Here is a 262,239-nt window from a genome sequence, read left to right as displayed (position 1 = left end):
CACATCCTCCCCAGCACTTACTGTTTATTGATTTATTGATGGTAGCCATTCTGACAGGTGTGAGGTGAAATCTCATTGTAGTTTTAATTTGCATCTCTCTCATTATTGACCTTGAGCATTTTTTCATATGTCTATTGGCCATCTGTATGTCCTCTTTGGAGACATGTCTGTTCAGGTCCTTTGGCCTTTTTTTAAATTGGATTGTTTATCTTCCTGGTGTGGAGCTGTATTGGTTCTTTATATATTTTGGAGATTAACCACTTGTCACATGAATCTTTAGCAAATATGTTCTCCACTATGATAGGGTTCCTTTTTGTTTTATTGATGGCGTCTTTTGCTGTGCAGAGCTTTTTAGTTTGATGTAGTCCCATTTGTTTCTCTTTCCTTTGTTTCCCTTGCCCAAGGAGATGTACCAGCAAACATATTGCTATGAGAGATGTCTGAGATTACACTACCTATGTTCTCTTCTAGGATTTTTATGGTTTTGTGACTCACATTTAAGTCCTTTATCCATTTTGAGTTTATTCTTGTGCATGATATAAGTTGATGGTCTAGTTTCATTTTTTTGCCTGTACCTGTCCAATTTTCCCAACACCTTTTATTGAAAAAAATGTTTTTACTCCATTGTATGCTGTTGCCTCTTTTGTCAAATATTAATTGACCATAAAGGCATGAATTGGTTTTTGGACTCTCTGTCCTGTTCCATCTACATTAATAAAAGAGTAATATGCAAATTGACTGTGCCTCTGCTACACCCACAAGCCACACCCACCAGCCAATCAGGAGCGAGTATGCAAATTAACCCAACCAAGATGACGGCCAGCCATGGAGCTGGAGCAAGCAGGAGGCTTGGGTTGCCCCGGCAATGGAGGAAGCCAAGCTTCCTGGCTGGCCCTGGCCTCCGTTCAAGGCTACAAAGTTTCAATTATAGAAGATAAATAAATCCCAACAAAAATGGCGGCAGCCACAGAGCTGGAGCAAGCAGGTGGCTTGGGTTGCCCCGGCAATGGAGGAAGCCAAGCTTCCTGGCCGGCCCTGGCCTCCGCTCAAGGCTACAAGGTTTCAATTATAGAAGATAAATAAATCCTAGATACTTGCTTCCAGCTGGCCCTGGCCTCCACTCAAGGAGGTACTGAAAAAAAAAAAAGAAAGAAAGAAAAAAAGGAGTGGCTAGGACCTTGGGTTGCCGGCAGGTGATCAGGCCAGGATGGGACAGCGTTGAGGGTAAGCAGACCAGCAGGGGGGCCAGTTGTGGGTGAGCAGGTCGTCAGTGGGGGTCAGTTGGAGGTTATCAGGACAGCGGGGGGGGGGTGCAGTTTGGAGTGAGCAGGCCAGCAGGGGAACAGTTGGGGGTGAGCAGGCCAGTGGGGAGGGGAGGTGGGGGTGAGAAGGCCAGCAGGGGGGGCAGTTGGGGGTGATCAGGCTGGCAGGGGGGCATTTGGGGGCGAGCAGACCAGTGGCGGGGGGCAGTTGGGGGCAAGCAGGCCAGCAGGCAGAGTGGTTAGGGGCAGGCAATCAGGCAGGCAGGCAGGCAGGCAGGCAGGCAGGTGAGCAGCTGGAGCCAGCAGTCCCGGATTGTGAGAGGGATATCTGACTGCTGGTTTAGGCCCGATCCCTGTAAACCGGCAGTAGGACATCCTTCGAGGGGTCCCAGATTGGAGAGGGTGCAGGCTGGGCTGAGGAACACCCCCTCCCTTTGCACGAATTTCGTGTACCAGGCCACTAGTTGATATATATGCTCGTTCTTGTGCCAGTACCAGGCTGTTTTGATTACAGTGGTTTTGTAGTATAGTTTGATATCAGATATTGTGATCCCTTCAACTTTGTTTTTCTTTCTCAACATTGCTGAGGCTACTCGGGGTCTTTTTGGTTCCATGTAAATTTTTAGAATACTTGTTCTAGATATGTGAAATATGCCATTGGTATTTTAATAGAAATTGTGTTGAATCTATAGAATGCTTTGGGTAGTATGAACATTTTAATGATGTTAATTCATTCAATCCATGAACATGGTATATGCTTCCACTTGTTTGCATCTTCTTCTATTTCTTCCTTCAATGTCCTATAGTTTTCCAAGTACAGGTCATTTACCTCCAGTTAAGTTTATTCCTAGGTACCTTATTTTGTTGTTGCAATAGTAAATAGGACTGTTTTCTTCACTTCCCTTTCTAAGAGTTTGTTATTGGTTCATAAAAATGCCACCTATTTCTGGATATTAATTTTCTATCCTGCTACTTTGCTGAATTTATTTATTAAATCTAGGAGTTTTGGTGGAGTTTAGGGTTTTTTATGTACAATATCATGTCATCTGCAAATAATAATAGTTTTATTTCCTCCTTTGAAATTTGAATGCCTTTTATTTCTTCTTGTCTGGTCTCTGTGGCTAGGGCTTCCAGCACTATGTTGAATAAGAGTGGTAGAAGTGAACATCCCTATCTTGATTCTGTTCTTAAGGAAAATGTTTTTAGTTTTTGCCCATTGGATATAGGTCTTTTATATATAACCTTTAGTATGTTGTTGAGGTATGACCCCTCTATTCCCACCTCACTGAGTTTTTATCCTAAATGGCTGCTGGATTTTATCGAATGTTATTTCTGCATCTATTGATATGATCATATGATTTTTATCCTTCATTTTGTTGATGTGATGTATCACACTTATTGATTTGCTGCTATTATACCAGCCTTGAATCCCCAGTATAAACCCCACTTGGTCATGGTGAATGCATTTTTATGTATCGCTGGATCTAGTATGCTAAGATTTTGTTGAGGATTTTAGCATCTATGTTTATCAGGGATATTGGCTGATAATTTTCTTTCTTTGTAGGATCTTTATCTGGTTTTGGAATTAAGATAATGCTGGCCTATAAAAAGAGTTTGGAAGTCTTCTCCCTGTTAAATATTTTGGAATAGTTTGAAAAGAATATGTTTTAGTTCTTCTTTGAATGTTTGGTAAAGTTCACCTGTGAAGTCATCCAGTCCAGAACTTTCTTTTTCTGGCAGGTTTTTTTTATTACTATTTCAATTTGACTAGTTGTTATCGGTCTATTCCATTTTCCTGATGTTTCCTGACTGAGTTTTGGAAGATTGCATGTTCCTAGGAAATTATCCATTTCATCCATGTTGTCCATTTTGTTGGCATATAGGTACATAGTAAAACCAGCCCCACTGAGTAAATTTAAAAGAACAGTGACAAATACAATAAAATTATTTCATGATGACACCCCATGAATCATGTCTATTTAATGCACAGGTTACAAGGGTCCAGAAGACAGAAATAATACTTTGAAAAACTTGATGTCTCCTGAAATACCTCTCTTATTGCCTTTTAATAATAGGTTATTTTAAAAAAAAAATAAAAAGCAGACTTGTATGATAATTTAGAAATTAGATAAAAATATTAAAAGAAAACTTAAAACACCCACACAATCCTAGCACTATTTCTTTCTTAAAGTGTGAACAGCAAGTGTATTTTAACAATGAAAAACAAAAAAGGTATTCAAATGTTCCAACTATTATTTTTATGTGGTGTGATTATAGGCCTTTCCCCCTTTTTGCCTGTTAGCGGAAGCAGACAGCTGTAATCTTGTCTCCCCAGCTCATGGCCCACGCCATTCCAAACGCCTGGCTGCACTTCCCTGGAGTCGGCCGCCCCTGTGCATGGCTCTGATTATCTGGGAATGGCCAGGCTCCTAGATGACGCCACTTTCATTGCCACTCATCAATGGTCTGAAGATGGAGTGCGGATCCACGCCAGGTCAATCAGGGGCCTTCGCTGGTAACTTGGCAATAGAACAAAGAGATATAAGTTTATATTCTTTCTTTCTGGTGGCTGCAGAGAACAGCCTTTTCCTCTCCTTGGAACTGGGAAACAGTGATAACGAGAGATAAGCAATGGAACTGACACCAGAGAGAGGCCTAGCTGAAAATTCCAACAACCATGCTAACAGGAAGACTGCATTTCAATTTTCTCTGTAAAAGATGATGTTACAAAATTATTGTCATATAATCAAATGTATGTAGCCAACAAATATAGTAAAAAAAAAAGTTACAGATGTGATCCAGGCAATTAATTAATATAAATGCAATTTTTTTTCAAATGAGTTGGTTTAATTCTAGGCAGTACAGAATTAAGGACAGAACAAAACTGAAGAACACAGTTTGGCAGGATTCTGGGCTGGGTTTCTTCTGGCTTCACAGCGCAGGTCGCAATGGCAGACTGAGGAGAACTAAAGAGATGAGCCACTGCATTATTATTATTATTATTATTGTTTGCAAAAGTATATTCTCAAATGTACAACAGCCTCCAAGACAACTCTTCATTCTAGTTGTAGGTGGCAAGTTATGGCAGGGAATCCAGATGTTAAAACAGGAGTGGAATTAGGGATCACCACTGCCCAGACACAAGGAACAGCTCACTTTTTGTCAGATTTCTTAATTCCACCTGTGGCTAGGGGCCCTTCCCGGGGGCCTTGGCTTTTAGCTCCTCTAGTTCCTTCTGCTCCTCTTTTTGCTTCTGCTCAAATGCCTTATCTTCCTCATCCATCTCCTTGGCCTGCGCCAGGACTGCTTCATGCCACCTTTGAGACCGGACATGGCGCCTGCTGCCCCTTCCCCACACCCTGCCACTAAAAAAATATCAAGTTTTGAAATTATGTTCAGAGCATTTATTAGCTTTTTCAAATTTATAAATTGTGTATTTATGTTATCATTTGAAACAAACATTCACTTTCTACCTACTTTTTGTTGGGAGACAATTCTCCATGGGCCTCTCATATTTCTGCACATCTTGTGAACAGGACACTGACAACTTTAGTTCAGGATGATCTTTTTAAAAAAAAAAATTATATGTAAATACCAACACTCATGCAAATTTTACTTTATTTTTTTAATCCTCACCTGAGGATACTTTTTCCCATTGATTTTTGGAAAGAGTGGAAGGGAGAGGGAGAGACAGAGAGAAACACTGATATGAGAGAGACACATCAACTGGTTGCCTCCTGCATGCCCCCTACCACGGCTGGAAATCTCCAACCGAAGTACGTGCCTTTGACTGGAATCAAACCCGGGACCCTTTAGTAGGGTCCGACACTCTATCCATTGAGCCAAACTGGCTAGGGCCAGGATGATCTTTTCAGGAATGTTTGTATAGTAAACAACTTTGGGAAATGGAGATCCCATCTCCCTTCAGGGCAGAAAGATTTTTCTGTTGACCAGTATAATAAAGACAAAAACTCCCTCGTGGCAAATTTTCTGGCAGCCCCATTGAAGACTGGGGTTCCCCAAGCTTGAAGTTCCCTAGCTGCAATGCAATTCCAACTGTATGCAGCATCCACCTGGGGCCAGCCCCACAGCATCTGTGGGACTTGGGGACAAAAGGAACTGAGGTGAACATGAAGCTCATGTTGCCCACTGTGGTGTAATAAAGTAATAAAATAAACTAATAAAATGTGTTATGTATTCCTCTGTTGGTAGGAATGTAAATTGGTGCAGCTTCTATAGAAAAAAAGTATGGAGGTTCTTCAAAATATTAAAAATGTAACTATATGAAACAGCAATTCCACTTCTGGATATTTATCCAAAAGAAATGAAGTCACTATCACGAACAAATATCTGCACCCATCTTCACTGCAGCATTACATGAAACAACCTAAGTGTCCATTGATGGATACACCAATTAAGAAAATGTGATAGAGGAGGAACCAAGATGGCAGCATAGGTGAACACCTAAACTGCTGCCTTGTACAATAATTTCAAAACTACAGCTAAAAGACAGAACGAACATCATCCAGAACCACAGGAAAGCTGGCTGAGTAGAAATTCTACAACTAGAAGGAAAGAGAGGGGCACACAGAGACTCAGAGGAGCTGCAAAAGGCTGAGGTACAGAGACACGCGTGTGGAGAGGACGGGCAACTGAGTGCCTGGCTAGCTTTCTCTAGCAGGAGAAAGACAGAAGCTCCTGACTGCACTGAACCCCAGTTTCGGGCAAGACCCTGGGGACCCAGACTCATACGGGGGGAGTCTGGACTGTCGGGAAAAGAGAGGAGCGCACGGAAACTCAGGGGAGCCACGAAAGGCAGAGGTCTGGAGGCATGCGCACGCGAGTGCACACAGAGAGGACTGACTGCTGAGTGTGCCACTGGCTTTCTCTAGCGGGAGGAAGACGGAAGCCCCTGACTGCACTGAACTCCAGTTCCGGGTGAGAATCTGGGAATACAGATTCATTGGGGGATAAATTGGACTGTCTGACAGCGGGTGAAACTCGAGGGCGGCTTTCTCTCAGAGGTGCTTGCAGCGATAACCGAGGGACACTGAGACCCAGGGGCCTCATAGGGTAGGGCTGATGGGAAGCCAAGGCTGTCTGCTCAGCCTTGAGACTCCGCCCCATCCAAGCTGAGCACAGAGGCTTTTGCAATTTTGCAAGTCTTGTCTCGTATGGCTGTCTCCACCACAGAAGTTCTCCCGGCATAGACACAGCTGATCCTCACAGCCAGTTGGCCTGGTGGTCAATTCCTCCCAGTGATACCAACAACAATCAAGACTTAACTACAACATGGCTGTACACACAGTCCACAAAGGGGTGCACCAAGAGTGTCCACCTCAGGTAACTGGGGAGGCTGAGCTACTGGGCCATACAGGACACTTAGCACACAAAGCTACTCTACCAACTCAGGGAAGCAACGAAAATGCAGAGACAAAGAAACAGATCACAAATGAAAGAAATGGAAGAAAGCAAATGACTGGATACAGAGTTCAAAACCATGGTTATAACGTTTTTCAAGAATTTCCTAGAAAAGGCCAATAAATTTAGTGAGACCCTCGAGGATATGAAAAAGGACCAACTAGAAATTAAACATACACTGACTGAAATAAAAAATATTATACAGAAACCTAACAGCAGACTAGAGGAACGCAAGAATCAAGTCAAAGATTTGAAATACAAAGAAGCAAAAAACACTCAACAGGAAAAGCAAAAAGAATCCAAAAATGTGAAGATAGTGTAAGGAACCTCTGGGACAACTTCAAGTGTACCAACATCAGAATTATGGGGGTGCCAGAAGAAGAGAGAGAGCAAGATACTGAAAACCTATTTGAAGAAATAATGACTGAAAACTTCCCCCACCTGGTGAAAGAAATAGACTTACAAGTCCAGGAAGCGCACAGAACCCTAAACAAAAGGAGTCCAAAGAGGACCACACCAAGACACATCATAATTAAAATGCCAAGAGCAAAAGACAAAGAGAGAATATTAAAAGCAGCAAGAGAAAAACAGTTAATTACCTACAAGGGAGCACCCATATGATTGTCAGCTGATTTCTCAACAGAAACTATGCAGGCCAGATGGGAGTGGCAAGAAATATTCAAAGTGATGAATAGCAAGAACCTACAACCAAGATTACTCTACCCAGCAAAGCTATCATTCAGAATTGAAGGGCAGATAAAGAGCTTCACAGATAAGAAAAAGCTAAAGGAGTTCATCAACACCAAACCAGTATTATATGAAATGCTGAAAGGTACTCTTTAAGAAGAGGAAGAAGAAGAAAAAGGTAAAGATAAACATTATGAACAACAAATACATATCTATCAACAAGTGAATCTAAAAATTAAGTGAATAAAAAATCTGATGAACAGAATAAACTGGTGAATATAATAGAATCAGGGGCATAGAAAGGGAGTGGACTGACAATTCTCAGGGGGAAAGGGGTGTGGGGGGTGCGGGAAGAAACTGGCCAAAAATCGTACACCTATGGATGAGGACAGTGGCGGGGACGTAAGGGCAGAGGGTGGGGTGGGAACTGGGTGGAGGGGAGCTATGGGGGGGAAAAAGAGGAACAATTGTAATAATCTGAACAATAAAGATTTATTAAATTTAAAAGAAAAGAAAAAAAAGAAAATGTGATACACACACACACACACACACACACACACAGGAATATTATTCAGCCTTTTAAAAGAAGGAAATCCTGCCAATTTGCAACAACATGGATGAACGTTGAGGCATTATACTAAGTGAAATAGTCAGAGATAGACAAGTACTGAATTATCTCACTTATAAAAAGACACAAACTTCTAGTTATAAGATAAGTCCTGGGGATGTAATGTACAGTACAGTTAACAGTACTGTGTTGTATATTTGAAAGTTGTTAAGAGAGTAGATCTTAAACGTTCTTATCACAAGAAAAAAAATCAGAACTATGTGAGACAACTCATGTTAACTAAATTTACTGAGGTAATCATTTTGCAATATATGCATAAACCAAATCATTATGCTGCACACCTTGGACTACTAGAGTGTTATATGTCAATTATATCCCAGTAATCCTGGGGGAAATGTGCCTTGGCAGGAACAAGATTGAGACCTCCTTGCCTCTGCTCCAGGATCCTCTGTCTTCTGCCAGCATCCATGAAACTGGGGCAGGCTAACTTGCTAGCTTACAAGTTAGATAACATCTCAAACCCTTCACAGTTCTTGATAGTTTTGCATTTGTAATTTTGAAATTTCTTGAAGAGGGATCTCAAAACTGAAAAAGCTTTAAGCTCCACAAAATCTGGATCCAGTCTGAGTTTATAGATGATGCTGTTTTATATCAGTCTCCATATTCAAGAGAACGTTACTTTGATTTCCAATATTTGGCATTTCCAATGCCAAAATATGTTGAATTTGGCATTCTTTTCTGGCTACTCCTATCTGCTGTCTTTCCTTCATAACTAGTATGTAGCGCAGTTCTGAACTGCAGTTCCATGGAACACTTGTGCGTGTGAACGGTTGTCAGGCACATCACAAGTAATGTGTTCCTGATAATTAAAGTATCAAAGTCTGTAAAATTCATTCCTTAAAAAAAGATGAGGCCGAAACCGGTTTGGCTCAGTGGATAGAGCGTCGGCCTGCGGACTGAAGGGTCCCAGGTTCGATTCCGGTCAAGGGCATGTACCTTGGTTGCGGGCACATCCCCAGTGGGAGGTGTGCAGGAGGCAGCTGATCGATGTTTCTCTCTCATCGATGTTTCTAGCTCTCTATCCCTCTCCCTTCCTCTCTGTGAAATATCAATAAAATATATATATATATATATATATATATATATATATATATATATATATATATATAAATAAAGATGAGGAGAGGGCAGAGAAGGGATAAAAGGTGATGGGGAAAATAAATAAAATAAATAAATAATCATGTACTGTCTTTTAAAAAAAAAGATGAGGGCTGATTCAAGCTTATCTCCATAACATCATATTTGTAAGGATGTATTCCTATATCTGTTAGGAGTCTTTCACTTCAAATATGAAAACGCCTAACTCAAATGCTTACACAACAAGAGAATGTATTCCCTTTCCTAGGAAGATGTCCCTTGGTGTGGGGGCGAGGGGGTGTGGTTGATTCAGTGGCTTCCTAGCCACATCAAATGCACAGGTCTATTAATCTCCTCTTAGATGGCAAGATGGCAGCAACTCCTAGAAGCATTATCCCCTTCACACAAAGGGTCAGAGGCAGAAAAGGGACTGTCTCTTCCTCTGGCCTTTTTTGAAGAGCTAAGACCTTCACAGTTGTATCTCCCAAAGATTTCCCTGCAAGTCTCATTGACCAGAGTGTAGTTATATGCCACTTCCAAAGCCACCTACTGACAAGGAGACTGGAATCTGAGTGACAGACATAGACAAATCAATGTTCCGCCCTCCCCAACCCCCTCCCTCCTTCCCCCCCCCCCCACCCCGCCCGCCAATGTTTGGGTGAGCTTTACCTGAAGCACAAGACTTCACAGAGCAGTCTGGGTATATGGACAAAACTCAGAGTTCTGTTAGCAAAGAACAATAATGCAACCTGTTCCCCACCTCATTGTAATGAATGCTTTTCAACACAGACAGTCCTCTCTGCATGGTTCTGATAAGCAGAGATTTCAAATTAACCACAGTGTAGTTAAATAACACCATCTCCCCAGCAGTTCACATTCTCCTTACCATGGTATATTAACTATGAGTAATTGCATGAAGTACAGACTTTGGTCCACAGATCACTCCATAAATACCAGGTGTGTGTGCATCTTAATCGCGCCATGTCTGTCGTAAACACACAGAACAGGATGGATTTCCACCAAAGTTCAGGATGAATGTCAAGACGGATGACACCATGCGCAAGCAGAGGGTGTGTTTGTTACATACATAACTGAAGCTTTCTGGGAAGAACAGGATGGACCTCCCAAGCCAGTTCCCAAAGGGCCTAAGAGCGGAGGGATGGAGACCGGCTCAGGGGCTTATTGTGCTGAAGGGCGGGGCTCAGACGAGAGCGCCTGCAGGGAGGCTAGAAGGGGCTTGCGTGGTTTGACTCCCCAGCAGTGCCAAAGGCGGGGCACCCAGGCTTTCCTGTCAGCTTGCCCAGATGGGGGACACAAGGGGAGGAGAGGGGGAGGGGCTTAAAAGATGTCAGCGCCCGAACATAAAAAAATAAAGTCAGATTCTTTATTATAGCATCACTTCTTTCCGAGTCTCTGGGTGACTGGTCACTGTGTGTTATTCAGGTCCCACACAGAGAGCAAAGTGTGCCCTTGTGTCACCTCCACATCTCCCATTGCTAACCTCACAGGACATTTTATTTAAAAAAAACAACGGATAGTCAAAAGAGGAAACTGGCCAACGGTGGTGAAATAAAGCAAAGAAACAGAAAGTGGCGATGCTGGAAGTAAAATTCCAATCTATGCAAATGGAGCTACAGAAAAAGCAGCTGCTGTGGGACTGGTGAGCCTGCTGCCTTTCAGGAGACTTGCGGTGTGCAGACCAGGACCTCAGTGAAGGCCAGCTTATCAACACAAAGCACCAAAGCGGTTGTGCTGAAAGAGGGAGGATGCCCAGAGGAAGTGGTGCCAGCAAGAGATTTCACATGAAATGAACTTTTGGAGATGCTTCATAACATTGAAAGCTCAAAGAATAAAATGTTGGAAGCTGATCTAGACTTAGAAAGGAGCGTAACAATTCACAACAGCATAGAAAAGATGTCCACTCCTCATAGGAAGTCGTATGGCAAGAAGACAAGCCCTGCTTGCTCAAGCTAGTCTCGATGTTTTCTGCAAAGAAATAATACACTTTTATTCTCAATGGTTCTCATGTTTTAAGGTAATGTCCTAAAAAATGCTAGTTTAACTATTTTTTTTTTCATTTCTTTATACACTTATAACCCAACAATTACCTTACAATTCTGTTGCCAATGTTTTGACAATTTTAAAGGTCATGGAACAATCATATTTTTCCCATTGATTATGAAGGTCATTTTGCAGCCTTTGAGCTTCACTTTTACGGTCCAAGCAAAGCGAGGGGTGCCTGTACTTTTCAAATATAACCATTATATAATATGTGACTCTTTTGGTCATTCCTTTGTAAACCACAATCCTCCCGTTTCCCCATGACGCCATTATCTCCAGACTTCGTTCCTCGCTTCCCTGTAGGATGCCCCTCTTCCTTTGCCTATCCTGTTAGTATTGGTGATCCCCAAATTCTGTCCTTGACTCTGTTTTTATTCCACATCCTCTTCCAATTCGGGCCTTTTGTAAATGTTGCAACTTCTCTGTCATAAGTAGTGATGGTGGTGTTAAGGTGATAATGAAGAAAGGGGGCTTGGCAAAATGGTAGGAAGGAACTCGGGGGTGGGGGGGAGTAGGATGGCAGAGTGTCACCTGTATTTCATAATCTGGATTTAGGACAGAGCCCGAGAGAAGCCAATATGAGTATCTGTAAAAGTGTCATTCATTCTTTTACAAATATTTGCTGGATTGTGCTGTATGTCTGGTATAGTTCTGTATGCTGGAATACTAGGTAGTGACAGATAGTTGGTGTAAAGCAGTGCATTCCATTTTGTATTATTATTATTGATTTGAAAGAGAGAGGGAGGGAAGAGAGGGAGAGAAAGAAACATCAATTTGTTGTTTCACTTATTTATTCATTCATTGGGTGATTCTTGTATATGACCTGGATTGAACCCGCAACCTTGGCATATCAGGGTGACAATCTAACCAAGTGAGCTACCTTTGATTTTTAACTGTGCCCTCAGGAGGTATCACCCAACCCTCTGCCATTTAACCCGTTGATTACTCTGGTGAAGGAAACTAGAGAGCTACTTTATGGGGAAGATATTTTATTCTGGGCAGAAGGGCCTCCAGCCCCACAAGCCAGGCCACAGCTATCTGCCTATTAGGACAGTTGGTGTTATAATTCAGAATGGACCTTATTAAAAATCTTGACCTTACCTTTGCAGGTGTGTCTTGCTTTGTGAAATCATGGTATTCCCCAAAAGTCATGCATAAATCAGTTTCTTCAATCCCTTACATTTGCACAGTGAGTTATTATTTACACCAGACTTTGCATAGATTGCTTGTTGAGTTTTTCCCCCCTTAAAATGCTCAATGGCAAGAAAATCAGCGAAATCCACAGCTTAGAATGGTTCCCTGATTGTAAGTGATGGAGCTGTGATTAAAGTAATGAGATCAATCTTATTTTAAATACCTCAAGAACGACTGAAAAGGTTCCTACTGTGATGTTTTTGGAAAGCTAAGAATTATCTTATAAATGCAAACTTCCAATTTGCTTTGTGGGCAAGGCTAGATTTTTACAAATCAGATTGGTAGACGAACATCCACTATGCATTACTAAACCCAGTTCTAAATAAAGCTGAAATTTGGGTGGGTTACGTGATCATTCTCGGCAAATGTGCCAGCTCCTATCATATTTAGAACCCTGTGTTCTGAGGTGCTCAAGTTTACGCTGAGGAATTTGCTAAACAAATCTCTGGCAAGGGATCAGAGCAGTGATTTTCTGTGTCCTTAAGTCCTTTCAAACAGAAACGGCAAAACACACCCAAGTCTATAATTCCTAAATTTGTGGAGTTTCGATCTTGAAGCTTCTTACTGCTGTTTGAGTGCTAGCTAACTCACTCGCTTCCCCCAATGGAGCATCCCACTTACTTATTTTTAAAGTTAAACGGAAAAAAAAACTTCCGAACTTTGATTGAGTCAGCAATTAGGAATAAAAACAACTGATTTCTCGTGTTTCCTGTGGAAAATGGAAGACACACATGCTAGGAAAAGATGAAGTCTACCTCCCAGTAGGGGTGCGCAGGGCTTCTAGCAGGGAGGGGGTCTGCGCGAGAGCAGGTCTGCACGCGAGGCCCGTGTCGGCCGGGGTGACGGCGGAGGCTTGGCTCCGGGACTTGCGAGCGTCCTGGCAACAACAACGAGTGGCGGCAGTGATTTGGAAGACACATCTTGAGAGTAACAGGTTGGGGGAGAGATGGCTAATACATGGGCATGGTGTTTCAGGACTGTGCTCAGTGAAAGCAGGGACAGGAGAAGTGAACAGGAAAAGGGGGGAAGATGGAAGAGAAGGAGAACATAAAACAGACGACAGGAAGAAAAGAGGGAAGAGAGAGCTGGCAAGCTGGACACAGTGGAAGCAGAAAGCAAAGTAGGTGAAGGGCGGGCGAGGTGCGCAGGGCGAGCGGTCCTCCCGCCAGCAGGGGACGCGCGTGCGCTGGGCCTCCCGCCCGCCCGCGAGCCCCGCGCCCCTCCCACCCGCTGTCCCGCGCCTGCGCTTCCTGCCCCTCCTCGTCCGGAATGCTCCTGCCGCTGCTGCGGAGTAGCTGTTTCCCTTCCTCCTCTCCCGGCGGCAGCGGCGGCGGCGGCGGCGGCGGCGGCGGTAGCGGTAGCGGTAGCGGCAGCGGCTTGGGCGCGGGCAGCCAACCAGCGGCGCAGCTGCCGCGCGAGGCCCGCGGGCCGCCAGGAGCGCTCGAGCGGGCGGACGCCGAGCCCGGGGTCGACCCCAGGCGCGCGGCGGAGGCCGAGGGGGCGCCGGGGCCCGGGGCGCGCGGCCCGGGGGCGGGCGGCGGTGGGCGGCGGGCCGAGCGGGAGCCGTATGCGTGCATGGAGCCGGGCGCCGCGCTGCAGAGGCGGGCAGGGGGCGGCGGCCTGGGCACGGGCTCCCCGGCGCTGTCGGGGGGCCAGGCCCGCCGGAGGAAGCAGCCCCCCAGGCCGGCCGACTTCAAGCTGCAGGTCATCATCATCGGCTCCCGTGGCGTGGGCAAGACCAGCCTGATGGAGCGCTTCACCGACGACACCTTCTGCGAGGCCTGCAAGTCCACCGTGGGTAAGGGCTCCGCGGCCAGGCGGACCGGGGCCGGGCTCTCCTGCCGCCGGCGTTGCCTCCCTTCGGTTCCCAGGGCCCCAGCTGGTGCCCTTCACGGTGTCGGCCTCGTTTCTCATCGCGTCTCTGAGCTTTTCCTCTCCAACTGGATGGTCTTGCACTTGGTGGATGGGCCTGTCGGTGAAATCTAGGGGGGCGGGGGCGGAGGACCCATGGAAACCCTCGATTCTATCCCCAAAGCCGGATGGAGGAATTTAGTGTAGCTCCATGCAGACTTGCTCTTGGAGCCTCCTCTCCCGGCACAGACCCCTCACGCCCTCCTGAAGTCCAGGTGGGAGCGGGTTACAGAGCACAGGCGTCTCAGCGCCCCCTCCCGCACCCGCCAAGGGCGGTCATGAGGTGGGGTGATGCATTGGTCCCGTCCCGCTCTCGGGCACATTGTGAGCCTCTCTACGGAAACTCTCGACCCTTACATTACTCACCCGAGGAAGAGGTGGTGCGAGGTGGGCTGCAGGGGGGACAGTGGAGTGAAGTTGAAGCTGTGCCCCTGGCCAGAGGCCAAAGTGGTCATCTACCAGTATAGCAAATACTAGTGCCTTAGCTTTACCGCGCGAGGAGTTTTTCCACCGTGAACCAAGGCTTATTTTATAAATTTGAACTCACTTTTATGATATGCAGAAATAATGAAGTTTAAGATTTCCTGTGGAGGATCTATGGAGACTAATAAGACTAAAACTACACTAAATTTCTTTAAGTGTAAATGCGGGGCAGAGGGACTTCAGCTGTACTACTTCATGACCTCGAATAACCCAGGGACAGAAGTGGAGATAAGTTATCCAGTACCACCCAGGTGGGTGAAGTACAACAATGAAGTAAATACAGTAGCACTCCAGATCAGGAAGTATAATGCCCTGGGGACCTAAAATTGAAAGTGCAGGGAAATCTTTTGATGAGGTCAGCTGTGCAGGACTTGGCATTTCACGTGGGTGTGGGTAACAGTGATTACTGTGGAAAGCCCCTTAAAAGCTGTCAAAGCTGGAGGAACCACATAGAGCTGGTTCTTTGAAATAAAGGGTATTCACCTTCAGTGATAGGCAATGAGTGGTTTCCCCAGGGGATGTCCAAGAAACATTGAGTAGTATTTAAATTTGAAATTCAGAATTAAAAGTATTCTGTATTCTTGAATATATATTTAGTATTGTAACCAGTGCTAGTTCCAAGGCAATACAATTTGGGGTGAATTTGTTTGAAATTACCGTAACAAAAAAGTAATTCCCAAACTTTGTATTGTCGTTTTGTGAGAATTTGTTTCCCTTCATGTTTCTTTGGAATAGATCATTTTTTGTGTTCTCTATACCCTGCTTGTTTTTTAAATGTTGGCCTTGGGACCATGCTATTAAAATTCAGTAGCATAACTATACCTGTTTCATATATTTAATCTTGGATCATATAAAGAACAGGGACTTATTAAGCCATTAAATCAGGGTTTATACTGTTACTGTATAGTACCTGACATATATGAAATAGAATTAAAAGCAATTCAGAATTACCAACCTTTTATGATTCCACACTTGAAATATATAAAAATGAGGGATAAGCCTGGCTGGTGTGGCTCAGCGGTTGAGCATCGACCCATGAACCAAGAGGTCACCAGTTCTGTTCCCAATCAGGGCACATGCCCAGGATTCTGGCTCCATCCCCAGTAGGGGGCATACAGGACGCAGCCAATTGATGTTCTCATCAATGTTTCTACCCTCTCCCCCCTCTCTAAAATCAACAAAAAAATATCTTCTATAATAATAAAAGCATAATATGCTAATTAGACCAGACAGCCGGACCACCTTCTGAACGAAACCAGGTCTGCGAGGGCCGAGCCCCTTGCGTGAGTTTTGTGCATCGGGCCTCTAGTTTTAAATAAATGAGGGATAATACAGCTATACTCTGTGATGAAAAGAAATCAGCACAGGCACTAATGGGTGGCTAATAGGGCTTGGGTGGATGGAGGTGAGATAGGAGCAGAGGTGTACTTTAGAGTAAGGCAGAGGAGAGATGAAGGGTTTTCTAAGCTGGGGCCGTAGTGGAGCAGCACCCCCATATTCTGAGAAAGACTCATTAGGGAACATCAGAAATGAATGCTTCGAGACCTGGATGCCATGCTGAAGAGGGAGGACCTTATTCTATAGCAACTGGAGTCTTGGCATGAAGACCGTGAAACTAATAAGGCAGGATTCCATAGGATATTTGGGGATGAGAAAGAAAGTGGCAGGCAAGGAGACCAGGCAGTTTGTTCCTCTGTTCCCTTAACAATCATAAGTACATACACTTACACATGCACATACCTGCCCTACCACTACCACTGTGAAGTTCCTTATGTGCTTGGATTCTTGTCTTGCTCATTTTTGTTTCCTCCACACATAGCCTATAGTACTTGGCTTGGTGCATGTTTATTAATTGTGGGAAGTTCATAGAAAGGTGATCGTTTCCGTTCTGATCCGGAGTGTGAAGACACTTGAAGAAAGCTAATTAATCTCTCTTTAAGCTCTGCTTCTGAGTTGCTTTCTCCTTCCATTTATCAAATTACTTATTGAGCATTTACACTGTGTGTCAGGTGATATGCTACCCACTGGGGACTGAGCAGTGAATAGGACGTAGTCTATCCAGATGTGGCCCAGAGCCCTGGGGAACAAGATGATCCAGGTTGATAGGGCAGCGGTAGAGATGTGTACAGAATATTTGAGGAACAGAGTGGAAGACCTTCCAATTGGGTAGGATGAGGACTGGTCAGGGGACGTTTCCTTCCCATTGGAATGCTGTAAATATAAATTCATTCCTTGAGTCCTTTAGAAAAATGCTATTTAAATATGGCATTGGGTGTGGTGTAGAATTGTGGTTGCCTCACCTGAATGCCTGCCGTCTGAGCAGTTAGCTCAGAGGTCCTTCTGAGGCCAGTTTGTCCACTGTCATCCCCATGTAGTCAGCTCCACACAGAGAAAGATTCTCTTCCGCCATAGCACTTTTCCCTTACCCTGTCCAGACTTGCAGATGTGGTCTGCTCGTGACAGCAGAGTCTGGAGAAGACCGTGGGCTCCACCACAGGGGAAGAGTCTGAGCATGCACAGACCAAGGTGCCTATGTAATTCAGAGGCTAGAAGAGACTGCCTCCAAAGTGCCTTTTAAAAGTGAATCAGGATCCCTGGACTTCCTATAAAAGATCCTTGTGGAAGGCCTTGGGGATTTTAAATAAGCTATTTTAAGTGAGCAAAATGTTGATTTTAAAAAAAATTATTAATCAAATCAGAAGTTGACTTGGTTTAAAGACACAAAATTCACCAGAGTATGAAAAGCTAAAAAGACTTTTTAATAATTGACTATTCAGTGGAAATTGTCCAAGTGAAGCATTACTTTCAAACTAGAGGCCTGGTGCACAAGTTTATGCATGGGTGGGGTCCCTCGGGGTGGCCTGCAGAGATCAGGCCCCAGCTTGCGCTCCCAGCCCCGCCTGGCACTGCACCTTGGCCTGGTGCCGCCCTCTCACCTGCTCCACCATCCCGCCTGCAGGACGATTGATTGGGGCTGGGGGCCCCCACCCCTGCGCCGCCCAGCTCTTTCAGTGCCTGGGAGCCGGGCAGCGGCCCCGCCTCCCGCACCTAGTTCCCTCAGCGCCTGGGAGCTGGGCGGCGGCCCTGCCACCACTGGTCGCCATCAGCAGGGCAATCGGGCCCGGCTCGCACACGCCTTGGCCTGGCACCTCCTGCTCACCTGCTCCACCATCCTGAAGCTGTCCTGCTGTCATTGGGGCCGGCAGTGCCTCCACTTTCGCCAACTGCCAGTGCTGCATCGCCAACGCCTGCCATGTTTCACACTGCCTCCTGGTGGTCAGCGCACGTCATAGCAAGCAGTCAAACTCCTGGTCTCCCAGTGGAACAACTGCCCGAGGGCACAATTGCATATTAGGCTTTTATTATATAGGATAGGATAAACTTAAACTTCTTCTAACTCCACTTCTTCAAAATAGACTCGCCCAGGCCGTGGTATTTTGTGGAAGAGCCACACTCAAGGGGCCAAAGAGCCGCATGTGGCTCGCGAACCGCAATTTGCCGACCACTGAGCTAGCATATCAGACTTTTAAAAGTACAGGAGCAGCTTTATAAAGTTTGAGAAATGGAAAAAGAAACTATTGGCTGTAGAAATTCACAGCTATCTAATATTAAAAAAAACCCACAAAATTATGTATTTGTCAACTTTTGTTTTATTTCAATGCTACCTGTTAATTTTGTTTTGTCTGAAATGGTTTTATCAGGCAACACCCACCCCCACTACAAGAACGTTTCATTCTAGAAAAAACACTAGAGTGAGATTAAAGAGCCTGAGCTCTTTGTTTAGGCTTTGCCACTTGTGACTTTGGGTAAGTAATTTAGTTGTCTTCACATATAAAATACAACATTCTTTTAGTAATAGCTACAATTTGTTGAGTATTTACTATGTATCAGCAAAAGTACATTCTTTGGAGGGATGAGGACACATATGTAATACCTTAATCAGTAAAGAAATTTTAAAAAAGAGAGAAAAAAAAGTACAGTCTTTATGATCCTCATAACAGTCCTGAAAGTTATTCCCATTTTACAGATAAGAAAGCAAAGTCTCAGAGAGATAAACTTAGCCACTGTGGCGCAATGGTCAGCCAGTGGTCAGGGGCAGGGCTACAGAGAGTTCTTTCTGTGTTCCTTAGCTTACTTGGAGATTTATATTTGCTTTGTGACATTCCTGATGTATTAAAATCAGAATCATTAAGCCCTTTACTGCTTATCTGATTTGGTCCTCACACAGACTTGTGAAGATAGTGATGTCATTGATCTATGGCAGTGGTTGGCAAACTCATTAGTCAACAGAGCCAAATATCAACAGTACAACGATTGAAATTTCTTTTGAGAGCCAAATTTTTTAAACTTAAACTTCCTCTAACGCCACTTCTTCAAAATAGACTCGCCCAGGCCGTGGTATTTTGTGGAAGAGCCACACTCAAGGGGCCAAAGAGCCTCATGTGGCTCGCGAGCCGCAGTTTGCCGGCCACTGATCTATGGTATCAATGAAATTGACTTTCTCTATGCCCCTATTGTCACTTGCCTTCTGGATATTAAAATAATGCTCTAAGAATTGTATTCCTTACCAAAATATTCATTCATTTACATATCTTAAGCCTTCTACATATTTATAAAAATTTTCCAAAATTTGACATTTTAAATAGAAAGTAGGAGTAGGGCCATCAAAACCAGAATTCTGGTTTTCCTGGGCAGTAAAATTTCCCCCAAAGTGCTGGAGACCAACATAGGGATTGCCAGTTCTTTTATTTTGCCAAGTAAAGACATTTAATAAAAATAGACAAATTGCCAGTTTTTCCAAAAAAAAAAAAAAAAAAAGATTTAAGATGAAGTTGTCTCTCCCCAAATTAAGAAATTCAGAATATCCTAATTAAAAAGTTTTTAAATTTAGTTCTGAGACCCTCCCTACTCTGTCTTTATTTTTCTAATTTTGTAGCAGTGCGTGAAACTTCCCAGGCTGGCCCCTGAGAGTGGCTGGTCTTAGCAGATGATGGTGCTTTACTGAAACCCTGGTTTCACTCAGTTGCTGGCAGTAGTCCCTGTGTTCTCTGTGAGAATGCATCTTTCTTGAGTCCTGTGTTGAGAGGAAGGCGTCTGTTCCTAGGTTGGGCAAACCTCGTGGTGCAGCTGGCTGCATCTTATCAGGACCAACGACTGGAAGCCGAATTGAGGGGTCCAAGAAACAGGTGAATACAAATCCCTGGCAGAAATGGCTCTCTGCATCTGGCCTTGAACGTTGGGAGACATGATAGATGAAATGCAGTTCACGAGTGTCTGGTCAACTGATCTAGAAGCAGTGGAACTACTGGTAAAGTATGAGGAATCGATACTTTATTCTGGAAACTTAGAGATTTTTAGGAAACAAAGAATGAACATCAACTGGATTCAGATTTTAAACTGTGTTTTAGTTTGCTCTTCTGTATTTATATGTAGTCTTCCAAGCCATCGCTGATCTGCCTAAGTGTTTCACTTAAAAGAGAATTAGGGAAAGTTGTCGAGAATTCCCACTGCAAAAGCCCAACACTTCCCTGCCAAAATGATGTAACATGATGACTCTGGGAGTTGTGTGAAAGGAACCAATGCGTCTTGGTTATCATTTAGTTTTTATACCAGCCTGTGCTTTGCATTGTGTGGTTAGGTTTATTAATGGACTTAATGCACACTGATGGGCTTGTGCAGTGTGTCTGTTTTTGTGAAATAATGGAGCTATCTTTCAAAGAAAGTATGGAAATGTATTGCAGTGGGGTTGTTTAGGTTGAATGAAACTCTATTTAAAGACCTGGCTCAAGTGCACTCAGCCTTTCCCTGTTCACTGGCACTGAAGAAGAAAGGTTTCATTATGCATGACCGAAATCCAGATTCTTAGAGATTGCTTCTCTCCCTCCAGACTGTGGAGTCAGCCAGGAGCAATCTGGTGCAGATCTTGGAACTGGCTTGAGGAGGCAGAGTTGGTTCTTCTGAGGTTCAAATTATTCTTTAGCCTTGAGTTTCACATGCATTGTTCTAATTAAGTTTTTGTTTGAATTTGTGAAGAAAACAGCTCTGTACAGCAGTCAGCAGATATTTTTGAGAGGCTGTTGGTATTTATCCAAGGTGCCATTCTGCTAACCACTTATTGGATGCAAGGCTAAGGCCTGCTCACCTGGCTTGTCCTTTTCAGAAGGGGTGAGTCATGGAAATAGTCATAACAAAATGTCAGAAAAGAGGCGAAGTGCTGTATGTGGCACTTCAGCAGAGGAAGAAATTGATTGTTCTCCTTTTGTTCTGTGGTTGCACTTCTCTGACATTTGGAAAATATTTGGAAAACCAAAACTACAGACCTAAAATAGTGCCCTTAATTGAATGTGATTGTGGGGTTCTTTGTTTGTTTTTTAAATGGCTTTCCTTTAAAATCAGAAAACACAGGCCCAACAGAACACTAGATTCCATAGAAAACCTTTTCCCACCAAACCTGACAGCCTCCACTGCTTGGTTTCTGGTGCTTACATAATGCCTCCTTAGCTTACAAAACAACAATCTGCATTTCCACCTCAGGCCGACGCAGGATGGAAATGGCTGGTGAAGAGAGTGCTCTTGGTTTTCCAGGCTTAACTTAACACCAGAGCTTCAAACCCCCTAAACCAGCGCTCAGGGGAAGGAAAAGGCCCCTTCTAAAGGAGGAGCTGTGTTCTTCTTGCATGCTACACAGCAGAACTCTGCTCCCATTTACTGAAAAAGAATCACACCTACCATCAAATTTTCACTTTTAATTTTTCACTTAAAAAGAAAAACACTTGGCCTCCTCCTTGACCATTACTCATTCTTGGAGCTCCCGGGGTGGCATATTGTGGGAAGAGTGTGAGTTCAGAGGTGGGCCCAAAACCCTGGGTTTAAGTCCCAGCTCTACCACAGCTATCAGTGTATCTTTAGGCAAGTGACTTTAACTTCATTTTCCTCATTGATAAAAGGAAGGAAAAAAATAGGGCTTATACTCTTTTCCTATCTTTTGGTACAGGAGTAAGTGGGGATAAAATATCTTATGTACCTGGCCTAGAAAAGGCAGTTATAAATGCCAGTTATGTTCCCTTCTCCTTCTAATTTATATTACAGATGCAAAAATTCTGAAACACTCCAATAAATAATTCTTATCCTTCAGAGATGCATACTGAAATATACACAGGAGAATAGGAAGTAAAATGTAAACAGATGGCCTGTGTAAGGTACAAAATCTACTTGTATTTTTATAGACCCAACCTAAATAGTAATAAAGTTAATACTTTCTGCATAAGGAGAAAATATTACTGATCCACCATTTGATATCTGGGTTTTTTGTTTTTAATTTTCCAGATTCTTCCTCTCTCTTCTCCCCCTCCCCCCATCAAGAGGTCAAAATGACTTTTTCTGATAAGGGTCTGTGAGCTGAGGAAGGCCTCCGGATGCAGGAGCAGTCTGTCTAAGCCAGTCAGCATCCCTCAGTTTTACTTTGCAATATTTCCCTAACAATGCAGAATTCTTTTTTAACATTGAATACATGTTTATTATACCTCTGCAGCCATACCCTCATTCATCAGGTGAGGCTGCACAGGGAGGAGCATAGCCTGGAGCCATTCAGCTCAGATTCAGATTTGTGCTCTAATACCAGCTTGGTGACCTTGGGCAAGTAACTAACCTCTGATGTGTTTTCTCACCTGTGGAATGGGGACAATGATAATATCTACCTCAAATTGCTAAGAGGATATAATGCAGTGAGTTACGTACAGTGAGTAAATGTAAAGCCTTTAGACTAGTACCTGAAACATAGTAAACACCACAAAATAGTTTTTAATCTTCTTATTATAAAGGGAATAAACCCCTTTCTGTGAAATGGTTTTATACATGTATTAGAGGCCCTGTGCCCTCTCGCAGTCTGGGAGCCCTCAGAGGATGTTCGACTGATGGCTTAGGCCTGCTACCCCCACCCCACCCCCGGACATCCTTAGCGCTGCCACGGAGGCAGAGAGGCTCCTGCCGCTGTGCTCGCCAGCCGTGAGCCTGGCATCTGCCCCCTGGTGGTCAGTGCGCGTCATAGCCACCGGTCGTTCCGCATTTCAGCCAATTTGCATATTAGCCTTTTATTATATAGGATGGTTCATGGAAATGGAACCACCACCTGTTCTGATGGACTCGCAGGTGGTACACATACTTGGTTTCCCCAAGCCTCTTCTCTGATAACCTCAGGCTCTGTCTTCTGTCCCTGCCTGATGTAGTTTGTGGTGTCACTGTGTGTGTGTTCCAGCCAAGTGCAAGCCTGTCTCCTTGTGCTCCTGCATATGTCAAGGACAGGCACAGGGAGTCTTCACGTGCTGGAGTGGAGGCATGTCAACCTGGAATGAAAGAGAGGCAGATGTTCTTAAACTTAGGATAGACTTTTGATATCCTCAGGCCTGATAAGCATTTTTTAATGACATGCAATTATTTTACTATTTTAATGGTACCTACTTCTGAGAATCATCAGAATATTTTAGTTATACTACTTAGTTTCTATTTCATCGAAGACTCTTAATGGTGAAAGTAGGAAAAACCAGATAATCCTATATAATAAAGAGGTAATATGCAAATTGACCCTTGCTCCATCACACTGTCACAAGATGGCTGCACCCACACCAGAGGCAGGGTTCCCGTAACGAGCTGTAATGAGCGATCAGCAGGGACCTGAGGCTGCATGGCGCCGGGCCGGGGGACCTGAGGCTGCGCGTCCCCCCCCCCCCCCCGCCCAGCGGGGCTTGACAGGGGACCTCAGGCTGTGCCCACTGTCCTGGCACTGGGCCGGGGGACCTGAGGCCACGCCCCCCTACCAAGCAGGGCTTGATGGGGGACCTGAGGCTGCGTCCCCCGCCGGGTGGGGCCGGCTGGTTCTGGATCTCGCCCAATGGGGATGGGGCTGGCTGGCTCTGGGTTTCGCGCAATTTCGAGATGCATGCGGGTGGGCGTGGACTTGACTCTGAGTCCCGTGGCGTGCCCCAGACTCTGACAGGAGGAAGATTTTCATATACATTTTACTAGTTTTCTTTCATCTCTGACACTTCTATTATAGAGAACAAATAGCAATATTAAAATATTTCCTCTGATCCCTTTTAATGAGCACGAATTTTGTGCACCGGGCCACTAGTCTATATATATAAAAGCCTAAGCGACTGTTAAGATGGAATGACCAGTCGCTATGACACACACTGACCACCAGGGGGCAGCCATTCAATGCAGGAGCTGCCCCCGGCCCGCAGACCCTAATCACCAGATGGGGCCTGCCGGCCAACCTCCTGCAGTCTCTTCCCCCGGCCAGCAGGCCCCCATCGCCCGATTAGGGTCAGGCTTCAGGCTGGGACAGGGAACCGGGTTGGGTGGCGGCGATGCAGCCCCTTTCCCAGGGGGCCCTCGGGCCAGCTCCCTCCTTGGAATCAGCAGCCAACACCCCAGATTTCTCCCCCGGCCGGCAGGCCCCAATTGGCCTGCCACCCACCCACTGCAGTGGCAGTTGGCCCTTCCCCCCGACTGGCAGGCCCCCATCGCCCAATTGGGGCTGGGCCCCAGGCTGGGATGGGGAACTGAGGGTGGGTGGTGGTGACCAACCTCCCGCGGCACCCGGGTGGGGGGACTGTGACCTCTCGCGGGCTCCCTGGGGGTGGGGATAACTGGGACAGAGGCGTGGTGAGAATGCGGATGTCAGCCAAGCTCGCTCTCACTTCCCCTGCTTACCTCCCCCAAGACACCAGGGCTTACATACCGGGGAAGCCCCTGCGTTCAGGTGCTGGGCGCCTGCGAGAAGCCCGCCCCGTACCTGCGCAGCCTCTTCCGGCTGAGCCGGGCCACAGCCACCAGGACCACAGGGGCCAGTCGAGCTCCTCATGGGTTCCAGTTCGGCCCAGCTCCTGTCCCAGTGGTCTCGGCCCCGATCAGGCTCGGCCTCTGTCCCAACCTCAGGCTCCAGCCAAGGCCCCAGCCTGGGTGCTGAACGTGCTCGCGGCCTTGGAGCGGGCACCACGCCAGGTCTCTCTCTCTCTCTCTGCTCACAGCCCCTCTCTGGCTGCCCAGCCCTGTGCTTACTGCTCCTTGGAGTAGAGCTGCAGCTGCTTCTCCTGCTGCTTTTTCGGATAAACGCCATGGAGGGCAGCGGGCAAAGGACGCAGGGACACCCGCCACGCAGGAGCTGGTCTGCAAGGCTGGCCAGAAGAGAGCATGCTGCCCGCCCAGCTTCCGTGCAGTGCCACTGGGCGGCCCAGAGGCCCACGCTGCACCCCGGCCGTGGCGTCCAGCCGCACTCATCGCATTCCCACGTGGGGACTCAAGCACCATGACTCAAGTGGAGGGGGCGCACGGGGGCCCGGCAGCCCAGGTGCTGCCCAGGGCCTAGAGGTCAGCTGGGACCTGCCCTTCCATGCCAGACGCTCGCGCTTCAATTGCCAGCTAGGCCTAGGGACCCCACCCGTGCATGAATTTCATGCACTGGGCCTCTAGTCCTATCTAATAAAAGGGTGATATTCAAAGTGACTGTCACTCCGTCACAAAATGACGGCACCCATAGCCACAAGATGGCGGCGCCCAGTCCTCTCAGCCCGGAGTCCCCCAGTCCCGGGTGGGCAGCTGCTGAAAGCGGGCACGGAGCAGCTGGGGTGGGGGGGGGAATGCTTGCATCATCGCCCCGGCGACAAGGCAAGCATTCCGTGCCCGGCCATGGATGGGCCTCTGGGCCGCAGAGAGCCTCTGGGCAGCGGGCGCAGAGCGGCGAGGCCCCGCAGAGAGCTACTGGCACACGGATTCATGCGCAGGGCTACTAGTATTAAATAATAGGAGTTCTCAAGTTCAGTGCTTTCCGTGCAGAAATTGAAAGATGGTCTACTGACCTTTATGTGGTGCTTTCCTGTGGAAATTTCTGTTGTATTCTGCTAGGTGGTGTTTAGACAGAAGACTGGCTCACGGTCATGTGACTTGGCTTGTTTGTTTGTTTTTCTTTTGATGTATTTTTATTGATTTCAGAGAGGAAGGGAGAGGGAGAGAGAGAGAGAAACATCAATGATGAGAGAGAATCATTGATTGGCTGCCTCCTGCACACCCCTACTGGGGATTGAGTCTGCAACCCAGGCATGTGCCCTTGACCAGAATCAAACCTGTGACCCTTCAGTCCACAGGCGGACGCTCTATCCACTGAGCCAAACCGGCTAGGGCGCAACTTGTTTTTTAATGATAAATTTTCTTTATGTGACCTTTTTGCATCTCTGAATTTATTTTCTTGCTCTCGGTGAAAATGCTAGAAATGCTCTCCCTTGGTAGAAATATTACATCCAAAATTGGGAGACACTTTATAAGGTATATATCCTTGGAAGAAAAACTATACAGATTTAAGATAGATATTATAAAGTGGCATTAAAATTGCAACCACTATTTGAACTGAGGCATATTTCAAAGTCTGAAACCCTTCAACTTCCTGTAAGTGTTAAGTAAGATAAAATCAGATCTTTGATGGTGGGGTCGGGCGGAGAAGAAAAAGGAGAGGACGTCTGTTCAGCTGTAATTATAGGCATGGTGTTATTTTTGCTGCTTTTTTTTTTTTTAGCTTTTGCTGGAAAGGAATGTGCAGAAAGAAGTTTCTGTTTATTATTTTATTTTCACTTTTGTAACTTCTGTGGCCCAGCAAAAGAAATACACTAATGTTTTGGAAATGTTTTGCCTTAAGGGAGGGGAACTTAGAAATTTTATCAGCACTAAGTTTACAAATTCTTTATGCTATTGCTAAGGTTTATGAAAGACAAACACAAAGAAAAAGGCAAGTTGCAAAGTTAAGCTCTGTTCTTTAACAGCTTGATGTGGTGATTCTGGGTCATTTACAGAACATTTCACACTTTCCTTTTTCAAGCATTTGACTTTCATTTGTGGGCAGCGTTACCAATTTTAATCAAATATCTGCCAGTGAACTACATGTGCTATCACCTTAATGCAAATCACCTTTTCCTCTCTCCATTCTAGTGTTTTCCTCTGCAAAATGAGGATAATAGTGCATTCCTCGTTGGGCTGCTGCAGGATTCCATGTGTTGGATGTCAGGCACAGCATGTTTGACAAATGCCCACTATTGTTGCTATTAAAGGTCATTGAGATAAAAAAGAAGACATCCCAGGCTGATTGCTCAATGGTTAGAGCACCGACCTGTGGACCAAAGGGTCTCAGGTTCAATTCCCAGTCAAGGGCATGTTCCTGGGTTGCAAGTATGATCTCCAGCCCTGGTTGGGGTGCGTGTGGGAGGCAACCAATCGATGTGTCTCTCTCCCATCAATGCTTCTCTCTCTCTCTCTCAAATTAATAAAAGTATATCCTCAAGTGAGGGTTTCAAAAAAGAAAGAAAGGTAAGCTCCTATTGTCAGAATAATACACTTAGTGGACCATTTCCCATCTAAGCAACTGAATAAACAGTTACCATAATTCCTGGGGTGGCTGTATGTAGGGAGAGGACATGAGTATATTAAGACTGCTCCATCCTCTAAGGATTTACATCAATAATAGGAATTGTAGGAGTCCCACTGCTCTGCCCACCAGACACAGAACAGTTGCCCTTTCTTTTTACTAAAGTGTTTTGTTTATTTGGGCTTTTAAATCCTAAGTCCTGAATTTTCCTAACTTTTCCCCAAATTGCATCATCCCTCCTTACATATCCAGCATTTCATTACGGGAGAGGGTTCATTCATCAGATTCATTGAGTTGCCAGGCATTATACTAGGCTTTCAGGAGTCAAAAGACTGTGTCCTCAGAGAGGACACTAACAACAAAGAAGGAGCAAGGTGGTAAGGGCTAAAAAAGTTCAGGCCCAACAACTGGGAACACATGAGGAATTGAGGGTAAGGGGTGGGGCCATCATAAGGGTTCAGACAGGAATTACTAGGACTTAACATTCTGGGCAGACAAATAGGCTCTCTAAGAGAGGACAGCAGAGAAAAGCATTTCTTTGCCAAGTGCATGAGGTGTTGTTGATTAGGTCGGTATGACTAAGCTCTTTGCGGGCAGGGACTGTCCCCATCAACTGATGGGAGTAGTAGGGCTGATCACTTCCTATTAGTCAAGAGACCTATACAAAACTGGGTTTTCGGCAAGTGCTGTGGATGGAAATGAAGGTGCTCCCCTTTTGTCCGTGTTTGTTTATAAGCATTGTTTGTAGGCATTCCTCCTTAGTGAGGCGAAACTTCTCTATGCTGACTTCTTCCAAACTAATATGAATATTTAAGGCTTTAATGACTTGCTGCCTTTTATTAAGGATCTTTACCATTTCTATAGCATGCAAATATTACAAATAGACAGCATTAAGAGATACTTTGACTTAATGTAAGAAGGTTTCTAAGAATGATTAGTCATATGCTTTGATACAAGGATGTGTTTCTAAGCCTTAAATTGGAGTAAGTTCCCAATCCTTTGCAAGCCACCTAGTGTCTGTTAAGATGTAAAGGATATTTGATCTAAGAAAGGACCATTTTAATCAGCTGTTCCTTTTATGGAGTTTTGGATTTAGCCCTGGGTATTTTTCTGTTGTTAGTTCCTTTGTCGTCAATCTATTCACTAAAACTAGACAGTTTTCATTTTGGTTAAACAGATTATGAACCATGTTCACTGTCATCTTTACTTTGTTTTTGTGTTAAAATTATGATAACATTACCACTTATTTCTTGATTTTGAATATTAGTACATTTTCCTTTTACGTATTGAATTTTGTGGTTACAAAATAGTCCTAGTGTAGGACTGCTAAAGTTTATAAATTATTCAAGTTGGTTGAAAAAGAGTGTCTGACGTGTTCAGGCTCAGAGCAGTTCTTAGCAGAGAAAACAGCCTGATCATAACAAAAATTATTTGCACTAGCTGTTTGTTTCAAAGGATTCTTTTAGTTGATTTGAAGCAGAGCTCACAAGTGCAATAAAGTAGTAGCCACTGTGATATGTATTATAAAAGTTAGTTCCCTTAACTGAATCTTAAAAAATAAAAATAACTGGAAATAAAAGTAAAACAATAGTAATCGTAACAAAATAAGAATTTGATTTATAAATTGCCATCACAGAGTAACATAGTGAGGTCCCAACTTGATGCTAATGTAAGGAAGACTGTTTTGTCTGTTTAAAATCAGAACATAGCAGGTATCTCCAGGCTACTTTTTATGCCTTGTAGAATATCACTTTAAGCTACACTCTTCCCCTGTGGTTGAGCCATTAAGGAACTCTGAGGATACTGTTGATGCACAAACATGCTTTGTGTTTTAAGGTAGTTTCAGTGTCATTTGACTCTGGAAAGCAAATTTATTCCAGAACTGAATGTGAAATTGAATTGACCAGGTTTCACTTGGTGACATTTGAAATTATATCTGGTTTAAGAGATTATGAATAGCTTTGTTTTCTTGTGACATTTTATATTCATGCAATTTCTCTGTATTGTACAGATGAGGGCTACTGCCCCACCTCTGCCCAGGGTTGTAAACATGTCTTTTGGTATTGCATTGGTGTCCACAGGGTGTTACTAATTATAAAAGCCAGTCATATGCCTTTCCCTTCACCTCAAGAACATCATCTGACATTGAAGTGCTGCATCGGTTCCCTGAAATGGAGATCCTGGGAGAGGGTCCCTGCTCTCTGTGGCCACATGGCACTCATGGGTAGATGTGTTCCCCTGCTTATTGGAGGTCAGGCAGCATGAGTCCCCTGCATCCTACAAAGCACTCAGGAAGTAGTTGCTGTGAAGAACATGTTTCTAGTTCTCAAATTTAGCCAGCATTCCTTTGGTTTACTTTTTTTAGTTTTGGAAATTGTGTGAAAAATACTGTTTTAAGTATGTAAGTTTTCTATAACTGAGATGGCAACCTACACAAATAAAAATTTGGTTTAAAAATCATCTGAATTGGAAAGGGACAGTGATACATGATGGTTTGCTTGTTAATATTAAAATAAATAAAAATTGTTAATTTTTATGTGTAGATTTAAAAAAATAATTCCTCTTCCACACTATTGACCATATAATAAAGAAGTACTGTTTATATATTAACTAAATTTTGTGCAAATGCTAAAAGAATTTAATACAATAATTTGAATATTCAGAGTAAGGCTGTTTGAAATCAAGATTGTTTCCAGTGTCCTATATAAGAATTTTCACCCCAGTAACATTCTTTTAAATCCATTTATTGATGAAATCATTAAATATAATTTAAGTGATTTTTATGCTAAACTTATATTAGTAATAAATTATAGTAATTAGAAATTAAAAATTTTTAAATTATATTATGAATAGTAAATGCTACATAACTATTTATGGTAAAACAGCACAGGTTGACTTACAGTTGTGTATTGAAGTGTGGAATTACTGGGTGCTTACAGATACTGGCGTGCTTCTGCTTTTCCCTTTTGAGAGTTGCTAATACCAGTGTTGTTTTTTGTTTTTCTGATAATGATATATTAAAATTATAAGTGGGATTTTTTTGACAAATTGCATCTTTTTTTTCGTCTTAATTTGTTTTATTTACAGGTGTTGACTTTAAAATTTAAAATTATAAGTGGGATTTTTTTGACAAATTGCATCTTTTTTTCATCTTAATTTGTTTTATTTACAGGTGTTGACTTTAAAATAAAAACAGTAGAGCTAAGAGGAAAGAAAATTAGACTACAGATCTGGTAAGTGGAGAATCTGTACCCAGTAATTGCCATTCATGTTTAACAGTCCATAAGCTTGTCTAATACAATTAACCATTTGAGCTGGATTGCTCTCCTACTTTTCCTCTCCTTTGCTCATGTTTAAATAAAATGAACAGTGAGAGAGAATTTAGAAGAGTCTGCTTATTTCATACTCCCGTTTGCACATGGGCAGTTGTGCAAAGAAGGGTGCCAGTGATAGTTAATTTGGTGCCTTTGTCTCTGTTTTCAAATCATTTGACAAAACTGTCATCACTAAAATGATTGCTGAAATGCTTGTCTTCATGTTTTTAAAGTTATTTTGTTTGATAGTATTCAAAGAAAGTTCAGTATGTTTCTGACCAGATTTACACAGTTTCAAGCCAGATAACCTCTAGAGTTCAGGGACTCTTCTTGGTGGCACAGTGTGACTATCACTGTGGGACACACACACTCCTTCTGGCCATATTGCTGATGCCACATGAAGTAAGCCCTCATTAACGTCAACTGGAAATGAATCCCCAGCCCCTTTCTCACGGGTAGTCGTATGAGAGACCAAACCAGCTGTGCTACCACTGTGTTCCGCTCTGAGAGCTCTGCTGGCTCTCAGCAGCTCACAGGGGGCGTTAGGAAACCGATCTGTGGAGAGAGGGTCAGGTCTGGTGTTGGTTTAAAAGTCACCGCCCAGCTGTTCTGAGAATGCCCTTTTGTTTTAACGACACAGCTGCAGTGTACTCAGCTTACTAACTCCTCTCGGCAGGTCAACCTCAGCTCTGAGTGTTTGTCCACCATGTGTGTGTTTGCTTTCATCTGCGTTAATTGCTGCCTCATCTGTGGCATCATCGGTCACCTAATGCTTGAATGTTAGTACCATGCCTTCATTCTTCATCCGTGTCCCTGTCTGGGATACAGCTGCAGCCGAACCAGCATTGCTTGCCCATCGGAGGTGTCTGAGGTAATACCTTTATTTGGCCATCTGTGGCTATATAACCCACTTTAAGATGTTTTATCTTAATTATGAAGCATTAACAGTCTTGCCTAAATACTTGATATCCCAAATAACACATATTTCTTACTAGATGGGCCCATGATCAGAAAGGCAGCAAACTGTTTTGTGTCTTGTTGCCGTTTTTTTTTTTAACTCTGGAAATGGCAACAAAGTATCTTTCACATGAGCTGCTGTTTTTAATTTTATAAGCTCTTTAAGGTAAAGACCATCTTTAAAAGTACTTGGAGTATGTCCACCTGTGGGAACCACGCCAGAGATGCCTGATAGTCAAGGCCAATTAAAGCACAGACGTCTTGTTGTCAATACACCGAATGTCCAAGGCCACCCTGCGCCTAGGCTAAGATACCGTAAGCAGGAGCAAGGACACACGCACAGTAATCCCACGGTATACTGCGCATGCATGCCCTTCTGTAGCCAAAATATGATTGGTGTAGCTATTGGCATGAAGCCCTCTTTGTCTCTGGAATAATATACATGTTATATTGTGTGAGCTAGAGAGAGGAGAGGGTGAGACAGAGCTAAGAGCTGGTACTGCTACAAAGTAAGGCCAAGAGCTTATAAAGAGCTCAGATATAGCTACCATGTTAACCAGCCAGTGTGTTGGGCAGAGGAGTGTGCTGGAGAGGGGAGAGACCTGAGAGAAGCTGCTGAGACAGGGAGCTCAGGTACTATTGCTATGTAAAGCCATCGGTCTAGAGGCAGCTTGCGGCTGCTCAGAAGCTGCTGCAGGCACAGAGGCTACAGAGGCTAATACTGCTGATGTGTGGGAAGATGTATCTATTCACCAGCCGGTGTATGTACAGCTGCCTGTTTTATGGACTGCTTAAAGAACGGTTTTGTCTGAAGGCTATATGGCCACTGACTTCGGCAAGGACAACTCCTTCTTATCTACCCACAATTTCTCATGGCTTCATCTAAGACCCGGCGTCCAAGAAGGTCCAGTCCCTAGGCGGAGGGGCTCAAACCCAACACCTGTAACTAGTGAGCAGAGGATAAAGGTAGAACTTGGACTACGTTCCCAACAGTTAGTGTAGTGAGTAGGGTTCGAGAAGGAACCTAACTCTGGCGGAGTCGGGAAGAATTTAGAAGAATACATGGACTCCAAGCAGCAGTGCTGTGCAGTGCTCTTGCCGTCTCTGACACCACCTCTGTACATAGTGCCTGTAGGTGAGATACTTTCTGATGGAGATTGCCTTGCAAAGGAGATATAGCTAATATTAGAATGTTTGTGAAGCTTGCTTAGTGGATGGCAGCAGTATCTAAATGATGGCATGATTAAAACACGTTGATTAATGTATTAATACTTTCATTTCATCTCAGGCAGTAGTTATCTGTTTTACAGAGTGTGTCCAAATGCCCTGTGTCCCCCTGGAGCTCTGCTCACTGAGTCTGTGCTGGTGACATTGGATATTTCTGGATCTCACTCCAGTGGCTTTGAACCTGATGTAGGTGGGCCATGCCTTATGAATCCCAGTCCATGGGGAAAGGTGTGATAGTACAGTTCCAAGAAATGTACAGGGCACCCTGAAAGCACTTCTCCATTGGGTGTAAAAGATTTCCCCAAATAACTTCTCCTTTGCTTCTCCTTCACTCATCACTCCTCAGACTTAGTTCTCAAAATTTTCAAAACTGTACAACATCGGTGAAGAATATAACAGAGGAAAAACAAGATTCACTGAATCTATTGAAAGGATGATTGCAAGTTTTCTATGGGAAATATCCCAGTGATTCAGTTAGGAAGTAAGACTTGTCTTTTCCTGAAGGAAAAGACATTATTGTTATCCAGTAGGTAGAAAGGAAGCCATGGAGTCCTGGTTCATTACTTAAAGTAACACGTGGCTTATTGTGGTGTCAGCAGCAGTCCCTGTGCTGTTGCTGTTGCAATCTGCTTTGTCAAGGACATGTTGTCGTCACTTTGCTGCCGCCAGTTGAGGGCATAGGAGGATCGGGTATGGTTGGAAGGAGCTCTTCAGAGAGGCTGCTAATAATAGTCCTGCTCCGATTTTGTACACTGTCAGTCCCCGCCAGCACTGCCAGTCGGCTTTCACAGAGAGGTGTTGTCAGAAGAAATGCATTTTTTTCTTGATGATGTCTGGATATAGTAGATTCTTGAAGGTTTTAAGTACCCAAAGCTACAGATGTCATTGTTACATTTTTAGGTCACATTTTTCAGTTCTTGATTTATCTAGGGTTAGAAAATCAAAGAACTGATTTTCACATCTCTGTACTTAAGAGTGTTTCTACATATATGTATACTAATGATCCGGTGCACGGATTCGTGCACATTAAAAGGAAATTAATTGGAAGGTGGCTGGTGGGGCAGGACTGGGCAAGATGGGCCGGACACGCCCTGGAGCCAACCTCCCGCAGTCCCTCCCTGTTGTCTGCGGAGTGAGCGTGGTCCCTCTGGCTCTCAGACATCCCCCGAGGGGACCTGGAGTGCGAGAGGGCACTCTGCAAAGTTGCTGTCGTACAGGGTGTGGAATGCAAATGCAAGTATGCAGTAAGCCAGCAACGACATAACCCACGGCCGAAGGTGGAATCACATGGCCCCATGGGGAATCGGCTCCCTCCTCTCTGGTTCAGGGTGTGTCACCTGAGAACCGCCGCTGCCCAGTCACTGCACCTTGGCAGTTCCTGCGTTGAGCGTCTGCCCCCTGGTGGTTAGTGTGCATCATAGTGACCAGTTGGACGGTCGGACACTTAGCATATTAGTCTTTTATGTGTATTTATATATATAAAAGCCCAGCGACCTTTATTGAGGAACAACCGGAACAACTGGTGGCTATGACGCGCACTGCAGCAGCCAACCAGCCTGAACCGCTCCGATCAGATCCCCACCCCCCAACCTCCCATGGCCCCACTCCTGGCCGTCCCTCCCCTTACCAGGGCCCCCCCCCCCCCCCGCACCTGCTGGTCTCAGACATGGAGCACGCGACTGAACTGTTGGCTCGCCTTCTGAGGGGAGATGCCCACCAGGTATACAGAAGGCGCTCAGCAAGGAGTTCGCACAGGTTGTGTTCGCTCCTTCATGCTGTCCCCCCCGCCCACCACCACAATGCCAAAGGAAGCCTGATTCGGGAACACCCCCATGCTGACCACCCACACCGAGAAACAGCATGTGATAAAAACCATGTCCCGCAGATGCCTGAATCTGCCTCAAGAGGAAGATGCTACAGACCTGGAGCGGGAAGATAGGACTGAGACAGAAGGCCTGGGAAAAGCAGGGCCGCAGATGGCCGTGTTCTGCGTTTGCTGCCCGACCCTGATCCCTGGCCCTCTCTGTGTGCCAAGCGCCTGCATCACCGCCCTTGAATGGAGGCCTATGAGTGAGTGAAGAACTATGGCTGTGCCTGTGGCTACGCTCGGCCTCCTGCCCTTGTGGATAAGTAGGAAACATACTTATGTGCCAGAATCTAAAACCCTCTTTATCGGTAATAGCACAAATAATGCAAGACCCACACGTGTTTCTAAACAGGTCTCTGTCCAGCTGCGTGTGAACCCAGATTGAAGGTGTGCTCTCTGCCGAGGAGGCTGCAAAGGCTGCTCCTCTCTCTAATGAACGCAACCTGGAGAGGTCTAAAGGGAAAAGGAGATAAAAATAAAATAGTAATAAGCTCTGAAGCCACTGCCGATGCCATCACATCCTCTGTGGTGGTGATGTCAGAGCCTGTCTCCCTGCGCCCGGGGCTCAGATGGCCAAACTGCTGGCACTTGACAGGTCATCTGGCACCGGCCTCATCTACACGGCCACTTTCAACCTCCCCCCAGCTCCTGGAGGCAGGTGGGCTTGCGAATGGAGGCTTCAGTGTTAAAGCAACCCTGTAAGTGAAGTACAGACACACAAGGGCTTTTTGATGAGAGAGAACCTATAACATCCCTTCACGAACGTGTTTTTAACTGATCTGAGATCAGGCTCCCAGCCTTGGCGACTCTCAAATAGGCCTCAGCGATTCCATTCGCCCGATGAAAAGACTGACGTATCACTGAGACCGAACTCTCGCTCTGGAGCAGCACATCCTTTCTAAAGGAGGGTCACCCTGGCTGCAGGTCCTTGCTCTTCGTCACTTTGAATATTTCTTGCCATGGCCTTCTCTACCCAGCAAAGCTTATTCAGAATTGAAGGCCAGATAAAGAGCTTCACAGAAGAAAAAGGTAAAGGAATTCATCACCCCAATGGGAGGGGGCGGGGGGGCAGCGGCCAACCTCCCGTGTCCCCTCCCCTCAGCTGGCCCGGCCTCATTGGGCCTGATTGAGGCAGCCGGCCGGACGCCACCTGTGCATGAATTCATGCACTGGGCCTCTAGTGTGTGTGTGTGTGTGTGTGTGTGTGTGTATGTGTGTGTGTGTGTGTGTGTATGAGCTTAAAGTATAACTAAAATGAAAACGTCGCTGCTAGAATATAGTTTCATGCATTTACATCCAAATGCTATCCTGGAAGTTATACATGGTGACTTAGAGTCATTGTGTTGAAATGACCATGAAATTTGTCTCCTACTTTAGGCAAACATAGAATTAAAACGCTTTGTGTAAGGGCCCCTTATTCTGTCCTCGTGCCGGTCTCCACTGTTGGGGAACTTGGTTTTCACCAGCATTCTTCTATTAACACCAGACTCCTTTCCTTCCGTTGTGTGCTTGGAAGAGGAAGAGCATGTCACATACTGAAATTGGTTCCTGCCCTTCAAATTAGTAATTGTGTCATTTCAATGGGTATATTAAATATTACAGATGAGAATTTTTTAATTTTTAAAACATCATTGTATCACCAAATTAGGAAAACAGAATTGTAGGAATTTTTTAATTTACACCAAAAGCAAAGAGGGAAATAATAGTAAGATCACATGCTAGCTATAGTAAATGATGATTTGGCTGGCATTAATAATCTGCAAATCTCTAGAAACCAGCTCTTTGTCATTACAGCAACAATTTGGGTTCATGGTGATAAAGGGGAAAATACTAGGGTTCTGCATCTTTATAGAAATATAAAAGCATGATCAGATTGGTACCTTAATCTAATTTTTGAAAAGGGAGACTTGTGTCGGTTTTTTGGTGCTGGCATATAGTAGGTACTTAAATACTTGTTGAACTGAATTAAACTTTCTACATTTTAAACATGTAATGTTTTGGTCAGCACATGTTATTGACAGCCGCTCTGGGTGGACCCTGGTGGACAAAAACAGACCAGCCTTGCCTCTCGGGCCTTCAGTCAAGGACAGCATGGGATTCTTGTGTCCTCTGGAACAAAACAAATGGCTTTGTTTTTATGTGAAATCAATTTGCCAACAAGTTTTGTTTGCTTGGCATAACATCAGAAATATAAACTAATTGGTGGTGATTTCGATCTGCATGAAGCCATAAATTATAGCCACTGCCAAGGGGTGTTTTAGGGACACAGTCCCCACAAGTTGCACCTCAACCAGGAAAACATTGCACACACTCTCCCACTAAGACCTGTCATGCTACAGGCTTTGAATAGCTTTGCAGTGAGGAACCTTATTGTTGTTATTCCATTGCCTAGCTTACTCCCCTGTGACCCACCGTGGCCCCTGGGCGTATGCCAGCAGTAGGCTTTGGGGAAAGCTAAATTATACATCATCTTTAGAGAGACATGGTTTCCCTGATCAGAAGCCCTGCTCTGCTGATCCACATTTGTCTCAATCGGTTTCTTGGCTTCTTAGATGGAGAAACTAGGTCACAGCCAGCTTGTATACATTACTAGTGTGCTTATGTCCTTCCTCATGTTGAAGTGCTCAACTTCAGCAGAATAAATGGTTCTTAGATTTCAAAGTAGCAGTCAGAGGATAATGAACGTTACTGTATCTGTAAGGCTATTTGGTAACTCCCCTCTTTCCCTTGACCACTTACTCTGTTTAAAAGGATTCTGTAGCATTTTTCATTAGTGGGGGATTCTTATTAACAAAGTCAGATATTAGCCATTGAGATTGGTTGAAGGAGAGTTGTAGACTAAAATAGTTTAAGTTGTAATCCCTCGTTTTCTCCCAGTTGATGACTGCCTCCTATAGAGGGTGTTAACTTTCTACCATTTTACACGTTAGAAACTGAGCTCATTTCAGAAAGGCTGAGTTCTCTAAAGAAGCAAGACTGGTGCCCGGTATCTGGCACCCACAGTGCCTGCCCAGGGCCTGCCTGCTGGAGCAGAGCTTTCCAGGAACAGCTACTGTCCACCCCAGACAGGCTTTGGGGAAATTGGGGGAATAACAGCATTTATACTTGTTAATATACCCATTGATAGAGGTAAAATACCTAGAAAAGCTGACGACCATAATACTTCATGACTACAAAATAAAAGTTGAATATCAGCCCACCACCTAACTCCTTGTTCATTTTTACTGTTTCTCTTATTCCCTCCAAAACAATTTTCCTCACAATGTAGTTGATTAAAAATTTGGAACCTTCTAGAGCAAAGTTTATGACTTTGTAGGGGAGAAAAGTGTGGTCAAGTGTACTTACGTAATTTATAGTATTAAGTTACCTCATGCTTTCATAATTTTATTCTTGAATGTCAAAAAATTCATTCCGAAGCTAATGTTAGCTTAAGTGAGTCACTTGAGTATGAGTTAAGAAATCAGAAATCACTTTTATATTTAACTAGGGGCCCAGTGCACAAATTCGTGCACCTCAAAAGGAACTGGGCCACGAGGCTGAGGTGGGCACAGGGTCAGCGCACGTCATAGTGACCCGTTGTTTGGTTGTTCTGCCGTTCAGTCTTTTTGCATATTAGCCTTTTATTATATAGGATTATTATATAGGATGCTATTTTTGCATGAGCTTTCACATTGGAAAGTTGTTTTTTTTAATTAAGATTTTGCTATGTATAGGATTTTAGCATCTTTAGTTAAATTATGTGGGATCTGCTTTCTCTCTCCCTCTTTTTATTACGACTTTTTGCCATAAAAATGCTTTTTTTTTTTTTCTATTTTCAAAAGCTTGGTTTGAAAGAAATTGGGACTCCTTTATGTTTTTGTTTGAATGTAACTAGCTCAGAAAAGCTATCCCCCCTAATAGTGAACATGCACAGACGTGAGGAGTGGCCTGATGACTAGAAGGAGCCAGCCTGGTGGGGCCACCCCTCGCCCTGTGTGCAGTGGAATGTGGAGTTGCTTACTATGGTTATCGTTTGGGAACTGATTTTTTTGGCTGCTATTTCTTAGGGACACAGCAGGTCAAGAGAGATTCAACAGCATTACCTCAGCTTATTACAGAAGTGCCAAGGGGATCATATTAGTATATGATATTACTAAGAAGGAGACATTTGATGATTTGCCAAAATGGATGAAGATGATTGATAAGGTAAGTGTTGCTTTTTTTTTTTTTTCCAATTATGAACTCTTTGCTCATGGGTGTTAATTCTTATAAAAGAAAACATTTATGAAGCATGCTTTTACATTATAAAGGTCTTTAATCCATATTTCAATAATCAAAGTTTTATTATAAGTAATAAAACCAGAATTTTTAAATTTTTAAATCCTGGGCTGTTTGAACTCAGAGCCCAAATCTGAAAAACCAAATTGAATTTATACTTTATTCATTGTTACATCCTGCTTATTTCACTAAATATTCTGTCATGACGGCCTTCCTATGTCATTAACTGTTCTTCCAAAGCATGTTTGTTTTATATATATATATATATATATATTTTTATTGATTTCAGAGAGGAAGGGAGAGGGAAAGAGAGAGAGAAACACCAATGATGAGGATTATTGATCGGCTGCCTCCTGTATGCCCTCTTTCAGGGATCGAGCCAAAGCCCAGGCATGTGCCCTGACCAGGAATCAAATTTTGGCCTCCTAGGTCATAGGTTGATGCTCAACCATTGAGCCAACTGGCCAGGCCATGTGTTTGTTTGTTTTTAATGGCTTCATTCTTTTATGTACCTTAACTTACTTCATTCTTGGTCTGTTTTGTTGGATTTTTACATTTTTTTATTAATGATCATTTTTAAGTACAAAGCTTTGCCTTTATTTTGAATCATTTCCTTAGGGTAGATTCTAAGGAATTACTGGTCAGAGGCTAAGAACATTGTGGTTCATAGTACCTATGACCACATTTCTTTCTAAAACACTGTGAGCTGTCTTCCATGCCACAGTAACCAGGTCTGCCTGCGACAGAGAAGATGCTCAAAGATTTGTAGAGTGAATGAACAAATGAGTGAAAAACATTGGATCGTTTTACATTTCCTGTCAGCATATGATAATGCCCATTTTTGAAATGCAGCTTCTTTTAAAATTCCACAGTATGCTTCAGAAGATGCAGAACTTCTCTTAGTTGGAAATAAGTTGGACTGTGAAACGGACAGAGAAATCACCAGACAGCAGGGTGAAAAGGTGAGAGAAACCTGGGGGCAGGAGAGAGAAGTCAGTTCCCGCACTTTGTATGTTAGCAGTTTATATGCTTTTCTTTTTAACAAATTACTTATTTTTTTTAAATTATGAAGTAGTTATACAGTTATCACTCAATCACATCCTTCTCATATGTTTGCTTTTTTTAGCAATCTTACTTCCTTAAAATCATTTTGAAATTGAAGGAAAAAAAACACATTAGTATATGCTGCATTATTATCTAACCTGACACTATATACAGAGAAATATTTTTTTAAAGCATAAAATTGCTTTCATGATTGTCTCTCACTAATATATGTTAATCTTCCTTGGAGAATTAGTGATATTCACATTTTAAATATCAGATACATTACAATTTTAGAAATTTGGTCACATAATTTAAATTGAAGGTCATAGTATCCCTGGGTTTTGTTATTTACTTATAATGAAAGAATTTGCTGCACTTAGGAACTTTACAGTTAAGCATACATGGGCCTTAACAGACCTTTAGTCCTCCCCTTCCCATATAGCTGAAGCCCAGGAGGTATGATTCCCCCATCGTTGGCCTCATATTCATACATTAGACTACGTCGCACCCCACACAGAGGAAAAATAACTTGTTTCCTTAGTTCGCACAGCAGATAACTGGGATGCGGTTCTGTGAAGCAAGTGCCAAGGATAACTTCAACGTGGATGAAATATTTCTGAAACTTGTTGATGACATTCTGAAAAAGGTAAAAAAAATCTGCATGCAAGTTTTTCATCTAAAACGTACTGTTTCCTTTATTGTTTTTTGGTCGAGGATTTATTATTTCGAAAGGGAAGTACAGTAGTTTTTCTCAGTCTTCAGGAGCAGGTGAAGTTGTTAACTCGGCCAGAGGCATCGAGCCTGCTCTGTAGCAGCAGCCCTTCCATGTGGTGGTTTTCAGTACCCTTGGTATTAATGTCCGGGTATTCGCTTAGCCTTAGACACAGTTCGGTGGAGTGACTAGACTTGGCCTGACATGTGCCATGTTTATCTGACATTTGCTTTCCTTCTGTTCCTCTTTTCCCACAAGGACTAAGTTAGACACAGATGGAGGAGACAGCGGAATGGGCATGGATCTGAGCTGAGAAGCCCTGGTCCTTGCCTCCCCCAGAGCTCCGCTCTAGCAGGAGCCCGATTCTATCACCAAAGCCTTTCCGATGCTGAGCGCCAGGAGAATTGCTAGGCAGCTTCACTGAGCAGCAGCAATTTCTTGAGGCGTCTTTAGGCTTACATTTAAAGATTTTTTATTAAGAACTTTGTTATTATTATGTGTTACCTGCTCAGTTCAAACAATTCAGAAGCTTCTAATAAAAGGGCTATTTTATTAGAAAGGTTATTTCTTTCTTCAGTAAAGTTGTACCCCCTGAGAATGCAGAACTGCTTTTTCATGTATTAATGCACTGAGTTCTCATTATACTGGGCCATGAAAAAGACATGTTTATGAAGTCCATCTTGTCGCTCCCTCCTCAGGTATAAAGGGACATGATGCATCCTGAACCTGTTTTGTTTTTTGGCTTAGTATTTGAATGTGTAGTTAAACTTCGATGATTAGAGAGTTTTACTTAAAAATACTTTGCTCTTATATAATTGTACGATTTGCAGAGCACTTACCTATACATTGTGTAGTTAAAATGTGTTTTTGTCTTTTGTTTATCCTGAAGATGCCCCTGGATATTTTAAGGAATGAGCTGTCCAATAGTATCCTCTCCTTACAACCAGAACCTGAGATTCCACCAGAATTGCCTCCACCAAGACCACACATCAGATGCTGTTGATTTGCTACTTTGGAGACAAAGTGGGAATGATTCCTAGAAAGGGGAAAACATTCTATTCTGCACTACAATCATTCTGAAAATTTCCTTTCGCACTTTGTAATGCAAGTCAGAGCTATACACTAACTTGTAAATATGCAAATATGCGATCCTGGGTAAGTTTTGGTTATAAATTACATATATCCCTCCAAATTATTATATTTCATTCATTATCCCAGTGTCTAGTGTGCATACACTGGGAAATGTAGTACTTCTAATATGAAGAATGGGAGAAATGAAAGTTATAATGTTTCTTGAAATAAATAATATAATTGTCCTTGTTAATTATATTATGAGGACAGAAGATATTCTGATAAGAAGAAAGAACGTGGTGCTTTGCTTACTGTTTTAAAGAAAATTTGTAAAACCAGAGACTTTTTGAAGAAAAAAAAAAAAGCTATCTTAAGTGCTTTTTCTTTATTTACAAGACATTTCCCTAGCTGTAGCATTTTTGAAGTATCGGGAGTGTTTCTACCACAAAGCAAAGCTCCATTCATAGCCGTCATTGAAGGTTATTTATTAATGTTATATAATGGTAGAATATTACTAGTTAGAGGGTAGGATTTGACTTGGTCCTGAGGCTGCAGAGTCTCTCATAGTTTCTGAGTGGATATCCCTTATGCTTTTAAGAATTACAAAGATTCAATAAAGAAAACGCTGCTGTCCTAAACAAATTCTGTTTAAAGGAATTTTAAAGAGATACATTTTACTATATCAAAGAACATACATGTATTTGCCTAAACATTCTATACCTTTATAAGATGAAACTTCCCCCCTTATGATAAAGCTTATTCCTGTTAATCCTAGACTGTATTCTTTTCTTTTCTTTTTTTTTTTTTTTTTTGTCTGATAATGAATTTGTGAACTCTATCTTTGGTATATCTTTTATTAAACTGCACTGTTTTGTTAGTCGAAATAAGTAATTATGTATTTGAATAACTTGGCGTGTCTTGAGTGTTGTGATATGAAAAGCATTGTCTTTCTTCACTAATGAAGTACAAATAAAATTTTGTATTTATGAATGACGGTTGCCACATTTATTCTGTAATTATTTGTGTGTGTGTGTGTATATAATTATAATTTGAATATCTGATATTATTATTCATATACTCCACTTCTTAATCTTTTGAGTGTTTTAGATAAGACAAATACAATGTCCTTCACTGTGAAAAAATTTGGTAGTTTCTCAAAATATTTAACAGGAGAGAGTATGACCCAGAAATTCTGCTTCTGGGTATATTCCCCCCAAAATTGAAAGCAGTAACACAAACATACTTATACACCTGTGTTCATACAGCAATATTCATAACTAGAGGCCCAGTGCACGAAATTCGTGCACAGGGGGGCCAGGTGGTGTCCCTCAGCCCCACCTGAACCCTCTCCAATCTGGGACCCCTCAGGGGATGTCCGACTGCCGGTTTAGGCCCAATCCCTTTTCATAGGGATCGGGCCTAAACCGGCAGTCGGACATCCCTCTCACAATCCAGGACTGTTCGCTCTGATCACCCCCTAACCACTCTTCTGCCAGCCTGATTGACGCCTAACTGCTCCCCTGCTGACCTGGTCGCCCCTAAGTGCCCTCCCCTGCCAGCCTGATTGCCCCTAATGGCCTCTGCCTCGGCCCCCACCACCGTTGCTTTGTCTGGAAGGATGTCTGGATGGATGTCCGAAAGATGTCTGATCTAATTAGCATATTACCTTTTTATTAGTATAGATAACATATATGCCCCTAAAAAGTTATTTTACATGCTTTAAATTATACAGTACATTCAACCTCTTTTACCCTGTTTTTTTGTTTTTTCTAAATATATCTTACTGATTTTTTTCACGGAGAGGAAGGGAGAGGGATAGAGAGAAACATCTATGAGAGAGAAACATCAATCAGCTGCCTCCTGCACACCCCCAACTGGGGATGTGCCTGCAACTAAAGTACATGCCTTTGACCGGAATCGAACCTGGGACCTTTCAGTCCACAGGCCGATGCTCTATCCACTGAGCCAAACTGGTTAGGGCCCCCCCCCACTGCTTTTTTTTTTCTTTTTAGATTATTCACATTTGTAGATATGGCATTCATTTTCCATTAATTTTTAGAGAGAGTGGAAGGGAGAGAGAGAGAAACATCCCTTCAATTGCCTTCCTTAGGAGCCCTGACCAGGGATCCAACTTGAAACCCAGGTATGTGCCAGGTATGTCCCTGACCTGGAATTGAACCTGCAACCTTTCGGTGTACAGGACCACGTTCATGCTCAACCAACCTATCCACTTCAGCCTGGCTGGTATTCAATTTCTGGAATTTTATTTCAATTAATTCTCACAAAGTCTGTGGTTTAGGTAATATTCACATTTTGCTGATGAGAAAAAAAACTCCGTGTTGAGACATTGTTTTTCCCTCATTGCTGCATTTTCCTGCCACCCCTAGAAAGGCTCTTGACAGCGGTTTCACTGGTATCTAGAGTCAGAAGCATTCTCCTCACCACTACCCTCTCCAAAGCCGCCTCTGCACTGGTACTGAGGCTGTCCTGGAGGGCGCAGAGGCTAGGTAACGGAGACAATGACAGGATTTGGACTACTGGAGCCACCATATCCACCTTTCCTCTCCATGCTGGAGAAGGGGGCCCAGCAACTTCAGCAGCACCGAGCTTCTGGATAGGCCAAGGTTTGCAGCACTAGCTCTTTGAACACCGTAAGTGCTTCAGTCTCCCTCTCAAGAGCCGCTGTCGCCCCCGAGGTTATAGGGCTGCCCCGGAAGTCCTCTGCGCGCCTCCCGTCTGTGGCAAACATGGCAGTGGACTCGGCCATGGAACTGCTATTTTTAGATACTTTTAAACACCCCAGCGCTGAGGTAAGACTTTGCTTCTTGATTCTGACTCTGCTTCTCGACTGTGGGACATGTACAAAAAATCCTTAGGCATGCTTCGACTTTCCCTCCTGCCGGTGGCCTTAAATTCTGCACGTACACACCCCCTCCCCCCAGCTGGGTGTGGGCACCACGTCTGCAGGAGAGCATCTGTGGCCAGGACATTTCTCTGCATTATCTTAGGCTCCTGCGTCTTTGGTTGAGTTGGCTGTTCTGCTTGCTTTGCTCCCCTGCCCCCTTACCCCCGTCAACTTTGGGCCTTGAAAACATCTTGGTTCTCAGGTTTAGCTCAGGTGGTGTTTGGGAGGGTCTCAGCCTGCCTGTGTTTGACAGCAGTTCTGGAGACCCAGCAGGTCAGGATGGCTCCCTGATTCCTAAATCCCTCCTCCCAGGTCCTTTTTCTAACAGGAGTTAGGTTGCCCAGATGTGACACTCATTCGGTTTAGGATTCACCCATTAGGACATGACATATTTGCATGGAACGGCTTTTGCGTGGAGGGTACCTGTGAGGAGGGGAATCAGCGATGAAAGGAACCAATGGCGGATTTGGAACCCCCAGACAGGGAACCTCGCTCACTCCCCGCATGTCTCCCCACTGCACTCCCTGCATGTCTCCCTCAGCGGCCAGCCTGTGTGTGCAGGAGGCTTGGCTTCCTTCGTTGCTCAGCAAAAAAGGAAGCCAAGCCTCCCGCCTGCTCTGTCGGCTCCGTGGCTCTGGCCTACGCTGCCATCTTCATGGCTATGGACGCCACCATTTTTGTGGCTATGGGCGTGGCCATCTTTGTCGAGGAGTGATGGTTAATTTGCATATTACCCTTTTATTAGATAGGATAGCTAAAAGGTGGTGAGGGATTAGTGATTAATTGGGATAGAGATTTAGTTTGGGAAGATTAAAAACTTCTGGAGCTGGATGATGGTGATGGTTGCACAACAATGTGAATGTACTTCATGCCACTGAACTGTACATTTTAAAATGGTCAAATACATAAAATGTCCTCAAGAAAAATAATTTTTAGTATATGTGCCACCAAAGTGAGCACAGAATTTCTAATGTCTGTACCTTTTATCATCTAACAGCCATGGGTTGTGCCGATAGTTTACCTGTTACCTCACCTCCATGCCTACCCTCTAGGCTCTGATGTCTGCTTTCAGAGCTGGGGCTCAAGGATTTTCCAGGCCCTCCTGCTCTTCCTCTTAGACCTGCTGATGGGAGAAACCAAGGACTGGGGAGGAGAAAAAGAAGGGATTTGCTTGCCATTTTTCCTTCCCATCAGCCCCTGTGGTAACACCCTACACCTGGATTTGCTTGCCATTTTTCCTTCCCATCAGCCCCTGTGGTAACACCCTACACCTGGCTCTAGCTTCCAGCTTCCTACAGACCCCCCAGCTCCAGCTTCACTTCACCCCACTGGACATACCAGAGCATTGGGGCTGGTCAGCGTGTTACCTGCCACATATCCGGGCCATCCCAGCAGGAGAGAGCTGGGAGCAGGAGGGCATCGGGTACCTGAAGGGGAATCATGAAAATAAGGTAGGAAAATGGTTTAGAAAGAAAATGAAGCCAAAGATAACGGGGCCAACCTTCATTTGGATCTTTCTGCCTTCCGCCAGGCTGGGACAGAACTGTAAGACATTCACACAACAGGCCGTCTCTTCAAGGTCCTGCTGCTGCTCCTCATTCTCAGATTGCTGCCTCCGCCACACCCAGCATCAGGCACCGAGGGGGATGTCTACCCTAAGTGTGCCCTGGATGGAAGTCCCTTCTGGTCACCCCAGACATGGTCCATCCAATTTCTCCCTTCTCTCTCCTGTATGTTCAAGTTGTTCCCTTAGCTTGCCTGTTCCCTGGACCTAAACTAGCTCAGATTTCCACATGTTGGGAAAGCGCTCCTCTAATCCCCGCTGGAGCCCACCCTCTCCTCTGCAGCTAGTCTTTTTGAAGGATCCTTTCATACTTGCTATCTCCGCTCTCACCCCTCAGGCTCATTTCTCGGTTCACTGCCACCCCGCTCCCAGCCACAACTCCACAAGGACTCTGTTGGCCAAAGTCACCAACAACCCATTGTGCTAAAGCCCAGTGGATGGATGAGCATCAGCATGCTTGATGTCTCCACAGCGCTGAGCACCCAGAGAGCCTTTGGGGCCCAGGGACCCCTGAAATAACCCTTAGTGTCTAGCTGGCCCTTAACATGAGACTGTCTCATGAGCAACAGTACGGATTGTCTCAATAGTGGTCAGGAATGTGGTCCTTAAAGCCAAATTGTACCAGTTCAAATCTTGGCCTGACCGTTTCCCAGCTCTGTGCTCATTTGGTGTGTTTCTTTATTTGAGAAGTGGGGATAATAATGGATGCCAGCTACTTCATAGGGTTGTTGTGAGGATTACATGAGTATCTGTACACTTCCTGTAACAATTCTGGCACATAGCTAGTACTCAGTAATTAACTATTACTGTGGCAAATTTTTAAACATATTTTTAAATAATTTTAGATTGACAGGAAATTGCAAAAATAGTCAAGTTACCATGTACTCTTCCCCTAGTTTCCCTAATGATAACATCTTATATAACTATAGTAAAATCAAAATCAGGAAATTGACCTTAGTACAGCACTATTAACTAAGGTGCAGACCTTATTCTAATGTCACCAGTTATTTTTTTTCTTAATGATTATGTTCTTAGTTACCAGAGGGGTGGGGGGCTGGGGGACTGAAGGGATTGAGAAGTACAGATTGGTAGTTACAAAATAGTCATGGTGATCTAAAGTACAGCATAGGGAAGAAAGTCAATAAGATTGTAATAACTATGTATGGTGCCTGGTGGGTATTGGAAATACCAGGGGAACACTTTGTAAAATACTTTATATGATTGTCTAACCACCATGCTGTACACCTGAAACTAATACAAGATAATATTGAATGTAAACTGTAATTTAAAATAATAAAATAAGCCCTAGCCAGTTTGACTCTGTGGATAGAGTGTTGGCCTGCGGTCTGAAGGGTCCCGGGTTCAATTCCAGTCAAGGGCACATGCCCAGGTTGCAGGCTTGATCCCAAATAGGGGGTGTGTAGGAGGCAGCTGATCAATGACTCTCATTGATGTTTCTCTCTCTCTCCTTCTCCCTTCCTCTCTGAAATCAACTAAAAAAAAATATATATATATATATATATATATATATATATATATATATATATACACACACATTTTATTGATTAAGGTATTACATATGTGTCCTTATCCCCCCATTGTCCCCCACACTCCCCCCACTCATGCCCTCACCCCCCTGGTGTCTGTGTCCATTGGTTAGGCTTATATGCACGCATACAAGTCCTTTGGTTGATCTTTCCTCCTTATCCCCACCCTCAAAAATAAATAAATAAAATGAAATGAAAATAATAAAATAAATTAATAATAATCACGTTCTCTTTCTTGCATCTCTCCTTCCTTTCAGCTTCTGTGGCCTCTAATGTCAGTGTCCTCGGAATATTTGTAAGCATCTCTTCCTCTGCTTGTCTTTTAGGTGCTGAGCTCCCCGGGCAGGGGCGGGCCTCTTGGCTTCTATCCCATTCATCTCCTCACTTCTTTCCATTTGTTGAGGTAGGGAATGACCATGTGCTTCGTGACAAGCTGGCCTCTGCGGCCATGGAGTGGACCACCTACCATGATAAATCCACCCATTTGCTGCTGATTGGGGATGAGCATGTGGCCACAGTCTTTGTTTTCTTCTTCAAGATTACCTTGAAGTTTATTTGAGGTTTTTGTGGGTTTTTTAATGTCTTGGTTTCATTTGTGGGAAACTTCACAGCACTTACTTCTTATTCCACATGTACAATCCGACCCTCATTCATCACCACCGACAGGAACATGTAGCTGCTGTTTTCCCTCTCGGTGCGGCATCTCTTCCCAGGCGGCCGGCTGATGGTTGTGTGGCTGTCTTCCACCTCCATCCTTCCTGTTTCTGCTCAGCAGTCGTTTCTCACATGATCAAACTTAATGAGAAACTGAATGATCTGACCCTGGGCTCTTTACATATTGGTTCCTTTGTCACTTCTCTTCTCCATCTTCCCCATGACTAATCCCAAATTAACTTACCCCATTAGAAATCCAATAGAAGTATTAAGTGGTTGTGCATAAACAGAATACCAAGAATGATGCTGGATGGAGCAGCCTGGATGACCATTCATTCAGTCTAACATTTTCATAACCTTTGTGTTTTTCACAAAAATGAAGGCAGCCCAACCATCTGCTTGGCGCTTTTAAAACATATGGGTTGTTCTTAATCCGCTACACAAATTACCCACACCCCAAGCTGTTAAAATTGAACACAAGCTTCAAATATCTGCTGCTCAACTTTATCAAAAATTCTGGGGTATGGAGTTCAAAAGTCACACTCTCTGTTCCTTTCTTTAGTATTGTTCCCCAGGTCAGGATAGCTCAGAGGAGAGCCGGGTAAAGATACCCACAGTCTTGCCTCAGTTGGTTTGGCTCAGTTGGATAGAGCTCGGCCTGCAGACTGAAGGTCCCGTGTTCATTCCGGTCGAGGGCACATGCTGGGCTCAATCCCCAGTGTGGGGTGTGCAGGAGGCAGCTGATCAATGATTCTCTCTCATCATTGATGTTTCTATCTCTCCCTCTCCCTTCTTCTCTGAAATCAATAAAAAAATATTTTTTAAGAAAAGAAAAAAGAAACCCATGGTCTTGACTTCTTGGAATTGTTTTCTCAATGCTTTGATGTCACGCCTTCAACTAACATGGAACGACCTTAGGAAAACTCTTGTGGAATTCATTATTACCTTTAGTAAGGGCTTAAATTGTAGCCTAAATTCCTACTTATTTATCTTTTACTCAATTCCTTTGGGAAATTATCTGACTGCAATACAACAAAATATTTTAGTGGTTCTGGAATAATCACCAAAGTGCTTCTGCAATAATTCAAACTGCCCATTAGGAGGAGCCAGAGCACTAATGATAAAAACTGCAGGTTGAAGTATTTACAAATTGTGCAATTCTTTGCTTTCTATTATGTATAAAAGGCACATATAATTAAAGTGTATCATTCGATATCTACATATGGTATAATTTAGAAGAGTAATATAAATCTTTAAAATGATGCCCTACATTCTAACAGTAATTTGAGCAGACCTAATGAATTCAGTTTGAACTCGGGAATTTTTCTAAACAGAAGGCTGAAGATTTTTAAGCATAAAGAAGTGAAAAAAGTAAACAGAGTGCAATAATAGTTATTTATTTTTTAACCCTCACTGAAGGATATGTTTTTACTGATTTTAGAAAGAGGAAGGAAGGGAGAGAGGGAGGGAGGGAGAGAGAGCGAGCGAGCGAGCGAGAGAGAGAGACATCAATGTGTGAGAACATTGATCTGTTGCCAAACCTGCAACCTTTTGGTGAACAGGACAACACTCCAACCCACTGTGCCATAGGGTCCAGGGCAATAATACTAGTAGCTCTTTTCATTTCTCTAAGTCAAACTGTCCCCCTGTTGTTTAAGCCAGTTTGAATTAGGTTCTCTGTCACAGTATAAAAAGTTCTAACAGGTATATTAACAGGATTATTGCTTTTATCTTTTAATAATAAAACCTTTTATTTATGAAGAGCTTTGTGGTTTACAAAGCATTTGCAAAAAAAAAAAAAAAAAAAAAAAAGGAAAGAAAGAAAAAGAAACCAGAGAATATATGAGTTTGTGTTTTACTGGACAACTTTTTTGCCACATCTTTTTAAAAAAAGTCACAAAGTATTTGAGAGCAAGTTCTGGAATGAGGCATTCCTTCAAATTGTGGTCTCTGTGATTTATTGGCAGAGCAAGAAAGGTCTATATGTGGCTAATAACTTTGTAAATTCCATGATTTATAAATTCAGATGAATTTATAAATTATGCATTGGCCATTGTCACTCAAGGGTTAGGGCTTTCTTTTCAGGTTAGCCTCTGAGAGATAGTGTCCGGGAGGAAAAATTTTACCTACCATCAAGGTTCTTCTAGCTGGGTTATTAATCAATAACCAATAATAACAGGAGACAGATTAGCAGAAGAAAACAAATTAAAGTTTAATAACATGTATGCCTCCTGGAACATTGAGTGACTTGTCAACATGTTAGAAGACATCAAGACCTCATCTTAAATACCACTTTCAGCTAAAGACAGAAGAGTTGCTGAGGGTGGAGAGTCAGGTATGGGACATTACCAGGAGAAGCACAGCAAACAGGGGTAAGGTTGTTATGCAGACCTAAGACCCCACCTTCTTCATTGCTGTAAAGGCAGGCCTGGTGCAGTAGGGAGGCATTCTCACAATGGAGATTTCCCTTACAAATGTAAATGTTCTCTAGAAAGTATGGCTTCTACTGGTTTTTCAGAGCTTCTCCCAAGTCTGACCTTCCTTAAAATTAACCAGTCTAAAGTAACCAAAATCCCAAAGACGCATATTTTGAAGCAAACTCCACACCCCTTTGTCAACGTAAGAATTATCCAAACCTGTAGAGAATTTTTAAAAATATTTTTAATTGAATTTGAGAAAGAGGGGAAGGGAGAGGGAGAGAGAGGGAAACATCAGTGTGGAGTGAAACAGCGATGGGCTGCCTCCTGCACACCTCCTATTGGGGATGAAGCCTGAAACTGGGCACACCAACTAGGGAAAACCTATAAAGAAGTTTTATGAGTTTATTTGAGCCAAACTGATAACAATTTCCAGGAAGCAAAATCTCAACAGATTGAGAAAACACTCCAGAGAATGGCAGTTTTGCACCTTAGTTTATACATTAGCTTAAAAGGAGGAGACAGCCCTGACCAGTTTGGCTCAGTGGATAGAGCGTCAGCCTGTGGACTGAAGGGTCCCGGGTTCGATTCCAGTCAAGGGCATGTACCTTGGTTGCGGGCACATCCCCAGTGGGAGGTGTGCAGGAGGCAGCTGATCTATGTTTCTCTCTCATCGATGTTTCTGACTCTCTATCCCTCTCCCTTCCTCTCTGTAAAAAATCAATAAAATATATTAATAAATAAATAAATGAATAAATAAAAGGAGGAGACATAGGGAACATTACATGAAAGCCATTGGTGGTGTGAGAATAAACAAGTAATCTTTTCTGTCAAAAAGGGAGTTTAGGCAAACTGCCATTTTGGCTCACATGAGTTGCAGCTCCCCTGGGGGCCACCATTTTGAAAGGGCAAAGGTCAACCCCTCCCTTTTCCCTTTAAATTAGCCAATTGCGCAAGAGTGTGAGCCTAAGCTCTGACCAATCCAGAGTGAGGGACAGATGACATTGGTCAGGCATAAAACCCTGAGCAGACTGCCCGCTCAGTGTATGTGCTGCCAGACCATGGGTGTGTGCACCCTCCTGCAGGAGTAAAGATATTTGCCTTGCTGTCTGGCTCCCGAGTATGCTTTGTGTCCTACCAGGACCCCTGATTTTGGGGGCTCGCCTTACTTCTAACAGTGGTAGATTAAGGGGTTGGGAGAAAGAAAAGTAGGGAAATACCTGGGATTGGATAAGTAAAATAAGACATATCTTTCTCTTACATTGTATATAAAACACATATTTGGAATACTATTTGGAATAAAGTAAATAGTTTTTTCAAAATAAAATTTAAAAAAAATGGCCCTGGTCAGTGTGGCTCAGTTGGTTGGTTGGGGTCATCCTGTGCACAGAAAGGTTGCTGGTTCAATTCCGGGTCAGGGCACATGCCCAGGTTGTGAACTCAATCCCTGATAGGGGGTGTACAGGAGACAGCTGGTCATCTCCCTCCTTCTCCCTCCTCTCTCTCTAAACATCTATAAACTATTCTTAAAAAATAAAAAAGAGGATACTTTCCCTCCCCATGCCTGCCCTTGGTATTCTTACTGTATCCTAAGTATTTTTTTAAGATAATAATTAACATTAATGGCACACAGAGGTGGATTCGGGGAATAATATAACAATGAGGGATTCTGTGGTTTTGTGCTCTGGTACAGTAGGTGTGCCAGGAGGGGTCTGGAAAAGAAGATTACTCTGACATTTAAAAGGTACGTTATCTTAGATGCAAAAAGACAATAGGCTCACTTAGTTAAAGATGACCTTTGTCTAGTCAGGCCCAGGACATGACTACCTGCCATGACTCGCTTTTACTTAGGAGTTTTTATGTTCAGACCATCTTATGTGGTCGCTTTCTGTCTTTGAGTTTGGAAGCGCCTCCATGCAGGCCTCACCGTTTCATCCACACCTTCAATAGTCAGGAAGGCTGGGGACAGGTTATAATGCCTGTCTCGGCAACTCCTTACGGGATGTGCCAGGAGTCCTCCTACTTCAACAGTAAGAGCCAAGTACTCACCCAGACGGGCCCACTGGGGTATCTTATCTCTCACCAGATGGATAAGGGTGGTCACTTGGAGAACAGATTTGATAAGAACAGTGAACACCTGCTGCTTTAGCCTAACTAACCATAAGTCATGCCTGCTCAAAACCAGCCTGACATTTTTTTTTTGGCCTGGAATAATTTAAGTGGATGAAATTGCCACTTAAATTAAATCCAGGTTCATATTACAAGAAATGTGTGATTTTATAGGAAGAAATACTTTAAGTTCAAGGCTGTGCAAAACCTCTAGCCACCACCAGCCCTGAAAGAAAACTGTCCGTTTGTTCCTGGATGCTGAGGGCGGCTGCAGCAATTGCATTTCCAACAAAAGCCTGGCTTTGTCATTGCCAAGGTCACTCCCTGCCCCTCCTGGTCACTCACTGTCCAGGCTGCAGGCTGAGGGAGGCACCTCAGACTCTCATGTCGTTTCTCCCTTGGCACAAAAGGTCCAGGTTGTTCCTTTTCCCCTTTGCCTTTCTCCCTGGGCGGGATTTTCAACTCCGCCATGATACTGTTTTCTCACTACCCCACACGGTAATGTTTAACGTCCAGCAGCAGGTCCCTTCCAGGTTTTTACTGTTATCTTTCCTTTTCCGCAATTTTCCAATTTGCAATTTGTGCCATTTTCTTCATCATCGCCATTTTATGATTTTTTTCATTCATTGTGGGGGTTGGGGGGATGCTATAAGTCTTACATATACTTGAAGCTCTTTCCCAAATTGATGAACCCACCATGGCCCTACACGCAAGTTTAACAGCTGCCCCTGGCCTTCCTTCTCTTAGAACTCCATGGGGGGGGGGGGGGGAGGGGAGGTAACTGTCCTGTTGCCATGGCAACTAGCAACCTGCTGAGTCAGCTAGCAGGGTGTGCTTGCTGTGGGCTGGGCTCTGGCCCAGCTAGCAGACCCTCCCTCAGCATTTCAGAAGCAACTCTGTAAGGTACCCTCCAAGTCCCAGCAGTTCCTGACCACCTAGCTCTCTGTGGTCACCTGTCTTGGCAGTAACTTAGGAAGTTTAGCCAAAACCGGTTTGGCTCAGTGGATAGAGCCTCGGCCTGAGGTCTGAAGGGTCCCGGGTTCGATTCCAGTCAAGGGCATGTACCTTGGTTGCGGGCACATCCCCAGTGGGAGGTGTGCAGGAGGCAGCTGATCGATGTTTCTCTCTCATCAATGTTTCTAACTCTCTATCCCTCTCCCTTCCTCTCTGTAAAGTATCAATAAAATATATTTTTTTTAAAAAAGGAAGTTTATGCCTGCTGAGGGTCCACAGAAAATTAAGTATTTTCTCTGCAAGGAAATCAGTCCCCATTCTGTCTTCAGAATAGGTTTATTTGAAAAACAAGAATGGCCCTGGCCAGTGTGGTTCAGCTTGTTGGAACGTCGTCCCATATACCAGAAGGTGGCCAGTTCAATTCCAGGTCAGGCACATACACAGATTGAGGGTTCGATCCCCAGGTGGGACACATGCTGGAGGCAATCAGTGGATGTTTCTCTTCTTCTCTTTCTTTTTCTTTCTCTCTCTCTCTCCCCCTCCCCTTCTTCATCTCTCTCTCTCTAAAAATCAATTTTAAAAAATCCAATACTGAAATTCAAGAATGAATGTCTTAAGCCGAAATGACCAACCCCACTTGGTCTTGGTGGCTGGGAGCAGGGAAGAGAAAAGGACTGAGAAACTGGAGGCAGGGGGGAAACAGAGATTTTGTGTCTCATTTGCAGAGGCAGTTTTTATTGTATTTTTAACATCTTGCCATTCTCCAGCTATGAGTAGGGAAAGGTTCCTATGACAGTCCTGTGGAATTTCTCTCCTGGATGCTTCTCTATAAACTAGCTTGAACACAACATGGAGGAATCCACAATCATTTATAAACCATCTTGTAACAAAACATCTTTGGCCCTAGTCTCCTGGAGAGCCAACTCACTCCCCGAGGCAGGGGCAGGGAGGAGGCGGGGGAGCTGGGAAGCGAGACTGGCTGTCTGAGCTGCCACCCCAGTGCTGGTCCTGCGTGTGACCTCAGCTGCAGAAGCAGCTGGCAGTCTGACATTAAAGAGAAAACCCTATTGATCGGCGGTTGGCTGAGCACTCACACGCATGAAGTAAAAAAGGGCTTATTCTTTGCCTGTGTGACGTTGCTGCTAATGATGCTGATATTAATAGCCATGCTCAAACTGAAACTCAATGTCCTCACAGGCTGCAAATGGAAGAAGTAGCCACTGGAGATGGGTGGCTGTGACGCAGCTCATCTGCCTGGGGACATGTAAAGCCAGCTCAGCCCCTGACATCCGCTGACTGCGACTAGGAAAAGCCCCTGAACTCCAACAGATTGCAATTTCAGATTTAAGTCTGCGACTCACTCACTGTGAATTTGGAAAATTCATTGGATTTTCTTTAGCTTCAATGTTCTTTCATCTATAAAATGAGAATTTGAGGAGGTTAAGAGCATATATATAAAGGTCCTGAGACAAACACTGGCTAGAGTGTTCAAATTTCCCTCATTTGTTGCCAAAAAATAATCCTATATAATAAAGAGGTAATATGCGAATTGACCCTCCTGTCACAAGATGGCTGGCCCCATGTTGTCACAGATGGCTGCCCCCACATCATCGCAAGATGGCCACCACAAGATGGCCACCCCCACATCATTACAAGATGGCCACCACAATATGGCCACCCCCACATTGTCACAAGATGGCCACCCCCACATCGTCACAAGATGGCCACCACAAGAAGGCCGCCCCCATGTTGTCACAAGATGGCCGCCCCCACATTGTCACAAGATGGCCAGCTGGGGAGGGCAGTTGAGGGCAACCAGGCCTGCAGGGGAGGGAAGTTGGGGGTGATCAGGCTGGCAGGGGAGCAGTTAGGTGTCAATCATGCTGGCAGGGGAGTGGTTAGGTGTCAATCAGGCTGGCAGGGAAGCAGTTAGGGGGCTATCAGGCTGGCAGGCAGAGTGGTTAGGGGCAATCAGGCAGCCAGCCAGGCAAGTGTTTAGGAGCCAGCAGTCCCGGATTGTGAGAGGGATGTCCGACTGCTGGTTTAGGCCTGATCCCACAGGCAGTTGGACATCCCCCAAGGGGTCCCAGATTGGAGAAAGTACAGGCTGGGCTGAGGGACCCCCCCTCCCCCAGTGCACTAATTTCATGCACTGGGCCTCTAGTAATAATAATAAAGGCCCATTTCCTGAAAGCCAGGCAAACTTGCAGAAGCCAGGTTTTATTCTTGCTGTCCAGCTGCCCTACAAGCCCTTTTCCTGCCACCCCATGTCTTCTGACTCTTCAGCACTTTCCCCTCCCTCCTCAAGTGCTGCCCCCTCTCCTCAAGGAGAAACTGGGGGTGCCCTTGGCTTTCAAGGATTCATTATTGGCCACGTGGAAGCTCTTTGAAGATGATTCTGACGTGCCAGAAGAGGAACAATATGTGACTTTGCTGGAGCTGGAATTGAAGCCTCCTTGAGCACAGCTGTGAGTGCTCTCAGTGCCTCCCTGGCCCTCAGCCACCCTCCTGTCACCGAGTCCTCCAGAGAGGCTTGTGGATAGGTGTCACAGCCCACTTTCCAGAGGAGGACACTCATGCCCAGGGCCCCTGTGGCGACCAAGGCCCAGACTCCTGTATTTCTTTGATTCCCAGCTCAAAGGAACATCTGCAATACTTCCCTCCTTCCTTAATCTCACATCCTATTTCCCACCCCAAGGCTGGTTTAAGTACTTAGCGCCACTCTGAAAGCATTTTTCTCGGTCCACTCTGCATAGCTCTTCCCTGCCCTCCAGACACTGCCTGCCTTCTGCCAATGCAGACCAGCTTCGCAGTTTTGCATAGCCCACAAATGGACTCACAAGGTATCCTGCTGTTGGACTTTTGCAAGACTGGCTTTGTTTCTATCAGCTCAGGCACTGGAGACTGGTGAGCTCCCCACTCCTGGAGCTTTACCTGCATGCAGAGACAGTCAGGAGTGACTTCTGGAAAGAGAAGCCCTATAGGGAAAAGCTTTCCTACCAAATGCCTGGTGGGACTGTATATACTCAGGTGGGCCTCTGAGCTTGGCCTTCTGGCATCACAGATTCTATATGACTTCCTGGACGAGTCTCTTAGATATTGTGAGACCTGTGCATTCTAAGAAAAACCCATATGTGAAATCCAAACCAAATAAACTTGGTTAATCAAGGCCATTACAAAGTGATGGTAATTCCCTCCTTTGCAAAAAGTCATTACCAGGTAACTAGTAAAATTTTTTGAAAAATATATTTTTATTGATTTCAGAGAGGAAGGGAGAAGGAGAGAGAGATGGAAACATCAATGATGAGAAAGAATCATTGATTGGCTACCTCCTGCAAGCCCCCTACTAGGGATCGAGCCCGCAACCCTGGCATGTGCCCTTGACCACAGTCGAACTCAGGACCCTTCAGTCCACAGACTGACACTCTACCCACTGAGCCAAACCAGCTAGGGCAGGTTACTAGTAAATTTGAAGGTCTAATTGGCTTTAAACGATTCATAAATCTGTGGTTTTTGTCTTTAACACGATGTGCTTGTGTATACCTGTGAGTTCCTGTGTAGGTGTATGGAAGAATACATAGATTACCTTTAAACCACAAATTTACAAGTTATTGAAGATTCCTAACCTAATATATAAAAACCCTGGGTCCGTCACAATCAGAGGCTCGACCAACCAGAAGTTAGTCCTGCAGTCAGCACTGGGTTGCCGTGGCGACCCAGCACTGACTGCTGGGGCTGCAGGTGGGTGAGCCAGCACTGACTTCTGAGGGGGCTGTGAATTAGACCCGGAGAGAGGCCTGAAGAGAGAAGCAGGGTCTGATCTGTAGCCTGTGTGGCAGCTGTTGATCAGCACTTGCCTCTCTCTCTTTCTCTCTGGGTGGGCCAGCATCCACATCTCCATTTCTCTCCAGGCCTCCACCAGCGCAGCTGATCAGCCCTGCCCTTCTGATCAGGCCCCATTGATAGGCCTGGAGACGCTGACTGGTTTAGAAACCGACCAATCAGACCAAATCTGGGTGAAGTGTGAGGAGCCAATGGCTGCCTAGGAGGAGGAGCTTTTGACACTGACTGGCATAGAAACTGACCAATCAGAACCAAATTGGCTGGCAGAGGAGGGCAGTTAGGGGCGATCAGGCTGACAGGGAAGGGCAGTTGGGGGCAAGATCAGGCCAGCAGGGAAGGGCAGTTAGGGGCGATCAGGCGAGCAGGCAGGCAGGTGAGCAGTTAGGAGCCAGCGGTCCCAGATTGTGAGAGGGATGTCCGACTGCCGGTTTAGGCCCCACCAGGCCTAAACTGGCAGTCGGACATCCCCCAAGGGGTCCCTGATTGGAGAGGGTGCAGGCTGGGCTGAGGGAACCCCGCCCCCCCCCCCCCCCGTGCATAAATTTTGTGAACCGGGACACTAGTTTCTTTATAATCGTATCTAATAAAGAGGGAATATGCTAATTGACCATCACTTCATCACAAAGATGGCTGCACCCACAGCTGAAGCCAAATTCCCATAAGGAGCCTTAACAAGCAATCAGCAAGGACCTGAGCCTACGCCCTCCCCTGCCCCCATAGGGCTTGACAGGGGCCTCAGGCCACACCCCCCACCCCATAGGGCTTGACAGGGGACCTCAGGCCACACCCCCCACCCCGTCACCAGGCCAGGGGACCTCAGGTCATGCCCCCCGCCTGGCAGGGCTTGATGGGGGACCTCAAGGTGCACTTTCCATCCTGGTGCTGGGCTAGGGGACCTCCGGCTGCTCCCCTAGCCCGAGCTTCCAGGTTTGGGGACCTCAGGCCGTGCCCCCCACCAGGTGGGGCTTGACAGGGGACTTCAGGCCATGCCCCCCATCCTGGCACCAGGCTGGGGGACCTCAGACCGCACCCCCTGCTCAGTGGGGCTTGACAGGGGACCTCAGGCTGTTCCCCTCTGCCTGGCTGGGCTTGACAGGGGACCTCAAGGTGCACCTCCAGTGTTGAGTCGGGGAAACTCAGGCCACGCCCCCCACCCCAGCACCAGGCCGGGAGACCTCAGACCGCACCCCCTGCCTGGTGGAGCTTGATGGGGGACCTCAGGCCATGCCCCTCACTCCAGCACCAGGCCAGGGGACCTGAGGCTATGCCCCCCCTGCCTAGCTGGGCTTGACAGAGGACCTCAGGCCACGCCTCTGGCCTTGGCACCTGGCCGGGGGACCTCAGGCCACACCCCCCACCTGGCGGGGCTTGACAGGGACCTCAGGCTGTGCCCCCATGCCTGGCAGGGCTTGACAGGGGACCTCAGGCCGTGCTCCCCACCCAGTGGGGCTTGACGGGGGACCTCAAGGTGCACCCCCAGTGCTGGGTTGGGAGAACTCAGGCTGCGCCCCCCCGCCCAGCGGGGCTTAATGGGGGACCTGAGGCTGCACCCCCCTGTTGGTGGGGCTTGACGGGGGACCTGAGGCTGTGTCCCCTCCTGGTGCCGGGCTGGGGAACCTGAGGCTGCGCCCCCCCACCTAGCGGGGCTTGATGGGGGACCTCAAGGCACACCCCCCGTCCTGGCGCTGGACCAGGGGACCTGAGGCTACGTGCCCTGCCTGGTGGGGCTTGACAAGGGTGGGACTGGCTAGGTCTGGATCTACCCCAATGGGGGCGGGGGCCAGCTGGGTCTGGGTCTCATGCAATTTTGAGGTGCATGTGTGTGGGCGGGGACTTGACTCTGGGTCCCTTGGTGCACCCCAGACTCTGACAGGAGGAAGGTTTTCATATACATTTTACTAATTTTCTTTAATCTCTGACACTTCTATTATAGAGAAAGGACAAATAGCAATATTAAATTATTTCCTCTAATTAATCCCCTTTTAATGTGCACGAATTTCATGCACCAGGCCACTAGTTCTGAGATAAAAAGAAGTGGTTACAACCATTCAAACTTCATTATCATATTGTAACTTGAGAATTTAACATTAATTGATATACAAAAAGCAAATGTAACTCAGTTGTGAAAACACAAATTGCACTGTTGGGTGCTTCTTTTTGCCTACTAATACAAATTGAATAATAAATGATGAATAATCCAACTTGCCATGGATGATATTGATTGGAGGTAGAACAGATTAGAATACGGTCTGCAGTTCTCAGTGACTGCTGGAGGTCAGCCTTTACTAGTTAAGAGGGCTAGTTCATCACTCAGGCTCATTTTTATTTTTACTTCCTTCTCTCTGTGATTTTACCCAGGAAAATGGCACCGGCTGTCACCTAGGAAACTGGTTCTCATCTGGCTGGTGGAGATTGGAGACAGCGCCCTTTCTCGCTACACATTTGCATTTGCATCTGGTCTCCCAGTGACCTTTCCTGAGGACGGAAAGCTAATCCGATCTGGCTGGCGAAGGAGGGTGCAGGGGACCTGCCTCAGCGGGAGCTTGTTTAAACTGTTAAACACACCCATTTCCTCCCGTTAAGAGGAGGCTGCAAAGTATTTTTGTTTTGAAAGTGACTTAAAAAATAATAATAATGCAGTCTCTGGCTTGTAACTGTGCACAGCCACTGGTTTCTAACTTGAACCACCTTTCTTTTCACCCCGTTCCCAGAGAGCCTACAGATTAGCATTGAACTAGAGACTGGACCAGATGAAGACAACGACTTCGGATTCCCAGGGAGCTATGTTAATTTTTTAAAGGGCGGCTGAGAGTGTGCTTGGACAATAGGGTTCCCGCTGCTTTTGTCAGCAGGGTAAGGCTTTATTCTGTGTCTTTGGCAACAGCGGCTCCTTTCTCTGCCCCATTGTGTGCCAGTTGGCTCAGCGACTTCAGGGGAGAAACCGAGTTCCAGCTGTATGCAAAGTGCGGGTCCCCAGGGGGGCGCTGAGCGCATTATTTCTCCAGCACTAGTTTCCTGGACTTCCACCCCCTTTCTCTTACCTAATAACGACAGGTAACACCTTTAGCTACCTGGAGCTATTCTAAGCACTTCATATTCATGAAAGCCCTTCATTCTTACAACAGCCTACGGGATGGGTACTGTTTGTGTCCTGATTGTAGACCTGGGAACCCACAGGTGCAGAAGTGTCAGGGTTTGTCCTGCCCCAGAGTGAGTGGTGGCCAGCGGAGGGCACAGCTGGCTCCTCCACCCTCAGCGCCTCTCCCTGGACTCAGCAGCCAGGGTGACAAGTTCAACCCAGAGAGGGGGCGGGGCGGGGAATCAAAGATCTGAAACGCAGGTGCCATAGCCCAGCTGCTACCGGCCAGTCTGACTCTAACCCAACACAGCTGGGGTGAGCTCTCCGTCCCAGGTTGGCTAGCGTGACCGGGGCCTGAAGGAAGAAATGCACCCCCCTGCACCCGGCCCTCCGGTCCTCTGTTGTTCCCTCCTGATGACAGCCCCACTGTGTGCAAGGCCAACAGCACCCAGTCTGTGTGGACAGTCGGAATCCAAGTGAAAAGACACTTACTTGTCTAAAGAGTGGCTTTTTAAACTATATATAAACTTGTTAATGCTTTTTTATTCTAAAACTTTTATTTTTAATTTAATTTTTATTGAAATATAATTGACATATAACGTTCTCTTAGTACCAGGTGGACAACATAATGATTCAATATACACTAATAAAAGAGAAAGATGCAAATTGACTGTACCTTTGCAATGCCCACCAGCCAATCAGGGGTGAGTATGCAAATTAACCCAACAAAGATGGCATGTTAATTTGCATATGCAGGCCCTGCCCCAGCAGATCCAGGCCTCTGGGCAATGTGGGAAGGCAGAAAGGCAGCTCCGACAGCCAGGGGAAGGAAGGCCCATTCTTGCACGAATCTTCATGCATCGAGCCTCTAGTATTTGTATATATTGCAAAATGATCACCACAATAAGTCTAGTTAACATCCAATATCAATACTATACATAGTTACATATTTTTTTCTTGTGATAAAATTTTTTTTTTTGGCAGTAAAAATAGTGTTTTATTACTCTCCCTCCCTGCTAGCACCCTCACAATCCCCAGTACACTTTCCCCCTCTCATTCCCACAGCAACATTATAATCAGAAAAAAAGACGTTTTAGAGGCTGGGATTTGGGGGGGGTGGGTAGTATGGGTAAAAACAGTCAAATCATAATCAGAATTTTCAAAATAGGTTCTCCACTTAGTCATCATCTTCTCCCTCACCTTCAGGTCCTCATTTTCACTCCTGACCCTTTCTTCTTCATTAAGATATTCATCTTCCTCATAGTCTACTTCCCAGTGGTTATAACCTTCTTCACCCTCCTCTTCCTCTCCACTCACATCCTCCTCTTCATCTTCCTCCTTGTCCTCATCCTCCTGGTCTTCTGCTACCTAAGCATCCTCATCATACTCTTCTTTAAATATATATATATATGTTTTTAATGATTTTTTTTAAGAGAGAGAGGAAGGGAGAGGGGAAGAGAGGGGAAGAGAGATAGAAACATTGATGAGAGAGAAACATCAATCAGCTGCCTTCTGCACACACCCCACTGGGAATTGAACCTGCAACCCAGCCATGTGCCCTGACCAGGAATCAAACTGGTGACCTCTTGGTTCATGGGTTGACGCTCAACCACTGAGCCACACCAGCTGGGCACTCATCATATTCTTCCTCATCCTTGTATTCCTCGTCATCCAGGCCAAGTACATAGTCCTAGTCAGCGGTCTCCTTGTCTTCCTGGTCTCTGCAGAGGCTTCCACACTGGCAGAATTCAATCAATAAATCCCAAACCCATTATCTCAAATTTTAGGACTTTGAAGGCTCAACCAGTTCCACTCCCTTCTCGTGATGAGAACTTTTAAGATTTACCCTCTTAGTAGCTTTAAAATATGGAATACATAGTCACCATGCTATACATTACATCCCATGACTTACTTATATTATAATTAGAAGTTTGAAGTTTGTACCTTTTTTTTAGCCTCACCAAGGATATTTACTGATTTTAGAGGAAGAGAAACATCAGTGTGAGAGTAACATTGATTGGTTGCACATGCCCCAACTGGAGACCAAACCTGCACCTCAGGCATATGCTCTGATCAGGAATTGAACCTGAGACCCTTCAGTGCCCAGGACACCTCTCCAACCAACTGAGCCTTGCCCATCTTTGGGTGGTTACAGTTTCAATCCAGAAAGTATTAGTGATAAAGTTCTCAACTTTAATGATGTTGAGAAAAGAAGGCTGCATTCTTACCATCATAAATGAAAAATATGGGTGTTGTCCGTTTCTCTAGCTGATATAAAATAGGATGTGAAATGTTTCCTTCCATTAGTAATTGACTAAATTTCATGATTAAAAAATATTTACCTTATGAAATTTTTTTAGTCCTTATTTGCACAATTGCCATTTTTTCTTTATAAAAGGGAAAGGGAAATTTACAAAAAATATCTCAATTCTGGAGACATAAATTTTCATTGTCCCTTGAAATTCTGGAAGTGGAACTTAATAGCCGATGTAAACTTTTTCTTTAGGAATTTCTCAGAAATTTCTTACAAAAAAAGAGGACTCCTTAATAAGAGCCTGAACTTATATTTATAAGTAAATGGAAAATAACAAGATGTGGTGAAAAGAAACTTGCACAGAGATAGGGAGACTGGTTGAATTATAATGTTCAAATATATATTTACTTTAAAGATATTTAAAATTTTAAATAATAAAATATATACAATTAAAAGTGAGTTTACTTTCAGGGGGATAGGAGGGAGGTTTATGAATGGTTAAACCTCTCTTTCACCTTTAAAAAAAAATGTTTTTATTTATTTGAGAGAGAGAGAGAGGAAGGGAGAGGAAGAGAGAGAAACATCGATGAGAGAGAGCCATTGATCAGCTGCCTCCTGCAACCCCCCTATGGAGGACCAAGCCTGCGCCCCAGGCATGTGCCCTGACCAGGAATAGAAAATTAACTTTCATTTGTAATGCTAACAGCAAGACACCCATGAAAAACACACATGGTGTCAAAACAAGCCAAAGGAAAATCGTTTGGGCAAAAAATGAAAAAGGATCCCAAGTCAAATTTATAGAAAAGATTCCTTTATTAACTTTTGGTCGAGAATATGTTTGTATATTTTCAGAAAACACCTCCAAGACCACGTGGATTCCTGCAACACAGAGGAATTGACAGGACTGCTCCAGCCATGAAGACAGAAGAGAAACAGTCCAGAGATGGAAGACGCTGACAACGCCTTGCCATACTAGCAGTCAGCAGCTGTGCATTGCCGCAGGTTGCCCAGGACCAAACCAGAGAGGGTCGGACCTGCATTACCACCATGTGCCCACCATCCAGAATTGAAATATCATTGCTGACATGTACACATAAGGAACTGTTTGACATTGAAATTGGAACTCAAAAGAACTGTTGGCCTAGAAAGAAACTCACTCCGGACTGATTCATTTGCCTCTCAGCATAACCATTATTGCTTGTCTCATTTTTGGTTTTTATAAGTGTATTTCTAGTATCACATGATCTCACTCATCTGGGGGAAATAATGAACAACATAAACTGATGAATAAAAACAGACTCGGAGACAGGAAAGCATCGATCAGACTGTCAAACCTCAGAGGGAAGGTAGGGGAGGGTGGGGGTAAGGGGCAGAGATCAACCAAAGGACTTGTATGCATGCATATAAGCCTAACCAATGGTCACGGACAACAGGGGGGTGGGGGCATGCGTGGGGAGGGGTTTGGGATGGGAATGGGGGGATGAGGACAAATATGTGATACCTTAATCAATAAAGAAATTAAAAAAAAAAAAAGAACCAGGGACTTCTCAGTGCCTGGGACAATGCTCAACCAATAGAGCCACACTGACCAGGGTCCTCTCTTTCATCTTTAAAATGTTGGGGCCACAATATGATGCACAAAGTCTTTTAAAATTTTTTCTATAATTTAATGAGTTTGTAAATTATTAAAAGGTAGAGTTAATAAGACTTATTTCCTGTTTAAGATGTCGGATTAGAAACTCTTGCTCCTCCTCTCTGGAGCCCCCAGTGGCAAGTCCGAGAAGATGGGACAGGGCTGGGGATGGAGGGGTAAGTGTTAGGTAGGAAAGGAATGCTGAGGCTTGATCTGGACCAGCGGTTCTCACAGTGTGGCTGCTGGTCCAGCAGCAGCAGCACCAGAGATCATGTTAGAAATGCAGGTTCTCAGCAGACCTGCTGAATCAGAAACTCAGGGGAAGGGCCCCAGCCATCAGTTAAAACAAATGCTTTGGGTGACTCTGATGCACACTAAGGGTTGAGAACCACAGCCCAGAGTTCCAAAGCGAACATTATTTTCAAATGAAGAAGGCTCTATGAGTATCTCCGCATGCCAGTTCAAAGCAGAACTAAATAAAACAAAACACGACAGGAAAAAATGCTGGACAAAAGCTTTTCTTCCTAAAATGTATAAGAAGATAAATGGGGAGGGAAGGGCACTGCAAGTAAACCAATGTCCATTGTAACCGGCGGGTAAAATATTACTGTCCACAGCTTGATCAAACAATTTGAAAAATGATAGCTAATCCAAAAGAGGAAGTGCTGCTTTCTAGGTAGAACTTTTCACTTTGCAGTTTTCCTTGCCTAAATTCTTCCAGGAATCACTAGTGTAAATATTGGGAACTGTAATAAGTATAAACACATGAAATATATCTTCACGACTTTTCTTCCTCCTAAAATGACAATGATTGAAAACAATAGTCAGAATACCCAAAAAAGATACCGTCCGTCACTACAACCTTATGGTGCCTAGTTAGTGACATGTGGCAAATAATAGTAGTTTACTCATATCTAAAAACTTGCAAAAGATAATTTTTTTTTTTACTTTCAGGAAATAATAAATGCTAAACCAATGTACTGTTTACTATACTACAGGTAAAAATATAAGTGCTCTCTGGCCAATATGACTCAGTGGTTGAGCATTGACCTATGAACCCAGAGGTCATGGTTCAATTCCAGGTCAGGGCACATGCCCTGGGTCCGGGCTCCATCCCCAGTGGGGGCGTGCAAGAAGGCAGCCGATCAATGGTTCTCTCTCATCATTGATATTTCTATCTCTCTCAAGCTCTCTCAAACTCTCTGAAATCAATAAAAATATATATTTTTTAAAAATGCAAGTACTTTGAAGTTAAAATAAATCAGGCTGCCTGTTCCCAGAGTCTGCCCTCTGCCATGGTAAACCCTGAGGCCAGAGATACCCCAAGGACAGGAATTCTCAGGGTGTTGTCATCCCTACAACATTGCCTTACTCAAGACACGTAGTGAGGGCTGCAAGTGCACACAATGGGACAAGAATGTCCTGTGTGACCTTGTACTGGCACTGAATCCCCAGGTAGTATTTTGACCCATGTTATGATGGGTCAAAATGCTACCAATAAAAACATGACTTGTGTTAACAGAAAGCCCTAACAATATTGGTAAAATTTAAGTTCAAAAACAAACAAACAGAAGAAGGAAGGAGGGGAGGGGAGCAGAGGGATGCGCAGAAAGGAAAGCAATCCCCCCGAAGTGAACCTGCCAAGCAGGGACTGAAGTCAGCGCTGCGCCTCTTTAAGCCCTTCAGGCTAATTCATAAAAGCCATTGTCTCTGCTGGGATGACAAGTGTCTCCACCCCCCAGCCCACATAAACTGGCACAAAATAACACATATGTGGATTAAGTGCATACATACAATCAAGCATTTGGATCACAGTTAACAATAGTGAGACCCTTGAGATCAAGGTACAATTTTACACATCCACAATATTTTGCCACCTTTTCTGGGAAAAAAAAAAAAAAAAAAAAAAAAAAACTTTGACAAATGGTCAGCACTTCTCTGGAGTGTGAAAAAGGAGAGTTGTGTGACTCTTTCCTGGTATCCTGAGCTTCCAGACCTAAAGATTCCCTCTCCAAGGGGGGTGGGGGGAGGTGAGGGGCTGAGAATGTGCCCTAGTCCTGAGAGGATGCTAGTTGTGCAGCTTGTAAGGGGCTGGCCAAGGGTTCAGAAGACCATCTGACCTAGCTATCCTGCTAGACAGAGTTAACCAGAAACCTCTACCCGATGCCCTAAATCCCTGGCAAATTTGCAGGAAGTAGAATGAGGTGGGAAAAAACTAATCTTACTGTGTGTTCACTGTGAGTCTGGCCAGTGTTTTACACGGGTAGTCCTATGTATGACAAAGTTATGCGGTAGAGTGTATGTGGTCTGCTCTCATATAGCTGAATGACACCATCTATCATTGCCTCCCCGCCCCGACTCCTCTTTCAGGGATTCTCGGCTGGCCATTGCACCTGCAGCTGGCAGCTGCTCTCCAGTGGGTCAAGCAGCTTTTTTTCTCCTGGGAGTTCTGGAACACAGGTAGTGAGGAAAGGAGGGAGCTGTGGGGAGCAGAACAGAAACCTCACATGGATCACACAGGGCCCAAGCCATCCCTGCAGGAGACCACCCCACATGCAGAGAAAGTCCTGGGGAGAAGAAAAGCCACAAGACAGATAGCTTGCGGGGAGAAGAGGAGACAAGGAACTCCATGGCTGTGGAGAAGGCAGACGTCTCTGATTTTCTAGTGCAATGTGGCACAACCTCATTTCCTTCTTTTAGAGGCAGGAGAGAGTAGATGTTGAAGCCTTATTAAAACCACCTTTTATTTATATTAAGTGGCTTGCATTCCTGGTGCAAAAGAATATGCAGCATGTCCTCAAAAAAAAAATGTCATTTTCTTTAATGTAGTTTTGTTTCAATGTTAATAAGACACCACGGGAACTTTTGTTTATATCAGTTAGTAGTCCATGGTAAAATTAGTTTCATTATACCTCTTTTTGCTTAAAGACACAGAACCTATCTACAACCTTAAATAAGGACTCATCCAGGCTGCAAGGAAACCTAATTTTGTGAGATGCAATTCTCAGTCTTCTTCTGGGAGGAAATTAGCATTCTTGGTTTTAAAAATTAAAACAATTTAATGATAAACTTCAATGGAATTAAGACTTGTTCTGGAAAACCTGTCTCCCAACCACCCAATCAATTGAGACAAAAGTGATCTTTAATCAAACATCCTTTTCTTATCGTATCTAGTAACCTTTTTTTTTCCTTGTAAAATGTCCCTACCAAGAGTAAGTTGTATTGTTCTACTAAAAATCTTTACCTCTGCATGCAAGATTTCACTAAATCTCATACCTGTCTGAAATGTTGCTTTAGCAAGGGCAATCAGTCATTCTCTGAGGCAGTGGTGATCAAACATGGTCTCATTTGGGTACTTTCTAGAAAAGCAGATTCTCAGGTTCCGCCCCAGACCTACTCAGTAGGAAACTCTGGGTGTGAGGCCCAGCAATCTGAGCTCCAGTGGTGCTTGTAAGTGGGAAAACTAAGAACCACAGCCCAGAGGTCTCCAAAGGTCATGAAGGTTAAATACCTTTAAGGATGCTTTTGGGTTGCCTTGTAAGGAAGTGGAGAGGACTCTTCCAGAAACCACTTTTCCATATTCTTTTTTTCTTTTTTTCCAGAGAGGAAGGGAGAGGAAAGTAGAAGGAGAGAGAAACATCAATAATGAGAGAGAATCATTGCTCGGCTGCCTCCTGCACAACCTCCTATTGGGGACGGAGCCTGAAACCTGGACATGTGTCCTTGACCAGAATCGAACCCGGGACCCTTCAGTCTGCAGGCCGATGCTCTATCCACCTAGCCAAACCAGCTAGAGCTCCATATTCTTTTCCATTTTGGCTCAAAGGTGGCCTCATTCCAATGAATAAATTATCCTGAAGACAGAGGCTATCTGCTATTTTCACTGTGGACTGTGGGGCTTTGTTTAAGGAACATGACTAATTGTTGCCTGGTCTCATGGCAACCCCAAGCTGTTGGTTGGCCCTGGGTTTCCCACTCAGGAGGAGGTTAATGAGTAGGCCCAGCTGAGCTTTCCTCACAGGAAACATGCCCAAGCAACTCAGAAAAACTCTGATTTGCTTACAGTTATTAGCCACTCTGATTCCCCATTGACACATTTAGTTTGGGGTATTGTCATATCCCCAGACAGGAGGCCTCAAAATTGACAGATGGCAAGGGCATCTTTCTTTAGAATAAGGAGCAGGGAAGGAGCCTTAATAATTGGGGGAACACTGATTTGGAAAGACAAAAATGGTCACCTCCTTTCTAGACCATTCTTTACATTTCTCACCAACTCCTCCCACCTTCGTCAAGGAAAGCTGTGTGCCCCACTGCAGCACCCATCTTCTCTTGTCACCAAAAAGGGACCAGGCCCAGAGTGGGTCTGCCTCTAGCCAGCCTGTAGTGTGTGGGTTCTTGACTTCATGCAGGAAAGATTTCACAACACAAGTCCAGGTGATTTTGAGAGTACATCTATGAAGGCTGGGCACAGCGAAACTGAGGAAGGGCTTAGGATAGAAGAAGCATCAGGAAAAAGCCTAGTGCTCTGCTTTGGCCCTCTAGAAACGTTATGGGAAAGAAGTGAGCCACGTGGGCTGTGTGGACTCGCTGAGAAGTAAGGTCACAGTGACAGAAGTGAGCCAAGGCAAGGCTGCTGTCAGCTCACTAAAAAGTCAAGGAAAAGGGGGCCTTGGAGACAGGTTCAGGGAGTTGGCCAGGGACAGTCTGCCACTGCCTGCTGCTCCCCCTGGTTGCAAGGCTTCTGGAGACCTTTACAGTTTAGGAGACAGAGAACAAAAGTACATGCCTTCCTTTATCTTCAGGGTTTTTATCTGTTTTCTAACGGTGGGAATCTTAGGGGAGATCTCAGGGGAGGATCTCAATAGACTATTCATCAGCTTTCCAGGTGTGTCCTTCAATATGCTGATTCCTCAAAATGAGTGTGTAGAGGGGTCAGGATCATTCTCTGGTCAGTTTCACCTTCAAAGAATGTCACCAAAGAGGGTCTACCCCTGCATGGTCTGGAATGTGTAAACCATTTGCTCCTAAGTGTCTTTGGTTAGGGAAGATAAGACCTTACGACTTATTATCTGGCTATACATTGCTTGACCAGTTTGTTCGGCTATCTGCCTCCGTTCCCCATTCCACTTGTCAAGGAGTTTTCCTAGCTTCTTACTATCCTGTCTCATGCAGACACAGCATAATATGCTATCCTTGCTTATGTACTGGCTCCTTAACAAGACTCTTTGAGGGCTAAAATAAGGATTAGTCATTTTTGTATTCTCTGTGTTCGGCAAAATTTATTTGCTGAATGAATGAGCCTTAACTAGGCTGATCCAGATGTTTGGTGGGAAATGAAGTCAGTGAGCAGATCCTAAGACCCATTCAGTAAAACCTTCCTGACTCTGCAGATCTCTGTTGGAGACACACACACACACACACACACACACACACACACACACACACGTCTTGATGGTGATTATTTCAGGTCAGTTAAAACACCGTTTCAGTTTTTAAAAGCTTTAAATGGCTCTCAGAGCTAAATGCAATAGTTCATCCAAATAGAATCCAAAATGTAAGGCTTCCACAGCCTTACTTCCAGACAACACACATCTCTTAAAGGAAGGTACTAGTCACGTGCAGGGTCATTTCTAGTCCCATCACTGAACCAAAAATAATATCTCGAGGTTTCAAATTGCCTTTTGTCAACCTTGTCAGCTCCTTAGGGGCTGGTCAGAAGTGTACCTTTGTGTTTTCAGTGAACAAGAGTTTGCTGAGGAAAGAAATGTCAATAAGATGAGACACTGTTTTCTTGGTTGAGTGACTGTTCTGGGACTTGGAGTGTCATTTACATATAAACAGTGTAATTGCAGTGAAAGCAGGAGCTAGCCTGCATTAGGTTGGTGTTTGATATGCTAATTATAATACTCTATAATCTATGTCAGCTGTTTGGAAAGAGAATTTAGAATTGGAGAGAACCCTATGAGGTTAAGTGACTTGCTCAAAGGTCACATGGCTGACACACTGGAAATTTTCTGTGTCCTTTGAATGTGCGAAAGGTCTTACATGCAATATTTCATTTAATTCTCTCAGCAACTCTTGGGTGAATTTTTAGGACTATTATTGCCATGCTGTTGGTGAAGAAGGGAAACCACCGAGAGAGAAGGTAAGCCACAACATGTCCAGACCCTCTCTGCTAGCGGGGAGAGATCCACTGAGGCCCGTTGAGGTTTCCATTGAGATCAGTCTGGTCCCAAAATGAGATATTTGCAGGGTGTCCCAATTCTTAAACAAGCAAAGAACATTGCAAGTCAGGAACAAAAAATGTAAAAGTGTGTTTTTCCCATTTTCTCCTTCATTTGAGTGGTATATTCTCTGTTCTTAATTTAAAAAATAAAAAAGCTATAGATGTGGTATATTCTCTGTTCTTAATTTAAAAAATAAAAAAGTAAACATTCAGGTTTACATAAAATAGACAAAGATAGATATAGCTAGCTAGCTAGATGATAGATAGATAGATAGATAGATAGATAGATAGATAGATTTCTCCTTTATTCAAGAAATTTCTCAGCAACTAGCAGGGCCTCTCTCAGGCTTATCCTAAAAATTTTACAGTCTTGTCCTGGTTGTCCATGCAGGATAAAGACAGAAATGGTGGGATTTATATGCCACAAGCCCACTTTAGACACTCAGCCTCCCCTGGAGCTGGCCAAGCATGCTGTGATAGGAAATTAGAAGTCAGTCATGATCCAGAGGTACTTGGATGGTGTGCAGGGGACTGAGGTAGGGGGATGGTGGAGGAGATGGGTGATGACCATGCCTGGCATAGAGTAGATGCTCAATAACAAAGTACTCTCTGATGGATAGCTCAGAAGTCTTTGAGAAGAAGAAGGAGAAGGAGAAAATTGAACCTTCTGGAACTTCTGGAGCCGAACTAACAAAGAAGCACAGAGAAGGGGCTTCTCTTCTAAGACTGCTCCTGTCCTCCAAAAGTGCCTTCCCATTAGAATTTCAGGAGCATAGTCTTGGCCATCCTTTTTCTTCCTCCTTAGGTCAATCCTCAGACAGAACATAGCTCCAGTGAAACCTCAGTGTTCTCCCAAACAGACAAACAGGAAGAATGGAATTGTGGCAACTCTCCTCCTAATCATTAATGTGGAAAAACTGCCATGGAAGATAAGGAGCTGAAAATGTCTAAATCCATGACCTAATAAGCTAAGTCAATTACACACACACACACACACACACACACACACACACACACACACACAATCATCATCATTATCATCATCCATAACCTAATGTACCTTGATAACATGGTTTTTGTATTTAAGATGCTATTATTGTCATACTAAGGCCTTTCCTACACCCTCTTGTTAAATCAGCATTTGATCCCATCACACTGTCTCTGTGCTCAATGAATATCTGAGACTAAGATACAGTTTTTGAAAGCATGGATCAAAGGCATGCTTCTCACTTACCCTATGGCACATAAACACAATTCAAGAGCATTTTTGGTGGGCTGGCCCTTGTCCACTGTTTATTCATTGTGTAGCACAAAGGGAAGCTGGTCCAAACACATTAGTGCCAATGAACGAACACTGGAGAGTCACAAGTAGGTTCTGTTTTCCCACATCTCAAAGAATCTAATTGCTTCCTTTTTTGATCCTCTCAAAAAACATTCTCCTAGGACCGTGGTCGGCAAACTGCGGCTCGCGAGCCACATGCGGCTCTTTGGCCCCTTGAGTGTGGCTCTTCCACAAAACACCACGGCCTGGGCGAGTCTATTTTGAAGAAGTGGCGTTAGAGGAAGTTTAAGTTTAAAAAATTTGGCTCTCAAAAGAAATTTCAATCATTGTACTGTTGATATTTGGCTCTGTGACTAATGAGTTTGCCAACCACTGTTAGGACATTTAAACTTCTGAGGGGATCTAAAGATAACGAGTTCTTTCAGGAGCTCAAGGCCAGCTTTTCTTAGATCACCACATGGGTTCCTGCTGCTTCACACTCAATGGCCCCAATCCATTTTTTAATTAAAAAACTGCTTCTCCACCTTTTCAAATATTAATGTATGTAAAATTAGTTTAAGCATAACTCTCCCTTCCTGTAGCAACTTCATGTACTACCAAAGCCTCTGATTCCAGATCAATATAAAACACTCCTTCCACCATCATCTCACTTGTGAATGGAAATTTCAAAAATGCTCCTGGCTTTTTGAACCCAGAGAGCAGCTCTCTAGCATGAAATTTCCCATGAAGAAGCAAGACATCTGCCTGATGGCTGGTTCTTCCCTCCCAGCTGCCTCTCCAGCAGCTCTACCCTCTGTGCTTCTTTTCGCAGTGGGCTTCCTTTAACCCTGGGCAAGGTCCACAGCAGCTCTGATGGGTGCCTGACACCCAGGGTGGGGAGGGCAGCAGCATGTGCTGGGCGGGGGTTCAGAGGACGGCGGTGGGTGAGCACTGACATAACACTTCCCAGTGCAAAGCCTGGCCCTGCCACTTCCGTGTTGTGAGGTTGGTGAATTGCTTGTTTATCTCGTGCCTTCCTTTCTTCATCTGTAAAACTGAGCGAACAATAATATCTAGGACCCATTATTCCATTTGATAAGGCTCATTTGCCATCTCCACTATAAAGCCTTGCCAGATCTAATATTTTTCCTCTATGTTTTTTTTTAATTTGCAAAAGAGAATATCTATTTATTATTCTCCAATAACAAATGAACTATCAAGCACATTCTTTGCCTGTAAACAGATTTATACAGGGAGTTAAACTACTGTCAGAAGGTGGTTGGTGGGCATGGACTCAGAGATCAGTATTACAAAGTAATGATACGTTGCCGCATACATTCATCTCCACTAGTAATAGGTAATGTGCAAATATCAAGAGGCAACATAAAAACAGTTGAATTAATTTGGGGCTGCATTTCCACTGTTCTGGCAAGGACAAAATACATACAAATGTATGAGATTCAAAATACAAATTGTGTAACTTTGTGATTCATTTTGTTGCATTTAAAAGTGGCATTGCTCACTATAAAGACTTATGGCAAAATTCATGCTAATTATTTTAAAATGTTAGGGTTTTTTTGTTAGAGCAATATTAAATAGCAAATAAAAACACTCTGACAAGTGCACTGAGAAACCATAAATGAACAGAAAAGATTCCTGTTTTAGAATACACTGAGTGGCCAGATTATTATGATCTCTGAATGCATAATAATCTGGCCACTCAGTGTATATCCTATATAATAAAAGGCTAATATGCAAATTGTCCCCTCGACCAGGAGTTTGACCAGCAGGCAGGCTGGCCAACCACCAATGTCCCCTCCCACTGGCCAGGCTGGCTGGACCCCACTCAAGCACGAATTCATGCACCAGGTCTCTAATACACACACACACACACACACACACACACACACACACACACACACTGAGTGGCCAGATTATTATGCATTCAGATATCATAATAATCTGGCCACTCAGTGTATACTTAATCACACCTTTCCCCCTGCTGTTTGAACAAGGGAACCTGCATTTTCCTTTTGCACTGAGCCCTGTAAATTATGTAGATGGCCCTGGTTACTGCTAGTATAGCAACTTTCCTTCAATATTTTAATTTTTTAAATGTCTGTTCCCTCATAAACTTCTCAAGATCAGGGCATAGGCCTTTTTATCTTTTATAATTAGTATCTGTCACAATAATGTCATTTGAAAGAATAAATGAAAACTGTTTATGAATGAATGAAAGGTAACAAATATTTAAAGAATGAGTTATAGAGCACCTCTGAGTTATTTTCCCAATCAGCAGTCTTCAGAGGCCAGGTCACAAAACTAAAAATCAACTGGTGAGTCTCAATACTCTATGTAATTGAGAATTAATTACATTCACGCATCAGGGCAATTTATTTAGTATTTGTATTTTCTTTTTTTCCTTTATTTTTTTTATTTTTTAAAATAAATCTTTATTGTTCAGATTATTACAATTGTTCCTGTTTTTCCCCCCCATAGCTCCCCTCCACCCGGTTCCCACCCCACCTTCTGCCCTTACCCCCTCCCCCCACTGTAGTCATCCATACGATTTTTGTCCAGTCTCTTCCCGCACCCTCCATACCCCTTTCCTCCCAAGAATTGTCAGTCCACTCCCTTTCTATGCCCCTGATTCTATTATATTCACCAGTTTATTCTGTTCATCAGATTTTTTATTCACTTGATTTTTAGATTCACTTGTCTATAGATATGTATTTGTTGTTCATAGTTCTTATCTTTACCTTTTTCTTCTTCTTCCTCTTCTTAAAGAATACCTTTCAGCATTTCATATAATACTGGTTTGGTGTTGATGAACTCCTTTAGCTTTTTCTTATCTGTGAAGCTCTTTATCTGCCCTTCAATTCTGAATGATAGCTTTGCTGGGTAGAGTAATCTTGGTTGTAGGTTCTTGCTATTCATCACTTTGAATATTTCTTGCCACTCCTGTCTGGCCTGCATAGTTTCTGTTGAGAAATCAGCTGACAATCATATGGGTGCTTGTAGGTAACTAACTGCTTTTCTCTTGCTGCTTTTAAGATTCTCTCTTTGTCTTTTGCTCTTGGCATTTTAATTATGATGTGTCTTGGTGTGGTCCCCTTTGGATTCCTTTTGTTTGGGCTTCTCTGTGCTTCCTGGACTTGTAAGTCTATTTCTTTCACCAGGTGGGGTAAGTTTTCTGTCATTATTTCTTCAAATAGGTTTTTAGTATCTTGCTCTCTCTCTTCTTCTGGGACCCCCATAATTCGGATGTTGGTACGCTTGAAGTTGTCCCAGAGGCTCCTTACACTATCTTCATATTTTTGGATTCTTTTTTCTTTTTGCTTTTCCAATTGGGTGTTTTTGCTCCTTTGTATTTCAAATTTTTGACTTGATTCTTGGGATCCTCTAGTCTCCTGTTGGATCTCTGTATATTATTTTTATTTCAGTCAGTCTATGTTTAATTTCTAGTTGGTCCTTTTTCATATCCTCGAGGGTCTCACTAAATTTATTGGCCTTTTCTAGGAAATTCTTGAAAAACGTTATAACCATGGTTTTGAACTCTATATCCAGTCGTTTGCTTTCCTCCATTTCTTTCATTTGTGATCTGTTTCTTTGTCTCCGCATTTTGGCTGCTTCCCTGAGTTGATAGAGTGGCTTTGTGTGGTAGGTGTCCTATAGGGCCCAATGGCTCAGCCTCCCCAGTTACCTGAAGTGGACACTCTTGGTGCACCACTTTGTGGACTGTGTGCACAGTCTTGTTGTAGTTAAGCCTTGATTGTTGATGGTATCACTGGGAGGAATTGACCTCCAGGCCAATTGGCTGTGAGGATCAGCTGTGACTACAATGGGAGAACTTCTGTGCTGGAGACACCCTTATGGGGCAAGACTTGCTTCAGTGGGGCTTTGGTGCTCACTGAGTCTGCCCCCTGAGTGTGTCCCTTATGGATCTGAGGAGTTGTAATCTGGATGGTCCCACTCTGACCCCTGGGTACACTGGCTCTTGGATCTCCAAGGAGGTGCTAATTTAGCCTTTGCCTGAGGCAACCCTGCAGGAGCTACAGAGAGATCTGCAGATTCCTCTTCTTTGTTTGGGTTTTGGAGGTGTCCAGATGAGGCCCAGCTGTGAAGCAATGCAAGCTGCTGTGGGGCCTTGGGCCTTCTTTTGGATGTTCTGGGTCTCTCTGACTCAGCTGAAGTTTGTTAGGTAAGTTTAGAATTCAAAGGACCAGGCCATTCAAATGCAAAAGCCTCTGTGCTCAGCTTGAATGGGGCGGAGTCTCAGGGAGGAGCAAGCAGCAATGGCTTCGTGGGGCAGGATCTCAGGGTGGAGCAAATAGCAATGGCTTCCCGTCAGCCCTGCCCTAAGAGGCCCCCAGGTCTCAGTGTCCCTTGGTAATCACTGCAAGCACCTCTGAGAGAAAGCCACCCTCGAGTTCCGCCCGCTGCCAGACAGTCCAGTTTCTCCCCGTATGAGTCTGGGTCCTCAGAGTCTCACCCGGAACTGGAGTTCAGAGCAGTCAGGAGTTTTTGTCTCCCTCCTGATTGGGAAAGCCAGCCACATACTCATTTGCCAGCCTTCCCCTGCCCACCTCCACCCGGTGAGCGCGTGCCTCCGTATCTCTGCCTCCTGCAGCTCCTGAGTCTCAGTGTGCTTTTCTCTTTCCTTTTAATTGTAGAATTTCCACTCAGCCAGCCTTCCTGTGGTTCTGGATGATGTCCGTTTTGTCTTTTAGTTGTAGTTTTGAAATTGTTGTGCGAGGCAGCAGTTCAGGTGTTTACCTATGCTGCCATCTTGGTTTCTTCTAGTATTTGTATTTTCCACTTCAGTCAGCTTTTGCCCATTTTAAATGGTTTTAACTTGGCTGACTATTTTTATTTTTATTTACCTATTTATTTATTTTGCCCAAGAGGAAAACTTGGTTGGTGGATTCCTAGTTGAAATGCAAGTGTTTGGAGCATCTTAACATTTCACAGAAAGGACCAAGTGGTAGTTAAGAAAGTTACATCTCGATTGCATCTTTCAGTCCACTTATATCCATTTCAGGAGGTACAAGACAGAAAATTCATATAAAAATTACACACTATGAATTCCTTGCATTTTTCACACCCCTCAAAATTGATAGGAGCACTTGTCTTCTCTCAGCAGTTCTTGAATTTACACATGTTTTAAAGGGTACAAATCTGTTTTGTAGTTCACTTTGAAAAGTTCCAGGCATCTAGAAGGTATTAACTGCTGCTACTTTTGATTGTGATTTTTCTACACTTCATCCTTTTAGATTAAAATTAGTTCTTATTTGAAAAAGGTATAAGAGCCTGGCTGGCATGGCTCAGTGGTTGAGGGTCAATCATGAACCAGGAGATCACAGTTTGATTCCCAGTCAGGCCACATGCCCAGGTTGTGGGCTTGATCCCCAGTGTGGGGCATGCAGGAGGCAGATGATCAACAATTCTTTTTCATCATTGATATTTCTAGCTCTCCCTCTTCCTTCCTCTCTGAAATATACATATGAAAAAGGTAGAAGTTAACTATACTTCTGCTTCCTCTTCTCCCCCTGGATGTATATGTGGAAGTAGTATAAAGGAAAGCCTTGGTCTCCATAATTTTCAGTGAATAAAGCAAAGGTGAAATCCAGAATGTTCTACTTGATAGAATGTTGTCTAAGATTCTGGAAACCTGCAGAGTGAATAGATGGAAGGGCATCATCCCAAAAAAAGAGATTTAAGCAGAAGACAACTCTAAGTTGTTCTAAGTTCTAAATAATAACTCCCTTGAATGTGATGATACATCTGTAGAAACTTTTAAGAGTAGGAGCAAGGAAAGAAAGAGAAAGGCAACTCTTATTGTGGAGTGTGTGGAACATTCAAAGTGCCAGACAAGGACAAAGATATTACTCTTGTCATTAAGAATAAAGACCAGAAGGAAAAATCATAGTAGCAATGGCAGCTTTTGCAGCTTTCCAACTCTGCAAAGTCATAGCTCTCTTCCTTCTTGACACATACTTGCTCCACTGGTGAGTTATATTAGTTATGTAACAAGTAAAGATACATTAACTAGCTACTGTGTGCAGATTTCTGTACTGCCTTGAGGCTCTGTGCCAGCGAAGGTTACACTCTACAGAAGAGAGCAAGGATACAACTACAGAGTTGAGACAACCCCTTGTCCAGATAAGAATCTTCTCTATAGCATCCTTGAAAGATGGGCATCTGCCAACTCCATTCCAGAGCACTTGCAGTTATACTTTGGGAGACACAGTCCTTCCATTCTATGTCTCTTATCTTTTTGGGGATGAAAACAATTATATGCTTCAAATTCTATATTAATGAAACACAGAATGTTTGGAACATTGAATAAGCAATGACTTTTTATATAATCTCCTCTTTCTATGCTTCTATGATTATTTCATTTTTCATTACTTGATAAATTTCCAAACTCACATTAGTAGCTGCCTGATTATATTCGAGAAGCATCCTACAGAGAAAATAGAAATAAACACAAATTCAGTTGCTTGGCAGAGAGGACTTGGGAGTGCTGAAATAGCTGAATGCTGTAGCCTACATTATGAAATGACGTTGTGTTGGTACAAAAGATAAGGTCCTTGCTTCACTGTAGAACAAAAGCAATTCATGGAGCTAAAGGTTTTCTATTCAGCATCATCTCCAAAGTAGGCTTTGATCTGGGCAACTGTTTTTTTTTCTTTCAATCTTTATTGTTGAAAGTATTACATAGGTCCTCCTTTTCCCCCCATTAACCTCTTCCAGCCAGCTCCCATTCTCCCGCCCTGGGCAACTAGTAAGGTGTCTTAGCTACTCAGAGACTTATAGCCTTTAAATATATCAATAATGTTTTTCAATAATCATGCAGTTTTTTTCAAAGAGAAACAAGACCCATCAAAGCACAAAAACTAAGTTTCATATATTCATACATTTGTAAAACAGAGAATGGGTGTTATGTTCCATTTCATCTTGCCTTATGCTGCTGACAGTTATAATTATCAACTCGCCAGGAGCACACACATCTGTGGCAGAGTTAGTGAGGGAAATGACACCATGGGGGCCCTCAGTAAGAGAGTGTTAGAAAGGACATGGATTTGGACTTGCATTAGATGATTTTGGGGAGGGTTCAGTGAAGTGGGGCTCTGCTGTGGTTCAGATATTGTCAGGAAGTGGGGGTAGTTCTATGACTGGAGTCTTAATAAATCTTATTTAAAAGGAGGGACAACTGGGGCAAGGCTAATGCTGGAATTGATAGGAAGCAGTAGTCACTCAAATTAGCTGTGAGAGAGGGACGTTTGGTCATATCTGTAGTTTAGTAAATGTTTGTGTTTTGTCTGTGTTCAGACAAGACTGTGGAGTGATCTTGTTTTTGTCTTGATTCATCACAGTCCTAGAGTGGCCTTGTCCGATGTTGAGGTTCTGTAACATTGTTTATGTGTAACAGGAGAGCACCAGGGCCTAGCTTTGAGAGCAGGCCAGATCCCAGGAACATGGAGGTCTCAGTGATAGTGGTGGCCAGCTACAGGTATCAGGGACAGCTTTTTCCTTCTCATAATATTTTTATTTGAGATTATAAGTCTCATAAGGTCAGATGCCATGTGTTTTTTTTCATTCCTGCTATATTAAATATTTATATATAGCCTAGATTTTAGAAGATGTTCAATAAAGAATCTTTAAATGAATGAATATACAAATGAATGAGTAATGAATGGGCTGTAGATATTCTTTAACATTCTTTTATTTCAATTACTTTTAAAAGAGTTAAACAAAATGAAAGGAGTTCATGTATTCTTAGTGTAGGCGGATATAAAGATGAGTCAGTCGGATTCAATTTGGAGACAGTCTTACCTTGAGGAATGTACTCGCCCAGGTTCAGTTCATGTCTATTGTCACATACAAGTATAAATAGTGCCCCCTTTCACTCTCAATATTTCTGTGGTTTGGGTGATAAAATATATGATCACCCTAATCATAGAAGGGAAGACTGCTTCAGAGTAACAACCTGTGGGTACCAGTCATGGGGCTCCCTAAATAGGGGGTGACAAATGAGAGGACTGTAAATGCTTTCTGCTCTCAATTCTTAGACTCTGTGGGCAATATTTAGAGAAGTAGGAAATGGACTTCTTCTAAGCAATAATACTGAGAGCCACTTAAAAACATGATTTACTGTCTACAATCTGCCCCAATAGGGTAATCAAGAATGTACATAACTAACATTTGTCACATTTATCCCATTATAGTAATTCTATTAATATTCATTTATATTTCTAGAGTATATTTTGTTAGAGAATGAACAGAATTGACCTACAATTTACTATGAATAACTCCATGTTGATAATTCAAATGGCATTCACAGGAAGACTAAGCTTTTTTGTCCAAGGTAGCTGAACAATCATTGTGTCCAACATTGTTCTATCTCCTCATTGGTAAAATTTGCTTGACAATAATTTTACATAGAAATAATAATTAAAATGTATTTTTATGTGTGATCTTATGCAGTGTTCCATCTCCTGAATTAATCAGGAAACTTATTTCATAAGTACTATATACTATGGAACGTTCTATAAAGTCATTGTTCTATTTTTTTCTGTCCATGTAAACCTCTCTTACTTTGTATGTAAAGATGTGGCCATAGAATCTGCATTTTTAATAGGTTCACAAGGTGAGTTAATGTACTCAAGGTTTAGAGCCTCTGACGTCCCTGTCATTATCACCACCACCACCACCACCACAGCTGTCAATCTGGCCATGAGGAGGAGTCAGAGGGTCCTTCTAGGACTGGCCTGCTTTAGGTTCCATAGGGCATTCTGGCAGTAACCCTACAAGAAGACCTGGGAGGCACCCCTTCCCCCCAGGGTTGAATGTACTGACTTCAACCTCCGGAGGGTCACCTGACTTCAGCTTGTCCCTTTTAAACCCTAACTTTCCTGAAGCACCCAAAAAATTGCCCACTCTGTTAAAAATCCCTTCTTTGCATTCTTTTCAAAGTGGATGATTTCTTATTATTTAAAACAGGAATGATCTTACATTCTAAATGTGCTTTTGTGGTAAAATAAGGGGGAAAACTGGCAAGTCGATATGTGCCTAGGCTTGGATAAGGTTTTGAGGGTGCAGAAGTTCTGCATATAATTCTGCCGGTGAGTATAGAGCAGTAAAGTGTAGTCCTAAGTCATATTTTTCTAGGAGTCAAAGTAAAAAAAAATACATATTTCTTTTTTATATATAACTGTATAGACTCAGACTAGATTTCTAACTTTCCCTCTAAATTTGGTTTGCTCACATTTAAAGAATATTGAAGATTATTCCACTGGTATTAAATCATAATGATGATGTTGATAATAGTATCTTACCCAAGGGCACACCAAGTATAAGTGACTCAGGCAGGATTTGAACCCATACTTACCTGGTATCTAAGCCTCAGTTCTTGTCACCATACTACACTGCTCTTTGGCAAGGAAGTCATGGATGTGTTATATCAAATTACTTCTTACACTAAGCTGTTGCATGTAGTTTCCTGGGCCTATACTTAGGCCTCGGCAAATGAGTGAGAAAATCGAATATTGGAGTCTAGAGCAGTATTTATGACACCGGGCTTACAATGAAGAGAACTGGTTACAAAGGTGGGAGAGGAATCCAGAGCCAAACAGGGGATGGTGAAGTAACTCAGGGATCTGCAACCACAGAAAGCCACTACCGCCCCTGACTGAGAGACAGCAGGTGGCGGCAAAGTTACCGGAGGGAGCAGGTCCCCCAGTGGAAGCTGGAACCCCAATAAGCCAGTCCATAAAGGACATCCAGCCACTCTGAAGTGGCCACTTGGGGCAGAGAAATAAGGTAAGAAACACCCTGGTTTCTCCTTTGCTGTTACACTCAGATCTCCTGACACTCTAATCTCCTGCTATTGGCCAAACCCAGGAACCTGAAAAAACAACCTTTATGGATTGTTTGTTCCCCTCTCTACAGAACTGAGTGAGAAAAGGACAAGGAGTGGGTTTGAGGACAGACAGACGGTAACAGGCACACCCATGCTGGATTTTGTTATTTTCCAGGAAAAAAAAAAAGCATTTTAAAGCTCTTTTAAATAGCAAGCCCCCTGTAGACTAACTTGATTGAACCACAAAAAATGTTTTGTCACATGTGACTTTAAAAACACCTATTATGCACCCTGGCGGTTGTGTTCAGTGATTAGACCCTACCGAAGGGTCTCTGGTTCAATTCGGTCCCGGGCACATAGCGGGACTGCAGGTTCTATCCCCTACCCTCACCCCCTGCCCCATCGGGACGCATGCAGGAGGTAACCAATTGATGTCTCTCTCTCTCTCTCCCTTTGCCCCTCTCCCCACCTCCCTGTGGAGTGTGCCTTCGGGTGCCTCCTGGGTCTCTGGAGGAAGTTCCAGGTGAAGTTCCTGGACCCTGAGTTCCAGTCAGTTGTGCTCTAGGGACTGACTGACAGCTGCCACTCTCTGATGAACTGTCCGTCTCCGAAGGTGAGGGTTAGAGCGCCCTCTAGGGGAGAGCTGTCGCGGCTGGGTGGTGGTTGGGCATCTTTCAAGCCTTTCTGCAGTATTGTCATGAACAACGCCCTGCCCCCTGTCCGCTCCCCCGCCCCCAAATACTCCCTGAAATATATGGCTGTGGTTATTAAATATTGCGTCAAAGGAGATTCAGTACAGATTCTATTTTGTGTGTGCTGTCACACATTTAGAGGAATTGCCAGATTAACGACTCACAAACAACATGAGACAGCTGCCAAAACAACGAAGTTTCAGTGTGCTCTGAGCTCAGCAGCAGGAGATGGCCGGGCAGCTCCTGGGGGTCTGAGGAGAAAGCAGACAGGATGTCTTCTGGGAGGATGGCTCTCTTGATTTATAGGATTAAAAAAAATTTTTTTTTTTGCCTGCGGTTTTTGAAGGAGGTGGCTATGTGGGAGTACTTTCTGGCTAAGATCACAAACTTTGAAGTCTGTTTTTCTTTTTCTTTTCATAAGTCTGTCTCCTTTTTTCTACCCCTACTACCAGTGCTCCTCATCTGTGCTTACTGCTACAGCCACTAACCGCTCCCCTCCCGGCCTCCCTCTCCTCAGGGGGAAATTTCTGATAAATAAGATCAGCCATACATACTCAGGATCTTTCAACGGCTCCTCCAGCCTCTGGGATCATATTCAAAATCCAGGGACAAAATTGTGGCTGTCATCTCACCTGCAGTCCCCACTCGGGCAAGTCCTAGGCACTCACTCACCTGCAAGGTCAACCCATACTTCTAGGAAAGCTCCGATCTCCCCAGGCCAGGTAAGCAGCCACCCTAGCAGCTCAGAAGTATTGCCTGCCCGAGTCAGACCGTCCGGTTCACAGCCAGTTCCACCATTTCCACCATGTGGCAGTGTGTGGAGTATTGCCCAGCATCCAACGTCTGGGATTATAACTGTGTTAATGGTATTTGCAAAGCACTTTACACTTTACACAGTGTTATTTCATACTTGCTCCTTTAATCCCACAAACACAGGTAGGACTGAGAAGTCTGTGGACTTGGGTGTGAATCCCTACGCAGCTAAGGACTGGCTAAGGCACGGACTGCACTTCATCGCACGTGTGTCCTCAGCCTCAAGTAATTCCAATTCCGGCTTGTTATGAGGCTGAAATAAAACAATATCTGTCTCGCAGCCGGAACTACAAATTTGATTCCCCTTTCTGACCCCAAGCTTGGCGAGCTGCTTCTCTTATTTCTACAGCAAGCCTCCTTCTCTGAGCCCCGGAGGCCACTGAGGGTGCCAACTACGAAGCACTGTGCCTAGTGTGCATCGGGTACCAGCAATCCTTAATGGAGTGTGCAGGCACAACGTGGAGAGGACACTGATGCAGGGAGCTAAATAAGGGGTCCTGGGAGGCAGGGGTTGGATGGAGGGGACTCTGGCAGACGTTGGTCAATCGAGGGAAAGAGGCACCCGAAGGCACACTCCACAGGGGGGCCCACCCACGCCTCCCGGACTTGCAGTCTCCCCCAAGTGGTCGGTGCCGGCACCCCCCACTTCACCTCTCCTATTGCCCTCCCTTTCCAGAACCAGGTACTGTCTCAGGGAACTCAAAAGCAAGTAGGGTCCCAGGGCGGAGAGGGCTGGGGGAAACGCAGCCCCCGCGCGAGCCGTGGGGAGCGAGGCCCCGCCCTCCTGCCCCCACCGCCTGCGCTGGCTGGCTGCAGGCGGGACATGCGCACGGGGCGGCTGGGCGCCGGGCGCCGGGAGGCCAGGGAGCGCGCGTGCAGTTTCTCGCTGCCGGGAGCAGGCGCGGGCCGGAGCGGGCGGGCACTGAGGGGAACCGGCCCGCCGGGAGCTGGAGCAGGACGCGGGAGCGGGAAGCGCGCCGCCGCCGGAGGAGTGAGGTGTGCGAGGACGCAGAGGCTCAACCGCGAGCCTGGAGCGCAGCGTCCCGGGGATGCGAAGGGCGGGAAGCCACCGCGCTACTGTACCCGGAGAGCTCTGGCGGCAGTGACCTCAGCAAGGAGAGAGCGAGGCGGCGGCGAGTTCCGCGGGATCCTCGGGCCAGGGGTACGGGGGGCGGCGGCGCGGGAGCGCGGGGCGCAGACCGGGCGGGGCGGGGGACAGTGATGAGCCAGCGCGCAGGGAGGCTGCACGCCGCTGCCGCCACCTGGAGCATCTGCCGCCCGAGCTGCTGCTCGCGGTCCGGGCCCCGGCCATGGAGACGCTGAATGGCCCCACGGGCGGCGCTCCGGACGCAAAGCCGCAGCCGCCCGGCCAGCACCACCGCCACCACCACCTCCACCCGCTGGCTGAGCGGAGGCGGCTGCACCGCGCTCCCTCGCCTGCCAGACCATTCCTCCAGGACCTGCACGGCCGGCCCGCGGCGCCTGGCCCGGCCCCGGCCGCCCGCTCCTCTGGCCGATCCCCGGCACCCGCCGCCCCGCGCTCGCCCAGCTTGGCAGGCAAGGCGCCGCCCTCGCCTGGGACCCTGGCCGCGCCCGGCCGCCTCTCCCGGCGCAGTGGTGGTGCACCCGGCGCGAAGGAGAAGCCGCCGCCGGGGGCCAGGGCTGCGGGCGGGGCTAAGGCCACTCCGGGCCCCAGAAGGGCGGCGCGCGCGGCGCCCGCGGATCCGCTGCCCCGGGCGGGGAAACCGCCGCCGCCGCCCGGGGCCGAGCCGCTGTGCGCTGTTGCCAAGAACCGCAAAACCAAACGCGGCTCCGGGGCGCTCCCAGCCCGCGCCGCCGGGCCCCAGGCCCCCAACCCCCCGGTTCCCGCGGTGATCCTCGCCGTGACCTCCGCGGTCGGCCTCCCCGCCTCCGGCTCGCGCATCAGCCACACGGACAGCAGCTCGGACCTATCGGACTGCCCCTCCGAACCGCTGTCCGACGAGCAGCGCCTGCTCCCAGCCGCCAGCAGCGACGCTGAGTCTGGCACGGGATCTAGCGACCGGGAATCTCTGCGAGTAGTCTCCACGACGAGTCCCGCAGCTCGGGGGGCGCCGCTACTCAGCCCCGAGCCCCCCGCACTCCTCGCAGCGCCCCCCGCTGCCGGCGCTTTCCTCGGGGGTCGGAGCAGCCCGGGCAGGGTCCCCGCGGGTTCTCCCGGGCCCAGCGGGGCAGAAGATGCCGGGGGGCGCGCGCCGCCAGAGCGAGGGGTGCCCGGGACCCCCAAGGACCCCGGCCCAGGCGAGCAGCCCCCACTGGCCCCGGCGGTGGAGGAGGAGGAGCTGCTGCGGGAGATGGAGGAGCTGCGCTCTGAGAACGACTATCTCAAGGTGAGCAGCGGGCGCAGCGCAGGGGTTCCGAGGCGACCCCCAAGGGTCTGCTTGCCGCGAGCCCAGCCTCCCGGGTCCTGATTAGCGCTTTCCCCTTCGGCCTTTCACTTTCCTGTCCCCGAACACTCTGGGTGTTTGGAACTTAAGCCAAAACTTCTGGAAGGAGCAACAAGACCTGTGGGTCCAGGCAGGTTCTCAAGCCACTTAGCTTTTCTTGTTTCTAGAAGTCTTGCTTCCCTCTCCTGATGCCCTTTCCCCTGTCAGTGTGCTGTGGGAGAAGCGGTTTTCATCACATTCTGCATACACTTGGAACCCTCACCCTCACCTGTGAGAGCAGGTTATCCCCCGTCTAGGACCTCTGGTCCCCGCACCTCCGGAGGCTGCGGTGGGCCAGGCTCTGGTTATTACAGAAAATCAGGCGCCTTGTGTCTCCCTCCAGGTTCAGACAGCACAGGCAGAGGGGTCCTTTAAGTGGGGCCTGGTTTGAAGGACAACAGCGTTTTGCTTCCCAGGCCTCGGTAAGCGTCCATGAGCCGGGTTTTCCGTGTGAGGAGAGGCCACTTGATGCCCTCCACAGCCAGCACTTTCGAGGGAATTGCAACCTCTGCCGGTATTTTCCGGCAAGGCCAGCGAGCAATGGCCTCTTGGCCTTGTTAGCCTTTGGGCACTGAACCTGAATCCATGTTTTCTCGGAGAAGGAGAGCTGGCTGGTGCTGCAGAACAGTGGGCTTAGACAATGTTGGGTGGTGGGTGGGGGTTAAGATAATTGAGGTGTGAGGTGCCTTGAGAAAAAATAAAAGTAATTAATTATATTGAGGCAATGGTTTTAATATATTGTAATCCTCAGGTTAGTAAAGAGCTCCAGTGATACAAACAAATTCATGCTTCTGTTAAAAGATGGTATGTATCTCCTTCCAAACCACTTGGGCGGTCCTCCTCTATCAGTGGGTTATGTGATTTGCACTGTTTTCTCAGCAAATGCTGAACCTACCTGACTGAGGCCCAGTTTCTGGTCAGTGGGACCAAAGGTGTGGGCTTTTATGAGGAATGGTGGTGAAGTGTGCAGTGCAAACTGGAATCAGTTAACTGCTGAGTGTTCTAAAGCTAAACCTTTTATCAGGAGCTGCTCTTGACCAACTGAACCCAGTAGTTGTTTTATCGTCTGTGCAAAGAAGTAACAATGAGGCAGAGGAGAGACCTGAGAAAAGAGTAGATTAGGGCTTGGAGTGAGATGTTTCAAATAGTACATTTGCTTTTGTCACCTACTCTTATGTAACAGACACCAGGGTGAAATTCAGAGGTGTTGAAGAGAAAGGGCTCCTACATTGCGTGACTCTCTGAAAGCAGCACGTTGGTAAATCTTCAACAAATGCAATCTCCCTAAGGGTGAGAAAGATAATCTTGTTCAGTTTTGAGCCCCAACTCTGGGCATAATCCCTGACCCTCTGTGTTTCTGGTTAAATGGTGTTTATGCAAATTATGACTGCTAAACAAGAAAAGTTTTTAAAGAAAAGGTATTACTCATTGTATCTTTGATTTTTAAGGTAGGCAGTCTGACCTCATTTCAGGGTTCATTCCTAGGTAACTGGCTATTTGCTTTATTTTTTCACATTGTTAGCTTCTCGGTGAATGGAATGTCTGACCCTGGAGTCTTGTCTAGTATATTTGATATTTTAGTGAATCTTCACAACAACATAGGGCATGGTTGTTTGTATATTTATCATAACCCCAATTTCACAGGCAAGGATGCTGAGACCCAGACAACTTAAATGACTTCCCCAAGGTCATACAGCTGGTAAGTGGTGCCACCTCCAGAGTCTTTGCTCTGTTCCCTGCACCAGGCTGCATCCTCTTTCCAGCAAGGCTGCTTTTCTCAGAGTTCGCTGCTTGCTTTGGAGTTGTTGTATCAGCTCCAAGTGCTCCCAGGGTTTAGCTTTCCTAGGGGCCCCATTTTCTTTTTAGGTGAAAGGGCCATAATGAACATCTCTTCCCTAGCCTGTGTACAAATGGTCATATAAGTCCCACTGGCAATGTTTAATTTGTGGGAAATGTTCAGTTGCCATTTCCTGTGGAGCAAATGTCACGGCCAACTGTTCACTATGCCTGAGTCCATCTCCCAGCCTTTCTCTCACAGCAGGAGAGAGAAGTGGGTAGAGGTGGTTTGAAGGAGGAGAGGAGACCAGAAGAACACTCGCAAATGTATGTGTGAGTTACATGTTTGATCATTCCCAAGATTAAATTACAATAGTTCAATTTTGGGGAAGAAACACAGCAATTCTGGTAGACTTTTCCAAAGGTCAGTGAACCCGCCCACTGAATGCAAATCTGGGAGGGGAGCATCCATGACCTCATGGAGCAGAGGCAGTAGGCATGCCTTTGCACGTGGTATTTAGAGCATGCACATTATAAGTTGGAACTTCTCTTTTTGTTGTTCTTGTTGCTCAGCGGCACTCTTTAAGATGGTAGGTAAAAGTGCATCCTTGACCTACTGCTTTCCCAGGGACTACTCTCTGTTCAAATGTTATCTAACAAGAAGAGACGCAGCCCAGAAATTGTACTTCACTGTATTCTGGAGGAATGTGACAATATTAAGTATTACATTCTTTTCCCAGTCAGTTTTGTCATCATTATTGTACAAGACTGTCATACTTTCTGAGCCAGAATGACGATGGGGTAACAAAGCAGAAAAATAAGGCCTGCAAAATCATAGGAGAATGTCTTATTGATCAGGAAATTCAAGTGGAATGCTCTTGTTTTTTAGCCAGACTGCTGTATTAAAAAAAAATAAAATAACAAATGTCAACAGAGAAGTGCATGCCTTCTATTGTGCTGTATGGGGCTGTCCTTGACCCTGCTTTCTATTCCTTACTACCTTCATCAAAGAGCAGCAAGGTGACTCACAGAAAAAATGCAAACATCACTCAATCCATTTTTTCATGAACACAAGTCAGAAAAGTATTCTTGTTGTCCCTTTAACTCTGGTGAACTTGAATGTATTTGGAAGTGTTCAGAAATTAAGGTAAACAGTTGAGTTCAGGTACCCAAAGGCCTCTGCTTCTTTCTCAAACCAAACCCAAGCATGTTTCATAATGAGGACTTCTACAAAATGTTGCTGGTGTGTTTCCACTGCCCACCTGTCTGCCACCACTGTGTTTCTGCTTGAGTGCTCTGAGATAATCAGGCAACCTTACTGCTCTTTGTGAACATATTAATTATGTTCTCTGTTTCCACAAGCTTTTCAGGATGATTTAATCACCCTAGGTTTATTGGCCTATTTTGAACATGTCTTTTACATTACTGGTGATGCACTCATAACACCCTCACTCTTGCTCCCAAAGAGTGTACTCCTAACTGCCATGTCCTGTGGGATGAACAAGGATTGGTGTAAGGAAGGGCTGCCTCTTTTTGCTCTGCTTTCTGTCATTTCATAAGAATTATTTTTGGTTAAAACAAAAGAAGCCAGTGCTAGCTACAAGGACAAATAACATTGAATTCTTTGAGAGGAACAGTTTCCCAAGGGAGATGACTGGGAAAGTCTTTTTGGTTTTTTTTTGTTTGTTTGTTTTTGTTTTTTTAAATATATTTTATTGATTTTTTACAGAGAGGAAAGGAGAGGGATAGAGAGTTAGAAACATCGATGAGAGAGAAACATTGATCAGCTGCCTCCTGCACACCCCCCACTGGGGACGTGCCTGCAACCAAGGTACATGCCCTTGACCGGAATCGAACCTGGGACCTTTCAGTCCGCAGGCCGACGCTCTATCCACTGAGCCAAACCGGTTTCGGCGTCTTTTTGTTTTTTTACGATGCACTGATCCAATCTTACCATTCTGTTTCTCACTTGAGGTTGTCTCCTGAGTTTCAAGCTCTGAAATGGTTTTGTTAAATTTGGCTGCCTGGGTTCTAAGTGCTCAGTGTGGCCCAGAGGCGGGGACACTATGAGGCAGGGCCCAGCAGTTCTGAAGTGCGTCAGCTCCTCCGTCCCTCTTCTGGACCCTGCTCCTCCTCCCTTTCCTTTGGCAGGGTTAAAGTGGGCAGCATTTCTATTCTTTCCTGACATTCCACTTTCCACATCCATTCTTTATTCACTCTGTGAAAGAGCGGCTGTAATAATCTTGGGTGGCAAGATAATGTAGACCAGGGCCAACAGCCCATCAGCTGCTGGGTGAACTATCACTTGGTAAACAATGGTAGCAGCCCCTGTGCCTTCTTAGCTACAGCTGGGACTCTGCAGAGACCATTTCCATTGTCCAGAGGGAAATGAGGCGGGTTATTTGTGTATTACAACAGACAATAGTTTCTGTCTACAACTCCCAGAAGATGGAATTATTGCAACAGTAGCCAGATGACTCCTCCTACTGTCCAAATTGGGCCTATTTAAGGAGGGGTTATTAAATCAATAGTAGTTATTGATTTGGGTTTGTTTAAAGGAGATTGTGACTTGGATAAAATTATCTGTATGATCAAGAATTTGTACCAGTTATACTAAGAAACCATGGATTTGGGTTTTACTTTATATTTGTGGCTAAAACTATTCTCATAGAGGTTTTCATTGAAACATTTCATTTTAATCTTGGTTTACTCTAGTGCTCCGATGATATCTGGTTATTACTCTAATTTATATATAAAATAGGCTCAATTTGTTATCTGTAGGCAAAGGGGGATAGTTGAAGAGATTCATACCACTTCATGATTTCATTTTATATATAAAATTTGAAAAATTAATTAGAAAACTAGATGAGCTTTCCAATGAGATAATGATCTAACATTTAAGTATGTGACAGACCTGATGCTAATTTAATACAAAGCTGTTGATTAAGAGTAATATTTTTCTTATTAATTTCTGTGTATAAACAAAACAGCAATTTTTCACTTTTACTTACTATGTCTAAAGTACATCTGCCAGAAACATTATATGTTCTGCTTGATTTAACTTTCTTAAACATTTAAATGATAGACATCTTATGGTTCTTTAATACAAATTAGAGCGTGCTGTCAGAAAATTAATGTAGTTAGTTTGAAAATCACTATCTACCATGACCCTAATCTGAATAACCACAGTTTTTGCTTTCCAAATGTCTGCTGCCAGCTTACAGGATTTATAATTTTCTTTTTTTGTAACTTCTTTTCACTGAACCTGAAAATTGCTTTTTTTCAAGGCTCCAAGAAAAGAGTTTAAATACTGGCTTCATCCCATCTCTGAAACAGACTAGTGTTGGGAAGCCATTAAACTTTTAGAATAGCAAATTCCTCATTTTAAAAAGGGGGGTGTCTTAATATCTTGGTTGCACATTACAATGTTTTTCTGAGGACCAGTTGTGATAATGGATATACTTGCACACTGACAATTGTCAAGCTCTAAATGTTAGCCTGCTTTTGTTATTTTACACTGACAGTGGGCTTTTAAAAGTGTAATTTGAAGCCTATTATTATTTCATTTGTTCTGGTTTTTGCAAATAATTTATAGTATTTATTGGAAAGATCGTGTGTTTGGAATCAGACAGTCTGGGTTTGCAGTCTAACTTCCATTTATTAGCTGGAATTTCAGACATGTCAACCAGTGTAGGTTTGCTTTTCTTGTCTATACAATGGGATTAATATGTTCCTGGAAGGGTTATTGTAGGGTTACTAATGAAGGTAAAGTGCTTAATAAGGAATGTCTTCTATTCTACAAATTTAGGTAAAATATGAGTTATAAAAGTAATGATTCAAATACATGAAATTATGGTCTCTTTCTAATTTAGCCTCAGGGCAATTAATGTTGTTAATTATTTACGCCAAAAATATTAGCTGTTTATATCTGGCTTACTCCATGGTTTGGAGGTGTGGGTTTTTCTAGCCCTTAACACGTTAAGCACCCTGTCAGTCACTGGTGACTGACACTATACTTTCCATCCGGAAGACAAAACAGGCTGGGGCTTAACATGTTAAATAGTTTTTTTAGCATGCCATTGGTTGTTCACACATCTATATAACACATCCAGCATTTGACATTAGGCCGACGAGAGCTCTCCTATTACAAAGTCTGAAAATTCGAGAACATTTTTATGCCTGGAAGTTGTATCTTATATCTTCTTATGACTATATCACATTTTAAAAATTTTGGTTTGAGTACCAAGTAATTACAAGCGTTAGTGACTTTGGCTTTTAGGGATAAGGTTTCCAGATGGAAAAGCAGTCATAAACAATTCCTTCTGTGAACAGAATGGCCACAGACACTGCATTTTTTTGTGTGTGTGTGTGTATACATATGGCGATTATTTTTTGTATTGAACTATTTTTTATTAGTTCTACCCAGTGACACAAATATCTTTTAAGTGTCCTCAGACACAAGGGTAAAGACTAGACTTTTTCATAGTCTGACTCATCATATTCATGGATGGAACCCGGGTCAAACTTGACCTTGATTTTGAAGATACTCTCTTTATCAAAAGGATGATATCCACAAGGCCCACTTAAAGCTTTTGGTCTGTGGTTGGTCTCCTCCAGGATGGGCTGAGTCGGGGCACAGCTCCTGCACTGCGTCCTCCAAGCCTCAGTGGGGGGAGCAGACATCAGTCACAACCTCTTTGCTGAAGGTTGGCAAGGACCTTCATGAAATAGCTGCGTTCTCCAGTCCTCTGAAGAGCTCAGCCAGTCCATTCTGTTCATGTATGTTCAACGTAGGCCATTCTCTTGATTAGGGTAGTGTGGACAGGGTGGGGAGAATCGACCGGTACACGCTGGGGTTGAGGGAAAGCGATGGCACCTCTATGCTCCCAATAGACCACTGCATACTGTTGAGGATAGCTGAAGAACTGTCTTCACCCTGTTTATGCCAATCTGCTTTTCCATAAAGATTCCCAATGTATTGATCTGTTACACTTTTGTATTTAATCTGATGCAAGATAAAACACTCTCCAGGAGGCTTCTTTCTGTTCAACTTCTTATCTACCTGAAGCTTTGAGGTTGGGAAACTCTTGTGCTTTATTGTAAGTAAGTCCCCAGTTTTAAGAACAAATGCAGGATTAGCAAGAGTGGGGAGAATTCAGGAGTAAACTGAATGGCAGGACCTGAGCTGACAACTTAGGGTGAAGTTTTGTAAAGTTTTTTTTTTTTTTTCTTTTCTTGAGCTTCGATATTAATTGAACAAAACAAATGGGAATGACTGAGTGTATCTTATTCTGGAGGCATTTAAACTATCAATTATCAAACAAATCAAGAAAATTCTTAGCATGCTTTCCTTAATCTCCCTCCTTCTAAATAGTACCTTGTTAAAATCTTTAGTAATACTTCAGTAGAATTTATATCTCACATATTGCAGCCCTGTCTAGGGGATTGAGAACATTTTTTTTTTTTTTTTTTTTTTAATAATTAGGCCACAAGATTGGAACAAAGCAAAGCTGCCATTATGTCTGATATTGGTCATCATTATGATTCGGTCTTTCTACGTGTTGTGTATTCATTCCACACATATTTATTGAGGACCCGTTGTATGGCTGGCTCACACTCCTCTGGGTGCTGTGAATGTAAAGAGGAACAAGATACTCAAGGTGTCTGCCCTCATGGAACTTACCTTTTAGTGTGGGCGGCAGATGATAAATTGACAGTGATAAGAGGTGGAAGAATATAGAGCAAGCCAGGGACAAGAGACAGTGGGTTGGGGAGGGAAGGTGGTCAGAGAATGCATTGGTTGTCCTTCAAATAATGAGAATGGAGCCTCACAAAGTGCTGGGAGGAGCGTTTTAAGGAGAGGCAGTAGCAGGTGAAAGGCCTGGAGCAGTTCTCTACCTCCTGGGACAAGAGAAGGGGGAAGCTCAGAGGCCCTGGGGAGGCCTTGGAAGAATTTCCAGGTGTGATGGGAAGCCCCTGGAGGGGTTTTAGTATGGGAGGAGGTCCGAGTTCCATATTAAAAGGATAGCAGTCTGGGTCAAGAATGGACTGGGGAGAAGGAGAGAGTGAGGGGAAGCAAGGGGTCCCATGTGATGAATTTACCTGTTTGTGCAGTAGCCCCTTGAGAGGGATGGAGAATGTGGTCCTTGGGAAGAGAGCCCCTGAGGTATTTTGATGTTGAGCTGACAGCACTGGATTGGCTGTGGGATTGGAGGGATGGAGGGGAGGCAGGGACACTGGGTTTTTTCTGTATTCATAGGGTCTCCATATTGACAGCAAAGTGAAATGGAGGATATAAAGGATAGGTGAATGGGGGAAAACAAACCCAGTATGTATTTGATACAATGTAAAGGTTTTATCTTTAGAATTTCAGACCCCTAGTTAGTGTTGAGATTTGTATTGTGGAACAGAATTTTAGGGACCTTGGCAGGTATGTTATAATTCCAGGGTAGGTCACAGTTATGATTCCGCTAAAGTTTATGTGCTTTGAAGGCAGGGTCTGTCTGACTCATCTTTGAAACCTGGATTGTGCCTTAGAGATGGGAATCAATGTTCGGTTTGAATCTAAAGTTTAATTATCTGCAGAGTTACTTCATTTATTATTATGATTATGTAAGGGAATATTGGAAATGGAATAAACACTAAAAGGCCACAATGAACAATTCGGCTGGATTTTAGTTTCTGGATCCATGATATTTGAACAGACATCTGGTGATATTCACTCGTGTAAGAATGCCCAGAGGCCCCTGTGCCATATCACACAGGCCCCGTGCGTAAGTGTGCAGGTAGTTAACGTTTAGTATCACAGGGCGGGGAGGGGGCGCATGGCCCTTTTTCTTAGGTATTCGGCTTATAAATCTACTCCGTCTGGCTTGTGTAGGATGAATTGGATGAACTCCGGGCTGAAATGGAAGAGATGAGGGACAGTTATTTAGAGGAAGATGTTTACCAGCTGCAGGAGCTCCGGCGAGAACTGGACCGTGCTAATAAAAACTGCCGGATCCTGCAGTACCGCCTCAGGAAAGCCGAGCAGAAAAGCCTGAAAGTGGCCGAGACAGGTCAGGTGGACGGCGAGCTCATCCGAAGTCTGGAACAGGACTTAAAGGTGAGTGAGCCGGGCTGATGGGACGTGAGCTCCCGGGAAGAGCTGGGGTGGACGGGGTCACAGATCTGAAAATGCAGCCCTCGGACCCCACTTACATGTGGTCTTAATGTTCTGGTCATGTTTCTCTCAACAGACTTCAGTGTGAACATTTTTGTTCACTTTATGAATGAAGATTCATATGGCTTTGGTGGTCCAAGATTTAAATCTGTCATATGAAATGGGATCTTCAAACATAATAAAAAAGAAAGAAAAGAAATCATAGTAATAGATCTATAATAAAAAATAATTAATACCTGGTAATTGGTTTGGCAATTGTATAGAAATGATACAGAAACTCCTTCTAAAGATCTGAAATATTTAAAAAAAATCTCTTGATTATCAATTCAGTTATGGTCAAAGACCACTCTTAAGAATTGACCATAATCACTTAACATTTTTATTGTTATTTAAGTTCCTAGGATGTAGAAAACCTGAAATTACCATAACCCAAGTGAGACTTGAATAGTGTAGTGATGGTTTAACTGAGGAGAAATAAGGTCATAACTAATTGTTGAAAGTGTCTTTGAGAACCAGTGCCAGAAATGGGAATGAGGTGAAGAAATCCCAGACTTTAAATTCTGGCTTCTCTCATGCCCAATTAACAAATCATTCATCAAGAGATGAACTATGCATAATGTCTTCCTTATTATGGGATCACTTATGAAACCTCATTTAGCCTTTCATTATGATAACAAAATAAGATCTTTGTACTTCTATAAAATTTATAAAACACTTACAAAATGTCATTTAGTGTGACATAAGGGTGATATATATTTCTTTTGCAAAATCTCTTTCTCATTTCCTTTTAGAAAGTAACAACGTTTAACTGCTTTTAACATTCAAATATTTTACCACAGGAGATAACTTAAAACTTGACTGCATTAAACATCTACTACAGAATTATTATCTTTTTTTACCAAATAGGTTTAATATTACCTTAGGGAACAGAAAAATTGGTTTTGTATTGTTATTATTTCTAATTTATCATTTAAAGCATCTGCACTTGAGCAGAATTAACATTCTTGGTAATACCTTATAAGGAAAAAGGGCTATCCAGAGTGGTGCTTTAATCCAGATAAAAGTTGTATTCTTCCTCATAATGTGAACATCACATTTTAAACTAATACCCTCCTGTAAAAATCGGCTTGTTAACATTGCTAAGGTCTTCGCTCTTCGGTGTCATACCGTATCACTTAATGATTCTGCCTCAAAAGTTGTTTGGATGCAGCCTTGGCGCTCAGAAAGCTTCATACCTGGATGACTGTCTCTGCAGGTAGCCAAAGACGTGTCTGTCCGATTGCACCATGAACTTGAAACTGTGGAGGAGAAGCGTGCGAAAGCCGAAGATGAAAATGAAGCCCTCCGACAGCAGATGATTGAAGTGGAAATATCCAAACAGGCCCTCCAAAATGAGCTGGAGAGACTGAAAGAGGTAATCCGGAAATGTACGGGGATTTCTCCTTTGGGTTTAATTGTGAGGAAGTTGGGACTCCAAGTATCCCATTATCATTGTGGTTGAAAGTAGTGGTGGGCAAACTATGGCCTGTATGCATGGCCTGGGAAGTAAGAATGGCTTTCACATTTTTTTATAGCATGGGAAAACAGCCCCACCACACAGAATAAACCAATAAGCAAGGAGGACTATGTGACAAAGACTGCATGTTGCTTTCACAAACCTGGTGTTTGCTCTCTGGTCCTTTACAGAAAAGCCTTGTTGAACCCTGGTCTGAAGCTATTTTTAATACTTCCCATTCAGATGAGCTGCCCATTAGTTGTTTTTATGTGTCAAAATGTTGAGCACTCTTACTGGAATACAACATTAAGTGGTAGCTTTTTTCTCAAAAGTCTTCCAACAAGCTGGAAACTATGTTATGGTTGCCTGGGTCAACAGGTAATATGAGTATGCGACCTACATCTGTTATTCAGCCAATATGATTTAAATGTAGATTTTTTAAAAATTTTGTGGAGTGACTATGTCCTAGCAAAGTGGTCTATAAAATAAATATATATGAATTTATATAAATATAGGTGTGTATGAATATAAATATACACTCATTTGCATAAAGTCATGTAAATCCTGTTCTGTTGTTGACTGCTATTATAAGCTGAGTATTTTCTTAGAAAATATTCTGCATGTTGATGAAATTAAAAACTTGGTGAAGGCTTTAAGATAATGGTTTTTAAAAAAAGATGATTGTGAAAGCCAGCAAATTACTTGCTAACAGCCTTACTTAGCAGTTTAGTTTTCTCTTGGCCAAGCTTCCTGATTCACCAGCCGTTCCCCGTCCATCCACCCAACTTAATTCAGGCCCTGTACGAGGCACTGGGCATGCAGAGGAGAGTATGGCAGCACAGGCCCTGCTCTCAAGGTGTTTACAGTTCAATGTGGCACACAGATAACAAAAATTACAGCAAAGGAGCCAGTGCTGCGACCTCTGATTCCTCCCCCACTCCCTCTCCTCACAGCCATGCCACTCTTGAGCTTGCCCTGCCCGGATACGGTCTCTTTCCAGAGATTCAGCCACTTGTGGCTCAATCCCTTATCTGCAGGTCTCTGCTGACATCTCACCTCATCCAGCCTCCCCTCAACACTTACACATTAAGTGTTGTCTCCACCCTGGCCATCCCCGTCTGCCTTCCCATCTGATACATCATGGATTTGGGTAAATTACATGTATATTGTTACCACTTATCTAAAATGCTGTGTGTTTTATTTCGTTGTCTCCCCTTCCCTAATGCCCATCTAGAACTCAAGCTCAGTAGGCTTGGGGGGCTTGTTTTTTGGTTTACTGTGGGGTTTCTTTGCCTATTACAGTGCCTGGCCTATAGGCATCATGGAGACTCGCTGGGTGAGCGGGTGAAGGAGGGTGAGGATGTGAAGCTGTAGTGACTACAGCTTGCCTGGGGGACTCAGTGAGCTTCCCAGAGGAAGAGGTAGATGCTGACAATGTTCTTTCATTCTGGGTAACCCTTGCCTCTTACCTTACACACATACTTACCCCAGGCCCAGAGGAATTTCCTCTGATTGTGGGTCTCTTATCTCTGACTTATTGTTCTAGTAGTTTACTTTCCTCTCTTTCCTTTGTCTAAGTTTACTAGAAAGTATGCCATAACGGGTTTTTCCCCTCAAAACTTCTGGTTTGATCCTGACCTTGTGGGTATAGAAAACAACTTAGAAGTTTATTTTATAAATTTGATGTGCGTATATTTGTGTGTAAATATATAAATTATATACACATAAGTAAATTATATATATATATATATATATATATATATATATATATTTCAAACAAGCAAAAATTCTTTTGCACATATTTAATGGCTGGTGCAGTATTTGCCTTCCAGTCATGGATAAAAGCTCTTTGGGGAAGGAAATGATTACTCTTACCATTCAGAGCCAGGCAAGTGTGAGGTAAGGATCCTCAGAGCTGTGAGGTAGGCTCAGGCTGGCTCTGAGGAGGGGAGAAGGTGGAGGGGTCAGCTCCTTCTTTGTGGGTGAAAGCTGTTTGGAGAGGGGTTGCTCAATGGGGACACAATAAGTATTTTACCTCCAGAGTTACAGTCAGACTGACGGGGCTGTGTATTTACACCAAACTTCTAAACCAGTCATTTTCAACAGGTGTGGCCGCAAGAATTTTTAAGACATGCAATACCTGACTATTTAGTTCAGGGCACTGACCTCATTTCTCTTAGATTGTCAAATAAAAAAATGACAACAGCCAACACAATAGCTATCTAGTGTGAATATCCTGTCTTGAACCATTAATATAGGGTGTCTCAAAAAAAATGTAAACACACACTTTGAAATATTATAAAGGCATTGTTGATTAAAATACATTTCATTTTTAAAATTGAGCTATCAGCTGGTACAGTGTGGATACATTTTGGGGGCACAACCTGTGTGTGTATAGGTCATATAATAGAGTTGCATCTTATTGGTCATGCCACATAATAAGGTTGAATCTGATTGGTTAATTATTGGTACCAGAAATCCTTATATAAAAGTATAGGCAACTGATTTTTTTTTTAAAGTCACTTTGGAGCAAAAAGGGTAGATAATTACTATTATTATTTTTGTTGTAAATGAATCAAAATTACACCTATTTTTTGGTCAGATTGACAAAATATATATTTTTTGGTGTGCCACAGAATTTAAGTAATTAGTTTATGTGTGTCATAAGATGAAAAAGTTTGAAAACCGCTGTTCTAAATAAATCATAAAACTGATAGGAGCCTGAGGGAGGGTTAGACGCTGGTATTGTATGCTGGAAGCAGAGAATGATGGAGTCCGTGATAAGGTTCAAAAGTGGTGGAGGAGGTATTTATTGGCAAATGCCAGCAGTGGTCTCCATGAATGGGCTCTTTTTATGAAAGCCGGAACAAAACACGCCCTGAGTTTTGCTCTAGGTTGAGGATAATATTTCTCTCTCCTGAGCCTTACCCATTTCTGTTCACCTCCGAAGTTTTGTAAATGGACGCATTACCTTTTGAAAAAGGCAAGGACAGTGCGTGTGTGTCTCTAGGTGACAGAAGTGTATGTCCCTCTTGGCCTCAGACAGTGAAACAGCGCATGTTTGTACCTCTTCAGCTCTGTAGCCTCTGCTGGGGCTGTTCTCTCTTAAGCTGCAGACTATTTTCAGCTGCCTGGTGGACTTGTTCAAGACGGATTTCTCCTAGCACTTCAAACTCAGTGTGTCAGAAACAGACTCATCACCCTCGCTCCATCTGCCCCTTCTTCTGTCTTTCCCCGTTGGGTTGGTTAGTGGTGCCACTGTCCTTTTAGTCACTCGGGCTTAAGTGATTGTTATTTTTCTTACTTCTCTTGCTTCCCAACCTCACTTGCCTGCCAGGTGCTTAAGGTTCAACTGCTCCTTGCTTTTGCAGTCTTAGAAGTTTTCTTTCTCACTGATACATGCTATAATATGGATGAACCTCAGAAATAGGCTAAGTAAAAGGAGTGAGACATGTATGATTTCATTTATAGGAAATATCCAGACTAGGTAAACCCACAGAATCAGAAAAAAGCTTCGTTGTTTCCAGGGCCCGAGGAGAGGGGAGAAGGGGGACGGTCTGCTTAATGGGTGTGGGGTTTCCTTTTGAATAGTTTAGCAGTTTAGTTTGGAAAATGTTTGGAACTAGATAGAAGTGATGGTTGTGCAACTTTGTGAGTGTACTAAATGCCACTGAATTTTACACTTTATAATGGCTAATTTTTTAAAATTGACTTGAGAGAGAGAGAGGGGAAGAGGAGAGGGAGAGAGAAACATCCATGAACATCCATGTGAGGGACAAACATCAATCGGTTGCCTCACGCACGTGCCCCAGCCAGGGAATCAAATCTGCAATCTGGTATGTGCCCTGTCCAGGAATTGAGCTGCTGCCTTTCGGTGCACGGGACACACTCCAACCAACTGAGCCCCACCAGCCAGGGCTATAATGGTTTATTGTAACCTCTATTAAAACTTTTTACTTTCTCTGTTCTATCTGTTATCAGTGGGGTATCCTCTGTGTCCCCACCTGGTGGAAGTGGGCTTCTTGGGGTGCTGTGGGAACAAGAATTTCCTGAAGCCGCCATGGGAGGATTGAGGTATCATGGAAAACATTGTTGATGAGGTAACATTAAGGGAGTTTCCCTCCAAGGTTCCATCTCCCTTCATCCCGCCCTGGACTTCACTAGGCTAAGATCAAAGCCACTGCCGGGAGTCGTTGCTCCATATTAAAGCACAGTCCAGTCCAGCGTCTGGCCAGCGTAGCTTGTGTTCCCAGGGCAGTCCATTGCGCAGCTTCTTGGGTCACAGAGGCAGGCCAGTGCCGGTCATGGAGTAAACCAGTGCAAGGAAGCAGGAGCAAAACAAGAGGAACCAGAGAGGGAGAACGCTTTGTCTCGGGGTTGTAGCTCGGAGCTTAAACAAGGAAGCCTTCAGGATTTCACACGCTTGCAGTGGCTCTGCCCCTCTAGCCAATTATCCTTGTTCCCAGGTTAGACCGACAGGCAAACACCTTCCTTCTGTCACCCCAGCTTCACTGCACAGGAGCCCAGGTTCCCTTTTGCCTGATCCTTTTCCCCAGTGATCTGCAGGGAATGGACCGGTGGTTCCCTGGAGCCTGAAGCTTGCAGCTTCCTGGTGAAGCTGCCCAGAGGACCATGCTCATTAATAACTAGCTAGTTACAATGGTATCATTTCTACCCTAGTTTCTGCATTTCTTCTAGAATGCCTGTTAGTCATATGTGGGATCTTCTTATGTTGGCCATTCTTAGTCCATCCTCCATCTTACCTAACCTCTGTAAAAATCTTTTTATCTCTCTGTGCTATATTCTGGATAATTTCTTCATTTCTTGTCCAAGTTAATAATTCTCATTTTTACAAAAAAAAGTTACTGTTTTGTTTATCCAGTAAGTTTTCATTTCTATGAGTTTACCTTTCATTTCTGGAATTTTAAAAAAATTTGCTTGTTCTGCCCAGCCGGAGTGACTCGGTTGGTTGGGTGTCATCCTGTGCACCGAGGGGTTGTGGGTTGATTCTCGCACAGGGTATATTCCTGGTTGCGGATTTGATCCATGGTCAGGACCCATGTGGAGGGCAGCCAATCGATGATTCTCACGTCGATGGTTCTCTCTTTCAGTCTCTCTCCCCGCCTCTCTGTAAGCATGCCCTCTGGTGAGGATTAAAAAAACACACAACTTTGCATGTTCTTTTTCACAATATTTCTTTGTTCCTCATCTGTTCCTTCTTTTAGATCTTTAACCATCTTAAAGTCATAGTCTCTTCCAGTTTGTTCTGTTATTTTCAGTTCTTGGTGTTACTAATCCTTCTGTTCATCATATCCGCTGACTCTCACTCAACGTGCATTTTATTATGAGCTGTTCTTAGTGAGAATTCCATGAAGTTTGTTGACACGTCCTTCTAGTGAGATTTTTGCATTCGTCTTTTCCAAAGGCCTTGGTACTATCATTGGTCCAAATTTAAGTCTTAGTTTTTGACTTGTGAAGCTGTGTACCAAATCGGTTGTGTCAATGGAAAATCAAACTTGCATGGGGCATGGGTTAGGGCAGTGGTCAGCAAACTGCAGCTCGCAAGCCACATGTGGCTCTTTGGCCCCTTGAGTGTGGCTCTTCCACAAAATACCACGGCCTGGGCGAGTCTATTTTGAAGAAGTGGTGTTAGAAGAAGTTTAAGTTTAAAAAATTTGGCTCTCAAAAGAAATTTCAATCGTTGTACTGTTGATATTTGGCTCTGTTGACTAATGAGTTTGCCGACTACCGGTAGCGTATTTTAATACTTCAGAGGAGATTTTGTTTTCCACCATCTGGTGTCCTGAAACGAAGTTAACTCTCCCCATCCCCCGCCCCTGGTGGTTTTTAGTTTGCTATCAGTTGGGGTGCATCTCTTCAGTGGGCTGCCTGGATGCATTCATGAAAGCTTCTTGTCACACTTCTGGCTACGAGGGCCTATTTCTATGTCTGGTAACTTCCATCATTCCCTCCTACCCCACAATGCTTGACTCTTACCCTTGTGCTAATTGCTCTGGTTTTCATTATCTTATGCATTTCTGACACTGGGGAATTTTTCTTTTTTGTGTGAATTCAGCTGTGTATAAATTGTTGCTTGTTACACTTTCCCTAGCATTTCCAGCTGTTTATTGTGGGAGGCCTCATGATAACTCAGTGTACTGTGCTGCCAGAACAGGATGTGACCCCTCAGGGCTCGGCAGCTCTCCGTGGCAGCTCTGGGGTGCCATGAGTAACCCCAGTTGTCTTCCATTTCATGACTCAGCACTTGTGTTCCTCCTTCTCTGCTCAGTTTTTTCCACCGTGCTACTCACCAGCTCCCATTTTCCTTGGGGCCCTTTTTTCTCATGGCTTCTCTCCGTTATGGCTGCTACTCACTGTCTTCTCTCTAGGTGTCTTGCTACAGACTGAATGTTTGTGAACCTCCCCCTCCCCCCCCCCCCCGATTCATATGTTAAATCCTAATCCTCAGTGAGGTGGTATTTGGGGATGAGGCTTTTGGAAGGTGGCTAGGTTATGAGAGAGGAGACTTCATGAATGGGAGTAATGCCCTTATAAAGGAGACCTCAGAAAGCTCCCTTGCTCCCTCCACCATGTGAGGATACAATGAGAAGTTGGCTGTCTATGAACCAGGAAATGGATCCTCACTGAGTCTGCTAGCACCTTGATCTTAGATTTCTCAGCCTACAGAACTATAAGAAATAAATGTTTGTTCTTTAAACCACTCAGTCTATATGGTATTTTTTTTATAGCAGCCAGAATAGATTAAGATAGTCTTTCTACTTTTATCTCAACCAGTGGGCAAGCACTTTTCTCTGTCTGTCATTACCTTCAAACTATCAGGCAGCCATAAAGTCTGGAAATATAGGTGTACAAACATAACAAATGGTTTTATTGCTGTTAGGCTGCATTTAATAAAATAATATTATCTTTGTTTTCAGAGTTTATGGTCCTCCTTGTAAGAAAAAGATTTGCTAGGTTGAGCTACTGTAAAGCATCTTTGAGCAGAATCCTTCTTCCAGGCATCTGCTCGGGCCCTGACCAGGCTGTCCGTGGCTGCCAGGGAGTCAGTCAGGGCCTCACCGCTGGCCCAGCCAACAGTGGAAGGTAGGACCAGCAGGCCATGTGGGGCAGAGGCAGCTGTGTTAGCTTGGTGGGCTCTCTAGGACACCTCATAAGGGATAAGTAGCATCAGGTTTCATTTGCTAGCCATGAGTTTATGGGGAGGGGCACGGTGACTAGCTAGAGAACAGGAAGCGGCAGAAATCTGGTGCCCTGAATGATATCCCAGTTAAGTGGCCTGCTAAGTTCATAATGAGGTAGAGTGGGATGAGAGTGGGAGCAGAAGAATCAGGGTGTCTGGTTAAGTCTTTTTCCCGAACACTGAAACATGAGAAGAGTCTGCGGGTGTGTGTGTGTGTGTGTGTGTGTGTGTGTGTGTGTGTGTGTGTACACGCATGTATATATAGTGTCTGAACAGAAATTTGGAGGGAAACGGCCTTTTGTGAGTTCTGCCCAGACCAGGAGGGCAGGGAATGGATTGGGCCAGAGCCGTGTGAACCAAGGAACAAATCCCAGTATCCCAGGCCTGGAAATCCAGAGGTCAGAGGTTGGGGAGGATTAAGAACAGCAGCAACTGCAGGAAGTTTTGGCATACATAGTTTTGAATACATAAGCTGTAAATGGACCAGTTTTGGTGTCTGGGAAGAAAGGGGTTGTGTGTTGAGTGAAACCATAAATAGCACTTAATGGCTGATTCATGCTGTTGCTGTAAGAAGGAGCAAAAACCTAGCGCAGTCTGTCCTGGTCACTCAGAACCTGTCCCCTTGGAGCCATTTCTTGCCAAAGTCAAGACAGAATCATATTGGGGTTTTCTACTAGGCTAGTCCTGCCACCCACTTTACAGGGAGTCCTAGTGTTCTGAGAGGGGGCGGGGGCGGGTAGTCAGGGGGCGCGGGCAGCTCAGTTGAGCCTCACCAGGCCTCTTCCGATACACAGGGCGGGCAGGCTTTTTGCTTCTCCATGGTGAGCTGTGGCGGAGGCATGAGGAGGAGGTAGGGGCTTGCCCAGGTGCAAGTGTTTGAAATGGTTTCATTTCTTAGGTTATGCTATTTCCTTACGTTCTGTTGTCAAAGGAGGATTTTACCTTTACTTTGAGTAGATTTTATGTCAGGGGAAAAAGAAAACAGTGGTGAGGACAAAGGAAGGATGTTGGAAGTAGTAACTTTGACAGCTTGCTTCTGATGAGGTGTGAAGACATGCAAGGCCAGACCTAGGCCTGAGACCTTAGACTTACTGAGTGTTAGAGTTAGAAGAATACTTGAGATGAATTAGCCAGCCTTTTCATTACCAACATGAAGAAACCAAGGGCTGGGTGGCCCATTCACAACAGAGCTACCCCAGGTCTCCTGATTCTACCTACCCCAGGTAGAATCTCTGTCTTTCCTCCAGACCGTAGCTTTAGACCTGGACTCTCCTTTCTTTGTAGATTTGGAAAAGACCAGTTACCCGGTTAGAACTGGAGGCAGGCATTTGTGGAGCCCGCTTGAACAGAGTGTCTTCTAGGGCAGTGGTTGGCAAACGGCGGCTCGCGAGCCACATGCAGCTCTTTGGCCCCTTGAGTGTGGCTCTTCCACAAAATACCACAGCCTGGGCGAGTCTTATTTTGAAGAAATGGCGTTAGAAGAAGTTTAAGTTTAAAAAATTTGGCTCTCAGAAGAAATCTCAATCATTGTACTGTTGATATTTGGCTCTGTTGACTAATGAGTTTGCCGACCACTGTTCTAGGGGAAGCCGCTGGAACAAGCAGCTCCAGGTTCCTTGCTCCAGTGCGTTGGTGAGGAAGGGCACTGCATCTTTTTTTGACCCATTAAAGCTTATCTATAAAATTAATTTCTACTTTTAGAAGTATTTATTAAGCTTCTTCTTTCTTCTCTACTGAGAAAATTATAGGAAGAAGGCCAGAATTTGCCTTTGAAGAGAGTGAGCGTGGGTCCTCCCAGCCTGCCTTACCACCCTGCTCAATGAGAGCCCTCATGCCCTGTTCTCTCCCATCCAGTTTGAGGTCCTTGTCATCCCTCCCTCCTCCTGTTAAAGCTTCCTGGATTCAATTCCAAGGTGTGTGTGTGTGTGTGTGTGTAGGCTTCCCCACACTAACAAGCAATTCTCAGACTCAAGCAGGTGCTTCTGACCAAACTGGCTACAGATTGTAGGTTCCATTGATCCCCTCCAACTCAGGATGCCAATCGCAAGTCCAGGTTGTTGCCTATACTTCTGACTGATTAGCTATAAATCAGAAGTTTCCACAATCTTCTTCTTGGATTCAGTTAATTGGCTAAAATGGCTCACAGAACTCAGGGAAACCCATTTACTCACTAGATTACTGATTTATAGCAAAGGATATTAAAGGATACGAATCCATAGCCAGGTGAAGAGCCACATAATGCAAGGTCCCACACAAAGGAGTTTCTGCTGTCATGGGGCTTGGAGCCTGGCAAGGTAGCATGTGGAAGTGTCCCGGTTCTCCAAACTGGAAGCTCTCTGAACCCCCTCTTTTTTGTTTGTTTGTTTTATGGAGGTTTTATTATACAGGCATGCTTGATGAACCATTGGCCATTGATGTTTGATTCAAGCTCTAGCCCCTCTCTCCTCCCTGGAAATCAGAGTGTGGGACTAAAAGTTCCAACCCTCAGTTTGTGATTAGTTCTGGCAACCAGCCCGCATCCTTAGGTGTTTTGCAAATGTCAGTCTCATTGATACAAGCCAGTTGTGGTGGGAAGAGCTTGTTGTGAATAACAAGACACTTATTTCATCTTTATGTCTCTGAGACATTTTTAGGAACTGAGGACAAGACACAAAATATAATAAAAGAAGTTCCCATTGCTCTTGTCACTCAGGAAATTCTAAGGGTTTTTGGGGTCTGTGAGCCAGGAACTGTTGATGAAGACCAAATATATCTGAAATGTATTTTGCTCGTCTGAATGACCAAATATATACATTTCTTATAAATCACACTACCACACCAGAATTGTACCTAGATTCCCACCTCTCCTTATTGAAATGCTGCCCATTCTGTAAGCTTCTCCCTGAAATACCACCTCCTCACTGAGGCCTTCCACAGCACTCTTTTCTAAACTCTGAGCAAACATTTTCATAGGATTAAACCATTACATGGTTATTGTAGAAAGCTTGAAAAGTAAAGAAAACTGTAGAGAATTCCCATCATGCTAATGTCCCAGAGATATATCTGATTTTTCATACTAGTATGAAATTGGAAACATACTATGTATACTTCTTAGCACTGTACTTTTTAATCTTTTTGTTTTGAGATACTTGTACATTCACATGCAGTTTTAAGAAATAATACAGAGAGGCCTCACGTACCCTTCACTCAGTTTCCCTCAATGATAACATCTCATAAAAGTCTTGATTGATATTACAACTATGATGTTGACATTGAGTCAAGCTGTAAGACAGTTGCATCCTCATAAGGATCCCTCACCTTGACCTTTTGTGGCCACGCCCACTTCCCTCCAGTCCCTTCCCATATCCTTCACTCCTGTCAACCACTGCTATGTTCTCCACTTCCGTGACATTGTAATTTTAAGAATGTTATATATATGGAATCACACAATGTGTACCTTTAGGGACTGGCTTTTTTTCACTCAGCATCATCACTCTACAGAGGTTCACCAGGCTGTCGTGCATAACCATAGTTTGCATCTTTTCATTGCTGAGTAGTGTTCCACTGGTATGGATGTATCACAGGGTGTTTAATTGTTCACTGGTCCAGGACATCTGGGATGTTTCCAGTTTGAGGCTCTTACAAATAAGGTTGCTGTGAATGTTTATGTGCATGTTTCCTGTGGGAATGTAAATCTTCATTTCTCTGGGATAAATGTCTAGAAGCTCATTTCCTGGGTTATATATAGTAGTTGCATATTTCATTTTCTTAAAAAAGTGCCAACTATTTTCCAGAGTGGCTGTACCATTTAACATTGGCACCAGTCGTGCGTGGGTGCTCCAGTTTCTCCGTGTCCTCACCAGCATTTGGTGCTACTGTTTTTTATTTTAGCCATTCCGAATGGTGAAAGCTCATTGTGCTTTTAATTTGCATTCCCCTAATGGCTAATGATGCTGAGCATCTTTTCACGGGGTATTTGCCATCTGTATGACTTCTTTGCTGAAATGTCTCTTTATGTCTCTTGCTCATTTTCTAATTGAATTGCTTGTTTATTTTACTGGTTTTTGTTTGTTCTTCACTATTTTTGAGTTTTAAGAGTTCTTTCTTTTTTTTCATGCATAGTGTTTATTTATCTAGATTTTCTTTATTTTCTAAATTTTCTTTTCTTGTTTTTTAAATTCTCATTCTCCCACTCCCTCTCTTTTGGCAACCATCAGCTTGTGCTATCTAAGGATCTGTTTCTGTTTTGTTTTGTTTATTCATTTATTTTGGTGTGTTTTTTTAGATTCCACATATAAGTGAGATCATACAGTATTTGTCTTTCTCTGTCTGTTGCAAGTATTTTCTCCCACTCTGTCGCTTGTCTTTCAGCCTTTTAACAGGCTTTCTCAGGGCAAGTGTTTTTAATTTTGATGAAGTTCAATTTATAAATATTTCCTTTTATGGTATCAATTCTAAGAGCTCTTTGCCTAGCCCTAGATTCTGAATATTTTATTCAACGTTTTTTAAAAAAGTTTTATAGTTTTACATTTAAATCTATAGCCCATTCTGAATTCATTTTTGTATAAGACATGAGACTTTCATCATTTTTTAATGCCTGTGGACCATTTGTTGAAAGGCTGTCTTTTCTCCATTGAATTACTTTCACACCTTTGTCAAAAATCAGTTGGACATATTTCTAGGTTCTCCGTTCTGTTCCATTGATTCTGCCAATACAGCCTTGATTACTTAGCTTTATAAGTCTTTAGAGTGCCTTCTTGGTACAGTGTCTACTTCAGTTAGTAGTTTGAGAATTTCATTTGATCCTTCTGTGGCATTTCGGAACCCTCAGATCTCTGCATTACAGGATATATGCGTGTGTCTGTACGTCCCTCCCCTGATCAAGCATTCAATAAGTATTTGAAGCATTCAATAAGTATTTGTTGGATGAGTTAGGTTTTTATCATCTTTAGTTTTTCCATGAGAAAGAGCACAACATTATTTTTAAATCTTTTGGTGAAGAATTTCTGATTCTGTAAATGATTACCTCAGGACAGTTAATGCAAACCAGTAATTCCACTCTAGGTCAGATATTTTGACAATGACCATGGGTTATAAAATCACACTGTTAGTTAGTGATAAGGAAAGCTTCCATTCATGGCTTCCTGAACACACAGCCAGGTTCAGAGTGTCCATCACTGGGGTCATGCCACATCTCCTTGTTCCCTTTGGCTGGGCAACCTCCTCTTTACCTGTTTTCTGTAGGATCTCACCAACAGGAACCGCAGGTGCTCAGGTGACCTTTCAGGCAGGGTGCCCTTGGTTTGCAGGCCACTCACTTCTCCCAGAGATTTAAGACTTAGCCATTTTTCCTCTTCACTCAACACAACCTTTCTTGGCAGATGGTAATCTTATATGATGTGGATGGCAAAACTTCAATATGTTATCTACTGCTGTTTAAGTGTTAGAATGGAGCTTTTGTGAATTTTAGTGACATGCAGTGTGTTCACATTGCTTTTTTTTTTTTTTTTTTTAAATATATTTTATTGATATTTCACAGAGAGGAAGGGAGAGGGATAGAGAGCTAGAAACATTGATGAGAGAGAAACATCGATCAGCTGCCTCCTGCACACCTCCCACTGAGGATGTGCCCGCAACCAAGGTACATGCCCTTGACCGGAATCGAACCCGGGACCTTTCAGTCCGCAGGCCGACGCTCTATCCACTGAGCCAAACCGGTTTCGGCACACATTGCTTTTTTTTAAAAAATAATTTAAATGTAGACCAAACATATTTCTGAATAATTTAGATTTTTCACTAGGCAGTTAACTGCATCAAGCTTGTGCTATGGGAATAAATAAATAAATATTTTCCTTTTCAAAATTCACATTTGATTCTTGGGATCTGTTAAATTTTTATGGTGTTATATAGTATTATATATTAAATTATAATATAATTTAGGTACTTACATTCTTAAGTATAGAATCAAGAGTTAGAGATATAGAAATGCTTAGAAAATACTATATGGTACTATCTATTTCCTGAGTATACTTTCTTGGTATTTCTCTGACTCAAGTGAGAGCCATTATACATTGAGTAATATGATTATGAGCCAAATAAGCAGTTTTCATTTTTTTCCTTAGTAATAAAAAATGAAAAGACTCCAAGATATATAAATATATATATATATGTAAATATATATTCAAAATACAGTCCTATAAAATGTCTTACTTTTGAGCAGTTGATCAAACAGCATTTGAATTTTTGACCGAAGGAGGAGCCTTAGAGAGAAGAGAGACCCTAAGCTCTCCCAGGGCACGTTCCTTTGTGCAGGTTGGTTAATTCTTTTTCTGAAAGAATGTTTGTGTGGGGTGGTTGGGTTCTCAATTGGTTTCCCAACATCTCAGATGTTCTTTCTTGTGACCCACAGCGGTTTTCCTGGAACAAGGGAATGTAGAAATGTGGGATGCGCTTATCAGACAGTTGGCATTGGACTGTAGGCGCTATTCATCTTTGGATGCTGACGTGAGCTGGTTGCCAAGCAAAGCAGTATTTATTTATCAAATACACATTTGTGTTTGTTTAATTCTGAACAGTTGGAGTAGACCTTTGTCAGTTGTTTTCCCACCACACATGCTTTGTCTCTTCTCCCTGGAACCTGAGCAGGACTGGGAGATAGAGAGGGCAGTTTGCGGGGAGCCAGTGGTGGGAGGTCAGGGCACTGGCATGCCTCCCAGGGCTGTTGACGCACCACGCTGGGAGTGGGATGCGAAGAGGGATTAGCAACAATTTTTTCTTCATCAATGAGTGAAAAGCATTTCTAGAAAATCATCCATTTATTTTATTTTATTATTTTTTAAAAATATATTTTATTGATATTTTACAGAGAGGAAGGGAGAGGGATAGAGAGCTAGAAACATCGATGAGAGAGAAACATCGACCAGCCGCCTCCTGCACACCTCCCACTGGGGATGTGCCCGCAACCAAGGTACATGCCCTTGACCGGAATCGAACCCGGGACCCTTCAGTCCGCAGGCCGACGCTCTATCCACCGAGCCAAACCGGTTTCGGCATCCATCCATTTATTTTTTTATAAATCATAGGAAATATTACAATTTAAAGATGATATTTTTTTGCAGTAAGTGCCCGTCTGCTTTGGTCTAAAACAACTTTAATGATCAAGATCTTTAAACATTCCTACTAGAGGAGAGTTGCAGGAATGTTCTCTCGTGTGAATTAAAGATGATTTTCCCTCTGGCTAACTGATTCAATGGAGGGGGTTGGCCAAACCATTTTTTAACTTTTTAGTTTTGAAGTAACACTAAGAGTTTCTTGTTTGTTTCTAAGAGTTCTCTTGTGTAGGATTTTTTGTTGGGGTTTGGATTTATCTTCAAACAAGGTTATTCCTGGCGTCACCTAGGTGATGGGGCCCAGAAGTGATATAGTGCTCACTGGAAACATCACATATTGGACTTGCTTCAGGAATCACTTTTGAGTAATCTGCTTAGAGCAGGGTTTCTCAGCCTCCGTACTCTGGACACTTTGGGCTGATAATTGTTTGCAGTTGGGGGACTGTCCTGTGCCTTGTAGGATGCATAACAGCATCTCTGGCTTCTACCCACTAGATGGAAGAAACAAACCTCTTCATCTATGACAATCAAAAATGTCTGTGGGCATTGCCAAATGTCCTGTGGGTGAGGGGGCGGGCGGGCAGTTGAGCACCACCAGCTGAGAGAGACAAGCAGGACATGTAGCAGGCTAGCAGGGCATCTCTCCCTCCACCCCCTGGAGGAAGATTCCTGGTTGACCAGAGGAGCATGTGGTGATGTTGAGCTGCATTTGGCCTTGGCAATAGTGTCAGGCTCTTTTCTCTTGAAGGAGGATTTGACATGCTTGTGAGGGAGCTTCACAAGGTTTGTTCTAGTACCTTAGGCAAGCTGTCTTGTCTCCCTGCTTACTATGTCTGGGTTCAAATCCTAGAAGTCTAGAGCTTGGTTAACTATTTTATTTTCCAAAGGGCCTCCATTTTCTAACTCTGCAAAGAGGTGGGTAGAAAGTGGGCACTACATGTTCACCTTTGCTCTCAGACTCTTGCAGAACATCTTCAGAGGTGCCCTCTGAGGCGACCGTGTGGACGGTTGAAGCCTTTCTTGCAGGAGGATTAGAGAACAGCAGTGCTTAGAGCAGGTTTGACAAGGTTCAGCTTGTGCCACCGCTTGTATTAGATGGTTAGTGAAAGGATTGAGAAATGCGAGCCAGGAGCTTTTAAGAATCCTGATGCCCAGGCCACAGCAGCACCTCTATTTTAGTTTTTAGTCTCCTGGTAATTTTAGATCAGCAGCAGCCACTGCCATGGGATGGTGCATCTGAAGCATCTCTGTAACTGTAGCTAAATAGTTCCCACCCAGGAGCAGTGCTGTGGGTCCATTAGATTAATGAAGGGTAAAATAAGAGTTTCCAAAACAGGCGTTTGGGGAAGATGAGGTCTTGCAGTGCTCTCTTTTCAATAAAGCAGAGGCCCCAGAAGATTGAGCTTACAACATGTAATTGCTCTAGTGAGTTAGTCAACTCACAGTCTCGAGGTGTATATTTATAACAGCAGAAGCCGTAAAGGGCAGTGACGATGTAGCTTCTAGTCCATTCATTATAGTTTTCCTAAAACACATCAAAGGCCAGATTCTAGCATACACATGATGGTCTAAGATTCGTTTGAACCTGCCACTCATCAAATTCACTCCACCCCTTTCTGCTACCCTAGTTCTTTTTTCTCCCTTATGTTTCCCTCTTGTACTCACCAAAACAGTGCACCCTTCTAACTGTTGTGGGTTGTGCTGATTCTGCGTGGCTCTAGTGCTCTAGGTCACAGGGGGACAGGAACCCTCATTAGAATGAAGGGTGCCTGGGTGGTCAATCTCTCCTGCCAGCCTCCAGGCGGCCTCTGAGCCTCTCCATGAGCCTTTGAAATCACCCCATTCAAGGACTGGTGTTTTGTTTTATTAAACTGCTCTTGAGATAGCAGAACACATTGCCAGGAAAAGGATGAAGGGGTGAAGGTTGGGATGCTAGCCTGGGCATCTCACTCTGCTCTTTATTTCTGGTAATTCCTCTAGTGGGGCGTGCGCGAGAGAGGTGGGGGTGACAGGGAGAAGCAGAAGGTGAAGCCTTGTGAACAGAACGAGTGGGAGGCGCCCTCACAGCCATGACTGAGGGTTCCCTGGGTACCAGGGACAGTCCTCACAGCTCTTAGAACCTCACCTTGACTCATCCTTAAAGCACCCTAGTGAGCTGGGCAGGGCAGCCCCATTGTTGTGGAGAGAGTGGAGCCTCAGTGACAGTAAGTGACTTGTCCCAGTCACACAACTTGTCCATGGCACACTGGACCTCATGCCAGTGGGCAGCTGTCCTATATATGGGACAGAATAAATACTTAATTTTTAAAAATCAAAGTTGCGAAAAGAGGAAGATGGCTGCCGACGGGAAGGCAGACTACAAGATAGTGTGTGTGTGAGAAAGCAAAGGGAGAGTGTGTGGTCGCACGGGGAGTGTTTGTTGGTGAGTTGAGGGACAGCTATACTCCAGGAGACTGTGGGGGACTGTCGGACAGGGCTCCCCTGATCAGGCAGCCCCCACTGCTGCTGGGTTCCCTCCCGGAGCGACTGGCCCCGGACGCGGAGACCTCACCATCTTGAAGGAAAAGTGGATGTTATCGGGAGCCTGAAAAGCCCGGGGAATCTACAACTACGGCACCCACCGAACAGTTGTGAACCTGAGTGGTGCAAGCACGCGGATTCAGAGGAGCTCTACACTCCACCATGGAAAGGTCAGATTTCGCCTGGGAGAAGGTGAGGTCTGGGATCCCGGCGGGAGAGAGAAACACACACATGGGAGCTGGAGACCTGGGGAAGTCTGTGCCTAGAAAAATCCGTGGCTGTTGGGGCTGGCGTGATCCGTGAATGTGGAAGGGGGTCCGCAGAGCTGCTAACAGAAGGGAACTCTAAAAAGCAACCCATTTTGATCTGGGCGAAAAAGGACAGCCTAAAAATTTTAAAAGTATGCTGGCTGCTTAGACCCAAGGGGAGAAAAGACTGCACAGACTTGCGTGCAGCCCCGGAGTTTACACACTTAACTCTGGCTCTTTTTGTTTGTTTGTTTTTCTCTTTAAATCCTTGCTTCTGATTACTAAGCCCAATACATAGAATCACCCAATTGGGGACACTCTAAGAGACTGCAAGGGAAAGTTGTTTTTCTGGAACCTGGGGATCAGAGCGGGGAATAATCATCAGAGAACCAGCTCTGGGGCAACCCACTCCCCCAAACGGGTATTAAGTGCCACAGGGAAAACAATATCTAAGCACTAGCTAGAGAGGACTTATAGACCCAGAGGTCAATCCAGAAACACTGCCACCCAGGGGTTGAATCACAAATTGACGCTTGTGTAAACACAAATAAACTGCCTGCTTAAAAATCAGGACTGGTTTACAACACTGAGGAGCAGTGGAATGCAGGGAACTGCATTACTGTCCTGACTAGGAAACAGGCATGCCAAACAGAATAGTAGAGGAAGTGAATGACCTTCACTACTGCACATCTTTATTTTTATTTTTTTCATCTTTTACTTAAGAAACTAAATTTCTTTCTTTTTTCCTCACTTGATTTTACTTTTTTAATTTTACATTTATATTTTCAATCAGCATTATTACTACTACTATTTTACCTTTTTTTTTTTTAAAAAAAGAAGTGTCATTTTATTTTTTCTTTATTTTTCTTGGGATTAGTGTTCATCTTTCCTTTAGCATCATTTTACTCTATCTCATCTTTACCTTTATGCCATCACTAGCTTCCTCACTTTTTCCCTTTTGTTGTCCTGTTTCTCTTACCCTATTCCTGCTTTAGAATTTCCCTCTTCCTTCTTTTTACCCCTGTTAAAATTTCAACCTACTTATATATCTAATTTCCAATCCCCGGCTCCAAGTCCATACACACCTCTCTGTTCTCTTTCTTCACTATCCAAACATTTTTTTTTTCTCTCTGTCCTTTTGTTGTTGTTTGCTTGATTGTTGATTATATCGATTTTTTTATGCTTGTTTGTGAGATTGTTTTGCTTTTTCTTTTTGTTTTTTGTTTTGTTTTATTTTTGTTTGTATTTTGCTTCTGTTTTCCCTCACCGCACTTGGTATTAGTTGCATTCATCTCCAGGTACTTGTTGCTGGCATGTGTTGGGATTAGTGGCTGTTCTATTGGAGTTTTCTCCCCATATATATAGTTTTTTCCCCTCTTCTTTCTTACTCTCTCTCTTTTTTTTCCTTTTCCCAATTTCATTTTTGCACTCCTTTTTTTTCTCTTCTTTCTTTCTTATCCTCTAATTCACCTTTCTCTGGTGGTCACCTTTATTTGGGGTTATTAATATTGTGAATACATTTCTGTTCAGTGCCTTGTGCATTGTGCCTTGTTGTGTTGTATTTTGTGCCTTTAAATCAACACAGGAGAGAGAGAACTATATAACCAAACACACGGAGAAGAGAGAACATGAGGAGACAAAGAAACAGCCCACATATGAAAGAAAAGCAGGCATCACCAGAAAAGGAAGTAAACGAAATGGAGGCAAGCAACCTGTCAGAGAAAGAATTCAGAGAAATGGTCATAAGGTGGATGAAAAGAATGGAAGACAAATTCGACAATATGTGTAAGAACCCAGAGGAAATGAAGAAGAACCAAGAAGAAATGAAAAATGACATCGCTGCTGTAAAGAACTCAATAGAAAGCATCAAGAGTAGACTAGAAGAAGCAGAGGACCGCATCAGTGAGCTAGAAGACAAGGTAGAAAAAATACTCAAGTAGAGCAGGTTCTAGAAAAAAAAATTAAAAAGCAGGAGGAGAGCCTAAGGGAACTTTAGGACAACACAAAACAAAACAACATCCGCATAATAGGGGTGCCAGAAGGAGAGGAAACTTAGCAAGGAATAGAAAACCTGTCTGAAGAAATAATGACAGAAAACTTCCCTGATATAGGGAAGAAAAACCCCATATAAATCCGAGAAGCTTACAGAGTCCCAAGCAAAATGAACCCCAAGAGACTGACACCAAGGCACATTATAATTAAATTGGCAAACACCAATGACAAAGTAAGAATCTTAAAAGCAGCCAGAAAGAGACAGAAAGTTACTTACAAAGGATCCCTCATCAGACTAGTGACTGATTTCTCAACAGAAACACATCAGGCCAGAAGGGAATGGAATGAAATATACAAAGTCATGCAAAGAAAGGGCCTGAATCCAAGAATACTGTACACAGCAAGGCTATTAATCAAAATTGAAGGTGAAATCAGGAACTTCACAGACAAAAAAGGACTAAGGGAGTTTATTACCACCAAACCAGCAATGCAAGAAATGCTAAAGGGTCTGCTGTAAAAAAAAAAGAAATAGGAAGTGAAGAAGGAACACAGGAGTAAAGAATAAAAATGGCGACAAACAAGTACCTATCAATAATAACTTTAAATGTAAATGGATTAAATGCCCCAATCAAAAGACATAGGTTAACAGATTGGATAAGAAAACATGATCCATATATCACTGTCTACAAGAAACCCACATCAGAAAAAAAAAAAGCACATAGACTAAGGGTGAAGGGATGGAAAAGGGTTTTTCAGGTGAATGGAAATGAAAAAAAAAAGCTGAAGTAGCAATACTTATATCTGACAAATTAGATCTCAAAGTGAAGGACATAAAAAGAGATAAGGAAGGCCACTTCATAATACTAAAGGGAGCAATCCAACAAGAAGAAATAACTCTGGTAAACATATACGCACCCAATACAGGAACACCCAAATACATAAAAAAAACTCCTGGAGGATATCAAGGGAGAGATTGACAGCAATACAATCATAGTAGGAGACTTCAATACCCCACTATCACCATTGGACAAATCCTCTAAACAAAAAATCAGCAAAGAAACATCAATCCTAAATGACTCACCAGACCAGATGGAATTAATTGACATCTTCAGAACATTTCACCCCAAAGCCACAGAATATACATTCTTCTCAAGTGCACATGGGTCATTTTCAAAGATAGACCATATGTTGGGTCACAGGCAAAGTCTCTTAAAATTCAAGAAGATAGAAATCATATCAAGCATCTTCTCAGATCACAGTGGCATAAAACTGGAAATCAACTACAATAAAAACAATCCAAAAAAATCAAACACCTGGAGACTAAATAGCATGCTATTAAACAATGACTGGGTTACCAGAGAGATCAAAGAAGAAATAAAAAACATCAAGGCAACAAACAACAATGAAAACACAACAGTCCAAAATCTATGGGACACAGCGAAAGCAGTCTTGAGAGGGAAGTTCATAGTTCTACAAGCCTACTGCAAAAAACAAGAAACAATGGTAATAAATTACCTAACCCTACAACTCAAAGAGTTAGAAAGAGAGCAACAACAAAAGCCCAGTGTAAGCAGAAAGAAGGAAATAATAAAGATCAGAGCGGAGATAAACGACATAGAGACCAAAAAAAAAAATAACAACAATACAAAAAATCAACAAAACCAAGAGCTGGTTCTTTGAAAGGATAAACTAGATTGATGAACCTCTAGCCAGGCTCACCAAGAAGCGAAGAGAGAGGACCCAAATAAACAAAATTAGAGATGAAAGAGGAGAAATAACAACAGACCCCACCAAAATACAAAGGATTGTTAGAAGATACTATGAACAACTCTATTCCAACAAACTGGACAACCGGGAGGAAATGGACATATTCCTAGAAAAATACAACCTTCCAAAACTCAATCAGGAAGAATCTAAACATCTCAATAGGCCAATAACTATGGAAGAAATTTAAGCGGTCATCAAAAAGCTTCCAGCAAACAAAAGCCCGGGGCCAGATGACTTCACAGGGGAGTTTTACCAAACATTCAAGGAAGAACTAAAACATATTCTCCTCAGACTATTCCAAAAAATTCAAGAGGAAGGAACACTTCCAAGCTCATTCTATGAAGCCAGCATCCTAATACCAAAACCAGATAAAGACAACACAATGAAAGAGAATTGCAGGCCAATATCCCTCATGAACATAGATGCCAAAATCCTCAACAAAATTTTAGCAAATTGGATGCAGCAGTACATCAGAAAGATCATACACCATGACCAAGTAGGATTTATCCCAGGGATGCAAGGATCGTACAATATCTGCAAAGCAATAAACATGATACATCAAATAAACAAATTGAGAAATAAAAATCACAGTCATATCAATTGATGCAGAAAACGCATTTGACAAAATCCAATACCCTTTCTTGATAAAAACTCTCAGCAAGGTGGGAATAGAAGGATCATACCTTAACATAATATAAGCCATATATGATAAACCCACAGCCAACATCATACTCAATGGGCAAAAACTAAAACCATTTCCCCTAAGAACAGGAACAAAATAGGGATGCCCACTCTCACCACTCCTGTTCGACATAGTACTGGAAGTATTAGCCATTGCAAGTAGACAAGAAGGAGAAATAAAAGGCATCCAAATTGGAAAAGAAGAAGTAAAGCTGTCCTTATTTGCAGATGACATGTTATTGTACATAAAAAACCTGAAAGACTCCATAAAAAAAACTATTAGACTTAACAAATGAATTTGGCAATGTAGCAGGATACAAAATTAACGCCAAGAAATCTATGGCATTTCTATACACCAATAGTGAACTTACAGAAAGAGAAACTAAAAAAGCAATCTCATTTACCATCACACCAAAAAAATTAAGATACCTAGGAATAAAGTTAACTAAGGAGATAAAAGACCTATACGCGGAAAACTACAGGACACTGAAAAAAGAGATAGAGGAAGATGTAAACAGATGAAAGAACATACCATGTTCATGGATTGGTAGAGTCAACATCATTAAAATGTCCATACTACCCAAAGCAATCTATAGATTCAAATACCAATGGCATATTTCACAGACCTAGAAAGAACTCTCCAAAAATTCATCTGGAATAAAAAAAGACCCCGAATAGCCACAGCAATCCTGAGAAAGAAGAACAAAGTAGGTGGGATCTCAATACCAGATTTCAAGCTGTATTACAAGGCCACTGTTCTCAGAACAGCCTGGTACTGGCACAAGAACAGACATATAGACCAATGGAATAGAATAGAGAACCCAGATATCAACCCAAACCACTATGCTCAATTAATATTTGACAAAGGAGGCATGAACATACAATGGAGTCAAGACAGTCTCTTCAATAAATGGTGTTGGGATAATTGGACAGATACATGCAAAAAAAATGAAACTATATCACCAACTTACACCATACACAAAAATAAACTCAGAATGGGTAAAGGACTTAAACATAAGATGGGAAACCATAAAAATACTAGGGGAATCCACAGTCAGAGAAATCTCAGACATATACTGAAGCAATTTCTTCACCGATACCGCTCCTAGGGCAATGGAAGCTAAAGAGAAAATAAACAAATGGGACTACATCAAAATAAAAAGCTTTTCACAGCAAAAGAAACCATCAACAAAACACCAAGAAAGCCCACTGTATGGGAGAACATATTTGCAAATGTTATCACTGATAAAGGTTTAATCTCCAACATCTACAGGGAACTTATACAACAATGAAAGGAAGATAAATGATCCAATAAAAAAATGGGCAACGGACCTAAATAGAATCTTTCTGAAAGAAGACAGAAGGAAGGCCAAGAGACATATGAAAACATGCTCAAAGTCACTAATTATCCGAGAGATGCAAATCAAAACGACAATGCGGTACCATCTCACACCTGTCAGAATGGCTATTATCAACAAATCAACAAACGCCAAGTGCTGGCGAGGATGCAGAGAAAAAGGAACCCTCCTGCACTGCTGGCGGGAATGCAGACTGGTGCTGCCACTGTGGAGAACAGTATGGAGTTTCCTCAAAAAACTAAAAATGGAACTCCCATTTGACCCAGTAATCCCACTTCTAGGAATATATCCCAAGAAACAAGAAACACCAATCGGAAAAGATATATGCACCCCTATGTTCATAGCAGCACAATTCACCATAGCTAAGATTCGGAAACAGCCTAAATGCCCATCAGCAGATGAATGGATTAGAAAACTATGATACATCTACACAATGGAATACTACGCTGCTATAAAAAAGAAGGAATTCTTACCATTTGCAGCAGCATGGATGGGCCTGGAGAGCATTATGTTAAGTGAAATAAGCCAGGCAATGAAAGAAAAATTCCACATGATCTCACTCATTTATGGAAAATAAAGAACATTATTACCTGATGAACAAAAAGATAGACACAGAGGCAGTAAAGCACTGAACAGACTGTCAAATTACAGCGGGAAGACTGGGGAGTGTTGGGGAGGGGGGGAAAGAGATCAACCAAAGGACTTGTATGCAAGCATATAATCACACCAATGGACACAAGACACTGGGAGGATGGGATAAGGGCATGCGACAGGGGGTAGGGGAGGTTGGGGGAAGGTCAATGGGGAAAAAAAAAGGAGATATATGTACTACTATATGTAATACTTTAAACAATAAAAAAATCAAAATTGCTTTCACTTTTCTGAAGTGGCGGAAATTCAGGGGTTTACATGTGAAATGTTTAAGTGTATCTACTGTTATATATTCAGGCTGCGTATATGCATAATAAAGAAGATAAAGGATTGAATCCTCCTCACTTTTTAATCCTGTGTCACATAATCAGACTGGGAATAGCTATTTTCATTGATGAACCATATTCCATGGACTCATCAGTGAAAAAGTACATTAAAAGAAAAATAAACATGCCGGTTAAATTATGACATGCTGTATATCAGAGCATGCAGCCTGAGTGCAGAGAGATGAAAATGTGTATCTGAAAATCGATGAAATATGGCATGTACATGTTCTTCAAATTCCATTGGATAAGCCCTGTTAAGTCCCTTACCCAAATTACTTGCCACCTGAGGAAGCGTGAGGGGATTTTAAAGCATTGCTGTAGTATCTGTCGCTGTGTCAGGAAGGCTTTCTGCAGCCCTTTTAGGAGTATGTATTCCTGTAACCTGTGCTGATCATTGCCTGTCTTCATGTCCTCCTCTACAGGTAGTCGAGTCCTGGAAGACATTCTCATGCAGTTCCCTGGGTCTGACTTTTTACTTTCATCTTAAAAACAACGCACCAGTGAAACTAAACTTAGAGTAGAATGGTTGACATTCATCATAACGAGTTTTGCTTAGTTCTTACACTAGGCTCCAGTTTGACATAAGGAATTTAAACAGAGACAGAGTAGTTTAAAGAGCTTTAAAAACACGATTTGAGAAAGCAGTAAGATGTGTCCTGTGGTAAGGGCACTTCCCATCTCTATTGAAAGGCTAGGGCTTTTTAAATGACTTTTGGAATGTTAACGAAGGGCAGTATGAGGCCGACATCATGGCCGGGGTGGCCTGGGCTGGCTGGCAGGGCGGGGGTTCTTGGAGCTCTCTTTCAAACCTAATTGACAGCAGGTGAAGTGAGTAGAGACCATTGGCGATGCCAAGCAGGTGTCCAACGGGATGGCAGCAGGTTTCTGGGGGTGTCTCTCTAGTCAGATACCAGACAGTGACTGAGGGGATTCAGGCTAAAGACTGAGCATTGGATTTGAGTCCCGTGAGACACATGGAGGAGGAAAACAGCCCTTGACTGCATTCATAACTGTGCAAGAATTGGGACCACACAGGGCTCCCTAGCCTCCTGCAAGGCAGAAACTGCTCCTGGGTCAAGGTCACGGTCCCTTTCACCAGAGGGTTCGTTCTGTCACTGGGCCCTTCTGACCAGTGGGCTGGCTTTCTTGTCTGTTGCTCATTTGGACTAAATTTTGGCAAAATAAAGAAAATGAGTTTGGTTTGGGAAAGTGAATTTGGTTTGCTGCCTTATTATTAGGTGTATAAAAATTCATGATTGTTATAACTTGGTAGATTGTATTTTTTGTTATTAAATATATTCTTTACACCTGTTAATGCTTTGTTTACATTCCAATTTGTCTGATATTGCTACATTAGCTTTCTTTTAGGTAAATTTAGCTCTTACCCCTTTGTTTTCAACTTTTCTATATCATGTTTAAACAGGTTAATTCTGAGTGTGTATGAGAGAGATAATTCAAGTTTATCTTAATAACTGAGTTTGTTCCATTTAGAGGTATTGTGATTGAAATTGTAATTGGACTTAGTTCTATCTTTTACATTTCCAGCTACCATGTTTTTTCTACTTCTTTTTTAACCTTGCTGCCTTCGATCAAAAATATTGGGCTTGTTTTTAATCCCTCCGTGGATTTAGAAGCAATATCTTATTCTGTTATTTTACTGATTGCCTTTGCAAATTTTAACAAACATACTTAAAGTATATTGCTCATTCTCCTCAATGAGAATGACACTGTGACTTCCTGACAGTCATTTAGTGTCATCTTCCTCACCCCACCCCCACCTATCTTATGCTCCCCTTATAAAAAATGTTGATTCACCATTTAGATCTAAATTTACCAACTTCAGTTATTACTTTTCTTACTGGGTTCTTTTTCTTCCTGTTGGAAGGCATCTCTTAATGTTACTTCAGCAAGCATTAAGTAGGAGGCAATCTAAAAATTGACTTCATTTTGCCCCGATTCTCAGTGATAATTTAATTTGGTAGAGAATTTTAGATTAATAGATATTTTGCCTCAGCACTTCTGAAGATAGAATTCCATTAATATTTTGGTATCCTTTGTCACTACAGCAGTTGTCACCTAATTGTTCATTCTTTGCGGGTAACCTGAATTTTCCCTCTGGTTCCTTTTAAGATTTTCATGTTACCATTGTAGTTTTTGACTATGTTGTGTCTCGATGTAGATTTCTTTTTGTTTATCCCTCTTGGATTTTCCTCATTTCTTCTGTTTGGGGTCACTTTGAACATAGTGGCCCAGTCTGTCTGGGATTTGCCTGATGTGCAGGCCCAGTTGCCTGGCAATGTCTGTCAGGCATATCTGATGGTGCAGAGACTAATATCATAAGATCTCAGTTAGAGCTTTTAGAAGTTAAACATCTCTAACCACTAAATACAGGAGCTCTGAGGCAGCCATAATGTAATTCTTACTGGAGTGTGCTGGTCTAAAAGAATAAACATATTTTTCACTTCTGTTATTTCACTTTCAATACTATTCAAGAAATAACAATTTAGTTAGTAATTTGGTGACTGGCAGCATTTCCCTCCAGAAACATTTGCCTGGCCATTCCCATACTGGAGGGCTTTTCCTTTTTCTTCTGTGGCTGTGCAGTAAGAGCCCATTTTCTGTCTCTGCTTTGAGCTTACTAGTGCAGTTTATAAGAGCTAACCACTTGCTATAGGGAAATATTGTTGTTTTAGTTAAGTTACTCTATATACTAATAATAAATCTTTGCACTTATAGGTATAACAGATGTATTTTTACCTTACATAGAGTAGGAAACTCAAAGAATGAGCACAAGCGATTTTTCTCTTTCCTTGTGAAGTTATTTTTATAGGTACTCTGAATGTGAAGCCCTGAGGGTTTATAAAAAGCATGGTTTTTAAGGTGATGGTCTTTAATATTTTGAGACATGTTTTTAAATTATAAACACAAATAATTAGAAAACTACGATGGGGGCGATTTTGGAGGCCTAGTTGACCTTAACGATTTGCAGAAAATGAAGGCATGGCATTTTCATTTGCTTTCAGAATAGGAAATAGAGCTGTTTCTTTTAATATTGGCTTCCCATCTCTCCACACAATACAGTTTTGCCCAAGAACTGCCTTGTAAAGTCAGGTTAGACTGACCTGGTCCATGTATAAGGTAGAACATGCTGCTTTGAGAGTCGGAAGGGAGGCTCCCAGAGTCCTTCTTGGCTACCTTCCCCCCTAAATGGTTCTGTAGCAGCTATAACACACCAGCAAACCAGGCTCAACAGAGTGAGAAATCACAAATTAAAACCTTGAGCTGCAGATACTGTGCTGAGGTGAGAGTCCGCCTAACGATGTCACCGAAGTCGGTGTTTCAGTGCATGTCATATTCATCCAAAAGCATACTATGAAATGTGGGGGACCCGAGGGTCAAAGCAACAATCAGGGGCAGGCAGGGGTCTGCTCCACTGGGAAGCACTTCCTCCAGCAGGACGGGGTGTGCGCCTGTGCGTGGACACGTGTGTGCACGGTGGGGAAGAGATAGTGACAGGAAGGTGTTCTGCTAGAAACCTGAGTGTGCTTTCCCTCAGCACACTTAGGGCATTTATAAGAGATCCTACCCTACCCAGGATGGTTTTCCCCTTGTTATTATGGATACATTATCCAGAGATGAACATCAGCATCTGTCTTCCATACAGAGAAGTCAGAGTCTTTCAAGAAGTGACAAGTTCAGGGAGAACATCAGTGTGGTGAAATAGCACTGGCTGATCACAGCCTTTGATCGGAGGGAGGTCTGTGGACATGTTTAGTGTAGGTGCTGTACAAAGAGGGTTGCTGCAAATATCTATGATTGCAGAGAGGACATGAGAGCAAGATTTCTTTTCAAGGCTGTGATAACAACTGCTCTTTCCTCGGAAAACATGTTAATGTCTCCCAGAGCCAGTTCTGCTGAGAGTTTGGAGGCAGGTATGTCTTAATAGTGGGTTTAGAAAAGAAACAGTTTTCTTGTTGCTCTTTTTACTCACTTACCTTTATCTGGGTTGTTCTTCCACTAACTAGCTTTCAATCTTCAGAGCTCTCTTACTCATAAGTTCTCAGGGATTCAAGAACCTGCTCAAGCAGGAGAAATCCTTGAGAAACAAGATCATGGCTCTTTCAGGATGGTGCTTCATGCTTTGGTTCTATTTACACTTTAGCTAGCATAGGGAGGCAAACTGTTTTATCACCCCCTCTTTAGACAGATACTCAGAGGAGATTGACCGGAATCGTAGATAATTTGTTGAGAAAGCCACGTAGCTCTGACTGGAAGCTTCCTCAGGGCAGGCCTGTGATCATTGTAGCTGTAGTCCCAGGGTGGCATCCGGGACAGTAGTTGCTCTTACATTTGCTGAGTGGAATTGAAAAATCAAACATCAAACCAGATCTTTTGCCTCTCAGGTCTCCCCACAGATGCAGTGTCCTCTCCACGAAGCAGCCCCAGACCACCTCATCTCCCTTTGCACAGAATGGTTAAGTGGCGTGGCCAAGTTTTCCTTGGTCTTGGTGAACATTTGAAGTGAGATGAGTGGAAGGTTTGAGGAATTTTTGCCTTGAAAGCTTGGTCAGGTCTGTAAAAATTATATGGATGGAGGTAGCAAACAGTGCTGTAAAAGATAACGGGATGGGGAAAATAAATGGAATAACAGCATAATGGAAAACTGCAAAAGATAAGAGGTGCCAACTAAATGCACAACAAACTAGGAAGGACTTGAGGGGAAACGGGAAAATGGAAATGATTTACTGTTGTGCCAAGCAGTGCAGACTCACATATCAGTTAAAGGCTGCGGGAAATTGTGATGTGCTTGCTGTTTGGGAGTTTATTTCTCAGTGCGCTTGGTGGCCATCCAGGAACTTATCAAATCAAGTTAATGGAGAGTTACATGGCTCTTGAGACAAGCTGGCTGGAGGCAGCTGGAAGCCGGGCCTGTGTGCCCATCGCTGGCCTGCACCCTAAGGCGGAGATTGACATCGGAGAGAGGCTGTGGAGCCAGTTAAGCTGTGCCCTAAAGGAAGAGCCTGCTCCCCTGACCTTACTGGGAGGAGAAGCTTTCATTCCCTTAGTCCAGCTCCCCTTCTGGATGAGAGAGAATCATTGATCCGCTGCCTCCTGCATGCCCCCTACTGGGGATGGAGCCCGCAATCGGGACATGTGCCCTGACTGGGAATTGAACCTTGACCTCCTGGTTTATAGGTTGATGCTCAACCACTGAGTCACATGGACCCGGGCTGGGCTGAGATCTTTTGATTCTCTCTCCTGCCTTCCTCTTCCATTTGAAGGGCCTTGTGATTTTTAAGGACCTGGATAATCCAGGTGAGTCCTATTTTTAAGGTCAGCTGATTAACAACCACCCTTCTCCATATGGTATCATATAGTCACAGATCCCATGGATTAAGGAAATGGACATTTGGGGGAAAGGGGAATTACTCTGCCTCCCATCACGGGGAAACAAAATTTCAGAGCTGGTGAGGTTAGAGCTCATTTATTCCTTCTTGCATTTGTATACTTGGAAAGTGGAGGCTTGGGGGATAACATTTATTATGCACTATTGCGTATTAAATGCTTCCAAATGCTTGTCTGATCTTTATGACAACCCTTTAAAATAGGCGTTTTTATATTTGTACTTTAATGGGAAGAAACTGAAGCTCACCGTGGTTGACAAACCTGCCCTATGTCACGTAGCTGGTAAGTGGCAGAGCTGAGAATCTCATATCCACAGCTGTCAGATGCCCCAGCCCAGGCACACTCTTTCTACCATGTGTTGGGTGTGTGTAGTTCCCTATCAGGTCTCCGGTTTCCGGTCTGGCATTCTTTTTCCATTATACCATTCTGCCAGCTCGCATTTTCCTCCAGTGACATGAGTAACAATATGTTTTCCACAAGATCCTTTTTGAAGGCAGATTTAAGTATTATTTGTATGTTCAAGCCTTTTTAATTTTTGTAGCTCCTGATTTCCTTCTCTAAGGGACAGCATAAATTTTTCATCTTCTATAGTAAATTACCCAGTTCAAACACCTCAGAAGATACATATGGAAATCCTAAGATAGAAATATATCCTGGCTTCCATTCCTTACCCTGCCTCCTGCTGCTTCTTAGGACTGAATCCCATATATTTTTTTTTCTTTTAGTCTTTGATACATTCTTCCGGTCTGTTTTATTTTTTCCTTTAACAAATTTGGAAACTTTTTTTAAAGAGTGTATGAACTCCTATATGCATATGTCCCATTGAAACCATGGTGTGATGTCTGTCAGATTTTCTGAATGGCTACCACAGCCCCTTTGTTAAAGACTACCGCACTCACTGATAGTTTTCTGTTCCTTCTGTTTGTTGTAAGGATTGGGTTGTACTAGAATTCTGTAAAAGAGTCCCTCATTCCCCACACAACCCCATAGGTGCCCTTGTTCTGATGACAGCTAAAGACCCGTGCAGGGAATGTCTTGGAGCTGGTGGCCCAGAACAGGGCAGCCAGCTCCACTGAAGTTTTCCAGCAGTGTCTGTGGTTTGCACTAATCCCATGATCCACAAGGAGATGACAGCTGGGGAACAGCCTGGGCTGAAAACGGAGGATCAGAGGGACAGATTCACCTCCCGCCTTGAATATTTGAGAGGGTTTGAGATTTGAGATTCTCAGTTATAAACCAAGCTCATGACCTTAATTTTTTAAGTGATTAAAAAATTATTAACTATATTGTATATAAAAATAAGGTATTTTAAGTACGTGTGTGTGTGTGTGTGTGTGTGTGTGTGTGTGTATAATTTAAAGAAGAATAGTAGAAAGAATACCCATCATAGGCGATAGAACATTACCATTTGGTTTGAAAAATCTATGTATGACTATCTCACACTCTCGAGTGAACATTCTATTGAATTGTGTTCATTTTTTTCCTGCCTTTCTCTATAGTTTGCCAGCTATGTATCCCAAAGAAGTATACTGTTCAGTTTTTCTTAGTTTTGAAGAAGCAACAAAAGGGGGTCATATTGTAGATACTCTTCTGTGGTACATGATATCACTCGACAGTATGTTTTGACATTCATCCATGCTGATGCATGCAGCTGTAGTCTACCCATTGTCACTGCCCTTTATTATTCCACTGCATCTCTGCTCTTGTCTTGTGGGTTGTTTGGTTGCTTCTATATTGTTGTTATTAAAAATCATGTTTCTGTGCATATGCCTCACCGTCTCCTGGTTGCTGTATGCCATAATTCCTCTGATATACAATCTTAGGAATAGGTGTATTGGACTATAGGGTGTCCACATGTTCAGATTAATTTTTTAATTCTGCCCTGTTTTGTTCTTATTCAGGTATTAGTCTCAACATCTCTGCTAGACCCTAAGCTCATTGAAGGCAGGCACTGACTTATTTTATCTCCATCACAGTGGGGTATTATTTAACACATATTAAAACATTAGTGATTGTTTGCTGAATGCATGAATGAATGACCAGTTGTGTGCAATAAAGCTAAGTAGCTGAAACCAGTCACATGGAAGATGATGGCCCTTGGCAAGTGCATGCCCAAGCAGACAGGTCTCAGCCCCTTTATTTTCCCAGCTGGGAATGCAGGGCCTTTGTGGCATCACCTGTAGATTAGCTGTTGGCTCAAACTAAGTTGATAAAAAATAATTTTTGGAACTATAAATATTTCTATTCAAGTTTTTGAAAATTCCCCATGGTTTCTGATTGCTTTGTACTGACAATTCGTGAAATATTTTGTGACTTTGTACAATATACATATTGAGTGAGAGAGAAATCCCCATTTGAAGAAAACACTGAACAAAAACCTCAACAAATGTAATGAAACCAAACATTTATAACCAAGAGAAATAAAACTAAACTAGTTGATGGAGACTTATTTTATAACTGAGGATGAATGAAAATTCAGAACTATATAAAAATAGCACTGATTCACATTTTTTCAGGTACTGAGGCATGTTTAATAAGATATATAATAGATAACACATATATCTGTTAGAATTGGGGAAATGTATTGACATATTAGTACAGATTCTTCAGAAAAAAATTTTTTATATTAGTTCAGGGTCAGCCACCTCTGAACTAATATGAAAAATTTTTTATATTAGTTCAGGGTCAGCCACCTCTGTCTTTGGGATGGAGTCACTAGACTAAGTGCAAGACTTGGAGCAGGAAAGCCACATGGTTTGTAAACCAGATCCCTGCATGTTACAGCCAGAGATCATAGGTGACCAGGGTTCCTCAGGGGTTGTCACTGTTACCTAAGAGGCTCAGTCCTTTCAGAGTACTTTCTCATGCACAAGGACAAGTGCAGTGTCCTCTGTTAGCACCATTAGCACGTGATGCCACCCCCACAATGTCATGCCTCATCTCTACTTTTAGTTCTGTTATAAATGGAGACCCTGGACTTGCCTCGGATGACCTTATGAGATATTGGCCACTTACCCTATTTGTTTGGCAGCAGTGAAAGGTGGCGCTTTTGATCAACCAGCACCATCTTCAGTCTCTGGGACATTCTTCCCTGTGCAGTGTCTTCAAACTCATTTCATAAAGCCGTCAAAGAGCAGTTGGGAAATAACACATGTACCATAGCACACCCCAAAGCAGTTGCCCAAGGCTCAGGCCAAGCAGTAATTACATCAGCAGACTAGGGAAGCCCTGGAGTGAGAGGTGCAGAGTCAGGCAACCTGGGACCACTGCTCACTGGGCTCAGTGTGTGGAGTCCACTGAGGTAAGACCAGGCAGGTCAGGCTGGCTCAGGACAAGCCACAGGGATCTAATGTCTGGGTTCGGATTGTTGGATGTTATTCTGAGGGCAGTGGGGTGCCACAGGAGGTCTTTAAAAGGGGAATGACATGATCAGAATTGTATCTTTGGAAGATAACTGGCAGTAGCGTGAAGCTGGAAGAGAGGGGCCAGTTAGGAGATTGTGGCAGTAATCTAAACGGGGAGAAAAGAGCCAGCCTGAACCAAGGCAGGCGCGAGGGTGATAGATCAATGAGCAGGTGAAGGGTTTTGCCCTGTTAAATACCTGTGTGAGAGCAATGTCTTTCACTTGTAGTGGCACCAGAGCTGGTGCGTAGTGGCTGCAGCCAAGTTGGGCATTCATTGTTCAGACTTCAGATCCTCTTCTATTGCTTCGTAACTACGTGACTTGGGCAGGTTGCTGAATTATGTGAACATCAGTATCTGCAACTGTAAAGGAGAGAGAACAATAGTACCTCCCTTGTAAGCTTGTTTTGATGCTTCAGTGAGTTAAAGCTTTGCTCTAAGAGGAGGTACAGGTTTAACATGAAGACATTTGTTGAGTTCTGTTAACCCATAGGGAATATTAAAGTCGTTGTCAGCTGGGTGGCCATGTGTGTGATTACCCAGGCAGCCCGGCCTGCAGAGAGCCCAAACCCTGAGCCTGCCCTCCTCAAGGGTGGGGATACACCTGTTGCCTATTGTGTCCCTGGCACCCTGCAGAGGTCCATGCACCCAGGATCAGTGCAGCTTGTACTTGTCGCCTGGCTGGTTGGGTGAACAAAGTACATTTCTATCTTCTAATCAGATGGAGGGCAGAGAGGAACCATAAAATGCCACCAGCTCTGCTTGGGGCTACACTAGTAGACTTGGACCACAATTGCACAAAACCAGAGGACACTGCTCTGCAAAAGGCTTGAGAATGTGTGTTTTTTTCTGGGTGTGGGAAGAGCTGTCGCAAGATTATTATCTTGCTTTTTGAATGCATTGCAATTATAATCAGATGGACCATCTGACTTGAGGGAGTTCTTGGCTTATTAGAGTGCTTTATCTTCATTACAGTGAAGCGACCCTGCCAGTAAGACTTAATTTATTTCAGGGAGTCACAGACAGTCACCTTTGGCTTTGCTGGGGCTGCGGCCTGCAGAGCTGCCTTCTATTTATATGTTGATATATTAGATGTGCATTGGAAGCAGGTTACAGGGGAACGTGGGGAGCCGCTGTGGGCCAGGGATGCCGCAACGCTGCACAGCGTGCACCTTGGCCAGGTCCCTCCCGCAGTCTCTACAGCGGCCACTCAGGGTCCCAGCATGGTTTGATGGGCAGGTGCTCTGGGCACCAGACCCAAAGCAGGAGAAGTGCATGTGGACATGTGATCATGCCTTTTCATGCTGCATGTGCATCTCTTTCAGCACATGGAGTGTGTGTGTCTGGAATCTGTTGAGAAGAAAATATTTGTGCAAAAAAGAGATTTGTACATCTCAGGCTGTTGGTGACTCTGCACTTTGTCTTGAATGTTTACAAGGAATTTTGAACATGTTTGGACATAGCTTGTGTGTGTTCTGTCAGTCGGGTATTCTACCAGGTGCTTGGTTCTGTGTTGTAAGTTTTATGTGGGGAGACATTAGACTCGTCTCTTCTGGTGACCACCCCAGAGTGTTAACGTGCATCTGGGGATACGAGGAATGCTGCTCCTACCATTCTGGGCTGCTCTCAAAGGTGGACCATCTCAGTCCTTCCAGAATAGATTGCTGTTCTTTTGGAACAAGATAACTTAAATTTTGTGCTGTAATTTCTTGACTATCAACACTAAAAAACAATCGCTTTTTGTTCTTGGGGGTTTTTGCTGCATGTCCTTCACCGGTCAAGGAGACACGGGGCGAACTTTCTCATTGCCCTGAACCCCACAGATCCAGTGCACAGTGGGTGTTGGTGAGATATGGAGGAGGCACAGCGCAAGTGAGGTCAGCTACTGGCTCAGGGAGCCATCGGCTCTTTTGGAAGAGGAGAACACAATAAAGTCTTTTTTTCTTGTCATGTTGAAGACTAGATTAGATTAGGCATGCTTTGAGCTGCGACAGAGGAGTCAGTAGATGAACAAGTACAAATTAGTAGTTACAGAATAGGCACAGGGATGTAAAGTACAGCATAGGGAATATAGTCAATAATATTGTAATAAACATGTCTGGTGTCAGATGGATACTAGACTTACCAGGGTGAAAGCTTAATAATGTCTAATCCCTGGGTTGTATACCTGAAACTAGAATAATACTGTATATCAACTGTAATTAAAAAATAAAAATTTATATAAGGTAACCCAAAAAAAAGGAGTCAGTTGTATTCTCATTGGAAAGTTGTTTCATTAACCTGGGCATGAGGTATTGAAGACCTAGATTAGGGTAGTGATACTGAAAATGAGGGGAAACAATAAATGTGGAAGTATCTTGAATGGAGTTTTGTTGAATCTATCAGACCCAAAGGGACAGAAGGGGAGCGGCCTCTGGTACTTTGAATCTGGGACATTTGGTGATAAATGCAGAGGGCTGACATGGGGAGAAGATGATGAGGTCAGGGTCAACTCGCAGAATGAGGTAAAATTAAGGATCATCTAATATTTTAAACAGGAACATCTAAATAGCATCATTTTGAGTTAAGAAATGTGAAGATCATGACTTTATGAAAATTATCTGCATATTGGTACTGAATAGTAGTTCTGTAAATTTAATTAAACTTTTTTTCATATTTAAATTTCCACATACTAGTTGTATAATAACTGGAGAGTTTAGTTGTTAACTTTTAAATAGAAAAAAACTTCTTTTAAGTTTTATGGTTCTCTTTAGCAGCTGCTACTTGCTTTTCCAGGTTTGATTTGGAGGAAAGTTTAGGAAAGGCCTGGTGTGGCTCTTGGTCTCAGAGAAAACGACGTGCGATAGCAAATTAAACAAAGAGTGAAAACATTTCTAGTCTGAGATGTGCTGTACTTTTTAGGCCAGACACACAGAGCAGTTCTGTGGTTCCTGGGGCAACTGTTTGAAAATCTTACTTGCTATTTTCCCACTTTTCAAATCCAATGGAATGATGTTGGAAAATGTTGCTGCAAATGCGAACGAGAAATGATAAGTTGATTGATCAGTTATCGAGTATTATGGAGTTGCGACTGGGAGCCCTCTTGCTATTTGAGCAGCCACATAGCCCCTGCCCTCCCAGAGTGATGAGTGGGGAGGCTTCGTACAGTGAGCAGTAAACCGTAAGTGAGGCATAAGCACCAGGCCGTGGACAGCTGGGACATGAAAAGCCTCAGAGAATACGAGGGCAAACAGGGAGATGAGTGGACCGAACACGGCCGCTCTGACCTATTACTGCAGGGACAAACGGTGGAGCTGAGCCAAAGGCAGAGGTTGGTTGCCCTCGAATTTTTTTTTTTTTTTTTGTATTTAAAGGTTATCAATGGGGACATCTGTAATAGTAACAATAAAAATAAAGTTAAAAAAAAAAGAATATGTAGTTTACAGAGAAAAATAAATAAATAAAAGTTATCAATTATCAGACCACAAAACCTTCAGGAGAACCACAGTAACTCAGAGAATAGAAACGAGCCAAACCCGCGGCCAGGCAGTGGGGGTGTCAGGCTGGGTCACAGATAGACTCTTCGGGCACACTCAGAACTGGAGATGGAAGAGCCGTGGCGGTGAGATGCTTTTCAACAACGTTAATATCACTTTTTAAAGTGTCCAGTGCTAAATTCCCTTGTCATAGGCAGGACCTTTGAATCAAGTTGTTTTCCTTTGACTCAACTCCGCAATCAAGTGAAGACTCTCATCATTATGTAAAGTAAGAAATTGACAGATCTGGGATTTGATTTTATCCTGCTTACAAGATAATAATCTAGCTTGTTCCAGGGTTGCTGACAGAAGTCATGAGACTCCTGGGCTAGAGACAAAGGATTTTGTTTCTCTGGGCACAGCAGTCAGCATCAGCACAGTCAAGTTTCCCTTGTCCCCAAGTCCAAGGAGCAGGACCCAGCGAGTCCAAATGGATGCTGTGCACACAGTGGGCCTGTGCCATGGCTGGGGAATGCTGAGCCAGGGATCCATAAACTCTCATGCTCTTTGCTGCAGAGAGAGATGCTACCTCACCCTTCAAGGTTGCTCACTGAAAACACAGCCCTGAAATGGTCCAGGTAAAGACTGATCCAAGCCTTGTGTCCTTGGCACATCCAGCAAGATAGGTAGGAATGGGAGAGACCCATGGAGACCATCTCCTATTAATATAAAAATATAAATAGCACAGTGTACAGGTGAAAACCCGAGAGTAGTGTTAAAATGTGTGTCTATTTAGTAAATTACCATGTCATATCATATAATTGCAATATATATTTCAAATATAAATTAGATATTCTTATTTCAAACTATTTGAAAGTCCTAGTGCTTTTCCTACAGACTGTGATAAAGCAACCACTTGAAAAACTTTCTCCCTCTCTTCCTTCCTCTCCCCTTAATTTTAAACAATCCCTTTAGCATAATATTCTACTGGGTGCTGTTGCTAATATGGAGGAAGTAGATGATTCTGTCAATGCCATTGGTTTCAAAACATATTAGAATGATGCGATGGGCTTGCATGAGACAACCAGAGTAAATCTATCAATTGCTGGATAATGAAAGACCAATGTCGGCAGCGGGGAAAGTGAACCAAATCATTCGGTAACATTTCTATCAAGAATGGTTACAGATTTTTTAACTTGTGTGTATTCTCCTAGCCACAGCCACCCTGGCTCCTATAGAACAGAAGCGTGCAGTTCTGCAAAATGCCTGCTGCCCGAGATTGCCTCCTGCCCTCCCTCACCCCTCTCAATTGTATCTCTCTTGTTCTCCATTTCTCTATCTCTGAGGTGTGAAGTGTAGGAGTATTAATGGAAAGGGCCTTTAGTTCTTCAGACTTTTTGGTGGGAAGAAAATAGTGGCCAGGTGGAGATCACCCAAGAAAGTCTCCCCCATGCTGCACCAGCTTTGATCCTGTCCACGTGACAGATTCAGAGAGCTCATGGCTGCTTAAGCAGTTGGTGTTTGCTCCTGTTTGGGCGTGGGGTGGCACTTTATTGAATTCACTGAAAACATTACTTGAAAATCCCTAGGTCACTTTTCTGTTGAGATGCTATGTAACAATATAGCACATTTGAGTAATGCCAAGTGCCCCTGTGCCACAGTCTCACTCCCCACAGGAGGGGTGGCTCAGGAATGCCAAGGCACTTGCCTGAGGTCACACAGCAGGTGGCAGGGCAAGGTTCAGGACTCAGGCCTTCTGACACCAAGGTCACAGGTGCTTTTTGAGCTTGGGGGTTTTGTTGTTGCTGTTTGTAATCTAGGATTTATTTTAGATGAATACTACCATATTAGCATAAAAATGATGGTGAGTCCTTGATTATCGCCCCTTATCAAGCTTCAATTTAATAAGAGTGGTGATAGTGGTGAGATGATAATCTGGGCTTACCACTTGCAGCATGGGTGATTGTCAGTCGTGGAAGTGATAACCGAGCAAGGCTTTCTTCTACCAAGGGCACTTTAAGGGCATCTCACACCCTTCTCCTCACTTTCCCCGGGACCAGCTCAGAAAAATCCTCCTGAAGCCAGCGTAGCTTCTTAGATTCCAGGACATCTCTCCAGGGTCCCCAGGTAACCTGGTCTATTTTGTGATGGGTCATGACTATTTTTAATACCTCAGCCACCTTTGAAAGACAAACCATCATCTGTGTGAATGAATATAGTCGGTAAAGTCCACGGAAAGGATTTGCTCACACGGACTTGTGCATGGAGCAGGGCTTGATATGGAGGTTATATAGCAAGTTGTAAAACATTACACAGATATGACTATTCCCATCTATTTTGTTGGCTTGTATTCAAGATGAGATTTTACAGGCGTGGAATGAAGGCAGGGGCTCTGTCCGAGAAGTGAGGTGCTGAGCTTTCGCACATGAGTGCTAAGTCCTTTTGTAAGGTCCCAGGCCTTTCTAGAGGTTGTAAGGTGGCCTGGTGACTTCTGGCCCTTATCACATTTCCATTATAGAGCAGTGTGAGATTTCAGCTTTAGCGAGCCAAGGAAGAGAATTGCACCTATCAAAGGTAAGAGATTCAAGTTCTCACTTAGATAGAGTTTCAGGAATACTGAAGGGTAGAACCAAACTTTTTGGAGAAAAGAGAAATTTAGAGACTTTACCAAGAAAGGAGAAAGATGAGACTGTGTCTTTACCTGAATTTCAGGTGTTGGCAGCTTTAAGCAACTAGAACATGGTCACAAATCTCAGAGCGCGTTGCAAAAGGCTCCGAAGCCCCAACGGAGCTGTCGTGAATCCCAAGTGATGCATTTCCGGGGCGAGGTCTCCTCTTAGAGTCCTCCTCCCTGATGTTAGCGGGATTTTTACCTACTTCCCATGGCTGCGGTCGTCCGTACCACAGCACCTAATTGATTTGACCCCAGAGGACCAGGCTGGCTCGGGGCGAAAGAGAGGCTGCTAATGCCCTGATGTCAGCACTGGCAGGGGCAGAGTCAGCCACAGAGCCCACAGCAGAGCCCCTTCCACGAGGTCAGGGTTGACTGTATCTTATAAATTCCATTTAAGAAGGCGGCGAAAAGCACAATATATTTTGAAAAAACTAACTGGGAATTAGAAATACCGGCTTTCCCACTGTTGAGTTCTGTGGGCCACCACGGTGCTTTCCTGCGCGCTCCCAAACTCCCAGGAGTCTAGAACTTCATAGTCATCTATGATGGTTGACTCCATCTACTTGTTGTTTTACATTTTAGCTCCTTCAGAGAAAAGTTTTAGTTCCCTGGAAATCATGTGGAACCCCTCTTTTTCCCGAGGATGCCCGATCAGCAAACAGTCACTGTAGAAAGTGAAGATGTGTGTCCTGGTGACCAAGAAAACCCCCATAAGGCTCTGTAGCAGGTGATTTCCATGACATGCTGGTCAGTAACAAAACTAAGAAGTCCAGGGAGCAAGGAGATCTGTGAACATGTCAGGTGCGAGTCTGATGGCCCATGGAAGTCGCAGGGGCTGTGTAACAGGAGAGAGTTGTACCTCCACATCTAACCCAGTGACACTGCAGAAGCACTTCTGTACAAGCACAGAGATATGTTTGGAGAAATGTGTATAGGAAAAGGAGGTCATTTGGACTTTGAGGAATATTCTCTTCTAATAGAAGTGGTCTGGTAAAGGTTTATAGTTCTTTAAAAGCAATATTTTTTACTGTATTAAAAACTATCACTGTCTTTTTATTGTTGGTATTAATAAAATGTGCACGTTCTTTTGATATAGATATTTTTCCTTTAGCTGGTCTTGTAACTGGATTTGGCTAAATAAGGTTTTAAAGGCTGGTTTGTCAGCATTTTACCCAAGAAAGATAAAAGGAAGTGCTTCCAATAATGACTCATGAACTAGATGGTAGCAGCCTCTGGCTAATCCTCCCGCAGGAATTATGCCAGACATCACCAGAGAGATTTTCCGGCTATCTAGCCATGACTCACTTCCCATTTCCTAGGTAGAGATAATTTCTTGGGATGTTATCTTCTGCAGATTAAAGCAGTGCCTATCACCTCGCTTTTCCTTAATCCATAGGATTTGAGATAATGAAAGGCAGTGGGTAAATTTTTCAGGTTGGTTAATCTGATCTGTGATGAGCTTGGCACCTCTGCCGTAGGGCTAGTTAAGCTTATCCTGTCTAATAAAACAGTAATATGCAAATTGACCATCACTCCAACACACAAGATGGCTGCCCCCATGTGGACACAAGATGGCCACCACAAGATGGCCTGCAGGGGAAGGCAGTTAGGGGTGACCAGGCTGGCAGAGGAGGGAAGTTGGGGGCGACTGGGCCTGCAGGGAAGGGCAGTTGAGGGGGGACCAGGCCTGCAGGGGAGGGCAGTTAGGGGTGACCAGGCCTGCAGGGGAGGGCAGTTAGGGGCAAACAGGCTGGCAGGGGAGCAGTTAGGCATCAATCAGGCTGGCAGGGGAGTGGTTAGGGGGTGATGAGGCTGGCAGGCAGAAGCGGTTAGGGGCAATTAGGAAGGCAGGCAGGCAAGCAGCTGGGATTGGGCCTAAATGGGCAGTCAGACATCCCTCGAGGGGTCCCAGATTGGAGAGGGTGCAGGCTGAGCTGAGGGACCCCCCTGCCCCCCGTGCACGAATTTCATGCACTGGGCTTCTAGTATATATATAATAATAAGCTGCACAAGGAAGCAAACACTCTTACTGCAAATTGTGCTGATACCTGGGGAAACCAGATGCAGGGTTTTCAGAATAGAGGTGAAGAAGGCTGACAATAACAACATGGTAGATTTCTCTCCAAGACCCTTCCTCTTTTCCCTCCACTTATTAGAGAGTAAAACACAGTTGAAATACCTCCTCCAGAATGTCAGTCCAGGACAGCAGAGGAACAGATGGACACAATGACAGAAAGGGATGGGAGACTGTTGTGGGGGAGGGAAGTGTTATTGTTGCTTAATTCTGCATTTGGGATCACTTTTGGAGGAAAATTGCCTTTGAGTGGATAGACCTAAGTAGCAGATCACACACACACAGAGCTTTTAAAGTCATCCATAGTGCCTGACAGGCCATCAGGCATCCCTTTCTATCAGTGCATCTGTATGGTGTAAGGTCTAAAAGTGAATACTGCTTCTTAAGGCAGAAGAAAGTGGTGGCATGTTTTTAATATTCTTCCTGGAGCTCAATACTGTTATCCATCCTTGCCCTTGCTAGTCCCCAGCCGCAAACAGGAGCCAAGTTCAGGAGGGATTCTGAAAAGACAGTGCTGATCTCCAGGCTGCTCTAACATCGACTCTTGGAGGTTGAAGAGTTACCGTTTCTCCCAAACAGCAGGGAATACACAGGAGAAAGGTTTCTTTCTCTGTTTTCACTTCACTGTGAGACTGCTTCCCCCACAAGGACCCTCTGAGATCCTTCTAATAAGGAAGTTGAAGAGGTTCTCATTTGTCACAAACACTATGAAAACAGTCTCTTGCAAAGAAAAGATGTTTAAAAAGCGGAGCATCATAATGAGGCCCTTGTTAAAAGGAAATTGTTCTCTCAAGCCCAGGACTTTTAGAGAAGCATGTAATTGGCATATATTTCTAGAGAAGAGTATAAATGTTCATAAATGATAGACCGTTATTTTAATAGGCTTTCTGAGTTTACCAACAACCCAGAAAACACTAGGCCTGGGTCTTTGAGGTCTCAAACTTGAAGAGGGTAGAATGGGAGACACGTCAGTGAGCTGTGGGTGTCCTGACTAAGAGCACAGTGACATGTTTGGGGATCCCAGATTTCTTCCGGGGGCCCTGAAGAGCGGGGCTCATGCTAATGGGGCCTCCGAGTCCTGGAGGATTGGGTGTGCTCCACCTCGAAGATACGTTTGTAGGGTGGAGTCCTTTCTTACATCATAAAAGATGGATAAATGTGAAATGACTTTAGCAGGACAAGAGATGCATTTTGCCCCTTTGGAGACTCTCAAAATACCAAAGGCACATCACTGTTCCTTGTTGCATACTTTCCTGGAATGAAGGCTAATCTTGCTGGTTCATTTGGAATGGGAGAACAGTCAGCAGGGAGGTGAGCGGCCAACCACTGGTCTGATCTGGTTTCTCCCAAAATCCCTCGTCTGAGACAGCACGGTGTGGTGGAGAAATTTAGGCTACGAAGGGAGAGGCTGGGTTCAAATCCTGCCTGTGGTGATGGACAAGTTATTTTCTCGGAGCCTGTTCCCTTCAATATGAAATGAGAATAATATCTCACAGAGGTTTTGAGGAGAAAAGATCTTGAATATAAAATGTTTGCTTATAATGGAGCAAGCTATTAGATGCAAAATGCAAGCAGTGTGTTTGCTGATTCACCTGACGTTTTTGACCATGATCCGTTGGTGGGCGTATGGTCATTTCATCTCGTTTGCCCTCCTAACCCATCAGAAAGCAAGTGTTATGATCTTGGCTTCTCAGCTGACACAGAGGCCAGCCTAAGCTATATCTAAGAATACATGGAAGGCTCGGAACTTTTTCTTTTTTACTTCCCTCTTGTCTTATCTCTATTCTTTACATCTTCCTTTACTCCTTTCATTCATTCTTTTTCTTCTCATTTCATCTGTGAATGTATTTGTGTGTTTGTACAAAAAGAAAATATAAAATAATGTAGAAGGTATTCCTGCATTGCTTCCAACAAGTTTTAAAATTTTGCACCTCTATGAAAAACATAAAAATTTCTCCACTAGTATTTTCTGATAAATTAACTTTTTTCCTGCAAATAAGTTATGATCACTGAGAGAAATTACTTACTTCTTATAAAGAAACCATGCATGTAATAGTTGGTTAAAATATACTGACCTGAAACATCAGTAGAAGAGAAAACCTACCTTTAGAGGTATAATAAAATAAAAATTTTAAATGTGTGCCATTGTTTAAAAAATGTAAGGCCTTTAGAGAAAAAAACTTGCTAAAGCTTTGGTCACTGTTTAAAAGCTGCCTTCAAAACATTTATAAACAGTTTGAATCTATCGGAATGTGTATTTTACAGATTAAAAACAGTACTTGATAATCTTAGCTTCTTGGCCATAAAAGGAGAGAAAGAATGTATAATATTGTACACATGGAAAGTGAAATAAATCATGGGATCTTATGGAGACACCCAGAATATAAGCTATAGCAGTCCATAGAGTTTTGTTTGGGGTGCTTTGTTATGGCTCTTAAAATAGACTATTTTGGATATGGTTAATTATTTTATTGTGGTGAAATATACATAACCTAAAATTTACCATTTTAATCCTTTTTCAGTATATAATTCAGGGGCATTGGATACACTCACAATGTTGTGCAACCATCACCACTACCTATTTCTAGAACTTTTTCATCACCCCAAACAGAAACTCTACATCCATTAAACAGTAACTCTTCCTCCCCCCAGCCCCCAGTATTCTCTATTCTACTTTCTGCCTCTATGAATTTGCCTAATCCAGGGATCTCATATAAATAGAATCATAAAATATTTATCTTTTATTTTCACCTGGCTTATTCCACCTACTTTTATGTTTTCAAGGTTCATCCATGTATCAGATTTTCCTTCCTTTCAATGGCTGAATAGTATTCCATTGAGTGTTTATGCCATATTTTGCTTATCCATTCATCTGTTGATGGGCACTTGGATTATCTTTACCTTTTTGCCTATTGTAAATAACGCTCTGCTGCAGGTATCCATTTGAGTCTCCAATAATGAGTGTTTTTAGAAGATATTTTTCTGTAGGTTAGATTTTCAGAGAGAAGGTGTCAGGGCCCATGGGTGAATGGCACCCACATGCTCCTGGAGCTGTCTTGTGCAGTCTCAGTAGCTAAAGCCACCACATGCCTATAGACTCTGCAAACACAAAACACTTGGTCCATAAGCCAGAGGCAACCACCTGGCAAATGCACAGTGACATGTAAATGAGATGGAGATGTCTCTGTGGATTCCCCCGTGAAGAAAACATCACTAAATAGTTCAGCATCTATTGAAGAGGTCGGGCATCACCACCAAGGAGCCTTCCAACAGAATGATCAAGGTGATCAGTTTCCCTTGAACGCAAGAGAGAAAAAGGGACAAATACAAATGATGGTGTGTAAAGGATGGCATGTTGCAATGTGGAGTGAGGAGAGAAGAGTTGATAGAAACCACATGGCTGCCATTCTTGAGGACAGAAGAGGGGGATTACAGGACACCCACTACCCCCACCCGCCCTTCCAAACCCCAAGGATGGAGACAGAGCAATGTCTATAGCAGCTGAGATGAAAGAATGAGAAAGTATCAACAGATGGGGTACAAGGAGTGGTAGAAGGATAAGTGGGGACCCCCTCTGTGGGTTATAGGCACCTGAGGCTCTGCGGAAGATGGGGGAATAGGAGAGAAACGTGAGAAGAGGGGGTGACACAGGAGGTGAGGTGGGGTGTGCACATCCGTCCCTTCTCACAGCGGCAGCTTCCATCCTGCTTCATGTCCAGTTTCTGTGCATCCTTTTTCCTCTTTATCAATTTCCTTCTTAATCAATTCTTGGGAGCTAGAGTCTTCTGTACATTTATTTAGCCTGAAATAACGTAACTGCGCAAAGAACATCTCTACCCTAGAATGTTAATTCACAATTAAGCTATTCTAAATGTCCTAATTTCTAACAAAATGCGCAATATCTGCCCAGAGTGGAGGAGACTTGGACAATACCTTGTGTCTGTTTTCAGTCATGTGGAAGAAAACAGAGAACCATAACCCAGAAATGATCAGGGGGTTAGAAAGAAAGAGGGAAGAAAACAATGTCTAAGAAAAGAATCACACCACAGAGGGTTCTCCCAGCCCAGACAGGCAGCCAGCTGGCGGGGGCTCCCACATGGGGCCAACCCAGGATACGTGGGTCCGACTTGTCTAAAGGCCTAGAAAGTGCATAATCTTACTCTTTTCTCGTTTTTCCCACCTGGGTGTTGGTTTATGTCTCGAGGAGAGTTCGTGTATTTGCTCATATGACTGACGCCATGACCAAAGAGAGGAGGTCTTTCCAGCGCATTTCATTTCACATGCTGGGTGCTTCTCAGAGTCCATCTGATACCAGACAGAGGCTGTTGTATGGAAGAGGTTTCATAATCTCTTTGCTCTTTATATCCCTTTCCTCTGCTTCATGCTTCTACTTAGCCTTCCATTCAGCCAATCCCCTGCAACCATCTTATTCACTGTATGTTAATATGTTAAAGAAAAACCTTGTCAGTCACAAAGACAAGCGCCTCTCCTTTGATAATGGGGATCTGCTAGGATCTGATATCGGGGGAGGGCGTGTGATGTCACCGTTTTTCTCCTCATAGTTTGACTCATTCTAAACATTGCGTGTGAGGCCATTTTTCTTGCCATAGGCTCTTGGCATACTTAATTGCTTTGTGGAGAATCTGACCTACTTATTTCCCTGAAATGATAGAAATAACACTCACTTACTATGAGAGAATTTATTTTTTAAGTTAAAATTTCATCTGTGAGTAACAGACAATAGTACGATATTTTCACGGCAGGTTTTAAGTGATCTGTGATATGAATTTAGCGTTCTAAATTATCCATATGCAGAAACGAACCTACAGAAACCACACAGATGAACAAGTTTACACTCTGCACATTTCCCACGCAGAGTGGAAAACACATTTCTGTAAACATTCGTCTTTTTTCCTAGAGAGAGAAAAAAGCTGGAATGATTAATGATGGCTCTTAACTCTCAATTTGCAAAAAAAAAAAAAAAAAAAAAAGAGGGGGTGGATGAATAGCATTTGAAAATATTAACCAAGGAATGAATTATAACTGCTTAGCAGCCTAACGTTTGCTTTTTATGGCTGTCACTTATTAAGCATATTACTTACTGAGTCTCTTTGTATAAAGTAGGTATTAATATTAGTCCCACATTTAAATAAGGAAACTAAGCCGCCAGGAGCTCAGCGTCATAAGCCATGAGTGATGTGCTTGGATTTGGGCAGGAATGCCCTTCTTCCTAATCCACCTTTCCCTTTTCTGCACGAGGCTTTTCACATGCTTGCCGGGAAATTGAAAAATTCATGAAGATATTGGTCCAAAAGCCTAATTTGAATTTTCAAAGTTATGAGCGGGGTGGCAAGCAGAAGAAGTCCGTGGACATCCAGTGGGAGGGAAAAAAGCCTTTCCATTGGCATTTTCCTATTTGCAGGATATTTGCTGCTTAAACCTCCAAGAGACTCTTTCTCCGAATACCAGTTAATGCTCTGATTCACTTTTGCATCCCCAAGTACAAGTTTGCAGCTGCAACGCATGTGCACCCGAGAAAAGTGGGAGGAGAGGAGTGGCTGCCGGCTTTCCTTCTGGAAACCTGTGAAAGGGATGGAGGATGGAAAGGATGAGAACACGGTGCAGCCACACAAGGGCACGCACAGCACTCTGGTGAACCCAGGGGGTGAGAGATGACTGAACAGATGGCAGACGGGCAAAGCAAAGGCACCTCACCTCTGAGTCACTGAGGCCTCATCACGACACTGCAGGGGCAGACTACTCCAGAGTGAGGCGGGCCGTCCTCCCCGCGTCTCCCTGACTGCACCAAGGACCTTTGCAAGCCTCAGTTTGCTCCTGGTCAGTGAGTGACCGTGATTCCCACTGTCCATCCTGAGAAATGCGAATAGCAAGGCACTGTACACACACACCCTGCGGGGTATCCTTCCCTCTTCCCACAGTTCCTCCAGGGCATGCATCACTCTTCCCAAGCCCAGTGTGCTTTGGGTGGCAGTGATTTTTGGTTGAATAATACAATTAGAGAATCCAGGGGTTGGAAGGACCTGGGACATCTGCTTTCATCCTTGGACAGGCAACGGCTCAGAAGTAGGCATGCTGGCTTGTGAGAGACAGCGATCTGTCCCGGTGGGGAATGGCCATGAAAAGTGCATCAGGGAGGAAGCAGGATAAAGCTTTCAAGTAGAAGGGATTTCCTGATTAAGCCCCTTTTACTCTGTCAACTCTGAAACCATCCGAGTCCAGCTTGATTGCATAAATAGATTTCCTGCAGCCCGGGAGGAGCCCTCCTAATAAAGTGCTGCCATGAGTCTGAGTAAAGAGCACCCTGGCCCTCTAGAGCTGGATGAGGCTTTCTAGATTGTTAGAGCTTGCACTTAAGATCTAACAACATCTGCACTTTCTCAGACCAGCATTTCATACAGGAAACTGTTAGAGATTTGGCGTCATTTTAGAAGACAAAAACTAGACTGCCGTGGCTCGAACACCGCAAAGCAGATTTCGCACACAAGAAGAGTGCCCTGATGAGCACTACAGCCTGCACTTCAGCGCGCCACGCCTTGGTGACACCACAGGAACACCCACTTCCTTCTCAGCGCAGTCCTGTCCCCAGAGCCTGCTCCACAGTGCCCTGTCCTCAGTAAGGCAGGAGCTGTCGGAACTCTCTGGGGGAGAAGAGCAGCTTGCACGCACGCGTGCGTGTGTGTGTGTGTGTGTGTGCGCGCATGTGTGTGTGCGCATGTGTGTGTGTGCGTGTGTGTGTGCGTGTGCGTGTGTGTGTGCATGTGTGTGTGTGTGTGTGTGTGTCAGGGGTCGGGGAGCTCCTTGGGCTTTCATGGTGGTCGCTCTGCTTTAGCTGTGGAGGGGCTGCAGTGGACACACCGGTCTGGGGCAGCTGACTGTGGTTTTAAACACTGTCTGGGATGTGCTGTCTCATCCACATAATATGCTAGCAGAAATATATGCATGGTGTAGGGCGTCCAGCTTCTCAGCCTGTGTGCTCAGCAAAGAAGACAGGACCACAGATAAAAATGTCGCCCTTGCTTTTAATCACCTAAACGCAGCACTGTTTTCATTGTTCCACTGAATGCTGCTCCAAAGTCTTGCCCAGGCCCTTCCCCGCCAGGCTGGGCAGGGCAGTCCCTCCCTCTGCTCTGTGCCCATCCTTAGCCCAGGGCAGCTAGTGTTGTGCTTTTGGGCCAGGTTTCCTTCTACAGGAAGCATGTCTGTTTCTCAGTGCCCACTGGCTGGCCCACCTCTGAAGGCAGGGCTGGCCAGCCCCCACCACAGTGTCCCAGCTGCTCTTGGCCTCTAGGGGTTTGTCTCTCCAGCTACAAGAACAGGCAGCATCTTGCCCCTTGCCCTACAGCTCAATTACTGGTCTTGCTTAGTTGAATCATCCGCAGTTTCCTGAATGGTGGTGGAGGCCATTGGACATTTGAGAGCTTTTGCTCCATAGGAATCATGAAACCACAGGCAAGCATCCCCATTCTCCCCATAAATCACTCAGTGTGCATCTTGGTGTTAAAGGTGGGAATCCAAGTTGTCACAAAGAATTGCTGAAGATTTACGCAAGGGACAGGAATGCCTTTATGCAGAATGCTAACCAGGGATGCTTTTGAGATTTCAGAGCGTTTCGGTGGATGATGAATGGAGCTGAGCAGTGGCTCCAGATAACAGGGCTCCTCAGCAGACATGGGTCAGCAGATTGGTGTCTGCCTGGTCAAGGAGCCTCTTCGGGAGGAAGCCATCAGCCCGGAGGGTGATTAGAATCTCAGATCCACTTGTTGTCCCCAAATGTGCATTAGGCCCTTCTTTGTCCTCTGTTGGAAGATGTATTTGATGATCCCCAGCAGCACAGAGCTACTCCTGCCTGGGGACTAATCCTCCAGTTTAATTTCCTGTCTCTCTGGAGGCCACACAATCAGTCTTGTCTGTCAGTCTTGTCCATCGCTTCCAGAGGAGGCCAGGCAAAGGCAACACAGTATTAGGTTTAGTGGGGACATTTGCATTATGAGTCAGTTCTGTTATCCTTAAAATATAGCATAGTCCTTGATCTGAAAATATAATATATATTAATTTTGATAACTTGGGAGAAATACAAAAAGTGTGTAAAGAAAAACATGAAGTCACCCATAATCTACTGCCTAGTAAAAGATTTCCCAGTTTTTAGTAATCATAATTATTAATGGCTATACAATATTGTATTAACTGTTTTCCATGAAATCAGTAATGTATGTGCATAATGGTTTTCTTTCCAACATTATGGCAATTTTCACATACAGTGAAGCTTAAGGACTTTTATAGCAAACACCTGTATACTCACCACCTACGTTCCATATTAACATTTTACTGTATTTGATCTATCTTGTATCTATTGTCCATCCACCTATCTATTAACCCATCTTATTTTTGGATACATTGAAAATAAATTTTAGACACCAATTCACTTTTCCCTAAATACACATTGTTAACTAGAGCTTAATTTTTTGTATACTTTTTTAAGTTGATTTATATATACTGAAATATGCAGATCGTAGATTTACTGAGTTTTGACAGATGTGTGCATAAATTTTAATAGCATGATAATGCACTCTATTATTTAGAACAATGTGAAAAGTTAAATTAGAAGGTTTAAGGGATGTGACAGCAGATTTTTATGAAATAGTCGCACAAGTAATTCAGAACTTTTCCTGATGTTCTTTTGTTTGAAATATAAACAAACAAAAGTACTAAGTATTTTCTCATATTACATGCACCTGAGAAAAAAAAGGATGATGGATTTTCTCTGAAAGGGGGCAACATTTTCTCTCACATATACACACTGTTACATAGATATTGTATTTTGGCTTTGCTTTGTTTTTCAAAGTACTTCGCTTTTGTATTATTTCATTAGACTAAGGCCGTGGTCAGCAAACTGCGGCTCGCGAGCCACATGCGGCTCTTTGGCCCCTGGAGTGTGGCTCTTCCACAAAATACCACGGCCTGGGCGAGTCTATTTTGAAGAAGTGGCATTAGAAGAAATTTAAGTTTAAAAAATTTGGCTCAAAAGAAATTTCAATCGTACTGTTGATATTTGGCTCTGTTGACTAATGAGTTTGTCGACCACTGGACTAAGGAAATAGTTTGCCTATCTTCATGACTGGTATATTTCTTTCCCATAGACCAGTGGGAGCCGGAAACATTATTTTTAAAAAGATACAAACCTTATCTTCAGTTTTGACAGGCAAATGGCATACATTTCTATCAATTTCCGACTTTTCTGAAAGCTCAGTAGGCACTTATGACCTACTAAGTAAGTCAGCAGAGACTTCTGAAGTGTGGATTCCAATTTCGTGTTTCATATAATGCTTGGTGGTGCTACTGAGTGCCTGCATGGATGTGTATACTGAGAGCTGGGATTCCTGCCCTGGCCGGATGGTTCAGTTGGTTAGAGTGTCATCTCATGTACCGAAAGGTCACAGGTTCAATTTCCAGTCAGGGCACATACCTAGGTTGTGGGTTCAATCCCTGGTCAGGGTGTGTACAGGAGGCAACCAATAGGTTTCTCTCTCACATCAATATTTCTCTCTCTCCCCCTTCCTTTCTCTCTAAAAAATCAATAAAAACATATCCTCAGGTGAGGATTAAAAAGAAAAAAGAGTTGAGTTTCCTACAATTTGGGAGAAGGACATATTTTTGGTGCAGTCATCATCATGGTCTTGCAACGGTCCTGATTTTCCATTTTTCTTTTTGCATACGAAGGATAACCTACAGCTTTACTTTATCATCTTCTGTTTCATTTATTTTACCATGTTTGGTTGAGGTTACTGTGTTGTAGCATGTTTTAGCCAGCAATTTTCCAATCATTACGCCTCAAGATATATGTCTCTAAGGTTTAAACGGAGCCAAGAAAAGCAAATGTGCAGCGACCTGTCATTTTTTATCATCATGTTCTTTCCCAGGAGAAGGTGCCGCCTGACAGGCTGGGTATGCGGTCTGGTCTGTTCCAGGTGGGCCTCATGGCCTGGACAGTGTGGTTGTGGCCTTCTCCAGCCGAAGTGTCTCAATATCATTTTCCTCCACGTCTCCTCATTTACTTTGTGGTATTTTGTCTCTGCTAATAGTTTTATATCTTTCCCAAATAAGGACTTCTGCTGTCTGCAGCTCAGACCTTTCAGAAATAATCAGAGTGCCAACAAGCACTTCACGGCCGTGAGGTATCTTGTGAGCAGAGCAATTTGCAGCCATTCCTAGAATAGCTCTTTGTGCTTTTTCTCTAAAGAAAGGAGAGACTCTTTGGATGAGAAAACTCAGCAATTTGGGGCTTAGAAACCTTGAGAAAACAAAAAGAAAAACAGCCCAAATAAGGAGACTGGGCCGTGGAAGGCTTGGAGGCAGCTCTGAGGTTGGAGGCTGTGACCAGGAGCGAGAGCTGGAGTCGCGGACAGGTTGGTGCCCCATCTCCGAGTCGGGGGCACCTTGAAACACTACCTAATGTCTGCTATGTTTTCTTGTCTGTTTGTGATAATAATATATGCCTCTCAGGGTCTCGTGAGAATTAAATTAGGTTAGTTGTGTAAAGAAAGAGCTTAGCATTGCGCCTGGCACACGAAAGTGCCCAACAAATGGTAGTTGATATTATCACATTATCCTCCCAAACAGGGCCAGAGCGAGGGTTCTCTTCCATTAAAATGTGTGTGTGTGTGTGTGTGTATTTAAATTGATTTCAGAGAGGAAGGGAGAGGGAGAGACAGATAGAAACATCAATGATGAGCATTATTGATTGGCTGCCTCCTGTACGCCCCCTACTGGGAACCGAGCCCGCAACCTGGGCATGTGCCCTCAACTGGAATCAAACCCGGGACCCTTCAGTCCTCAGGATGATGCTCTATCCTCTGAGCCAAACCCGCTAGGGCAGGTTCCCTTCCCTGTATGGCCAGGGAGGGTTTTCCATGGAATCCGAGGGGGTTATGTGTATTGGGCCCTGCAGTGTAACTGGTGCAGCTGGTTTCCGGGGGGTGCTATGTGATTCCATGGCGTGAAGTGAACCCGTCTCCCTGAGAGCTGTTTTAGGGCAGGTGAAGAGGACAGGGCAGGAGGCATCTTCCAGCCAAGACCTGGTGCTTCTAGCTGAAGGGGAAGCTAATCGCTTTTACTCTTTACATCCTGTATCACTCAAGTGAGAACTTTAATATGGGTAGAAGAATCTTGGTAACTTCCTCCTAAAAGGAAGAAGACCTAGGAACTGTCATTTTCTTATTCTGATTTTATAACTCTGTGTTATAAATCAGCCCCCCCAAAACCCAGACTACTTCCTGAATAATGAGATTCTTTAAGAATTTTGAAAATCACCTGCCTACATCTATACCCTCTTTTCCATATAGACTCATAATGTATAGCATTCTGATTCATATTTGCCTCCTTTTATTACCAACTTAAAATGTTAAAGCCCCCAAAGCCTCTCTCTGAAGACACTTTAGCCATGAGAGCTTGTTCGTTTTTCTGAAATTGCTTAGAAGAAACTGGCTAACTTAAAATAGGAAACATTAAGAATTGATATGGAAGTCCAAATAATTGCCTAACTTCATATTTTATTTAATCATATTCAGTACTCAGCAAATGCATCAGTCTTGGATGGATTCAATTTGGATTCACAAATCCAATTTTTTCCCCTTTCTCATAGAAATTTGGAGTTGATTTTCTGGCAGTTGGCCAGACTAAAAAGAAAGAGTAGAATTAAACAGCAGGCACACCCCATTCTGGGTTCCATTTATTTGATAGTCTACATTTTCCCCTTTCCCTTAATTGTTTCTTGGAGGATCTTTGCATCATCCAGAGGAATGAACTGGCCAAAAATAATGCTCATACAGATCAGCTGCTGTGGCTCAGTGGTTGAGCGTCAACCTATGAACCAGGAGGTCACAGTTCAATTCCTGGTCAGAGCACATGCCCAGGTTGCAGGGGTGGGGGGGTGGGGGGGGGCTTGGTCCCCAGTAGGGGCTGTGCAGAAGGCAGCCAATCAGTGATTATCTCATCATTGATGTGTCTTTCTCTCCCTCTCCCTTCCTCTCTCTGAAATCAATAAAAAATATAGATATATTTTTTTTAATGATGCTCATACAAATCATTCTATAGCCAGGGTTCCTTGGCCAATATGCAGGTGAGCCAGGGAGGAGACTGCACGCCAGGGTAGGGGCTTCATCACTGCTTGGAACATGGAGAGGGAGTCATATGCCAGGGGCCTGCAGTGCACTGGGGCACCTGGCCAGTTTCTTCAACCCTTAGGGAGCCTCTTGGTCCTTTTAAAGAGCTGTGTATGTATGGGTGATACCTCAAGGTCCAGGCTAATGAAAACAATTTCTAATGGTGGAAAAAAGCCCAACAACTTGGCACAGAACTTGTGATGAAGCTTCGCTGCAATCCAACATAGGAGATGGGTGCTAGCCTCTTCTCTCACCTCGTTAAAGTACAAATTTTCATATCCTGTTTTGTTTGCTTGCAAAAGAAATAGTATTTATTGTAGGTAACTTGGAGACTATGAAAAGCCACAAAAATTAAAATCACCTGTAATTCTGTCACCTGAAGATGATTGCTGTTAACATTTTGATACAATTTCTATAGTCTACTTTTCTAACAAACACATGTAACACGTACATATGTTTATGTTTTATTAGCTATAAATCGAAGCCACAAAATACATGTTGTTTGTAACCTATATTTTCTATAGGGAATTATCAGAAGTGTTCATCTCACTCAGCTCATTCAAATCAAAGAAACTCCCCTGCAGCGTGAATAATCCTGGAAAACCTACTTATTCAGAAGGGAAAGCTCACACCCTTCTTAAGACTTGCTTCATTTAACCCGTCAGAGGAGACTGGTTCTCTTTGTAATGTGATGCTGCTTTTACAAAAAAGCCTGAAGGAAATAAAGCTGCTTCTGCAGAGGGGGCCAGAGACAAGCTTCCACACACCCACACACACCCTTGGTGACCAGGGAGCGCCCACTCACATGCTGATTCTATAACCATCTCATCCATTCACTTAATTACACACACATACACCCCCACCCGACCCAGGCCTCCTAAAGGTTCAGGGAAACTAGAATTTTGTTTCTTTTATATACACTGAGTGGCCAGATTATTATGATCTCTGAACACATAATAATCTGGCCACTCAGTGTATATCCTATATAATAAAAGGCTAATATGCAAATTGTCCCCTCGACCAGGAGTTCGACCAGCAGGCAGGCTGGCCAACCGCCCATGTCCCCTCCCCCTGGCCAGGCTGGCCGGACCCCACCCATGCACAAATTCATGCACCGGGCCTCTAATACACACACACACACACACACACACACACACACACACACACACTGAGTGGCCAGATTATTATGCATTCAGAGATCAGAGATCATAATAGTCTGGCCACTCAGTGTATAGATATATATTTTTAAAATTGATTTCAGAGAGGAAGGGAGAGGGAAGAGAGATAGAAACATCAATGATGATAGAGAATCATTGATTGGCTGCCTCCTGCACACACACCCCAACTGGAAATTGAGCCCGCAACCCAGGCATGTGCCCTTGACTGGAATGGAACCCAGAACCCTTCAGAACACAGGCCAATGCTCTATCCACTGAGCCAGACCAGCTAGGCCTAGAATTTTGTTTCTTAACCCTAAAATTCATCCAATAAATGGCATGGCCTAGTCTTCTGAGAATGAGACACTTAAAATGTAAACAGAGCTGAGTTAATTAACTGAAGGCTGACAGTTATGTGAGTGACGTGCATCAGAGCCTCCTGTCCCAGCTGTTTGGGTGTGTGGGCTGCAGCAAAGGAATGAGGCAGAGAGGGCTCTGAGCCCCCCCACCTTCAGAGGTGTTCCCAGAGGAGCAGGTGCTTGCCTCAGTCGGGGTGAAGCTGCAGAGGGGAGGGAGGGGGCCGCTCCCAGGGAGAGTGTCCTCTCATTCATAGGTCTGCCAAGGTCTGAGTGACAGCCAGCAATCTGAACTTTCCAAGCGGCTTTCTTCCACCTTTCTCAGGATTACAGGAATTCTTTCAGGTCTCAAATTCCTCTTCTCGAGCTTCTTCCCGGTAGTTCTTTCTTCATACTTTACTGAGCAGGAACTGCCTGCCTCCCTGTTATTCCATATCAGACCCCCCTGGGCCCTTATATTTATACTTGTGTTTATATTTCAGGCATACTTCTTGCCTATAGCAGGCAAAGGTGCACTGTAATGTGTGTAAGAGTAGGCAGACCCAGTCCACTGAAGGACACTTCCTTGTGGCCAAGGACACATCACCAATGAACATATTAGGAACTCTCTTCGATCTTTACGATGTAGGTTTAATCATGAATTGTGGCTTTTTCATGGAGAATGTTGCAACCTAGATTAGGTTTTCTCCAAAAACAAGAGCCACCCTTTTCTCTCTCTCTACCACTTTTTTTTTTTATATGACCATTAACTTTTAGGCATTCAGGAAACATCAAATAATTTTGATATTAGTCCAAACAAAACATAATTAGGAAATAAGGCAGCCCCAGACATATTATATATCTATTTCTAAAACTTCCTACCTTTTCCTCTTCTTGTCTCCCCTCCACTAGTACAAATTATCTAAGTCACCTTCCTTTTTCATGAAACTGAATAATTGAGGAATACCCGAAAAATAATAATTAGGATTTAAAGCCTTTTAGCATTCGAAGACCTCACCAACCTGTGTACTGATTGAAATGTTGACTCTAAATGGTTTCTTGATTTCAGTGGGGAAAGAAGAGCCCTGCCCTTGCGTGTCCCCGACCAGTGGGGATGGTGCCCACCCAGGGCAGGTGCCCGCCCCCCCGTGACCCCTCCTTAACAGAATGTCGCTTGGATCTATTTCAGAGTTCCCTGAAAAGAAGAGGCAGTCGGGAAACATACAAAGAAAAGAAAACCTTTAACCAGGTAAGCAGAGGTTTTGTTCTAATGTTACATCTCCTCCTGAGGCAATCACCCCATGTTGAATTTTCTTTAAAAATGTTAGCGTCGCCTTTAAGATATTCAAAGAAACATTATCTGGCAAAATATTTGGACTCATTCAAAACCTCCATGGGTGAAGCTTTTCCTTCCAAACTGACAGCTCCTCCCTTTTTGTTTCTTGCACCCATAAGCTGGTGATTCCTTCAAGAAAGAGGAGAACAGAATGGCTTTGTGTGAGATGTAAGCTGGTGCCGTTCAGGGCTCTGGCAGTACCCATAACTGGTAAAAAGTCATTCACACAGTAACATAGTACAACTTCTGTGCTATTCACAAAGTCATTCACAAGGCACTGCTTTAAGCATTGTTGTTTTTATATATATATGTGCAAGTTGAACAGTATCCTAAATTGTCCTAAATGAAAGTGAAATGTTCCTACCAAAAGATGGTAAAAGCGTAGCCCTTTCTATGTACATGGTATGTGCTCTTCAGAGCTTCCTTGGCTTTCCTGAATACCTGCTTTACTGGATTCCTCTCTTCCTCCTTTATGAAATCACTGCTAGTATTAGGTGTTGGAGGGAACAAAGGTATTATTGGGATATCAGCTCCCTGAGCTCTCGGGTCAAGTGGTAATTAGAGAGATGCAGTAGCTAAGAGCTCTGCTGACCCGCCCCTGTGAATTCCACACTGATTCCTTTGGTTTCTCCAGTCTCCAAACACACTGATTCCCAGAGTGCCCTTCAAAGGGGGCCAGGCCGTGTGAACAGCAGGGATGCCAAAGGTGAACTGTTCTCTTCCACCATCTCTACTCCTCAGTCTCGCTTTGCCATTCACTAATACAGGGAAATTGGCATCTGTAGTCCCACTGCTGCGTGCTTGAGCCCTCCTGGGCTTCGAGGATGTTTCAGCTTGCTGGCTCTTGACCAGAGAAGATCTTTTCCTTAAAAGGGTATCTGTTGCCCCATTCTGGAAGGAGCAGCATGGTATTGCCTTCCCCTGTGGGTACATCGGGCTGAGGACAGCCGTGCTGCCCCTCAGGCGTGTTTGAGAAGCCCCGGGCACTGGGAATGTGTTCAGTTCCCCCAGCCTGCAGTGTCATTGAGAAAGGAGTTTCTGTCCAGCAGAGTGGTGGAGCGGAGCGCCTTGGGAACTGCAGGTCTGCAACCAAAACTCAAAGGAAACTGGCACCCCGGCGCAAGGTAGGAATGCGAGCAGTCAGCGCTTGGGGTGCTGGCTAGACATCAGACTTGCAAGCCAAAGAATATACACCTGTAGTGATATATTTTTGTTGCTTGGCAAGGCCTTTCCATCTGGTGGTGGTGCTGGTGGTCCTCTGTGTGTCCTGCCCCCATGCCATGCTTGTCTTCTCTGCTTGCACAGGGACAGTGTTGTGTGGAAAGTTTGACTCAACCTTCTGCTTTCATACTGCATTCCCGGGCTATCTGATAATCTCTTGAAACCTGAGCTTGATATCCTTCAGTTTAGGATTCAGCCTAGACCCTTACCCCGGAGATTTGGCAGAGTTTAGAAGTCTGTGGTTACAAAATAAGATGGGTAGCCAGCCTCCCGCTGCTTTAGCTGAGGCTGTGGTTCTCTATCTTGTCTGAAGGAGTGACTTCCTGCCCCCAGAACAGGCTGAGCCCAGCACCCTGGCCTCCCCTCCCACATGCCGGCCCCAGGAGGTACAGCACCTTCTCCAGCCACCTCAATGGAGTGAGAAAGTCTGACCCTTTCAATTAAATGCACACACTGCCTTGACTTCAAAGATTGCTCTTTCAAAAACTGCTGTAGTCTTGGTGGCAGGCCTCATCGTGCATGGGTGTTTAGTAGAGATGACAGCATGCTTTAATTACATGTCAAATTCCTGCTGTGTGTATAGTTCTTCCTTTAAGGAACAAGAAGACTTTTTGGATATTTTTTCAATCTTCAAGTACTCTAGAAATTGGACATCATTAGGGTATGTCATATAATCTTGCTTCTTTAACTGACCAGGGTTTAGGTTTAAGGAGACAGAGGAGAATGGCCCTGGTTTATAGTCAGACTTGTGGGGAAGGCAAATGGAAAAGGATGGTGCAAGGTTCAAGGTTTCCAGAAATCAAGGCAATTTGAGGGCTTCATAGTATTTTTCTACTCTAAGTATTTATAACCAAGTGTTTCAGAACCCTTGTGCAAGGCCTGGTTCCATGGGCCTCTCAGAGGTCTTACCCATGTCTTCAACTTCTTAGCTCCACTTTTGGGGAACACTCTCAGCAGAGATCACCTGAGACTCCCTGGTCTGGGTTTGAGACAAAAGCTGCCAGAACTGAGCAGGTTAACTCTGCCCCTCGTTTGCCCTTTTCCAACCTGTTCTTCCATATCAAGGTCTCACCAGTTGCAAGTTTCCATGGAAGTAGGGTTAGGACATTGGTTACAGTAGGTGGTCTTGTCCATCTCTGGGTCTGCCCAGGCTTGAGGTGGGCAGAGGTTGGAGTTCCCTTGTGGCTGGCGACATTGTCTTCCATGATCTCTGCTGCCATCCTCATGTAGAAGGTGACTTTTCCTGTTCCCTGGTGGAGCTAGGATCACTTAGGTGATTTTGGACGAAGGATAAACACTGGCTATCAAGTTACTGATCGGGCTAAGGGCATTATCTTGTCTTGTCCCAGGCTTTTCACTCATACACTAATCCATTTTCAAAGTATTGGTAGTTTGTCTCCATTGATTTCTTGCGAATCTAGGTTTAATAATAAATTGAAAAGGTACTTTTGCTTGTTTTACTTTAGAAAGTTTTATGAAGCTGGGGCCATTTAAAAGTAAAATGTCAATTTCTGGTGTATAGTAGGTACTCAGTATGTACTGGAAGGATGAATGAATCAACAAATATGCATACTTTCCCCTTAGTATTAGGATAGACTACAATATGTCTTTTACAGCCCATCTATTCAATTAGGCCCTTTAAAAATATGTACATCACTATCCCAGCAGTGTTAATAACACATTTTGCTTAGTGTGAGTGGGCAGACAGCTTCATTTCCCAGTTAGTCATAGAATCCCTTTTTATGTCTGCTTAATCCCCCAAAACCAAATCCTTAATGGGATGAGTTCTTAGAACACGAAGACCATGCTCTGTTCCCAATGGTATTTATATATTACTCTCTGATACACAGAGTGGGGGAGAGATGGGGAGTAGAGTTACTGGCTCCTTCCCCTAATATTAATTGTGTTTCAGACAGAGAGAAAGTTAATTTCAGGGTGCTAGAGTATGGAGATTTATCATACATATACAAACCACTTTGCTGTACATTATTCCATTTGACCTTCAAAACAACCTTGTGATTGAGTGAGGATCCTGCTTTAGACATAGGGAGATGGGTTCACCAGGGCTCTGTGATCAGCCCATCATGGTACCAGGGACAGAAGGGGCAGAAGTGGAACTCAGGGCAGCATGTTTGACCCCAGGTGCGGCAGGACTGGTTTGTCCTCTGCTCGGAGGATGGCAGGGGGAGCAGGTCCTTCAGAAGATGCATAGACAGCACCAGGGCCTACTTTCCACGCAGCACTGGCTCACAGCTGGCCTCAGATTTTTCCTCCAGTCGGCCCTGTCACATCACTCCCTATCTCCAATAGATTTGTGGGACAAGGAAGAGGTGAGTGGGTGGAGGGATGAAAGTTGGGGGGGTCACCAAAGGGAGGTCTTTCCATATCTTTCTGACTAATGGTGAGAGGTGGCAAAAACATGGCAGAGAATTGAGTGTGAAAGCTGTGTCAACTCTACTAGGCCACGTGAGCACACTCTCAAAAGAGTTCATTCTCCCCAGAGGATTGACTTGTTCCAGATATTGGTTTGATGACGTCCCTTCCCCTGAGGCTGATGGGGTTTGCCTACCCTCCAGCATGCTGCTGAGTGTCTCTGTGTGACGGGGAATTCTTTGCTGAAAGTTTTGTCCCCATGATAGCCCTTTGAAACTTCTGATAGCCCATCAAAGAGGGATGATTCATGAAAGTGGTCATTGTTCCTACTGAATGTGATAGAAAACCTTTGTGCAAGCCCAAACCAGAATTCATGTCACTTCACGGCTTTGAGACCTGCACTGTGAAGGCAGAGTCTGCTTTCCAAATGGCCAAATATTGCCCTCTTGACCTCAGCCAAGCAGTGTGGCATTTAAGAGAGAGAGTCTGTTTTGGTGATCCTCGGCATCCTCTGGTCTTCCAGTAATAACTACATCTCAGGTTTTGAAACACTTAACCTCCTTGCCTTGGGTTTCTAAGTTTACTTTCCTGCTGCGTTATAGCAACTAAAGGGAGCGGAACATAACCCCAGGCTCTGAAGTTGCACTTGCATGGCGGAGGTTGTGAGTAACCCAGGTGCTGAGGTTTGCAGTAACCAATTCATACTAACTGTCAGAGCTTGGTACTTACCCCCACACCTTGCCTCCCAAAGCACCCTCATGCCTGTCATCTCATAATTTTGTGCTCATGTCATCCTTGTGATACACTGGGGTTAGGGAGACCTGGGAAGGGGGAGGGGCATTGCCATGTCTCAGGTTCTCAGCATGTCAGTAGAAAGCCTGGCCATGATTTGGGGTCACCTGGCTTCCCCCTCCTGGCAACACCTGTGGGTTGATGACCACTTTGGATGAGGGAGGTCTGCACTGTGGAGGAAGTGAGTGGCCACAGGCGGAAGTGGCTACAGAAGCCTGTGTGCCTGCACCAGACTTGACGAGGGGTTCTCTCTCCCACTGTTGCTGGTGATGAGTCACGTTGGACCACAAGGTAACGCGGGATCACCGCATCACTGGCAGGTGTTGAGTTTCATTTCATTTTCTCCTCACACATCGCCTGTATGATGGTTTTCATGTGCACGTGTTTTCCAAACTAATTGTTTGGTTTCTTTTGTGTCTGTGACAAAGCAGCAGACGCTGTGAAGAACCCCGCTCCCCTTGGCTTTGTTTTGGCCCCTTCTCCTGTAACCTGACGCACTGACAAAAAGATCGGTGTTTTGTTTTTGTGTGTGTGTTGGGGGCGAGGTGCAAGGGAAATCATCAAAAACACGAACATTTGGTATTTTCAAATAACCCTTCTCTTGGGCTGTTCTTTCCTGGCAGGATGACAGTGCCGATTTGAAATGCCAGCTTCAGTTTGCCAAAGAGGAAGGCTCCCTGATGCGCAAAAAGATGGCCAAGCTGGGCAAGGAGAAGGACGAGCTGGAGCAGGAGCTCCAGAAGTACAAAGCCCTGTATGGCGATGTGGACAGCCCCCTGCCCACCGGGGAAGCTGGTGGGCCACCCAGCACCAGGGAGGCGGAGCTGAAGCTGCGGCTGAAGTTGGTGGAGGAAGAAGCCAACATCTTGGGCCGGAAGATCGTGGAGCTGGAAGTGGAGAACCGAGGCCTCAAAGCGGAGATGGAGGACATGCGAGGCCAGTATGAGCGAGAGGGCCCAGGCCGGGACCACTTCCCAAGCATTCCTACCTCACCCTTTGGCGACTCCCTGGAGTCCTCCACGGAGCTCCGCCGACATCTGCAGTTTGTGGAGGAGGAAGCGGAGCTGCTTCGAAGGTCCATATCTGAGATCGAAGACCACAACCGGCAGCTAACACATGAGCTGAGCAAGTTCAAGTTTGAACCACGCGCGGAGCCCGGGTGGCTGGCGGATGGCGGAGGCAAGGGTATGAATGGAGGAGCTCCCCTGCAGGAGGAGCTGAAGTCCGCCCGGCTGCAGATCAGCGAGCTGAGCGGGAAGGTCCTGAAGCTACAGTATGAGAACCGGGTGCTGCTGTCCAATGTCCAGCGCTACGACCTGGCCGCCCACCTGGGCCTGCGTGCCCCGAGCCCCCGGGACAGCGACGCCGACAGTGACACAGGCAAGAAGGAGAGGGATGGGGAGGAAGGCCGCCTGCCCCAGCCCAGGAGGGAGGGGCCCATTGGCGGGGAGAGTGACTCGGAAGAGGTGTTGGAGAAGACATCGGGCTTCAGCAGTGGAAAGCCATCGGAGGCCAGCGAGCTTTGTCCGGCAGAGGTTCTGAGGGCCAGGGAGGACTCCGAGTGCTTGGTGAGCATAAAGCATGAGGCTGAGCGGCTGGAACGGACCATGGAGAGCCTCATCACGGATACCAATGGCTTTGTGGACGACATGGCCTCACCGGGGCCTGGTGTTCAGGGGGAGGGGGACAGGAAGGGGCCCCAGCTGCTGGGGTCCATCAATGCCAGGATGAAGACTTTCCGGAAGGAGCTCCAGACCTTCCTGGAGCAGGTGAACCGGCTCGGGGATGGTGTGAGGGAGCGCCTGGAAGGCCTGTCTCCCTTGCCCCACCTCACAGAGTCCTCCAGCTTCCTCTCCACTGTGACCTCCGTGTCCCGGGACTCCCCCATCGGGAACCTGGGGAAGGAGCTGGTCCCAGACTTGCAGGTAAGGGGGCTCCTGGCTCTGCCTCCCTGCTCGGTTTTGCTCTTCCTCCTCCTTGCTGGCCTTGCTGCACTTGAACTCATTCTGCTCACGGCTGCTTGGTTATGATTTCAAGCCTGCATTGTACTAAAGCCTCAAGTGTCAACCAAATCCTTTCTATTGGTTGGGTTTCTTTTTTTTTTTAAGTTCTCTTTTATTTCCTTGTTTCTTTTTCCTTTTTCCTCTCTTATTTTTAACTGCGCCGTTGCTCTTGGCTTAGAGGTCCTCCCTCATGACACCAGGCTAATCCCAATGGAAGCGATAGGGATCGAAGCAGTCTTTCTCATTTGTTGGTGTCTCAAACGACCAGCTATCCTGATGAAGAAGCTAAGAGGAGTTTTAAGACAAAGTGCAAACTCATTTCACTGTCAGGATAATTAGCAAACTCGCTCAGGAGCAAGTTTCATTGCCAAAGGGGACAGTTCTGAAAGGCCCTAGGCACCCAGGCCCACCCACTCCCACTGGAAGATGAGCCAGAGTGGGGAGCGGAGCACTGCTCTGAGAGAAGGATGGTGGTGATGGAAAGTCTCGCTGCTGGCTTGCCCCCGCTGCCCTCCCTGAGCCGAGGGTGAGGGCCAAGTGGAGGAGCCGTCCCAGGACTGCTTTCCTATGCGTCGCCCTGGGGTGCATGACCCAGCTGCCACCCTGGATTATGGCTTTGACTGCTCGACCACAGCGAGGAAGGAGGAGCCTTGCTTCCGTATCCTTCATGGGTAGCGTGCTTGCGGTTGCGTCTGTGATTCATGCATCCCCATTGCATGCGCCTCATAACCAGTGTTTTGCATTCTTCCCCCTCTCTCTTTGCTTTCCAGATCTTTCAGCCCATCGTTTTGCTCATCCTCATTTTGGTTCTGTTCTCTTCACTCTCTTATGCCACTGTGTTTAAGTTGGTTTTTCTGTCCATGCTTTTCTTCGTCTGGTAGTGTTCTCAGTCATCTGCCTTACCCATTTTTGTTTTCTTTATCTCCCTTCCCTACCCCACCCTCACCCTCTTGTCCTTTGTTTTTTATTTAAAAATTAAAAAACAACAACAACCAAATTCCTCCATGCACCTAACAGTCCAAACTGAGAGATCAGATGGAGTGGCAGCTGGGTCAGGAGCGAGGGGACGAGCGGGAGCACTTGCACCTCCGAGCCACGCGGGAGCTGCACCGACGAGCCGACGGGGATGCCCGGAGCTGCAGGCCGGGAGGCCAGAGCTGTTTCAATCTAGAGGTCAGCAAGCTGGTTGGTCCCACCAGCCACCCCTCTCCCCTGCCCTCCCACCCTTCCCTCGCTGTGTGGTTGGCTGTCTGACATTTCCTGTGAGTCCAAGGCCCTTAGCGAACACAATAGGAAAAGATGGAATCAGGAGGACTTCACTAGGAGCCAACCCACTACATGCAGCTGGCATTGGAGGGTCTACACAGGCTGAACTGCCAGCACCCCTTGTCAGGCAGGCATGGTCCCACCCGTACACCTGTGTCTCCAATGGGTGCCTGGAAATTTAGCAAGACGTAGAAGACTGATTTGTGAGCATTACCCGGCTTCTTGTCAAACGGGAAAGAAAGCTGGGATAACACCAAGCACTGTTTTTGCTAGTCTGGAGAAAACCCCTCCCATGTCTCACGCGTCCCGTAGTTTCTGGTGATGGCGCTCTGGCCAGTAGCAGAGTCTAGGAGTGCACTCCTGACCTGGACTCTTCAGCATGCTCTGTTGTTGCCACAGTAATGCCTTGTCAACAAAGTCCTGAGCCACCACAGATACTCCATTCTATGAAACAGTTGTCAGTGGTCCTGTCAGCAAAAGCTCCTCCGTGCAAGTAATTCCACCCGGGACCAAAAGACAGGTGTCTCTGAGGAGTGAGTCCCTGACTCTGATACTGATGGTCATGGCAGGGTATTGCAGCGTTAGAGCAACATAGCACACATTAGAAAATATCTGGATAAAGAGTCTTAATTTATTATTCCCAGTGGGGGTATTATTCCCACTCAGCTCTGAGCCTCCTTAGTGGCTTCCAAAGGGCAGAGTAGGGAGCAGGGGGGAGGAAGCCTCACACCTGGAAGCAAACAGGAGCTCCCTCCACAAGAAGGTCAGGCATTTAACTAAGAAATGAAGAGGCACTGGGGGTGGAGCGCTTGGGCCTTTTGCTCAGCTTGCAGCTAATGCCTTGCTTAGGCTGTGAGTCCCCCTGTTAGAGGTAGGCGGGTGGGGCAGCTGGCTCACCCAGACATGAGTTCACATATCTCCAGTCTGTGAGAGAGTATGTCACATTTCTACCCTCATGGATAGGGCACCAGTAGCATGAAAACCTTCTCCAAACAGCGTAAGTAAAACAAATACAGTTTTTGAAACAGCCTTTGTAGTCCACCACCTTACATTACTTTGGCAGAGGCCAGGCTCGCCCAAAGGTGGCATCCAAGTCCATGCCCGAGAGAGGTAACTGTGGACCACACAGAGGTGTGGCAAGGAGAATTCTGCATGCCACTGGCCAAGCACCCAGCAGTGCCAGCACCCGGATGACAAGCAGAAGCCCCGCGTGCCATGTGGGGCCGCTGTGTGCCGCCCCAGAGCAGCAATGCCGGGTCCTTCCAGTCTGCAGCTCACGGTGCCCAGCATAAGCATTTGTGATTTTTAAAGATGTTTTCTGAGCACAGGCTCTGGACATGGAATTGGACATGTATTACGGCAGATCAACTTTAGTGTGTTCTCATTCCAAATTTGCAGGTAAGCCGTTCCTAGGTTTTATACCAAAAGTAAAACAGAACGCTACATATTTGGGTTTTCCCCCAAAAATAGATTTAGTGATTGGTGTGTCTTGTACCTCTATGGAACTTTCACAGTAAAACCCTTTGATCAACCCATGCCCCACACAGGGTCTTCATCTGGAATACTGGTTGCTTGGACACTAGCAGACTCACAATTCTGTACATTTCAAATGAATTGAATGATCCGCCTCCAAGGCAGAAAGCTCAGGAAGACACGTGTCCCAGCTCTCAGTTCACACTGAGCACAGTGATGTCTAGCAGGGCCGCCATGCTGTGGTGGAATCAACCCTGGCTCGGGCATCCAGGCTCTGGGCCCCAGTCGCTCTGTGTCCATTACTAGCCCTGTTTCTCAGCAAGTGTCAGCCTCTGTTTTCTCATCTGTAAAATGGCCCTGCCTGCTTCATGTGGTTATATGGGGATGATTCTCAGAGCCAGTGAGCTATTACCTGAACAAGTACACTGAAAAGTGCTAAATGCCACCTAAACATCGAGTATGATTAATAATAAGGAGAGGGATTATGTCCCGCCATCGAAGACTATAGGTGGGAAGGGGTGTCACAACTGCCCTGGTCATGGGACCAGTTTTCTCTGCCCACTGTAGCCCTTTGTCACTTGTTACTGGCTGTTCCCGGGTCCTGTACAGAAGCACAGCTCTGGCTGGACGTGGCCGCCCTGGTCTCTCTGATACACTGTTTGCGGAGAACTGCAGCTGTCTTCCCGTTGGCGCCATCGTTCAAGGCCTGTCACGCAGCCCTGTTAGCGAAGCTCTGATCAAGTGTGCTATCATGCCAGGCCACTGAGACGTCATCCTGTTGCTTGCCACATACACACACGCACTGCATAGCTTCAAAAACCGGCAACAATCTGAGAGAGAGAGAAAGAGAGAGAGAGAGAGAGAGAGAGAGAGAGAGAGAGAGAGAGAGAGAGAGAAAGAGAAAGAGATACTTTATTGGATAAAACTGAATGTTCTAGGAAGGCAAACCTCCAGAAGAGGGAGACTAGCCGAGTTAGTTGGTGCCACATGGCAAGTCCGGATCGCCGAACAATGGAGCTCAGAAGGGAATGTCTGACTCCCTCATGATGAGAATGAGAAAAAATGAGGCCTGAGTGGAACTGTCGGCCATTCAGCTCCCGGGGAGACGGTGGTAGGACTGGGTCTAAAACAGTCTGCTCAGGCCTGGTCAGTCCTGTCCCCCCCGCTGCCCAGGACTGCAGGGATTGGCAGCCCTGACCTCCCCTTGGCCCCGGGGCCCAAACACGCCAACAAGAGCTCCATTTCCTGGGGGATGTTTTTAAACACGGATCACTCAGGTGATTAACTGCATGGCCAGTGGTGTTGCCAAGGTATGTTTCGTCTTTTTAAACACCTGTCTGGTTTTCTTTAATTTTATATATTTTAACGAGAACATAAAAAAGAAGAAGAAGAAGACTCATAGTGAAAGGCAGTGTCTAGGGAGCATCCCTAGAAGGGAAAATGGTCTGAACCCAAAGTTTAACATCCTTTGTTGGGACTTTTTATTCACTAAGGCATTTTGCACAGAAGAGAAAACCCAATTGTGCATGCAAGCATATCATATTTGAGAATATCTTTTAAAGATAACACGTATTTTAGGACCACTTTGTTGGCTCCATAGCTTTTCTTTTTATTTTGAGGAGCCGAATATCCACCCTTGTGGAGTCTGGGTCTGGGGTGCTCTGTCCCTCGGGTGATGTCACCCTGACAGACAGCTTCGTTTGGTCTTTGAATATTACATTGGGTTGAAATGGTACAGCAGACAGTTCTAGAAAGAACTCCTAAAAGCCTTTTAATGGAAACATCCAGAACGCATTGCTTACAACTGCTTTCCTCTGAGGCCATGATGGAAAGGGTACCCAGGCCCCCATCAGGGCAGCTGACTGACTCCTCCTGTTGAAGACACTCGGGAACTGGGGGAGGGGCAAGCACAAGGCTTTCCTCTAGAAGGAGGCCAAGACGGAGGCTGCGTGCACCCATAGCTGTGTATTCCCTCCCAGATTCCCTTTGGAATTACCACTAATTATCTGCATAAGCCAACTGCTACTGCATCCGAACTTCCCCCAGCTCTTTGCCTTCGTGCCTCGGGGAAGGGATGGAGCCTTATAGGACGCCCAGTATCAGTGGCTTAAAAGAAAAAACAACTTTCTGACTTTCAGCTGAAGTTTTAAAAAAGGATCCATTTCTCAAGTTCCATTTGTGAAATACCTTCTAGGATTTCTGCCTTATAGATTTTCCTATTTAGGGAAAGGGAGAAAAGGTAAGTTCTTATTTTGGAAAATCCAGATGTTTGGGGCAGGTTAAATTATTACTTGTACTAATTGTACCAGTAGTACCAGTAGCAGCAATAACAACAAAAGGAGCAAAGTAAAAATCTACATTCTTACACGGTGGCATTTTAGCAGGTAACAAATCTGTGAAGGAAGCCTGCTGCTCAGATGGCACACATAACAAGTCCAGGAAGGGAATAGCATACCCACGCCCTGCCCTCTTAAAACAGTCATGGGCAGAGGAAGCTGAACTCAGAATCTGTTAACACCCACTGACCCATTAATGCAACCACACAAAAATTAACTGGTAAAAAAAAAAAAAAAAAAAAAAGGATTTCAAACACACAGTATTCCTGTTGCCTGTTCGTCTCAGTAGATGGTAGCAAGATTCTCACACCTGGCACCAGGTTCTTCCCTGACTTTGCGCCGCGTGAGAGATTTCCATTTGTTAAGAGAGCAATGTATAGAATATGTGGTTTGGAATGTGCAGGGTACCTTAAAAATAGTTCTCAATGAGGAGTAGCCAAGCACGGGCACTGGTCAGATTTCAGATATAAATGAAACCAAGCCTGTGCCCAGAGGATTGGGTTTCAGAAATCTCAAAGGGCTCTCTTTCCCCAGCTCCCCCTTTATCCTTTAATCAGCGAAGCGCACGGAGCATTTGTGATCACTTATGCCTCAGCTGTGCCCTACCAGCCACGATAAAATGATGTGTGCTGGTTTTATGCCAAGCATGTGTACACATTTGTTGACCTCATATACTGCTTTGGGGAGAAGCAGTAACAAAACTGGCCAGAACAAAATGGAACTCACCAGACTATGAAGTCACGGTGAGAGAGGTGGAACGGAGTTCTGGTTACAGTAGTGTTGTTAGGTGAAAGCATTGTTAATGCCCTCATGGAAAGCATTCCTTTTTTTTTTTTTTTTTGTAGAATGAGTTAGTGCAGTTATCTTCTTAGGTGTGGGAGGTAATCTACAAGCCCCTTTCTCTGAAGATGTCCAGGAAATCGGCTGTGTACGTGGGTGTGGGACCCAGCCGTTAGGGAAAAGCATGGCCAGGCTTTCAGAACATGAACAGGGAAGGTGGTTGTGATGTGGAGATGAACAGGCCTCCACGGCCTCAGAACCAAGTAGGGATCGTATTTGTTTACATAAACTGCCTTCACAGGGATGTCAAGGTGGATTCATTTGATGTGTAATCACAATCTTAGGTAAGTGGGCCAAGGATGGTTTTAGAATCAAATCTTTGGGAGCCTGGTCGTGAAGGGAAGTATTTCTTTTCTGGAGGAAATCTGTGTGTTACGTGAAAACTTTCTTCTGATGTGTGTGGCTGTGAGTGGTTGTGTTGCGTAGGCTAGTTCTGGACAAATACTTTGCCAGAGCCTGTTTACATTTTGTTTTTGTAACACTGGGGTGACGGCATCCCGACTAGGAGACTTAGCTGTTGTAGTTTTAGTATTCCGTCAGCAAAAATGAACAGTGCCGGAAAGTAAAACTTCTAATAGATGATCTAAAGGTTTCTATTGTCGACCAGTCTCCGCAGACACCACGGGAGCCGCTGTAGGTAAACCAGATGCCCCCAAGGAACAGGCCTCCAAAGGGCTGTGCAGACACAGGGACCGCTTGTCGAACAACGCCTGGAGTATGAGACTCGTGTTTGTTTAAACTGAAAATGGTTTATATAATTATTTATTAAGATTAAATCTGAGCTAAATAGTTTAGTGTAATAAATAGAAAATAAATTAATATATATATATTTTTTTTTCTTAAAAGGTAAGTTTAATTAGGGTGCCCATTTTAACATCTAGTACGGAGCTTTGGGCTAATACCAGCTGTGTTAGAGCATGGAGGATTTTTACATTTTAAAGGTATAGAGTAATATGTCCCAGAGCAGGGGGGTAACCTGAGAACCCAACTGGGCAAAACACCTAAAGAGCCAGACGGGAAGCCCCAGGAGGGCGGGATCCGGGGCAGCTTTACTTCCTGCTATACCCCTAGTAGCGTGCCTAGCACGATAGGTGCTTAATAAAGATTTGTTGAATAAAATGCTGCATACAATATAAAATGTCCTTTAAAATATATAGCTGAATTCCCAAGGAAGTTTTAAAAAACACCTCCAAGCGTTGGGATTGATTTCAGAATTGAAAACCAGAGCAGTGTCAGTGGCTTTGGGTGAGGTGGGTGGGAAGTTGCCAGAATTCATACCCAGAGCCTTGGGCTTTAACAGCTCTAAGATGACAGGAGACAGGGCCTTGGGCCCAATACAGGCAGAGAAAGAAACGAACCAGGACCCTCAAAGGGCTGCACGTCATGAAAGGCCAAACTGGAGAAACATCTGCCTATGGGAGAGGAGGCAACAGGGATCTTGTCCACCAGCGTGGAGTTCCCCCTCCCCCTATAGCCTCGCCAGGACCAGGCTTTGAACTGATGTTACCTGGAGGCCCAGGAATCCCTCAGGAAAGGAAGGTTTATGTTCTGTTGCTGGCTTTTGCAAACACAAAGCCCCTCTGGAGGCACAGTGTCAGCCCACGTCACATATGAGATCATAGCTAACTCCCCACTGAAGATGACCTCATGATGCAAAATTGCAAACACCCAAGCCAGAAACACGCACCTGGCGCAGGAGTCAGCCAGTGTCCAACGGCAGGACCTTCAGACTCTAGAACTGTCAGAAAGAAACCATAAAATAAATGTGTTTAAAGGTACGAAAGATAAGCAAACAGGAAAAAAAAAGAGTCATTATTGTAAAGGACCCCACACATTAAAAAACAGTAAGATAGAAATGAGAAGTTAGCCACTGGAGCAAATTCTATGTGTGGAGAAGTGCCTCTCTTCAAAGAGAACTCGAAACCTTGCCTAGCAAATAAAAATGACTACACTAGTAATCTTTAATAACTAACAAATCAAAGAAGCATTCATGTTCTCAGGAGTTCTTGAAAGTAGGATGCGCTTACGTCTTTCAAAAATGTTATTCCAAAGTTGGTGAATCCCCAGTGTGTCTGATTTTCTCTGTCTAAATCCTTCTTTCTGTAAACTCTCTCTTGGTCTTCCCTTATGCTAAGGGAAGTGATCTACCCTTTTATTTTCTGTATCTCCTGTTTTGGGGGTGTGGTTTTCAATCACGACAACTCAGGTAACATCAGATTAGCAAGAGCAAATGAAAAATAATAGATTAGTTAAAGGTAATCAGAATGAACTAGTGAAATGACCCTGGTTTTTATTGCAACAATTCACTCTCATTCCTAGCTTTATAAATCATCTATCCTCAGGTAGCTTAAACCAGTGTGTAAAATCTCATGCTTCCATTTTAATGATGCCTAAGACTTAATATGACAGTGTTTCCATCTCTAAGAAACACATTTCAAAAGTAGTAGGGAGTAGAGAGTGGCTCCTCTATCCTTGCCGTTTGGACATAAAAGGCATGAAAGGTAGACTTTACCAATAAAAAGAGTTCTAAGAGATTCCTTTAACTATGTTTAACTCGAAATGTAACAAGCAGATTTTTGTGCAATTCCCCTTAGGCACAGACTGTGTGCAGTGGAGAGACCGGAAACCATGTGTCAACTGGAGGAGCCCCCACCCCAATTACTGTGAGCAGCGGGGATAGGACTGCCAGGAGAAAAGGAAGGCAGGGCAGGCTCTGATAAGCATGCAAACAAGTTAATTATGCAACTTAAACATGTCTGAACTTGGGCAGTGAATCTAAGAGGCCGACTGTGCGTGAGGGGTCATGCTTGACTGTCATCATTGCCAGCTCTGATTGCCCCCAGCATTTCATAAAACTTTCTAGAAGCTGCTGTGTTAGCAGAGATACCTCTGGTGTACCCAGGCTCCCTGCTCAGTCTGGGTTGTGGTTACTGCGGTGTTCGAAGTTCAGGAGATAGGCACACCTTCCTTACTCACCTGGTCTCCTAGGTGAGAGGTGCAGGGCAGGTGGAGTTGTCCTCCCCAGATAACACAAGGGCCCAGGGCAGAATCACTCCTCTGCTGCAGTGCACATGCTGTGTCACTCCACGCGTGTCCCTGGCATGTGCAGAGGTCTGTCCTGTGTCTTCACACCAGGCAGAGTTCTCCCGTCCACTAAACCCCTTCCTTTATCCACTGATGATCTCAGGGTTCCCCCCATTTTACCTGAACAGAGGAGCTACAGGGTCAGCTGGCACAGGCGACCAGGCTGCATCAGGAGAAGACAGAGAAACTTACATATAAGATCCAAAAGGTAAATATGTCACGTGGACTTCAGCACAACCATGTCTCAGACCACAGAGCCCTCCAGAGAGATGACAAGATATGTTGTAAAAGAACGCTGTCTGTCGTGCACAGGCTCCTGAACGCATGGGCTGGAGGGTGTATGGAAAGGTCATCCAGTCTGGCGCCCCCCTCGGACAACTCATAAAGACAACTGTCTTCCTTTCTGTTCTAAAATACGGTTTTCAATATTTGCGGTGTGGTCTCAGGGAGTTCTTAATATCTAATCTAAATTTCCCTGCATCCAAACCAGAAAAGTAAAGTAAAATAAGGGCCCTAATGCAACTGGACATGAATGTGTGTCCAACAACTCTGGTGAGGTGTCCCCCAGCACACCCAGGGCCGAGGAGCCTCTGCGCCTTAGGAAGTGCGGCAAGGCGTGGAACAGTGGAGGCCTCTGGCAGTGGAGCAGAGGTCAGAGGGCAAACCAGGAAGGGGCATTCCCAGGAGGCTGCAGATGAAAGGACAACGCATCCTAAACCGTTGTCTTCAGAAAACGTCCATTAATTGAGCTGTGGCTTCATTAGCTCTTCCAGCTATTTTAGAATAAATTGTTACTGGCTGATTACCCTTTACCCATTAAATCCTCTCCCAGAGCGCCCAGTAGGAAGGATTCGCAGACACAGGCACTCCTTGCCCGGGGCCTCCCGCAGGACTGCCCAGTCCCTGCTGCCACCTCAAATCTGTAAACAGATATGCAGGCTCAGAATCGCCCTTGCTGCCTTTCCCCCCTTGTATTCTCAAAATATACTTGCATTTTTATTTATTTTTTAATTGGGAAAGATACTTGTACTTTTAAAAACAAAAACCAGTTGGTCTTGACCAGGGCACCGCGATGTTGTAAAATACACGTCCCGTGCACAATAAGGTATCCAAGAATTTAACTCATAGGCCCCACGTTGTCCATGGTCCTGCTCATCTAAGTAGGTCAAACCTGATTAAGGGCGTGCCTTCGGCACCTCGCGGCGTGGGGAGAGCAAAGCTGAGTGCCCAGATCTAAGTGCTCTGCCAACCTCCACCAGCAGACGCACAGCCCTTTTAAACGTTTCATTAATAGGTCCAGTGTCACATATTGTTACAAAAGGAAAATGGTTTCATATTACCCAGAAGGTAAATTCCTAAGTAATTAACCTTTTTTTTTTTTTGCATTGCACCCAAAATCCTCTTTGAAAATTAGTTTATTCCCGGAGATGCTGATAGCCAAGTGGCAAGGTCCCAGGTGTTTCTAGTGCTTGTATTCAGGATGAAGGAGCCTGTGGAAGAGGCTCCCAGACCTTGGCCCCAGGTGGTGTGATATCATCCAGGCTTGTTCAGAGGGGAAGGGAAGGGAAAGTGTTCCCTGACCCACCCCAGGGCAGAGCAGCTGCTCTGCGCCTCGGGAAGCAGGAAGCGCTTGGAGTCCTGGAACAGCAGAGGCCGCAGGACAGGGGAGGAGCGGTCAGAGAGCGAGCCAGGAAGGGGCATTTCCAGGAGGGACTAAGAGAACACCCCCCTGTGAGAAGTGCTGCTTCTCCTCTTACTAACACTCTGTGCCTCTGGAGTACCTGCCTTGAGCTAGGCACTCTGCACAGCACTCCCTGTTAACCATTTTGTAACGGAGGACTAGAAACTACCAGAGGCAGTTAAGGGCCTAAGGTAAGGTGAGAACTGGATTTCCAGTACAGTAGGCTGCCCCTTACCCACTCGGTGCCGTTCTTGTGTCCAGACGGGGGAGAACCAGGGGTGGGACTCAGGGCAGCTGAGCTGCTGAATTGAATCAGCTAGAAGTGCAAACAAATCTGGTGCTAGGACAGTAGCCATGCAGTCATTGCCCAGACCAGGGACCTCCCCAGAGCTGCCTCTGCTCTTCCCTGGCCTTCAGCACAGACCCTTCCATCGACCCAGGCAGGGGTGGTCATATTCCCATGGTTTCCACACATTAACCTAGTACTTCAGGGAAACAACAAAACCCACCGCCTTAGTTTTTGGCGCAGGAGGGAGTGTTAAATTAGGAGAGGACAGCTGATAATGATCCTAATCCTTTTTCACCCCGCTTCAGCTACTGCAAGATTAAGTAGATTAAGATTTTATTCATACCCTTTTGCTTAGTCATTATTGACATATAATAATTGCTTATTGCTTGGAAGCGTGCCTAGACCTGTGCTGTAAAAGCAGGAACTCGATGGAGAGAGGGAAAACATTTCTTTTTAGCAGAGCTTTTACTTCCTTAAGACTTACCCACATGTAATAGGAATGTGAAATCCTAGGCATGGAAGTGGATGTAGGTTATGGACATACTTCCCTGTTTGCTCACCACCATGTGAGTGGCGTACTTCATGTTTGGAAAGAGTGTCTGCAGGCCCCAGCTCTCCCTCGCAGGCTCCCTGTGGGCCTCTTCTTCGCTTGCTGTTCTCTGTCAGGGGCTGGGGGTTGGGAGGGGTCAGAGGGCCCAGGAATTCAAGGTGAAGGATTCCTACTTCTTCCCCCCTCACAGTCGCAGTGTGTCTTTGTGTGCAAGCCCAGGTTCAGAGGCAGGTGGACTCTGCATGTGAGTGAGCTGTAGCCATGCGTCCAAGAAATAATTTTCCTGAAGGCAACCAGAGTCATCTAAAAGCACCAGGGGAGACTTGACCAGGAGAAATTATGATCTCTTACCTTGAAATAGCACTTTCTTCTAAATCAGAAAACTTAGAATGTTTTATAAATAGTGAACGTCTCAAGGAGTTCACCACACTTTCGTTGGTTTCTATTTCAGGCACCATATGCAAAATGGTATGGATTGAATGGCAGTTTGAAAAGACATAGTTTGGTTTGGGTGGCACATGGGCATCGCTGCTTGTCACACTCCCCTTCCTTCCGTTCCAGGTGGAGGAGGATCACCTCTACGCCCTGAGGTGGAAGGAACTGGAGATGCACAGCCTGGCTCTGCAGGGTGCCCTCCCGGAGCGGACCTGGAGTGATGAGAGGAGTCTCGTGCAGCAGGAGCTCCGGTCCTTGAAGCAGAACATTTTCCTTTTCTACGTCAAACTCAGGTGGCTGCTGAAGCACTGGCGACAAGGGAAACAGATGGAGGAGGAAGGAGAGGACTTCACTGAGGTACCTCCACCCGGAGAGTTCACGGGGAGTTCACTCTTATTTGCATCGGTTTTGTTCTTGACCCCCAGGCACTGCTGTGCCCCTCCCCCCTGCACACAGTCATGTTCTGTTAGTTCAGATTGTTTTGTCAAGTCTGCTCCAGGCGATGGGTTGTCCAGTTATATACCAGCCCGAGAGTTCTGGTCTGTCCTTTGACCTCATTGCAAGAGTATATGGGTCAGTAACTCCGTTCTGTGACAAAGTTTTGCTGCCATCTCTTTTGTTGCTGTTATAAGTTTATTAAAGTGATCACCCTGCCATCCCTGACTCTCTCCTTCTACCTTGCTAGTTTGCAAAACCTAGTTCTAAGTTTAAATTTTTATTCCTAAATGTCAGAGCCCATTCTGCCAGTGCAGTTTTATAAGGGTTTCTTCTAAGCTCCAGGTGGGTCACTTCCTTGCCGCCTCTGAAATTGGTGTGTGTTCTCCTAAGAAAGGGAACATGCCTCCGTTCCAAGATTCATAACAGAAACAGAACAGTTATTTGTTTTCAGATGGCTCTTTATTGATTAAGCAGAGTGGCCATGAGCTTTCTGTGAGCGCAGGCTGTCCACACCGCTCGCCACTCTGTCAGCTGCTTCCGACACTGAGCATGTTGATTTCCTTTTAGTCCCCAAAGACCTTTCAGTTGCTTTTCACTCTAGTGAGCAGGGTAAGTAATTTTAAGTCATCCTATGAATGGGAAGATACGGTGATCCTCGTTCCTCAGGGTGAAGGAAGTCTTCAAAAATTAATCCAACCTGCTCCCAAATATCCATGACAGAAAACCATCACTAAGCAAAACCTAGAAGTAGTTGTAAAGTTTCATCAATACTTTGGACTTTTTCCTCTAATTTAAAACCATAACTGTAAGCAATAATCCTATATAATAAAAGGCGAATATGCAAATTGACCAAACAGTGAAACAACCGGTCACTATGATGGACGCTGACCACCAGGGGGCAGATGCTCAATGCAGGAGCTGCCTCCTGGTGGTCAGTGCGCTCCCACAGGGGGAGCGCCGCTCAGCCAGAAGCCAGGCTCACGGCCGGTGAGTGTAGCAGCAGTGGCTAGTGCCTCTCCTGCCTCCACATCAGTCAAACATCCCCCAAGGCAGTGGTTGGCAAACTCATTAGTCAACAGAGCAGCAAACCATTGCTTCAGTTTGCCGACCACTGCCCCAAGGGTTCCTGGACTGTGAGAGGGTGCAGGCTGGGCTGAGGAACCTCCCTTCCCGCAAGTGCACCAATTTCGTGCACCAGGTTTCTAGTCCTATCTAATAAAAGAGTAATATGCAAATTGACCATACCTTTGCTATACCCACAAGCCACGCCCACCAGCCAATCAGGAGTGAGTATGCAAATTAACCCAACCAAGATGGCTGTGGCCATGGAGAGAGCAGGAGGCTTGGGTTTCCCTGGCAATGGAGGAAGCCAAGCTTCCTGCACACCCTGGCCAGTCCTGAACTCCACTCAAGTTTCAATTATAGAAGATAAATAAATCCCAACAAAAATGGCTGCGGCCACGGAGCAAGCAGGAGGCTTGGCTCCGCTCAAGGCTACATAGTTTCAATTATAGAAGATAAATAAATCCCAGGTACCAGGGCCTCCGCTTGGGTCGCCGGGAGGCATGGCCGGCCTGCAAACCACCACAGGCCCCTCGCCCAGGCCACCCCATGCCCCAAGGGAACCCCCACCCTGATCCAGCACAAACCAAGGCAAACCAGCTGGCCCCCACCCATGCACCAGGCCTCTATCCTATCTAATAAAAGAGTAATATGCAAATTGACCATCACTCTGATACACCACAAGCCACGCCCACCAGCCAATCAGGAGCGAGTATGCAAATTAACCCCCCCAAAAATGGCTGCGGCCACAGAGCAAGCAGGAGGCTTGGGTTTCCCCGGCGATGGAGGAAGCCAAGCTTTCCTACCACCCTGGCCTGTCCTGGCCTCTGCTAAAGGCAAAGTTTCAATTATAGAAGATAAATAAATCCCAGGTACCAGGGCCTCTGCTTGGGTCACTGGAGGGCGTGGCCGGCCTGCAAACCACTATAGGCTCCTCGCCTAGGCCACCCCACGCCCCAAGGGAACCCCAACCTGATCCGGAACACCATCCAGGGCAAACCAGCCAGCCCCCACCCATGCACCAGGCCTCTATCTATCTAATAAAAGAGTGATATGCAAATTGACTATCACTCCAACACACAAGATGGCTGCCCCCATGTGGTCAAAGATGGATGCCCCCAGGTGGACACAAGATGGCCGCCACAAGATGGCCAGCAGGGGAGGGCAGTTGGGACAATCAAGCCTGCAGGGGAGGGCAGTTGGGGGTGACCAGGCCGGCAGAGGAGGGAAGTTGGGGGTGACCAGGCCTGCAGGGAAGGGCAGTTGGGGGGGACCCAGGCCTGCAGGGGAGGGCAGTTGTGGAGGGGGGAGAACCAGGCCTGTAGGGGAGGGCAGTTAGGGTGACCAGGCCTGCAGGGGAGGGCAGTTAGGGGTGACCAGGCCTGCAGGGGAGGGCAGTTAGCGGCAATCAGACTGGCAGGGGAGCAGTTAGACATCAATCAGGCTGGCAGGGGAGTGGTTAGGGGTGATCAGACTGGCAGGCAGAAGCAGTTAGGGGCAATCAGAAAGGCAGGCAGGTGAGCAGTTGGGAGCCAGCTGTCCTGGATTGTGAGAGGGTTGTCCAACTGCCTGTTTAGGCCTGATCCCAGGCCTAAATGGGCAGTCAGACATCCCTCAAGAGGTCCCAGATTGGAGAGGGTGCAGGCTGGGCTGAGGGACACACACACACACACACACACACACACACACCCGTGCACGAATTTCGTGTACCGGGCCTCTAGTAGTTTATAAATAGTAAAATTTCTAATCTTTTCTAGTAAACTGTACTTACTAAACTGCATGCTATTTGAATGGAGAAAGTGACCAGTGAGTGAAAGGGCCATCATGAGCATATTAGGGGGAATTGCTGAGAAATGAAGAGTTGATAAAGCCCATAAAGTGGGTAATTATCCTCAAACCATAAAAATCAGACTGCACAGCGGAAGGCTTTGGGTAAATCTGTGATCATCTTCTCTTGCTGTTTTCAGAGTGAGCACCCAGAGCTCTACCCCAGGCCTGGGGAGCTTGGAGTCCAGGGGGACCCAAACGGGGCCAGTCCAGACCGAGATGACGACAGTCCAGGCTGTGGCTCTTCAGTGGGGGAGCATTCTCCACACTCCCCCGTGCAGGTCGGTGACCATGGATCACGGCTGCAGCCTGCAGATGGAGGGCAGCTCCATGGGCAGGTGGGTTCCGCGTCCCAGCCCCCCATGCTACCCACACCTGGGAGAGAAGACTCCAACCTGTGTCTGTATCATTTCCCATGGGCTGGTGTTCTGGGGAGCAGCAAATGTCTCTGGCACCTGTGGCTGCCTGTTGCTGTAATTTTGCCAGAAATCACATCATGAAGGCTTTTATATTGATGTCAGCCCATTAGTTCATTTGGCTTACACATAGAAATAAGGACCACAGAAGAGAGATTAGCTGTGTCCCCTGAAGGCCAGCGAATGTGCCGCAGACAGAGAAAGAGAGAGTATTCTGTAGAGTGGTCTGAGGCCGTATGAAAGCTGACCGTTCTTCCAAGGAAAGGATACTGAGTGCCACGTGTCCATCATGGAAGAAAAAAGAAAGTCCAGGGCTTCTGTGTGGATGTTCAGCTGAATGGGCACTTGAGAATAGCACTCGTTTGGTAATATAACGCATAAGGAAGAAGGAACAAGTACTTTTTTTTTTGCTTGATCCTCACCCAAGGATATTTTTTTCCATTGATTTTTAGAGAGAGTGGAAGAGAGGAGGAGAGACAGGGAGAGAGAAACATCGATGTGAGAGAGACACACTGTTTGGCTGCCTCCCATACATGCCCCAACCAGGGCCAGGGATCAAGCCTGCAATTGAGATACATGCCCTTGACTAGAATCAAACCCAGGACCCTTCAGTCCACAGGCCCACGCTCTGTCCACTGAGCTAAACTGGCTAGGGCTGGAACAAGTACTTTTTAAAAAATATCCCCAAATGTGTAAAATGTTTCAGGTTCTTTTGGGGCCACTTGAAATATAAAAATATTTGATGACACCTAAAAAAATTAAAGCATTAAAGAAAGGTGGGATTTCAGTGTAAATATTAAGTAATTATTGGTATTGCTAGAGGCCACATTTATTAATTATTAAGCAGATAGACCTTGCTTAATAACCCAAAAGATACTATTGCTACCATCCAAAATTTTTGCAGTTTTATATGAAACAGAAGCCTTGGTGGGTTTGGAGGGTTGAGCCCTTGGGAGGTGCCAGTTGTTAAAGCTTCCTCACTCCCAGACTTCCTCTTCTGAGTCGTTTTGGACCCTATGTTGCTTCTCTGAGAGTTCCATAGGGCAGAGCCTGAGGGCCCGGCCCTGGACCCTGGCTCTGGGGTGAGGGGCAGGGCCGGAGTCACTCTGGGAGGGCGGGTGCAGCTGCAGCCGCTCAGCCACAAGCATATTTGGGCACTCCCTCTGCGTAGACGCCACAGCTGCAGCCCCTCCCTCAGCCCTGAGCCTCAGAGGGTCAAGCAGGAGAGGCTGTGTCAGCACTTGGCCTCAGATCCAAGTGAAAGAAAGTGGTGATGTGTGAGCACAGGCCCCCTTACTGCTTTCTCTCCATATGCGAATAAGATTTTCACAACTAAAGAGCTACTTCTTTCTTCCTCTCTCTCTCTCTCTCTCTCTCTCTCTCTCTCTCTCTCTCTCTCTCTCTCTCTCAGTAGTTTATTGTTTGTTTAATCCAGACACATTCAAAATGGAAACTGAAAGAATACTTTTCACCTGAAACAATTAAACTAGATTCTACTAGCATAAAATACCTAACACATTACAGCAGCAGAGATGATAATCATTGTCCTCTATATCTATTAAAGCGGAGATGGAAAGCCAATTTGGTTGCAGAAGTGTCATAAGGATAGACTATTATCATAAAAAAGTCAACAAATAACAGTAATGGTAGACAACTCTTTCTACCCTGGGTCACTGGACAGGGGACAGTATGTTAAAATCCCACGGGACTGCAGGTGTGAACAGTCACCATGCAGACTCCTCCATGTGGTGTTTTATTGTTTTATTCCTGGTGAGCAAAGACTGAGGCTGGAAGACTCTTTGCTCTAATTTTCTATTACCCTTTTAACATTGGCCGTTACTTTTGGTGCCAGAGCATTTGTCATAAGTGGCAGGACAATATCCTGGATTTCTAACATACATATATATATATATAGAGAGAGAGAGAGAGAGAGAAATAAAAGAGTAAAGGAATTATATGCTATTAAAAAAAATGTAAACCACTTTACTGACAGTAAACCACTCATTTAAAAGTAGTTTGAATAAAGGCTTCAAAACCCAAAATGCAGAAGACTGGTCCTCGGCTATGGGATCTGCAGCAGTGACCCAACTGTCCTTGTGAACAGTAAGCTTGCCTTGTGGCAGAGCAGAGGCTGGGAGTAGGCAAGGGCATGTTAGATAGTTCTCGTTTGTAATCAAGTAACTGTGATTAATGCATTTTCTGGTAAGAATTTCAAGTACTATACATCAAAAAGTATAAAAAGTGTTTTAAACAGGAAAAAGAAAAATCCTTAAGCCCCCAGAATGGAAACTATTAGTATCTGTGTCCCCAAAATATATGCAGTAGTAGTGTAAGACTTTCTCATGGACGATCTCATTCAAAGGGAACAAAGGGACAGATTTAATTTTACTTATATCGCCAAGTACATGAAAAACAAAATATGTGCATCATTTGCTAATTTACTAAATAGCAAACTGTTTTCATAATTCAGAACCTGCGCCAAGGGTGCTACTGCGTCAAGTGCGTGTTTGTTTTTACCAGGAGAGGAATGGAGATGCCTCCCAGGCGAACAAGCAGCTCTCAGTGGTCACACTGAAGAGCTGTTTTCTATGCACCCCCACCCACCCTTCCATTTCCCCGACTACTGTGACTCAAGGAGGAATTTTCAAAGGCACTTTTAATTACAGTTATTAGGAAGTTCGTCATAATGCCAGAGTCCATGGGGAGAATTTAGCTCATGGGGTGAATTTGCCAACAATGACTTAGAAAATAAAATGCTACTTTGCAAAATAATCCTTTAAAATCTGCCAGTTTTTTGTTAAACAAATGTGTTGTTTATTTTAATGAAGCTGGTACAGATGATGTCCACTTAAAACCCATATCCCAGGCCAAAAAGTACAAATAAACTAAAAAAGAGCATTGTTCCTTTGTACCCACTTCTACTCGAATACCTTATTAACTGCTAATGAAAGTTTGGACTTTCTGGGATCTTCTGACAAGACTTTTCTCTACTCTTAAATGCTTTCTCTTTAGTGAAGCCACCGCTATTAGTCTTTATTCTCACCCGATCTGTCATCTTGACTCCAACCTCATATTCCTCTTCGTTGGGTCCAGACCCTCAGATTTTAAAAGTAGCTTCAAGTCAAGGAAAGGACATTTTCCATCTCCCCCTGAGAGTCCTGGTCCAGGAGTGAAGCTAACACATGCCAGAACCTTGGGGCTAGAACCTCGGGGCCAGGTGGCAGTCATTATGAGCACCTGCACTGGTCCACCTTATTGAGCACAAGCCTGAAGGGCATGGTCCTGGAAAAGGTGACTCCCTGCTCACACAGTAACATTTCAAAAGGAGAGGGCAATGCGGAGGGGGCTGAGGCTTCATCACCCACCATCAGCACAATGAAAACCAACACTAATGAATAATGGGCACCAGACTCCGCATTGCCAGGTGTGTAAAAGAAACAGGGTGCCAGTTTTCAACCCCACATTACAAAAGAACTGTCTTTAAAAATGAAAAAGGTGTGAGAGAAAAGAAAAAAATAGAAAGACTATCTAAACCGTTGAATGACCCCCTGTGTGTTCCTGATAAACTTCAGTCACATCTTCTTCCTCCATTCCCAGTTCTTCTGGAGTGTGATTATCAGCAATTCTCTGACCTCCCAAGAGAAACCTGAGTGAAGGCATTGGACTCCCAGTCTTTGACAATATGAATTTTTCAGTGTCTTGAGATGTGTCGCCGTTTTCACTTTGAAGTGAATCTCACAGCTATCCTGTCCAAAGACTGAGTTTAATGTATTCTCCTTCCTTCTTATCCCCCATGTGCTTGTGAAGGTTTTGCCTGCTGGCCAGACATGGGGATGGTGGCTTCACCGGGGGTCTCCCTGCACAGCAGTGGCCTAGGGTAGAGAGAACCTCGCTCCAGGGCTTACAAATCCGTCTCTCTTCCCTACAGCACAGCACTGTTGCCGGACCAGTTTATTGGCCCCCAATACTATAAAGTATCTGTGATTAACTCAAATAGTATTTCTTGATTTCTATTTAGTTGAAAACCTGCTGCGCTAAGATCATGTGTTGGGTGTTTCTCACATGCGCATCCAAATGCTTTGCAGAAGAAGAAAAAAATGTAACATCTGGTGTTCTAAACCGGAGTCATGGAAAATTTACCCTTGGGGTGAAAACTAATGTAAAGTCACTCAGCTGGAACCTCACATTCAGTGTATTTTAATATCATCTCTCCTTTCCTCCTCTTCCAACGCTGGTTTTTTAGATCTTCCCCTTCAAGTGGCGAGGGACCCATGGGTTTTCACTTTGTGCAGCAGAGGCACGTGAACGGGCTCCCAGGGTAGAGCCCAGATGGGGGGAATCAGCTCTGCCTTTAATGGACCCATCTCTCCATAGTCACTAAGGGCACAATGCCATCCGCCCAAGGACAGAAGATGAGTGAGCTCCACTGTAAGCGACAGCTGGCTCCCTGAGAGTTCCCTTAGGAGGGTTGCCCCGCTCTGTAGTGGCCTGGGTGTTAGCTGGGCAGCCTGGGTGTCTTACAGAGCTGCCGAACAGAGCCACAGCCTTTCAGAAACTCTGAGACCACCCCCCCCCCGCCCCCCGGTGATAAGCAGAATGAGAAACGAGGCTGAACTTCTTTCCCAAGGATAAACTCACAAGTAACAAAATTTCCCGGGCCTTGGTCTTTAATTGGTGTCATATTGAACATTCTCCAAGTTGAACACAATAAATGGCAACATTGATCATGTCCAATGAGGTAAAAGAAAAAAATTACATGTATCGAGTCAACCTTGGAAATAGATCATGAAAACCATCAGGTTGGAAAGTGTTTGGCCCTGCGAATGCTCCCTGTTGACTGGTCTTTGGCTGTGTGATCTGCAGCAGTGACCCGATTGTCCTTGTGACCAGTAAGCTTGCCTTGTGGCAGAACAGAGGCTGGGAGTGGGCAAGGGCATGTTAGATAGTTCTCATTGAGCTCCAAGATGCTTGCCACTTGCCGCTATGTTAAGCTTTCGAGACTAGCACTGCTAAGGATGTGTGCATTTAATATACATTAGTAATCCCTGAAATCAAGGTTTGTTTTTAAATAAGGTGATTAATAGTGCCAGAATTATGACCCCATGGTTCCAACAGCCAGTCTTCCAAGAGTAGGATTAATTTTTCAAAAAGAGAAGTTATTTTTTCATTCAGGGATGTGACATACTATTCTCTATTAAAGCATTGAAGTGTAAACATACGGAATCTAATCTAAAATTCAGAGCAGGACCTGATGCAATATTGTTCCATATTAGTCTTCCAGTCTTCAGCGGGGGCTGGTCACTAAAAGCCTCACTCAGGACCGAGTGGATCCCGCTCCCTGGGCCTTTGTCCCTGATCCAGGACTCATGTGATGCTTTAGGGCAGGGGTCCTCAAACTACGGCCCGCGGGCCACATGCGGCCCGCCGAGGACATTTATCCCGCCCGCCAGATGCCGCTGCCTGTCCTGCTTAGCAGCCGACTCGTCCCAGCCCCACAGTGCGCATAGGAATTTGTTCATAGTTTTTTTTTAAACTATAGTCCGGCCCTCCAACGGTCTGAGGGATAGTGAACTGGCTCCCTGTTTAAAAAGTTTGAGGACCCCTGCTTTAGGGGCTACCCTAAAAGTAAAAATCAGCCCTTCTTCTGTAGCCAAAGCGCCTTTGGCTTTGTCAGAACTGTGACATGCCCTGGCTTTCTTTCTTTTTTTTCTTTTTCTTTCTTTTTTTTTTTTTTGTAGTAAGAAAACTCTCTTCTTGAGCCTCAGTAACTTTTGCATTTTGATTTTGTATGTTATGCCATGGTTCATTCTTCAGACTCTGCAACCTTATATCCTCACCTAGGAGTCATGCAACTTTATATAAAAGGAGCCGGACCAGAGCGTATGATTCTGAATCATTTTATTTTTGCTGTTTACTTTTGTTTGTTTGCTTCAGTTACTGCTGAAGGTGACAAGTCAAGGACTAACGGGGATTTAAGGAAGAACTCTCTCTGCCCCAGTCCCACCTCCCAGGGTTAACCCCGGGCGTGCGGGGTACAGCATATCTTGATTTGCATCAGACCTGCCCTGGCTTCTTTGAAGACTTGGACTGGTATCTCTGGGTTTATAGCATATTAAATATATGTCCATTAGTTCTTTCATACACCCACATTTATTCTTGGGAAGCTCTCAGTGTAAATTTTGGTGGCCTGCAGGCACAGAGCCCTCATGGCCCGGATCATCTGGTATATTCTCAGCCAGAGGAAAAATGATTTCTTTACATAAATGAGTCTGCCATCCCTGTAAACCTCTATCAGAGATCATATTGATGTGTCATATTGAACATTTTCATGCCAGTCTTCAATGACTAGTTGTCTTTTATCTGTGGGGGGGAATAATGGTTTTATAAAAGAATCTTAAAATTAACCTGGATGTAACAATGAAGGTAAGAATAATAACTGGCTTACATATGAAAATGTTGCTGGATGTGCAAATGCATCCTTTCTGGGAAATATCACAGAAAAGGACTTGTCTTGGGACTCCTGCTGCAAAGGCCCCCCTCTTTATATGTATCCATAGGAACTATGCAGTGTGTTGGGGGGAGGGGTTGAGCAGCTACCAGAGCACCCCAGAACTCCCAGCCTATGTCTGATAGCCTAAATGAATAGGAAGTGGAGGCCATCACCTCTATTTTATGACTGGCTTTTGTGGGTTAGCCTATAGCAGCAGGTCAATATATCTGTTCCAACTTTTTATTAAAGCCATTTCCAGAGTAAATGGCTCTGAGGCAAGCAAGGTAGTTGATAATAATTTAGCCTTTCACAGAATTGTAATACACAGGTTTTAGAAGTCTTAGGCAAGAATGATTTTATAAAATTGCTGGCATTGCATCACTAATAGCTTGGTATGTTACCTTTTCCATAAACTTCCTTCTCAGTTTCTATTAATAATTTATTGTATACTTGGATAGCAGTCCTGTTAGCTGATGCTTAACCTTGAACCTGTTAGAGAAAGTTTAACACTTTATAGCACAGTCAAGCTCCTGATGCCAGTTTTGGGATTAATTTAAGCTTCATCCAAGAGAGACGAACTCAGAAGGGTTGAAATGCCCTTAGCCTGGGGAGAGGAAATAATAGATCCATTTTATCCTTCTTTGTGAGAAAACCAACCAGCTTATCTTAAAGAGATTGAAAAGTTGGTCTTTTTCATTGGCCTATATCTAACAGACACAGCTGAAAGGCTGCATAGCTGGGCCCCCGGCACAGAAGGTTCAGAAGCTCTGTATCGGGAATACTCTCACTTAAGACCTTTAAATGGACCAGAACATCTTGGTTCTATTCTTGACTTGATTGGGGTAATTGCTTTCCCCCAGACATAGCCCAATAAGGGCCACCACCAGAGGAAAAGTGAGAGAAGTGACTTTGAGGTACTCTTTCAGGGTGGCTCACTATTATTATTTCCCTTGTTATGGGGATAGAGTTCATGTCACAGAGATTAGGTGGCTTCTCTGAGGCCAAGTGAAAAACACTAATAATGAAAGCCCAGGCAGGGTGTGATGTCAGAATTCAAACACCCTGGCTTGGATTGTTCAGCCTCGGAAGGGACAGACCTGGATTGCAGTCCGGGCCTGCGCTTCCTAACAGCGAGACGTCGGCAATCTCTGCACATGTAGTCCCTCCTCTGTAACATGGCGAATGTGGCAGTACGTACCCAGGATTGATGTACAGTGAAAATTAGATGACTGCTCCAAAGACTGTAATAAAATTATTATCATTATTTTATGCTCAAATTACTTTGACTTAAAAAGTAGTGATATATGTAAAGATGAAAATACCAAATAAATCACCATAATGTATACATAGTTTCTCAGCAAATTCTGTACTTAGACTGATGTATATTTCTGAAAAAATTGTTGCAACACCTTTTCTCACTCACCTACACTTACATAATTTTTAAATACTTTTGATACAGAGTTTAGAGAAACAAGCATTTGTTACAATTTCACACATTTCAAAAGCATCTCTTTGAATATAGAGGTAATGTATTTACTTTATTGTTTATACTATTACAGATGTTCCCATCCCCCCTTTTCCCACCTCCCCCCCTTCTCTCTGGCCATCACCACACTGTTGTCTGTATCTATGGGTTATGCATATATGTTCTCTGGCTAATCCCTTCACCTTCTTTCATCCTGCCTCCCTTCTCGTCTCCCCTCTGTCAGCTGTCAGTCTGTTCTATGTATCCATGCCTCTGTTTCTATTTTGTTCATTAGATTCCACATATAGGTGAAATCATATGGTATTTGTCTTCCACTAACTGGCTTATTTCACTTAGCACAATAATCTCCCAGTCTATCCATGCTGATCAAAGGGTAAGAGAGCCTTCTTTTCTTACAACTGCATAGTATTCCATGGGGTAAATGTACCACCAAGTTTTTATCCACTCATCTACTGATGGGCACTTGGGCTGTTCCCAGATTTTGGCTATTGTAAATAATGCTACTATGAACATAGGGGTGCATATATTCTTTCAAATTGGTGTTTGGGGATTCTTAGAATATATTCATAGAAGTGGGATCACTGGGTCAAACGGCAGTTCCATTTTTTATCTTTTGAGGAACCTCCATACTGTTTTCTACAGTGGCTGCACCAGTCTGCATTCCCACCAACAGTGCACTGGGATCCCAATTTATCCACATCCTCACCAGCACTTGTTTGTTGATTTATTGATGTTGTGACTTTATTTCTGGGCTTTCTGTGCTGTTCCATTGATCTATATACCTGTTCTTATGCCAGTACCAGGCTGTTTTGATAACTATGGCCTTGTAGTATAGTTGTGATACCTCCAAATATGGTCTTTCTCAAGATTGCTGAGGCTATTCAGGGTCTTTATTTATCTTCTGGAGGTTGGAAAGACTATAGGATTTTAAGAAGGTTCTCTATTTGCTGAGCTTTTCAAATGTTAACTGAATTGTACTCTTAATAAGCCTTTTATCTCAGAGCTATTAAAGTAAAAATTGGTGTTCAAGCTGAGAAAAATCAAAGAGCAATAAATAAAAAGTTTAACAAATAGGCCTTTCTGCTAGATCAAAAGTCTGCTGTATCTACTATTATAAGTCTTCCTATAAATTACGGGAGCAACTATGGAGTTTTCAATAGCAAATCGGTCCATGTTAAAGAATTTCTCTTTACTAATTCAACTTTATTTAAACCCAAACATATCCAAAGTATCTTAAATGTTCCCCTATGTGGTTGACCATCTTTGTGTATGTACATGTGTGTGCTTAGTGCATTAACTAGATGGTTTTAGAAGTACAGCTGACTCTCCCCATGATGGAGGGGAGACGCTGTGTGTAGATCCCATGCTAGGGAGCTGAAGGTCACTCACCGTGGTTTACCAAGTAGGGGGGTCCACCCGAGAGGAAGGGGCTCTCCTTTCTATAATAGAGACATTCTGCCTCCAGCCGGACTCGGAGAGCTTTTATTCTGCCTGTCTCATAAATGCAGCCAACAAGATTGCCCTGAGACCGCGCAATGCATGTTTGTGCTTTCTGTCTGGCTTGAAGAGATGGGCTCATTTGCCTGTCATTATCTGGCTACAGAATTAATTCACTCAGCCAAACCTTTCTGATAAAATGCCCATGCTGAAATGTACTAAGAGAGCAGTCATAGTTTTGAAATGTGCCCTCAAAGGGCGGGACAGGTTTTAGAAAATGCAAAATCTTTTAAGGCGGGTGTAAGCAGGTTAGTAATAAAAACCCATTTTCATTTATCAAACCTGTTTGCACACTTCACCTGACAAGCATTGTGCAAGACACTGGAAATGTTGGGGTGGGTCAGGCTCAGGCTTAAAAGGTCCCCCCTCCCCGTGGCCATGTTTGTCATATCTATGACCTTGGAGTAACTGCAAGTCAGGGGGTGACCACCCTATGTTTATAGGAAGCACAAGGCCTTTATTCATTCCCTTCTGTTGCAACAGCTGGCATTAAAATGGCAGCACACATAGGTGAGTGTTTGTATTTTGTTATATTTGCGTCCCCAACCAGAGCTTTGGACGTCTGAAGTCACACAGAGCGTCTTGGCAGCCCCGGCCTCCAGGGCTTTCTGTGGCCTCCTGCGCCTTCCCCTCTTCTGCTTCAGGTTCCCAGCACAGTCTGAGTCCTTCCTCCCTCCTATTCCAACGAGCCCTTAGCTGTCTCAGCCCCAGGGGCCCAGTGGCCAGCGTGGGGACCCCCTGGCTCTGCGCCCATTTCCAGTGGCACCTTGGAAACAGCCCAGCACCACCCTGATTGCCAGGCTTCTCTCCTCTCCTGACCTGAAGAACACCCTTCCATGAGGTGACAGCCCACTCCCGTGTCCCCGCAGGCGGTGGAGAACCAGCAGCTGTGCAGCGCGCTGAAGACTTTGCTGGAGGACCTGCGCTCCGAGCTGCGGGAGGACGAGTGTGCCCGGCTGCGGCTGCAGCAGCAGTACGCCAGCGACAAGGCGGCCTGGGACGTGGAGTGGGCCATGCTCAAGTGCCGCCTGGAGCAGGTACCTGCCCCCATCCCCTCCCCCCCCCCGGGACAGGTGGGGAGGAGGCCCAGGTGACCATAGGGACCCTCGTCTGAGAGAAAGAGGGCTGTGAGGAGACCAGGAGCAGCCACCTGCTGTCTCTTCCTAAAGTTCCCCACCATTCCAAGCATCTTCTTTCCCCCATATTCCCTCTCCCATGTATGAAACACGGTCGGCATTTTCAAAGCAGCGTTTACTTTCTCATTCCACATTGGGCAAGGTTGTGTTTAGTCCCATCAGAGGCCCGCCAGCATCAGGTGGTGATCAGGATGCGCTGACATGGTTCAGACCAGTGGTCGGCAAACCGCGGCTCGCGAGCCACATGTAGCTCACAAGCCGCGGTTTGCCGACCACTGGTTCAGACAGGAGCTAAGAAAAAGCAGACCGTAGTTTAGTTATCTCTCAAAAAGGTAAATAGGTGCTTTCCTTTCAATTTCTGCAAATACTAGAAAGAGCTGTGGACCTTCCACTTCATGCCCTAGAAGTAAGTCTAATCAGGTTTGGTGACCTGATTTACACCAGAGAAAATGGGAGCCCAGTAGAAGTGGCTGGTCTCGGATCACAGAGCCTCTCGTGCTTAAGTGGAGAGGAGAGTGGGTTCCTGCATCCACCCTACCCACGGAGCAGAGCCTCCTGGGAAGTTTTAGGCGTGGCAGGGCTATTAACATCAGACTTAGCCAGAAACATTCTTTTCTACATTTTCAGAAACATTTTCTCCCTGAAATTCCTAAAAGCACAGCCACTCCCTGCAGCCCTTTGATCATGATGAGGGGGAAAGGTCTGTGCATCTTTGGTAATCTATTTTCTAGGCCTTATTTTGAGGCAAACCATAAAATAATTAAAATTTTATATGAATTGTGCACACACACACATACACACAAAAAGCACAGAAAGGAGATATCTTTCAAATGGCCTTAATAAAATATGAAAAGGACCTGTAATGTCAAAAGAAAACAGCTCTTGCCCTTCCTGGTGTGGCTCGGTTGGTTGAATGTCGTTCCATGCACTGAAAGGTACTAGCTCCATTTCCAGTTGGGGTACATACCCAGGTTGTGGGTTTGATCCCCAGCCGGGGGGCTGGAGGGAGGTAGCCAATCCATGTTTCTCTCTCACATTGATATATATATATAATTTTGGAGAGAGAGGATATATATATATATATATATATATATATATATATATATATATTTGATATATATATATCCTCCCGCTCTAAAAAAATCAATATAAACATATTTTTTAAAAAAGAAAACGGCTCCTTTGGTACCCACAGTTCACCTGCATTGGCTGGCACAGGGGAGCAGTGGTGTGAGGCTCACAGCCCTGGGGAAAGCAGAGATACAAAGTTTTCTGCAGAGGAAGCTGCAAAGCACAGGAAAACCGAAGTGCCAGGCCAGGCTGGTCAGGTGACGGAGCCACTGACCCAGTTACTAATCCTGCCCACTGCCTGGTAGCAGTCTCCTACTAGATGCTCTGTTTATGTTAGGACGCAGCCTGAGCAGTCAGAGGCAGAGGAGGAATGAGTGGAAACACTTTTTGATGAGCTGCCTTTAAACCTACTTAAAAATATGTTTATAGGAGAAAAAATCCTAAATATTTTCAAAGACATTGAGTGTAGCTGACAAAAGGAGGCATAATCTTTGATGTGAACCAGTTTCAAAACATTTCATCTTTGTTTTAGAGAAACTTTGTATCCACCCACGTGTGTACCACAAATAAAGCCTCAGGGACAGTCATTAAACACCGTGAAATAATGCTAGGACTTAAAATCTAAAAGGCAGGTGGTAATAGGTAAGATTCATCTTCTGCCCAAATCGTTTAAGATGCTTTTTAAACATTTGCAGCCCAAGAAGCAATGAATGTGGGTGGCTGCTGGTTCATTTATAATAGTCCTACTAGAGGCCCGATATGCATGAAGATTCATGCAAGAATGGGCCTTCCTTCCCCTGGCTGCTGGCAGTGCCTTCGCTCCGGCCGGAGCCGCCTTTTTGCTCTGGCTCTGAGCCGCCTTTCCGCCTTCCCACACTGCCCAGAGGCCTGGAGCAGCTGGGGTGGTGCAGAACGCCTACGTCACCGCCATGGTGACAACGCAAGCGTGCCACCCCGTCCCTGGCCGCTTGGCACCTGCGTATGCAAATTAACCCACCATCTTTGTTGGGTTAATTTGCATACTCACTCCTGGTTGGCTGGTGGGCATCGCAAAGGTACAGTCAATTTGCATCTTACTCTTTTATTAGTGTAGATGGTTACCCTCTTCTACTTAAATGCAAAATAGGTGAAATCTACCAAAACTTAAGTATTTTTTCCTCAATGAAGGCCATGTTGTATCAGTTCCCAACTCTGTGATTCCTTCCATTGACTCCTAAGTCAGACCTTATTCTAAATTCCAGGGTTCCAACAACAAATAAGATACTTTTTTGACTGGGTTTGCAGTGCATTGAGAGACCCAGAGAAGGTCCCACTAGGCCTGTACACAGTGCTGTCAGGAGTGGGGGCATGCAGGGCACACACCTCGGCTTGAGGGTTTAGGGAAGGAGTGTTTGTGAAAGCCTGCTTAGTTAGAATGAATCTCAGAGGATGAGTAGTATGAGTACATGGAAAAGGAGAGAAAGGATATGTCAGATAGAATAGGAACATCATGAAGAAGGGAGCTTGCCACATCTGCAGAACTGCCCCTAGTTAGGTGTGAGAGAAAGAACGTTCACGGAATTAAAATGATAACCTTGGTTTTCATCATGGAAGTAAAGCATTTTGATTTTTAAAATATTTTTATTAATTTCAGAGAGGGAGGGGAAGGGAGAGAGAGATAGAAACATCAATGATGAGAGACAATCATTGATGGGCTGCCTCCTGCAGGCACCCCACTGGGGATCAACCCAGGCATGTGACCTGACTGGGAATCGAATTAGCGGCCTCCTGGTGCATGGGATGATACTCAACCAACTAAACCACACTGTCTGGGCTCCTCTATCATTTCTTGACGTCTGCTGTCAATGGGATTTTTTCCCCTTCAATTTTTATTTATTCAAAAATGTTTGTTTTCCTTTATTTTTGAAAGATGTTACCATTTTCCCCCTTTAAAGATGTCACTCCATTGTCCTCTGACTTAAATAGTTTCTGAAGAGAGGTCTGTTGTCGTTCATATATGTATGCCTCTTTGTGTGTGTGTATGCATGTGTCTCTTTTCTCTGCCTCCCCAGGTTCCTCTTTAGTTTTCAATAGTTTGAATATGATATGCCTAGATGGGAGTGTTTTTGCTCATGTGTTTAGTTTTAGTATTTAACCTCCTGAGTGTTTGACAATATGTATTGTAGATGCCTAGGTCCCACCACTGCCCCATCACTAGGTTCCATAGAGGTGCTAAGAATATAGGGAAGACATGTACTTGTCTTCAAGGAGCTCTATAGAAGGACAGGCAAGAGATGGTGGTGACTCAGTAGGGGTGTAGAGCTGAGAAGCAGACTATGAGAACACTGACATTCTGTGTGACTCTATGTTTGTAATTAGGACTTTAAGCATGAAAATGATTTCTTCCGTGGGATTGGTCAAATCTTGGTTTAAACATGTTTCCAGGCATAATACATTAATGATCTGAGATTTTTTTCACCTACCAAAGTGAGACTTGGCAGGGACTAAGTTCCTAAGTTCTCTTCTCCTTGACAGCTGGAAGAGAAGGCTGGGAAAAGCTTGGGAGAACCAGGCTCCACCACTGAGAGCAAAGGGGCATTCAGGAAGGAGAGGGAGACACACCAGAAGCTCCTTGCTGACAGCCACGGCCTGGTCATGGACCTGCGCTGGCAGATCCATCACAGCGAGAAGAACTGGAACCGTGAGAAGGTGGAACTCCTAGACCGTCTGGACAGGGATCGGCAGGAGTGGGAGCGGCAAAGGAAGGAACTCTTGTGGAAAATAGAACAGGTAAGGAAGCTCCCAGACACCAGAGAACAGGGAAGAGAGAGGAGACAGCTAAAGTGACTTGGAAATCTGAGCATGTAGTGGAAACAACAGTCAGGCTGCTTGGAGGTCCTTAGTACATTAGGATGTTTCATGGGCTTCCAAAGGGAGAGGAAGAAAAGAAAAAGTAGAATTTTTAGTATTGGAAACCTGGGTTCAGCCATTACACAGATCTGTTCATTGCAAACTTTGTAGGTAACTTCCGAGTGTGTGTGTGTGTGTGTTCCGGGGTGGGAAGTAACTTTTTAAAGGAATTTAAAGACTAAACCTGAAACATGAGGTTTTTTTCAGGTCTTATAAAGTGATTTCTGCCAAAAAGCAAATTAACTTTTAAGTTTTCCATTCAAGATCTGGTCACAGTGACTGCTCCAGCTTAAATGGAATTATTGTCCATTAGTAAAGAAATTGCTGAAGTAAATTGGAAGTCGGGCTGTTTGCACCTGCTGTGGATATTACTGAGCTATAATTACGTAGCACCATAGTCAGGGGAGGTAGCTGGTAGCTCATTGTCTTCAGCTAAACAAATGAGTCAGAAACTCAGATGAATTCATGGGGAGAAGGGAGTTGTTTTTCTACTGCCCAGATCATTATTCTCTGCATTGCGTCAGACTTAGGACAGTTTTTGTAGTTGTAGTTGTGCCTAAGTGATGCACAGATTACATTTTTGCATTAAATTGATGAAGGTTTGGAATTCCTCCCTGGCTGGATTTTTACATAGCTTACATTTTATTTCAGCTTGTCACACTTACAAATTCATGAGGCCTCAAGGAAATGTATTAATAAGAAACTTGAGTTCAGGAAAAATAACCTCATTATTCTATTACAAATACTCATACTGCATTTATATGAGGTCCTTTTTAAAAAATGTGCTCCATTATCCCCAGACATATGGTACCTGTGTTTTGCAGGTGCAGTAGCAAAGGCTAGATCTGCATACTGCATGGGAGTGAGGGAGGGAGAATGAACTGGAAAAAAACCGGAGCCTTTGGCTCAGAAATCCTTGAGGAGAAGGAAGTGCACTGCAGATAAAAAGGAGCTGAAGTTTCTCTGAGCCTGGATTACTCACAACTGAGTCACCCTACTGATATTTGATATGGTTCATTTAAAAATTCTATCAAAGGAAAGTTGGCCATTTCCTGTTCGGCCTAGAAATGCCAGCACTTGAGGAGAATCTTCTGACTTAAATCCCCTGTGTTCTTGTGCTCTACCGAGTGGATCAGTTGTTCAGTGGAAATTGTAGGAGCCAACAGCATGTGTTCATAAGAATGGTCACAGATTCACTATACCCAACTGCAGCAGCTGGTCAGTATCCCAGTAACTCTAGGCACCTTGGTACCAGGAACGTCCCCTCTTGGCCTTCCCTCCAGGATCTCTCACTGTGTCTGTCCCTCCTGTACCCCAGCAAGGCCATCACCATCCCTGCCCTTCTGGGTCCCCTTAGCCTGCTAGCCGTGGGCCTGTTGGTCTTAGATGGCTTCATTTTGGAAGTGACACCTTGGATATAAATTAAGCGAGCCTTTGGGTTTGTTATTTTTTTACTTTGGGGAATGAGGAATTTCTAGTAAAGGAAAAAGTGGCAAGACATTTGATGATACTCAGCTTTCAAATAGTTAATGACCGAGGGATGAGCATTTGCCTCATTACTAGACCATATTTTGGAAAGAGAAAAGGGGATAGGAGCTGAACCCCATGTCCAGATTGTCAACACTGCAACAGTTCTACCAAGCTGACAGCCCCAGAACATCAGTCCTCAAGGTTGACATCTTTGAGCATAATGGGTTCCGGGCATTCATCTGTTTCTGAAATCTGTATGTGTGGTGGATCCCACAGGCTTTGTACAATGACTTAACTGCTGTTTTTAGAAAAGGGTTTGTTGCCAGTGAATGGTGCTTCAGATATGCAATTGTGGCTTTCAAAAATAAATCTGGCCTTTCCCCCCAAATATTAGAGATTTTAAAAGGAGATTATATAAATCTTGGTGCCCAATCCTGAAAATCAGGTAAAGGCTTTCTCTGTGTAAGAGGAAATTGGCTGAAGTGTGTATGTATGTGTATAGATTTTGTTTATCAGTAACTGGATTGCTCACTCATTTAACTTTCAGCTGCACATTTCACAGATAAATAAGAGTGAACATTCCTCATAGTGTGTGCTCTTGATATTTGACTATGTGGTGAACCATATAACCTTGACTAGGATAACCTAATACCGATAGTAAAAGAAGGAACACTAAATCCATTTTCCACTTTCAGAACACATGCTTCATACTTGTCGGGTGTCATTGAATTCCTACATAATTATTGTGCCACACGAGGCATTTTACATGATGAATGACTGTGGGAGTGTGGGTACGGTCATATAACACCTATCATCTATCTTATCACACATCCTGTCTCAGTCCGCACTTGATTGGGTGATAGTTAACTTTTATGGAGTCACACTGCATTTCTCCTTAGAATTGTTAAGTTCCCAATTAACATGCTGATAGAAGACTTGTAGCTCTAAAGAGCTAAAGGGAAGTTCATTCTCCTCCCAGTAACTTCCTTAAATCAGTTGCCTCTACAACATGAAAGACCTTTCTTTTAAAACCTGTTCATGCCCAGCTGGTGTGGTTCTGTGGTTGAGCATCAACCTATGAACCGGGAGCTCATGGTCCCAGTCAGGACACATGCCCAGGTTGCAGGCTCAATCCCCAGTAGGGGGCGTGCAAGAAGCAGCCGATCAATGATTCTTATCACTGATTGATGTTTCTATCTCTCTCCCTCTCCTTTCCTCCCTGAAATTATATATATATAGTTGTTGTTGTTACTCCCCACCCAAGGCAATTTTTCTATTGATTTTCTTTGTTGTTGTGTGTTGTTTTTTTTGTTTTTGGAGGGGGGAGACAGAGAGAGACACACATGGATTGGTTGCTTCCTGCATGTGCCCTGACTGGGGCCTTGGGATTGAGCCTGCAACCAAGATTTATGCCCTTGACTGTAATTGAACCCAGGACCCTTCGTCTGAGGGCCAACGCTCTATCCACTGAACCAAACCCTCCAGGGCAATAAAAATATATTTTAAAAAATAATAATAAAACGTGTTCACAAAGTGACCATTTTTTCTTTTGACTGATTCAGATGAGGTGACACTCTTGAGGGTTTATTGTTCCCTCTATTATTTGAAATGCAAATCTTTAAAACTTTATATTTGCATTACAAGTTGTTCTGCTGCAGGATTCTAAATACAGTAATTGCAGATGCCTGATTTGAAATGACTCCCCTAGGAAACCCTATCCTTTTAAGGGCCCATTATTCTATTACGCCACCCCAGAGGCATCTCAGCAGCAGATACCTCCAGCTAAAACCACTCAGCTTCATTTTTAGGAAACCTAACACCGGCTCTCCAGCTCGTTGCTCCTGGCTGCAGGGTTTATTTTTGAAATTCCACTTTCCTGAGTTAGAACCTGCTTGTTCATAGCTCTCCTCTGTAGTCATTCCTCCCCCTCTTCACACACACGCTCCGTGCACATTTACAGCTTCAACTGTGATTCTCGCATTTTAATTCCTTGCCCAAAATAGCTTGGAGATGATCATGTGTTGAAAGTAAATTGTGCTGACATGAATTGGATAAACATAATAGAAAGCTTTCCTTTTTATTTCTTGATTAAAGAAAGCATTTAGCATCTAAACTGCCATGGGGAGAGAGGGGTGGAGAGAGGAGGTGGCGGAGCTGAAACCCAGAGTGATGTGTTTGTTCTAACACAACTGTGATCCTGCCTCAGACTCCAACACTGAAGTTCTGGCTGCTCGAGTCTTCATATTTCTCACAAAATGAAGATGGTACTCGGAGACTTTGGTTCCACCACCTCAAAAATTACTAAAACTAAGTAAAAGTCCTCTATTCCCATTATTTCACATGGCTTTGTTCCTGGCAATACCTGGCCACAAGTATAGTCATTGTGTGGATGCAGGCTGAAATTGGGACACGAAGATAGAGTTTATGAAAGATGCCTTCTTAAAAGAATATATGATTCTAAGGGAGTTTTAGAACTTCCTGGCACTGTCCCAGCACTCAAGGTTGAACGTCCTTCTTCTGCCACCCCTTCAGGACAAACCCAAAAGTCATTTTAGTCATTGAGATAATTATTCAAAAAAGCAGCCACCGTGTAGCGTGCTGAGCTCCTCATTCAACAAAGACCCCATTAAGGGTGTGTAGGTGGGACCCCTCAGTGCTCAGCTGTGCTTTCTGTGCATGTCTGATGGAGGCAGAGAGGAGAGCTCAGTGCGGAAAGCTCAGGCGATAGAGCAGAAGGAAACCGCCCATCAGGGCTTCTCCTGGGCTTCGAGGAGAGGAGGGAGAGCATCCGCCCTCCATGCATTTCCCTGACTGTCCTGTGGTTTCACCCTGGCACCCTTCCTGACCATCCTCCACTTGGTTCTTGCGCAGTAAATAGGCAAGGTGATCATTGTGGTCCCAGCCCCCGAGGGCAGGCCTGAAGTAAAGTCAGGGGTGGTTTCACCGACAATGGCCTCTCCCCTGGAGTCCCCCCTGGACCTGGGAGGGAAGTTTACAGATGAGGATACCGAGCTGAGAAGAGTTAGGCACCTTAGACCTGATAGCCAGTGGTTCCAACTCAGGTAGGTCTTCCCAACTCCAAGTGGCCCTGTGTGTTCCCCACAACTGCTCCTTGAGCTTCCCGCGCCAGGCACAAAACGTGTGACTCAAAAGTATCTGTCTTGTGTTGTTTGTTTTCAGTCATACGAGAGCTTAATTCCCTTTATAGCTAAGTTTCCGTCCTCTCAAGCAAAGTGGAAGGTGCTTTACCATCTAGTGGCTGTAACAGTCTGATCGTTCGGATTATATGTAAGACCTGTTCCAGATGATTTGGAAATAATATGCTGTTATCATTAGGAAACTGCTAGTTAGGAAAACCAAATTCATCTTCAGAAGTTTGCTGATCGTTTTCCACCGAGTATACCTTAAATTCTGAAGGTAATTAAAAAAAAAAAAGGAGCTCTAAATATGTCATTTAATGTTCGATTTTTAAAAAATAAATGTATTGTTTCCTGTGAGTACAGTACTCAAAGTTATATACAATAACAGAGTCTTGTCAGAAGGAGTTGGCTTGTATGTGATTAATGCAGATTTTCAGTCCAAACAAAATTGTGATTTTTTTAAAAAAAAAAGCATTTGTAATGGTGGTGGGTTACATTTTGAAATTAAGGCCAGAACTTTAAGAGCATTTTCTTCTCCTGGTCTTTGAGATGTGAGCTATGGAATTATAGATGGACTCATCCGTAATCCCAAATTGTGGTGAGACCATGGTCTTAGGAGAGCAACAGACATAAATGTGAGTCTAATTGTTTTAATTTTTAAACCCTCAAGTTGCAGAAAGAAAACAGTCCCCGGAGAGGTGGAAATTTCCTTTGTGATCAAAAAGAAGGCAACATCCGCCCTTTTGCTCCCCCGGGAAGCCCCCGCATGCCCCAACCCCTGGGGATGTGGCCCTGCACAGAATCGGACTCTACCTCTTTTGAAGACCGGCCGCTCTCCAAGCTGAAGGAATCGGACAGGTGCTCAGCCCGGGAGAACCTCTACTTGGACGCCCTGTCTTTGGAGGATGAGCCAGAGGAGCCTCCGGCCCGCGGGCCCCAGAAGGAGTTCAGGAACTGCCTCCCTCAGGTCGGCCTGGGTTTTCGGGTCCAGTTAACCACTGCAGGACCAAGGGGTTGGTGGGAAGCCCTGCCACGTGGCAGGCAGGCTCCAGGGCTTAAGAAAAAATGAAACCTTCACAGTGCCAAGAGCATGGCTGGGTGGCCCTGACCCCAAACTCCTAGCTTATGCTGCGGCCAGCTCTATTTTACCACTTTGTCTCACGTTTCGTGTCCTGCGTAAACGGAAAGGTCTCACAAATGGGCATGGGGAGTGTAGATCTTCAACTTCACTTCAAATCATAGAAAACTTATTAATAACAGGAAAACACCTGAAAAGAAAATACCTGACATTTGGGAGTAGCTAATGTCACTAAACAATGACATACCCTGAAGGCCTTATTCTGCACAAAGGGAAGACAACCCAGCACTTAGAAACCTTACATAGGCTAGGCGAGCAGGTGGCTGAGCTAAGCTCTGTGCTGAAATCTCCAGGGCACAGCGTTACCTTTTTCTGGTTAAGCCCTTGTTAAAGCTGGGTTTTAAAAATTGATTTTAGGAATCGTTACTTGTGAGTCCATTTAACAGTTGCTCTGCCTGCTTTTTAACCTGTCCCAGGTACTTAATGGACTGAGAAGGGTTCAGTCAATGGTGCTGTTGAAATGTGGGGAAATTATACTCAGTCACATGTCAGTGAGGCCAGGTGCCACCCCCCCCTTACCCCCAACTCCTCCGCAATAGATTCCCAGCTGATGTGACATTGCCAGTATGCCACCCTGTTTGATCTGCTGGCAGTCTCACATGGTCCACGCTCACAGCAGTGAGAAGGCAGCAGGGTCAGAAAACTGGCCTGGTGCCCCCCTGCAGGGGCCTGGACCCCTTCCTGACCTGCACTGCAGACCGTGCTCGCTGGGGGAAAGCGCACCAGGCTGTTGACCACGCCGGCGCATAAACTTTCATTATCAGAGCGTGTAGGATCCTTGCTCCTTCTTCCAGACCATGTCAGCTCGAAAACACCCAAGTCCACCTGTGTTCGTGTTGTCCTCTGCCAGCGCAGCTATCATTCTTTGTAAGCAGAAGTCACTGTAACTTTGTCTTTGATTCCAAAAGGCGAAATTTAAAATGAAGGAAGTACTCACGCCTAAGGATGTCAAATCAACTTCAGTTAGGGACATCCATCTTCTAACTCACTCTGTCAATCTCATCTTCTCCCACTTCTCTCTCCTCTCTCTCTCTCTCTCTCTCTCTCTCTCTCTCTCTCTATCTCTATCTCTATCTCTCTATCTCTCTAACACACACACACACACATGCAGGCACGCATGCAGACGTATCTGGATCATTACAAGCGAGGTTGGAAAGTCATGTGCTCAGGGAAGTCCGCTGAGAAAGCCAGGAGGGCCACTTTCTCCATGACAATGTTCATACAAAATTCATGGCCAGTTTTTCTTACTCATGTGGGCTCCTCCCTGGACTGCAGAAGCTCCAGCCCCTCACCACACTGTGGATCGTGGTTTTATTATCGAACCTCGAAGGGCTGGGGGCAGTAGCACTCCCGACCACCGCTGGCTCCATGCGCATTTTCAATGCTGTTGTCCTAGGGCAGGAGAGCAGAACAAATCCCATAGCACCCTGAGAGCTCCTAGCAACCAGTATCAGCTGATTCGGATGAACTTATTTCTTCTTTACAGGAAGAAGAAAATCACAAGGGAAATCTACAAAGGTATGTAAGCTCGAGGAAAACAATAGTAGACGACTGAAATAAAATCCCCTTGTCTGGAAATTCCACCTGTCACTGCGGTCTATTATAATACTCTCTTCAAAATGACTTAAAATAAGACTTCTGAATAAGTAGCTGCTTTATTATTTTTAATTTAATAAATGTGGGGTTTTTTTTATTGTTAACAAAAAAAGGCCAGAGACCTGCTGTGTTTGCTTATTAGCTTTAGGGTAAGAACTTTGCCATTCTAGTTGTGGATTGTGTATGTTAAGGAATATTGTGGTAAATAGTTTTTGAAAAGTCCATGGAAACTCCTCTCTTCTCATTTAAAATCTGGAAAAGCTCCCTCTTGCTAGGCTAGGAGACATTATACTATATACCAGTGATTTTCTAGGCAGTGTGTTTCAGATGCATCCTGGTTTTTGTAGTTATTGTTCTGTTTTACTTCGGATGCTGCTGAGGTTGGTGCCTTTCCTTTATCTACCTGGTCTCTGTTCCACAACAACCATCCAAGCCCTAAAGGCCAGGTCCCCACACGGGTGCCACTGATTCAACTCTGAGTGGTTCCTGTGTGGGCAGGCGTGGGGGTTAGATGAGCCACGTCCAAGAAGGGTCAGGGCCCATGTGTCTGCAGAGTGCTCCAGCCCCCAGCATTCTGAAGCTCAGTGTTAATTCAGCCACTTCCTGACAGGACCGGAGACAAGAGGAGGGAAATCGCGCTTGCAGGAAACCTTAAGACCTAGTAACAAATCGATGTATACATTTATGTCCAGCACTGGTTATCGCCAGCTTCCTGTTATTCAGAGGGAATTGGACAGTTTGTAGATTACTTCTAATATAGAAATATCACTGACTTTGCCTTTAGTGAGAAATAAGAAGATGGAAAGCCTAACGGTGGCATTTGTCACCTAGACCCTTACCCCATAGTGACCACCACAAGAGCACGTACCCCGAGGTGAGGGCAGAGCCACCGGGAGCTTTGCTGGCTCTGTGGGCCAGTCCAGGTGGTACACAGACCCCAGTTCTGGCTTCACCATCATTAATCAATCCTAGAGTGGAGAGGCTCCTTCGGCAGGGCCGGGGCTGGGCATAGAAAGTCACTTAAGTATTCAAGCCTGTTTGGAGGTAGGTGGATATCGGTGTCCTATGGGGATGTGGTGTAGTTGCAGAGACCGTGAGTGTGCCTACACCTCACCTCCCTGTCACCCATCCAGAGGGATCCCGGGCCCAAGGGTCCAGGGCCTGCACTGACAGGCATGGCCAGCCCCAGGCTTCCTTCCTGGCCACTACTTCTTTGCCCTGGGAGAGCTGACAAGCTGCCTGAATGCTCCAGCAACCCCCGACCTAGCATGTCAGATCTCCAGCACCCGGCCTATAGAGGGAAGTCAGTAAATTCCTGTCAAGTAGAAATATATTGAATGAAAGTGCTGATATATTGAGGAATCTACAGCCAAAGCCACATCTGTCAGGCAGGAACTTACCCCAAACTGGCTGCTGCTTTAGCTCGCCTGTCTTCACCTTCCACTGTGTGCATGTGGAGTGTCTTCCTCGTGTCCAGAAATACAGGAGGAGCAGGAACAAAGAGAAGGCCTGACTGTAGAGCAGGGAGAGAGAGGGGAGAGGGGAGCCAAGCCCTGTTGGTGGATTTGGGCAGGGCCAGGTGGAAATTTCATTTGAAAAAGTATTTGGAAATTTATTTGTTGACCTAGTTCCATCTTCCACTGGGCCTTTGGAGATGGTTAGTACTTCAAGTCAATAGGGGATGAGGCCAATGGGTGAAAAAGACTTCAGATGATAGTTATTTTGTTGTGGTAGCTCCCCCGCACCCCCACCCCATACCATTAGCTGGTTCTGGATCGGGACTGTGGCGGTCCATGTCCATAGCATGAGCACCTGCCATAATGCTCAGCACTCGGGAAGCTCCCAGTATGGTGGGGACGGAAGGCTCTGGTCAGTAGATGGAGATGCCAGGCCACAGCCAGGTGTCCCTTCCTCCTGTGGGGCACCGTAGACTGAAGTGAAGCATCCAAGGTGGCTTGGAGCTTAGCTATGCCTGCCTGACAGCCCCACTTCCACTGATTCCCATTGTTTGAGGGTTGGCTGTGTTCCGTTCTGACCCAGACACAGGTCCTGGAACAATTCCAGAGCCATAAAAAGCCCATTGAACATCCACAGGGTCAGCTCAGGGCTGGAGGACATCGAGCGGCTGGAAAGTGTTCTCATAGTTCCGGTAGCGACTGGCACGAAACAGGCACATGCCGTGCAGGTTGGTGGGCGCCTGGGCTGGCAGGCAGCTGACCCTGTCTCCTCTCCCACTCCTTCTCCCAGGGCGGTGTCCGTGTCCTCCATGTCTGAGTTCCAGCGCCTGATGGACGTCTCTCCCTTCCTGCCAGAGAAAGGCCTGCCCGCGGCCAGTAGCAAAGAGGACATCACTCCCCCCCTGTCCCCTGATGATCTGAAGTACATCGAGGAGTTCAACAGCAAGAGCTGGGACGAGAGGCCCCCAGACCCCTGGGCGGGCAGGACCGAGGGGGGGCGGGCTGGGGGCGAGGCCACTGTGGAGCCTTTCCCTGACTCGTCCTGGTACCTCACAACAAGCGTCACCATGACCACGGACACCATGACCAGCCCCGAGCACTGCCAGAAGCAGCCCCTGCGGAGCCACGTCCGCACCGAGCCGTCGGGGGTGCGGGTGCTGCACAGCCCGCCGGCCGTCCGCAGGTTGGACAGCATCGTGGTGGCCGGAGGTGAGAGCTCGGGCCGCCCAGAGCCCGAGGACCCGTTTTCTACAAGCAGAGCCCGAGGGGGCCCAGGAGACGCTAATGGGGGCCCCTCGGAACACATGCTTAGCAGGTGGCCTTGTGCCCCTCCCAGGCAACCCCGAGACTATGGGGAGGGAGGCCTGCGCCCCCTGGATGGCACCCTCTGCCCCTCCCTGGGCTTCGCCTCCCCACTGCACAGCCTGGGGATATCCAAGAACATGAGTGACGACATGAAGGAGGTGGCCTTCTCTGTCAGGAATGCCATCTGCTCTAGTTCCCCCGAGCCCATGGTCAAGGACATGGCCTGCCAGACCAATGGGTCCCAGACGACTGGGACGCAGACCGTGCAGACCATCAGCGTTGGCCTGCAGACTGAAGCCCTGCGCGGCAGCACCGTCACCAGCAGCCCCCACAAGTGTCTCACGCCAAAGGCAGGGGGTGGTGCCACACCCGCATCGTCTCCATCCCGTGGCCTTAGGAGCAGGCAGGTGGCCCCCGCCATCGAGAAGGTGCAGGCCAAGTTCGAACGGACATGCTGCTCCCCCAAGTATGGGTCTCCCAAGCTGCAGAGAAAGCCCCTCCCCAAAGCTGACCAGCCAAATAACAGGACCTCACCAGGGCTGGCCCAGAAGGGGTGCAGTGAGTCGGCCTGGGCCCGCTCCACCACCACACGGGAGAGCCCCGTGCACACCGCCATCAATGACGGCCTCTCCAGTCTCTTCAACATCATTGACCACAGCCCCGTGGTGCAGGACCCCTTCCAGAAGGGGACGCGGGCTGGGGGGCGGTCTCGCTCAGCAGAACCGCAGCCGGAGCTGGGCCCAGGCCAGGACACCAGCCCCAGTTCCCGGGGACGGTCACCCAGCCCCATCGGGGTTGGCTCAGAGACCTGTAGGGAGGAAGGGGGAGAGGGCACGCCTGTGAGGCAGGACTTATCCGCTCCCCCTGGCTACACATTCACCGAGAGCGTAGCCCGGATCCTCAACAAGAAGCTGTTGGAGCATGCCTTAAAGGAGGAGAGGAGGCAGGCGCCCCAGGGCCTCCCAAGTCTTAACAGTGACAGCCTCGTGGGAGAGACAGTCAAAGCCGAACCAGGGTCCATGGAGGTAATGAAAGCTGAGTATTCCCCACCCTCCCCCTACCAGCTCTTCCACTCAAATGCTAGGGAAACAAGTTTGAACCTGGGATTGTACTAGGTCATTTGATTTTAAGAATCCTGGCCCATAATAGGTTCTTGGGAGCTGGGGAGATACCTGGTTTATGGGAGAATGGAATAGGCAGAAACACTAACTCTGAGCTACTTTTTAAAAGTGATTCAGGTTTTCTTCTTTGGTCTAAGCGGTGGCTGCTCATTTGTTTATCTGGGTGTTTCACTTGGCATCATAATGTGCCATCTTTGGGGATAAATTTGTGTCCTAGGAATGTCTGTGTGTAAAGTATGGGAGTTGTGTCAGGGCTTTCTGCATGCTCCAGGTCTTTCTATGTGACAGCATGAGAGGTGTGCTGGGGCGGGTTTGAGAGTGTGGATTCTAGAACTTTTCACGAGGAGTTACAGCAGCTGGACTCCAGTGTGGGCTTCAGTGCAAAGCTGCAGCCTTCCATCTCACACATTACTCTCTGTGTCCACGAAGCCCCCCAGTAATAACCCAGGCGAGGCAACACACAGTCAAAACCCTGCCTTCATGCAATACGATTATTACCCTCTGACACATCACCTGTTATCACATTATTATCATATGACCACACGTATTATCACATTGTCATGTAATTATTATTTATCCCTGTTAACAATATCCTCAAATCAGTCAACCTTGAATTCTGTTCTGATGCCTATCCACACGTGCTGTCCTCGTCCCACACCACCTTAGAAAGCAATCCCCATTTCCACTTCCAGAATGAGCAAATAAAACAAAGCCCAGTGACAGTGCTGGGGGTGAAAGAAGTGGTGACGCATGCCTCCCGGTGCACTCGGTCGGTCACTGTTCGGAGTGATCCATGCGTAGACTGGAGCGTGAGCCCCGACCCACCAGGAGCCCACATGGACACACTCCACCAGTGGATCCAGACACCCACAGGCATTCTCCAGGCCAGGCAGCCCAGTGGATGGCGAGGGGCGGCGGGAAGAAGAGAAACTTGCTCCTTGAGCCACCGCTTCTTTCCCACCCCCCATGGCCCGGGCCTCAAGAGTATTTCTACGTTCTGCCCCACATTTCCCACAGGGAAACAATGATGGTCGGTTTCCCAGTCTAACCTACCAAGTGGTATTTAACTCAGAATATAGAGTTTAAATCTGAAATGGGTTAAATCATGCCAGTGACCTTCTGAAATGGCAATGCCATATGGTTCAGCCTGACCTTGACGGTCCATGGCCCCCATGTTCCGAAGCTGTGAGTCTTTGTGATACAGCGGTGTGCGGGCTCTGAGAAGAACACATACCGTGGTTGAGTGTTCTCGGGTGACAGATGGTGTCGTCTGCGGCTTCTGTCACCCCATCCTTCAGGGTCCTCAGGTAAGTGGCGCACTGCTGCGGAGGGTTTGTGTGAATGCCTGCCTCAGGGCCCGGGGAGGCGTCAGCTGAAATCGGGGCTTTGTCCCAAAACATTAACTGGCTGTGTCTGGAATGTCCATTTATATTTGAAACTAAATAGAAATTAATTTTTAGTATCCAAAAAAATACTTTGAGTTAAAAAGCAATCTATGATAATATGAAGAATGGTTTAATGACCGAATCACAGTTCTCAGGTGTGAAAATGGTTTTACTGGTACAAAGCTATGCCCAGCCCTTTGGCTCTCTGTCAGGTGTCTTGGACTTCCTTCTCACCAGGTGTGCTTACTGCCTCAGAGATGACCGGCCGTTGGACGGGAGCACAGCAGCGTTTCGGGGTCAGAGCCTGACTGGAACACTCCCTGGCACCGTTTCAATGTCATGACTCTTTCTCCTTTTTGTATTGTTGCAATTTTACTTGTTCTAGATTCCAGTGGAATTGCTTCTCGTCTGAATTGACTACTATATAATAGGCCCACTGGAGAGCCCTTCTTTTCACTCCATAAATTTTGTGGTAGTTCTGGGTTTTCATTTCAAAATCTCCAGTTATTCTGAGTTGCCATCCTGCCCTGCGTGGCCTGCCGGGGCTCTCCCTGGATGGTCACAGCGAGTCGGGGACGAGGGATCCTGGCTGGGACCCACACAGCAGGACTTCCCACTCTCACCCACACACTGCTTACTCTTTTCTCTTGAAGCCATCACACCCAGGCAGCGATGCAGAGAAGCTGTGAGGAGTTCTGCCGTGAAGAGAATGAAAATAATCTGGAAATGCAGTTCTATTCTTCTCTCCCATACCTAAGTGTAAAATGGGAGGAGAGGGTTTTAGTGTGAGCAGCGGTCGCTGCATCATTTTGACAAACTAGCTGTTCTATGACTCCTTTCAAATACAAGAGTCGTGCAACTTCCATCTCTCTGTGCCAAAGGATGTTTGAAATGTTAAGCCAAAGGGCAACTCAGGGAAGAATAGAAGTCAGGAGGGAGACGCCTGTGGCTGTTCCACAGGGAGGCCGTTCCTCCCTTCGGTCACGGCCGAGGAGAGGTCTGGGTGCCCAGGAATGCCATGCCCCTTTTGGGGACCTCCTGCTTCTCCTGGTAGCTGTCCCTGGAGTTGGCACCTGGCTTGTTGATGTAAAACCTTTACTGTTCTTCTTTTTTAAAAAGTACTTTTCAACCTACTTGCTTTTCTTTTCTTTGTCTGTCTGTTCTGTCCAGAACCAAACTGTCTTACTAACTGCCCCCTGGGGACTCTAGCCCTGCCTGCCTCACGCAGTAAGTGCTTCCATCCTTCTTCCCACGCTGTCTGGAGGGGCACTGGTGTACCTCGGGGTTGGCGTCGGACACTCAGAAACGGGTGGAATCATCCCAGGCAGATCTGCTTCGTAGAGGCAGCGCCCCCACTGGCTCTGGGTCCGTCTGCAGGGACAGATTGATGGCCTATACCAGTGGTCGGCAAACCGTGGCTCGCGAGCCACATGCAGCTCACGAGCCGCTGTTTGCCACTCTGTTGACTAATGAGTTTGCTGACCACTGTCATATACTACACTTTACCTCTCTGCACACAATATGCCACAATTGCCTAATCCTCACAGCTTTCAACTACACAGTAACATTTAGTCTAGTCCAGTGGTCGGCAAACTCATTAGTCAACAGAGCGGCAAACTGCGACTTGCGAGCCGCATGTGGCTCGCGAGCCACGGTTTGCCGACCACTGGCCTATACAAACCCTTTTGCCGAGGGTGGACTGCTTGGTACAAAGAAAGGCTCCCAGGTGATAGAGACCCCACCTAGGTTTCTGCTCCCTGTGCAGTTGGCAGCCAGTATGCTTTCAGAGAGGGGACTGTCTCTGACACAGAGATCTAGTGTGTGGGGATCTGCTGGACCTGCTACTGGTATTTGGTAGCTCAAGTTATTACCATATGCTATATCAGGGGTGACCATAATGCAAGGAGGCTTCTTTTTCAACAACCGCACCAGAAGGAATAAGAGCAAATACATCTTGTCCTTCCAGGTGATCACTGTGGGTGACCTAGTAAGTGCTCAATAGATATGTGTTGATTGAATAAACAGCAAAGTCACCCCTGCTCCAAAAAGTATTCTCAGAACTGACTTCAAAGCCCACGTCGAGGCCCATGAGAAAACAGGAGGCTTGCGTTGAATCAAGGACATAATTAGCTCATTCACTGATCTCGAGTCAGCACTCGGGGCAAAAGTACAATTGTTTCTCCAAGACTAACGTGCTCCAAGCACCAGAGGCCCACGGAGCCCACAGCAAGGCCTGTTGGGAAAGGACAGCGAGGTGTGCTTATGTGTGCCACACGCCATTGCTCCCTGTGGGAGCCCCCAAACAGGTGCTGGTGAAGAGGTGGCACAACACGAATGGAAAGCACATCCTCGTCCCGCATCGGCCAGGTGGGGACTGGCTGCAGTGTGTCCAATCAGCCTCTAGCAGCAGCCCCACCAGCACACGCCCTTGCACACAACACACTCTCATACACAACACAAGCACACACATCTCTTACCACACGAGGAGCAGTGACACCAGAAGACACAAACAGTAACAGATTTCCCGAACCATGCGCCCCCGCATGCCCTGGGCTGAGGCGAGGTAAGGACACAGCTCACCCTGAGTCAGTTCGGATTCCAGGTATTTCGGGGCCCACGGTGTTTTCACAGGCAGGCACCTCAGGTTGTCATGGTTCTCACTAGCACACGTGTTTTGCTGCCTGGGGCCTCCCCATTGTCATAGAAAGTGCCAACCACAGAAGAGGCAGGGACCGGCAAGAAGCAGCCTCCATGTTAGTGCTCCTCCTCTGCGGGCCCCACAGGGAGGCAGCCTCCTCACTCCATCGCTCCCCTGTCCGCCTTCCATCTTCTTCCTTGTCACCTGGTTCGTCAGTCACATCGTCCTTCAACACAGCCGCTGACTCTTCCCTGTGTCGCTCACCTGTGCTGCTGACTACATCTTCCTCATTCTGACCTCTTCAACTGCCTGTCACCTCTCTTTAAATCCTCTCTACCTCCTGGCTGGCTCGGAGGGTCTTGGCTCTGTATCATCGGCATTGCAGTGGTTTCCCATCTCAGCTTTCTGTTGTCTGAGTGTCATTTGGGCAGATGCATCCCACCCTGTAGGACTCCCCGTTTCCTCCTGCCACCGCTTTGCACATTGCTCTGTGCCAGCAAATTCCCATGTGGTGGCCTTGTTGCCTGTCGTGGAGACTGAGCCCTGGGAAGACGTATTCCAGGTGATGGGCACCATGGTGGAGGGTGTCTGGCATTATCTGTTCTCAGAAGGTGTGGGATGCCCGCAACACGAAAGCACGAGCGCACTCTGACTCCACTTCCTTGCTGCTGCAAGGAGGCGTCACTAAAGAAAACTAGACCTAATTAACTTTCTGCCAGCAGCATTTTTGCATGTTTCACCCACTGCCAGTCAATTTGGAATAAACAGTAGCAGTGCTTGTTTTGAGGTGAGTCTCATTCCTAACACAGCTGGATGAAATCAAGGGAGGCTGGCCTCTTAGGACCGGCATTGTCACTGAGTAGATCACTCAGGAGGGGCAGAGTGATGGGATCAGCTGGATCAGACCGACCACGTGGCCTGGGTAGACCACATGTGGCCTGTGGCTTTCCCACCCTCCATAGGTTCCAGCCCAGTTCTGACGGTGCTCTGTAAACACACCCATCTCACGGCTTTCCCATGTTTTATCCTCACTCGATGTCTTCTCATGACTGTCATCACTGACCATTCCTGTTGAGGTCTTTCCTTACCATTTTAAGTTCTTCTCCATGAGCAAAATATCAGTTAGCATGCAGAAGTTGCCCTCGGTCTGTTGCATTGAGTGTCAAGAAGTGTGTTTGGGGGAAATCCCCCCCTGGAGGCACTGTCCGTCTGAGTAACCCTGTCTTTCTCTTTCTGGCTTTGAAGGAACTACCTTGTTCCGCACTAGCTCCATCCCTAGAATCCTGCTTCTCCAGGCCCGAGAGACCAGCAAACCGCCGCCCTCCATCCCGCTGGGCCCCACATTCCCCCACTGCCTCTACGGCTCCATCGCTCGGAGACCCGGCCTCCTTGGAGGAGTTCGGGGAGGAGGAGCCGCCCGGGGAGAAGCTGCACCAGTGACGGGATGCAAGTTTGCATGGATTATCACAGAATAATTCACTGTAATTTGCATAACCACACCATCATCACCCACCCAACTCTGCCCACAAGGAGAGAGCTCGTTGTCCCAAGGTCAAAGAACGTGTTTAAAAAAACACACAGCTGCTGAATGTTCAACCTCTGACCTGAGATGTTTCTAGAACGAAACAGTAAATGTGCCTGTAATAACTTAATTTTTTTCATAGCTCAGAAAACTATTTTTGTCTCCCATCTTTTTTACACACAGTATATTAAAAAGGGTACATAAGATATAAATAAATTTTAAAAAATAAACGTCTTAAAGATGTACATTTTAAGAGATCCTGAACACCCTCGATCTAATACTGGCTGCCTCTCTGTTACATTTGCACTGTTAACGTTTTGGTTTGCTTTATTTCCACGTTGAATTAGAGTGTTTTAAGTTGATTTTCTTTTGTCAGTGTTTTTGGTTTTTAAGAATTTTTGAAAACTTCAGACCGTCTGATAAAGTGAACTTCTTGTAGTGAAAAAGTCAGGAAGCCAATAGTCAAGACAGATGCCCTATGTGCTGGAGGGAACACATGTCAGCGTTTTGGAAAAGGGCACCGAGTCCTCAGCGGGACTCACCAAATTCTTTGTATAATCCACATACTCTATCGACTTGCACGTCCTCGGGTTCGAGGCGCTGGGGTGCATGTACATACTGCTGCTGTGGCTCCCCATCGCCCGAGTGAGTCGTCCCGTTGTGCACATTGTGAGTTCCCTCGTACTGTACTTTTGTCGTCTTCTTGCATCGATGATACAATATCCGTAGCTTTTTTAAATTATTGTTAAAAGATGAGCTGACAATATGCAGTGTTTACTCAAAATGTTCTGTTTACGGGAAAAAATACTACACACTGTCATGAGGATACTGGATTGGAACAAAGGACGGTGCCTCGGAGTCTGTATGAGACAATGATGAAGTAGAAATAAAGCCTTGACATGATGGCAGCCTGTTGCCAGACCTGGTGTCTCACACGCCCTCTGTCTCTCCTTAGGGCTCAAGAGGAGAGATGCCATAAATAGGGGATCTCGGGCCAGGGGAGCTCATGGGAAAAGGCAACCGCTGCTAATGAGGCACCTATTGGAATACGCTGAGTGCATGGTGGTGTAGTTTCACTGGATTGCAAGAGCCTCCTGAAGTAGATAAAAAGGCAACTTCATTCTTGTTGAAAAAGCCAAAAGGGGTGGATGTGGGGTTGTGGGGTGGTGAGGACACTGACTACCCACAAGTCAGAATGTGCCAGCTTCCGTCCCTCTCCCCTCATTGGGAAAGCAGGAGTGGCCAGGGACTCCAGTTTCCATCCTGGCGCTGAGATGGATTTGAGAGAGTAGGAGTCTATAAAAGTGACATGCTGCCCAGGACACACGAAGGACTATTTTAGGCCAGATCTTCAGGCTTTAATGTTTCATGAACACAACAATTTTCTTCTTATCCACACAGGCTCATAGAATAAGTTCTATTCTGAGCATTAGCACAGTTCCATCATTAAATATTTTCAAAAAAGTGGAAAGCAACACCTACTGATATGCATGTAGACTCCGTGGAACCCTGGTGCACTGTTGGTGGGGATGTAGAATGGTGCAGCTGCTCTGGAAAACAGTAGGACGATTCCTTAAAAAGTTAAACAGGATTTTCATATGATCCAGCAATTCCACTTCTGGGTTATAGACCAGAGGAATTAAAAGCTAGGACTTGAACACATATTTGTACACCCAAGTTCATAGAAGCATTGTTTACAATAGAGTGGAATCAACCCCCATGTCCATTGATGGATGAATGGATAAATAAAAAGTGGACTACATATACAGTGGAATATTATTCAGCCTTAGAAAGGAAGAAGATTCTAACTCATACTACAACATGGGTGAACCTTGAGAACATAATGCTACGTAAAATAAGCCATTCACAAAAATAACAAATATTGTAAGATTCCACTTATACAGGGTGAGGCAAAAATAGGTTTACAGATATCATATGAAAAATAATACAATAACTTATAAATAATACAAGAATAAACTCTGTGTTTTGCATACTCAACTGTAAGCCTACTTTTGGCCCACTATGTGGGACCTAGACTAGACAAATTCATAGATTAAAAAAAGTAAAATTATGGTGACCATGAGGTGGGAAGAGGGAAGAATGGAAGTTGGTGTTTAATGGGTATAGATTTCTGTTTAGGATGATGAAAAGTTCTGGAAGTGGATAGTGGTGATGGTTGCATGACCATATGATTAAATGGTAAACGTATTTTACCACAATGACAGTGTTTCAATCTAAAAAAAATAAATATTTCACTTAACCACTCTAGACGGAACTGAAAACAAACTATAAACACGTTGACAAATTTTTTGTGTGCCTACCTTGTGCCAGGGTAAATGCTGGGAGGTACAATAACATCCCTCCAGCTGGAAGCAACCAGCCAGCAGCCAGAAGGAGAGTTATCAGTGCTCATAACTGAGAAGGCTTTGGGGTCAAGGGCAGTTACAATCCAGAGCCTCAAAGAAAGCCATCAGGACTCTGCCTGCCTCCTGGCTTCGCGCTCCTGTGTGGCTTTATTCTCAGACAAGCATCCCAGGAGTTGGCAGTGATAATCCCCAGTGGCTCTTATCAGTTTAGCAACTCCTAGAGAAAGAGGGTCTCTTACCAGTAGCTCCTTCGAAAGCCCCAAGACTGATGAGTCTCCTGGATCTGCTTTAATTCACATCTGCCTGAGCCTATTACAGACAGATAGGCCAGCAAAGGAAAACCAGGGAGCTGTGAGAATAGAGGGGGAAAGTGCATGGAAGACAGCAAAGCTACTCATGACTGTGAGGAACCCTCGAATTACAAGGAGAAGTTCCAGTCATCAGAGAGAACTTGCTATCTAATTGGGGGAGATGGACTTCCCCCAAAACAAAACAAAATGGGGGGGGGTGGGGGAGGGAATATGTAAATCCTAAGTTAAAGGGCTTGAGTTGGACCTCGAAGGAAGAGCAGGATTTTTAAAATATATATTGTTATTTATTAGAGAGAGGTAGAGAGAGATAGAGACATCAATGATGAGAGAATCACTGATCAGCTGCCTCCTGCACACCCAGGTATATGCCCTTGATGGGAATCGAACCTGGGACCCTTCAGTATGCAGGCCGACTGAGCCAAACCAGTTAGGGTAGGATTTAAATGTGAAGGCAGGAGAGGTGGTTCGGTGGGAGAAGAGTAGGAGCAGCTATGAGAGGAGGTGGTAAAGGAGCATCTGACCAGGACAGTGAGGCAATACCTGGGCTGGGAGCAGGTCCAGCAAGCAAAGCCATGTCATGTCATGTCAGTGCCTTAAAAGACTGTTGGGAACTTCTCCAACCACCCACTTTTCTACTAGTTGGGCTTTGTATTCTTGAGTCCATTTATTGTGGAACCACCCCAACTTTTGCAAAGGCAAGATGGTGGAATGAAACACTTTCTACACTCCTGTCCAAATGAATGCTGAGGCAGCTAAGTGGGGGATGCGGGCTCGGAAGGAGAGCAACTGCACAGAAGACAGCCTGCAAGAAGTGTTTGTGTATGTCTCCAGGAGCCAGTGTTCATGTGCCATTTGCTTTTATGTCCTAAAGAAAGAGGCAGGAGCAAATTCCTCAAACACAGCTAACGGCCCTTGCACGCAGGGCATGCCCTGCCCCTGGCACATGGCCAGCACCAGTGGCCCACAGACATTTCTCATCAAACTGCGGTCGGGCTGGGCAGTAGTAGATACATTCCACTCTTTCCTTTTTTCTTCTTATGAGAAGGTAAAGGTTTTCAATATTATGTGTCTTTTTAAAAATATGCACATCATAATTCTAATTTTTATTGAGTACATTTGTGTTTCACCCTTTTTTTATTAAGCTTGTCAGAGTTATGGGTATTGTGTTCAAAAAGTAACTGAGAAGTACAACTATCATTTACTATTTTCTAATTCATTGTTGTTGTTTTTTAAATGGTGGTAAAATACACATAGCATAAAATTTACCATTCTAGCAATTTAAAGCATACAATTCAGTGGCATTTAGTACATTCACAGTGTTGTACAATCATCACCACTGCTTGGTCCCAGGACATTTTCATCACCCTAAAAGGAAATATGCACCCCACTCCCTGGCAGTCACTTCACCCAGTCCCTGGCACCCACAAATCTGTTTTCTGTCTCTATGGAACTGCCTTTTCAGGATGTTTTATATAAATGGAATCCCTCAATATGTGGCCTTTTGGGCTTCTTTCACTGGGCATAATGTGCTTGAGGTTCATCCATATTGTAGCATGTATCAGAACCTTATTCCTTTTATAGTTGAACTACAGGCCCAGTGCACAAAATTCGTGCATGGGAGGAAGGGGTCCCCCCGCTTGGGGGATGTTCGACTGCAGGACATCCCTTTTGCAATCCAGGATGCTGCATGCACCAGTGACCATACTTTTCATACAGGTGAAAGGCATCTTGCTGTTGTTTGGCAGGTATATGTTTTTGCCCTGATTATAAAAAGTAGTACATAATATGATCCTTCCGAGGCAATAGTACCATCTTCCCATCTTATAGGTGGAAAAACTGAAGCAGAGAGAAGTAATTGGCTTTGTCACACAGTTATCAGTGTCAGAATCAGGGCTGACCACAAAATGTGCAAGCCAGAGTCCATGCATGAGTTCGCTGCATCATCCTGTTTTTTCAGTGTTAGAGTAGCCTTGCCAGGTTTTAATTTTTAAATCTAAGAGACTGTTCCCAATATATAGGACAGGGTCCCTAGGCCTGGCCAGTGATCAGGGCCAATCTGTGGGGCAATCTGGGGGCCCCCCAGCTGACACCCGCCTTGGCTGGTGGCCTGGCGCCGCCCGCTGGCTGGCCCTGCCCCCCAATCACCACGGCTGGTCACCTCCCTCTCCTGCGTTGAGCATCTGCCCCTGGTGATCAGTGCGTGTCATAGCAACTGGTCATTCCACTGGTTGTGCCACTGTTTGGTCGATTTGCATATTAGGGTTTTATTATATAGGATATTACATTTTATGGATATACCACATCTTGTTCATTCACCAGTTGATGGAGATGTACTTATTGATTACCTTAAACAGCCTTGGGCATTCCCCAAAAGGAGGCAATTCCCAATGAATAACCAGGACACTCATCGGTCAAATTACATAATCAAGGCATTCAGGCAGCTTTGACTCTTAAACATAGTTGCTCCAAGTGGCCACCAGTACATATGCTACTTGTCCTGCTTTTCTTCAATTTGCATTTAGTCCTTTCAGCATTATTCTTTGAATGCAATGTGCATTGGAACCAGTATAGCAAGAAGTCAGGTTGAGTCATAAGCAAGGTGTCTGTTTGAATGAATTTTAATGACACTGGGTCTTTAATACACTCTGGGTCACTCCAATCAGGGTGGCACAAAGAGAGGGAAAAATCTAAATATGAACCCTGGTGGGAACACTTAAAGTAATGCAACTTTAAGCCATTTCTTTAAGACTCATTTGAAAAATAGTAACAAGCATACCTACTTCCCAGGCTTACAGAAATTAAGGTTTACTATGTACCGAAAGTGTGCAAGATGCTATGCTAGGAGCTGTGAACACTAGAGATGAACAGAAAAGACAAACTCCCAGCTTTCCCAGAGCTTACATTCTAGGGTTAAAATACAGAAATTCCTCTGAGTAAATTTGAAGATTTTATTGGCTTTATGGAACCATGAATAGAGCAAATAGAAAGGAACTCCAAAGGGCTGTACAAAATGGAAGGTTTTTAAAGACAGAAAGGGGCAGAAAAAGGAAATGATTAGCATGAAATGCATTGTTTCAGGCAATGTCCCCTCCTAAGGCGAATGGAGGGAGCCTACCACAGATTATCTTACTAGTGCTGACAGGTAGTTCCAGGTTTACTGGTTAAAGGTTACATTTCTGAACCCAGCCGGTCTTGCTCAGTGGTGGAGCACTGACCCAAGAACCAAGAGGTCACTGGCTCAATTCCAGGTCAGGGCACATGCCCCGGTGGCAGGCTCGATCCCCAGTGGAAGAAGCTGAGGCTGCGATAGGCTAGGTATTAAGTATTGTTTTTTTTTCACATGAGCTTAGCACAAGTGACTCCATTTGGGGCCTGATGCTTCTTTTTAACTCAAGTGATGAGAAACACGTAGTAAATAAGTAAGTGAAGGGTAATGGAGAGTAACTGAAAGGCTTCCCTGAGGAGATACTATTGGAGTTGAGGACTGGACAAGAAGTAGCTGTCAGCCAGGGAGAGGGAATGTCTGATTACAACGTTGAGATGAGAAGGTGGTCATGAGCCTGATGTGTTCCAGGAAGCAAAAGAAGGCCACTGTCTCCTGAGCAAGGGAGTTTGGGAGAGGCCTCATGGTCCACAGGAAAGAGTTTGAATTTTATGCTGGGGGGTGGGGGATCCATTAAAAGATATTAAGCAAGGGAGGCATTTTTAGCAGACTGCTATGATGTAGAATAAGAAGGGGCAAGATTGGAAGGCTTCCCAGTAAAAGGCTGTTGTGTTGACCCAGAGAAACCTTGATGATGGCTTGAGCAGTTTTTGTGCTGTTTATTAGCGTCACCAATCACAGGCTTGCCACATGCTGCTCGTTAAAAACTGGGCTTTAGAATCTGCTGTTGAGGATTCGGCAGGCTCCACTTCCGAACTCCAAAAGCTACCCCAGTTGTTCAGTGAACCCCAACCATAAAATTATTTATTCTTCTGCTGCCTCTCAGGCCAGGCCAGCAGCTTTGTCAGTGGCCTGGGGCCAGGAAGAAGCAGTCTCTCCTCTTAGCTCCTTCCCTTCAGGACACAAAATTACACAGCAAAGTTCTTACTCCTGTTTTGATTTGTTTTAAGGTCTGATGCTTCTCCAAAAGGAAGTCAGCCCTTGTAAGCTATTAACAGCCATTTGTAATTTGGTAAAAGTGGGATCCTGCTCTTTAAAGTTGACTTTATAGGAGGACAGCTAAGAGCTCTGGGCCTGGGAATGATGGGGGAGGGCTGGGAAGGTACAGTAATAGGAGCTGTGCTACCTAATCTAAAAGAATGGATAGGACTTTCTGTCAAGATGGTAGCATAGGTTAATGTGGTACTCACATCCTCCCACAAACACATCAAAATTAAAACTAAACTACAGAACAATCATTGAGAACTGCCTGAAATCTAGCTGAACGGAAGTCCTATAAATAAGGATATGAAGAAGAAGCCACATTGAGACTGGTAGGAGGGGCAGAGATAAGGAACAGGCTGGTCCCATACCCATGTGTGGTGGATAGAAATCAGAAAGGATATCTCAGCTCTGAAGTTCCCCACTGAGGGGTGAGGGGTCCCAGCACCACACAATGCTCCCAGCCCAGGGCCCAATGCTAGGGAGAGAAGTGCCCATAAATTCTGGCTGTGAAAACCAGCAGGGATTGCAGCTGGGTGAGCCGAGGGCTGCTGGAGTCCCAAGCATTCCTCTTAAAGGGCCCATGCTTGGACTTGCTGACAGACTCACTCAATCTGGGCATATGGGAAGGAACGGAATCATCTGGCTTCAGGTGAGAGCTAGAGGGGCAACTTTCTCCTAGACCAGTGGTTCTCAACCTTTCTAATGCCGTGACCCTTTAATACAGTTCCTCATGTTGTGGTGACCCCCAACCATAAAATTATTTTCGTTGCTACTTCGTAACTGTAATTTTGCTACTGTTATGAATCGTAATATAAATATCTGTGTTTTCCGATGGTCTTAAGCGACCCTGCTAGCGGTTCTCAACCTGGAGTAGCTAAGATCGCTGCTGTAGAGCCTAAGACCATCGGAAAACACAGATATTTACATTACGATTCATTAACAGTAGCAAAATTATAGTTATGAAGTAGCAACGAAAATAATTTTATGGTTGGGGGTCACCACAACATGAGGAACTGTATTAAAGGGTCGCGGCATTAGAAAGGTTGAGAACCACTGTCCTAGACGGAAGTGCTGGCAGAGGCCATCCTGTAAGTGCAGGATGGCATCATATCTGATTTTCTTTCAACCTGGCTCACACTCTTCACCCCACATTGGTGACTCCCTGAGATCCTGACCCCCAATTTCCTGGCCCACCCAAGCTGCTTCCAGTGGCTTTTTCATACAAATGGCCTGTCTTGGTTCATGCTTCAGACCTTCTTAAAACCTCTCAAAGGTTCACAGTCCCCAGACAAGCAGCATCTGGCTTCCTGTTCCATACCTCTCACTAAGCAGCCCCAACTCCGGCGCTGGCAGAAGCCAGTCTCCGTGCAGCTTAGCCTTTCACAGGCACCTCCAAGCCCAGGACCAGTGGCAACTATCTGCAGATCACTCTGTAGCTCATGCCAGAGGCCCTCAGCAGGGCACAGGTGGCAGCTGACCTTGGTCTGAACCTCTCAAGAGGCCCCAGAACCAACACACCCAGTAGCCAGCTAAAGACCACACCAGAGCATTACTCAATCACTTCCACAAATGATGCGCTCAATGGGCAGACTCAGCAGGCACCAGAGGCCTGCTAAAGCAAATCCTGTAACATAGGGTCAGGCCCCGCACAACAGTTCCTCCACTGTAGTCATGGCCAGTCCTTAAAACCAATCAGCCCGAGAATAAATCCCTCCAAATAGCAATCAAGGCTCAGTTACAACAGGAGGGCACACACAATCTACGAAAGTGACACACCTGGAGCAACAGTCTCAGGTGACCATAGAGACTGCACCACAGGACGCCCACTGAAAGGTCAGTATTATCTCATTAGGTCACGTCACTGCCTGCTGGAAGTTTTAAGAGCCAATACTCCACATCCTCTGTTCTTTTTCTGCCTTGGCATTTGTGGAAGCATGTGTCCATCCATCTGGGCCCTGAGTGACAGTCATACACAGACCCACCCCAAATATATAACATGAGGGACAAATAAGTCCTGGTAGGTTAAGCCACCGAGGTTTGGGAATTATTTATTAGGGCAGCATCTCTTAGTCCCTCCTGACTGGAATCACTGTCCAAAAAAATGGAAGTGCATGTATAAATAATATGAAGAAATCAAAGCAGAAGATCAAATTTTCACAGCATATAAAATGTTGATTCAGCCCTAGCTGGTTTGGCTCAGTGGGTAGAGCGTCAGCCTGAGGACTAAAGAATCCCAGGTTCAATTCCAGTTAAGGGCACATGCCTGGGTTGCATGCTCGATCCCCAGCAGGGGGCGTGCAGGAGGCAGCCGATCAATGATTCTCTCTCATCATTGATGTTTCTATCTCTCTCTCCCTCTCCCTTCCTCTCTGAAATCAATAAAAATAAATAAATAAATAATAAATAAATAAATAAATAAATAAATAAAATGTTAATTTATGTTAACAAAGAGGTAAGAGCTATGCAAAGTTAATTATCCGTATTGAATTCATACTAAAAAAAACTTCTAGCCTAGCCCTGGCCAGTGTGGCTCAGTTGGTTGGTCATCATCCCATGCACAGAAGGGTTGCTGATTCATTCCCCGTCAGGGCGCATGCCCAGGTTTTGGGCTCTATCCCTGGTAGGGGGTGTGCAGGAGGCAGCTGATCGATGTTTTGCTCTCACATAGATGTTTCTCTCTCCCTTTCCCTTTCTCTATATATTTTTAAAAATCAATAAAAATTTTAAAAAACACAAAAAAAATTTAGTTCCTTTAGCTAAGAAGGTAGATGAAGGTAAAACTGTGCTTATTGTTGAACTAATTGATTACTTGTATGAAGCAGAAGCAACTGAACTAAATATTCCAATGATACTGCTTCCTACCCTTCCCCCTTTTTCTAGCTACACTTGTTGGAAAAGTACAGATTGAGTTCCTCTCTTGAGCCAGCAAACTGAGACAAAAGTAACTGATTTTCCTAGGGAATTACAAGGACAAGTTGGAAAAGATCTTAAAAGCATTTTTACCAAAGCTTTACTTGCTATGCAATTTTAATAATGCAACCATTTTCTCAGGCGCTTTCCCTATAACTTAGCACAGTGTCTCTAGCTGCCTGCATTTCAGAGTCACTCGGAATAGGTAACTACGGCCTGACCCAGACCAAATCAATCGGATTCCCTTGGGTGTGGCTCTCGGTATATTTTAGATGTTTCCCTGGTGGTTCTACTGTGTAGTCACAATTGAGAACTACTTAGAGCAGAATTTCTTAACCTAGTGGTTCCCAAACCAGTAATCGCCTGGAGGATGAGGGTTTCAAAAACCCAATGCCTGCTTGCCACTCCAGCCCTTCTGATGTACTTGGTCTGGGGTGAGACCTGGGCAAAATCAGAATTTTGCAGTGCTGTTTGGGAGCCATAGTCTTAGCCAGATTTAAGAACGTGAGGTCCAGTCAGGCATGAAAACAGATCCAGACTCTACCCTCCGTGGCATTCTGTCTTCTCATTCTGTATAATGGGAATAACAAGGTGGCTGTGAGATAGTAAGTTAGCAAAGAGCTAGTCATATAATTCTTGCTCAAGAAACAAGTTCATATCATCTCATTTAATTATTATCTCTCAATAATCCTATGAATCAAGGTTATTGTCCTAAGCTGACAGCCGAAGGAACTGAGGATCAGAAAGGTTGTTGGCTACCTCAAGATTACATGGTAATCATTGGTATTTATTGAGGCTTGACTGAGCAGACACTTGCAGCTGCCCATGCCCACTCCCTTAGCCACCCTGCCCTGGCAGATGGGGCCAGCCTGTGTTGTTGAATTGGCCCCATTATGGGACACATTTAGGCTGTCAGGTGCATCTGGGCTCATCTCAGCGCATCTGCCTCTGTCCTGGCGCTTAATAGACTAACTCATGTCTTGAGTTTCATTGACTTCATTTTTTTTTTCAAGGTTGTAAAATAGCCTCAACTGACCTATTTGACTGGAATCTTTTTTTCAATGTGTTCTGGAAAGGCAATGTCTCCCTACCACCATTTCTTTTATTAATATGGAATCCTTTCTAAAGGGATCACGGCCTGTTAAATCCTCACATACCTCCTGACAAAAAAGGATGAATTCAGACACTGGGGACTTATAGTTGCTGCGTAGATTATGGAGAAGACAGGGCACTTCCACTCCTGATAATGTAATATTTTGACCCAACATGTGAACAAAAGTATAGAGCCACAGGACTAGATGGGGCACCCAGCACCCTCAGATATGACCACAGGTGTATTTCATTTACTTAAAATGTGTGTCCACACTAAGGAGGGGTTGTCCGTCACTGTCCCAGGTCTCCCCTCTCCTCCCAACCCCTAGTTGGGTGAGATAAGCAGGGGGAGACAGGGCATTTAGTCCACCTCCTCTCATCTCCATTATGCCCTCGCCCCTTTATTTAGGAGTGGACAATTGACTTGCCACTGCTCTGTAAGGCGACATGCAAACAGTTTTAAAAACTTTCCTAGTCCCCAGCCCCCACCCTTAGTTGGGCCCAGGGATGCTGGTTGACGTCGGTGCTGACTCAGGCAGCCCAGCCTGGCGCCACCCCCTGCTCCACCCTGGTCATGGTAACTTCACCCCTGCCTCCACCCTCTGACTGAGCTTGCATGTTCCCCTCACCCAGACAGGCAGCGGGTGGAGGTGCCAGGCTTCCAGCTGCCTCAGGGCACAACACTAACCCGACCATGGGCGGGCCTGCGGTGCCCGCCCCAATAACAGCAAGTCCACTCCTCCAAACAAAAACCAAGAACTTTCCTATCCCCATTCAGCTAGAGGGAGCCCCTGATCTCTCCCGCAAAGGAATCCTAGAGCAGCTTCGCTAAGGCAGAGTTTACCCCACGGCTATGCGCTGCAGGGCTGCAGGGCCACCCGTGCTGACAATTTTGCCACCCCAAGAAAGCAGAGGGAGTTTTTGGTGTGAAAAGCCACCATTTCCTCAGAGGTGACCTCTCCAGTCACTTCTTGCCTTGTTGACTCCACCTCCATCCTGAGATCCACCCCAGACCATGCTGATTAAGGCAAAAATCCCAAAGTAACAAGGCAAGAACATCTTCCCCTTGGGAACAGTGTCCTCAAAGCCCAAATTGCATTGAATTCTCACAGGCACTGAAGATCTTGTCTCAATTTACCTGACCCACTTCGGGGAGGAGCCAGAAATTTGGCACGCTGTTCTCAAGGTACAGATGCCCCATAAAGCAGCCAGGGACCCGTTTGGAGGTTCGATCCAGTATTAACTCGCCGCCTGGGAGACCAAATGGACAGCAAACTGCTGGTCAAGGCGAGGGCTGGGGCGGGCGGTGACCTGAGTCAGGGGCTCGCTCTGGGGATGCGCAGGGCACCGCCTCGTTGCCTGGCAACATCGAAGCCCGCACTCTTGGGAGCCTAAGTAGCGGCATCTGGTGCGCACATTACTCTAGCATTTTTTAAAAACGGTAATTTAGTTCACATGCAGGTGGGCCATGCAGCGAATGAGGCCTGTCCCGGAGTCCGATCACTGCCTCTTCCTCTGTATTTGAAATCACCAGATCTTTCCCACGGGGCAGGAGCGCACCCCTGGGGGCCAGAGCAGTGCAGGCTGCTGTGCACCCGCCAAGGAGGCCTGGTTTATATTAAAGCTTCCTCAGCCTCGTTCTGCTCTGCCACTTGCAGTGAGACAAACCCTGGCCTTGGTGAACCATGAATTAATGCATTATGGCTTTACAGACATCCGCGGCGGTGAGCCATGAAGGCAGGGGGGTCTCTTCCGTGTAACCTCACAGTGCCGGGCATAAATTAGTATATCCTCCAGAAATGCTTGTTGAATCTAGAACTCTCGTTTCCAGTGTGTGTGTGTGTGTGTGTGTGTGTGTGTGTGTGTGTGCGCGCGCGCGCGCAGTGCATTACAATTTAAGGAATAGACTAACCACAGAGCCTGAAAGACACATTGTGTAGCATAAACATACACATAGCACAGGAATGAGGGCATTGAAATGCCAATACCTACGGTTTGCATTTGTATTCATGGCTTCACAAAATACTTTGACACACATCACTCCTTTAACGCAGCTAGGATTTGGGGGCCTGAATCGAATGCCTGTTTTCCATTAGTCACTCTTTCTCAATCCTTTCCACACTTCTCCCTTGCTCAGGTCTTTTGGTCACTTGGCTGCTCCCCCAGCCATAAACTGCTCTTCCCGGAGCTGCTCGGAGGCCCCTGCCCACTCTCAGATTCCCCTGGAGCGGCCTCCAGGAGATGCTGAAGCAGACCCTGAGCTATTGCAGAGGAAGAAGGAAGGGGCTGACAGGGAGAGGGAGGTGTCAGAAACCTCACATCTCCCTTCTGCCTCCAATCTGTATTCTTCCCTCCAATTAGGCCCCATGATTATTGACTGAGCCCAATATGTCCAAGAATTTTAATTAATAGTATACGTGACAATAGTAATTTATTAAACACTTGACCATATACCAGGTATTGTCTCATTTAATACAATAATCCTAGGCTTCTTATGGACGAGGAAACAAGGCTCAGAGAGGTGAGGTCATTAACAGGCAGTAAGCGTTCAGATCCTGGGTGGTCTGGCCCAAAGCCTGTGTTCGCAGCCAACAGCCAGGACTTGTTCCTTCTGCACCATTTATCCTCTGCCCCTGGCTCAGTGAAGAGATCTCCCGAAAGCAATTCTGAATAGCTCCAGAAACATATCTTTGGTAGTCTGTTCCCTACCTGTGCACCATTTGGGGGCCATCTGTGAAACTAGGTTTTATGTCTATTTGTCCATTCACTCAGCAAACATATAGTGAGTACCCATCCCTATGGGCCACTCTGCTAGACTCTGGGCAAGAGTCAAATAAGACCTGCTTCCTGCTTTCAAGAGAAGGAGAGCCATATGCACAAATATGTTCAGAATAGCATTCTAGAACAGGCCTGAGTGCCCCGGGATACAGGGGAAGGCATGGCTGCTCTGCTGGCCACTCAACACTGATGTCACAGGAAGATGAGAAGTTCAACCCTCTGTGGTCACCTTCAAATAAGACTGCATAAGCCTGAGATGGTATACAAGGGGTTCACACCCAAAGACCTATAAACAGACACCTACCTCCCTGAGTACCAAAGAGACAAGTCCCATTCCAGTCTTCCCACAGAGGTCACTTTCATTCAGCCATTCAGCAAAATATTGTACCTCTACCATGTACTTGGCTCTCTGCTATGGGCTGCACATACCGCAGGAGCCAGAACAGGCCAGGTCCCTTCCCTCATAGAACGTACAGCTTTGTTACCAGACCCATCACATCAAAAAACTGCCCAGCCAGGCATTCGCTAAAGTATCAACACATTGAAATTTATTGTGGTGCAACCTGAAAATGCTGGCACATGCCCGCGATTGCAAACAAAGCTGGTTAAATTGGAGCCATTGCACCAGATGCTGAGGCTGACTAAGAACAGAGACGTGCCAGTGTCTGCGGTAGCCTGGGGCCAAGAACATTAATGTGCTGACATGTGTCAAAAACTGTGCTGCTGTCAGATGACATTTTACCAAAAATAGGTGATTCACATGAAGAAGCAATGTCTGAAAATCTTCCAGAAAACATACACTACCCTCCAACATTTATTCTTTTATTAATTGTGCAGGTTAAGCCACCATGAAATTCATAATTACTGGATAACAAATAAGCAGGGCTTGGACTAGAGTGTGTTTTAAGTTCCTGTTGGATTTTGATAACTCTAGGTGCCTATCTTGCCAGCGAGGCCAGATGATAAAGAGATGTTCAATGTCTCTGCCTCAATTCCTGGTTTTAATTTTTAAAATATTATTATTAATAGCTAATGTTAACCAATCTATATATATAAAAGCCTAAGCAACCGAACAAATGATTGAATGACCGGTCGACTGGTCAACAGATCACTATGATGTGCACTGATCACCCGGGGGCAGGCAGTCAATGCAGGAACTGCCCCCTAGTGGTCAGTGCACTCCCACAGCCAACCTCTTGCTGCTGGCCAACCTCCCGTGGTCCCTCCCCCTGGCTGGCCCCGATCCAGACTGGGCAAGATGGCCCGAAGGCCCCAACCATGGGCCAGCCCAAGGGATCTACACGAATTCATGCACTGGACCTCTAGTATATTAATAATTAACATTATTAATAGAAATAGTTGTTATTATTCATTTTTCCTGTTTGCCTAGTCATCTCTCTGTCCACCCATTCATCCATCTATCTGTCCATCCTCCATTCATTTCACACTCTTGGTCATGCCAAGGCCCTGGTTATAAAGAGATCCCCCTGTGTCTTCTCCCAGCTCCAAATAAGAGATGACTTTTCAGGAAAAGAAAAGAAAAAATTACAGTGGGAAAGCTTGTGTGAATAATAAAGGAACATTGATATGACTTTTGAGAAGATACTTTCTGAAAAGCCATGTCTATAATAGATCCATGGCTCCCACAAACGAAGAGCCACCTGGTAACCTCCATCTGGGCAGTAGCAGTCATCCCTCACCTAAGATGCCATCCAGAGAGCATGTCACCCCAAAGCCACACTTCCCTCCTGAGTGGGCCAGCCCATCTCGCAGGAGGTCATAGCTCTGCTCCAGGTGGGGCCCTACTAGACGCTGTCTACAAAGTTGCACACCTCCCCGACTCACGTGTTCTGCTTGGTGTCACGGCTCCCTCTCAGGGCCAGTGATCCTGGTAAGATGTTTGTCCTCTGGGCTGTAGCTGCAGCTATGAGAGAAGCAGTGCTTCCCTTTGGACTCTGATGAGCAAACAGATCCCCCATTGCACAGATGCGAGGACAGCAGAATAATTTCTGTGTGTCCTGGAAATGAATAGGCCACCGTGTGACTGAGTCACTTCACAATGTATACTGTGTGGGCTACGGAGGCTGGACAGAGACTATGAATAGCAAAGAAAATAAGACCACGAGAGCACCTGGAAGCAATGAGTTCTTGAGGTTGAAATGCAAATATAATGGGGGAAAGAAAGTTATAAATAAGGGATGGGGCAAAAGTAGGTTTACAGTTGTTTCTATGGAAAAAAATACAATCATTAATAAATAACAATACAAGAATAAACTTGTGTTTCACGTACAACTGTAAACGTACTTTTGCCCCAGCCTGTATTAGGATTGAGAATGGCTGTGAAGGACAGACAGCCCAAAAGAATAGTGCCGTAAACAAGATTGGGCCTATTTCTCTCCCTTGGAAACAGGCAATGTAGGGCAGTGATGAAAGCCACGCTCATAAAGAATCCAGGTTGCCTCTATAATGCAGCTCTGTCACCCTCAGCGTAATTCTAATTCATGGCTGTGCAAGCCCCAGTCATCACATTCTTATTCCACCCAGCAAGGAGGAGGAAGGACTAAAGAATGAGTTGCCTCCTTCCCATGGGGACAGTTCTCAGAAGTTGCCATGTATCCCTTCCGCTTCCATCCCATGGAACTAGTACTTAGTCATGTTGCCACATCTAGTTGGGAGACTAGAAAATCTGGGCTTTATTCTCAATAGCTGTGCCCTTCACTGGCAATTGAACGCTTCCTAGCAGTCTCTGCAAATGGCCTGAACCCTAAGATCTCAGAGATGGAGCACTTCTGGACGGCAACACAATGAAGACTCTGACCCCAGGAACAGGTGGTTGAAAGGCAGGCAAGGTGAAGGTCACTGTCACTGAAGTAACAAACAGAGAGGTTTATCTTGTGAATGGATCATTAACAATGTGGAAGATGAAGCCACAAAGGCTGGCTGAAGGAGTTCGGGTGAGAGGAAGATTCCGAGGCCACTGATAAAATCCTAGCTGCATGACAGAACTTATGGCCACATGGACCATCAGCTTAAGTGTATTCTATACCTATTTCATCTTATTGTGTCACTGGATGTATACACGCCTTAAGGAAACTTCTCTGCTATCTCCCTCTTGATTTCTGCAGTAGTGGAGACATTGAACACAAATGACAGAAGTTGAGCGAACAAATCCCAAACACTGGCTGCGTCTCAGAAGATAGCCAAATCTGGCCTCTTCCCCACAAAGCCTTCACCAACTCAGCACCCGAAAAACAACATTCTTTCTAAAGATTTGGTGCAGCGTTTTGGTAAACTGCCCAGCTTAATAGGTGACCCATTTGTTCTTTGAATATTGAAAATAGTCTAGGAAATATATATATATATATATATATATATATATATATATATATATAATCAAGATTTTTTAAAAGGAAGTTTTATGTGTTGTGTTGCTGTAATCAACTAGAATAGGCCCAAGAGTTACAGTGCAGCACCTGTTGCTAAAATAGCCAAATAGAAGGGGATTCACTTCCTATATTCTTTACTAAATAATGGAAAGAATTGTTGATTTGGAAAGAGAAGAAGGGGTCAACTTTGTCCTTACTATGAAGATGAAAAGCAAATCTCTGGCTTCCATATAAACCATTTACTTAAAAGGCAACCATCTAAGCAGCTCCTTTGAGGGACGGGGTTCCATGTCTGGCTGTCCGCCTGGCTCCGCAGGCCGCATCTGGGATGGTGCCTCTGGCAGGGACCTCATTCTAGCTGGCTTCTCTCCTCCTCCAGCTGGATCCCACTGCTCCTCTGGCCAAACAGCTTTCATCTGCTCGGTGTTAGGGTTAGGAAGACAAGCAGGTGAGGTTTGGCCAGCTGAAATGTTCTGATGCAAATCTAAACACAGATTCTAAAGTGAGTGAGGTCCAGGTCTAATTTGACACTAATACAGCAATTGAAAGGAGTCTTTCATTCCAGATGAGAAAAAGCTGAAGTTTATCATCACCAAACCAGTATTACAAGAAATGTTAAAGGGGCTTCTTTAAGAAGATGAAGGAAAAAACATTTTTTTACAATATAAACAAGAAAATATGGCAAGGGAAAAAAATTCTCACTGACAAAGGCAAACAATAAAAGCAATGGATCAGCCAACAGTAAAGCTATGAACCAGGAGGTCATGGTTCGATTACGGTCAGAGCATATGCCTGGGTTGCACCATCAAGGTTAAAAGGCAAAAGTAGAAGGCTCACATGTAATTACAACAGTAAATTAATGGATACACACAAATACACACACACACAAGAAGTAAAAAAATACTGACAAAGATAAATATGAAGGGGGTGAGTAAAAATGCTAGTTATTTTTTAATGTGTTCAAACTTAAGTGACTATCAACTTAAAATAGACTGCTGTAGCTTAGTATACATGGGCCACACACCAAAATCTACAAAAGATATACAAGAAATAAAGAGAAAGAAATCTAAACACAACGCCACAGAAAATTACCAACATAGAAAAGAAGAGCATAAGAGAATAAGAAGAGAACAGAAAAGAACTACAAAAACAATCAGAAAACAATGACTAAAATGGCAATAACTACATATGTATCAATAATTACTTTAGGTATAAATGGATTAAATGCTCTAATCAAAAGAGGAGTGGATGAAGGAGATGTAGAATATTATAATATCCCAATATACAATGGAATATTACCCAGTCAAAAAGAGAATGAAATCTTATCATTTGCAACATGGGCAGACCTAGAGAGTATTATGTTAAGTGAAACAAGTTGGACAAAGAAAGACAAATACCATATGATTTTACTTACATTTGAAATCTAAAAAAACAAAGTAAATGAACAAAATAAAATAGAACAACTCATATATACAAAGAACAAACATGATTGTCAGATGGTAGGGGTGTTGGGGGCTGGGTGATAAAAGGTGAAGGGATTAAGAAGTACAAATTAGTGGTTACAGAATAGTCATCCTATCTAATAAAAGAGTAATATGCAGATTGACCATCACTCCAACACACAAGATGGCTGCCCCCATGTGGTCAAAGATTCTGCCCCCATGTGGACACAAGATGGCCACCACAAGATGGCCTGCAAGGGAGGGCAGTTGGGGGTGATCAAGCCTGCTGGGGAGGGCAGTTAGGAGTGACCTGGCCTGCAGAGGAGGGAAGTTGGGGGGGACTGGGTCTGCAGAGAAGGTCAGTTGGGGGGGACCCAGGCCTGCAGGGGAGGGCAGTTAGGGGTGACCAGGCCTGCAGGGGAGGGCAGTTGGGGTGACCAGGCCTGCAGGGGAAGGCAGTTAGGGGCAAACAGGCTGGCAGGGGAGCAGTTAGCCATCAATCAGGTTAGCAGGGGAGTGGTTATGGGGTGATGAGGCTGGCAGGCAGAAGTGGTTAGGGGCAATCAGGAAGGCAAGCAGGCGAGCAGTTGGGAGCCAGCAGTCCTGGGATTGAAAGAGGGATGTCTGACTGCCCATTAAACGGGCAGTTGGACATCCCTTGAGGGGTCCAAGATTGGAGAGGGTGCAGGCTGGGCTGAGGGACACCCCCCTCCTGTGCACGAATTTCGTGCACCGGGCCTCTAGTGGGGATATAAAGTACAGCATAGGGAATATAGTCAATAATAATGTAATAAGTATGTATGATGTCAAGTTGGTGCAAGACATATCAGGAGAGATCACTTTGTAAGTTATATAAATGTCTAGCCATTCTGCTGAACACCTGAAATTAATATTGAGTATCAAGTATAATTGAAATTTTCTTTAATTAAAAGGAAAAAAAGAGCCTTTCAATGTTTATGTGGTGCTGAAGATTCCCTTAGCAATCTTCTCCTTTGAAATCCTTGATTAGGAAACCCCTGCTCCCTTCTTTTTTTTTTTTTTTAATGTGAGAATTGTAAGTGTATATACAAAGCTAATATCAGTAACAGGAAAGAAAAAATTCTTAAATTATTCTGTGCTTACACTTCAAAGCAAACTGTATCTTTTCTTTTTGAACAACAAAATATAGATACATGATAAAGAATAATACAACAGTATTCATGTATCCACCATTTAAAATGAATAGTTAACATTTATATATTATACTAATTACAGCTGATCAGTAGTAATGTTCTACAAAGTTGCCCTGAACCCTTAATTAGCAAATACTGAATCATTGCTCCAAGGAGAACTATGATTAGGCTCACAGGAGCCTCTGGTGTGTGTAGCCATAAACTGGATGTGGTATGGTTCTGTAGGGATCATACATTTTTTTGCTTACGTTATATTATACTGTTCCATGTTCTTCAACTTACTTTATCTACTTAACTGTATCCTTAAAAAATCTATTCATGTGGACACATAGAGATCTAATTGATCTAATGGAACTTCATCGTGATGCCCATGAAATGTAAGCATCAGGCCTTGAAGGGAGGGGTTCTAGCAAACTGCTCACATGGACATTTGTTGCTTTTGTAAAATGACAGCCTTAAGATATTTTTTGTTAAAGGGAAACCCAAATTATATAACCTCAGACCTCTCTAAGGCTGGCTCTGCCTCTAATTGCTACTCTTGTGAAACTTGCCATGATCTCCTGAAGCGAAAGCCCTCTGGGGTCCCATAGCACTTTATTATTACGTCTAGTGCTCCCCACCTGTCGTATGGCTTATCAACTCGCCTCTGATGTGACATCTGCCTCGATAGTATGTATTCAAAAAGCATTTGTTAAATGTATGTAAGTGATGAAAATATAAACAGAGGTTTGTGCATTATTTGCTAATTAGTCCACCATGTTCAGATTTGGCCACTTTCATCTTCAGAAGGAACTTTCCAACTGTTGGCTCACTACACACACCAGACAGAAGGGACAGGGGCCACGTGACACACAGCAGACAGAGGGGACAGGAGCCATGTGACTCACAGCATTCAGAGGGGATGGAGGGGCCACGTGAGACACAGCAGACAGAGGGGGCAGGAGCCATGTGACACACAGCAGACAGAGGGGACAGAGAGGACAGAGGGGCCATGTGACACACAGCAGACAGAGGGGACAGAGAGGACAGAGGGGCCATGTGACACACAGCAGACAGAGGGGACAGGGGCCACGTGACACACAGCAGACAGAGAGGACAGAGGGGCCACGTGAGACACAGCAGACAGAGGGGACAGGGGCCACGTGACACACAGCAGACAGAGGGGACAGGAGCCACGTGACACACAGCAGACAGAGCGGACAGAGGGGACAGAGGGGCCATGTGACACACAGCAGACAGAGGGGACAGGAGCCACGTGACTCACAGCAGACAGAGAGGACAGAGGGGCCACGTGAGACACAGCAGACAGAGGGGACAGAGGGGACAGAGGGGCCATGTGACACACAGCAGACAGAGGGGACAGAGGGGCCACGTGACACACAGCAGACAGAGAGGACAGAGGGGCCACGTGAGACACAGCAGACAGAGGGGACAGGGGCCACGTGACACACAGCAGACAGAGGGGACAGGAGCCACGTGACACACAGCAGACAGAGGGGACAGAGGGACCACGTGATACACAGCATTCAGAGGGGATGGAGGGGCCACGTGACACACAGCAGACAGAGGGGACAGGAGCCATGTGACTCACAGCATTCAGAGGGGATGGAGGGGCACGTGACACACAGCAGACAGAGGGGACAGAGGGGACAGAGGGGCCATGTGACACACAGCAGACAGGGGACAGAGGGGACAGAGGGGCCATGTGACACACAGCAGACAGAGGGGACAGGGGCCACGTGACACACAGCAGACAGAGGGGACAGGGGCCACGTGACACACAGCAGACAGAGGGGGCAGAGGCCACGTGACACACAGCATTCAGAGGGGATGGAGGGGCACGTGACACACAGCAGACAGAGGGGACAGGGGCCACGTGACACACAGCAGACAGAGGGGGCAGGGGCCACATGACTCACAGCATTCAGAAGGGATGGAGGGGCCACGTGACAGCAAGAGGGAAAGAAGAATTTCAGGAGGGATGTGGGAAGCATGCAAAGCCAAGTCACAAAGGTACTGGAGTCAAATAGATCTGAGATGGAGAGTTTAATTAGGGAAGGAGACAATAACATGAACCTATAATCTTAAAAAAGTTAATGTTTTTAAAGTATTTTTATTTATTTCAGAGAAGAAGGGAGAGATGGAAACATCAACGATGAGAGGGAATCATTGATTGGCTGCCTCCTGCATGCCTTCTATTGGGGATTGAGCCCACAAACCCACATGCCCAGGAATGGAACCATGACCTCCTGTTTCATAGGTCGACTCAACCCCAGAGCCACACCAGCTGGGCAAGTGTTCATGTTTTAGGTGTTGCGGTGGCATCATTTAAAAACAAAGGGAAAAATACAGGGTACATAAAATGGGAGATATAAAGAAATAGGCGATTCGTTGCAGCTGAGTGGATTAAATTGGCTACACAGCTAATCCAGCTCCCTAGCACATGCTTTCTCTCTGAAAGGCCATCCCCAGCCAGCTCTCATTCATCCTTCAAGAACCAGCTTCGAGGTGATTCGTCTGAAGCCGTTTCCCTTCCCACTGCCCCGATTTCATTTCTCCCTCAGCTCTGCAACCACAGCTATGAATATGTCACTACAAGCTGTGTTGTTTTCCTTATTTTAAACATCTGAGTAATTACTGACCCGTGACATGTAGAGAAGCTGTTTCTTACATTTTCATCTGATAATCCAAACTTTCCCACAATTACCTACTAATTAAAAAATCTTAGGGTTTTATACATCAAGTCATCTTTTTCTTCCATGTTCCCAAGACTGAGCTATGTTCTGGAAAAATATGACATTGTTATGCTGGTAAGAGGCAAAGAGGCAGGCAAACGCGAAAGGCAGAAACAAAACTCATTGGAAAGCCTTTCCCCTGGGACAGAATGTCACATTTGAAAACAGACGCCTTTGTTGTTTCCTCGGGTTAAGCGGAAGTTGCTCGCTCTGTAAAATTACAGTTGGAACCAGTGTTGCAGAACAAGTGACTCCTTCCCCCCGCTGCTGAAGTTATCACCCAGTCGAGACTGGCTCAAGTAAAATCTGAGATCATTCAAAATTTAAACAGTGAATGCAGCAATCAAAATGTCACTGGGCTAGAGGAATGAATGAATAATTTAGCTCCCTAAAAGGTAACATTTAGAAAAGGCCGGACTTGCCAATTCCAGGAGGTAGAGACAGCCTGGAAGAAGACGATCTCCTCTTCTCAGTTAAAAATAAACACACTGACATCAGAATCTGTCTGTAAACCTCCCAGATACCCCACTTTTGGGTGAGAGTACAGTTCAGACCTCAGAGTCAGAGAGTGGTCCCATCACCCGGACGTCACAGAAACGTAGTTTCATTTCAGTTTACCCAGAACTTTCAGAGCTTGTGCCAAGCCAGACACTGTCTGGGTGAGGAGAACGCAGAGAGCAAACACCGCCACCGCCCTTGGGGGGCTGTCTGGTGGGGTTGGGGAGAAAGCATGCGATCGTGCAGCTCAGGAATGTGTGGGGGAACTGTAACGGGGACAGTGGGGGCCTGGGCTTGTGTTTGTGTGCGGGTGTTGTCTGGTGAAGCATTGGAGGTGATCTAAGAGAGGCCTGGGCTCTGAGGCACTGACTATCAGGGAGCAAACTTGGGGATCAGGCCAGGACGCCACAAGGTCAGCCATTCTCCACATCCCATGATGATTCCAAGGGTGGTGTGTCTCTGCCCGGGATGCCCTCATCTCCTTTGCCCACGTGGAAATCGCTGCTCCTCTGTGAGAGGAGCCATTGGCATGAGCGTAACTCCCGGGGGCTGGGCCCTGGTGCTGGCTCCTCCCCGCTTCCAGCGATGGTCATGCCCAGCAGCCATGAGTACAACCTGCTGTCACTGCCTGATGCTCTGCATGCCCCGTTAGCAGTCAGCCAAGCCCACGTTTCATCTCCTCTGCACGTGCAGAGCCTGGCAAGCAAGGTGCTCAGCGGATGTTTGTGAAAACCAATAAGACAGAGCTCCATTTGGCTCAGCAAGAGATCGTGGCTCCCACACTAACAATAAGACAAAGCCAGACACTCTAAAAAAATTACCACTTTTTATGAGCCCCTCAGGGAAGTGAGGCAATGAGCCAATGAAGTGAACCTAATTCCAAAGCGTGGCAAGCCCCTCCGACTCACAGCTCCTTTCCCATTGGCAGAAGTGGAGAAACACGGGACTATCATGAAAAACAGGTAGGATGAAAAGAGCTAAATGTTAACAAATCCCTAAGTGTGGCCTAAATACGACAATTTAGAGTAATCGGGAGCCCAGACACAAGGGGCAGAGGTCTGTACTCACATGTGAGCTCTTTCCCTGGACTCTACCAGGCATCACAAGAAAGAGCAGGGCCAGGTAGGAGACCCTGCCTAACACAGGAAGGACCAGAAGAACCGAGAATCCATCTTGCCGGGAACCAATTCCAGCATGTAATAATTACAAGAGTTTCATCAAAAGGTTGGTGAAGCTTGGGCGGCTCAACAAGGGCTGAGCCACATATGTAGTTTACCTGTTGGAACGGCTAAATGGCACTTCCCCCAAACCTGAATAGGATTGTCTGCTGCCAGACAGCTCAGGGCATTTTATTGCCTCCTGTTGGCCAAACACCTGAACAGCTGTAAGCTATTCCCCAAACTGACAATGTTCCTGTAAACTCTACCCTTTGAAACCTTACCCTTTGAAGTGTATTATCTCCACCTTGCCTTAGGACAAATTGTGTTAATAGATAGCACGGGGTGCTTAGACAAGAGGTAGTCTTTTAGCTCCTTTAGCTGGAAGTTCCTCTGACCCCCAATGCCTGTCAAAATTATCTTTTGTCTTTGGGCTCCTTAATCTATGCATCAGCTCCTTTCTCCAGATTGCACCCCCTTGTTAAGGCTGGGACAAGAACCCTGGCACCATCTCCCCACACAAGTCCAACAGAGCGACAAGCCAGCAGTTTTCCGGAAGAGGGGCATGAGCATGGAGAGAGGCCCTCCTGGTGGGCACACAGGGACTGAGGAAGCCAGGGTAGGGAAGGGACACTGAGGAAGTCCTCTGACACCTCACAGGGCACAAGTGGTAACAGCAGCCCATGGCTGGAGGGAATGAAAGTGCACCGCAGTGCCCTGAGGTACCCAGAGCAACCACATACCCAAACCCAACCCACTAATGTCTGCATGGAAGGGCCTCTCAGCACCACTCAAACCTGGCGAAGTGGGGCACCCACTTCCCTGTCCTGCAGCCGTCCAGAGTCAGATCTCAGCATCTCTTCCCTCTCTGGCTTTCTGCCTTGGAAATTCTAGCTGCCTTGACCTACCCAAATCCTCTCTGCTAGCTCCTCAACTCGGGGAGACCACCAGGCCCAATCACTGCATCCTTAGGATGTTCATAATGGTCCTCTCTTCTACCCATTCTGTCATTTCTCCTTCTCTCACCAAGAAGGTAATGTAAGATCACCAGGGAAGCTGAATTCCTGAGAAGGAAGGAGAAGGGAGTCAGTCTTTGAGTGGCTAAACCTATCTTTTTCTTGCCTCTTGGTTCTTCATCATTAACAAGTCGAGATTGTGGTACTGGCCAAGCAGCGATCCAAAGCAGAAGAATTCAAAGACTAAGTAGCTTAAAAAAAACAACAACAACACTGGAATTTTCTTGACAAAATCTGGCAAACATTCAGAGAGCTGACGTAAAATGGCATCCAGGAAAAGATAGAAAGAGACCACAGACTTTTAAAGAACTCAATAGTTGGCAAGTCTTCAATTTTGAATGCTGGGGGATGATAAATTATTCAAATAAAATAATCCTGGCTTCCACTCACGCTGGTACAAGAATATTGATCCCACCATTACTAATGCACAGAGACCTTCATTCTAAGATGCCAGTGTGAAGTGAGGAGCGACTGCATTTCTGCTTTGGATGTTTTACCCCTTCCTTACCCTGAGATTTCGTTTGCTCTTCCTCGGTTTCCAGAAAGGAACAGTTCTTCCAGTCACATGAAACAGCACATAAAGGTTCATTATCTACAAACATTCCCCAGTTGTGCTCAGGGTTTCAGGTAATGAAGGATTGATTCAGAAATCCCTGTCTTCACACAATACCACTATTCCATTATGTAATGGACCACGATTCCATTATGCAGACCAGTGTGTTTTTTTTTAACTTGGATGTGCACAAGAATTACCTGGGGATCTTGTTAAGATGCAGATTGTGCTTCAAGCGGTCCGATTGCCTAGATGGTCCACCTTTCCAACAAGCTCCCGGGTGACGCCAGTGCTGCTGGCTGTGGACCACTCTTTGGATAGCAAGACACTAGATGGCTATACAAACCAGGATCCACCCTCCAGATGTCCCCCCTCCCCCCGCCCCACCAAGTCTAACCTGGATAGTACACCAGTATTGCATCCCTGCTCAAAGCCCCTCAACTGCCTACTAATAAAATCCAGACTGTTACCTGACATCTAAGACCTGCTTTCTAATCTACATCTCAGCCAAATGGAACTATTTGCTGCTTCCTAGACATAATCTCTATCTAACTTGATTCTGCTGTTTCTCCTACCTTGCCCACCTCCGTCAAAGTCCAGGTCACATGCTGCCTCCTCTATGAAGCCCAACACAGTTCTCCCAGCTAGAATTCATCTTCTTTCCTCTGACATCTAATGTCACTTTGTACCTCCCTCCCACAGGGACATTATCACTAGCTATCGTGTACTGTGACTTTGGGAAGCACATCTTTTATATAGTCAATACTGTTACCTGCTCCATGCTTCCTTAGGGCAGGTTCTTGTTTGATTTATGCTTGTGGCATATAGACACCTAGCACAATGCTTTGTGTACTTGGACATAATTGTGTGTCTATTACTTAATTTTACTGGGTATAATTTAAATCAGTAAATGCAGAGATTTTAAAGTATATATATTTTTATTGATTTTAGAGAGAAAGGGAGAGGGATAGTGAGATAGAAACATCAATGATGAGAGAGAATCATTGATTAATGCACACCCCACGCTGGGGATCGAGCCCGCAACCATGAATTGAACCATGACCTGGTTCATAGGTTGACACTCAACCACTGAGCCACAGTGGCCGGGCAATGCATAGATTTTAAGTGTACCACTCATTGGGCTTACACCCAAATAACTGCCACTGAATCAAGACAGAGAACATTCCCACCATCCCAGAATGTTCCCTAGTTCTCTCTCTAGCCAATCCTCACCAACCACCTCTGTCCCTAGATATAACTGCCCACATTTCTAGCATCCTAGATTTGTTTTGTCTCTTGTTCAACTTCATATAACTGTAATAATATCACAGGTTCTCTTTTGACTAGCTTCATCCATTCAACATGGTGTTTTTGGGATTCGTCCACATTGCCACAGGTTGGAAGCAGCTTCTTAAAGAATTCGCTGATTGATGGTGGACCTGGAAGCCCTGCTTCACCGCAATCTCCGCCCTGGGAACTTCCCTAAGGTAGTGGCATTTTGAACTTTCTGTGCTTGTTTCCGGTGTGATGTCAGGCTGTCAGAATCACTGAGGTCCCTTGAAGTCTTATTACTCTTTCTTGCTGGCACTTCTGCCTCCTCCATATCGCCTCGTTGCCTTCCCACTGCCCTCAACGGGGAGATAGCTCCTGACTACTTTCCCATTCATGTCCCCAAGACCCTGCTGTCCAGTTCCCAGGCTCTGTGCTCCTAGGGAGGACCCCCATCTGTCTGAATGTCATCTCCACTCTTTCTTGGCAAATCCGTTTTTCTTCTTGGGGTGGGGCTCAGCCTCACTGAGGCTCAGCCAGAGTCACTTATCAGTGGCTTCTGGCTCCATGTCATGCTGCAGCTCATGTCCATTCTTTATCATGAAGCAAGTGTGACGGAAGCCGCTGGTGAGGGAGAGGCTGCTGGCCCGGGAGGGCTCTCCACCGGCTGCATCCTGGGAATTCTCAGGTGATCTCACCTAATGATGATGGACTTGGTCCCCCCTGCCAGTCCACATGATCCAACAATGGAGTGATGGCAGCAACCCTTCCTGGCTGCCAGGTTTTCGTAGTCTGGGTCTTGGTATACGTTTGGCAAGACAAGCCCAGGAACTGCCTCCTCCCATCACAATGCCCACAAAAGGCTTATTCTCATGCCTTGTATCTGCTGCGGTCTGTGTCAGCACTGCCACCTCGGGCCTTCATGGGCTAGGTTGGGAACGAGGCCCAGACTGGACTCCAGACACCTTGATGTCCGGCTAAAATGTGAGAGAAGGAGCCAGGTGTCATCCCCAATGAATTACTTAATCTGGGGGAGGACAGGGAAGGAAGCCAGAGGGTCAGCACTGTGTCATTTTGCCCTTTTAAAAATTGTGGTAAAATATACTCTCTCAGTCCATTTGGGCTGCTATAGCAAATAGACAACAGACATTTATTTCTCACCGTCCTGGAGGTTGGAAAGCCCAGGATCAAGGTCCAGCAGATCCAGTGTTTGGCGAGGTTCTCCTTCTGGTTTGCAGATGACCATCTACGCGCTGGGTCCTCACATGGAGAAGAGCAGAGCGAGGAAACGCGCTCTCCTGTCTCTTCTTACAGGGCACCAGCCCCATCCTGAGGCTCTCACTCTCATGACCTAACCACCTCCCAAAAGCCCCATCTCCAAATACCATCACATTGAAGATTAGGGTTTCCACATATGAATCTTGAGGGGTCATATTCAGTCCACAGCATATGCATGGCATATGCATAACATAAAATTGACCATCTTACCCATATTTAAATGGACAGTGCAGTGGTGTTTTGCACTTTCTGAGATGTCATTTGCTGAGTGCTCTTCCAGGAGATCTGTAACTACTCACATGGAGCACTCCCTTCATCCTTGCAGACCTGCAAACGAAGTATCAGTATCCCTTCCTCATGAAGCTGTGGCGTAGAGGGTGATGGTTGCAGAGGGCATATGGAGAATCTCAGATTTAAACCCTGTCTGTCTGCCCCAGGCTGCTTCCCTATTGCTCTGCCCCCCTGCCTTTCTGTCTGGCTCCTAGAAGGTGATTTCAATGTCTCTGAGCTCATATATCCCATTAAAGTACTTAGAGTGCTGACCACAAAGTCCTTCTGTCTCATCACAGCACTTACAGTAAGAGAGTCAGGAAGGAGATGGTGCCTTTCCTCTCCTTGCTAAGGGGCTGGTCAGCATTGCAGTCCCCACCCATCTGCAGTGGCTTCTGTTTGTGTGACTTGAGATTAACAGGATGTTGACAAGGCCTATCCAGAAATAGTTTCCATTCCCGGATTATTACATACCTCACATCCCTACTAAATAAGTCCTCTGAGCTAGAGTTTGTTAAAGTGCAAGCATTTTAATAAAAGGGAAGACATGTGGAGCCATTATCTCCCATTAACATCGCAGCCATTTTCTGTTATGCGGTACCCAGCCCAGTGTCAAGCCTCCTGGGATGGCCCCAGGACCAATTATTTCACAATGAAGAGATAAATTAGGCAATGAAGCATAGTTTAGGATTCCACTTGAAAGCTCAGAACAAAATGAGGTATTGTAGTGTGTGCGGCTTCATGGACCAAGTATATGGAGCTGGGGGGGAGGGGGGCGGGAGGGGAAGGGGTGGGGAGCAGGGGGGCGGCGTGGAGATGAAAGCAACACAGATGAGATTTACCTACTTCAGAATGTTCTGGGCGTGTGTGTGATGGAGGTTGAAAATAAGAGCTTTGGAACCAGGCAGGACAGGGTTTGCAGCCACCAGTTGTGTGCCCTGGGCAAGCTGCTTGATCTTTCTGGATCTCTATTTTCACCTAATTGGAGAATTTAATGCTTTCCCTCCATGGGTCACAAAGATGACTATCGTTTGTCCATTATGTAGGCAAAGTATGTAGCACAGAGATGACACATGGAGGGGTTCAAGGAATGGCACCTCATGTGCTGCTCAGAACGCCATCAGGAAGTCTGGACGCTGAAGATGGGTGACAGATGTTTCAACTGCTCACTCTGTCAGGAGACGGAGCCCCTGTTTCAATCAGCCGTGTCCTTAGCTCCCCACCAGCTCCAGAGGTGGACAAGTGGGATAGAAGGTCCTCCCTCTTAGCATTGGTAGAAATGGTTATGACCTCTCAGTGTGAAAAATACAGTTATGACTTGATTCATTGGGTTTTATTTCCTCCAATAAGCCAGTAGTGAGAGATCTCTCACCCAGAGCCTGTCAACCCAGAAAATCTCAAGACAGTGGCCAGCACCAGAAAAAGCTAATCAGTTACTGGTACAGCACCTAAGAATCTTCCCTGAAGAGCCAGCTATGATCTTCAACTAGTGACACACTGAGGGAAATCAAGAGCAAAGGGAAAGTAGAATTGAGAAGACATTTTTCAGAGACTCAGAGTGAAGGGGGTGCTTCAGGGTCCATGGTGACCACCTAGATCCCAGAAGGTATTTCAGAAGTGATATGGAAAATGGCCCTTCTCTCTTAGGACGTCCCAGAGAAAGAGCAGCCCAGGCCACCCCAAGATTCCAAGCTGTAGCCAGGGCCAATCTGAGAAGCAGATTGCTAAAGAGTGGGAGCCCTCCAGTGTCTGACCTCATTCTCCAGTGGAGAGGGTGGGGTGGGTAGGAAAGGCCTCTGCTGGGCAGTGGCCAGGCTCATACAAAGGCAGGGGCAGGACAGGCCTTTCAGATGTGAAGCTGAGCCCCACAGTCCAGGAGTCTAATCTGAGAAGTAAATCCAAAAGCAAACCAAGCTTCAACAAACAATCCAAGAGCCAACGTGTTCCAGCCATCGAGAAGCCAAATCACAAGGAGCAATCAGTCCAGGAGCAGAGCCAAGGCCCAAGCCACACTGAGTCAGAGGCCAAGGCGCTCCCAGTTGACAGGGCCTATGGATGAGTAGGACAAGGGTAGACCAGGAGAGATTCTGGAACCTGCAAGCAAGCCAGCTGCCCAGCTGCCTATGGCTCACAGTGGAGCCATACTACATGCCTTTTAACTTTGCAAGTTTAAACCTTCTGCGATCCACAGAGTGAGAGAAACACAATGTACTATTGCCAGTAACATACCTTCTCACCTGGCAGGTAAGCACCTTGGAATGATCACTGAGTGAGAGTGAGGGCTCTGCTGTCCCTGTGGACAATCCCTGGGTCTGAAGCAGCACACCTACTGAGCATCTTGCCATCATGCAAGTTACTTTGTTGGTATAGATTCATATTTTTCATAAAAATGGCTTCTAAATGCAGGCCCCTAAGGTTAAAAGCAGAGTCAGACTTGCAGCAGGGACACTTAAACCTACCTAGAGCTACATGGAATCTGAAGGGTTTGTGGGGACCGCAAACTACCAAAGTCACAAAAGAATGGCTACTACAATCCACAACACCGTTTTCAGCAAACGTGAAAAACTGGATATTCACATGCAAAAGAATGAAATTGGACTCTTACTTACCTTATATCATACATTAAAAAAGTGACTAATGGATCAAAGACCTAAACACAAGTACTAAAAGTATTAAACTTTTAGAAGAAAATATGGGGGGACACTTCATCACATTAGATTTAGCAGTGATTTCTTGGATATGACACAAAAGCACAGGCAACAGGAGAAATAATAGATAAATCGGACTTCATCAACATTTAAAACTTCACGCATCTCAGAATGTTATCAGCAGAGTGAAAGGCAGCTCACAGAATGGAAGAAAATATTTGTGTATCATCTATCTGATAAAGGGTTAATATCCAGAGTATATAAAGAATAACAACCCAAAGACAAAAAAACAAATAACCAAATTTTTTAAATGGGCAAAGGACTTGAATAGACATTTATCTGAAGAAGATACACAGAAGGCCAGTAAGCACATAAACAGATGCAAAACATGATGAGCCACTGGGGAAATGCAAATCAAAACCACAATCATATGCCACTCCATACAAATTAGAATGGTTACCATAAAAATAAAAACAAATAATAATGATGACAACAAAACAGAAAACAGGAGAAACCAAGATGGCGGCATAGGTAAACACCTAAACTGCTGCCTAGCACAACAATTTCAAAACTACAACTAAAAGACAGAACGGACACCATCCAGAACCACAGGAAAGCAGGCTGAGTGAAAATTCTACAACTAGAAGGAAGGAGAAAAGCTCACAGAGAATTGGAGGTACGGCAAAGGGGCTTTGTGCACGCAGAGAGGAAGGGCGGCTGAGAGCCTGGCTGACTTTCTCTGGCGGAAGGGGGAAGGAAGCCTCCGACCGCACTGAACCCCAGTTCTGACTGCACTGAACCCCAGTTCCAGGCGAGCCCCTGGGGACCCACGCTCTTGTGGGGGGAGTCTGGACTCTCGGGCGGAGACTCGGGAGCCGGGGAAGGCGGAGGACTGAAAGCGCACGTGCGCGCAGGGGTGGGGCTGACAGGAAGTCAAGACTGAGGCTCCACCCCATCCAAGCTGAGCACAGAGGCTATTGCAGTTTGGCAAGTCTAATCCTATAGGGCTGTCTCCAGCACCGGGCTTCTCCCAGCATAGACACAGCTGATCCTTACAGTCAACTGACCCAGAGGTCAATTCTTCCCAGTGATACCAACAACAATAAAGACTTAATTACAACAAGGCTGTACACACAGTCCACAAAGGGGTGCACCAAGAGTGTCCACCTCAGGTTAACTGGGGAAGCAGACCCACTGGGCCATATTGGAAACCTAGCACAAATATCTACCTTACCAACTCAGGGAATCAGTGAAAATGCGGGGTCAAAGAATCAGATCACAAACGAAAGAAATGGAGGAAAACAAACGACTGGATATAGAATTCAAAACCACGGTTATAAGACTTTTTAAGAATATCCTAGAAAAGGCCGATAAATATAACGAGACCCTCGAAGATATGAAAAAGGACCAACTAGAAATTAAACATACACTGACTGAAATAAAAAATATTATACAGAGACCCAGAAACAGAATAGAGGAACACAAGAATCAAGTCAAAGAATTGAAATACAAAGAAGCAAAAAACACTCAACCGAAAAAGCAAAAAGCAAAAAAAAAAATCCAAAAAGTTGAAGATAATGTAAGAAGACTCTGGGACAACTTCAAGCGTACCAACATCAGAATTATGGGGGTGCCAGAAGAAGAGAGAGAGCAAGATACTGAAAACCTATTTGAAGAAATAATGACCGAAAACTTCCCCCACCTGGTGAAAGAAATAGACTTACAAGTCCAGGAAGCCCACAGAACCCCAAACAAAAGGAATCCAAAGAGGACCACACCAAGACACATCATAATTAAAATGCCAAGAGCAAAAGACAAAGAGAGAATATTAAAAGCAGCAAGAGAAAAACAGTTAATTACCTACAAGGGAGCACCCATACAACTGTCAGCTGACTTCTCAACAGAAACTATGCAGGCCAGACGGGAGTGGCAAGAAATTTTCAATGTGATGAATAGCAAGAACCTACAACCAAGATTACTCTACCCAGCAAAGCTATCATTCAGAATTGAAGGGCAGATAAAGAGCTTCACAGATAAGAAAAAGCTGAAGGAGTTCATCACCACCAAACCAGTATTATATGAAATGCTGAAAGGTATTCTTAAAGAAGAGGAAGAAGAAAAAAGTAAAGAGAAAAATTATGAACAACAAATACATATCTATCAACAAGCGAACCTAAAAATCAAGTGAATTAAAAACCTGAGGAGCAGAATAATCTGGTGAATATAATAGAATCAGGGGCATAGAAAGGGAGTGGACTGATAATTCTCAGGGAGAAAGGGGTATGGGGGGTTCATGAAGAGAATGGACAAAAATCATACACCTTTGGATGAGGACAGTGGGGGGGAGGTAAGGGCAGAAGGTGGGGTGGGAAAGGGGTGAAGGGGAGCTATGGGGGGAAAAAGGAGAAATAATTGTAATAATCTGAATAAAGATTTATTTAAAAACAAACAAACAAACAAAAAAAAAACAGAAAACAACAAGTGTTGGCAAGGATGCAGAGAAATTTGAACCCTGGTGTATTGCTTGTGTGAATGTAACATACAGCTGCTGTAGAAAACAGAATAGCAGGTCCTCAAAAAATTAAACAGAGAATTATCAAATGACCCTGCAAATCCAGGTCTGGGTATGGACCCCAAAGAATTGAAAACAGGGACTCAAAAAGATATTTGTACACTCATGCTCAGAGCAGCATTGATCACAATAGTCCAAAGGTAGAAACAAACCCAATTTTCATCAATGAATGACTGGATAAACAAAACGTGGTATGAGCATAAAATGGAATATTACTATGTGAACATGCAAGGAAGGAAATTGTGACATTCACTACAATGTAAGTGAAACTTGAAGACATTCTGGTAAGTGAAAGTCACAAAAGGACAAAAAGACTATGAATTCACTTATATGAAGTACCTAGAGCAGTCAAATTCATAGAGACAGCGGAATGGTGGTTACCAAGGGCTGGGGGGAGAGGGAATAGAAAGTTATTGTTTAATGGGTACAGAGTTTCTGTTTGGGAAGATGAAAAAGTTGTGGGGATGGATGGGGGTGATGGTTGCCCAACAAGGTGAATGTACTTAGTGACATGAAATGTAGACTTAAAAATGGTTAAAACAGTAATTTTATGTTATGTATACTTGATCTCAGTAATAAATAAAGAATCTGCTATGCAACCAATAGGCCTCCCTGCCCTGAAATCTCTGATCTTTAATCCCCCGGGAGGGGGAATAAGGCTGCGGCTGCAATGCTCTCTCCTAGTGAGGACTGATGCAGACACTCTGCAGGGCCGAGTCTGGGGCTCACAGGCAAACCCCCTTCCAGAAGTCAGAAAGGCAAAGGCCACAAAGGGAAAACAAGACTTTAAGCCTTTACTTCGGACCCTCACTGTTCCAAAAATTAACTGCTCAACCAAAAATTTGCTCTTCCAACTGTCCCATCCCTCACCCACATCCCCGCCCCACAGCCTTCTTCTCCTTAACCCCTCAGCCGCTTTTCCAAGTATGCTACCTCAAACTATCACTAATGTCAAATTGTCACCCTCAAATTCTCTCTGGCTTTTTTTCTTCTTCAACTTTTGATGTCTCTACTCCTGATTAAAGACACATGCTAAAAGGATTCCAGTGCCACCTGGACCGCATCTTGGGAAGGCAGGCAGTGCTCCTGTCTGACACGCACCTTATTGACCACCCAGGGAGGAGCTGGCCGCATCCTGGCCAGCAATCGATGGTGCTAATGGCTTCTGGTCCATTAGGAGCGGAAGGGTTCCGGAAGCGTTCCAGCCAGGGCGAGGCAGCAGCAAAGTGCTTAGCAGCCCCACCAGGCCAAGATTCTGAGCGTGTTCTTGGGAGTTCCCTGAGCACTCAGGACAAGGAAGCGTGGAAAGAAAAACCTCTCTGGGCCCTCTGACTCTTCTGTCCTCACCCTTCCTAGTCCTGAGGAGACAAGTCCTGGCAGACAGCCACCTCCTGGCGTGGCTTTCTTGCCCGTTCCTCTAATAGATCTGTCTAAGCAGCCATCCTTCTGCCAAGTCTGCAGGCCACTCCTGTGATTTACCTTCACGGAGCACTTTACTTGGACCGCTCTGGGACCAGGACCCAGAGGCAGCACAGGGCAGGCACCCTCTCTGCCATGCTGTGTGTGGAGCCATCCCACTGTGGTCCAGGAGGGCGGCTCTCGGGTATCCCAGTCAGGATGATTTATTCTGGAAAACGAGCTCAATGGTTAGCAAAAATGACTGTTTCATCCTTGTTAATGAATACCGTAAGAAAATAATGTACCCTGGACCCACTCAGTGTGTTGTTTTAGTAGTGACACTCGAATACCATGCACAAGATCCTATTTACCATGTTGTATTCACTGAAGCCCACCTTTTAGCAGCTGTGATTTATGCAAATCTTCATCTCTAGCTATAGCAGAACCCAGGATCCCCAAAGAGAATGTGGGCAATGGCTAGAATTTTATTATCCTCTGGGCAGGAATTTTGAGGAGCAGTGACAGAATAGAATGGGAAAGGACTGGATTTTATTTGCATCTTAAAACCAACAGCTGAATGAAGACTTGACTTCCCATTTTGATGTGCTGCCAGGTTCAAATCAGGCTGGCACATGCCCCGTCTGTCAGGTATGATGATGGGGTTTTGACTGCTTCCATGGTAGCCCAGGATTAAAGCCCAGTTGAGTAACTTGGGGTTGAGTGAAGGCATGCCCGCAATAAAGACCCTGCTCTTCTCTGATGAAACCAAAGCACAGACTGAGCTCTTCTTGCTCATGGCAAGTCTAGACTTCAGATCTATTGCTAAAAGGGAAATAAGCCCTTCTCCTGTTTGTTCTTTTAATAGACTCATCTCTAATATAAGTTACCTTTGCATCTCCAGAAACTCAGCATTAAAATTACATCACTGAAATTTTCCATAAATAGTGCAAATATTTTTTTTTCCAAAATGGTCATGATTATGAGCAGGATAATATAACAATAACCACCACCCCTTCCAATACAACAAAAAATATTTTAAATAGCTTTCCCATTATTCTATCCCACCATCTCTCACCCCTCCTATTTGAAATGCCAAGCAGAATTTTTAAGACTTTGAACTCTATCATTCAGACACAACTGGATTCACATCTCAGCTCTGAAAATTATTATGGGGTGCGGCAGTTATAAAACACGCCATCCAAATTTCAACACCCCTCTCATCAGAGTTGAGGTCTTAGGTCTATGTCCCCACTCTTGAATCTAGGCTCTGCTACTGTTTGGCCAATAATATGCAACAAAAGTAATGGTACCAGTTGCTAGCCCCAGGTCCCAAGAAACCAGCAGCTTCTATTTCCTTCTTGGGATGCTCCTTCTTGTTGGAACCCCGTCACCATGCTATGAGGAAGCCCAACAGTCCCATAGGCAGGTAAGCAAATCAATGACAGTTGAAAATGGAGGAAGAAGATACAATTGATGTGTTCCAGCACCAGACAGGAGGCTTCTACTAAAAAGGGAACCTGCTACTTTACTCCAGAACTCTGTTCCCTCAGTTCTCTATCTCTCTCCCTTCCTCTCTGTAAAAAATCAATAAAATACATTTAAAAAAAAAAAAAAAGAAGAAGAAGACATTCTCAATTAGAAAACCACGACTGGTCCCACTACATCCTGACCCCTACATAGTTTTCTCTGTTCTTTCATTTTCCCCTTCACCATGCCTTTGTTGTATATAAAGTAATTGGTGTATATACACAAGCATATTGATTTTTTTTTTTTTTTTTTTTACTAAATGGCCAATGGTATGTTTTTGTCAACATCAAGTAAAGATGGGAAGGTTAAATGTACTGATTCTGTGAAAATATCCTTATCTTTGTATTCCAGTAAGTTATTTTGCTCTCACTGTTTAACAAGAAAAGAACAACATACAAATTCTTACATACCTTGTTCTATTGGAGATTTTTAATGGTTTTCATTTATCTTGGTAAAACCAATGATAATTTTATAACATTTTTGTATATAGCTATTACCTGTAAAGCAATCTGTCTCTAAGTAGGAATGAATTACTCTAAAAGAAATGAATCCTTGCCCAGCCAGTGTGCTCAGTGGTTGAGAGTCAAACTATGAATCAGGAGGTCACAGTTCGATTCCCAATCACAGCACATGCCTGGGTTGTGGGATTGATCCCCAGGGCGGGTATGCAGGAGGAAGCTGATTGATGTTTCTCTCTCACATCTATGTTTCTCTCTCTCTCTTTCTCCTTTCTTCTGTCTCTGAAATCAATAAAATATAGCTCTAGCCTGTTTGCCTCAGTGGATAGAGCATCGGCCTACAGACTGAAGGGTTCCGGGTTTGATTCCGGTCAAGAGCATGTACCTCAGTTGCAGGCTAGATCCTCGATCCCGGTCAGGGCATGTGCACATCGATGTTTTCTCTGTGTTTCTCTCCCTCTCCATCCACTCTCTCTAAAAATCATTGGAAAAATATCCTCAGGTGAGAATTAATAAATAAATAAATAAATAATAAAATCAATAAAATATATAGATTAAAAAAAAGATTCATCAACTCATGGCCAAACTTGTCGTCTATAAACCTACTAATCTCTCACCCTCAGCCAAGATTATTTGGAAGCAATTGCAGACATATTATTTTACCCATAAGTGTCTCATTATTGTATGTATATAGTATATCCATACACATGTATATATCCATTATCAGACCTTTGAAAATTAATAATAATTTTTTAACATAAAATATTCAACCAGGATTCAAATCTACCCATTATTTCATATTTTCTCTTTAAAGTTTGTTTGAATCAGAATTCATACAAGGTCAATATGTTGCAATTAATAAATGTTTCTCTTAAAGTCTTTTAATCCATGTTTTAAAGAAGATCCAGGCACAGAGGGAAACACTTTTCAGCATGTGAATAGTCTGCAACAAACCAAAATAAATGTATCATTGCCCTGTGGGAACTGTAGGGTAAGGAAATTCTTAAACACTTTTAATGATCAAATGAAAATAGCAGTGAGTATAAATTAGACATAGTATAGACTCAGAAGTGTAAAAACCTAACTTCATTTTACTAATTTTTAACTTGAGTCCCCATTCTGTCTCTTTTTGAAAACTCACTCTAACCTCAGGTAAATTTAATCAGGCTCAATGAGTTTTCTGTTTGAGTCACTCTTCCCCACCTGCCCCCACTTTCTTCCAGAAGCTGATGCTATAGACCCACTTAAATGCAGGTTTGTGTTGGTGGGGAAGAGCTTATCCTGAGACCCTCCTATGTCATGACCACCACCCCATTAGTTTCTATTGCTGCCCACATAACAAACTGCCCCAAAGTTAATGGCTTAAAACAATGCTCGTTTATTAGCACACAGTGTTGTAGGTCAGAAGTTTTGCACAGCAAGGCTGGGTTCCCTGCTCAGGGTATCACAAGGCTGACATCAAGGTGTCTGCCAAGCTGAATTCTTATCTAAGGCCCTGGGCAGACGGGGGCAGGATTCACTTCCACACTCATTCTAGTTATTGGCAGAATTCAATTCCTTTGGGTTGTGGCACAGAAGTCCTTGCTTCCTAGCTGGCTGTCAGCTGGGAGCTGCTCTAAGCATCTAGATGCCACCCACATCCTTGCCACATGGCCCCCTCCATCTTCAAGTCAGCAAGGGTGCATCAAATCCTTCAAATGTCTGACTTCCCCTTCTGTAACCAGATGGAAAAAAACTCTCTGCTCTTAAAGGGTTTATGTGGTTAGGTAATCCCCAGCCCCTCCCCCCCCCACCCGCAGGCCCCCCTCACCTGAAATGTCACCAGATAATCTTCTTATCTTGACACCAACTGATCTGAAAACTTAATTACATCTGAAAAATGACATCACAGGAGTTCCTAGATGGGTGTTTCATTGAATAACTGGGAGAAGATACATGTATACCAGGGGCTGGAGGCAAGAACACCAAGATCAAAGTGCTGGCAGGGTTGTTTTCTTCTGAACCCCTCTTCTTGGCTTTTAGAAAGAGATGAAGGGAGGGGAAAGACAGAGAGAGAAAAACATCGATGTGAGACTCAATGTGAGTGAGACTGAGGTACATGCTCTTGACTGGAATCAAACCTGGGATCCCTCAGTCTGCAGACGGATGCTCCATCCACTAAGCCAAACCAGCAAGGGCCTAATCGTCTCTTCTTATAAGGACACCAGCTACTTTGGATTAGGCCCACCTATATGACCTCATTTTACCTTAACCACCTCTTTAAAAGCCCTTTCTCCACATCTTGTCATATACTGGTCTAGGGTTTCAACATATGAACTTGAGGGAGACACAATTCATCCCATAACAGGGTAAAAATGAAGATAGCTATAAATGTAAATATATGTCTTAATACACATAAAATATCTACAGAATATTCAAAGGAAACCATTTACACTATTTGCTTCTAAGGACAAGACCTGAATGGCTAGATGGGGAGGGGAAAGGGATGTTTTATTATATACCCTTTAAAAATTCTGAATTTTGTATTGTTACTTTTAATATGCATCAAAAGACTATACAAACTAAAATGTTTTAAATCAAGAAGTTGAATTGGCATATAGAATTTAAGACAATATCTGGCATTTAATGGGAAGACTTTTTCTCTGTTGATGAAGTAACAAAGTCAACAATTCCTGCCTGGCACTTACATAACAGAAATAAAGCGACTGAAAACCAATGTTGTCACAAGATAAATGTTTCTTATTTTAATAATAAGCCTATGGACATTTATTCATTTTTAGAGTCCCAGTTTCTGTGACAACAGCATTAATGAACTTTAAAGGGTAGGATAATGTGTTTGTAGCTGACAGCTATTTTACAAATAGTAAAGTATACAACATAATGATGTATGTTCCTTTAGGCTAAGATATATGTAATTGAGAGACATTTTTTTATGTTAGTTACAGCTGAAATAGCATGTCTTTTATTGTGATGAGATGGGAAAATAAAACTGTGCCTTAATAAATCTCAGTGTTAAGAGTAAATTTCCCAATGTCTCTTGAAAAGTTGAAAAGATGTAGCCTACAGACAATAAAGCTGGTAACACTACACCTGAGGATATGTTGAAGGAGAATAATAGCAGCTAGTAAAGTGGTACAATTGTTCAGCACTATGTATTTGTGAAGTGCTTTTACAAATAGCTCATTTATTTCTTACAACTACTCTTTGAAGCATAAATTTTGGCTCGCATTTTATAAATAAAAATGTGTGGCAGGAAAATGGCCAGCGTCAATTCTGAGTCTCTTGCAATTCACAGGCTGTTCATTTGGTATTTGTATCAAGAAATATTGCCAATTTACAGAAATTGGTCCAACTTCAAATTGGCCAATGTGTCTTCCCAAGAACCAAGAAAATGTGATTCAGGGATCAAACGTGAAGTGAAAAAAGCACCAAAGAGAAGACAAAATCTCTTACAGAATACCTGGTCACCTATTCAGTGAGTGATTATTAGTGATGATTGCAGGAGGCAAAGCATTTTCACATAGTACATCTCCTTTTATCCTTATCATGGAAAATATGTAGGATGATTCTTATCACAAACCCTTATACAAAACTTACCTTACTTTCCACCTAGTCTATTAAATATGTCAATACATATCCACAGATGACTTGAAAACCTTACAAAACAACGAACTTAAGTACGTGAGAGAATCTAATGACCAAGTAGTAACTGAACATGAAAAGGTTCTTTCCCCTAGGATTAAATAGCAATGTGCACTGTGGAGTATTACATGTCTCTCTCCAAGGTCCTGAGGACCTGACAGGGTCCCAGCCCGTCCTCTCAGCCCAGCATAGTGGACTGACGTGTATATTGAGAATATTCCCGCCGTAACTTTGGTCACCAGTTTATAATTGTAACAGCAGGAATTCACTTGAGTTGCCTGTGAGTGTTCTTTAAGAAGAAAAAAAAAAAAGATAAAAAATATGAACAATAAAATGGCAATAAATACATATCTATCAACAAATGAATCCAAGAAACAAAATAAACAAACAGAACAGAGATACAGAGACTCATAGATACAGAGAACATCTGGACAGTTGCCAGATGGGAGGTGACTTGGGGGATGGGTGAAAAAGGTAAAGGGATTAAGAAGTACAAATTAGTAGGTCAGAATAGTCAAGGGGATGTAAAGTACAGCATAGGGAATATAGTCAAAAATATTCTAATAACTGGGTATGGTGTCAAATGAGTATTTATTGGGATAATCACTTCATAAGATATATATAGTCTCTAATCACTGGGGTGTACACCTGAAACTAATATAATATTGTATGTCAACTGTAATTGAAAAATTAAAATTGATTTAATAAAATAAAGAGAAATCTGAAGCAGATATAGCAAACTGTGAGTATCAGTTTAATATTAGCAGTACATACCTAAATGTATGTTATGTTTTTCTATATCTTTAATATATTTGAAATAATTTCAAAATTTTAAAAATAATAAATAAGAAAGATAAGAACAAAATGTGCATAAGGGTTTGTCTTTCAGAATATTTATCACAGTACTGTCTATAAAGGAAATAAAATAAACTCAATGTTCAACAAAAGGAATTGGTTAAATTAGTTATAGAATATTAAAACACTTCTGTAAACAACCTAAGTTCCCTGAAGAATAGAACTGATAATTAAATTGTGGTTTGCTCATACAATAGAATACTACCATAAAGATATAAAGATAATGAACTATAGTTTCAAGCAACACTATGGGTCAATCTAACAGACTTTTGATGAGCAAAAGGACCCAGACCCAAAGAAGTATGTATTATATGATCCATTTATATGAAGTTAAAAAACAGGCAAAACTACTTGATAGTGTTAGAACTCAAGGCAGTGGTTACCTCAGAGAGAAGGAGGGACTGGTATGGATTGGGGCATGGCACAAAGGAAGTCCTGGAAATGTTCTATAATTGACATAAGAAGTATGTGGACATAGGTGGATGCAACACAGGGGAACACTACACAGATGAACACATATGTAAAAATGAACTGAGCTATACAAATTAAAATCTGTGTACTCTACTGTATACTTAATACATTTTAAAGTACTTTTATAGAAGAATATTGAATTACTTGAGGAGATATTTATGATATATTGTTGAATGAAAGAAAAGTAGTTAAAGGGCAGTGGGTGTAATATGATCCCAAAAAAACATAACACGATTATATGATGATTATGGTGTTAACCCTGAAAATAAAATGTTGTTACAGCCCACTCCGCATTTTCTGTGCATTTACATATTAACGGACCAGCTAGTCTGCAAAGATGACTACACTCCCACAATGAACTACACTTCCGAATATTCCTGCCTTGCAGAATCCCCTCCCACACTGAACCTGGGCTGGCCTGTGACTCCCATCAACCAGGGGATGTGTGGTAGACATTCCAGCCTAACCTTCAAGAGGCTCAGCGGTGCTGCTTCTTGTCTCCTAGATCACATGCCTTTAGGAACCTTGAACGGTCGTCATGTGAGAAGTCTGGCTGCCCTGTTGGGGAAACCATGTGGAGAGACTATGTGGAGATAGCATGTGGAAAGAGAGTCCCAAGCCTGCATGGAGAGAGCGCGGGAGAGAGAGAGATGGGACCTGGCTGCCCCAGCCTTTCAGCTGAGCACAGATTTAACCATCCCCTCCCAGGCCTCATGGGACTGACCGTCAGACTGCTCCAGCCTCGGATGACTGCAGCCCCAGCTGAGACCACAAGAAGTAGATCACCCAGCTGAGTCAGTCAAATAATGAAATGGTTGTTGTTTTAAACTACTGAGTTGAGGAGTGGTTTGTTACCCAGCAAGGGATAACTGGCCCAGCTCAATTCCATGAGAAATGTACGGGGCATGTCTGCGAAACTGTTCACTAACATCGCAAGTTCACTGTCTACACTGCTTGTCCGCACGCCCTCCATCCTCCTGTGCTCCTCATAGTGAACACCGCACCACCACCCACAGGGTTGCCCAGGGGAGGGGAAACTCGTTAGATTTTAAGCTGTGATACCAGTGTCATTCCATCCCCAGTACTCAGCCCAGGCCTGGCAATTGTGCCTGCTCAAGATCCACTTATTGAAGGAGACAATGAATATATTCAATTCCACAAATTATTCTGTCTTCTCACACTTCCATTCCCCATGCTGATTCTTTTACGCCCAACACTATCCCATTAATAATTGATTCGCTTAACTCTTAGATTAAGCTGGAAGTCACCTTTTCCAAGGTGTCCTGCTGCTCCCCTCGCCCCAGCCTGGCCATTAAGGTCTCCTCCTCTGTGCTCCATGCATGGAGAGAGGCACCACAGCCCAATGAATGCAGCACAGGAAGGCAGGATGCAAAGCCTGCCTCCGCTGTGTGCTGAGGTCACCGTTTCTTTGAAATGCCTCCTAAGGGCTTCTCCCTCATCACCAGGCAGGTTTGTTTCCTGCAGCCTTTCTACCTTTGAGGCTCAGCCATGAGGGTTTTCACTCAATGAAGATGCCTGAGCAGGTGCTGCCTGGAACACAGAAGTCCTCAATGTGCTTTGAGCCACAGGCTGACTTACTAGAGTCAAGTGGTGAGATAACAGTCAAACCATTCACTCGTGGAGAGAGAAAGGGCTTTCTAAATTCCAAAAATTCAACTTACAACTGCTCAATAGCCGGGCTTGGCTGACTCGAACTAGATAATTTGGGGTCTAGATAGTCCTGGGTGACTTCTCCGGGGGAGGGGGGGGGCGCGGCTTGCAGGGAGCTGGGGCCTGCCATGGCACACTCAGGTGGGGGGAGCTGAGTGGAGCAGGAGAGCGGGATGGTCACCGCCCCTGGGGTTGGGTCAGATCAGAGCAGAGACAAGGGAGACCTGGGGCACCAGCTGGAGCTGGAGCTGAGGTGAGATAAATTTGGCTGGGGGATTGGGGAGTGGGTGATTTGTAGAGACTTTAGCCTCTGATGGTGCTTAGAAACCAGACCTCAAATCAGGTCAGCTGCACACCTGCCAGCACCAGGGCCTGTGCAGCTCCCAAAGAATCAGGTGGGACCAGCAGAGCCCCTACCCAGGGCATCACCCAAATACCAGGGCCGAGGGGTCACTCCTCAGCCAGTGGGAGCCGGGGTAGAGAGGTGTGTCAGGAGGAAACATGAGCTCCTGCTTGAACCCAGGTGCATGTTAGGAAGGGGGAGGGGGATGAAGGAAAGAGCCCCAGCAGGCAGCTGGATTTCAAAATCCCTGTTTTACACTAAACAGGGCGGGAAGAGACGGAGCTACATGTCACAGAGGAGACTTGGTTTTGCACGTCTTGAGTGTAGTGTGTCGGTTTCAACTCTGGTTACCCACAGACAGGCTGGGCGACCTTGATCAGGTCGTTAACCTCTGCAGGCTTTAGCTTCTCCATCTGTAATGTGAGGATAATCACCCTAAATGAGGACTAAATGACACAGGATCTTGTAGGAATGGTGCTGGAAGCGGAGCCGGCCCTGAAAATGTGGCAGATGTGACTTTTCCCTCTCTGATAAGACCACTACGTAGTCATGGCTGGTTGTCTTTCCCGTCTTATTGTCTAAGCATCCAGCTCACAAGACCACAGGCAACTCAAGGACAGGAACTCGATCTTACTCAGTTCGTGTCCTGAGCACTGAGCCTACTGCTGGGCCCATGCTTGTTCAATGAATTCATCTGGAACAAGACAGATAAGCAGGCTTAAAGCTGGAGGCCTCTGGAAGGACTGGCAGGCAGTCTAGAGAATGAGGCTCCCCAAACTCATGTTGGCTTCCTGCCTCCTGAGGCTGCCTTTGTCCCGGGGTGGGGTGGGAAGGGGAGCTGGTCCTGCCCCTATGGTGCCAGAAACTGCCAACAGAAACCGAGGGTCTGATGCTGTAGGTCACCAGTCAAGGCAGGCCCGAGCCATTACTATTCACAAAGACTGTCAGATGTTAACGGCAGGAGGACGCTGGCCATCTGCCATTGGAACCTGAACAGCTGCCTGGCAGGGAGAGGCATACGGTCTGTTTACTGAGAGCCTGAAGGGGAAGCTTAAGGTCTAAGAAATGAGTGAGGAGCCGGGCAGGAGAGAGCGATGGGGAGGCACTCAACTAGAGAGAATGCGTAATGGCGCTGTGCACCAGCTCTGTGCACCGGCTCTGTGCCGGCAGTGTGCCCAGACCTTTTCTGTGCTATCTCTCCAAATCCTCATACCTCACAGCAGCGCTCCTGAGAGGTATGCCTGCTTCCAACTTACAACTGAGGAGATGAAAGCCACAGACTTCAAGTAATATTCCCAGGGAACAGAGCCAGCAAGGGGTGAACAGACAACTGGGTCCAGTCTGAGCCCACAGGGCACGGCACACCCACAGATGCGGGGCACCCTGGATCCTACACGCGCTTCACGCAGCGGGAGAAAGCTCCCAGCTGGGACATGCTCCTGCCGCTCATCTTTCTGACACCACCGGAAATTGCCACATCGTCTCTCTTTTCCGTGCCCCCACCAAACGTGCGCAAACATCTCCGATGAAAGCAGACAGCAGGGGTGGGAGGTGTTGCCCCCCTCAGCCCAGCCCTGCTCCTGCAGCAGCTCTCTGACCTGCATTAGCTCTTCTGCCAAATGCGATCGGCTGGCCCCTGAGACCTGCTGGCTGTAACAGGCACAATGCAGCGAGCTGCTGGCCCCAGTGATTCCACTGCACAGGACCATGCCCAGCCTGACCGAAGATTATCAACCTCAAACGGGATCCGTTTGCAATGTCACGGAAACGTGTCTTTAGAAATAAATTTGTGTGATGAATGGCAGAGTCTGGCTTCCAGGAAAAGGTAAAAATAAAATAAACATGTCTGCATCGAGTGCAGGGACCTCAAGGCTGACTTTGAACATCACAGAAGCTCGGCATGGCAGACACCCATCGTCTAACTGGCGGGCCCTGAGGCTGTGCTGCATACACACAGGGACAGGTGTGGCTTGAAAGCGTGTGTTCCCTATTAGCAGGCTCAGCCTCCACCCAGAAGTCTCAGAATTCTCTTCACTAAGTAGCCCCGACAAATAGTATCAACTCTATGCGTTACACGAACACTCCAGTCCACAGGGCAGCACAGTTTAGGGAATATTTACTAAGGCAGTGGTTGGCAAACTGCGGCTCGTGAGCCACATGCGGCTCTTTGGCCCCTTGAGTGTGGCTCTTCCACAAAATACCACGGCCTGGGCGAGTCTATTTTGAAGAAGTGGCGTTAGAAGAAGTTTAAGTTTAAAAAATTTGGCTCTCAAAAGAAATTTCAATCGTTGTACTGTTGATATTTAGCTCTGTTGACTAATGAGTTTGCCGACCACTGTACTAAGGGAATAAAACTTCCAAACCTAGAGATTTTATGACAAGGCAAACCATGCTCTTCCCCTGAGTACAACACCCATTCCTTCCAAAGCACTTCCATGCATCTTCTCCGGAATTCCCAGTGCATGACAGACAGAGAAGCTGTACCCTCAGTGTACAGCCCTCAGTGTGCAGCCCTCAGTGTGCAGCCCCTCAATGTGCAGCCCTCAGTGTGCATCCCCCTCAGTGTACAGCCCTCAGTGTACAGCCCTCAGTGTACAGCTCTCAGTGTACAGCTCTCAGTGTACAGCCCTCAGTGTACAGCCCTCTCAGTGTACAGCCCCCCCAGTGTACAGCCCTCAGTGTGCAGCCCTCAGTGTGTAGCCCTCAGTGTACAGCTCTCAGTGTGCAGCCCTCAGTGTGCAGCCCCTCAATGTGCAGCCCTCAGTGTACAGCCCTCAGTGTACAGCCCTCAGTGTACAGCCCTCAGTGTACAGCCCTCTCAGTGTACAGCCCCCCCAGTGTACAGCCCTCAGTGTGCAGCCCTCAGTGTGCATACCCCTCAGTGTACAGCCCTCAGTGTACAGCCCTCAGTGTGCAGCCCTCAGTGTACAGCTCTCAGTGTACAGCCCTCAGTGTACAGCTCTCAGTGTGCAGCCCTCAGTGTGCAGCCCCTCAATGTGCAGCCCTCAGTGTACAGCCCTCAGTGTGCAGCCCCTCAATGTGCAGCCCTCAGTGTACAGCTCTCAGTGTGCAGCCCTCAGTGTACAGCTCTCAGTGTGCAGCCCTCAGTGTGCAGCCCCTCAATGTGCAGCCCTCAGTGTACAGCCCTCAGTGTGCAGCCCTCAGTGTACAGCCCTCAGTGTGCAGCCCTCAGTGTACAGCCCTCAGTGTGCAGCCCTCAGTGTACAGCCCTCAGTGTACAGCCCTCAGTGTACAGCCCTCAGTGTGCAGCCCTCAGTGTGCAGCCCCTCAATGTGCAGCCCTCAGTGTGCATCCCCCTCAGTGTACAGCCCTCAGTGTACAGCTCTCAGTGTACAGCCCTCAGTGTACAGCCCTCAGTGTACAGCTCTCAGTGTACAGCTCTCAGTGTACAGCCCTCAGTGTGCAGCCCTCAGTGTGCAGCCCCTCAATGTGCAGCCCTCAGTGTGCATCCCCCTCAGTGTACAGCCCTCAGTGTGCAGCCCTCAGTGTGCAGCCCTCAGTGTACAGCTCTCAGTGTACAGCCCTCAGTGTACAGCTCTCAGTGTGTAGCCCTCAGTGTACAGCCCCCTCAGTGTACAGCCCCCTCAGTGTACAGCCCCCTCAGTGTACAGCCCTCAGTGTACAGCTCTCAGTGTACAGCCCCTCAGTGTACAGCCCCCTCAGTGTACAGCCCCCTCAGTGTACAGCCCCCTCTGTGTACAGCCCCCTCAGTGTACAGCCCTCAGTGTACAGCCCTCAGTTATAGCCCTCAGTGTACAGCCCTCAGTGTACAGCCCTCAGTGAACAGCCCCTCAGTGTACAGCCCTCAGTGTGCAGCCCTCAGTGTACAGCCCCCCCAGTGTACAGCCCTCAGTGTGCATCCCCCTCAGTGTACAGCTCCCCCAGTGTACAGCCCTCAGTGTGCAGCCCTCAGTGTACAGCCCTCAGTGTGCAGCCCTCAGTGTACAGCTCCCCCAGTGTACAGCCCTCAGTGTGCAGCCCTCAGTGTACAGCCCTCAGTGTACAGCCCTCAGTGTGCAGCCCTCAGTGTACAGCCCCCCCAGTGTACAGCTCCCCCAGTGTACAGCCCTCAGTGTGCAGCCCTCAGTGTACAGCCCTCAGTGTACAGCCCTCAGTGTACAGCCCTCAGTGTGCAGCCCTCAGTGTACAGCCCCCCCAGTGTACAGCCCTCAGTGTGCATCCCCCTCAGTGTACAGCCCCCTCAGTGTACAGCTCCCCCAGTGTACAGCCCTCAGTGTGCAGCCCTCAGTGTACAGCCCTCAGTGTACATCCCCCTCAGTGTACAGCCCTCAGTGTACAGCTCCCCCAGTGTACAGCCCTCAGTGTACAGCCCTCAGTGTACAGCCCTCAGTGTGCAGCCCCTAGTGTACAGCCCCCCCAGTGTACAGCCCTCAGTGTGCAGCCCTCAGTGTACAGCCCCCCCAGTGTACAGCTCTCAGTGTACAGCCCTCAGTGAACAGCCCCTCAGTGTCCAGCCCTCAGTGTACAGCCCTCAGTGTGCAGCCCTCAGTGTACAGCCCCCCCAGTGTACAGCCCTCAGTGTGCAGCCCTCAGTGTACAGCCCCCCCAGTGTACAGCCCTCAGTGTACAGCCCTCAGTGTCCAGCCCTCAGTGTACAGCCCTCAGTGTCCAGCCCCCCCAGTGTCCAGCCCTCAGTGTACAGCCCTCAGTGTCCAGCCCTCAGTGTACAGCCCTCAGTGTACAGCCCTCAGTGTGCAGCCCTCAGTGTACAGCCCCTCAGTGTGCAGCCCTCAGTGTGCCTCCCTCAGTGTGCAGCCCCGGGATTCTGGAGAGATGGTGCTCTTGACAGCAGCAGACAATTGGTAATCAAATCAATGTCCTTCACGTCTAGCTCCAAAATGAACAAGACCCTAAGAAAGATAAGCAACCCAGTTACAATCTTGGAACGGGAGCAAACTAGTCTTTCTAAACTAAATTCTTGGATTTTCTGCAGGTCAACAAGAATTTTCTACACCTCACAACTTCTAAAGGACCCATGGAAATTATACTCAACAACTTAGAAATAGAGAGTGAATGTGGATGATATCTTACTAAATCAAGGGCCTCAGCACTCTTTTTCCTCCTGGCACATTAAGATCCCAAGGCCAGTTCTAATTCATTGTCACCGAGGCACTATCAGTCATCATCAAGTTTTCAGCCCCTTGATAGCACCTGTCTGGTGATTCAGGCTGATGGGCCAGCTGCTGTCCTGTCCCTCCTGCTGAGCGCAGGGAACAGCCTCTCCCCACCCCCCACTTCTTCTAATCCATCTTCTCCTCCTCCTCCCCACAACCCAACTCAGGCACACAATGCCAGGGTGACAAATGAGCAGTCCATTTAATTTCACTGCACTTGACAAGAACGCACACCAGATGGAAGGCCGTAGAAAGTGCTGCGTGCCTTGGAAGGGGAGGGGTGGGCTGTTTGGGGGGCTGTCACCATAACAACAGGCAAAGCATTGCTTAAGTTTCTATTCTGGTGCTGCCACTAATTACCATGAGTGTTTCTTTCGGCCCTGTGATCCGCCGGCCCAAGCAGCCTGCTACCGGCAGATGGCTTGTTTTCTTCTCTCTAGAAAGTTAGCCAAAGACCATACTTGTGCTTGGTTGTTTTATTCTTTTTTAAAACACTGACAGGCTTTAGAATGCCTTGTTTTTACATGGTATCGTAAGAGCTCAATGCCTCAAGATCCTGTCCAAACAAACACCATTCTGTGGAAATAAAACGCAGGCCCAGTAGCATTAACCAATTTAGTGTTTAAACATGTACAGGGCTAGATGGAGAGGCTACTTATGTACTTTCATGATTAGAAATAGTTAATATGTCCCTCTATTGACCCCTCTGACAAGTGGATCCATCTGAAAAAAATTTTTGGAAGTTAAGCTCTCCTTATTTATAGATTAAAAGTTTACTCACTAAGATTCAACCCAGAAAAGCTTAGGGTTGACATACAGCCAGCCACCTTTCAAATTGATACAGGATTGGTTGGGTTTGGTGTGGCTCTGGGGGCAAAAGTGAGACTAAGTTCCATTGAGGATGACAACAACTCAAACTATTTTTAAAAAGCTATTTATATTAACTATATTCCATAAAGGTTTGAAGGCGCTTACCAGATAATACATATATTTAAGGATGAATAAATATTTAAGGGACTTGATGGTAGAAAAATAATAGATATGAAAATAATAAAATGAGAGTAAGAATAACATAAAAATGCACACCATATACCTCTGCACACTTGATAGAGGAAAAAATACCATAGTACAAGATATTTATTTCTCCCAGAAGCTAAAATAAACCAGATACTCGCAAGAAGCTCAGCTTGTCCTGATGCTGGAGCCTGAGAAGTGCCTCCTACCCCTTCCCGTGAAGAGGGGCTATTAAAGAAAAAATTATTAATGATGCTTGTAAAAGAATGTGAGTGGAATCATTCCGATTTTGTGGTTGCCTTATTTCATTTATTTCACTATTCTAAGGACGACAGGAATCGATGTTAGGACTGATGCAATGGGTTTTTGTGTAGGGAGAAAGATTGGGCTCAATTTCAAATACAACAAGGCAAAGTGGGAATTTATAGCCAAGGAACAGGGTAGGGGTCAGTAGATGGAAAATTACTAAGAGGAAACATCAGGGATTCTGCTAAACTGACTTAACAGGATTCTTGCCGAAGGCAGGCAGGGTGGTCAGCAACCCGCTGGGGGGAACTGGGGGGATGAGGGCACCTTCAATATCAAGAGTGATCAGATATCCAGGGTGGGAGTTCTGGCTAAACTGACTTAGAAGGATTCTTGCTAACACAGGACAATGCAGAGACAAACATAAAAGCCCGAAAACCTAGTTGAAAAGGAAGTCGGAGAAGCCTGATCCGAGTTTGGTCAAGGAGAGAGTCTTTATCAGCGATCATGGCAGCTTTCCAATTGGAGCTGTCTCGAGGCAGTCAGCATGTTTCTTAAAAAGCACCTCTTAGCCAACTCTTATCTGGGGAGGCTAACACTGTGATTTACGTGCACAAACCTCAGATGGTCAAGCACCAAGAGGAACCTTCTGACAGGGACTGCTGTCCACAATGGGGCCCAGCAACTCCGAATGGAGGAGAGATGGAGAATGACTGTATCACTGAGTCATAACCAGCTGATCCCGGGGGCCTGGAGAACTTGGGGAACCTGGGTTATACCACTTACACATAAAATAAAGGAGGACAGGAAATAGTTTTAAATGTTAAAAACCTGACAGAGGTGAAGCATGTGTGTGTGTGTTTCATGGTTTACATTTTATTAAAATAATTCACTTGGTATAAAATTCACTCATTTTAAGTATACATTTTAATGATTATTATATTTGCATAGTTATGCAACTGTCACCACAATCTTAAATTATTTTCATCATCACAAAAGAAAACTCGTCTCCAGCTCAAAGTGACCACCAATATACTTCTGTGTCTATGAATTTGTGTTACCTGGACATTTAAAAATAAGATTTGTAAAATGCAAAAGAAAATAAACATAATTTCAATCTTTTTTTTTTTTTTTGGTCATTTCATATCAGCAATTTTATTTACACAGCAAGAACATACAGGTATCCATTATAAATGTCATAGATCATCTCCACATTTCAGAACTTCACCCAGTTTAGAGCCAACAAAGATTTTCTCTTGCCACACCTTTCTTGCCTGTTTTTCTTTGTGCAAGGTATATAGTACTAGAAAGCGCATTGCCATAGCATGTCTTTATAGGGAACATTTTCTAATTGGAAATCTGTTTGATATACTGAGAAAGATGCATTAGAAGGGTTTTTTTTCCCCTTATAAATTCAAAAGGCTAAAACGGTAGTTATCTGTCTAAAGTCAGTAAATCATGGATGGGTATCATTCAAAGCTAATGTTTAAAGATGGCCGAGTGATTTTAAAGTGCACTAACAAACATTTTGGTACCATGTATTCTAACCAGTTCTGAATCTGGATTTTTTTATGTTTGAGATAAATTGGTGAGCCTGTTACTTTTTAGTAAATGGGTACCTAAAGCTAACAGATATATTCATATTGCCAATAGTCCTTCATAAATATTGTAACTTAAAAAGAAATTTTAATATCTGCTAGATGCCTTAAGAATTTTGACCATTATCTTAATAGTTATAATATAATTCATATCAAAAATCACCTGAGGATTTTTAATAAAATGTATGTTCTAAACCGCACTCCCAAGCTCCTGAATGCAAATTAGTTGTCTATAAGCCATTAGGAGTGTATGTGTCAGCATGGTTTTTTTAAAATAAGGATCCACCAGTATTTTCACACCTCTATTCTAATTTTGCTGGTGTGAAGCAAAAGTAACGATTATCATCTGATACTTACTGATCTAGCACAGTATTTGGTTTTAAGTCCCACCTCCAAGTAAGAGCATGGTGTTAAGTGCCGCAATTTTAAGATACATCTGAATTTTTTTAGAACCTCTAAAAAACCAAAAGGAACTGGTCATCACCAAGTCTCACTATATAACCACGTCTAGGTGGTTGTTTTTAATACAGGAAAACGTAGTTCATGCTTCTAGGTTTAAGTAGGAATCAGATATTTTAGTGCACGACCAGGGCAATGTGGACCCAGAAGTGGAAGGGCTCTGTGGCTACACGTTATGCACACTGCATCATTGTCATTGTTACAGATCCTCTGTGCGTCCAACTTTCTAACACATCAAAGGCTGCAGAGATAGAACTAATAAGGACAGGTGTAATACAGTGAATACGCGTAACTTGTCAACCCGCATCTTTCAAAGCCAGATCAGCTTATATAGTGCATGCAGTACAGTCGTATAAAATGTCTTGGTGCGTTCTTTTTGAAGGACTATGGCAGCAGGTTTAAGACTACTAACAGATTGCACAGGTAAGCTGCTTGTACAATGAGAACATTAGCATTTCTTTTTAAGTTCAAATGAAACTATCACAAGAAAGACTTGATGTATTTTATATATACTGGGAAACTTTAGAAACAGCCATTTATTTGGATTAAGTGTGTGATTTCATTCTGTAATACAGAGTACAATTTTCAGTGTATAGCCAGTCTTCATATGAGCAATTCATACCATTGCAATACACAGAAGTTCATAAATAAAATAGGCAGTAATTTTTGAGTCAACAAAGTCTCAGTATTATGTAGTTCTCTTCACCAAAGATGAGTCTCTCTGATTTCAGCAATAATTTGACCTGCTCCTTGTAATGCCTTTGGCGTATCAGCTGCTTCTTTCCTACGTTGTGCCATGTCCTCAGATTCCATCAGAAGATGATCCAATAAGGGTGATTTATACAGCTGCCCTACTAACTCACTCTGAGGAGTATCTTTCACATGATTAACCAAAAAATGCATTACTGCCTTTGGCACACTGAGTTGAATATTCTTTCTGACAATAAGAAAGTAAGATTTGATGAGTCGTTCGATAACTTCACAATCTCGCTGCTCGCGGGCAGAAAGTTTGCGTGCAACAGGAACCGGCACATGCAGCAGATTCACAGCCTGGCCTTTTTGTGGACTAGATGGCCTAATTGGAATTGGTTTTGATTTTTCTTCAGCTAATAACTCTTCAGCTTTTGAAGTTTTCAGCATTGCTCTCCAGTTGCCTGTTGTTGGTTCTTGAACAGCATCTCCAACCCCACCACCTCCAGATAAAACCTTGCCATCAGCCTCAGCAGAAGCAGCAGGGGAGGGCTCCCGGGAGGCAGGTGCCAAAGCACTTGGAACTTTAGGAAACTTATCTCGTGATACAGTTGAAGGCAATTCTCTTGCTAGCCGGTTTCTCCTTTGTTCCTCTGTATCATTGTTCATTAGCCCACAAGCATCAGCAAAATCTGGATGTTTCATATTGATATAAGCCACTTCAATTGCCACTAAGTTATGGACCATTTCATTTGTGACTGGCAACCGTTTACGAAGAAGACAAGTCATTACTTCAACTATGGCATCATGAAGTTTAGGAAACCACAACAGCTCCTGGGTACTGTAATTGCTGCAGTGCTGAATGATCCTTTGCATTTCCTCATGAATCAGCTCCACACAGCGGAGGCTCGGCTCTTCCAGGCGTTTGATCTGCCGCTTGACCAGTAACTCAAATGAAACTTCAAGCACAAACAAAGCTGGACGAAGACCAGTAGCATTTCTAATAGCAGTCAATATGTCAATAGTGTTAAGGCCACCTAGTGGGTCAACAGATTCTAAAGTTCTCCCAAAAGTCTCATGGAAAATGTAAGATTCTAGCACTGCCGCATAGCTCTGAAGTTTCAATATATTTTGCAGTTCCTTCAATAGCATTACAATATTCTGTGGCAAATTTGGTGATAAGCTGGAGTAAAGTAGCACTTTTATCATCTACAGGTTCACCATAGCTATTTAGAAGAGACTGATATTGAGCAGCTAAAACATTTATTCTTGTCTTCAACTCTGGTAAGCAATCTCTGATGTGATGCATTAGTAACCTGTTTAAAGTCCTAGCAAGATACTTTGTTCCATTTCTGTTAGCCAGAGATGGATATTTCTTTTGAAGGAAAGCATATTCATCACGGATTGAATCGGTTATACTCCTCTTATTGTTAATATCTAGTTGACTCCTGTTAACTACTCCAATTATTCCAAGTTTGACCGGTATAACCCTTCCCATTAATACATCCATGGCATCAGTACCCGCGTACATGAGATCAAGTTTGGTGATTACAGCTAGAGTTCTGCGACCATCTGGATCTACCTCTTGAAATTTTAAGTGCCTCTGATGTTGCCATATCTGTATTAGCAGCAGTGACAGTGAAGATAATGGAATTTGGATTACTGATGAATCGAAGAATGAGCTCTCTGATTTGAAGCTCAATATCTTTAGGTTGATCACCTACAGGCACCTTGGTCATTTCTGGCAAATCCACAAGTGTCAGATTGACAACGTTGGGTGAAAAAATCTTAAGATGAATTGGTTCAGGGCTTACTCCCTTATTATTTCCTGAAATTCTGTTTCATTCTCAATTTCTTGTCGAATTTCATCAAAATCAGTGTAAAGCTTACTTTTGATGTGAAGAAATTTACCCCACTCCTCTGCTTCAACTCCATTTTCTTCTCCTGTTGTTTTTCGTTGATCTCCAGGTGAAACATGGACTAGCTGCAGAGTGAGAGGTCTCCGGGGGACAGTACCAGTGCCTCTGGGAAGCAGGTCCCTCCCCACTAGGCTCTCTAGCAGTGAGCTCTTTCCACTGCTCTGCGTCCCCACCACGACTGTCTGAGGCAACTGGATGATGTTGGCGCCCACAGTATTGAAGACATCCTGGAGCTTGTTGATAACAGGAATTAGTGCCTCCATGACTCCGAGAACACGGGACCCCCGCCCGGTGGGTCGCGGCAATGAATCCATAATTTCAATCTTGATTGATTTTATGTTTTCCAAAAATTATGAATACTTATGCTAAAATACAGATGGACCTCAAAAACATGACGCTAAGTAAAAGAAATCTGACACAAAAGACCACATGTGGTATCATTTCATTTCTATGAAATGTCTAGGTGAAGCCTTGTTTTAAATTCACAGTGCAGAGTCTTTGAGCCCGTGCGGATGCCCCATAAATGTTTGATGAATGGGAACAAGCACACACGAACATGCCAGCACCAGTCACGCTTCAAGGCCAAGCTCAAATGTCACCTCCTTGGAGAAGCTGACCTCTCTTAGCCTGCCTGCTCTGTTCTCCACCGTGTATGTCTGTATGTCTGTTACCGCACTTAGCAGAGGGCAGTGGAGAGGGAGGCAGCATGGTCTACATGGCAGACTTCACACAGGCTGCATTCCAGGTCCTGCTCTGCCAGAAGATGTGACTTGGGGCAAGTTTCTTAACCTTCCTGAGTTTCCTCATTTGGAAAGCAATCAGTCCTGCCCCTAGAGTTATTATGAGCATAAAATACATAAGAAGCCGTCTGCATTGAGCACATAGCACTCAATAAATAGAAGCTACTATCATGGCTGTGATGACCACATCTCCATTTTGCTAGTAGACTAAACTCTCCTGGGAGAAAGGGAATGTATCTCGGATCTCTACTTTCTCCTCGCCCAACACACACAGCTTCTGGCCCATTTTGGACGGTCAGTAAATGAATAAATGAGCAAGTGAGTGAGGAAATGAACGTTGAATTGACCTATTACCCATGGGCACTCCTGGGGTAGAAGCAGCTCAAGTAGAATACCTCAGGCACTCAGTCTCTTTATGGTAGTAGACCCAAAGCAAGCGCCCTTTCTGGCAGGTGATGGCCTCCTCCGAGCCAGTTCCTGGAGACCTCAGGACACTGAAACCTCCCAAGTTGCCCTAAACCAAAGGCTTTCTGCCAAAAACAACAAAAACTTTTGGCTTCTGTTTTGTATTTCAGTGATGTTTGTTTTTCCCATAGCTCTCATGACCTTTCATAACATCTGAAACGTGATATTCCCAGATTTACTCATCCCTCCTACTTAAAAAAAAAAAGAGAGAGAGAGAGAATAATGTTACTTCTACTCTAACTGTGCTTTGTGTCAGCTTAATAGTGACAAGATGTGTATTTATTAACTATGAGCCGGTGGTTCTCAACTGGGGCTGGGGTGGGGGTGATGTTGCCCCTCAGGGAATGTTTAAGCCTATCAGCAGACATTTTTAGTTGTCATGACCATGGGGAAAGGAAGTGCTAGCAACATTGA

General features: G+C 44.9%; 3 protein-coding genes and 1 pseudogene across 7 annotated transcripts; 2 read left to right on the top strand and 2 right to left on the bottom strand.

Annotated features, from left to right (window-relative positions):
- Positions 1–13,599: 13,599 nt before the first annotated feature.
- Positions 13,600–42,580, top strand: RAB12 (RAB12, member RAS oncogene family; the record flags this gene model as incomplete). Its single annotated transcript, XM_080686271.1, has 6 exons — positions 13,600–14,128; positions 30,306–30,366; positions 38,545–38,683; positions 39,628–39,717; positions 40,341–40,445; positions 41,401–42,580. The coding sequence occupies 6 exons, from the start codon at positions 13,600–13,602 to the stop codon at positions 41,512–41,514; spliced, it is 1,038 nt and encodes a 345-aa protein (XP_080542397.1). The 3' UTR covers positions 41,515–42,580.
- A 41,716-nt stretch (positions 42,581–84,296) lies between these two features.
- MTCL1 (microtubule crosslinking factor 1) lies at positions 84,297–207,803 on the top strand. Of its 4 annotated transcripts, XM_080686269.1 has the most exons (16): positions 84,297–85,767; positions 94,520–94,744; positions 96,057–96,215; positions 152,000–152,059; positions 153,193–153,270; positions 157,156–158,457; positions 159,553–159,708; positions 170,616–170,846; positions 173,957–174,154; positions 184,575–184,742; positions 188,427–188,681; positions 194,082–194,378; positions 196,036–196,067; positions 198,393–199,932; positions 202,584–202,640; positions 205,297–207,803. In XM_080686269.1, exons 1-15 carry the CDS (start codon positions 84,709–84,711, stop codon positions 202,620–202,622), a joined length of 5,799 nt encoding a protein of 1,932 aa, XP_080542395.1. In that variant the 5' UTR covers positions 84,297–84,708; the 3' UTR covers positions 202,623–202,640; positions 205,297–207,803. The 4 variants fall into 4 exon arrangements, with proteins under 4 accessions (XP_080542395.1, XP_080542396.1, XP_080542393.1 ...); XM_080686270.1 differs by lacking the exon at positions 153,193–153,270; XM_080686267.1 differs by lacking the exon at positions 202,584–202,640.
- LOC308257183 (small ubiquitin-related modifier 1-like) lies at positions 177,761–178,061 on the bottom strand (annotated as a pseudogene). Its single transcript has one exon. The product of its transcript is annotated as a small ubiquitin-related modifier 1-like (transcript).
- A 50,651-nt stretch (positions 207,804–258,454) lies between the features above and the next one.
- LOC308255703 (dynamin-1-like protein) lies at positions 258,455–260,883 on the bottom strand (the record flags this gene model as incomplete). Its single annotated transcript, XM_080683496.1, is given in 4 exon segments — positions 258,455–259,791; positions 259,793–260,290; positions 260,292–260,535; positions 260,538–260,883. Coding segments are annotated over 4 exon segments (2,166 nt in total). The 3' UTR covers positions 258,455–258,713.
- Between the last annotated feature and the right edge of the window lie 1,356 nt (positions 260,884–262,239).

This window comes from Plecotus auritus, assembly GCF_963455305.1.
Source record: "Plecotus auritus genome assembly, chromosome: 8".
Classification (NCBI taxonomy): domain Eukaryota; kingdom Metazoa; phylum Chordata; class Mammalia; order Chiroptera; family Vespertilionidae; genus Plecotus; species Plecotus auritus.
Note: the sequence above shows the minus strand (reverse complement) of the source record. Positions and strands in the feature narration are given on the sequence as shown.

Excerpts from the sequence above, each read along its gene's own strand:
- MTCL1 (XM_080686267.1), top strand. The coding sequence starts at position 84,709 with ATGGAGACGCTGAATGGCCCCACGGGCGGCGCTCCGGACGCAAAGCCG. Across the intron at positions 184,743-188,426 it reads TCAAGTGCCGCCTGGAGCAG|CTGGAAGAGAAGGCTGGGAA; the intron begins GTACCTGCCCCC and ends TCTCCTTGACAG. Across the intron at positions 196,068-198,392 it reads CACAAGGGAAATCTACAAAG|GGCGGTGTCCGTGTCCTCCA; the intron begins GTATGTAAGCTC and ends TCCTTCTCCCAG.